Source organism: Balaenoptera physalus, assembly GCF_965194825.1.
Source record: "Balaenoptera physalus genome assembly, chromosome: 11".
NCBI lineage: Eukaryota > Metazoa > Chordata > Mammalia > Artiodactyla > Balaenopteridae > Balaenoptera > Balaenoptera physalus.
The window spans coordinates 35,234,671-35,523,028 of NC_138896.1; the positions used below are offsets into that span (position 1 = coordinate 35,234,671).

The 288,358-nt window shown below is 46.4% G+C and overlaps 2 protein-coding genes, 2 long non-coding RNA genes and 1 pseudogene across 20 annotated transcripts; 3 read left to right on the forward strand and 2 right to left on the reverse strand.

Annotated features, from left to right (window-relative positions):
- The first annotated feature begins 1,323 nt into the window (after window positions 1–1,323).
- LOC309638330 lies at window positions 1,324–77,503 on the forward strand. 4 transcript variants are annotated; one of them, XR_014251077.1, is made up of 4 exons: window positions 1,324–15,579; window positions 42,524–42,680; window positions 42,918–43,075; window positions 73,872–77,503. It is a non-coding gene; the product is annotated as an uncharacterized lncRNA (long non-coding RNA). The 4 variants fall into 4 exon arrangements; XR_014251078.1 differs by having other exon boundaries at window positions 1,324–15,361; window positions 15,464–15,579; window positions 42,524–43,075; XR_014251076.1 differs by having other exon boundaries at window positions 42,524–43,075.
- On the reverse strand, window positions 56,887–73,856 carry LOC309638328 (large ribosomal subunit protein eL42 pseudogene; annotated as a pseudogene). The gene has a single exon. The product of its transcript is annotated as a large ribosomal subunit protein eL42 pseudogene (transcript).
- Window positions 77,504–86,121: 8,618 nt separating the features above from the next.
- MOCS1 (molybdenum cofactor synthesis 1) lies at window positions 86,122–127,189 on the forward strand. 7 transcript variants are annotated; one of them, XM_082414119.1, is made up of 12 exons: window positions 86,239–86,344; window positions 88,344–88,410; window positions 98,914–99,040; window positions 100,490–100,657; window positions 116,936–117,100; window positions 119,344–119,405; window positions 119,699–119,810; window positions 120,223–120,335; window positions 120,840–120,950; window positions 123,250–123,370; window positions 123,862–123,909; window positions 125,848–127,189. In XM_082414119.1, exons 2-12 carry the CDS (start codon window positions 88,366–88,368, stop codon window positions 126,606–126,608), a joined length of 1,833 nt encoding a protein of 610 aa, XP_082270245.1. In that variant the 5' UTR covers window positions 86,239–86,344; window positions 88,344–88,365; the 3' UTR covers window positions 126,609–127,189. The 7 variants fall into 7 exon arrangements, with proteins under 7 accessions (XP_082270242.1, XP_082270243.1, XP_082270247.1 ...); XM_082414116.1 differs by lacking the exon at window positions 88,344–88,410 and having other exon boundaries at window positions 86,122–86,344; window positions 98,899–99,040; XM_082414117.1 differs by lacking the exon at window positions 88,344–88,410 and having other exon boundaries at window positions 86,122–86,344.
- A 639-nt stretch (window positions 127,190–127,828) lies between these two features.
- DAAM2 (dishevelled associated activator of morphogenesis 2) lies at window positions 127,829–238,988 on the reverse strand. 5 transcript variants are annotated; one of them, XR_014251071.1, is made up of 27 exons: window positions 238,841–238,988; window positions 173,627–173,852; window positions 167,807–167,896; window positions 164,598–164,672; window positions 164,065–164,159; window positions 162,034–162,367; window positions 160,723–160,833; window positions 159,427–159,530; window positions 157,909–157,975; window positions 156,759–156,876; window positions 154,628–154,757; window positions 151,271–151,329; window positions 150,943–151,127; window positions 150,104–150,403; window positions 145,831–145,938; window positions 143,427–143,453; window positions 142,292–142,398; window positions 141,019–141,103; window positions 139,327–139,433; window positions 139,105–139,193; window positions 134,829–134,997; window positions 134,544–134,651; window positions 133,550–133,610; window positions 132,268–132,399; window positions 131,016–131,186; window positions 129,199–130,788; window positions 127,829–128,415 (listed from the first exon to the last, which is right to left on the reverse strand). XR_014251071.1 is itself a non-coding variant. In XM_082414108.1 (26 exons), exons 2-26 carry the CDS (start codon window positions 173,792–173,794, stop codon window positions 130,567–130,569), a joined length of 3,222 nt encoding a protein of 1,073 aa, XP_082270234.1. In that variant the 5' UTR covers window positions 173,795–173,852; window positions 238,841–238,988; the 3' UTR covers window positions 127,829–130,566. The 5 variants fall into 5 exon arrangements, 4 of the variants coding, with proteins under 4 accessions (XP_082270234.1, XP_082270235.1, XP_082270236.1 ...); XM_082414108.1 differs by having other exon boundaries at window positions 127,829–130,788; XM_082414109.1 differs by lacking the exon at window positions 238,841–238,988 and adding an exon at window positions 238,161–238,729 and having other exon boundaries at window positions 127,829–130,788.
- Window positions 131,195–136,518, forward strand: LOC309638329. 3 transcript variants are annotated; one of them, XR_014251073.1, is made up of 5 exons: window positions 131,195–132,034; window positions 132,397–132,567; window positions 133,810–133,896; window positions 133,992–134,169; window positions 135,053–136,518. It is a non-coding gene; the product is annotated as an uncharacterized lncRNA (long non-coding RNA). The 3 variants fall into 3 exon arrangements; XR_014251074.1 differs by lacking the exon at window positions 135,053–136,518 and adding an exon at window positions 132,137–132,202 and having other exon boundaries at window positions 133,992–134,537; XR_014251075.1 differs by lacking the exon at window positions 135,053–136,518 and having other exon boundaries at window positions 133,992–134,537.
- Window positions 238,989–288,358: the final 49,370 nt, after the last annotated feature.

A 288,358-nucleotide genomic window follows, 5' to 3' on the forward strand; every position in this document is an offset into this window, starting at 1 on the left:
TGGGAAATTCAGTCAAGAAGTTTGCTAAAAGATGGAGACCTGATCATAGGATTACAGAATGTCACCACTCTGTGCCCCCATATCTCACCACCACATTACTAAAGACCTATGTACAGCAGTGCCTTTTACCTAGTACAGTATCATATCTGGTTATCAAGAAAAAAGTGATTTCACAATACATATAAATATTGAACCATTATTTTGTACATGTGAAACTAACAATGTTATGTCAATTATAACTCAATTAAAAAAAGGCATACCAAAGGCAAAAGAACATAATTTTAAGAGACAAAGTATTAGAACCAGACATGGCAGTGATGTTGGAAATATCAGACTGGAAATTTAAAACAACTATGATTAATATGCTAAGTGTTCCATTAGGATAAAGTAGACAGCATGTAAGAACAAATGGCAATGTAATTAGAGATAGAAATCCTAAGAAAACAAAAATGCTAGACATAAAAATCAAAACACTAATAGAAATGAAGAATGTCTTTGGGTTTAATAAACTAGATAGACATGGCAAAGGAAAGAATCTGCCCTAGAGAATATCACAGTAGAATTCTCAAGCCAAAAAAGTAAAAACATAGGCTAAAAAAAAAAAATTCAACAACTGTGGGACAAATACAAAAACTGTAGTGTATGTATAATGAGAATATTAGAAGAAAAAGGAACAGATGAAATATTTGAAGCACTAGTGACTGAGAACATCCCCCAAGTTAATGTCAGACACCAAACCACAGATCCAGGAAGCTCAGAACAAGCAGGATGAATGCTCCCCCTAAAAGCCTACACCTAGACATAGTATTTACAAACCACAGAAAATCAAAGATAAAGAAGAAAATCCTAAAAGCCAAATGGAAAAAAACAGCTAAAAGCCAAATGAAAAAACACCTTACTTATAGAGCAAGAAAGATAAGAGTTACATCTAACTTCTCAGAAACCAGGTAAGCAAGAAAACAATGGAGTGAAACAGTGTTGAGAGAATTATGGGAACCGACCTAGAATTATGCACCCTACAAAACATCCTTCAAAAGTAAAGGAGAAAGACTTTCACTCAAACAAATTAAGGGAATTTGTTGCCAGTAGACCCACCTTGCAAGAAATGTTAAGTTATTTAGATCCCAACACTCATTACCTGACTTAGTGAACAGATAAAGTTTAGAACTTCTAGCATGGGGAGAAGTCACGACTGCCCTTCTTTCATTCCAGAATTTTGTCCAGGAACATATAGGCTTCTGATACCCCTGGATGACCCTCAGTAATATTGGTGGATTCCGGAAATAAGTGGATGGGACAGACTAGGAGACCAAATTTAAGAACTGGAGTCCAGGCCAGCTAGATGATGAGTACTGGCTGGGCAGAGGTGAGAACTGTCCACATCCACCCAATGGCAAGTGACATAACCTCTGCCAGAGGCTGTATCACAGCTCTGAGCCTGACCTGGGCAAGGCCAGCTAGGAGGGTTGCTGAGCTGCTCCCTGTAGTTCACTCAGCTGTGGAAATGGCAGGGAGCGTGGAGGCTGACTCCTTTCCACAGACCCCTAACAAGACCTCGGTAGGAGAGGAATCAGCTCTGGCAGATTGGAAGCAGGGCCGTCATTAAAAACTTTTCTCCTTAACTTCAAAAAGATAAGAGTTCCTAAGTTTTTTCAGCTTTATTAAGGTATATCTCACATATAAAATTGTAACTAGAGAAGAAAAACATAGGTCAGAAATTCGAATCTACATAAAAAGGGAAGAGCACCAAAGAAGGAGTAAGTGAAGGTAAAATTGAGTCTTTTGTAGACCACATATAGTTGCATCCTATGTTTTTATTCTGCCAATCTGTCTCTTGATCAAGTAGTTTAATCCATTACATTTAAATTACTGATAGGGAAGGACTCACTCTTGACATTCCTTTGTTTTCTGTATGTCTTATAGCTTTTTGTCCTCCATTTTCTTCTTACTCCCTGCCTTTGTGTTTAGTTGAATTTACTTCTGTAGTGACATGTTCTGATTCCCTTCTCATTTCTTTTCATGTATATTCTATAAATATTTTTTGTGGCTACTAGGGGAATTACATCAAATATCCTAAACTATAACAATTTATTTTAAATTGATAACTTCAATTAAATACAAACTGCTCCTTTATAGTTTTACCTCCCACACTTGTTCTTTTTTGTTGTTTGTTGCATATTTTATTGAAGTATAGTTGATTTACAATATACTAGTTTCAGGTGTACAACATAGTGATTCAGTATTTTTATAGATTATACTCCCTTTAAAATTGTTACAAAACAATGGCTATATTCCCCCGTGCTATACAATATATCCTTGTTGATCTATTTTTTACGTAGTTGTTTGTATCTCTTAATTCCTTACTCCGTCTTGTCCCTCCCCCCTTTTCTCTCCTCACTGGTAACCACTAGTTTGTTCTTTATATCTGAATCTATTTGTGTTTTATTATATATATATTCACTTGTTTTATTTTTTTAGATTCCACATGTAAGTGATAATACAGAGAATTTGTCTTTCTCTGACTTACTTCACTAAGCATAATACTCTAGGTCCATCTGCATTGTTGCAAATGGCAGAATTTCATTATTTATGGCTGAGATATTCCATTGTATGTTTGCGTATATATCTACCCAGATATAGATATATATCACATCTTCTGTATTCATTCATTCATCTGTTGATGGGCACTTAGGTTGCTTCCATATCTTGGATATTATAAATAATGCTACTATGAACATTGAGTTGAATGTATCTTTTTGAATTAGTATCTTCGTTTTCTTTGGATATATACCCAGGAGTGGAATTGCTGGATTATATGGTGGTTCTATTTTTAGTTTTCTTTGAGGAACCACCATACTGTTTTCCATAGAGACTACGTCAATTTACAGTCCCACCAGCGGTGCGCTAGGGTTCCCTTTCCTCCACATCCTTACCAACATTTGTTATTTGTAGACTTTTTGATGATAGCCACTGTGACAGGTATGAGGTGATATCTCATTATGGTTTTTATCTACATTTCTGATTAGTGATATTGAACATCTTTTTCATGTGCCTGTTGGCCATCTGTATATTTTCTTTGAGAAAATGTCTATTCAGGTCTTCTGCCCATTTATTAATCAAGTTTTTGATATTGTATGAGCCATTTATATATTTAGATAGTAACCCCTTGTTGTTCACATCATTTGCAAATATTTTCTCCCATACAGTAGGGTTGTCTTTTGTCAATGGTTTCCTTTGCTATGCAAAAGCTTTTAAGTTTAATTAGGTCCCATTTGTTTATTTTTGCTTTTATTCTTTTGCCTTAGGAGACAGATCCAAAAAAATATTGCTGTGATTTATGTCAGAGTGTTCTGTGTTCTGTCCTAGTTTTATGGTTTCAGGTCTTACATTTAGATCTTTAATCCATTTTGATTTATAAGGTGTGAGGAAACGTTCTAATATCATTCTTTTACATGTAGCTGTCCAGTTTTCCCAGCATCACTTATTGAGGGGACTGTCTTTTCTCCATGGTATATTCTTGCCTCCTTTGTCATAGATTAATTGACCATAGGTGCATGGGTGTCCCATACTTGATCTTATATCACAATGACATCATTATATATTGTGTACCAAACATAAAATTAATTCTCATGCTTTTCTTTTAAATCTTAAGAGCTGTGAAATTTATAATACAGGCTTTTATATTTGTCCATATATTTCCCTTTATCAGAGAACTCTATATTTTCATATGGCTTTGAGTTACTGTTTCGATACTTTCTTTTAAAGCAGAAGACTCCTTTTACTGTTTCTCTATAGGGCAAGTCTAGTGATCATGAACTCCCTCAGCTCTTTATCTGAAAAGTATTTATTCCTCATTGTTGAGGACAGATTTGTCAGATACAGTATTCTCTGACAGTTTTTTCTTTCAGCACTTTGGTTATGTCATCTTGTTCCTTTCTGGTCTGTAAAGTTTCTGCAGAAAAATTTGCTGATAGTCTTATAGGGGCTCTCTTTATGTGATGAGTCATTTCTCTCTTGCTGCTTTCAAGATTCTTTGTCTTTAGGCAGTTTGATAACATCTCAGCGTGTGTCCCTTTATTCTACTCGGAGTTTGAACTTCCTGTTTTTGTACATCCATTTCTTTCCTCAAATTTGGCAAGTTTTAGGCCATTAGTACTACACAAAAGCTCTTTGACCCTTTTCTCTTTTTCTTCTGGGACTTCCATAATGCATATATTGGCCCATTTGATATTGTTCCATAAGACCCTCAAGCTCTGTTCACTTTTCTTTATTGACTCCGAGGAGCAGAAAGAATAACTTCAGATCACTCAAGTTCACTGATTCTTCCACCTGTTTCAGTATGCTGTTGAATCTCTAGTAAATTTTTCACCTCAGTTATTATAATTCAGCTCCAGAACTTGTTTGGTTGTTCTACAATTTCTATCTCTGTTGCTATTCTAATTTTGTTCCTATATCATTTTCATGGTTTAGTTTAGTTGTGTATTACTTAGCTCATTAGCATACTTAAGATGACTGTTTTGAAGTCTTCCTCCAGTCAGAGGACTGTACTTCTTTAGGGTCAAGTTTTAGAGATTTATTGTGTTCCTTTAAATGGGCCATGTTTCCCTGTTTTTCATATGCATTATAATTGCTTCTTGAAAATTGGGCATTTGGAAACAGGCACTTCTCCCAGTCTTTGCAGAATTTCATGTAGGGAAAAATCCTTTGCTAATCAGCCCAGCATAAAGGCTTAATGTTCTCTCAAACCTAATTTGGTGATGCATCTTCCCTGGTCCTCTGTGTGTTCTTACTCCAATTCTCTATATACCCAGTTGCCTTTAAATGTCTTAATGTCCCTGAGAATCTCACCCCCTAAAGGGACTCCTAATGTTCTTTTGTATTCCTTTGCCCATAATCTCTTGCCCCCAGGAGCCCATGTGTCTGCAGTCACCCTGCAGCTCTCACACTGTGGTAACTCCCACTGCTTTCAGGGGCCTCTAACGTGACATCCAAACTATGCTGCTCTTTCCATCAGTGTTCCAAGTCGAATGAGACAGAAGCCAATCCTTCAAGCAGCCCTCAGATAAGCCAGAACATTGCAAGCAAGTTCCATTCTTTTCCTTCCCTCCTGAGGGATGGCCCAGGAATTGGCAGCTTCCTCCCAACTGACCCCAAAGGGGGTGGAATAATGGCAAACAGAAATGCCAGAGAGTTTTCTACTGTTTCGAGAGCAGCTTTTTCTTGATTAGGCTGGTTGTTACAGTTTAACTTGGTTCTAGAGTCTTTGCAAAGCTTCTTTAGCCTATGTACTGTTTCCACAGGGAATGCAAACCTGGTGCTTTCTATTCTACCATCTTGCTTGTGTCACCCCAACTCCTTTTTACCGTTTCTGTTCGTCTCTTCCTGGCTTTGAGCTTTTGCCTCCAATAGGGCTGTACCTACACTTCCTCTTTTTTGGAGAACTGCCTTCAAGCTTGGAACTACCTCATCTGCAGACAGAGAGCTGGAACAGTCTGGGAGTTTGTTTCCCTAGGGCAGTCCTTAGTCAGTGGCTGTCCACACCTGGGGCAAAGGTGATCCACACCCATCAAACTGGGGAGGTACAGCTGCTGGAGTTCCCTATGGGATCAGCCTGCTGTTCCCTTTTGTGGGACCTTGCCTGAGTCATACACCTGCTTTGATTTCTTCTCTTTCCTGCTTCCCAGACTCCCTTCAATGTTCCTTGCAACCCTTCCTTAATGAATCACTTGTACATATCCTCATTTCACGGTCTGTTTCTAGGAAACATAACTGAGATCCAAAGTGTATATTGCATTTCTCACTCTACAAAGAGCAGCTTGTAGCTTATTGAGATTAAGAAACTGGTTTCTGGGGGCAAGACAGCTGGAAGCAGGACCTCGGTCCTTGTCTTCTTTGAAGAAAGAATTCAGCAAAGGGACCAAGATTGTGAAATAGATAAAGCATTTACTAGAAGCAAAGTACCTGTGGAAGAGCACAAGGGCGAACTTGGAGTGAGTTGTGCCCAATGGGGGTGGCTTAGATCGCTTATATGGGGGGGGGGCAGTCTTCCAGGTTGTCTCTGGCCAGTCTTCTTGCTTGTGGCCATATTTGGCCTGACTCAGGGTCCTTCCTGACAGGCACGCACATCTCTCAGCCAAGATGGATTCCAGCACGAAGGTTTCTGGGAGGTTGGCTGGCGACTCTTTCTCCCTTTGACCCCTTCCCTAGACTGAGGACCTTCTCTGCGCATGTGTAGGCTGGGAAATCCCCCTGACCACAAGAATGAGAAAAATGTGGTCACTTTGTCTTTTACCCAATCAGGGCCCAATGCTCCTGCTAGTATCTTATCTCAAAGTGTCAGCAGGAGTCTGGTTGCAGCTGCTCAGGCTGGGGCCCATGTATCTCCTACCTCAAAACCAACTGTATGCTACTATACATTAAACTCCTCACCTTATAGTCTTAAAAAGCAGGTTTTCCCTAAACGCCTGTCTAATTTGAAGAGGATCTTAGATGTTAAAAGGAATGTGGGACAAGAGAACCAGCATGGAGAGAATCCCTGGATTACTGGTCCAATCAGATCCTGGCAGGAAGGAGATGGCATACTTCATGGATTTAACTAAAGAGTGGTTAATAAGGGGACTCTTAAAGAGATAGACGTACGGTTAAGGAAACTAACAAAGAATTGTGAAGCACCAAGGGAGTATAGACAGGAGAACGGTTACCACCGTGAGCACCTGGAGGGGTATGGAGAGGAGGTTGTTACTGGAACCTAGTCCAAGTTGTAACCGTGGAAGAGAGGCAGCCCAATAAGAGTTGTGGCTTTTGGTAGAGGGACTCGATTGCTGCCAGAGGTGGCCTGTTAGGAAGTATGGGGAATAAGCACTGCAACCTCATTCCTCCCACTCTCTGACCTTCTGTAGGTGCCTTCCATTGGCTGAATGCCCTAAAAGTCAGAGGGAAAGTGTGGAAGATACAGATGTGCCCCCTTTCAAGGACCACCTTGCTTCCCAGGTACATAGCGCCATTCATTCAAGGTCATGTCTGACCTGTAGCAGCCCCTAGCCCATGACTGAGCAAGGTAGAGGTATACAGGTCCTTTTCAGTGTCCCCTATGGGGATGACATAGCTGAGTAGACTTCAGAAGTCCCCACCAGGCTGGCTAAAAGTTCGTTGGGCCTGCATTACAGTTTGATTTCTCTCTGCTTCATCCAGCTTCCTTACCTCCCTCTCACAGGTGTTGGTACCTAGTGAACACCTTGCATCCCAGACTCCATTTCAGTGTTTCTTTCTAGAGAAATCAACCTGTGACAGCAAGATAGATGGGTGCTGCAATCCCCACAGGCCAGCCACCTACGTGCAAAGCAAGACAGAGTAGCACTGAGGGGTCAACACAGAACAACCCATAAATGACCAATAATCAACACGTATCTCCCGTTCCTGTGTTCTTACTGCTCTATCCCTTCCCTTAAAGTGTAGAGTTAAAGTGCACTTGGGGCCCTTTGATCTGAGGGATCCCAGGCAGTCTGGAGACGTGTGTAGGGATCTGAAGGCGAGCTTACCCACACATCCCATCCCCGTCATATGCTCCCCACCAGGTGCATGAGAATCTGTCTGTGCAGTCGACACTGTCTCCAGGCGCATGCGTGCATGTCAGCCTTGTGTGCGACCCCCCTGTGGGCTGTCAAGGAAAACTCCACAGTGATGCTAAATGACGCAGCTCTGGGTGAGTTGATTAAGCAGTTCAGTGACAGCATCCTCCCGGGGAGAGGACGAGGCTTCTGAGGACGTCTGAGCGAGTTGGAATGGGGTCCCAGTGAAGGGAGCTGGCTGACGGCCCACAGAGGTGGCAAATGTCCTTTGTCCTTGGGAGCACGGCCACCTGGCTTACCCTTGGCAGTGGGCAGGCTGTGCTCAGACCGGAGGGGTGGTGGGGATCCCCTGTGTACCTCAGGCTAGAGATGGGGAACTGTTAGATTGAAGTAAACTTAAGGCAGAGTCACAATTTTCGCGGCTGCGCCATTGGTTCCAAGCCCCCTATGGCTCGTTTGAGTGATTCTGCATTTCATCTAGATTTTCTTACATGTAAATAGCTTTTAAGACCCTCCTCTGATCCCATCTGCCATACACAGAGCTTTTTTAAGGACGGACTATGAACGTTTCCTCTGTATGTCAAGTTTCTCTGTCACAGGTGCAAGTTGGTTAGGGGTCAGCACCTACAAAAAGAAGAAGAAGCAGGATGGGGCAGAGGAAGAGCTGTGAAGCCAACTTAACAAAGCCTGTAGCAACCCTGCAGGGAGCCCTGCAGCCACTGGAGCCCATCAGTTTTGGGCCAGAATGACCAGGCCTTTATACCCAGACCCCCGTGTCACTGGGCACGAACTCCCCCCGAAAGGCATGGCATCAAGTCCCTCCTTGATGTGGAGGTGTACCACCCAGATTCCCCCCTCTAAGACTTTCCCCGCTGCATGAGGCTGCTCTTGGCCGATTCTGTTCTGGCTCCAGGCTGTGGAAGCCAAGGATGACAACCCCTGAATCCCCGGGGAGGGTGCAGGTGGAGGTCCCTGCGTCTTGCGCAAGAGACAGTGGGGTTTTGTCATGGGTCACTTTAGTTCCTCTAGACATAGGTCTGAGTCAAGGTGCTACTTGCACTGGTCTTGAAAGGATGGGCCAGAATCAAACTCACAGCCTCCTCTGCTGCCTTCTCTTCCTCTCTCCTTCCCGAAACAGCCAGACTCAGACTGAGACAGCAGGACAGAGGCCCTTGGGATTCCTCCTTGGACAGAGAGCTAGTGATTACAGAGCAGTAAATGCATTAAGGAACTAGACAATTAGATAAACACCAGTAATGAATTGAGAGTTAGCAGAACTGCAGCACTTCCTGGAGAGGAGAGTGCTTCCCTTCTCATGGTTGCTTTTCTCCTTTATGATCACCTAGAACTGGAGCTGCAGGAGCCGGAGAAGTTTGTCTGTCCTTCACCCACGAGTGCTTATGACCGGTTCCCAGCTCCTGTGGATTCCCGCTTTTGTCTGAGTGTCGAGAGCAGAGGCGCTTGCCCTGCTGTCTGACCCAGAGGCCGAGGAATGGCCAAGCTGAGGTCAGGAGCAGGGGTGGTCAGGACGCCTATAGACATGCCCTGCCTTCCTTCAGCTGTGGTACTGGAATGGAGGCTGGGCTGTGTGGCCGGACTAGACCCCAGGCCCATTTGCTTCAGTCCCCGCCTGGCTCCTATTGCAGCCACGTGACTGTGCTGTTCCTTGTCTCCTTGAGATGAAGACTGGTCAGGTGAGGCCGTATTACCTGCTTCTTTCACCTAGCTCAGTCAGGAAGGCAACTAGGGGCGTGCGTGGGTGATTAGGAATCCCCAGATGACCCTCCGGACTGAGATAAGACCATCCCCAACAGGTGTTCCCCAGAGTCTCAGGATCCTACCTAGCTGGGGATCCCAAGGCTCTGTGGCCTGGACATTGTGTGGGCTTTGCCCCGAGAGCCACTCTTTCCCAGGACATGCTGTTGGCTGCGCCATACACCACCTCTCAGGGCACATCCCATTGTCAGGGGCTCCTTGCACGGCTTAAAATATTGCTTATCAGAATGGGGTGGTGACATTCTGCTGACAAATATTAAGGCTGTTCCTGTTTCACTCCCAGAAGCACCTGTCAGCAGAGTTCGGGTCAACCCCCAGGTCCCCCTGCACTGTCACAGGGGAGCTGCCTGCCAGGGGATGCCACTGATGCTGAGGTCAGAGCCCAGCAGTGGCTCAACCCCTGGATCTGTCAGTGGGGTCCCAATAGGGAACAGGTGTCTCCCTCAAGTTTGGGTCCTTCAGTGAGGACTTATTTCCAGAAGAGCTCATTACAGAGCTGGGGGTTGGGGGTAGGGGAACAGTAACAGTAGTGGTCAGTAACAAGCCACACAGCTGTAGCAGCCTTGGGCCCTGAGGTTGGGGTTGGGGAGGGAAGATGAGTCCCAAGGAAAAGTCACAGCTCTTCTTAACGGTGCCCTTTGGTCAAGAGCACAGCCAGGCAGAAGTGACCTCCCTCCCCTACTCTGATATTCTGCCTAGGCTCCTTATGGACTAAACTCCTCCAGACAGCAGTGATGAAACCTGTTGATGCAGCTCAGCCTCCCACGGCAGAGGGGCTACGGGATAATGAAGGTATCTCGAGGAACACGTCTAGGACCAAGGTTTCCTAATTTTCTCTTCACTTTGTATGTGCCCTCATCAAATTTCACTCCCAAGAACTGGCAGAAAGGCTGGTTCTTTACTGTGTGCATGTATTTGTTATCTATTGCTGTGCAAAAAATTACCCTAAAAGTTAGCTTAACATTATACCAGGTTCTGCAGATCAGGAATCCGAGGCAGCTAAGCTGGGTGATTCTGGCTCAGGGCAGCTCAGGAGGCTGCGGTCACCTGAAAACTTGACTGGAGCTGGGGGATCCGCTCCCAGGGTGGCTGGCACACATTTCTGATGAAGGTGACCAACTCATTCTGGTGTTCCCAGGACTCTTTATATATTGGCTATGACTGCTATGGCTTTCTACACTGGAAGAGTCAACTAGTTCAAACAGAACAGATGGCCCTCAAATCCTAAAATGTTTAGTGCTTTACAGAAAACTTGCCGACCCTTGACATCGGTCTATGGTGAGAATCAACTCCAGAGGAGACACGATGTTCAACCCCCATGTTTGTAGCAGGCAATGTGCCTGGGTGACTCGACACCCCCCAAATGCCCCTCAGGACCGAGCTAAGCCCATTCGCACAGGTACTAGGGCCAGGCTCTGAGTCTCAGGATATCACCTGGCTAGGGATTTCAAGGCTTTGCAGCCTGGTTCTTAAATACATGCTACAGTGCACTTTAAACAGATGTTACTGAACTTGGCATGATGTGTGAGAACCCATTTAGGTCAGATTGTGTTGGTGGCCTGCCCGCATCCCCTGGCTTCCACCACTTCAGTGTATTCAAGTTCGACTTTAGCTGCGCCTGTGATTCCTCATCTGAGGGCTTCCACTGGCTGTTGAAATCTGGCAAATGGCAGCCTTGAAGGGGCAGGGAATTAACACCATAGGGAGCAGCCCTCAGCCAGTGACTGATAGGAGGTGATGTATGAACCCCCGGCTGCCTGAGGTGTGTGTGCTCTCCAAGTGCCCCGCAGTGGTGATGAGCTTGGTAACATTATCATTCACTGACTGCCTTCCCTTCTATGTCTCACTTCTGCCCTCTCTTATCTGTGTTTTCCTGGGCTCACCTCCCAAATAACTTCCTCTCATCTTTATCTTGGGGCTTCTTCTGACAGAACCCAACCTGAGACGCTGGGCATCAACTTGAGGTGGCCTGAAAAAGTCTTAGACTTGGCTCGGACAGCTGATTCCAATGTCTGAGTTTGCCACTTAGTTGTGACATTGGTTTGAAAGTAGAATGGTTTGCCCAGTTTTCATCTATGAAATAGGAATACCACATCCAGAAATCGCAATTGACATACTAATCAGACTAGTCAGAATTCCCCACGAGTTCTTCTGACATGAATCCCTCAAGCCTGGGCCTCTACATGGAGTCCTTTGCCTTTGTCCCTGCTCTGGACCCAATACTACCACCACTTTGCCTTCTGCTGTCAGCGCTGTGGTCAAGAGTGCTGACCTGCAGGTACTAAGTAGGTCTGGCAAGAGAGGACAATGATGAGAAAATAGCCCCTGAGTGTTTGCTCCTTCCAGAGGAGCCTAAGCCCTATGCTTTTCTACTTCTCCTGGGGCAGGTAGCTGGAACCAGCAGGCATACGGTGCTCTGCTTGGATTCAAATACCAATAGGCTCGAGAAAGGTTCTTTGGGTGCCCAAGCCTCGGGGCAACCCCACCTGCCAAATCTACCACCACTATTCCATGTATAATGATGCCAAATCTACTGGTATTCTTCCTTAAGAGAAAGAACAGGGAAGGACACTCAGTGGAATTTTAGAACACAGTAGAGAGATATTTCCTGTGCCACTGGCTTACAGGTATCTGGTATGTCTAGAATCTAATATACCTTGACTGAATTATTGAATTGTAGGGATATTAATTTCAGTGTGTCAGCTGGTCCACGATACATACTAATTTTATTCTGCTGGGTGCTGATCTGGCATTGCTCCATGACTTGAAGTCTATTGGGTAGAACCACATAAGGTCGTCTTGGCACTAAGGTTAACATCCCACCCCTGGGGCTAGGGTGAGGGATACAGGGGAAAGGGGGTGGGAGATAATGGCCTTTCATAGTAGGAGATGTCAGAGCTAACTAAGGAGGCAGGATAGTACCTTCAAAGGTGGATGGATAAAGTAACAGTCCAGATGAGAATTCTGGATAGCATATAGTCCAAGAAGGGTTTCTGGAGGTGAAAAATGTCAAGGCTGAGAGAGAGGGATGTAACAGAGAAAGGCATGCTGGCAGAAATAGGAATATGGCCAAAGGGCTTATGAAGAAGGGTTCAAGAACCTCAGAAAGACTTTTTGGAAGAGATGATTGGATGGTCAAGGAAGTCACGTGGCTTTCAAATCAGTCTTGGGTTTGAATCTGGCCCAACCACTTACAAGCTGAGAGAGCTTGGGCAATTTTCATGATTTCCACTCTAGTCATCAGTTTTTAATGTATAAAGTAGGAATCCATAACTACCTCCTAAGGGTGTTAGGAGGATTACAGCAGCCAACATGGGTAGACTATCCAGCATGGTGCCTGGTGCATAGCAAATGGTCAACAAGTGGTGGTCACTGCCGTTATCATTCCACATGTGAAGGCTGACCTGAGGAAGATGGGTGGGTTTTTCTGTGCAGCCCTGACAGCAGAAATTATAGGGAGGCAGACTTGTTTGGCTTTAGAAGAAATTCCCTGGCTTTCAGGGCTGTGTGAATACAGAGTGGATCCCCTGGAAGTCAGGGGGTCCTCCTCCATTATTTGAGCAGCTGCAGGCCCAGTCCTTGGCTGGATTGCTATAAAGGGTTTTGAGACCGTCTTAGATGGGTGGTGGTCAAATGAGTAGATTCTGAGGTGGCTCCAACCTGAGCCATGTGCACTAATCTTATTTTTCAGAGGCATTGAGGGGACCTTGCTCTAACCGAGAGCTCTGAAAACAGCTTTGTTTCTAAATCTTTCCTGTTTAAGCCCTGTTGTATCTTACTGCCTGATCAAGGATTTTCATTAGAGAAAGTGAGGTAGATAATAGGTATGAAATGTTCTGACCTCCTTTAAATCTAAGATATTTGCTGGACTGTAATTTCATTTTATTACAAATTGAGATTCTGTGGGTAGTCATACCCACCTTAGACATGTCCTTGAACCTGTGCAAATTTAATCATTTAAATGAACCAGGAGAGAGCCTGCTGTTTAAGTCACATTGGAGGTTGGTTCTCGTAGAAAAGGATTCATAACAAGATGGCTGGATTTGTATATACTGGATGTAAAGTGACTAGTGAAAACCATTTTCCAATTACTTATTGTAAAATGAGATTGCGTTCTTGTGGGCAAGGGGGATTTCTGGGATTATTAGGAAAGGACAAACACCAAGCCATGTAGATCCTGATGTTGACTTAGAAAAGTCTTTCCTGTGCCTTCATTAGCTCTCCCTTTGGGTGTCGTCTGGTTGTTCCTATTTGATATATTATAGCTGAGGCAGAATCTGGGAATCCTCCTACTTGCCTTCGACCTTTAGAGTATCAAGACTTGACTTCCAACTGTCAGTATCAGCATCTCTGTGCCTGATAGCTTTTTCTGAAATTACAGGGCAACTGACATCAGGCCCAAAGCACTAGGCAATTAACATTCCCTAAGAGCTGCTCTCAACCATTGACTGAGAGGTATATAAATACCACAACTCACATACACAAACATGCTCGCGCGCGCATGCGCGCGCGCGCGCACACACACACACACACACACACACACACACACACACACACACACACACACACACACACACACTGGAGTGGGATAATTCTGTGGCATTTGTTTAGCACTGTTACCCAAGGTCTCCAAGTGGAATTAAGTTCTAGTTGCCCTCTGTGACTTTATTGGCTTCCTTTCTTTCCCTATGTTACTTCCTCAATCCCTTACCAGTTCCTATGCACCCCTTAAACAACTTGCAGTGAATCCTCCCTTGTCTTAGGGCCAGTTTCTGGGGGAATATAAGACATGAGCTTTGTGAATTCCTTACCAGCCATATATTGGGTTACTGAACATCAGGTCTGCATAAGTGTCCGCACTACCTGCACACACACATTTTCTCCATCTCCAAAGTTCAGGAGGAGGGGCAGTGTAGCAGGGCTCTCTCACATCCCAGCCCTCAAATCACACACGGTAGAGGCATGAGAGTTGGATCAGGCTGGAAGGTCTAGAGAGCTGCATTCTGGCTATTTGCCGAAGGCTCACCTCTTGGTGCAGGGGATAAGGTCTTAATTCTTTGTCCCCTTACCCTGAAAAATACCAGTTAATCAGTGCCAGAAAGGTATAAGGATTATTCTAGGTTCTTAAGGTGAGTCTTTAGCATCTGTGCCCTTGTGTAGTCCATTTGAGGGGAGCTGCTGTGTGGGTGTCTGCCAGCGCATCCTTCAGGAGAACTTCCTTCTGGTTTCCAGACAGTCCTGCCTCTCCCTAGGACCACAAAATTGGGGGGTGGAGGGGACTTCTTTTTCTCGTGGATTGAAGGATTGGCAAAGTTATGCCTAACCTTAAATGCACTGTTTCTCCCAAAGAAGGTCACAGACTATTGGGGAGAGTTGAGGGAAACTGAGGCAGCTGCATGGAACAAGGACATGGAAGTTCTTATCAAAATAGTTTATTTCTACCGACTTTTTCATATATAAGGCGTCCACTTCTCGAGCCTACTTCCTTCTAATGTTAATAGTGAGTCTGCTTATTGTGGTCATTGCTGTCGACAAAGGGAATAATTAAGCCTCTTGGTACAAATCCCAGAAAGCACATTGGCTGCCCCAACTCAACAGAAGTAAAACTCAGTCTGTAGCAAAGTCCGTTTCTGCTGGGTTGGGGTGAGGTGGGAGTTCAGGTAGAAGATCCTGGGGTGCCTCACAGTACTCGGGCTGGGATTTCAAAGTGTCAGCGGATTCTCTCTACTTCCCTTGTCTCTCCCACATCCATCCATGGATACGCTGCATGTCACCTGGAGCATTTAGAATTTCCTTTTTTTTTTTTTTTTTTGAGGGGAAGAATGTGGTGATCTCCTAGACGGTGTAACAGACCTGTTTCTTGCAAGCTCCTTCTGTCCCTCTGTGTGGAACCACTGGCGTAGGGTTCAGTGACGTAGTGATGCTGAACTGGTGAGAAGGAGCAGAGGAGAAGCAAGTGATCTTCACAGGGGAAACTCTGAATTGTCCATTTGGAAATGATGTCCAGTCCCTTACAGGTAAACATCATTTGTAAATAACTTGCTACCAGTATATCAATTTATATCCAGTGGCACCAGATATATTGATCAGTTCCTTGGTTTTGTTTTCTGCTTTCCCAGGTACTGGGAAGTGCCCCTCCACCTTCCTTGCTTGGCATCTAGGGGACTCCTAATAGGTGGCACTTCGGGTGGCATTACAGAGAGGAAGGGGACAAAGTGGAGGAGCACAGAGGATGGTGAGTGTGTACCAGGCTTCCATAAGTTTAGATTCTTTAAGTCCTCTGATTTCCCCACCTGGATAACCAGGCTCCTGTGACTTCTTTTTTTTGGTTTGTGGGTGTTTTTAAAAAATTCCTCCCTAATTTAAAAAACTCCAGAGCAAGACTTGTTGTGGGGATTGAAGGAGGGGAAAGATCAGCTTTGCTAAGGGTACACATCTCAGGACCTGAGAGTAAGTTGTGCAGAATGACAAAGACTTTACCATTTGTTCCCAGAAAGGTATATGGACCAGGTATATGTGACCAGGGTCACATGATGAGCCTTTAGCATCCATTCCCTCATGTGGTCCATTTGAGGGGGCCTATAGTAAAGCTCTGTGGAGCGTATCCAGGGGTGACCAAATCATCAAGCACCAGGAAGCTGGACCAAGTTGCAAACTTCAGTGTAAGACTCTAAGCTTCCTCCAGGAAGGCAGGGCTGTCTTATTCATCCTTATTCCCTGGTGACAAGCAAGATGTTTTGATAAATGTGATACATGTTTGTGCTCAGAAAATGCACGTTTGAACAAGTGAAGGAGCTCCTGGGGGCTATCTGGACTGTCAGAGGCAGATGTGACATGTAAATGTCACGGTCCATGAGGAGAGAAGTAATTACAGCCCTGATATTTGGAGCATTAGGCAGAGCTCACGGAAGGGCCTGGCTCAGTGAACTACTTTGGAAGATGCCAGGTGGAGTGGGCAGCCCAGTTTGATGGCAAAGAGGAATGGGTCTCTTTCATGTCCCTGTTCATGCTCCTTTCTCTCCCAGCCTTCCCATCCATAAGGTGTGCAACTCTTTTGGTTCTTATCCAACCAGAGCTGCCTCATTTGTGAAAGGAGCTTTCAGCTCACAATGGCTTTGGGGTCATCATGGTCCCCTAGTTGGACAGATCAGGGTGCTGGCACATCCCTGGCCCCTGTGTTCAGTTCTAAGTCAGTGCTTCCCATCCGTTTACGCATCAAGGAACTCAGAGAAAATGATCATTGTACTGAGGTCACCGAAGACCACTGGCCTGGGCGCTCTGGCTGCTGTCCCAAGCTCTGTTTAGCTCCCTGTAACTCATTCCCGGCCTCCATCTGAAAGCATCCGTCTAAGCAGTCTTCATCTCCAGTGGTTCCCACAATGCCTCCCCTCCCATGAAAATAACAGGGCGAAGGCAACTACTTTCTCAGGCCGTACCTTGATGAGGTGACGTCAGAGCTCAGTCATTGAACAAATGTATTGGGCGCCTTTAATGAGCAAGGTGCTGTGAAGGGAGATGAACCGATGGAGCAGATGGAATCTTCCAGGCTCTCACAGCAAGTGAACCGGCAACCACAATATAATGGGAAAGACAGTGAAAAGGGAGCTACGGGGGGGCTACACTGGGTGGAGGGGGAGGGGTGAGGGGGAGGATTTAGAGAGTTTCAAGAGAAAGTCAAATGTATACAAAGAAGATAAAACCCTCCCTTGAGTTTGTCCTAAACCAGAGGTCAACGAATTTTTTCTTAAAGGGCCAGACAGTTGGTCTCTGTCACAAATAGTCATCATGTCATTGTAGCCCAAATGCATCCATAGCAATACATGAAAGGATGGCTGTGGCCATGTCCTAATAAAACTTTACATAAGCATGTAGCAGTAGTGACTGCATTAAACTAAAGATCAGAATTTATTAACACCTGCTCTAAAGAAAGGAAGAACAAACGCTCTATCAATCCCCTTTGATTTAGAAACAACTAGGAAGAGGGTACTTTGCTGGAGAATTTTCTCTAATCCCAGTTTGGAATAATGAATTTTAAAGCTTCTGTAAGTCATTAATCTAAGAGTGTGTTGTTGAACCCAAGTTCCTGTGCCCCAAGCACAGTGAGGCCAAACAAACCAAAAGGTCAGAGTTTGGAGCAGAGAAAGGTTTATTGCAGGGCCAATAAATGAGGACAACCAGTGGCTCAAGCTCAAAAGACCCGAGGGGTTTCAGGAAAGAAGTGTTTATAGGCAAAACCTGGGGGGAGGGCTGCAGGGTGTGTAACCCTCCTCTGATTGGTTGGTGAGATAACAGGGTGGTGTTCCAAGAATCTCAATCATTAGCCTTCTGGTTTCAACCAGTCTGGGGTCCCTGTGCTCGTGCTCAGCCTGCAGTTGCCATCCTCCACGTGGGCGGGGGCCTTAGTTCCTGTAGAAGAACTCAAGATATGTATCAGGTTGTTATGCATATCCCCTGAGGAGAAACCAGAACCGGGCTCCATCCTGCACTATTCTTTTTTTATTTTATTTTTTAACATCTTTATTGGAGTATAATTGCTTTACAATGGTGTGTTAGTTTCTGCTTTATAACAAAGTGAATCAGTTATACATACACATATGTTCCCATATCTCTTCCCTCTTGCGTCTCCCTCCCTCCCACCCTCACTATCCCACCCTTCTAGGTGGTCACAAAGCACTGAGCTGATCTCCCTGTGCTATGCGGCTGCTTCCCACTAGCTATCTATTTTACATTTGGTAGTGTATATATGTCCATGCCACTCTCTCACCCTGTCACATCTTACCCCTCACTCCCCTAATTAGTAACTGCTGGAATCTGCCCTTTGGAACTCAGGGAAGGTCTAGGAGGTGGAAAGCTTTTTCCCTACAAACAAGAAATGGGGGACATGGAAGGGCTTTTGTGCCCAGGCGGGACTGTGGCAGATGGCTCAGACCATCAGTACCTCCCTTCTTTGGAAAGGCAAAACAGGTACCACGTGGGGTGAAGGGTGAGCATCCATTGAATTTCACTGGGAAGGAGAGGAGGATACTTAACAGGAGAGGTTAGTAGATGGATTCTAAGAGAAGTGAAGAAATTCCTGGGATGGGGCTGGCTGAGGATTTCAAGAAGGATTTTAACATTCATTTTGTTTCCGGCTTTGCAGGGGTGTAATCCCACATCCTGTACCCCCAGCCTTTCAGCAAAGGGTGGATAATAGGTGAATTAGAGACAGTTGATTTCCACCAAGTACTTCATGCTCTCCTCATATTCCCAGGCTCCCTTGCAATTAGGTTGGGGCTATTTCTGGCCAATGGAATATGAGTGGGCGTAACATGTATTCTGATGTTTTTCCTCTCTCATTCTCTTCTCCTGCCATGGTAATCTTGAAGACCAAGAGTTTCAGATGGCACAGCTGTAAGATTTAGAGTGCTGTCCCAATCTATACTGTACTTCATTGAGCAACAGTTAAAATGTTAATGTATTAAGTGACAGCTTTCAACTTTTGTAACGAATTCAATAGGCTTGCAGTGCTTTGGGAAATAAAAACATGAATGGGCAACTCAAGGTAGAGACAACAGCAGCCCCAGGAAGTAAGACATTGAGTCATTAATACCTAACTAGAATATTTGGAGTCTAATACCACGTAGTAGGCAGGATATGCTATGTTACACTGTAGTAACAAACATCTCTAAAAGGGTCTGTAAACAACAAAAGTTTATCTTTCACTCATGTAAAATCTACTCTGGGGTGACCCTCCAGAGTAGCTGTCTCTCATGTGACATTGTACTGCCACATCAACACTTGCTTCCACTATTACTGAGGTTTCAGGGCAACCAGAGAGGTGGTGTCAGCCATAGGTACTTAAATGCTTCTACCCAGAAGTGACACATCACATTTCATTGGCCAAATCATGTCACATGGGCACATTTCAAGGGAGTGGGGAAGTAAAAGTGCCATTAAGGATATCAGTGAATAGTGGTAATGTCTGCTACATACTCTCTGCTACGGGAAGTATTAGACAATCCAGAAGTCTGGAAGACATAAGACTTAAAGAATAAGTAGCAATTAGCCAAGAAAAGAAGGATGGGAGGAAGAGGGGGAAAGTGTTCTGTTAAAAAAATAATAATAATAATAAAGGTCTGCATGAATTCAAGAAATGAGACATTCAGGGTGGGTGGGGAAAGCAGCCTAGGATAGAGTAGGAATATTCACCGTGCATTTGAAAGCGTGTGCAAGATATTTTAAGGCAAAACTCCCTTATGATGGAGCTTATTCCCAAGGTGAGGGTTTGGGGATGAAGGGCACTTATGGTCATTTGTTCCACACTTCTTGGGCCTAGCCTGTCCTGTGTGTCTATGTTGGCACCTGCTACAGAAAAGATGGAGAGCCTAGCTTGAGAAAGTTCAGGGCACTCAAACCCCTGATTTTTCTGTTGGTAAGGGTGAGAATTTCCCATTATTTTCCTCCAAAGTCTTCTTAGATAATTTACTAGATCGCTGAGCTGACTGGACCTCTCTAAGGACTTATTTAGAACCCTCAACACCCCCTCCATGAGGGACAGCTAGATAGGGGTCTCCACCATGACCTTATCACCACTGAGGTAGGTAGTGTCCATGGCTGCATTTTATTGCACCAGTCTTAGGAAGGAATGGGTTGAAGTTGTAGCAGCAAGAACCATATTACTTTAGACCCTAGTCTGATTTTGGTTCAGAAAATAGAGGCTGCTGTTAAAATGATTTAAAGTCTGACAACTAAAATTCCATGAGTACTTCCAACCTAATTATCAGCCCAATCTCCTGATATCTGATTGTACTTAGAGGAGCCCTGAAATAATTTGTAGATAGGGCTCCATCTGAAATTAAGGCAATCGAATATTCTAGATTTTATAAGACCATCCTCCAGACTAAAGTGATAGTGACTCTTAACCACAGTTCCCCTTGCTTCTGTATTCCTTCCTCTACCCCACAATGCTGGTAGAGCGGGTATACCATAGTACTTGTTAAAATTCACAAGGCAACAACAGAGTTACACTTAGGATGTGTCCACTGTAGTAGGTTATTAACCAGAACATTCTAGATATAAATCTTTAGTTCATAGGAACAACTGTGAATGTGTGTCTGTGGGGACAGGAGGATGTTGGAAGTCTTCTTCCCTCTGGACTCCTAACTCCTAGAGGTAGAAAGAGTCATCTTTATCTTCCTGTACCCAGTGCCTGGCATTCTAAGAACTCCAGTGATTGAGTGAACTCCTACAGCATAACTGATTCCTGTCAGTTGCTTCTGATCATAAATAGAGTTGGTCAAAAATGAATGAGCCCACTGAAAGAGCTTTTCCTAACTGAACTTCACTCTCCTGCACCCTCACCGCTCTGGTCCACCTGGTGCCAATGACCTGAATGTCCGGGTCTAGCCTAGCTGACCTCATTGAGGAGAGGAGTTACAACTGTGACTAAGTCCACCAAAATACCATAGTCTATTAAAGGCATCAGTTCATCAACGTCCATGATGTTAATTTGCCGGGAAAGAGTCCCACTGGATTAAACTTTTAATTGGTATGAAATGCAGCTCAGAAAACGGGGGTCTTGGGGAACTTTTATTCTGTGACCCGGCAGTAATTAACCAACCTCCTCCAGAGTTACTGCCCCTGGGAGTATTGGAGTCGTTAAATTACCAGGCAGGGAGAAATTCTGCTATCCAGAAGCCCAACCCTTACATCTTCCCACGTCTCTCTTCCACTCCCTGTCTTTCTCTGAAGGAAGTTGTAAATGAGTGATGTCTGACCCAAAGCTTCCAAAGGCTCTCAGAGACCCTATAGAACAGTGCCGAGAAAATCCCCATCCCCTTACAGTTTTTTCTATGAACGAAAGCTTTATATCTAGAATGTTCTGCATTAGATCATCTCCAACTCATTTTCGGGGGCAAAGATGTGGGAATCTTTTAGACCCTGACATTCTAGGACTGCACCATTTTCCTGTGCCCTCTCTGTAAAATCAGGATTATGGGACAGTGGTACAGTCATTCCTTGGTATCTGTGGGGAGATTGATTCCAGGATCCCCATGGATACCAGCATCTGTGGATGCTCAAGTCCCTTCTATAAAATGGCATTGTATTTTCATATAACCTATGCACATCCTCCACTTTAAATCATCTCTAGGTTACTTACAATAAGTAACACAACGTAAGTGCTATATAAATAGTTGTAAATACAGTGTAAATGCTACGTAAATAGTTGCCAGCACGCAGCAAATGCAAGCTTTGCGTTTTAGGACTTTCTGGGATTTTTTTCCTCAAATATTTTCAATCCATAGTTGGTTGAATCTGTGGATACAAAACCCACATATTAATACATGGAGGACAAACTGTATATTCATACAGTACAATAAAAATAACAATAATATTAAATCAACAGAAGCCAAATTATAGCATTTTTCCTACAATGAAATAAAAATTAAAATGTATAAATACAAAATATAACAGTAAAAAAAGAATGATCTGTGGATACATGTGACAATATGGGTGAATCTGAAAAATATTAGGTTCACTGAAAGAAGCCAGACACAAAAGAGAGAAACCATATGATTCCATATTTATGAGGTTCAAGGACAGGCAAAATTAATCTAATGTGAAAGAAATCAGAATGGAGTTTGCCTATAAAAAGTAGGGATGGGGTTGACTACTAAAAGGGCATGTGAGGGAACTTTCTTAGGTGGTGGAAATGATTTATATTTTGAGTAGGTGGATACCTTTTGTCAAATTCATTGGGTTGTACACTTGAGATCTTATCTGACCAATAAAAGAAAATTAGGCTTGAAGGAAAAAAATACACATAGCCTTTTTTTTTTTTTTTTTAAATATTTTTTTTTTCCAGAATTAGAATTACGTCTTTATTTATTTTTTAAATTTCTATTTATTTATTTATTTTTGGCTGTGTTGGGTCTTCGTTTCTGTGCGAGGGCTTTCTCTAGTTGTGGCGAGCGGGGGCCACTCTTCATCGCAGTGCGCAGGCCTCTCACTATCGCGGCCTCTCTCGCTGCGGAGCACAGGCTCCAGACGCGCAGGCTCAGTAGTTGTGGCTCACGGGCCTAGTTGCTCCATGGCATGTGGGATCTTCCCAGACCAGGGCTCGAACCCGTGTCCCCTGCATTGGCAGGCAGATTCTCAACCACTGCGCCACCAGGGAAGCCCCACACATAGCCTTTTAACTTAGCAAATTCTACTCTTGAGAATTTGTCATTAGACAAGTGTATAAAAGCAGTCATTGTAGTGCTTATAATAAGAGAAAATATACAAAAATACAATTTAAATACTTGGCAATGTGATTAAATTATGGTAACTCTATACAATAGAATGTTCTACCACCATGAAAAAATGTTGATGTACTTTGACACGTGAAAATGCAAAATGTAATTAAAAACAGTGCAATCTCATTTTTGCAAGCATTAAATACAACAGTGGCTTTTTCGGGTTGGTTTTATTACAAGCAACATTTATGCTTTTCCAAGTTCTATATAGTATATAGAAGATGTATCTGTAATCAGTGTTTATTACTTTAAAGATACCTAGTTGTTGTGCATTTTTAATTAGACTTGGATATCACCCACCACAATGTCTAGTGCCTAGACAGCCAATGCTCAGAGCCTGTTGTTCATTTCCTTACATCCAGGCTCTCAGTCTTGTACTTTTCATTCTGGACCAAACTCAGGAGTCTTGTTATTTCCATCTCATCAATACACGGCCGCAATTTAGTCCAGAAGAGAATGCCTTTGTACTTCCTTTAGGGCATGAACTTTGAGTCTCTTACCAGATCTAGTCTGCTGCTATACTCCAGACCTGCGCATTCCATCTTCCATGAAGGTGCAAAGTTACCTGGATGAGATCTAGTTACCTTTGAAATTTTTTTTAAGGGCCAGCTTGTTAGGGCCTGCTCCCGCTTGCAGAACCTGGCCAGATTCCATGCAAGGTGCCCACACACAGGTTATATCTGGCTTCTTCTCAGCCTTGCATTTTGGCCACACCTGCACACTGCACCACCTGGCTCTACTCCCTCCAGCACTTTCTCTGGGCTCACACCTTCTCTTTGCCTGCCTTCTTTTCTAGGTTTTCATATCCTGAGATTCTCAGCTCAAGGTGCCTGTATATCTCCATATTTTCTGCAAAGGGGTTGTATAACAGGTTGAATAATGCTCCCCCCCTCAAATATGTCAAAGTCCCAACCCCCAGAACCTGAGAATGTGACCTTATTTGAAAATAGGATCCTTGCAGATGTAATTGAGAATATTTAGATGAGATTATCCTGGATTTAGGGTGGGCCCTAACTCCAATGACAGTTGTCCTTATGAGAGAAACAAGAGGGAACTGTGACACAGAAGGTCATATAAAGACAGAGGCAGAGATTGGAGTGATGTAGCCACAAGCCAAGGAACACCTGGAGTCACCAGGAGCTGGAAGAAGCAAGAAAAGACTCTCCCCTAGAGCTTCAGAGGGAGTGTGGCCCGGCTGGCACCTTGATTTTGAATTCCTGGCCTCCAGAACTAATGAGAATAAATTTGTTTTAAGCCACCAAGTTTGGCAACTTGTTACAACAGTTAACCTGTTAATACAGGTAGTAATTAGCAAACCATCTATATCAGTCCTGTTCCCACCCCTCCCACCTGCACTGATGGAAAAAGGAATCATGATGGTCTTAGCTTGAAAGACACAAATCGAAGCCTAAAGGAAGGGCTTATGTGTAGGCAATTCAGTTTGAGAAGTGAGTCCAAGAAATCAAGGGAGGAAACAGATTAAGTGCAACAGGAAAGGAAGGGATGCCAAAACAAGCACGTGTTATCCATCAGGCTGGTCACAGACGTGGACGAGGAAGGTGTGCTCGCCCTGAGACTCTAGGCGCTGTATCAGGGCCCCCAGAAATGTCCATCCAAGGGACAAAATTGGGGAGCACTTATTTACTGGCTCCCTTCTTCCATTGGTCGACAGTTGTCCCTTTGGACATCAGCTGCTCGGTGCCCATGCTTCCAGCTGTGTCAGCAGGAATCAGGAGTGAGAGAAGCTTCTGGGCAGAACATGACAGCAGTGACTGGAGTAAGAGGTGGGCCTAGAGGATGTGAGGCACAGGGTCCCATATCATGGCCTGGAGAGAAGTGTCGTCAGAGTTGGGTTGGAGGGCCAACTCTGAGACTCTGGGGAAATTCTCCCCAAACTCTAAGCCCATTTGATTTATCACTGATGATCTGACCTCACAGGTCTGTGGAGAATTCAATAATAATGAATGTGAAAGTGTTTTGCGAACTTTAAAACACTAGTAAATATCAGCTAGTATTTCCGCAATTGTATAGGATCAGCCCAAACGCGAGAGCCTATTTTCCCACATCCCAGCCTTTGGCCTGCACCTGCAACACTCTTTCTCTTCCCATCCTCTCTCACACACGGCCCTCCCCTTCTCCAACCCCTTTCCCATCCCCATCAGGACTTACAGCATCTCGTGCAGCCAATCTCCTGTCCCAAGCAAGCTGTCGGCCTAGGCTGAGGGGGATCAAAGGCTCCCTGATGCTGCCCTGAGGAAGGAAGTGGAAGGGAGAGTGCAGGGTCCCCAGATACAGAACGAACTAGCTCTCAGAAGCGTCTTCTCCTGTAACATCTAATTGCATCTTACCTGCTGCTCCGGCAAATGAAGTTTAAATAATTAACAAGGATATCAGCACCATTCGGGCGGCTGTGGGTCCCCCACAGGTGAGACCTCGGAGGGAAGGAAACTGCCTGCAGCCTGCACAGTCTGTGACTGGGACAGAGCAGGTCTGCTCCTCGCCCTCACACGCCCCAGGGGACCGTCTGGCCTGGCCTGGGCTGGTGCTCAGCAACCTTGCCACCCAAAGCCCGAGCGGGTCTTCCTGCCCTCGGCTGGCCAGGCACTGGGTGCCCAGCTCCTCTGTCAAACCAGAGACTGCACACAGCTCGTCCCTGTTCTTAGCGGGTTCTAGAGCAAGACGCTCACGCTGCGGCTCACCAACCACGAAGCAGGGCTGCCTGTGCAGCCTGCCAGCATCCCCCTAAAAGGCCAAGCGGCTTCTCATCCTCTCTCGCTACTTTCTCTGAGATGCCACGTATGATAGCAGGCCCCCTAACACGTTACTTTCCAGAAGAAATACTGTGTCAACGTAGTAACAAATATTAAACTATAAAACCTAAGAAACGTATTTATAATGACATTGTAAAAACTGTATTTATAAACATATTTTATAAAGTTATAAATATCAGTCAAGATCCCAGCAGAAACAGATGGCTCCCGTTAGAAGAACTCCTATTAGGAAGAAGGTTGATTTGTGAGGGGCCTCTTCACCAGGCGAGGGCGAGGTAGAAAGGACTCACAAAGGATACTATGGTGGTCACAGTGGAGCTGTTGCCACCCCTCAGCCTGATGGAATGAGGCGAGAAGCCCTGAAAAGAAGAGACGTATCCTGTTGGCTGCCTGGGGACATGTCCTATGAACAAATTTAAGGAATCCTACCGTGCTAAGTACCGGCGAGAGAGATAAAGGGATTCCTTGCTTCCAAGAAACCCTTATTAGAAAGGGAGGCAATGAACATTTTGGTACATGACTCCAGGACATGGAAGCAACCTAAGTGTCCATCATCAGATGAATGGATAAAGAAGATGTGGCACATATATACAATGGAATATTACTCAGCCATAAAAAGAAATGAAATGGAGGTATTTGTAATGAGGTGGATGGAGTTAGAGTCTGTCATACAGAGTGAAGTAAGTCAGAAAGAGAAAAACAAATACAGTATGCTAACACATATATATGGAATCTAAGGAAAACGAAAAAAGCTTATGAAGAACCTAGTGGCAAGACGGGAATAAAGACACAGACCTACTAGAGAATGGACTTGAGGATATGGGGAGGGGGAGGGGTGAGATGTGACAGGGTGAGAGAGTGTCATGGACATATATACACTACCAAATGTAAAATAGATAGCTAGTGGGAAGCAGCCGCATAGCACAGGGAGATCAGCTCAGTGCTTTGTGACCACCTAGAGGGGTGGAATAGGGAGGGTGGGAGGGAGGGAGATGCAAGAGGGAAGAGATATGGGAACATATGTATATGTATAACTGATTCACTTTGTTATAAAGCAGAAACTAACACACCATTGTAAAGCAATTATACTTCAATAAAGATGTTTAAAAAAAAAAAAAAAAGAAAGGGAGGCAGTTGCAGTTACCAAAGGCAGTACAGCACGATGGCCCTCCGCATCTGACACCTCGAAGATGTTTCTAGTAAATAGCAAGGAGGGTAGTCAAATCCGCCTCTTGGGAAGGCGGTCAGAAAGGAGAGGACTTTACTGGTAACTTCACAGATGACTGCTAGACTGAATGTACAGGGAGAAAGGCATACCTAGATCAGGTGGGGAAGGGAATTTAGGGAGAGGGAGAAGTATCTGGATACACCCAGTGGTGGTTGGCTACATGGCGTATCTTGGGAATGGCTGGAGTTCTGACATGGTTCCAAAGGTTTTAGGAAAGCAGAAGATGACTCATTCAATGGTACACATCCAAAACTGATCTTCCCCTCCTCCCTACCCACTTCCGTGAGAAACAGGGTATTTGGTGAGGTGAGTTACTGGTAAAGCTATTGGGTGGTTGCACATCCGTGCAGCTGATGGCAAACCTAAAAAGTCGGAGTTAACAGCTCCAGGTTACCATTTAGACCTCTCCAGCCCTCCTCCCACTTCCTTGCTGGGGTCTCTCAAGCCAGAAGGATAGTCAGGTATGAAAAGACAGACGGTTTGTACAAGATGAGAGTGAGCAGACTTGGAGATCTAGAGGTGGGATACCACATCCTTTCTGTAGTTCTTGCCTGTGCTTAGATGCGTGAGTTCCCATCCCCAGTCCCTGCAGGGGTGATAAAGCCCCCAAATGCCCTTCCTATTGATCCCCATTCTTATGCTGTATCTCCCATGCCAGTAGTTTATAGCATCTAGGAATCAATCCTAGGGAAGAAAAAAATACCAATCCCTAATATATGCTTCTCCAAGGTACCTACTCACCTAATTACCTCTAAATATTTTCATCACTCTTATGGAATTACGAGCATTTTTAACAAGATCTGATAAAATACCTATGTTAGAGGGGAAGGTCATAAATCTACCAGCATCTATTATTCCTAACTGTACAGATGGTTCTTTAAATTCTTAAGATGGAACAAAGGACTGACAAGCTTTCAAAGGGGGGAGGGAGAAGAAGGTGAAAGAGGTTTGGCTGTGGGATGCTGATTAGGGACGGTTTTGCAGCTCGAGGGTTCTGGATAGACAGAAAGGATCATGCAATGGAGATTGATAGGCTTGAATTCATCTAATGGTTACTTGCTTATTCATGTCTTGGTTTCATTCTTATCCAGGTGGGCCCAGTACATGTCCCCATTGGAAATCTGCTTGGGGCAGAGCCCCATGATGGTTATTCTGTATTCCATTTAGCCTGATTGGGAAATTTAAGTAAAACTGCCTAAGAAGAGGCATGATCTTGACAGCCATGGGTTGGCAGTAGAGGAAGTTGACGGGAATATTGTTCCCTGACAAGCTGTGTGTTTCTTTATCTTGGGAGTGAGTGGGAAAGTAGGAGAAGGGAGATGCAGGTGGAAGGTCAGACGTACCAGCCCACACCTCGAATGAGACAGCTTGACTGTGGAGATCATCCTGGCCTTTGGGCTGATCACTGAATGCTGTGAGTCTTAATTTCCCATCTGAAGTTGGATAGGGAATACCTGACCTCCTCACACAAGGTTTGGTAGGTACAGAGAGCCTTTGCAGCCATACTGAAGGATGAGAAGCCACCAGAACTACCAAGGTGCTGAACTAGCCAATGTTAACCCCTTCCTCCAAGACTGATACTGGAAAAGCTAAAGCAGGAAACATCAAAAGAGGAAAGTGAGAAAACCCTCACTTAATATTAGAAAACTCATAAGTATAACCTGCCACATCAACAGGTTAACAGGAAATATTGAAAGACAATTCTCCATGGATCTTATATTTATGCACATTTTGTGAGCAGAAGCTCCCATGTCATTTATTCCAGACTCTATCTTCAAGATCTTTGCCTAGAAGATAGCCTTGAAAGATATTGTCTTTCTGAAGCAAATGACAGGGGTTTTTTTACTGTCTTGTATAATAAAGATAATGTCTCACTTCAGGCTGAATGTTGGACATATTTGCTTGTAGTCTATTTTAAAAGATTCAGATTTTCTCAGCTGTAGCGTAAATCCACTGCATGTGCAGCATCCACCTTGGCAGCCCTGTGTTGTTCTCGTAGGGCTTGAGGGGCAAGGGGATCAGATATGAGCATGAAGATAATGCTTCCTGCTGCACCATGGGTAATAGTCCCTTATCGCTTACCCAAGAGCCTCGTATCTTTTGCCAGAGTCTATAAAGATATGGTAGTCTCATTTACTAGCTTGCATGGAGGGTAAAATCTCAGACCCTTCACAGTTCATGACAGTTATCTAAAAAGCTCATGATACGACACGTAATGTTCTATAGTCATTTATGATAGAAATGTTTAACTAGGGAATCATTAAAAGCATTTATTTTAAAACTAGAAATGAAACAAGAATTTTCACTAATTGATTGACATTATATTGACAGTCTTAGCCCGTGTAATAGGACAAGAAAAATACAGGCATAAGGACTGGGAAGGAGGAAATAAAACTGCTGTTGGCTATAGAAGGTAACTTGTATATAGATTCCTTTAAATTTTATCAGACACAACATGTATTAAGAAGCCTGGATGTAAGAATAGTATATATATTCAAATTTGGTTGTATTTCTAGATAGCAGCAGCAAACAATTGGAAAATGTAGTTGAAGAGAAGAAGACATCATTTATAACACTATCAGAATATAAAGGATTTAAGAATAAATCCAACAAAAATTATGTAACACCTGTATAGGGAAAATAAACCTTCAGACATATTTTTAAAGATTTAAACAAATGGAGAATTATAGCATGTTTGATTGAAAGTTTAATGCTGGGGTTTTATAGAACTCAATAAGATGATTGTAAACCTTATATGGAATGTCAAATGGCCAAGAATAATCTACAAAAAAAGAAAAAGAGGTAAAAAGGAGTCTTTCTGTATCAGATACAATCACTAAATATGATGCTACATTAATTTAAACTGGGTGGTACTGAAAAAAATAGACAAATTGACAAAAAGAATAGGGAGCCCCAGAAACATAACATGACAGCAGTATGTCATGTTATAGGTAAAGGAACAATTTTTCAACAAATATCCCTGGAAATTTTTAACCATATGGAGTAAAATCAAATTGAACTTATACAGCCCTCAAACACAGACACGTCCAATAACTTTATATGAATTAAAGAATTCACTTATCTCCTACTGAGAATTGTAAAGTTTCAGTTTTTGCAACTTGGAGTTTGGGAATTTTTCTTAAGACAGGAAAAGCATTAACCATGACAGAAAACTGATAAAGCCGATTATGTTAAAATTAAGAGTTTTTCATCCAGGAAGTGAAAAGACAAGTTACAAACTGAGAGATTTCTGTAATACATACTAATTATAAAATACTAGTATTCAGAATATAGAAAGAAGTCCTACAAGTAAATAGCAAATAGGCAAAGACATAAGTGGGCATTTCACAGAAGATGAAACATATATAACCAAAAAAACAAGACAGTCATCAGTGATCAAAAGAGTACAAATCAAGATCACAGTGAGATACCATTTTATACCCATTCAATTGGAAAAAAGAAAATTCTTGAAATCTAGCAATACCAAGAGTTGGAAAAGCTGTGCATCTACAAGATTTCTTATCATGCAAGTGGAAGTATAATTTGATACAATCATTCTGGAAGATAGCATTAATAAATAACAATGTGCAAAATTCTTTGCATATATACACAGGAGGGGAATGGGTGGGTTGCAAAGTATTTGGCATTATCTCCTAAAGCTGAATATCCAAACTGTTTTCTGAATATATCTGGTTCTCCCCTCTTCTGTGAAAATGAACCTCCTGGTCCCTTGTGACTGGGTGGGCCCATAGGTCTAGTTTTGGCCAGTGAATTCTAAGTGGAAGTGATGTGTCACTTCCATGCCAGATCACTGAAACGCTGATGTCAGATCCTTCAGGGCTCCCTTTTTCCCCCTCTGGCACACCTACTGTCAACATTTGAAGTGGTGACTATTTTGTCAGCCTAAGTCCTTAAGTGATTATAATGAGCAGAGCCTTCCTTCTTGACTGCGAGGAGACATAGCATGAGTGAGAGATAAACCTTTGTAGTTTTAAGGCTTAGATTTTAAAAGTTGTTTGTTACTGTAGCATATAATAGCTTATTCTGACTAATATATATGCAACAGGAGACATGTAATAGACTGTTTGTAACACCATTATTTGCAATGGCCTTGGAATCCATCCAAATGCCTGTCCCCTGAAGGAGAATGAATAAATTATGATGTATTTACTGTGGGCGATTATTCAGCAGAAAGAACAAAATAACTGCAGTGACATATAACAATACATGTGAACTTTAACCAAGTAAATAAAGTGAAAAAATAAATCCAAAGGTTTATTTTTATGTGTAGTATATATAATTATATCCAGATGCCTTTTTTATAAATTTAAAAACACTAAAATGCAAACAGATGCTCTTTATACCTATAGTTATAGTAAAAGGAAAGCAGATAAGTAATCAACACAGGATTCAGGATGGTAGTTACCTGAGGCAGGAAAAGCAGGGGCAGGGGATGGATGAAACTGCATTGTTGGAGGTAGGTGATTGTCAAGATCTTAATTTGGGGGTGGAAAATATAAGTATTATTAAAAATAGCTAAATGTCAAGTTATTCATGGGTTCATGATGAATGCTTTATAAGACAAGATTATAGCCAATCCATAATCCAATTCTATGTGAGATTTTTTTAAAAAACATGAGATGAGACTGGTTCTATAGTAATTATCTTTGAAAAGAGGTCTATATATGTGGAGGGATTCTCAAATATCCAGAGGCTGAGTTAAAATATGGATGTGCACCATCCGTCAACATTAAGCCCTGAGAGTAGGGTAATCTGAAGCCAGAGAATCATTCTATTTTTTTTTTTATTTTTATAGGATCCCAATCAGCCTGAGAGTTCCTGTATTACATTCCTTTTGCTATAAGGTTCTTAGTTGTATACCACAGTTGCAGGCTGAGCAGGAGATAATTTCTGCAGGAAACAAAACCAGTGAACAAATGTCATAGTTACTGAGCTGTTGACCATCCTGTTCCTTTCCCAGGCATTGTTCCTGAGACTGGAAATAGGATGATACAAATGAGAGCTCTGGAAGGCAGGAAAATCATAGTTTGCTGGGATACGTGGGCAAATAAATGGGTGCTACGAAAACTAAAGTCCTTAATCCAGACTGTTGAAGGGAGAAGAGGTGACATCCAAACTAAGACCTAACGTACAAGTAGAATCTATCCAGATAAAGGATTGAGATTGTAGGGCTCAGGGGTAGGAGATAAAGGAGGAAGAGGGCAGTTTTCAGGCAGAAAGCCATGCAGTAGTCCCCATTGATCCACGGGAGATACATTCCAAGGCAGTGGATGCCTAAAACTAGAGTACCAAACCCCATATACACTATGTTTTTTCCTATACATATGTGCATATGTTCATTTAATTTATAAACTATGTACAGTAAGAAATTAACAATAATAGAATAGTGACACCAATATACTGTAATAAAAGTTACGTGAATGTGATACTGTGACAGTTGGTCCCATAACCCCGATGGTTGCTAAGTGACTAATGGGTGGGTAGTGTGTACAGCATGAATACACTGGCCAAGGGGATGATTCACATGCCAATCAGGACAGCAGGCTGGCACATGGTTTCATCACATGACTCAGAATGGCTGCAATTCCAAACTTATGCAGTGTTTATTTCCGGAACTCTTCATTCATGTATTTTCAGACCACGGTTGACCACGGGTAACTGAAACTGTGGAAAGCAAAACTGTGGATGAGGTGGGTACAGCTGTATGTTGTAAATGTTCAAGACAAGGAGGTTTTGAGCAACTAAAAATTTCAGTCTGGCTGGACTGAAAAGGACAAGAGGGAAGGTGACAAGAGGAAACATGAGAACAGATCATGTGGGAACTTGTAGGAGTTTGGAAATTAACCTGAGGGCAATTAATCACGTTGGCACATGCTAATCAGGAGAGCAGTAGCAGATCTGCATTTTAGAAAAGTGGCTCTGTGCCTCTGTGTGCAGAATGGATTATAGGGGCATATTGCAGGGGGATCACTTAGAGCAGTGGTCCCCAACCATTTTGGCACCAGGGACCAGTTTCATGGAAGACAATTTTTCCACAGTGGGGGGTGGGGGGGTGATTCAGGTGGTAATTTGAGGGATGGGGAACGATGGGGAGCGGCAGATGAAGCTTTGCTCACTCCGCCCGCCGCTCACCTCCTGCTGTGCAGCCCGGTTCCTAACAGGGGAGACCCTAATCAGGGTTGGGGACCCCTGATTTAGAGGGTGTATCAGGCTTCCCAAGGGAAACATATGACACACTCATAAGGTTTTATTGAAGAAAGGTTAATGAAGGACATTTACAGAGGTGTGGACAGATTAAGCCCAGAAAGGATGGTGCAGCACTTGGGGACTAGCATCAGTGAGAGCCTTTACCACACCAATCCCACAAGGTCAAGGGGAGGGTGTTGGAGCCATAGGAGAGGGGCCACCTAACAGAAGCTGTGGCTGTAGAAGAATGCAACAATTGTCAAGATCACGCCCAGCCAGTAGGGAGGCAGAGAGGAGACCCCTCCCCTGTGACCTCAGCCCATGTTTCCCGCTAGCTTAACCTAAGCAGAAGACAGATGGCATGGAAACCTCAGTGATGCAGTCTGTGGGGGTCAGCCTCCTGGGCACAGAGAAGGACATGGAGGGGCAAATGAAGAAAAGTTTGCACGTGAGGCTCTGTGGTGTTGATCCCAGCTTTTTGGTGGCCTGAGATAGGGGCATGACCCAGGAGGCAAAGAGAAATGAGATGACTTGAAAGAGATTTAATAGGTCTACGTACATAGTAGACTTGTGCTCAGTGGAGGAATGGACTTAACACCAGTACAGACATGGACCATGAAAGAAAGGACCTCCTCTCCCCTTCCATGAGAGAGCATGAAGACAGAGGAATGTCTACTACCTTTTAGCATCAACTTGCTCCTCTGTGGGAGAGGAATGGCTAGTGCAATAGGTCAGAATCTGACATTCATGGGCCACGCTTCACTAGTGGGGCAGGGTCACTGTCTCAATGCTCTTATGTAGTAGAGTTTTCCCTCTTTTTCCCATCCAGAAACCTCCTAAGACAGGCTGGCCAACCTCATCCATGGATGGAATCGGTCAGGCTGGGGAGTGGGGAAGTGAGACAAGGAAGGGGAGCATCAATAAAGGGTGTGCTACTTGCCACTGTGGGCTCTGAAGTTTAATCCCATTGAGGAATTCTGGGAACCACTGCAGGAAACATACCTCAGAGTTATCCCACCCAAGAGGCAAGGAAGCTCACTCCAACTCCCATCAGTCATTTCTTGAGGGCTTCGTGTGTATATTATTGTATTTGAGGATAAAACAAAAGGTCTTCAGGCAGAGAAGCAGGTGCTGGGAAATGGAAGTCAGACCAGCATGCACTGAAACAGAAGGGGTTGGAAGAGTCTGGACAGGGCCCCAGCAGCTTCTGCTACACCCAACCAGATACCTTTGCTCCTCTTCACCATTATTTAGAGAGTCCAGATGAAATGGGCATCCTGGATGCCAGAGCAGGGCACTGGTGATTGTATGGGACCAGACCATCAGGAAAGTGCTGCCCACTGGGTGTCCTGATATGATGGGCCCACCCAAAGACTGTGACATTGGGCCATAGCATTTATGGCAGAATGTCACTGAGCACTTTGCTTATGTCCAAGATTGTAAGGACTCAGAAGACATGGATGGGTCTTTATAAAGAAGAAAGAGGTTGGTTGAGCCCCAGACACTCTGGCCTGGGGTATGGTCTCCTGTGGCTCTGTCTAAACAGTTCAGATCTGGGTCTCTGTTTTCACAGGGGATTTCACGTGGCTGGAGGGATTTTCCTGCTCTTGACAACATCCCAAACTTTTCCCAAGTAAATCTCAACCTATAATAATTGCACGGAATGACCATTTGCCCCAATGTTCTTCACTGTCTCCCAGTTTCCCAAAGATAGAACCCAATTCGGAGGAGCCGTTCCTTCAGGCTGGTCCCATTTATCTAAACCATAAGTGAGCACCCAGGAATTATTATCTAAAGCAGTGCCTCTCAATCGTGGCTCTGAGAACCACTGCATCAACCACGGGACGAAGTTGCTTATTTATTTATTTATTTATTTATTTATTTATTTATTTATTTATTTTTGGCTGTGTTGGGTCTTCGTTTCTGTGCAAGGGCTTTCTCTAGTTGTGGCAAGCGGGGACCACTCTTCATCGCGGTGCGCGGGCCTCTCACTATCGCGGCCTCTCTTGTTGCGGAGCACAGGCTCCTGACGCACAGGCTCAGTAGTTGTGGCTCACGGGCTTAGTTGCTCCGTGGCATGTGGGATCTTCCCAGACCAGGGCTCGAACCCGTGTCCCCTGCATTGGCAGGCAGATTCTTAACCACTGCGCTACCAGGGAAGCCCCGAAGTTGTTTAGAAAGTAGCTTTTTAGGCTTCATCCTCTACCTACTGAATCTGAGCCTGAGAGCAGGGTACCTGCACCTTTAAGAAGCAACCTAGGTAATTCTAATACACGACCTAGACCTGTGGTTCTCAAATTTTGCGACACATTAGAATCACCTGGGGAGCATCTAACCCCCTTGACCACTGTTCCCCACCCACCTCCCATGGTCCCAATGCTCAGGCCACACCCAAGACCAATTCAGTCAATCCAAGAGCGGTGGCTGGGTTTTGGGATGGTTTAAAACTCCCCAGGTGATTGCAGTGTGCAGCCAAGTTTGAGAACCTGACCTGTAGCTAATAGAGTTGATAGTATTAAACAGTTGACTGAGAAGCTGGAAGCTGTAGTCTTTAAAGTATTTTTTAAAACTGGCCTTAGAAGTCTTATCTAAGACTCTCAGTTTACAGATGAGGAAACTAAGTCCTAAAATGTAAAAATTCAGCAGCCCAACAGCTGATTGAATTTAGCCTTCTTTCTCTTCATTCAATACAATAAACATTCTTGAATATTCAAATATTCAGTGTGTGTACCCAGGCAGTGTTTAATAAGCCATTGTCTGACGTGAAATCAGATGTGTGTGACCCAAATGTACCAGGCATCTCATTGCCTGACTTAAAAAATTTTTTTATAAACTTACTTTCTTTTTTCTTTAATTTCTAAAAGCATTTTGTTATTTCAGTGTCCTGACCAGCCTCCTTAAAAACAATAAAAGCAAGATTTGGGGGGCAAAAATGTAAATATAAATAAAATCCCCAAACAAGAATTAAGAAGACCACCAAATCACATATTAAAAACTACAGGCTTTTAATGAGTAAAAGAATCATATACAAAACTTTGCATATTTACAGAGTACAAGATTGAAGTACTTTTGACTTTTAACATTTGCAAGTGTATGAAAACATTACCAACTGCAATACTTGTGAGTAGGTATATTACCAGAGCTTTGTACATTTCCCCACGTATGGAAATGAAAAAGTAACTCGTTTATTGGTGCCTTTTATTTTTTGAGAAGCTCATGTGCAGGGAAACAGTATAAGGCAAGTCTTCAAGAACTGTTTTGTTTGCTTCCAGGATATTTTGCTTTGCAGAAAACTGCTAAAGTAAGTGACATAACTTCAGTTCTTTCCCTTCACAGTGCACCCCACCTTATCTTTAAATGAAGACCGTCCCACTCCTAGGGAAGGATGAGACCAACTCCTTTCTGTAGTCTCCTATAGCCAGTACAAACTTGTTTCCCTAGATGTGCAACATGGCTGCATAGGAAACCCAAGGCCATCAGTTTCATCCAGTCAAATGTGCCAAGGAACCATCCATGGGTTTTGGTATTAGTAACAGCGCTGTCAACTCAAGATTTTTAAAAATTAATAAGAAGGGGGAAAAAAGTAAAACCACCTTTTAAAAAGAAAATTATAGTTTTCCTATAGGAGTATTTGCTATATTATAAAGGTAATTTAATTGCCTTTATAATACTGAAATCAAAATATGCTTAGTCTGATTTTTCCTGGAGCCAAGAATCATTTTCTTCATATGTTGAACATTCTCATTTTTTCTTCATGCTTCAAGACTCCCAGGGAAAAATATTAAATATTCAAGGTAATAGTCTGTGTTCTTTCCATACCTTAGGTTTGGCCTAGTGCAGAGGAAACTGTCACCTGGGACATTGCTTGAAGGAATCCCTGAGCAGGTAGTGCAAGGCATTTTTGAGAGTTCAGTTCTGCCTGAAGTGGCTCCTTTCTGAAAACATGTACCGTTTCATGGCTCCCATAGGATGAGTGATGGCAGAGCTCACCTGTGGGACACACCCCTGCGACCTGGAGCAGCCCATTTTGGAGACTCGGGGCAGGGGCCCAGAGTCCCAGCACTACGGCCTCTGTGTACTCCTGGGGAGATTCAACAATTGCCCCAACTTTGTCACTTTATTCTGAAGTCTCTTGCTGTGGTATAATAAAGAATATTTGATTTTTGTCCTGGGTTCCTGGCACAGAGCTCCTAAAACCCCTGGAATTTACTATCTTTTGTGTGCTAGGAAGATGACTCACGGGTTGGAGGAGAGATCACTAGATAGCTTCAGGGTGGGGCTGGTTGTCACGCAAACCAACCACATGATGAGAAGGTTGTAGGTTTCAGCCCCGCCCCTCAACCTCCAGGGAAGGAAGAAGGGCTGGAGATTGAGTTCAATCACCAATGGCCGACGGTTTAATCAATCCTACCTACATAATGAAACAACCATAAAAACCCCTAAATGAAGAGGTTCAAGGAACTTCCCAGCTGGTGAGCCCGTTGAGGTGCTGGGAGGGTGGCACACCTGGAGGAGGCAGGTGCTCTGCATGACCCCCGCATCCTGACCTTGCCCTATGCTTCTCTTCCATCAGGTGCTAGTGTCAGAATGGAATTTTTATTTTTTTATTTTTTAATTTATATTTTTTATCTTTAGAATGGAATTTTTAGACACCCAGTTGGTGTCAGGATAGGTCTGAAAAAAAAAAAAATGCCCATGTTTAGTCTCCCATCTTTCTCCTCTTCTGATTTCCTGGGTGATGGGGCCTGTATTAATAAAGGCCCAATTAGGAAAGCAGAAACTACTCTAGGTATTTTTGAAGGAGGGCTCTAACTCCAGATTGGTGTCAGCTCTCTGCTTCTGGTGATTTAATCTAACTTGATCTTGTCTCTGAGGGAGAGGGACCCACCACTGCCAGGGACATGCATCCTGGGTTTTCCAACCTGGAGATGCCTGAGTTTCTGGGTTACAGCGGCAAGAGGGAGAAAAGCTTCCTGCCCAGATCCAGAGTGTTTCTCCTGGGCCCAGAGCCTTGCTCTGCATATGAATCTCTCCTGAAGAGCAAGTTCAGCCTCTGTCACTGTGACTGTTGAGCTCAGACCCCTCACCACCTTTGTTTACATTTGCTTCCTAGACTTTCCTCTCCAACCAAAACTGCTCCCCCAATTTCCAAAGCAAATCCTCTCATCCGGTATCTATGCACTTAGGTATACTTGGAAGAGAAGTAGAAGCATTGCCTGTACAATGAGAAAGGCCCAGCTCGGCCAACAACAGACCATTACACAGATAATAAAGAGAAGCATTAGTCTAGGTATGTGTAAAAGTGGAAATAAATCTCAAACTGTCTCCTTTCTTCATCACAGATCTACTTGTATACCCATTCCTTTCCTATTCTCTTACCCCTCTGCTCCCAAAAGGATAGAGAGTTGATGGGTGGGTCGTTGAGGCACAGCACTCAACCCCAGAAGGCAGAACCAAGAGGCTGAATGTTGCTTCAAGTTCTGGTACACTGTTGGCCACCAGAGGTTTGGGAAGGTCCCATGGTTCAGAGAGCCATTGGCCTTTTATTATCTATTGTTACGTAAAAAAAATACTGCAAAATTTAGCAGATTAAAAGAACATTATCTCACATAATCTCAAGGGCCAGGAATGGCTTAGTTTGGTAGTTCTGGCTCAGGAGGTTATAGTCAAGCTGTTGACTGGGGCACCAGGCATCTGGTGCTGGAGGATCTGCTCCCAAGCTCACTCACGTGGGCATTGGCTGGCCTTGGTTCCTTCCAGGCTGTTGGAAGGAGGACCACATGGGCCTCTCCATAGGGCTCCCTCAATGTTCAAAACACATGGCAACTGGCTTCTTCCAGAGCAAGTGATCCAAAAGGGAGAGAGAACCCAAAACAAAGCTTTGAAGTCTTTTATAACTTAATTTTAGAGGTGTCATGCCATTGCTATGGCTGCATGCGTTAATCACACAGACCAAACCTGATACAAGGTGGGAGTAGACTGCATAAGAGTGTGGATATTTCTAGGCGTGGGGATCACTGCTGGAGATTGAGTCTGGATAGCACTAGATGTGAATCTTTGCAGGCCGTATTGGAAGCTGTCTACCATGCCTTCTTGGCCCTCCTACCTAGCTTTTGCAAAGAGTAAGTATCAATAAGAACCTGCTGTATACAAATAAATAAATAAAATTAAATTAAAAAAAGAAAAAGAGTAAGTATCAGAAGGAGGAGACCCTAGTCTAGCTGGCAAGCAAGGAATAATTGCTTTTCAGTTTAGCTCCTGTTCCTTGTGCTTCTCTAAGGAACATTGTAAACTGGAGAAATGACTGACATTCTAGAGTCCCATGGAAATACCATCTAGTGCTATTAAACCCCTCCCCCTCTGCTTATAACACTTGGAAAATCATGGCAGATCAAGTGGGTACATTCACAGAATCTGGGAACCAATCACTACATTATTAGAAGGTCAGGATCTTAAATGAGCTTGGGTCTTGTCATGGCCTTCATTAGAAATGTCTTTCCTAGGGTCAGGGGAGACTCACTCTGGGACATTAAATTGTGGAAGTATCTGCACATGTAATGAATCTCTGCCAGCTAACCTCACCCCACATGGAGAGGGAAGGGCTGTCGGCTGGGCCAGAGCAAATGCAATTCAGAGCAAACTCTTTCATCTTTGTGGGTAGAATGGCTTCTGCTATCACAACACCCCCTCCCTCACCTCAAGAAACTCATTCTCAGATGCTACTCAGGACATTTTTTGCTTCTCCAGGGGAACTGATGCTGCAGGGAAACGGGTGGAAAAGAGGGATTCTGGTGCTGCCTTTGGAGTAGTAAAATCAGCCATGGCCTGGGGGATCCAAAGGCTAAAGAAAGACATTACAGAGTGTGAGACAGAGGACATGATGCATTGCACTTGGTTTTTGGAGCATAAGCAATGACAGGTTCTATAGTTCTTCAAGTGGGGCTTCTGCAAGGCTTGGAAAGAAGCAAGTGGTAAAGGTCATTGAGTTCATTAGACTTCTACTATGTTAAAAAATCATTTGAATCAGGGTAAGCTAGATTGTACTGTAGTAACGCACAAGCTCTCCATTTTGGTGGCTCAAAGATGTATTTTTCTCTCATACTTCATGTTCATAATGGATTAACTTGGGGGTTCTCATCATGGTCACTAAGGGACCCAGGCTGGTGAAGCATCCAAAATTTTGAACTTGGCGGGTCATCACGCCAGAAGGAAAGAGCTCTCTGGAAAGTCTCACACCAGATAGTAAATGCTCAGCCACAGACAGACACACGTCACTTCCAGTCATTTCTACTCAAGATTCATTGGCTGAACTAGTCATAACACCCCACCCAACCACAAGGAACCAGGAAATCAGTCCTTTTTTGTGCTTGGAATGGGGAAGATGGGTGAATATTTGGTGAACAGCATTATTGACTAATGCTCTGGCATCCAGTGAAGCTGAAGTTCAGATTTTCTCTTCTCTTTTTGCTTTCTTGTCTACCTTAATTCTCTCCGATGGCACTTCGTCTGTGTTAGTGTCGCCAGCTGGCAACAGCAGTGTGGGCCCAGAGACCGTAATAAGCACTGTGTTCTGGAAACATCACTCTTGTTTAGGGAATGCTATTGTAACTAAATGGTATGGGTCTAGGATTGGTGCTATGACATCCCTATGTTCTGTTACCCTTTGGAACTTTGGAAAAGTGGAACAGATGAGACTTCAAGTTGGAATTAATTCAACAGTGCAGGTGCTGAAATGATTCCATCCACTTTCGTGGAAGACATCCTGGAATCCTGCTATTGGAGAAGGACCCAGACTGCCTGGTGCCAGGTATTTAAGTGTGAAGTCAAGATTACAGTAGGAAACAGGAGGCAACACCAATGGGTCAAAGGAAGAGGATGTAATTAAAGGATGGTCAGAGGTATGGACAGAATTAAGGGAATCAACAGGGTGGTTGAGTCACCAAGGCTGGCAACAGCAGGAACCTGGTAATACCCTTAAATAAGAAAGGAGAGGGAAAAGTGTTATCTTAGCCCACTGAGAGCTAGATCTGGGTAGAAGGGGTTTCTAGACAGAATCTGTAGTTGTTCAAGTACACAGCCACTGCCAGAAATGTGTCCCAAAGCAGGGAGGAAGCTGGAAGAAATATTCCAACCTCTCTTCCCACCCTCCAGTCTCCAATCAATGGCTCTCATTGGCTGAACCTGATGAGAAGCCAGCAAACAAGGGAGCTCCAATGATGCAGTTCCCAGGGACCAGCCTCCCAGGGCAGAGAGAAGGGCAGAAAAGGATCTGAGAAAGGTGAGGGGTGGGAGGAGGGGGTGTGTGCAGGGAAGTAAACAGAATGAACACAGTGAGGCTGTGTCTAGCTGATTGTGCTATATTAGAAAATTACAATGAGACTCTGGCCTCTAATTTCTCTGGGACTTTAATTTCCCCCAGCGAAGAGAGATTCTGTTTTCTCCATGGCAACAAAAAAAGGGAGAATACGTTGCTAGAACTTAAATGTCTCCAAGGGAATTTAATAAAGGGTGAAGATTCATATGGTTTCAATTTGGGACAGTTTTTATACTGCGGTCATTGTACTGTGCTACTTAGGTGTTTACTGCTCTAGTGAACCAAAATTTTCTATAAGGCTAGCAATTATTTGGTTGGCAAATACAGTAGGGGGTCAACATTTGGTAAGTTTATGATTTGGGGCTAAATGTCTTATTCTGTTCATTTGAGAAGTTTCTAGAATTAACAGCAGAACTGCCCATTTCTCTGGTTCCAGGAGTTTATAGAAATAAGTGGTCAATGTTAAGGGGTAGCCTCAGAGGTTTCCCTTGATGACTCCTGGTCTCCCCTACTGAAGGGGGTTGTCTTATTCCTGGTTGACCGTAGATGTGAGTGAGGACCATAATCTTGAGCTCACTGGGCCAACAGAACACAAAGTGGGTAAATGCCGAGGAAACAGTTCCACCAATCAATCCACTCCTTCTTAATCCTACTCACCACCCAGGAGAATGTGTTATCTACTCAGGTCGCTGAGATGTTGATTGGGTCTCATTTACTAGTTGGGGCAGAGCTAGGCCTCCTAGGGAGTTCCTGACTCGGGGCACTGATTCTGTCAGTTGGAATGAGAGAGCCCTTCTGGAAGCTTTGTGATCTTTATTGAGTGGTTAACTTTGCCAAATTCCTTCCTCCTTGCAGTTTGAAGCTCTGCTCTCTTTTCCTAAGCACATTGATTGCTGACCTATGACTTTTGAGTTGGTGGGGTAGGGAGCAAGTTCTACTTAAACCTCAAACCCAAGCCTTGTGCATAATTCAGGGCTCTGAGGGTTACATGTCCTTAACCTAGCTAATAGAAGCACTTGAGTTTAAATCTTCTACTTTTTGTAAATGTGTCCTTTGGGTACCTGGGGAGTTGAGACATAGAGATCCATTATTGCTTGCTCAGCATCCTTCCTCCCTCCCAAATACCATTTTCCTTTAGTAAGAACAATTTTCTTTTGAAGAATTCTCCCCCTCTACTCCAATTCTGCAGTTTGAGCCGGAAGTTGTCAATCATAGGCTATGAGAGGGCACATGACCCAAGATAGACCACTCAGGGCACCTGGTTCCCTGGCAGCAGGAATGACTGTCCCTGCTTCGATCACAGGCCCCTCTTCTGCAAGTGTTATTCCTTCTTCTTGTTTTAACTAAGTCTTGGTTGAGAAAAGCCTTTTCCTTTCTGGTAGTGAAGTTGGCAAGAGATGAGTGGAGAAAGTCAGTCTTCCATAGGAGAGAATGAATTTGACACTTAAAGCACCAGAGAAGAGCCATGAGAATGTTCTAGGAAGATCATGGAATCCCTGCTTCCAGTCTTCCCCAGCTGCACCTGCACCCTTCCTGAAGGCGAGAACATTTCCTTTTTGTCTAAGGTAGACTTACTTGGATTTCTGTCACAACCAAGAGAGTCCTTACTCATCTAGTAGGGGATTGTTAGAAATGCCCACACAGCTAATGTCCATTGAGACTGTGGATTTCTTTTAAAGAGTTGCTCCTAAGGGATTGTCTGCTTTTGAGACTTGGATTCCTTATAAGTGAAAGTGAATGTGTGTTACAGTGATGTTTGCTTTAATTCACCCACAGCTTTTAGAGTCCTGGACATGTGGCCTGAAACCCAGAAAATCTACCTGGAATTGGGCAACCACACCATCGCTGAGGCACAAGCAGGGCCTAGCGAGATCGCTTAAAGCCAGGAGAGAGCCTCCCACGAGGAAAGCTATTACTCCAAGCTTCTTCTTACTGTAAGTTACTTTAGAGCTGCAGAATTCTTAGCAATGCAAAACGTGCACAGTGCCTCTCAGTTGCAGAGTATGAAGTGGGGAGAAGGTGGTTCAGGGCCAATCTGGAGTCTCTTGTTATAGGTTAATTTTGGGGGGATTTTCCATGCTTCAATAGTTGTGTCTGCTGTTGGTGGGAAAGTAAATTGGTACAGCCACTATGGAGAACAGTATGGAAGTTCCTCAAAAAACTAAAAATAGAGCTACCATATGATCCAGCAATCCTACTCCTAGGCTTATATCCAGAGAAAACCATACTTCGAAAAAATATATGCACCCCAATGTTTAGTGCAGCACTATTCACAATAGCCAAGACATGGAAGCAACCTAAATGTCCATCGACAGAGGAATGGATAAAGAAGATGTGGTAGATATGTGCAATGGAATATTACTCAGCCATAAAATAGAATGAAATAATGCCATTTGCAGCAACATGGATGGACTTAGAGATCATCATACTAAGTGAAGTTAAGTCAGAGAAAGACAAATATCATATGATAGCAGTTATATGTGGAATCTAAAAAAAATGATACAAATGAACTTATTTACAAAACAGAAATAGACTCACAGACATAGAAAAGAAACTTATGGTTACCAGAGGCGAAAGGTGGGAAGGGATAAATTAGTAGGTTGGGATTAACATACACACACTACTATATATAAAATAAATAATCAACAAGGACCTACTGTATAGCACAGGGAACTCTACTCAGTACTCTGTAATAACCTATATGGGAAAAGAATCTGAAAAAGAATAGATACATGTATATGTGTAACTAAATCACCTTGCTGTACGCCTGAAACTAACACAACATTTTAAATCAAATATACCCCAATATGAAATTTTAAAAAAATAGTTGTGTCTGCATCAAAAAGAAAGTTTCCTGCAATTAAGATTTAGAGCCTTGTGCGAGTAGCCAGAGGAGGTGGTGAAATTATCTCCTTGAATCTCTGCAACTGTTTAGTTTCTGGATGGAGGAAGATGAAAGAATTAGGTCAGCTGTAGAAACCACCCAGCCTTAAGATATTGTGATGCTGTGAAGTTCAGATTTTATATCACAAGTTCTGAGCCTGCTTTCTCATACATCAAAAAAGAATAATATAAGTGCCTCTGTCGTCGTGTTGTTTACATGCTCTGGAACTTACATAAGACAGTGTACATGACGGTAGAATGCCTGGTATGTACTAAGTACTCACAGATGTTAACTGTTATTATTCTTATTTCTGAAGCCAAGGTCACCAGGCTTAGAAGTAAGAAACCAACATAAGAAATATTTTAAAATTATAAGAAAAAAATTAAAAAGAGAAATGCCCACACATCCTCCTCTGGGTCCCCGGCCATCGTACCCCCTCTAACCTACATCCTTAACAGTAGAGAGTAGATAAAGTAATGGCACAAAGTTGGCAGTGATGAAATCTCCTAAATGGGTCAGGGGATGCCTCCCAAAGAAGCAGTTCAGGGACTGTTACTGCATAGGTTTCCGAACACGAAGCTCCTTAAACTCTGCATGGTGCTGTTTAAGTAACCTAGAGATGTCCTAAAAGGAAGGAAATCCTGCAACATAGGGAATATCTTACAAGCCAGGCTGTAGATTTGAACTTTATCCCACAGGCCATGGGGAGCCTCAGTGTAGCTGTCCTCTAAGACTCATGACCTCTCTATGAAAATCAAAGCAATTGATCTGCTCAGATTGGCACTTCTTGTCGTGGGAGATTAGATGTTAAAAATAACTTCTACAGTTATAGAAGCAGAACCTGGGGTCATGGCATTGTCCCTAGAAGCCTGAGGGCTAGGGCTTGTAGCCCAATGACAGGGCTAGTCATTGGTGTTCTTGGACCAAGTCACCTTGCCTCCCCATCCTCCATCTTCTCATCTGTGAAATGACATTTTCCATTGAGCCCAGGCTGTTCTCCAGGAAACCTTTGCAGACTCATGTGCTGACCGACACTGCCATCTAGTGGGAATCTTTGGAAATCATCTTGCAGGATCAACCCCGGCTGCCTCTGTACCTCATCAACCTATCTAGGAGTCAGGGGCACCCCATCCTCTCTGCCTGGTCCCTCAGTGATTGTCTCTTTTTAATCTAGCTTCTTTTGCCCTAGTATTCCCAGTTCCGTGCACATGAACACAACTCCTCCCATGGGAATAGGGCTCTACAGCTTACAAGCTATGCTCCTTTACCAGCCTCCACAGTCATCATCATTAACAGAGACATAGGATGGCCATGCTAGCAGAACATGGCATCTCTCTGGGTCCCTCCCTGGCTATTTTGAATGACCTCCAGCCCCCTCATATTCCTCCTCGATGGTTTTGGGAATTGTCGATGCCAGTTGATAACTCCAGGCATCTTGCTAACAGTAATGTCTGCCATATTTGCTTTTAAAAGCAAAAAAAACAAAAAACCCTACCTTAACTCACTGGGCTGATGTGTCCTTTTGCAGTTCATTCATGAATATCACCCCCCTCCCCATGCTTGATGAGCTACCAAAGCCCATGGGAGATATCAGGGGCCCTGGTATCTATGCTGAAAGGGCCACCATCACCAGATATCCCATAATGTCTGATCTATGGGTGCCAATGTCAAGGACACTGGATATGCCAGAGTTGCTATTACCAGGACAACACCCCTCCCCATGTCTCCTCCACATCAGCGGTTGTCACCAATGGCACTCACACACATTCTGTGAAGACATCAGAAAACAAGGTATCTGCTCTACAGTCCAAATTTTGGCAAAATATTCCTAATGGGGGAAATTATCCCTAATTCCAATTCTTCTAGCTTATTTCTATACCCCACCTTCTGTTTACTTCTCTTTTCAACCTGGGGCCAGAATAGCAACACCTCTATTCGCAGCCTTGGGCACAGTTCCACCAAAGCAAGCTGCGATTCTTGCATTCCCCAAAACATAAATCTGGAGCATGGCCAGACCTGAGGCTGGATAGAAGAGCAACTGGAGAGCCATGCCTTAGTGGTTTGTCTGTTCCTCATCTTGGGAAAAGGGCAGGCGATGTTGGATCCACTAATCAGGACTCCTGGCACCACTCTTGGTGGATTTCTAGAACCAGGAACTTCCTTGAATATCATCCACTTCAGCCTGGACCCCAGTTGGAGGGGGAGGGGAGAGAAGAGCTGGCAGAAGGGAGAAAGAGTAAGGACAAGTAGGATATAGTCAAAATTCCATGGAAAAAAAAAAACTATCCACATTTTCAGGTCATTTGTTGGTCCCTTAACATGACTCCCTGCCTTCTTTCACGTAATGTGGAATTGAAGTCATTGAAATTGACTGACTTAGCATCTGTTCAATCCTGCCAGCAGTGAAACAGATACACACACAAAAACAACAAAAACACCCTTCCCTCTATTTTTGGTAATGCATTTTGCAAGGTTGCTGCTGTCAGCATAAATCCCAAGGATTATGTTTATTCTCTCCTGTGGGTACAAGACTCCACCCTGCTTTCCTGAGAAGCTGGGTCTGTTTTCTCCACCCATCACTTGGGATAGAACATGGAGGGAGGGGACGGAAGGGGAGGGGAAGGTTGAAAGGTTTTCCAGAGGTAGAAATGAGACTGGCCTGAGAGGAGGCAAATGGTCAGCTACATAGAGCAGGAGGCCTGGCTTTTAGCTCACTGCCCCCGCGTTGAACACTGTTCAGTTCCATTCAGCAAGCTCTCACTGCATGCTTACTGTGTGCCAGGGACTGTGTTGGGTGCAAGAAACCTATACTTCAGCAGAGAGTGTCCTGGTTATGAGGAAGTACCTAGAAGATTAATCTGGATGCATTTTGCAAAACTGTAGGCTCAACGAAGGAGGAAGCTATTCAGTAGTGAGGGGAGAAGTAGCCTGGAACAGTAGAAATGGGAAGGGCAAATTCAAAAAGAAATCTTGCAGAGGCATTTACAACTAGTATGTGTCTGAAATCCTCCAGTGTCAGAAATTGAGGAGAATTTGGGGAACACTAGTGGAATCCATTCATTGTGCCAATGAGGTGACTGAGTCTTGATGCTGCCACCAGTTTCTGGGCAAGATCAGGCAACTTTTTCTACTTCCAACTCAGAGGGCCTGATTTGCTTCGTCCCGGATTCCTCTAAGAAGAAGGGAAGAGCCCAGGCAGCAATGAGTAGAAGGAATCATTGACTGTAAGACATGAACACGGCATGAGAATGTGGTGTTCTTGTTGCAGCATTTGGAAAACACAAGGAACCAGGATAAAAATGTACACCTGCAGAGCCTGGAAATTGGGTCTCCTCGTTCACCAGTGGACTGAGTGTCTGGTATGTGCTAAACTCTTTACAGAGGTTAAAAAAAAAAAAAAAAGTAGCTCCTGTTCTGAAAAAATTCATAATTACTCAATGTATTCACATTTTCTTTTCTCCAGATTATCTGACTCCAGCATTTGAATTTTGGCTAGAGCTCCTTTCTTCTGTTCCTCCCTCTGTACACACTTACTGATGCCCGATCACCCCCGCCACCCATCACCAAGTTTACCCAGGCTCCTGACCTCTCCCCTTCATATCTGCCTTGGAATCCATGGCCAGCTGTGCCAGCTGTATTCTCACCAACTCCCTCAACTCCCCAATGCCCTTGACCTTTGATCTCTACCCTGCCAGTTTCCAGTTTGGGCCCAATCATACTTCCGTCTGTTATTCAAATAAGTACTCCTTAAATACCTATCCCGGGTCAGATACTTTTCTAGGTGCTGAGGCTACATCAGTGAGAAGCAAACTTCCTCCTGGGGCTTATGTTCTTGTGATGGCAGACAATTTTCATTGAAGGAATAAATATATAGTAAAAAGTAAACATGTAATATAATGTTGTATAGTGATTAGGACTACAAAAAAGTAATAAAACCGGGTAACAAGAGTGGTAAGGGAAAGACTCTTCGACCTGAATGAAGTAAAAGAGTGAGCCAGGAGAATATCTTGGATAAGAACATTCCAGGAAGAGACCCTGAGGTGAGAAATGTGGTTGGTATGTTTAAGGAACAGCAAAATGGGGGGTGGCTGGTTGAGCTAATGGAGAGGAAGCGCGGTAGGGAATGGAAGCTGGGGCAGCTCAAATGGGGCCTTGGGGGCCATATTGAGTTTCTACTCTAAATGTGATGGGAAGCCATCCCCAGAGGGAGTATTTGAGTAGGAGAGTGACATGATCACTAGAGAACAGATTCCTATTGCCGGAATCCTGGGGAGAAGCGTTGTATTGGCTTATTCTAGGAGGTGGCCGTCATTGGGAGTGGTAAGATGTGCTCAGGGGCAGGACAGAGATTCATAGGTAGAACTGACAACATCTGCTGATGAATTGAATATGACTCAGAAGGGAAAGATGACCAGGTAGACCAGGAATGACTCCAAGATGAAGAGAATTGTCATTTTATGAGATGGGGAATTGTGGGGGAGGAGGGGTAGGTTGGTGGAGGATGAAGGGGGAATCAAAAATTGTTCCTTTTACTTGTTTGAGTTGCCTATTAGATATCCAACTAGAGATATTAAGTAGGCAGTTTGATAGATAATATAAATAGGAGGTCCTCAGGTTACCAATGACATTTAAAGCCAAGATGCTGGAAGAGATCATCCAAGGAGTGGAAGTAAACAGAGAGGGGGTCCAGGGCCTGGACCTCGGGGATACCCCGATATTTAGAGGTCTAGAAGAGTGGAACCACCTAACCAAATAAAGAGACTGAGGCCAAGTAGCCAGAGGGGTAGAAAGAAAACCAGGTGAACACAATGTCCTGGAAGGAAAGGAGAAGAGGTCAGAAAGGAACCTTTGATTTTCTGCACACCTGCTTGGCAGCCACTAAGATCATTTGCAACCCACAGAGCTAGGAAACTTGCTTCTCCCACACATTCATCTTTTCCTGCCCCAAGTGGGTTCTCTTCTTAGTCCTTCCCAGGTAGTTTTCTTGGCCAGGTCCTACAGCATTTCTTCCACTTTCTCCATCTTCCGTGCCTTCACAGCTCACAAATGGCCTCTTCCTTCTCTCTCTTTTGGGGGAGCAGAACAGTACTCTCCTAGTTTTCTTCTCTGGGCTTTCCTGCCTTTGCCTCCTTGATTCTCAGTGTCCCAGCCTCCCAGCTACCAAAATCCTGGACAGATCACTAACTGCTCACCCTGCCCTCGACTGGCTGCCCAGTCCCAGCCTTGAAAACAGAAATACTGGTTTGCCCTAATGTGGACAGTCTCCTGTCTCCCTTCTCTAAATTTACCTTCCACCAGCAGCATCTTAATAAAACCCAAATATGGCAGTCATGGCACTTCCCCTTTCAAAAACCTTCAGAGGGTTCCTTCAGGAGAAAGTCCACATTGATTGCAGGGCATTCAGGTAAGGCCCCCCTGCAATCTGACTCCCCAGTTCTCCATCCCAGCCTTGTCTCCTGCTGTACATGAATCCCCCACTTACATAGGGGAACATAACCCTCTCCAAAACTACCATGTACTTTCTTGACCACAGGCCAAGTTAATCCCTATGCCTGGGTTCTACAATGGAGCCTTCAAATGCCAGCTCAGACGTCATCACCTTTGTTTTCCAGACCATCCCCTCCCACAAAGAGCTCAAGCTCACTGGGTCCTGAAAAGAGGGGAACACGAAGGCTTTCAAATACAGTGAATTTCCCCCATCACTCAGTTATATATTCTCCATAAATTTAGAAAATATAGGGACTTCCCTGGTGGCGCAGTGGTTAAGAATCCACCTGCCAATGCAGGGGACACGGGTCTGGGAGCCCTGGTCTGGGAAGATCCCACATGCCGCAGAGCAGCTAAGCCCGTGCACCACAACTACTGAGCCTGTGCTCTACAGCCCGTGAGCCACAACTACTGAGCCTGTGCACCACAACTGCTGAAGCCCACGCGCCTAGAGCCCATGTTCTGCAACAAGAGAAGCCACCGCAATGAGAAGCCCGCACACTGCAACGAAGAGTAGCCCCCGCTCACTGCAACTAGAGGAAGCTTGCACACAGCAATGAAGACCCAATGCAGCCAAAAAATTAATTTAATTAATTAATTAATTAATTTTTAAAAAAGAGAGAGAAAATATAATTTGTACTGAAACAAATTCTCCCATAACCACAAAGGGCGTGTTTCCAAGCTCACAACTATACCGGGTGAGAATCCAAAGCCACACACACCTGGCCTGTTATCTGCTTTCCTGTGGTTCTCAGGGCTTCTCTCCCGGCAAATCCTGTTCTGGTTCTACAACCTGCCCTGGGCTTCTCATATTCCAGAACCAACTACCACAGAAAACAAACAAAACCCAGCTCTTTTGCCAAAACATGTAGTTCTCAGGAGTGTAAAACCAGGAAGTTCTAAGAGAAGTCTCAGAAGAACAGAACAGAGAAAATGAGGGTGGGACAGAGGAAAGGAAATTATTAAGAAAGTAACAGCTAAGACTATGTCTTTAAATTGAAAGAGCCCATCAATTATTAAGCAGAAAAAAAAATCTAAATTGCACACATCTAGGTATATACTAGTGAAATTTCTGTATCTCAAGAATGAGAAAATTTCAAAATATTTTTTTTGCAAAGAAACAAGAATAAAGACCTCATCAGCAGTTCTGGATACTAAAGGACAATGGAGCAATGCCCTCAAAAATCAGAAAATGGCTGGGTATAGAATTCTAGGTGCCAAAAAACAAATCAAATGTGAGGAGAAATAAAGATGTTATGCAAGTTCTGGTCCTGTAAGAAACATGCCAAGACAGAATTATGTGTGTAAGAAGTGTATGAGGGCAAACACCTAAAGAGACAAAGGAGCCCAAGAGGGTGGGCGAGCTGTCAGACCTCAATGCTGATCCTCCAACTCCAGGGAGAGGGGAGAGGGAAGGAAGAAAGGGTGGGTGAGAGTGTCTTAGACTGCAGTGCAATTTTAGAAGAGTTCAAAAAGACTTCCAGGGGAATTCCCTGGCGGTCCAGTGGTTAGGACTCCTGTGCACTTCCTCTGCAGGGGCCTGGGTTCGATCCCTGCTCAGGGAACTAAGATCCTGCAAGCTGCACGGTGCGGCCAAAAAAAATAAAAAAGACTTCCAGGAAGTCCTTAAGCCCGAGTGGGGTCCCGGATCGCCCTACTCATCATTAGCTGGAGGCAGCCTAGGGGAAGCCTCAGCCTGAACTCCCTGAGGGATCTCTGGAGGCAGCAGTGGGGACCACGGATCCTTTATGCTCTCTGCAGCCAGAGAGCCAAGGGGCGTGCACTCATGGCAGCCACTGGTGATGTACAAGGATCCAGAAAGTTTGCCACCCACTAACCCTGTGTGTTAAAAATGAAAGATATATGGTACTTTACGAAAAGGAATCCAAAAAGATGGAGTGAAATATGAGATATGGTAGGAGCTGAGTACATCCCAGAACCAGCAAAGGAAGCTGAATAATTACGAAAAGAAAGTGTCTGTAACATCAGTGCCTGGTCCCGTCCCCTTCAAGGGGCACCGATTAAGTGCTGCACTTCCTTCTATGAAGGGTTCAATCATACTCCTTGGGATTCTGCTACAAATAAAAGCTAAATAATCATAATTTTATAAATAAGTTGATTTAGTTTCAGTTTTCAGAATCTGTAGAAAGAAAACAAGTGATTTTAAAAGAATAAAAATGTAAATCTTGACAAAGTGAAAAGGATAATAAAGTCAAATGGGGGAAGGTGAGAAGGGACATGGAAAGAAGTATAAGCTCACTAATTTTCTCACCTTTATAACACAGGTCTGTCTAAATGTGAGCAGTCAAGAATATTTTACTACTTAAAATGACATATAGGGACTTCCCTGGTGGTCCAGTGGTTAAGCATCCGCCTTCCAATGCAGGGGACACAGGTTCGATCCCTGGTCGGAGAACTAAGATCCCACAGGCTGCAGGGCAACTGAGACTGAGTGCTGCAGCTACTGAGCCCACATGCTGCAACTGGAGAGCCTATGTGCTGCAACTACAGAGCCCATGCACTCTGGAGCCCGTGCGCCACAACTAGAGAGAGGCCCACGCACTGCAATGAAAGATCCCACGTGCCGCAACTGAGACCCGATGCAGCCAAAAATAAAAAAATAAAAAAATATATTTTTTTAATGACATATAGATAAATACCAGAAGTAAAGTCAGAAATTTAAGTGGTGGTTCTGGAGAAATAAGGCTGAGGCAGGAGATTCTAATTTGTTTTGTCTACAGATCTTCCTCAACTTACAATGGGCTTACATCCTGATAAGCCCACTGTAAATTGAAAATATCTCAAATTGAAAACACATGTAATGCACCTAACGTACAGAACATCAGAGCGTAGCCTAACTTACCTTTAATGTGCTCAGAACACTTACAGTAGCCCACAGTTGGGCAAAATCATCTAACACAAAGCCTATTTTATAATAAAATGTTGAGTATCTCATGCAACTTAGTGAATAATGTACTGAAAGTGAAAAACAATGGTTGTTTGTTACGGAATGGCTGTTGATATCATGGCTGACTGGGAACAGCGACATCATGAGAGAGTATCATACCACATAAGTCGAGCCCAAGAAAAGATCAAAATTCAAAATTTGAACTTTGGTTTCTATAGAATGCATATCACTTTCTCACAATTGTAAATTGTAAGTCAAACCATTGTAAGTCAGAGACTGTCTGTACTCTACATTACTTGGACTAGGTACATGGATTAATTTTTGTCATTTTAAGATGTTAACTAGATAAAAGGCCTTCTAGGAATAAAGAAATATATATATATGTTATTTTAGAAAAAGTATAAGGAATTCCCTGGTGGTCCAGTGGTTAGGACTTGGCGCTTTCACTGCCAGGGTCCAAGTTCGATCCCTGGTCAGGGAACTAAGATCTGACATGCCTCACAGTGTGGCCAAATTTTAAAAAAAAAGAAAGAAAAAGTGTAAAAATAGAACCTTTAATTACTCAAACCTCTACCCATCTATCATTCTTAGAAAAAATATTGAAGTCAACCTTAACCTGAGTGCAGACATTTTAGACTGAGTAAGATAGAGATGGTAAGTGGTCTGATTACTATTGCTAAGTATGGTATTGTTGGAACTTCTTTTTGTCTGCACCTGTTAGCAGTTTGGTTTCTGGAATACTCAGCTTCAAATCTGGTATTTATGAGGCAAAAAGAAAACCCAGGAAACTCACTACTTTGTGGTTCCTAGCTGATCTGCCTTCTTTCAACCTTTCAGAGTCATCTTATGTTTGTTTTATGTTTGATGTTCAGGGTTCTTAGTTGTACTTTGAATATAGAATAGGAAACAGTATATTTATTCTATCATCTACTCCATCAGAAGTCTGAATTACTAGTTAATTTAAAAAATAGTTATACACTTATTCAGATTTTCTATTTTTTCTTTCAGTTGATTTCAATAAATTGTTTTTCCAGGACATTGTCTACTTTTTTTCCAAATTTATTGGCATAAAATTATTCACAGCATTCTTTCATTTTAGAGCTCACTGATATATTTATAGCTATGTCTCCATTTTTATTCATCATTTGGTCATTTGTTTCTCTCTCTCTCTCCCCTCCCTCTCCTCCTCCTCTCTGTCCCTCCCTCCCTCCCACTCCTCCCCCCACCACTCTGGCCCCCAGTCTTCCATTTTGTCTGTCAAAGGTTTGTAATAGATGTCTTTTCAGAAGATCGGATTTTATGTCTGGCAATGCTCTACTATATATTTTCTGTTTCATGAATGAATTAGCTATTGCTGCAATACTACATATCAAACCACAACTCAGCATTTAAATAACAAGCATTTATTCTTGCTAAAGGATATGTGAGTCAGCTACATCAGCTGGGCTAGGCTGCAATCCAGGCTTCAGACTCCAAGTTGTGGGTTATGTTCATGTCTCATCCTTCTCAGACCAGCAGCTGTCTGAGGCTTGCTCTTCTCATTGGGAATGGCAGGCATGCAAGAAACCAAACTAAATTGCACAAACCTATTTAAGTCCCCTTTTCCTATCAAATTTACTAACTTTCCATTAGGTAAAGCAAGTCGATAATAAGGCCCCTTTTCAATGAGGCAAGGAAGTATATCCTCCCACTGTGGGTAAAGGGTGTGGATGTATAATCCTATTACAGGTGAATGTAGAACTGAGACCAATAATCCAATCTACAACAATTAATTGCAGATCCTATCTTTATTATCCTCTATTTAATTTCTTTGAACTCTGTTCTTTCTAATTTCTTGAGTTGGATGATTAACTCATAAATGTTCAGACTTCTTTGAGTATATGAGGATGTAAATTTCTCTAAACCTACTACTTTAGCCGTACCCCATGAGTTTTGACATGTAGATTTTCCTTATTGTTTAGTTGAAATATTTTTTAAATGTCCCTTACAATATGGTCTTTCACCCCAAAACTACTTAACAGTGTGGTTTTTAAATTTCCAAATATATTTTTATATGATCTTTGTTATTGCTTTATAGCTTAATTGTACTACAGTCAGATAATGTAATCTGTATGATATTCTTTTAGTATTTGTAGAGATTTGATGTGTGGACTAATATGTAGCTAATTTTCATAAATGTTCAGTTTATGTTTGAGTAAAATTTATATTTCTCAATTTGAATTATAAGGGTTCAATATATGCTCATTATATCACAATTGTTATATCATTAATATCTTCTAAATATTTATTAATTTTTCATTTGCTTGCTCCATCAAAACCAATATATGCAGGATAGAAAGCCCAGAGATAAACCCACGCACATATGGTCACCTTATCTTTGATAAAGGAGGCAAGCATATACAGTGGAGAAAAGACAGCCTCTTCAATAAGTGGTGCTGGGAAAACTGGACAGGTACATGTAAAAGTATGAAATTAGAACACTCCCTAACACCATACACAAAAATAAACTCAAAATGGATTAAAGACCTAAATGTAAGGCCAGACACTATCAAACTCTTAGAGGAAGACATAGGCAGAACACTCTATGACATAAATCACAGCAAGATCCTTTTTGACCCAGCTCCTAGAGTAATGGAAATAAAAACAAAAATAAACACATGGGACCTAATGAAACTTAAAAGCTTTTGCACAGCAAAGGAAACCATAAACAAGACCAAAAGACAACCCTCAGAATGGGAGAAAATATTTGCAAATGAAGCAACTGACAAAGGATTAATCTCCAAAATTTACAAGCAGCTCATGCAGCTCAATAACAAAAAAACAAGCAACCCAATCCAAAAATGGGCAGAAGACCTAAATAGACATTTCTCCAAAGAAGATATACAGATTGCCAACAAACACATGAAAGAATGCTCAACATCATTAATCATTAGAGAAATGCAAATCAAAACTACAATGAGATATCTTCTCACACCGGTCAGAATGGCCATCATCAAAAAATCTAGAAACAATAAATGCTGGAGAGGGTGTGGAAAAAAGGGAACCCTCTTGCACTGTTGGTGGGAATGTAAATTGATACAGCCACTATGGAGAACAGTATGGAGGTTCCTTAAAAAACTACAAATAGAACTACCATACAACCCATCAATCCCACTACTGGTCATATACCCGGAGAAAACTGTAATTCAAACAGAGTCATATACCAAAATGTTCATTGCAGCTCTATTTACAGTAGCCAGGACATGGAAGCAACCTAAGTGTCCATCAACAGATGAATGGATAAAGAAGGTGTGGCACATATATACAATGGAATATTACTCAGCCATAAAAAGAAATGAAATTGAGTTATTTGTAGTGAGGTGGATGGAGTTAGAGTCTGTCATACAGAGTGAAGTAAGTCAGAAAGAGAAAAACAAATACCGTATGCTAACACATATATATGGAATCTAAGGAAAAAAAAAAAAGTCATGAAGAACCTAGTGGCAAGACGGGAATAAAGACACAGACCTACTAGAGAATGGACTTGAGGATATGGGGAGGGGGAAGGGTAAGATGTGACAAAGTGAGAGAGTGGCATGGACATATATACACTACCAAACGTAAAATAGATAGCTAGTGGGAAGCAATCGCATAGCACAGGGAGATCAGCTCTGTGCTTTGTGACCACCTAGAGGGGTGGGATAGGGAGGGTGGGAGGGAGGGAGATGCAAGAGGGAAGAGATAAGGGAACATATGTATATGTATAACTGATTCACTTTGTTATAAAGCAGAAACTACCACACCATTGTAAAGCAATTATACTCCAATAAAAAAACAAAAAAACAAAACAAAACAACAACAACAAAACTAATATATGTGAAAAATTCCCTTCTATTGATTTGACATTTTTCCTTGTTGGTCTCTCAATATTTTTGTATTATATATTTTGAGGCTATGTTTTAGGTGTATAATATTTAGAAATACATCTCATGAATTGAAAATTTATCATTATGGAGTGACCTTCCTTAAAGCAAAAAGCATTTCTAGAGATAAAGTCTGTCTCATTTTGAGTTAGCTGTACCAGCTTTGTTTGGTCAGTATTTGCCTGGTGTTATCTTTTTCAGTTCTTTTACATGTGACCTTATATTTTATGTCTGAAGTACGTCTCTTATGTACAGTTTCAGCTAATTTTTTTAAAAATAGAAACTAATTAGACAATCTGATCTTCTACATGATTTTAGTCCCTTCATATTGTGATTATTGAATATTAACATTTATTTCTAAAATCTTACTTTGCACTGCCAAATTTCATCAACTGTAAGACACATATTTTCTCCCACATTTAAACATCTTTGAAGTTAGAATACCTCTATAATTGAAGTCATCATTAGAAGCTTTTTTCTTCCTTAGTAGCATGCAAAATTTAGGTGTATTTTACAAGTGATGTCATCTTACAGTCTATGAAATATGACATCTATTCTCTAAAGTTTCTCTCCCCCTCATCCCTTTTCTATCTTTATTGACTTAAGGTTGTTTGGTTGTTTTTTTTTTAATTTCTCCTTTTCACCTATATTTGTTTGGAAGTTACACATTCTGTCTGCACCATTCTAGTGATTACTCTTAGAATTGTAACAAGCATACATGAATTAAATTCTAAAACTAATCAGTGTCTCAGGTTGGATTCTCCCAAAAGCTGCCCTTAGGACCAGACCTTGAGTACAGGCATTTGGGAAGTGACATCAGGAAACACAAACAAGGGAAGGGGGAAGTGAGGCAGGGAAAAGAGAAAAGCAGGTCTGGGAAATGCTCATGAGCAGGTTATTGTGGGTAACGGGGGCTCAAATCCTCTGAACAACCAAGTGGAACTTGTTTCAGAGTTGTCCTATGAGGAGATAAGGAGGTGGAGGCATTTATCTACTGACTCCCCCATTGGTTGAAATTTATCCCTGGAAGTGTTAATGCCCCTGCACTTGCAGATTACACCTGCTTAAGTCAGAGAAAGTTCTATGATGCAGGAGAAAGACATCAGGCATAGAAGAGAGACACATGTGCTTGAGCAACACCTGGCAGCCTGTTACACTGTCTACCCCATTGATAAGTGAACTTAGGTGGACAGAGAATATGGGTCGGGTGTCAACAATGTCCACTACAATCAACATTCCTAAACTCCTCCTGCTCTTTGCCAAACATTGAACTTGCTCATTCCTATTACCTATCCTACTTTACATGTTCATCAGCATATACTTTATTTGCATAGATTTTGTATTCCTCTAAAAATAGTTGTTTTTTATTATTTTATTATTTTAATCACTTAAATTTACCTATATGCTTATCAGTTTCCTTGCTCATCAGTCCTTCATGAGCCTCACTTCTTTCTTTGTGAATTAGTTTCTTTCTTCCTTTAGTATAAGTTTTTTTCGTCATCTGAATTTTTTGGTTCCTAGATTTGGATAATGAGTTTGAATACTGAGATTGAAAAGTCCACCATCTATTTCATTCCTGAGTTTCAGATAGCAAATAGCAAGAGTTTCCATACAGAAGGATCTATGTAGTTCAGCAGTTTTTTCAGTGTTTGTTAATGAATTTAGTCTTTGCCTTTCTGAAAATGACTTGTTTCCCCATTCCTGAATGCTAGCTTGACTAGGTATAAAATTGTAGATTCATTGTTTCTCTTGCTTCAAAGATATTATTCAAGTGTTGTTGATTAGAAGTCTGCTATCTATTTATCACTTCACTTTGGTGATATGTCATTTTTCTATTTTTTTTAACTTAACCTCAAGATTTTGTTATCTTCATAACACCAAAAGATGAAGCTTAGAACTGAATTACTTGGCCCTTTCTCTTCTTAAATCCTCCCAGTTCAAAGTGTTTACATCTCTTAATAGCCAGAATTCTTTGATCTGCAGCCTCAGCACAATCTTTGTAGTTTTAGCTTTTTCCCAGAAAATTGGCTTAGTCTGCCCACCATATCCACTGTGCTTCCTGTCATAATGCCACTTTCCCTGGGCATATGGATAATCCTTGCCCTTCTTGTAGCGTGCCACTTTGTGGGGTTGGAGCTTGCCACACTTCCTACAGAAAGTCCCGCCGGTTTTAGGCATGTTCACCATGTTTGTAGGAGCACTATTGGCACAAAAAGCTGTGGTTGTTTCAAGATGTCCTCTCTGTTTTTGTTGTTCTTCTGCACTTCAGTGTGTCTTAGTGTGCATCTATTTTTATTTATGCCACTCATGATTGCTGTAATCATAAAGCCAGTCGAAGACTATAGATAAGGCAAGTCTGACTAGATTCTGCCAAAACCTTGTGGTCCAAAGACAGAGGAAAAAAATAATGAAAACAGAGTTCAGCCAGACAGTAATGAGATGAATGAACAAAATCAGTTGCAATCTGGTTGGAGGTTGAAGAATTCAGATGATAAAATCTCGTCATCCGAACAGAAAGAGGTTACAAAAAGTATTGTGTGGTTGTGTAATTGGAACAGGAGGTATCAACCCCACCTGAAGGGTATATATTTGGGGTCTCCTATAATTTCAAGATTACTGAAACTGGACTCAGTATGTCAATCTGTGATGCAGGAAAGACCATACTGGACATAGGCAGCTGCAGGTCTGGCATCCCTGTACCAAATATGTCTGTTCAATATGCACCTCCAACTTGCCTCAGGTGACAAGCATACTGTCATCATGAGTTATTGGCTCAGGAATTTAAAGTCACAGTAAACCTTACTGGATTGTGTCTCTTAACCCCAGAAATATGAAATTATGAAGTATGTCAAACCCATGGCATTAATCATTTTGGGTTACAATCAAGATAATCACTGTGTTTGGCATTTAAAATACTTGTAAAATATAATTGAATTTGGCATATTAAAATGTATGACAAATTGGCCTGCAATTCCAAATTAAATGCTTGATTCGAAGTTGAATGGTGTAAGTGATTTAGTTTATAAACAGTGGTAGAGTGGTTAAAAGAACTTGCATTAGAGAGTTGTTTGATAATGTGGGAAGGATTAGCTTATTGGGTCATAAGTTTGTTGAGTTTAGACATTCCAGCGTCTTAAAGAAAATTGAATACATTAATGTATACATATTATTTGAAGTAGTTAAAGGTAATTAGCCTGTCCTATTCAAGTTTACTTAACATTAATTAAAATCTAATTCCCTTAAGTAATCAGTCCAATTTATGTGAAAGTTTCCCTGAAAATTATTTCTATTTTATATAAAATTTACTGGATTTAAAATCGTGTAATAAAACTTATAAGATGAATTTAGGAGTTTAAGAAAATCTAGACTTTTAAATTTATAATTTCAGTAAGTAAAGTTTTAAAAATCAAACCCAAATAAATGAAAATAAACTTCTCTGTGTACAGAAGGTGCCCTTGGGCATCAAAAATATCACATAGAAACTGAATCTAAGGATGCATGCTCTTTATCAGTGTAACCTCTTATTCTCTAATCTCACCTTCTGAAATTCCTATTGGGTATAAATTGGACTTTTTACTCTTTCATGCCTCTTTTTTTTTTCCCCCTTTTTTCTTTATCCAGAATACAGCACATAGGTATAATTTAATTTATCTCTTTATATCCACAATTTTGTCTTTATCTGGATCCAATACACTGTTTATCCACTGGAGAGTATTTCTCAATTTCAATGACTGCATATCTAATTTAACATCAGAAACTAACCTTGTTCCTTCTCAGAGTCAAACTGCCTCCCTATTCTCAAAGTTCTTCCAACTGCCAGTAACTCACACAAGTGTACAGGTAATCTGCTGAGCTCCCCAGGCTGGCTGGAGGCCTGGGATTGCATTGCTTCACCTTCCACATGCCAGGGTGTCTGCACCAAGTTGCTCCTCTACTTCTGAACAGAGGATCTGGTTTCCTGAGTGACATCAAAGGATGAACAGTGCAACACCTATGGGTTAGCTCTCTATGGAGTGGATTTGAGCAATAGGAAATGGGAAACAGGAGGGAGCTGGACAGATAAATTCTCCTTCCAATCAGAAGTCTGTTTCCTTTTGAAAACCTTCCAGAGAAGTCCTGGGTGCTAGGCAAAGAGACAGTGGCCAGCTGTCTCTTCATGGCTTATCAAACAGAGACCAGCACTGTAATGCATCATATCACCTTGCTTCACATCTTTCCTTGCCCTACTTCCCCTTTTCTTCCTTGCCTTCATCTCAACAGGCTTCATCTCAACAGGCTTCATCTCCTGAATAAAAAATCAGCATCCTAATCCTTGCCTCAGGCTCTGCTTTCTAGAGAACCTCAGAAAACGGAGTCTTTAAAACTTTTGTTTGGTTCTTTTTGAACCAAAAAAATTGAGATTTTGAGAATCTCAATCTTTTGTTATGTTTTTTATTTTTTAATTTAATTTAATTTTTTAAGCATCTTTATTGAAGTATAATTGCTTTACAATGGTGTGTTAGTTTCTGCTTTATAACAGAGTGAATCAGCTATACATATACATATGTTCCCATATCTCTTCCCTCTTGCACCTCCCTCCCTCCCACCCTCCCTATCCCACCCCTCTAGGTGGTCACAAAGCACTGAGCTGATCTCCCTGTGCTATGTGGCTGCTTCCCACTGGCTATCTATTTTACCTTTGGTAGTATATATAAGTCCATGCCACTCTCTCACTTCGTCCCAGCTTACCCTTCCCCCTCCCCATGTCCTCAAGTCCATAATTCAAAGAGAGTCTTGTACCACAATGTTCATTGCAGCTCTATTTACAATAGCCAGGACATGGAAGCAACCTAAGTGTCCATTGACAGATGAATGGATAAAGAAGATGTGGCACATATATACAATGGACTATTACTCAGCCATAAAAAGAAATGAAACTGAGTTATTTGTAGTGAGGTGGATGGACCTAGAGTCTTTCATACAGAGTGAAGTAAGTCAGAAAGAGAAAAACAAGTACCGTATGCTAACACATATAAATGGAATCTAAAAAAAAAAAAAAAAAAGGTTCTGAAGAACCTAGGGGTGGGTTAGGAATAAAGACGCAGTCGTTATGTTTTTTAAAATTCTGTTCTTTAATGTGATAGCTCTATCAGCCAGAAATTATAAAATATTTAAAATAACTATCTTAAGTTGTTGGAAATCTAATCCTGCTCCTCATATTGCTAATGCTCACTCATGGTGGAGTATTTCCTTGTTTGTTCTGCAATTTTGGATTGTGAGTTCATCTTCAGCAGGGCTATATTGAAGAGAATCCTGAGAATCCTTAGCTGAGGATTTGTCCCTCCAGAGAGGACTTGTATTCACTTTGTCACAGATATTATCAGCTTGGGAGTTCTCGGCCACAAGACTAGTATTAATGCCAAACTCTGCCTTCAGTCTTGAGGGATCTTTTCCCTTTATCCAGATCCAAGTGAAGATGGACAAGCTTCCTTTATATCTCTCTTTGCTGATGGTTTGGCTTTTAGTCCCCACCTTTTTTCTAAAGCTCTTTGACAATTCTCAGCTTTATGTTCAAAGGCTCCATCAAATTCCCTGGGGACAGCTGCAGTGTGAACTCAAGACTACTGCTCTGTTTTTTAGGTCTCTCTCCATTTTGCCCCTAGGATTTATATTTTTTATAAACTCAGCTATGCAGGTAGAAGACTATTTTCTATATTTCATCATACTTTTATGGTATTTAATAATGGAAGATTTTTGGGGTTATCTAATCTGCTATAATACTAGAAATGTAAGATCTGGTCTGTCTTTAATAACTGAAATGGATTGAATTATTACTATCTGTCAAGCACTATTGTAAGCACAGTAAATGAATTAACTCATTTATCCTCTCAACAACTCAGTGAGAGGTAGGAACTAGTATTATCCCCACTGTGTTAGTCCGGGTCCTCCAAGAAGCAGATGCCAAGATCAGAATAAGTGTGCCAAGATTTTATTAAGGAAAATGTCTGTGAAAAAGGAAATGAAGGGGAGCTGGTAAATGGCTGGGAGAGTCACTAGACCACAGCCCAAGTCTAACATTGAGTGAAGAAGAAAGAGAAGGAAGGTTGGTAGAAGTGTCTTAGACTGCAGAGCAGTCTTAGTGAAGTTCATCAGAACTCAGGGAGGGGGTTGTCTTCGAGCCAAAGTTAGCTGATGGAGTCTAGTGTCTTCCAGAAATGGGTCTGCCTTGGTCTTCCTGCCATATTACATCACTGGTGGGGAGATGCCCATGGGAGAAGTGGCTCTGTCACAAATGTCACAGTGGATTCCAAAGTGCAGCAGCAGGGGCCCTCAGCCAATACGCTCCCTGAAGTAGAAGGTCTGCCAAGTGCCTCCTCGTGGCCACCCCACCCACTTTATGGATGAGGAAACAAACACAGAGGCTAGGTAACTTGCTCAAGGACACACCACTGGTACATGTGGAACCAGATTTCAAACTTAGGTAGTTTAGCTCCAGGGTACAACTTCTTAACAACTATGCTATGCTTCAAAAAAAAAAAGATTTTATTGCGTTGGATCTTTGTGTAGAAAGAGTATTGTTAAACAATTGTGCGTATGGTTTATGTGTGTTTTTTCAGAGTTAAAAAAGTCTATTTTTAATCAGATTCTACAAGAGGCTCTTTAAGACGGGGGAGAAAAAGACTTTCAAAATTTGGGACTTTCAAGGGCAGTCACCTATGAATTTGACAGTGACCCTTAAAATGTGACTGTTACCGGAAATTCAATGATTGATGCATTGTCCCTCCGTCCTCAGTCTGGTTGATTGCAAATTAATATTGTTTCTCACAGGGCATCTTTATTTTTCCCTCTAGTCCCTCCTATGACAGAACCATCTAGCTGCCTACTCAGTATCCAACTTTCCTTCTTCTTTACAAATGACCAGTCCCAAAAAAACCGCCACCAACAATAAGCCACCTGTATATCCCTCCCTCCCTTTGTAAGGATGGTCATCTAACTTCTAACTACAACTAAAAATTGTTGGATGAAACTTTTAGGAAATTTTCTTAATAGAGGCTGACTCAACTAGCTTGTGACTTGTATCATTCAGAATCCCAGCAAGGGAACAGCTGGCACACTATGTATAGAAATCATGAAGGATACAAGATTCGGGTCAGCCAAGCTGTTATCTCTATTTCTGAACTGGTAAGGAGAGGGTCGGGTAGAGCAGACTGCCTTGAGAACAGTGGCCTTCAGGTAAAGAGAGGCAGCCAGCCAGATGTGACTTTGTAGAAGGGGAGTCAGGGGGAAAGAAATCCTGAGCTCATTCTCTTCTCACATTCTCATCTCCTTCCATGGATCGTATTGGCTGAAACCATCACAATGCCAAGGGCAAGAAAGCCACTGATGTAGCCCACACAGGCCAGCCTGCTGAAACAGAGAGCAGATAGAAAAGCAGAAGGGCAGAGAGTTGATATGAATTAGGATAAATAGGAGAGAGCAAGCACATGCACTGTTGCCCTTCCTTCTGTCTTTGGTATACGGATATGATGGCTGGAGCACCACCGGCCATTTTGCTACCTTGAGGCAACCTTCTAAAGATGGTAGAGCACAAATATAGAAGAGGCTTGAGTATTAATGACATAACTGAACAGCTACATCAGCCCTTAAATGCTCACCCAGACTTCTTTTATGTGAGAAAAATATAAATCTTTGTCTTAAGTCACTATTATTCAGATTGCTTGTATTTGTAACTAAGCGCAATTGTCAATGATATACATCCCCACTATCTGAATCTATGTCTTCATTTCCTGCACCCCCACCACCAGACTTTTGTCATTTCTTCTTAGTTGACAAATGGCCTTTTGTTCCTCCCGCTTCTTCAGTCTCTGCCTTGTTGCCAGAGAGATCCTTCTCAAGCAGTTCAGACATAGGGGACCCCCAACAGTGGTTCTCTCTCAGGGAGGGAACTTGGTGTCTGAGGGTCAGGGGTTGGAGGGAGACTTATTTTTCACTGTATTCTGTTTCACAGTTTGGATTTTGTATTGTGTATACACGTTACCTAAAATAATTGAAAACATAGTTCTCTGAAAAATATTAAAAGACTAATTAAAAATAGTCCTCCATGTCACTGTCTTTGACAGGATTTTCAAAAGGGCCTTTGGAGTCCAGCTTCTCCACTTCTCCCAGTAGTAATATCTTATCAACTTGAAGATGAGCATTTCTCACATTTTAGTACCCCTGAAGTTGGCATTCGTGCAATTGCTGTTATGCATGTGGCAGCCACAATGTAGTTGTTGTTGTCTGCCTACGCACAAACGTTAGATGTTAACCCACATTCACATTGTCCTGAAATGGTCCGTTGACTAAAATGTACAGGATTTGCAATTGACCAATATGCCACCGGAAATATGAATCCTGACTATTGTCTGCAAACCTTCTATTTGTCAACTGTTAGTAAGATCAATAAAGACCCAGCATCAAAGCTTGTCAGATGAGCATCAGCAGCTTGAAAGAAAATCCCAGAGACAATAGTAGAGCCCTCTTAAGAATATTACCAGGGCTTCCCTGGTGGCGCAGTGGTTGAGAGTCTGTTTGCCAATGCAGGGGACATGGGTTCGAGCCCTGGTCCGGGAAGATCCCACATGCCGCGGAGCAGCTAGGCCCGTGAGCCACAACTACTGAGCCTGCGCGTCTGGAGCCTGTGCTCCGCAACAAGAGAGGCCGCGATAGTGAGAGGCCCGCGCACCGCTATGAAGAGTGGCCCCTGCTTGCCACAACTAGAGAAGGCCCTCGCACAGAAACGAAGACTCAACACAGCCATAAGTAAAAATAAAAATAAATTAATTTAAAGAAAAAAGAATAGTACCAAAGCTGCTGATTCCCCAGAGGATGATAGAGCGTGAAAAACTCTGACGTCAACTCTCATTGAAAATAATTCGCTTTGTTGTGCAACAGAAACTAACACAGTATTGTGAAGCAATTATACTTCAATAGAGATCTATTATAAAAAAAAAAAAAGAAAAGAATTCAGAGGACTTGGATTCTATGGGGAAAAAAATAGGGATTCCTTAACCAATTTTTAAAAATTTAAGTCAGATTTATTGAGGTATAATTTACATATCATAAAATGCACCCTTTTTAGGTATACAGTTCTATGAATTGACAAAAATGTGTAATGTCATGTATCCACCACTGAAATCAAGAGATAGAATATTTTTAACATTTCTTAGTGCCCCTTTGTATCCAATCCCCAACCCACACTCCCAGCCCTTGGCAACCACTGCTTTCTATCTCTATCGTTTTCTCTTTTCTATAATGTCATGCAGCATTTTGTGCCTGGCTTCTTTCACTTAGCATCATGTTTTTGCATTTATCAGCAGTTCATTTCTTTTTATTGTTGAGTAGTATTCAATTGTGTGATTATACCAGGCTTTATTTATCTGTTCACAATAGAAGAACATTTGGATTGTTTCTCATGTTTGGCAGTTATGAACAAAGCTATAAATGTTTAGGTATAGGTTTTTGTATGGGTATACAGTTTTATTACTCAGGGGTAAATATATAAGAGTAGGATTGCTGGGTTGTATGATGAGTCTGTGTTTAACTTTATAACAAACGGCCGAACAGTTTTCCAAAGTGTCTACACCATTTTACATTCCCACCAGCAATGAATGGAAGTTCTCGTTACTCTGCAACCTCTCCAGGGCTTGGTATGATCAGCTTTATAAAAGTATAGTCATTCTCCTAGTTTGTAGTGGTATCTCACTGTGGTTTTAACTTACATTTTCCTAATGATGTTGGGCATCTTTTCGTGACCTTATTTGCTATCTATGTATCTCCTTTGAAGAAGTGTCTGTTCAAATCATTTTTAGTTGGATTATATTCTTACTGAGTTATGAGAGTTCTTTATATTCTGGGTATCCTTTATCAGATGTTTCGTGAGTACTATCTTAGTTTGTGGCCTGTTTTTCATTTTCTTGACAGTGTCTTTCCAAGAGCAGAATATGTAATTTTCATGAAGTCCAATTTGTCAAGTTTTTTTGTTTTTTGTTTTCTTTTATGACTCATGGTTTTTGTGTCCTATCTAAGAAATATTTGCCAAACTAGATGTAACAAAGATTTTCTCCTGTTTTTCTGTAGAAGTTTTATGAGTTTTAGGTTTTTACAATTAGGTCTATACTCCATTTCACTTTAACTTTTGTATATGGTACAAGGTATAGGTTAATGTCCAATTGTTTCATTACCATTTGCTGAAAAACTTTTACTCCATTTAAATGCCCTTTCAACTTTATTGAAAATCAATTGAACATATAAGTGAGTCTATTTTCTGTTCTATTCCACGGATCTATTTGTCTATCCTTTGGCCAATTCCATACTATCTTGATGGCTTTAGCTTTACAGTAAATCTCAAAATAGTGTAAGTCCTCTAAACTCATTCTTGTTTTTCGAAATTATTTTGGCTATTCTTGTCCCTTTGCTCTTCCTTATAAATTTTAGAATCAGCTTTTCCTTTTCTACAAAGAAAAAAAAAACCTAGAATTTTGGAATTTGGGGATTGTGTTAAACTTACAGATCAGTTTGAAGAGAATTGATATCTTGACAATATTGAGTCTTCCAGTCCATGAACACAGTATTTCCATTTATTTAGGTTTTTTATTTCTTTCAGCAATGTTTATAGTTTTAAGCATAAACCTTTCATATATTTGATTTATCTCTAAGTATTTCATGGGCTTTTCTGGATGCTATTGCAAATGGCACTAATTTTTAATTTATAATTGTTCATTGGTAGTATAAGAAAATAAAATTGACTTTTCTGTATTCACCTAGTATCCTCCAACCAGGATAAACATACTAGGAACTTATTTTAGATTCTTTGGGATTTTCTGCATAAACAATCACGTTGTCTGCAAACAGAGACAGTTTTATTTCTTCCTTTCCAATTTTTATGCCTTTTCTTTTTCTTGCCTTATTGTACTGGCTAGACCCTCCAGTAATGTTGAATAGGAACAGTTATTTTTCTTCCTATGTGTATACAAGGTTGAGATATGATAAATCTGTCTAAATAAGTATCAAAGAGATCTTTCAATAAATATACAGTAAAAAAATCAAAATAATAGAGAGCATTTTTGTCATGGTTTAATTGGCAGCTTTTTTTTTCTGCAGTGGCACCTAAAATAATGGTGTATTTTCCCATAGATGGTGTTAGAAACAATGAAGTATTGCAATAGTTAGAGCAGCCACATTGCATATTTCTAGACTATGATGTGAATGGTGCCCTGGGGCTCCACGATGCAGAGACCCTGATATTAGGTTACACGTGCCTATAGGGGCTTCACTGTTACCACTGATGTCATTTCATTTAACTGAGCACAGGGTGTTCAACTTAAGTGTGAGTCAGGTCTGCTACTTGGGGTCCCATATGTCTAGAGAAGGTTAATGAGCCAGAGGAATCTACTAGATGTTGACCATGATGCATTTGATCAGGTAACTCTCAAAAACCAAAGGGTCTGAGATTTAACCTTACTTGCAAGCTGACAAGTTAGCCTGGCAGTTTGATGGTTGCTTCCAGAAGACACAGAATGCCTGGCTGGAAACAAGAGACTTTATTACTCATAGCGCAGCAGGCAGCATGAGCTTCACGTTAGCACTGGTTCTCCTTGCCCACCAAGTGCCATGGGGCAATGCAGGGCTGAGCCCAGGTGGATGCTGAGCTCATAATAGATTTGCATCACACCTGAGAAGCCCCAACTTAGGAAACCTCAGTCTTTAAAGGGGCTGCAAGCAAATGTGTCTAACCTTTGCCCAAGAGGGATGCACTATCTTTTTAATCCTGGACATCAAACAAATGTGCCCTCTGCTCTGGAGGGAGACACTGTTTCCACCTTCCAAGGATCTGTAGGACCTCCATGAAAAGATAGCCCAGGGTGCTGTCAGTTTCTCTGCTCAGAAGGCAAGGCCCATAGAGAACTGTGTCCCAACAGGAGCACAGACTCAGTTGTCAACCGGGAAAGTAATTCTGAGTAGAGAGTAATGTCTGTCACTCAGTTCATCCCCACCTGTCATAGTCTTCCTATATGTTCAACAAACCGTTTCTTCTTTGTCTGGACCCACAGTTTGACTACATTTCCCAACCTGCTTTGCAGCTAAGTTTGGCCATATGAATTGGTTGGCCAAGGAAACATAAATGGAAGTGATGTTACCATCTTTAGGCATGACTCATAAAAATCTCCCTACAAAATTCTCTACTCCCTCCTTCTCCCATCTTTTTCCAGCTCTGGTTGAACGCAGAGAAAGGCAAATTCCTAAAAGATGGTGGCGTCCTATGATGTAAGAAGATTGGGTCTTTGAATGACTGTGTGGTTTGCCCCAGTATGCATCAAACTGTGATGTAGATGAAAAATAGACCAATGACTTTTTAGTGGCTTGACAATAGAAGTTAATTCTAGTAGCTAGCAATAGGTATTCTAATACATCAGCCTTACCCTCATGCCGTCCCCACATTAAATCTCTCTCCCCATTACATCAGGCCTAAATGGACACCAGTTTACCTGTTTTCTTTTTAATAGCCCTCTATTAGATGTTAATAACATGAGAAGCTTCCAACCCTATTTGCTATGAACATAGTGTAATTTGTGTAGTTTTTGACAGCATACGATGCTACCATCTGGTAGTTCAGGGTAGTACTGGGCACAGGTGAGGGCAGGGGGGTGAGGGGCTTGGCATCTAAAGGGCTGAGGGTCTTTCACCTGGCAGAGCAGGCCTTAGTTACTAACAAAGTAAAGGTGTGTGTGTATGCGGGGGAGATGAGCAGGAAAAATATAGTCTGTTGTATTTATTAGCATCTTTGAGACAGCCACTGGGCCTCCCAGAAACATCTAGGTGAGAGAGGTTGGTTTAGACCACAGAGGTGATGAGTCCCCATTAGTGGCCAAAGCTAGGTCAAAGGGACCCAAGAAACAGGTTATGTGCTCCCACATAGCCCTTTTTATACTTCAAGGAGTCAAATCCTGCCTGCTGCCTGTTTATTAAGACTTTAATTTTTTAGAGCAGTTTTAGGTTCATAGCAAAAAGCCAGGTGAAGGTACAGAGATTTCCCATGTACAACCTGTGCCCACTCATTCACAGCCTCCCCATTATCACCGCCTCCCACCAGAGTAATGCACTGATCCATCAGAGTTACCCAGAGTCCATAGTTTACATTAGGGTTCACTCTTGGTGTTGTACGTTCTACGGGTTTGGACAAATGCATAATGACATGTATTTACCATTATGGTATCAGAGTCTTTTCACTGCCCTAAAGATGTTCCGTGCTCTGCCTATTCATCCTTCCCCAACCTCTGGCAGCTGCTGATTTTTTTTACCGTCTCTATGATTTTGCCTTTTCTAGAATGTCATATACGTAGAATCATGCAGTATGTAGCCTTTCCAGATTGACTTCTTTCACTTTGTAACATGTATTTAGGGTTCTTTCATATCTTTCATGGCTTGATAGCTCATTCCTTTTTAGCAGTGAATAATATTCCATTGTATGGATATACCACAGTTTATGTATTCATTCGCCTACTGAAGGACATCTTGGTTGCTTCCAAGTTTTGACAATTATGAGTAAAGCTTCTAAAACATCTGTGTACAGGCTTTTGTGTGGACATAAGTTTTCGACTCCTTTGGTAAATGCCAAAGAGCACAATTGTTGGATCACATAATAAGAATGTGTTTAGTTTTGTAAGGAACCACCAAACTGTCTTCCAGAGTGGCTGTATCATTTTGCACTCCTGCTGTCAATGAATGAGAATTCTTGTTGCTCCACATCCTCATCAGCATTTGATGTTGTCAGTGTTTTGAACTTTGGCCATTCTAATAGGGGTGTAGAAAAATCTCATTATTGTTCTAATTTTCATTTCCCCAATGACATAGGACGTAGAACATCTTCTCGTATGCTTATTGCCATCTGTATATCTTCTTTGATGAGGTGTCCATTAAGCTCTTTGGCCCATTTTTTAAGTTGGGTTGTGTGTGTTCTTACTGTTGAGTTTTAAGAGTTCTTTGTATATTTGGGGTAACAGTCCTTTATCAGATGTGTCTTTTGCAAATATTTTCTCCCAGTCTGTGGCTGATCTCATTCTCTTAATATTGTTTTTCACAGGGCAGAAATTTTTAATTTTAATGAAGTCTGTATTTTTCAAGGATCGTGTCTTTGGTGTTGTATCTAAGAAGTCATTGCCATACCCAAGGCTATCTAGTTTCCTCCTGCGTTATCTAGGTTTTCTCCTACGTTGTCTTCAAGAGTTTTATAGTTTTGCATTTTACAATTAGTCTGTGACTGCCTGTTTTCGTAAATGAAGTCATATTGGGACACAGCCACAGTTACTGGTTGACATATTGTCTGCGGCTGCTTTCCTGCTACAGCAGCAGAATAGGTGTAACAGACACTGTATGACCCACCAAAGCTAAAATATTTACTCTCTGGTCCTTTTCAGAGAAAGTTTGCTGACGTCTGGTATAATGCCATAATTAAGCTCATAGTGTATATGTAATAACCGAGGGTCTGTATATTTAAATAATTGGATTTAATTCACAGAGCACGTCAGTGGTCAAGCCAGTCAACTAGAACTTTAGATCCCACCTAAGTCTCCTTTTGCCTGCTCATCCTGTAGAAATTCTGTGCACATCTCCTTAGCCCAGAGTATGTGTTTGATTAAAAAATAAAAACGTTAGAACATACAGTGTGTTCTATTCCTGGTATCCTTCCTTTCCATTCTTTTCTGTCTCAAGAACCAAGGTGCTCTGAACCATCCTGGAAGAAAAAGGCAAAATAACAATAACAACAAAACAAACTCTTCAGAGCCCGTGGCTGAAGGAAAACTGTGAGGTGGTCTCAGAGTTATATAGACAGTTTTGGAGACAGGGAGATGGCCAGTAGCCCCCAGTGGCCCTTCTGCCCAAAGAGCCCAGCTGGACTGACATTTGGGGGACAGGACACCCAGGCAGATGAAACCTTGGTGATATGTCTCAGATTCCTGAGGCTGGTGTGGGTTTTTTGTTTTAGTTTTTTTTTTGGTGTGGGTTTTTAGATGTTAACTATGTTGCTATCGAGCCCACTCTGACTTGTCATACGTGTGTCATGATGTCTTCATTGAGAAAATAGAACCCGGGAAACCCCTTCCCATCACTGCCTCCCTCTGAAGTTTAAATGCCAATATGTCACCCTCATTCTTTCTCGCTAGCTTTCTCTGTCTAGCTCACTGCGTCTCTCTTGCTGTCTCCCGGGGACACTTCCTGTTCCTCCCAACCCAACCTTCTCTGAGTTCACCTGCAAGTTCAGTCCCTGAACCGCTCCATTTAAGCTTAATCTCTCAGCTCCTTTCCAAATTACCTGCTTCCCCCACCATCACTTCAAGCCCTCTAGTACCCTCGGCTCACAACTTGCCCAGTTGTCCTCACAGGTACCTGACAGGCCTCTAACTTTGGATCAATCCTGTTGTTCACTTTCTCCCCTCCTACCACCAGGTTGCCACAGACAATCATAAAACCAAGAGGCATGAAGCCACTACAGATTTCTCTGCTCCACACACATCAAAACCCCTCCTGAGCACAGCACGCCTTTGAAACCACACTCCCTCTCGGGTGGGACTCAAACCCAGCCAAAACTCAGATTGGGACTTAAACCTATGGGCTGGGACTTGAACACCCGCCCCCGCAGCTCAGATTGAGACCTGAACCCACGATCCCTGACTAGGAGGAGATTCGAACCCAGTGTCTTTTTTTTTTAAACATCTTTATTGGAGTATAATTGCTTTACAATGGTGTGTTAGTTTCTGCTTTATAACAAAGTGAATCAGTTATACATATACATATGTCCCCATATCTCTTCCCTCTTGCGTCTCCCTCCCGCTCACCTGGTGTCAGGACTTACTGAAGCTCAGGTTCTTTTGTCTCAGCACAGGAAGAATTCAGCGTGAGGCAAAGAAGCAGGCAAAGAGTGAGTTTATTAGCATAGGATGCTTGTGAGAGATACAAGCAGGCAGGCAAGGGAGAGCAGCCCTGAGAACAAAGAAGGCAACACTTTTATAATCAAAGAAAAAGCGGCAGGGTTGGGGGGAGAAGGCCACCTTCTTCCTCATTCTTGGGCAGACGTCAAGGCTTACATCATTAATTCCTCCTTTGGCCCTATATGGTTAAACCAGGACCATCATGGTGCTATCTAAATCATATGTATATTAGCAAAAGGGTGGTAACATATACTAAAATACAGTAGTTCATCTCAGGTTTCAGTATAATGTCCCCTTTCACCTATATTTATGTCGTGACTACATGTAGAAATGCTACTCTTCAAGGACAGTTAACTCTCTGACTTCATGTAACAAGACTCAGACCCCATATCTACTGTCTTGTGTTTTAACTATCAGGGTTTGTGGCCTGAGTGTGTCTGGCGCTTGGGTGCACCTGGTCTTCCTTCAAGGTAGTGTAGATGGTTGCTAGGTTACTGGATTCTTTTCCTGAGTGGTCATTAGTTTACAACAGTCTCCAGAACTCTCTTAAAATTCCCTTTCTGTCCTTAATCCCCTAGTGGGATTTCTAAACTGATTATTTAATTATCCTACTCTATCCCTATCACCTTGACAAATGTTTCAACAATTGCTTCTCACATTTTCCTCAGAAACGAACTATGGTGGACCTTTGTTGGTTGACTTCCCAGCATCTGTTCCCCCGGCTCCCCCACCTCAAGCATTTCCTCCCAAAAGCACCCAAATTTTCCTTTGAGGCAGTGCCCCTCCCCCATTCTCAACCATGTTGTTTGGGTGGGTTTGACTTCATTTGCATTTCCAGGGGTGGACCCTGATGGGCTTCAGCCAATCAGCTCTCCCATTTCTCTGGCCACAGTGATTGGTTCGTCATGGATGAGCCCACCACCCAATTTGGGCCAATGAGACACCAGGAGACAATTGTAGAGGCATCTGGGAAATAAGCTTCCCCTGTCTTCTGCAGGAGCCCCAGAGGAGACCACCTGGCTCTGGGTGTTGCAGTGAGGGTACGGTGTCTATAACTGCTAAAACATGAGGGGTGGGGGGATAAGAGAATCGCAGGAGTCAGATGGAATCCTCAACCTCTGGGCCAAAGGATGCCTGCATCCAAGTCTGCCTTTAGACTCTCAAGTTGTATCAGTCACTTAATCTCCTCCTTGTTTTCTTGAAGCCAGTTTGTGTTGTGCTTTCCATTGCTTCACCCTAACTCATGCCCCATTCCAAAATTTTACCTCCACTCTCAAATCCTCCATTTCACTCCACCCCCAGCAAGTGATCTTGCCCCCTGGTTCAAGGAGGAAACAGGCCAACTAGCAAGGATGCCATCAGCGTATTTCCCTGGCACCTGCAAGTATTTCTGAATCTGAACCTTTCTTCCTCCTTCCTTCTAGTCTTCCCACTCTGCCTTCTCAGAAAGCTTCTCCTGTATCTTTGCTACCTTTCTTTTCACTAGTTTTTTTCCATTCACCTTTCATTTTGCTTAGATTGCTTCCCAAGGTAGAGACGATCATAACCTTGTCCAACCCCACTTCCTCACATTCCTGCCTTTTTTCTATCCTTCTCTGACAGATTTCTTAGAGGAAAAATGTACCACCACAGAGACGTCAGTTGGGAGCCTGCCTATCTGAGGATCCATGGAACATAGAAGAGGTTCGATCCAATAGGCAGGTTTGCACAGGAGGGGGCTCAACACGGAGGCCTGGGTGGGATGCATGGATGGGGGCATTGCTGGCATTTGTGGGAATGGAAGCCAGTGAAGTTGGTGGCCCCCAGTGAGTATGAGGAGTGAGAACAGAAGAGGGTTAAGGAGGGGCTTTGAGGAATGTGGACGCTTAAGTGGGAAGTGGAAAAAAAGGGCATCTTTGAGACCATGACAGAAAGCTCAGTGGTAAGAGGAAAATAGGAGAGAAGGCTGTCCCAGAAACCAGGAAAGGAGCGTGCTCCAAGGAGGAAATGGTCGGTTAACTGCTACCAAGTGGTCAAGTGTGAGAGGACAGAATCACTGGATTTGGCAAGATCTGGAGTTTCAAAGTGTCAGGAACGGAGCCAGCTCTCCGTGGGGTGGAAGAGTGAATGAGAAGTAACAGAAGCAGAGAGCAACTGTAAATGACTTTTTTTTTTTTTCCTTTCCAACTGTCTTAGTTTACCGAAAACAGACCCTGGACAGGTACTTGGGTACAGGTAGTCTGTTTGGGAGGTGAACCCCAGAAGCACAGCGAAGTAGGGTAAGGGAGGCAGGGAAGGGAGAAAAGGCAGGACAGGGGGCACCCGTGGGTAGCACAGACACGCACAGCCAGGGTGCAGGCCTTCCGGGGCCCCCTGGGGACCTGTGTGAACCAGGCCTCAGGATGGTTCCCCTGGTCATGGATCTACTGCCTCCCATGCCCCACTAGGCGAGGGGCGCCTCCGGAGGTGTCCCCTCACCAGCGCTCACCCCCTCACCCTTGCCAGTAAGCTCTTCTGGCATCTGAGAAAACCCTCAGGGTCCAGGTGGGAAGAACTGCCGTGCTGTAGATAAAAACCACAGCTACTGTGTACACTGGAGGGTCCAGGGAGTGTGGGCTATGGTACTGTACGGGCCTGGTGTCTGCCACACCCACCCAGCCACGGCCCCTTCACCAGGTCACGTGGCTAAGTCAATAGAAGTTACATGGCTAAGTCAATAGAAGTCACATGCCTAAGTCAATAGAAGGGGGCCTTTTGAAGCGTAATTAAAGGCAGGCATGAGATGGAGGTTTTAGCATAATCAAGGAGAGGAGAAATGCAGTGTGCCAGCAGGAGATTAGTCCTTGCAGAGGTGGGAGAGGTCTGGTCTGGGATGTACTGACAGATAAAAGCTTTTCTCAGCCTCACGTTCTCTTCTTCGAATGGGGTCAGGAGGAGGGAGAGGTGCAGATGCTATGGCAATGCTTTGCCCTTTGACCCTCCGCTGCAGAAGCACAAGGAGGGACACGGTCATCCCCATGCTTGTTAGGACATCTTCCTGCATTTTTCCTCCCTATGACTGAGCTCTATCTACTCTGTGTTAAAATAGAGAACCCAATGACTTGACCTTTCTTCTGTTGCCTGTGCTGCACCGTGTGCTAGGAGCTGGGGAAACAGTTTGTCCTAAAGTTGAGCAATGAACCAAGAAATGTCTGGCTGCGAGACCGTGACAGAGCAGGCTTGAAGCAAGCATGGAAGTCAGATGAACTAGCAGGTATCAGCTACTCCTCTTTCTCTCTTTACTCTTATCCCTTTCCCCAAAGGCCAAGGGTAGACGAAAAACAAGGTGTGATTGGGGAAAGAGTAGAACAGGGAGGGCTGGAAGGGGCTGGCAGTGCCGGAAGCTGGTAGAGTTGTGAGTCCCGTGAACAATCTCCAGTTGCCCAGAGTTAGGTCTCCCTTCTAGTGTATTGTAGAGACAGAACTCTGAGGGCACATCCATGCCTTCTGAATACAGTCACTCTGGGGGAGGGAAAGACAGCCAAAGAACGAAGAGCCAGATGACCAAGGAGTCATCTCTTAGGAAAAATGATTCTTGCAGAGGCCATAGGGAGTGAACTGAATGATGGGATGCCTGCCATCTTGGGTCTGCTCTGGATGACCTCGCCCTTGACATCTTTGCCTGATCACCCAGCCCCTCACACATTTCTGGGGGCCTTTCTTGTGTCTCAAAAAATGGACCCATGGGTAACAGCACACAGGGAAGAAGCATGCATATTTATGAAGTTTCGAATGCTGAGAAGTGGGAAAGGGAAATCATAAACGTAAAGGTGTAGGGAAACCCCAAGGGGAAGTGCAGTATCCTGGAGCTGGTGACGTGTGTGTGTGTGTGTGTGTGTGTGTGTTTGTTTGAAGGGTGGTAACCACTCCTAGGCCTGAAGGAACAAGGACGGGGGAATGGATAACCAACCCCAGGAAGGAGAGAGCCACATGGGGAGGACAGAGGCTGTGACTGCAATTGAAGGACACGGCCATCCCAGGGCAGCCACTCAGGACCTGAGAGACTAGCACCCGGCCACTGCCCTTCCCTTGCTCTGATCTCCTGCCAGGACTCCCCGCTGGACAAACTCAGTCAGAAACCAGAGGGCACAGGTCGCCTCTACAGGTCAGCCTTCTGAGACCCGGAGCAAGGTGGAAAAGATGGAGAAGGGGGTCTGGAGGTGCAAACAGAAGCTATCCCCACCCCCAAAAGCAAAAACTCTGATTTCTTTCTTAGGGTCAGTGTTTCATAGCATAAGGACAGCCCCAGTGCACCAAATCTCAAGGGGAAAAAAAAAAATCTCTTTCATCTTGACCTGGGGAGGCAACAGAGCTGGAATCTCCATCCTCCTCCCTGAGGAAGTAACCAGAACTAGAAGGGGAAAGTGTGTACTCCTCTCTCTGATGACAGTTTATTAGGTTTACTATCCTTGGCCCGATTCTATATTACCTCATGTCCACAAACCTTTATCTCTAATTCCAAAAACCAAACTACTTCTGAAAAATAAAGTTTTTCCATCCTTCATTTGTCAACAAAACGTGACCTACTGGCATGAACTACTTATAAGCATTATCTATCCCGCTTAGTGTGAATGTCTGTTTTCTTGCAGAAAATTTGTTTGATTCCTGAAGGCTTTCCTAGACCCTGTGTTATGTAATATATTCAAACACTTTTGCGTACACATACAGTGTGTATAATATATTAAATAAGACTTTTCAAAACTCCAAAACATTTTAAATTCCAAAATCTATCTGGCCCCAAGGCCTTCAGATAAGAGATTTTGGACTTGTGTTATCATTCATGTTAGCTTCATAATATTCTTTAGAAAAGAGCTAGGGAATGGAATTATTTTTCGTTTATAATTAACAGACTTTCTTTACCTAGAATCTGGTTTTGATATAAAATATAAAGTTCTTTTAACTCAAAATTAGTTTCTTAAGTATGTCCCAGTCCCTTCTGAATCTTTTGTAAGATTGTGAAAGACAATAGACTATAGTACAGAATTATAGCAGGAAAGAGGTGAGAGCTCTAAAGAGATACTCAGGGAATTAACTGAAGGGACTATTTGAGGGGTGTGGTCAGGATCAAGGCCACCAACGGGGCATAGTGCTTAAGAGCATGGATTCTAGAGCCGGACTTCCAGGTCCAAATCCCAGCTTCACACCGTCCATGTGTTCTTGGACTAGTTGCTTAACCTCTTTGTGCCTCATCCTTTTTTTCCTAACAGTTTTTTTTTTAATAAATAAATAAATTTATTTATTTATTTATTTATTTATTTATTTATTTATTTATTTATTTATTTATTTATGGCTGCGTTGGGTCTTCGTTGCTGTGCACGGGCTTTCTCTAGTTGTGGCGAGCAGAGACTACTCTTCGTTGCCACGTGTGGGCTTCTCATTGTGGTGGCTTCTCTTGTTGCGGAGCACAGGTTCTAGGATGCACGGGCTTCAGTAGTTGTGGCAAGCGGGTTTCAGTAGTTGTGGCTCTCGGGCTCTAGAGTGCAGGCTCAGTAGTTGTGGTGCAGGGGCTTAGTTGCTCTGTGGCATGTGGGATCTTCCTGGACCAGGGCTCGAACCGGTGTCCCCTGCATTGGCAGGTGGATTCTTAACCACTGTGCCACCAGGGAAGTCCCTGTGCCTCACCTTATATTTAATAATCCAGCAAAATCCTATTTAAGTGATTTTTCACAACCACCATCCTGTGCAGTAGATAAGACAGGCCAGTTTACTTCTGAAAATCGAAGAAGTTATTTGCCCAAGGTTAGGCGGTGAACTTGCCAGTGAGGACAGGCAGCCAGATCTTCCTGCTGCCAAGCCAGGCCTCTTCCCACTCTGGCACCTGCCTTATTCACAAACACTTGCCCCTCCTTGACTGCTCTAGGAAGGGAACATGTCACATGCAGTGTTCTCAGCCCAGCCAGTTTTGGCTGTGTCCCAAACGAGCAGGAAACACCTTCTGAGGTATTTCTAGAAATATCAGCCTTTGATACTCTTTGTTTCATTTCTCCACCCCGATAATTACCCCAACTTAATTTAATAAGCAGCAATCATATAATCCAGACAGTGGGACTTGATTTTGCTAGCAGAAGAATCAGGTTTGAGTGAGTGGATCTGATTGTCTTCGGGGAATTAGAGGCTGTTTTCTAATTCAAAGGAAAAACGAAGAGGGAGTTGCTTTCTTTTAAATACATGGACCTTAACATAGTGAACTCCACCTCTGCAGGTTTGAGTAGAATAAAGTCAAGTGTAATATCATCCCTTGCCTCCTAGGCTGGTGGCAGGGAAATCAGAGTCAGAGGGGTAGATGTCCAGACCTCTCTTTCATCCTGCCCTCTGCTCCCCTGCCAATGTTTTCCATGGATAGAAACCAAACAGAAGCCCGAGGGCAAGGGAGTCCACAGAATCAACCTCTTATAGCAGAGAGCGGGGCAAAGCGAGGTGGGAAATGATCCCAGGTAAGGGTGGAGCAAATGGAGAACAAACAACCCAGAATTCTACTAATACAGATATCAAAGGGCATTCCTTTCCTGTAATGGGGCCAGGCAATATCTTGAAAGAAATAGTAACTCACAGGAGAAATTCATACTTATTAATTATCCATTGCTGTGTAACAAGCTACCCCAAGTGTAGTGGCTTGAAACAAACATTTTCTCACACAGTTTCTGAGGATCAGGACTCTGGCAGTGGCCAGCAGTGTGGTTCTGGCTTGGGTATCCCATGAGATTGCAGTCAAGATACCCACAAGAGCTGCAGTCAAGCTTCGATTGGAGGTGGAGGGTCCAAGTCCAAGATGGCTCACTCACACGCCTGTTGGCTGGAGGCCTCAGTTCCTCACTGGCTGTTAGCAGGAGGTTCCTGGTCTTGTGGGCCTCTTCAAAGAGCTACTCACAACATGGTAACTGGATTCTCCCAGAGTGAGTGATTCAAGAGAGAACAAGGAAGAAGCCACTTGTCTTTCACAGACTGCCCCCAGAAGCCTAATACCATCACATTTGCCACATTCCATTTGCTAATGTTCCTAAGTTCAGCCCACATTGAAGGGAAGGGGATCTAGGTTCCACCTTTTGAAGTGAGGAATATTTAAGAATTTATGGACTGATTTTCAACCACCGTACACTCAGAAGGAGATGCGGAGGAGAAAGAGTTCAGAGTGATCTCACAGTAGTGATGAAGAGCCAGTGTACGAAAGGTCTGGGAAGGTCTCAGAAGAAGGTTCTCAATGCCTTCCCATGCCCTCCTCTTCTCCCACATGCTGAAGGCCTCAGGACTCCCTGGTAGTTGGGGTGCTGTTGGGACCCATCTTTTTTGGCAATCCCTTCTCAATCTTCCCAACTCATTATTATACCTACCTCATTTCCCATTATTGCTCTCAGCGACCTATTCTTGGAAAGCAGCTAAGCTAATTTGATTTGAGGTATTCATGGCTTATAATGGACCCACAAATCCCTCATGGGGATTACCTAATTCTAATAAAAGCTCGCCTGGAGGCTTAATGAACCCGATGTAATCAATCTCTCTAAGCTCTTTCATGTGGGGCAAGGATGGTTTTGGTGACCTAGTAAGGCACTCCTTGCTCCCAAACAATATCATAAAAGCAATAGAGCACTTGCTTATGCATTATATGATTTAATCCCAATAAAACTGAAGACCCGTTTATGATTCCTAACTGATGAGGAACCTGAACCAAACCAACAGAAAGAGACTAAATCACAGAGGTTACACCTGAGGTGTGGGTTTGGTTCCCAGTGTGGGGCTCCTGCATTGAACTTGGTCTGCTAGGGAGGAACCCCCTGAAACCATCGTTTCAGTATGCAATGCAACCCACAGGGATGAATAAAGGGAAGAGTTGCCCAGGGGAGTAGAAGAAACTGGATGATACATGAAAGCACAAGGGGAAGTTTGTTCCCTTGGTAAGATTTTTATTGTTCACCAATATCTGCTTCCCCTCTCTGCCAGAGGGCTAAGCTTCTCTTCCCTTTGAAATTAGATGTGGCCACGTGACTTGCTTGAGCAGAGTGATGTGTGGCATTTCCAGGAAGAAGCTCTAACCACCGGTTTGCTCTTTTGCACACTCCTTCCCTCTTTACTTGTTTGTTTGTTTATTTACTTATTTTTAACATGTTTATTGGAGTATAATTGCTTCACAATGGTGTGTTAGTCTCTGCTCTATGACACAGTGAATCAGCTATACATATACATATATCCCCATATCTCCTCCCTCTTGTGTCTCCCTCCAACCCTCCCTATCCCACCCCTCTAGGTGGACACAAAGCACCGAGCTGATCTCCCTGTGTTATGCGGCTGCTTCCCACTAGCTATCTATTTTACATTTGGTAGTGTATATAAGTCCATGCCACTCTCTCACTTCGTCCCAGCTTACCCTTCCCCCTCACCGTGTCCTCAAATCCATTCTCTACCTCTGCGTCTTTATTCCTGTCCTGCCCCTAGGTTCTTCAGAACCATTTTTTTTCTTTTTTTAGATTCCATATATATGTGTTAGCATACGGTATTTGTTTTTCTCTTTCTGACTTACTTCACTCTGTATGACAGTCTCTATGTCCATCCACCTCACTACAAATAACTCAATTTCATTTCTTTTTATGGCTGAGTAATATTCCATTGTATATATGTGCCACACCTTCTTTATCTATTCATCTGTCGATGGACACTTAGGTTGCTTCCATGTCCTGGCTATTGTAAATAGTGCTGCAATGAACTAACGTTCTCTGTGGATATTAGCTGCCTCATTAGATTGGGGCTCAGAGTGAGGACAACACTGATGGGAAACAATTCCAAGCTAACCCTTGCTAGACATGTAACACACATGAGAAACATTTGTGGTTTTCAGCCATTGTGATGTTGGAGTTGTTTGTTATAACAGCACAATCTAGCCCAATCTGACTGACATAGACACCTTGTTGGAAAGGCAAGTCAAAGATGTAGAATGTACTATTTAATGTGCATTTATTGGGAGGTTATTGTGCATTAAACACTATGCTAGGTGCTGTGATTACAGATGACTTAGATTTGGCACCAACCCTCAGAGGGCTTATATTGCAGAAGGCATATAGGTAAATATGGCCCTTCATCACTATTGTGAGATCACTCTGAACACTTTCTCCTCCGAATCTGCTTCTGAGTGTATGGTGGTTCAAAATCAGTGCATAAATTCTTAAATATTCCTCACTTCAAAAGGTGGAAGCTAGTTCCCCTCCCCTTCAATGTGGGCTGAACTTAGGAACATTAGCAAATGGAATGTGGCAAATGTGATGGTATTAGGCTTCTGGGGGCAGTCTGTGAAAGACAAGTGGCTTCCTCCTTGTTCTCTCTTGAATCACTCACTCTGGGAGAATCCAGTTACCATGTTGTGAGTAGCTCTTTGAAGAGGCCCACAAGACCAGGAACAGAAACCTCCTGCTAACAGCCAGTGAGGAACTGAGGCCTCCAGCCAACAGGCGTGTGAGTGAGCCATCTTGGACTTGGACCCTCCACCTCCAATCGAAGCTTGACTGCAGCTCTTGTGGGTATCTTGACTGCAATCTCATGGGATACCCAAGCCAGAACCACACTGCTGGCCACTCCCAGAGTCCTGGTCCTCAGAAACTGTGTGAGAAAATGTTTGTTTCAAGCCACTACACTTGGGGTAGCTTGTTACACAGCAATGGATAATTAATAAGTATGAATTTCTCCTGTGAGTTACTATTTCTTTCAAGATATTGCCTGGCCCCATTACAGGAAAGGAATGCCCTTTGATATCTGTATTAGTAGAATTCTGGGTTGTTTGTTCTCCATTTGCTCCACCCTTACCTGGGATCATTTCCCACCTCGCTTTGCCCCGCTCTCTGCTATAAGAGGTTGATTCTGTGGACTCCCTTGCCCTCGGGCTTCTGTTTGGTTTCTATCCATGGAAAACATTGGCAGGGGAGCAGAGGGCAGGATGAAAGAGAGGTCTGGACATCTACCCCTCTGACTCTGATTTCCCTGCCACCAGCCTAGGAGGCAAGGGATGATATTACACTTGACTTTATTCTACTCAAACCTGCAGAGGTGGAGTTCACTATGTTAAGGTCCATGTATTTAAAAGAAAGCAACTCCTTCTTCATTCTTCCTTTGAATTAGAAAACAGCCTCTAATTCCCCAAAGACAATCAGATCCACTCACTCAAACCTGATTCTTCTGCAAGCAAAATCAAGTCCCACTGTCTGGCTTATATGATTGCTGCTTATTAAATTAAGTTGGGGTAATTATCGGGGTGGAGAAATGAAACAAAGAGTATCAAAGGCTGATATTTCTAGAAATACCTCAGAAGGTGTTTCCTGCTCGTTTGGGACACAGCCAAAATTGGTTGGGCTGAGAACACTGCATGTGACATGTTCCCTTCCTAGAGCAGTCAAGGAGGGGCAAGTGTTTGTGAATAAGGCAGGTGCCAGAGTGGGAAGAGGCCTGGCTTGGCAGCAGGAAGATCTGGCTGCCTGTCCTCACTGGCAAGTTCACTGCCTAACCTTGGGCAAATAACTTCTTCGATTTTCAAAAGTAAATTGGCCTGTCTTAGCTACTGCACAGGATGGTGGTTGTGAAAAATCACTTAAATAGGATTTTGCTGGATTATTAAATATAAGGTGAGGCACAGGGGCTTCCTTGGTGGCGCAGGGGCATTACTCTGTTGTAATTACCACTGTCAACAAGGGTGAATCTAGGATACTACGGGAGGGAGAAGTCCTTGAATCCTTTATCAGTCATGGAACCAGCAAGAAACAGACAGCACACTTAGGTGGGGTTTTTGAAGGGACCATTTTTTGAGGTGTGGGCAGAGTTAGAGTGCCCAGGGATGTTGAGGCATCCATGACTATCAACAGAGGAAAGCCAACCCCCCCCAACCTGAAGGGTAATGGCTAGAAATGGTGTTGTTGGACCTGATTAAAGCTGGAGTCATGGTAGAAGGGCCATGCAATGCCAGGTTTAGTTGTAGAAAAGCACAGTCAGTGCCAAGCAACAGCAAAACAGGCAGGAGAAATAAATACTCTGACTTCTCTTTCTGCTCTCTAATCTCCTGCCTGTGCCTCCTATTAGCAGATCCACCTGGAAACCAGAGACAAGGGTGCCTGGGTGATGCCATCCAAGCAGTTGGTAGACGTCAATGTCCTATTCCCCAGAGCAGGGTGGGGAGGGTCAGGGAGTGGGTCTGGAGAGGCAAATGGAGAACATTGTGAACAAGGTCCAAAAGAGGAGAAATTATAGGAATTGTTGAAACAGTATTTTCTAAAACTTTTTAAAATTTCATTGCTTAATTAAAATGCCTAAATTAGCAAAGAGAGTCCACAGCTACTGGTGGAATGAGGAGGGATCTGAATGAGTATAGAAGGCTGGATACTTGAAGCTCCTATTATGAGAGAGAGGCAGTGACGGGCATATGCCCAGAAAACCAATCCTGGATTGTTTTAAATAAAGGCTTTAGTTTTTAAAGAAGTTCTGAGTTCCAGAAAAATTAAGAAAAAGCTACAGAGATTTCCCACATACTCCCTGCCTCCACACATGTACAGCCTTCTTGGCTATCAACATCCCGCACCAGGTTGGTACATTTGTTACAACTGATGAACCTACATTGACACAACACAACTACCCAAAGTTCATAATTTACAATTGTGTTCATTCTTGGTGTTGTACATTCTGTGTGCTTGGACAAATGAATAATGATCTGTACCATCACTGTGGTATTACAAAGAATAGCTTCACTGTCCTAAAAATCCTCTGTGCTCCACCTATTCATCCCTCCCCACTAAGCCCTGGCAACCACTGATTTTTTTCCTGTCTCCATAGTTTTGCCTTTTCCAGAATGTCATGTAATTGGAATCATACAGTAGGGAGCCTTTTCAGATTGGTGTCTTTCACTTAGTGACATGCATTTGAGGTTCCTCCATGTCTTCTCGTGGCTTGATGTCTCATTTCTTTTTAGCACTGAAATAATATTACATTGTCTAGATGTACCGCAGTTTATTAACCCATTTACCTACTGAAGGACATCTTGGTTGTTTCCAAGTTTTGTCCTGGATCCTTTTGGATGGGGGGTGGGGGAGGGAAGACAGGCATCCAACTTAGCCATGGACAGAGCTTGAACAGTCCTCCATGGTCCTCGGGCCCTTTGCAAATAGACTTCTGTGAGGCCTGTCCTACTGTTTCAAATGTACTCAGACACACTCTCACCCCCTGCATGTATTGTTTGAACTTTGACTGAAATATACTAGCTGCCAAGTGTATATTAGGAAATAAGGATGTAGATCCTGGTCTTGAAGAATTGATAGACCAGTGGAAAGGAAAAGATAACTGACTACAACTGACTTGTACAAATGCAATGAGACTTTCAGAAAAGCTAGGATTTTAGCATCAGACTAAAAGTGAGTTTCCCATGATGTTATTCAGTGTTTGGTTCTTGCAATTCCGTGGTGATAGTTTTGGATACAACAGATAGGCCTATTTGAGCATCAGATTCTTAGTACATAGACTCATTACTGAGCGTGCATTCCATGAAAAACCTTAAAGACTATAGCTCTTTGTTTTTGAGAGAGAGAAAGGGACACCCCCCACCCCGCCCAATTCCTGATACATACTGAATCTTGACTCTAGGAATCATATTGTCCTGGGTTTAAACCCCAGTTTTGCCACCTATCAGCCAGGTGACTTTGGGAAAATTACCTAACCTCTCTAAGCTTCTGTTTCCTAAGTTGCAAAATTGACATTCTAGTAACTGTAGGATTATTGTAAGTATTAAGTGATGCTTAGCATGGTGTTTGGTGTGTAGGAAGCATTCCAAAGATGATATCCACTCATTTTATGACTTCTTGCTACCTACTTTTTTAAACAGAGAGGCCAAGATTGTTAGCTTCCTTTGGGGGCACAGTTGGAGAAGTGCATCTTTTTTTTTTTTTTTTTTTTTTAGCTTTTTTGGTTAAAAAAAAAGCATGTGGGATCTCAGTTCCCCTACCAGAAATGGAACCCACAGCCCCTGCAGTGGAAGTGCAGAGTGTTAACCACTGGACTGCCAAGGAAGTCCCTGGAGAAGTGTATCTTGAAGGAGGGAGCTGACCATCCTACAATCAGGGCCTAGACAACAGTGAAGGGAGTTAGGTAAGCCGTAAACATGCAGGATCAGTTATTGTTTTTATATAAAATGTTGATATTTTGTTCATTATGGATTTTTTTGCATTGATTCTATTTTTTAATTTATTTTTTAAATTTTTATTTATTTATTTTTTGGCTGTGTTGCATCTTCATTGCTGCACAGGGGAGTTCTCTAGTTGCGGTGAGCTGGGGCTGCTCTTTGTTGCAGTGTGCAGGCTTCTCATTGCAGTGGCTTCTCTTGCTGCAGAGCACAGGCTCTAGGTGCCCGGGCTTCAATAGCGGTGGCATGCGGGCTCAGGAGTTGTGGCTCAGGAGTTGGGCTCTAGAGCCCAGGCTCAGTAGTTTTGTTGCTCTGCAGCATGTGGCATCTTCCCGGACCAGGGCTTGAACCGTATGCCCTGCATTGGCAGGCAGATTCTTCACCACTGTGCCACCAGGGAAGTCCCTGACTTTTTAAAATATTGCATAAAAATATTATTTATCTTGATAACCCACTTTTTTGGTACCTCCTTAAATTTCATTCACCTGGCCCTAAAGCACTTAGGTCGTGGTGTGACTGGCACAAAGTCCAGAGCTGCCTGTAGGAAAAGACTCAAGATCTTTGGGTGAGTTTGAACTTGTGCTTTGCAAGGCCTAGAACACTTAGCCTCCTGGGATAGGAGCAGACGGTGTGGACTACAACTCCCAGAAGGCCGCGCGGCACGGCGCCCTCACCGATTGGCCGGTCTGGCCCCGCCCCCACCACGCCCCTGCCGCGAGGACCCGGGGCAGCGAGTCCCGGGCTAACGTGCTTCCGAAGCCGGCTACCCCGTGTAGTCTCGCCCGGGCCGACAGACTTCATGGCGGCCCAGCCAGTGTCCCGGATGCTGCGGCGGGTCCTGAGGTCCAGCGTCCGGAGCTGCAGCTCGGGCGCTCCGGTGACGCAGCCACACCCCGGGGAGCCCTCCCAACCTGCCGTGGAGGTGAGCCTCCCGCATCCACACTTTCCTGGGGAGGGGGTGGCCTGGCAGCTGCACCTTTTGCCCAGAAGCACCCCGGCCCGTCCGCGGTAGCTGCTTCTGGGAGGGGTGTCCGCCTCTGCGAGGGACTCCTCAGCGCTTATTTAGGGGTGGGGAGAGGAGTGGAATGATGTTTTCTAGATAGACTGAGCAGTCTCACCTGGTATCCCAACGAGGGGTGGCGGGGTGCGGCGCTCCTTGGGGCCTGGCTTAAAAACCTCCCTGCCAACCCATCCGTGCAACCCCCTTCCAGGTCTGAGTGACTCCCAGAGATGGGGGAGCAGGCGGCAGGACTCTGGGACCAATGAGATGTTATTAGTACCCCTTTCAGCCCTGCCTCACACCCAGCCTCTTCTTTAAACATTTTCCTCCCTGCCCCCCAGTGGAGGTTGTGTGTGATCAGGTGTTTTTGTGACACCCCACTTCATAGTGTGGCACTGACTAAAAATGTCACCTTGGTGCTGCCAGTAGTCAATTGTCACTTTGTAGTCACAGGGCTGTGTGACCCGTCCTTCACTGACTCTTTTTGTTTCATCGTCATTTCCCTTAGGAGGGTTCAGTCTCTTTCTAGAGTAGAATGGAGTCAGGACCTGGGCCCTTGCAGGTTAGGGACTCCGCTGTCTCTTTAGGGTTGGGATAGTCCCCCCTCAGTCCTTAACAGCATCTCAGAGGAGTTTCCGGCATAAGAAGTTTTAAATTTGCTTTGCCCATGTTGTCAGGGAATCATTTGGGGAGAAGCATCTCTTTTCATTTGGTGACACCTTTTCTAGGCTGATCTGGTCATTCTTTTCCCACCTCCTAGCTCAGGGCTTCAAGTTCTGGGATTCATCAGATCATGCACCTGAGGGTGAGGGCCTCAGCCTAACTTGCTTTCCCCAGATCTGATCCCCCCTTCCCCACACCCGCCCCCGCCCCGGGATCCTAAGATAAGCAGATCCCATTTCTGGGAGGTGGAGAAGTTTGTCAGTATCCTTGAACTCTGAACTTCGTGGAGGGAAAAGTGGGAAAGCAAAGATGAGAGATCTTTAAAGAATTCAGGAAAAGGGAAGTTTCTTCTCCCCCTTGCCTCTAATTTACTTTGTGCCTTTCATCCTGTGCTAAGTGGCTTCATTCGTGGTCTCTCTCAGTCCTCACAATAAACCATGTGAAGTGAGTAGAGTTTGTATTTTCAGGTGAGGGTGCTCATGGAAGTTAACTTCCCTGGAGTCCCTGAGCTGTAAAGTAAGGGAACCTGAGCTCAAACTCTAACACTTGTGCTCCAGCTTCTTTTCTGTGGGGAGAGTAAAAGAGAGGCTGCTCTTACCCTTTCCTTTACACCACCATGAGAGCAGGTAGAGTTAGCAGGTAAAAAGGTGGACTCAGAATGCCTCGGTTTGAATCCCAGCCCTACAACTTATTAGGTGTGTGAACTTGAGCAAGTCTTCTCAGTGCCTCAGTGTTCTCCTCTGTAAAATGGGAATAACAGTGTCTACTTCATAAGGTGGTTATAGGGCTTAAAGGAGTTAATATAATTTATGTATATATATACTTAGAACAAAACCTGGCACATGTACGTGCTGTGCACGTGTATTGCACATGTTTGTTGTAATTATTATGCTTGCCGCCATTGCCACATACTGTGTCCCCTAAGTCCCCTCCCACCTGGACACTCAGGATAGTCATTCTGTCAACTGTCTGATCACAGACCTGCCACCCTGGACATTCCCCACCAGGGTTATCCTCAGCAGACAGGTTGCTCCTTGGGTGCTGGGTGGTCCCCTGCCTTTCTCGGTACAGTGCTTACCCGGTGCTCTGCAGGCAGTAAAGTTAGCAGGTATTTTTTGGCTGTTTGAAACAGATCTGGTGAGGGTGCACGTGACAGAGCACTGGACAGGGACCCCCAGGCTTTCATGCTTGCTTTGCCCCTAGTTTGGCGTGGCTCCTGGGCCTGTCTTTTCTCTTCTCTTCCTGTCTTTAAAACCAGTGGGATGGACTAGCCCATCTGTATGCAGTGGGGGAGGGCACAGAATGTCCTTAGGAGACTCTCAGAGGTATGTTCAACCAATCCACCGAGCTTGCCAGTTGGCAGGAGCAGGGGTGGGGGCATCTGGAACCCCTGTCCTCCCTTCCCTTCCTGTAGGGTGCCTTTCCCCATACCCTACACGGGGCCCTGAGGTCTGGTTTGGGATGGGAAGCGCTTGGAGAGGCGGGGGAAAGCCCCTGGGTGTTGTCTGTGTGTCGGGGTGTAGGTGTGGGAGAGATGTGCAGTGAGGGGAGGGAGCTGGCTGTGAGGACAGTGGATGGGGGCATTGGGCTTGGTCCCGGGGCAGATCGAGGAACTTCTGCAGGGCCAAAGGGGAGGCGGGTAGGGGAGACACAGCTCCCTCCCGCCTGGTTGGGGCAGCAGGACAGAGGGCTTCCCCCAGTTGCAAGCACTACACCCTTGTTTCTCCCTCTCAGGCTCCGTGCAGGCTTTGTTGGGACGACAAGGGGCTGGCCTCGGGTCCTGGGCCTGCTTCCCTGGGGCAGGGGCAGAGGAAAGGATGACGCTGTGTCAGGCAAAGGCACCCAGCTGTTCAGGGGGCCGGAGAGAACACACGTGGGAGAGGTCTGTGCAGGAAGGGACTGGTACATGAGGAGGGCCGGGGCGGGGCAGTCACACGCGGAAGGAAAGGAGACCTTTCAGGGGGCTGCCTGGACTTCCAACCTGCCCAGCTCCTCAACAGCTTTGTTTCAGCGAAGTGTGACTTATCCTTGCTGGGAGCCACAGGTGTGAAGGCCTCCCATTTAGGGTGGGGCTGGAGGGGGAGCAGAGGTCAAGGCCTGGGGCTGGGCACTTTGCCAGGTCCCCTCATTTAATAGAGATTAATTTTGAGCCACCCTGGGTATACATCCTCTCAAAGAGCAGGTAAATCAGGGCCACTGATATTTGGGTTTGGCCTGTGCTCTTTTTCTCCTGCTCCTCTAGTGTCTACACTCCAGAGCTGTTTGGGGGTTGGCCTTTATCATTCAGATCAAAGGCCCAAGGTTAGTGAATATTAGAGAAGGCACTTTGAGGGCAGGGTCCTTCCTTTAACTAACTCCTTCCTACCACTTCCCCACTCCATCCCAGTCTGCACTGGGTCGGTAGACAAGATATAACCAGTAGCATGTGGTAGGCTGCCTAGTTCCTGGTTGTAGCACTAGTATCTGTGGTTCTTGGGAAGCTCAGACCTCACTTGTCCTGCTTTGAGTGGTGTGACAACAGGTCTGAAACCCCAGCCTTGGGCCCTCTGCCATTGAGTAGGGCTTTGCAAGACGAGGGAAGCTGACGAGAGTGGGAAAACTAGTCACAGCACACACACAGAGTGCCCCTCCATGGATACATGGTGAATGGATGTCTGTAAGTAGGAGTTAGATTCAGAGAATGGGAGCAGTCACTTCCCGAACACCTGCTGTGTGACAGGAGCTCCTCCGGTTGAGTTAGGTAGGCTCATGTCCACACTTTATGGACGAGGAAGCTAAGGCTTAGAGAATGGTAGGCGACTAGCTCTACAGCTAGCTGGGAACAGAGCCAGGCTTCTAATTCAAGTTTGCCTGCTCCCCAAGCCTATGCTCAGAACCGCAGCTACCCCGGATTAAAATGGCACTGGGTCCTGGTGTGGCAGGGCCAGTGGTTCTCAGCCTGGGCTGCAGAGCTGAACAGGGACGTTTCAGACAAACCACTAGGTCCCCATCCCAGAGAGCAGTTGAGTCCGCATCTTTGGGCTGGGGCTCTGGCATCAGCACGTCTTAGAAGGTCTTCAGGTGATTTTGATGTGTAACAAAAGCTGAGAACCACTGTACGAGGCTAAACCATTTTGACAGTAGAGACCAGCCTAGAAATGAATGGCAACCCCAGTGTAACTGGGTTTTCCACGCACCACCTTTCCCTCTGGATTAGGGACCTGCCTGTCTGTTCATTGACACAGCGGTTCAACACCTGCTATGACACCGGGAAACAGAGTCAGGCAGGAAGGCTTCCCACCCAGGGGAAACAGCCTGGTCCAGGGCTGGGTCTGGGGAATACGAGCAGCTCAGGGTGTTCTGCTTCTGACATGTCCCAGCCCCTCCTGGGCAAGAGGCATTGCCGTCTAATCTGCACAGTAATTCTCCCAGGATTCTGGGCTCCTTTGGTGCTGATATTTTTTCCTCCAGGGAGTTTAAAGGGAAGAAAAAAAATAGAAGAAGGAAAGTAGGGCATGCAGTGTTGGAGGAGAGAGGAGGCAGGGATGAGGTGTGTTAATACCCAAGTGCGGAGTTTGCAGTCCTGGCGGGGAGAGAGGGCGAGAGAGAGAGAGAGAGAGAGAGAGAGAGCGAGCGAGAGAGAGAGAGGGAGAGAGGGAGAGTGTGTGTGTGTGTGTGTGTCTGTGTGTGTGTGTGTGTGATGTGAGTGTGTGTGTGTGTGTGTGAGTGTGTGTGTGTGTGAGTGTGTGTGAGTGTGTGAGTGTGTGTGTGAGTGTTGTGAGTGTGTGTGTGTGAGTGTGTGAGTGTGTGTGAGTGTGGGTGTGAGTGTGTGTGTGTGAGTGTGTGTGAGTGTGTCTGTGTGAGTGTGTGTGTGAGATGTGTGTGTGAGTGTGTGTGTGAGTGTGTGTGTGTGAGACTGTGTGTGTGGGTGTGTGTGTGTGTGAGTGTGTGTGTGACTGTGTGTGGGAGTGTGTGTGTGATGAGTGTGTGTGAGAGTGTGTGAGTGTGTGTGAGTGTGTGAGTGTGTGTGAGTGTGAGTGTGAGTGTGTTTCAGTGTGTGTGTTTGTGTGTGTGAGTGTGAGTGTGTGAGTGTGTGTGAGTGTGTGAGTGTGTGTGAGTGTGTGTGAGTGTGTTTCAGTGTGTGTGTGAGTGTGTGTGTGTGGGTGTGTGTGTGTGAGTGTGTGTGTGAGAGTGTGAGTGTGTGTGTGAGAGTGTGAGTGTGTGTGTGAGTGTGAGTGTGTGTGTGAGTGTGAGTGTGTGTGATTGTGTTTCAGTGTGTGTGTGTGAGTGTGTGTGTGATGTGTGTGTGAGTGTGCGAGTGTTTGTGTGTGAGGGTGTGTGAGTGTGTGAGTGTGTGTGAGTGTGTGAGTGTGCGTTTGAGTGTGTGTGAGTGGGTGTGTGAGTGTGAGTGTGTGTGTGTGTGTGACTGTGTGAGAGTGTGTGTGAGTGTGTGTGTGGCTGTGTGTGAGTGGGTGTGTGAGTGTGAGTTTGTGTGAGTGTGTGTGTGAGTGTGTGTGTGACTGTGTGTGAGTGTGTGTGTGAGTGTGTGTTTGTGAGTGTGTGTGTGGGTGTGTGACTCTGTGAGTGTGGGAATGTGTGTGAGTGTGTTAGTGTGTGAGTGTGTGTGAGTGTGAGTGTGTGTGTGAGTGTGTGTGACTGTGTGAGTGTGGGAATGTGTGTGAGTGTGTGTGAGTGTGTGTGAGTGTGAGTGTGTGCGATTGTGTTTCAGTGTGTGTGTTTGTGTGTGAGTGTGAGTGCGTTTGAGTGTGTGTGTGTGTGTGATATGTGTGTGTGTGAATGTGTGTGAGTGTGTGTGAGTGTGTGTGTGCGAGTGTGTTAGTGTGTGTTTGTGTGTGAGTGTGTGTGTGTGTGGGAGTGTGTGTGAGAGTGTGTGTTAGTGTGTGAGTGTGTGTGTGTGTGAGTGTGTGTGTGAGTGTGTGTGATGTGTGTGTGTGTGTTTCAGTGTGTGTGAGTGTGTGTGTGAGTGTGTGTGAGTGAGTGTGTGAGTGTGTGTGAGTGTGTGTGACTGTGTGTGTGTGAGAGAGTGTGTGTGAGTGTGTGAGTGTGTGTTAGTGTGTGTGAGTGTGTGTGAGTGTGAGTGTGTGTGAGTGTGAGTGTGTGTGATTGTGTTTCAGTGGGTGTGTTTGTGTGAGTGTGAGTGCGTTTGAGTGTGAGTGTGTGTGTGTGATATGTGTGTGTGTGAATGTGTGTGTGAGTGTGTGTGAGTGTGTGTGTGAGTGTGTGTTTGTGTGTGTGTGTGTGAGTGTGTGAGTGTGTGTGAGTGTGTGTGAGTGTGTGTGTGATTGTGTGTGTGAGGGTGAGTGTGTGAGTGTGTGTGTGAGTGTGTGTGTGAGGGTGAGTGTGTGAGTGTGTGTGAGTGCGTTTGAGTGTGTGTGAGTGGGTGTGAGTGTGTGTGTGTGACTGTGTGTGAGAGTGTGTGAGTGTGTGTGTGAGTGTGTGTGAGTGGGTGTGTGTGTGTTTGTGTGAGTGTGTGTGAGTGTGAGTGGGTGTGTGTGTGACTGTGTGAGTGTGTGTGTGTGAGTGTGTTTGTGAGTGTGTGTGTGGGTGTGAGTGTGTGTGAGTGTGTGAGTGTGTGAGAGAGTGTGTGTGAGTGTGTGTGACTGAGTGTGTGGGAGTGTGTGAGTGTGTGTGTGTGATTGTGTTTCAGTGTGTGTGTGTTTGTGTGTGAGTGTGCGTTTGAGTGTGTGTGTGAAATGTGTGTGTGTGACTGTGTGTGTGTGTGAGTGGGTGTGTGTGTTTGTGAGTGTGGGTGTGAGTGTGTGTGAGTGTGTGTGTGAGAGTGAGTGTGTGAGTGTGAGTGTGTGTGAGTGTGTGTGACTGTGTGTGGGAGTGTGTGGGAGTGTGTGTTTGTGTGAGTGTGTGTGTGTGTGTGTGATTGTGTTTCAGTGTGTGTGTGTTTGTGTGTGAGTGCGTTTGAGTGTGTGTGTGTGACTGTGTGTGTGTGTGTGAGTGTGTGAGTGTGTGTGTTAGTGTGTGTGTGTGTGATTGTGTTTCAGTGTGTGTGTGTGAGTGCGTTTGAGTGTGAGTGTGTGAGTGTGTGTGTGAGTGAGTGTGTGCGAGTGTTAGTGTGTGTTTGTGTGTGTGTGTGAGTGTGTGTGTGTGTGAGTGAGTGTGTGTGATTGTGTGAGGGTGTGAGTGTGTGTGTGTGTATGAGTGCGTTTGAGTGTGTGAGTGTGATATGTGTGTGTGAATGTGTGTGTGTGAGTGTGCGAGTGTGTTAGTGTGTGTTTGTGTGTGAGTGTGTGTGTGACTGAGTGTGTGTGGGAGTGTGTGTGAGTGTGTGTGTGATGAGTGTGTGTGAGTGTGTGTGAGAGTGTGTGTGAGTGTTTCAGTGTGTGTGTTTGTGTGTGTGTGAGTGCGTGTGTGTGTGTGTGTGAGTGTGAGTGTGTTTCAGTGTGTGTGTGTGGGTGTGTGAGTGTGTGTGTGTGTGTGAGTGTGTGAGTGTGAGTGTGTGTGAGTGTGTGTGAGTGTGTGAGTGTGTGTGATTGTTTCAGTGTGTGTGTGTGTGAGTGTGCGAGTGTGTTAGTGTGTGTTTGTGTGTGAGTGTGTGTGTGTGTTAGTGTGTGTGTGAGGGTGTGTGTGTGAGTGTGTGTGAGTGTGTGAGTGTGCGTTTGAGTGTGTGTGAGTGGGTGTGAGTGTGTGTGTGAGTGTGTGACTGTGTGTGAGTGTGTGTGAGTGTGTGTGTGGGTGTGTGTGAGGGGGTGTGTGAGTGGGTGTGTGTGTGTTTGTGTGAGTGTGTGAGTGTGTGTGTGAGTGTGTGTGTGAGTGTGTGTTTGTGTGAGTGTGAGTGCGTTTGAGTGTGAGTGTGTGTGTGTGAGTGTGTGTGACTGTGAGTGTGGGAATGTGTGTGTGTTAGTGTGTGTGAGTGTGTGTGTGAGTGTGAGTGTGTGCGATTGTGTTTCAGTGTGTGTGTTTGTGTGTGAGTGTGAGTGCGTTTGAGTGTGTGTATGTGTGAGTGTGTGTGATATGTGTGTGTGTGAATGTGTGTGAGTGTGCGAGTTTGTTAGTGTGTTTGTGTGTGTGTGTGTGTGACTGTGAGTGTGTGGGAGTGTGAGAGTGTGTGTTAGTGTGTGAGTGTGTGTGTGAGTGTGTGTGAGTGTGTGTGATGTGTGTGTGTTTGTGTGTGTGTGAGTGTGTTTCAGTGTGTGTTTGTGTGAGTGTGTGTGAGTGAGTGTGAGTGTGTGTGAGTGTGTGTGTGACTGAGTGTGTGTGTGAGAGTGTGTGTGTGAGTGTGTGTGAGTGTGTGAGTGTGAGTGTGTGTGAGTGTGAGTGTGTGTGATTGTTTCAGTGTGTGTGTGTGAGTGCGTTTGAGTATGAGTGTGTGTGTGTGATATGTGTGAATGTGTGTGTGAGTGTGTGTGAGTGTGTGTGTGTGTTAGTGTGTGTTTGTGTGTGACTGTGTGACTGTGTGTGTGTGAGTGTGTGTGTGTGTGATTGTGTGTGTGTGAGGGTGAGTGTGTGAGTGTGTGTGTGAGGGTGAGTGTGTGAGTGTGTGTGAGTGCGTTTGAGTGTGTGTGAGTGTGTGTGTGTGTGTGTGACTGTGTGTGTGTGTGTGAGTGGGTGTGAGTGGGTGTGTGTGTGTTTGTGTGAGTGTGTGTGTGTGAGTGGGTGTGTGTGTGTGACTGTGTGAGTGTGTGTGTGTTTGAGTGTGTGTGTTTGTGAGTGTGTGTGTGGGGGTTTGTGTGTGTGAGAGTGTGTGAGTGTGTGTGTGACTGAGTGTGTGGGAGTGTGTGAGTGTGTGTGTTAGTGTGTGTGTGTGATTGTGTTTCAGTGTGTGTTTGTGTGTGAGTGTGCGTTTGAGTGTGTGTGTGTGAATGTGTGTGTGACTGTGTGTGTGTGTGAGTGTGTGTTTGTTTGTGAGTGTGTGTGTATGTGTTTTTGTGAGTGTGAGTGTGTGGGTGTGAGTGTGTGTGTGTGAGAGTGAGTGTGTGTGAGTGTGTGTGTGTGAGTGTGTGTGTGTGGGACTGTGTGAGTGTGTGGGAGTGTGTGGGAGTGTTTGTTAGTGTGTGCGAGTGTGTTAGTGTGTGTGTGTGAGTGTGTGTGTGAGTGTGTGTGTGAGTGTGTGTGCGAGAGTGTGTGTGAGTGTGTGAGTGTGTGTGAGTGTGTGTGTGAGGGTGAGTGTGTGTGTGTGTGAGTGTGTGTGTGAGTGTGTTTGAGTGTGTGAGAGTGTGTGTGTGATATGTGTGTGTGAATGTGTGTGTGAGTGAGTGTGCGAGTGTGTTAGTGTGTGTTTGTGTGTGTGTGTGAGTGTGTGTGTGAGTGTGTGACTGTGAGTGTGTGGGAGTGTGTGTGAGTGTGTTAGTGTGTGAGTGTGTGTGAGTGTGTGAGTGTGTGTGTGTGTGAGTGAGTGTGTTTGTGTGTGTGAGTGTGAGTGTGTGTGAGTGTGTGTGACTGAGTGGGTGTGTGAGTGTGTTTGTGTGTGTGTGTGTGTGTGTGATATGTGTGTGAGTGTGTGTGTGTGAGTGTGTGTGTGTGACTGTGTGTGAGTGGGTATGTGAGTGTGTGTGTGTGTGACTGTGTGTGTGTGACTGTGAGTGTGTGTGTGTGTGTGAGTGTGTGTGTGTTTGTGAGTGTGTGAGTGTGTGTGTGGGTGTGAGTGTGTGAGTGTGTGTGAGTGTGTGTGAGTGTGTGAGTGTGTGTGTGAGAGTGTGTGTGTGAGTGTGAGTGTGTATGTTAGTGTGAGAGTGTGTGAGTGTTTGAGTTTGTGTGTGAGTGTGTGTTTGTGTGAGTGTGAGTGCGTTTGAGTGTGTGTGTGTGTGAGTGTGTGTGTTACTGTGAGTGTGTGTGTGAGTGTGTGTGGGTGTGTGTGGGTGTGTGTGAGTGTGAGAGTGTGTGTGTGAGTGTGTGAGTGTGAGTGTGTGTGTGGTGTGTGCGTGAGTGTGTGAGAGTGTGTGTGTGAGTGTGTGTGAGTGTGTGTGAGTGCGTGTGATTGTGTGTGTGAGTGTGAGTGTGTGAGTGTGTGAGAGTGAGTGTGAGTGTGTGTGAGTGTGTGTGTGAGTGTGTGGGTGTGTGTGAGTGTGAGTGTGTGAGTGTGTGTGTGTGAGAGTGTGTGTGTGTGTGTTTAGGAGGCTTCGTCAGCTACTGGCTGTACAGAGTCTGAATGAATCTAGATAAGGTTACTCCAGGTCTCAAAAGTGAAATCTGGCCTGCCCCTCCCATGGCCAGAACAGAGGGCCTAATTCCATTCTCCGGTTTGTGCTGAGTCACGCTCCTTGGTCCTCTCACTTGCTCCCTATTCCTGGCTTTATTTTGGCTCCTCCCTCACCCAGCCACCTCTCCCAGGATGTGAAGATTAGGGTGAGGAGGGCATCTTGGCAGGTGAGGAGGTGAGGTCTGGGGGGACTAACAAATCACTGACTTGTGAATAGCTGCTGATTCCCAGGTGTCTGAGCTCCTGGACTGTGGTGGCCGATGTGGATGGGACTTTTTTTTTTTTTTTAATAAATTTATTTTATTTTATTTTTTTGGCTGCGTTTGGTCTTCGTTGTTGCGCGCGGGCTTTCTCTAGTTGTGGCGAGCGGGGGCTACTCTTCATTGCAGTGCGCGGGCTTCTCACTGCCGTGGCTTCTCTTGTTGCGGAGCACGGGCTCTAGGCGCATGGGCTTCAGTAGTTGCGGCGTGTGGGCTCAGTAGTTGTGGCTCGCGGGCTCTAGAGCGCAGGCTCAGTAGTTGTGGCACACGGGCTTAGTTGCTCCGCGGCGTGTGGGATCTTCCTGGACCAGGGCTCGAACCTGTGACCCCTGCATTGGTAGGCCGATTCTTAACCACTGCGCCACCAGGGAAGTCCTGGGATGGGACACGTGATTCTGAAGCGTCCCTGCCCCACCCCCAGGGGTACTGGTGGAAAGGCTGTGGGGTGAGTAGGGAAGGAGGAACACTGTTGTTATTATTTCAGACTGCAGTTCAGAGAAATGACGGCTACTTTCTCGTCACGGGGCTGTGAGCAGGGTTTCTTAGAGGACGTGGGAAACTGGTCTTGGGGCGGGCAGAGCGAGGTCAGTTTTATGGACCCAGGAGAGTCATGAAGCACCCCCTGCTCTCTCTCGTATCCCTTCTACCTCCTGAGTCAGTCAGTGGCCCTTGACTATACATTAGAATCACCTGGAGAGGTGAAAAATACAGCACCTGGAGATCTGAATTCAGCTGGTCTCCAGTAGAATTTTTTTCTTCAACTCCCCAGATGGTTCTAACATGTAGCCAGGGCTGAGGAGGTCTCTGAAGTAAATGTTTCTTCTTCCTGGACCTCAGGAGGGCTGGAGGCCTGCTTTCTTAGGTTACAAGATCATGAGAATCCTGGGTGTTTCCCTACCAGTGTCCTGAGTAGCCCCGTCCTTTACAGCAGGACAACCTTAGCCCACAACTGTGTTCTTATTTAACAGCTGGGAGAGCAGGCCTGGAGGAGTTAGAGAACTTTCCCAGTGTGTCCCCAGTCCAGAATCTTATCCATAGACCTCACGGATGACCACCACAGTCATGATTTCTTTGTTCTAAAGATTCTAGAGAAATGACTTCTCCCCGCCCTATGTACCATCCCGTGTACCTTCTTGGACACACCCTATGCAACTAGGGGAAAGAATTTAGAACTTGGAATCAGAAGACCTGGATTTGCATCCTGGTTCTGCCAGGGGTGTTCTTGGACCCCATTCAAGAGTTGGTTATAATAATCCCTTTAGGTGTGGGGATGGAACAGAGAACATTCTTTGGAAACCTTAAGATGCCTTGCAAACGTTAACTTCTGTGGAGCAGTTATCTCATCAACATGTCATGACCCAGGGCTGTGTTCTAAATGGGGGTTGGGGAAGGGGGGAGAGAGCAAGCTAGTTCAGATTTAGGAAAGGGTAAGATTGGCTGCCTCCTTTCTCTCCCCAGGATGAGTTTGGGCCTTGCGGGGAGCCTCGGGCAATCTCCTCCCCTTATACCCCAAACAGTGGGTCCTTAATCCTTTCTTCTGGCTATGGGTGGGTGAAGGATAAGGACTAAACTGGGCACGGGGTTAGTGTGCTGGCCATCCTGGCACCTCCATTCTCCCTTCCTGGGGGCTGGTGGCCTCATTCCCTCTGCAGGCCCCCCTAGTGTGCTGTCCTCCCCGCAAGGCCTTCTGTGGGAGGGGAGCCTTCCCCGTGGGTTTACCCTCCCCAGCTGGGCGTGGCCCCCGGCTGCTCCTGGGGGTGTGGCCTGTTGGGTCCTCCTGGGTGGTGAGGAGGCCCCAGAGAGCCCCGCATCCCCAAGGGGGAGGCAGCTTGTGTGACACCCCCTCCCTCACAGTGAGTGACTGTTTCGAGCTCAAGGTAAGGAATAGGAGGCCTGGGTTGGACAAGTGGCTTCCGTGTCCCAGGCCACCTTCCCTCTCAGCTACCTGCTGTCTCCCTCCTCCTTTCTGGACATGCTTGTCTGGTGGCATGATTGCCAGGTGCCAAATGGTACCTGCCCTCCCAGTGACCCATCCAAGAGATGCTAGAGATGGCTGTTCCCGGATAGGCTTCCTTTGAGGGAGGGGTAACAGGGAGGAGGTGGGGGCCGGCTGGGGCTTAGTGCCCTTCCCTCTGCGTTGCTGCCCAGCCGGTAGGCAGCTGCACCCCTGCAGGGGTCCTCCACCCTGGGGCTGAGTGTAGGACCTTGGAGGGGCAGATCCTTCCCTCCAGGCCTGTTTCCCAACCTGTGAATAAGAGGAGAATACCAGACCCCCAGGACTGCGGAGCCCATGTGGATGGAAAGGCTAGCAGTGTGCGCGGGTGTCAGAGAGGAGGGAGGGGATGGTCGAGGGGAGAGGGCTTGCTCTCCCCAGGTGGGCTCTCCTCGCACCTCTCCCCCAGCCCCTGTTGTCGCAGGTGCCGTCCGGACGGAGGCAGTTCCTGAGGGAGCATGCAGCCCCCTTCTCTGCCTTCCTCACCGACAGCTTCGGCCGGCGCCACAGCTACCTGCGGATCTCCCTCACCGAGAAGTGCAACCTCAGATGTGAGTCGCCCTCCTGGGCTCCTGTCCCTCTGCTGCAGTAGCCCCTCACTTCACCCCCTGTCTAGGAATCCTTCTCAATCCTCCCCATTCCTCTTTCTAGAAAACTCCACCCGCCCTTCTTCCTTGCTTGCCAGGTGGGGTTCAGGGGCAAGGTAGGGGTCAAGGGTGAGTTTTATGATCCTGGAAGCTGGGTTCTACTTGGGATTAGGTTGGAGAACAAAATTGCTGTTGGGTTTAGGATTGAGGTTGGCCTGGGATCTCCCACTCTTCGGGGCTCTTTCCCCTCCCTCCTGTTTCCTTGCGGTCCCCACGGTTCAGGACGTGGCATGGGGACTGCTGGACGGTGTAAACAAGTGAGATAGGCAGCAGTGCCAGCTATAAAGATACCCCAACCCCAGTCCCATGAGACGAGTTGTCTGGGGCCAGGCTAGTACACAGAGTCGTTGTTTCATAACCCCACACGGAGTGCTCTGGGCCAGATCCACTGCTGGAGGGACTTCCGAAGTGTGTTTGTCCATCTGTCCTGCCTTCCTTCCCTCCCTCCTTCTCTTCTTCCTTCTTTTCTCTCACTGTAGCTCACAGTAAGAAATATATTTACTTCATGGCCCAGTAAATACGTGCATGTGTAGTAAATGTTTAACCAAACAATATTCATTACGTGCAGTACCAATGTTCTGATGTTGTTACCTAATCTGTTCCATCTTAAAAGACCAATTCTGGACCCTTCACTGATTTGACTGAATGAGCCCCTAGTGGATCCTGACCACTGGTACTGATTAAACCCGTACCATGGGATCTGATGGGAGGAGGTGGTGCCCCCCTCACCGGCCAGGGCTCGCCTCATTTATCCCCTTCTGCTACCACGCCCTGAACAGGCGGTACCTCAGTTTTCCAACCTGTGAAATGGGACTGATGATCAGCTGAAGGAGATAGGCTGGGTGTGAGAACATGTGTAGCCACAGAGGAGAGCAGCTTTGCCCAGGCCAGGGAGCACCTCCCAGCCTCCTTCACCTTAGGACACACAGAGAAGGGTCCCTGTTTGTCAAAACCAGATGAAATGAAGGAGGTGAACGATGGCAGAAGGAATGGGCCCAGGGCCCTGGCATTCCAGGCAGACCCCGCCCAGCGGCCCCTCGCTGAGGGGCCAGTGTCTCGGCCTGCCCTACCTCCAGCCAGGCTGAGCTGTCAGCCTCATTTATCATCTTTAAGCCCTGAGGGACAGCAAGGCCAGCTGGGGAAGGGGTGTTAAATTCTGTAGGTGAGAGTGGTGAGCCCCAAAGAGAATCTGGCCTAGGGTTTGTGCCACCTCAGACTTGGCCGGGTCTTTCCTCATGGCTGGGGTGGGGTTCAGGAGACACCTGTGGCCTGGTGGGGGAGTTGGGGACTGGCGACATCGCAAACTGATTGCTGCAGTCACTTCCTTCCTCCACGTCCCCTCCCTCCCCTCAGGTCAATACTGCATGCCCGAGGACGGTGTCCCTCTGACCCCCAAGGCAGACCTGCTGACCACAGAGGAGATCCTAACCCTGGCCCGCCTCTTTGTGAAAGAAGGCGTAGACAAGATCCGACTCACGGGCGGGGAGCCGCTCATTCGGCCGGACGTGGTGGACATCGTGGGTGAGTTGGCAAAAGTTGCCACCACCTCTCCCAGCTCGTGCCTCATCCAGCTGGACTCCAATATTAATATCAGAAGCTAACACTCCTTTCGGGCGTTATGCTCACAGAGTCCTATGCCTTCTGAGACAGGTACCATTATTATTCCCATTTTGTAAAGAATTGAGGCACAAAGAAGTTCAATAACTTGCCCAAGGTGACAAAGCTAGTAAGTGCCAGAGCCCAAGTGGTTTGATGTCAAATTTAGACTAAAGTCCTCACCAGGGCTTGGAGGCCCACGTGATCTGGTTCCCGTCAACCGCAGAGACCTCTCTCCTGCCACTTGGCCTCCATCCTCCCCTCCATTCACACTGCCAGGCCTTTGCACATGCTGTTCCCTTTGCCAGGAACACAGGGCTCCCTGCCTGCCTCATTCAGGGGTCTGCTCCAGTGTCATCTGCTTGGGGAGACCTCCTTGGCCGCTCTATCTAAATTCCCCCTCACATACCCCAGCTGCTCTGTCTCCCAGGAGTTGGCACAGTACAGCCCATGGGCCAAAACCGGGCCACCACCTGTGTGTGTGCGGCCTGCAAGCTAAGAATAGTTTCTATATTTCTAAATGATTGAAAAAGAAAATCAAAAGAATAACATTTGTGGCGCTTGAAAATTATATGAAATTTTAAATTCACTGTCCATTAATAAAGTTTTATTGGCACATAGCCACACCCACTCATTTACATATCTCCCGTGTTGCAGAGCTAAGTTGCCACAAAGACCATATGGCCAGTAAAGCCAAAAGTGTTTACTGTCTGGCCTTTTAACAGAAAAAGTGTGGCGATCCTACTCTACCACGTGGTGTTATTTGGTTGGTTTTTATCTGTCTCCTTATTAACTAGCATGAAAGCTCTCACAGAGCTGGGCAGGTTCTGTTCACAGCTGTGTTTCGAGCACCTAGGGAAGCGCCTGACACACAGTTGGGGCTCACTGGTGTTTGCTGGATGAGTGAAGGTGGTTCAAAATACGATCTCTGAAGGATGACGTGTCCACGTGTGAATCTCAGCTGCACCTCATACTAGTAGTATATCTTGAGCAACTTTTAAAGTCCGTCCTAAGCCTTCAGACAGAGAGGGTAACCTACCTTATAGGGTGGACCTTGGGAGGAAATGAGAAGAAAATGCCCAGCTAGTGGCGAGTGCTGTGTGTGGCCCAGCAGAGCCTCTCACCATATGCTGGTTCTAAGCCCCGAGGTCAGGCAGAGACCATGAGCATTTAATTGTAAAAGATGGAATCCGAGGAAAATAAGTTTCCATATTCTTGACTGCTGAGGCCCCGGCTCCAGCTGCTCAGGGTGGGATCTCCCAGCCCCCAGCTCTCTGCCTCACTTGCTGGTTCAGTAAACGTTCTCTGGAACGCCTTCTTAAGTGCCCGGCACTGTGCTGGCATCAGAGGGGAGTGAGCCGCAGGCCCTGCCTTCAGGGACCCCCAACCCATTGGCTGAAGCAGCCCCTGGAGCCTGCTGCCATCTGGTGAGGAGCCCAGGTGCTGTGGGAGCCCCTAGGAGGGGCCCAGGGACCCCTGCAAGCTCTTTCCTCCCTCCTTCCCTGTGGCCAGCTCCCTCCCACCCCCACCGATCACTTGACCTGGAATCCTGCCATCATTCCTAGGCTACACATGCTGGCCCAGGGGAGTTGACCTGACCCCCTCAGAGCCTGAAAAGCAGCCTGGGTTCCAGGAAAGGGCCAAACCTGGCTGGCTGCCAGGCCCCAGCCTCCTCAGTCAGGGCACTTCAGCTGCCCTCTGTCCAGGGCCTGTGGGCGAGCCTGTGATCACTGCTGGTCAGAGAGGGGTGACTGAGCGCAGACGGGAGGATGCAGAGTCTCCACGGAAGCCACCACCTTGCTTAGTAGGAGGCCAGGGAGCTAGGAGAGGCGGCAGCCCTGTTCCCGCTCTGGGCTCTTCCACCCCCTGGCCGTGTGAACTTGTGCAGGTTCCTGCCCCGCCCTGGGCCTCAGTGTCCTAATCTATGCGCTGGTCACCTCCCAGGCTTTCCTGCTCTGATGGCCCTGGGTTGTTGGTCCTGGCTGATAGCGTGAGGCTGGCAAGGGTTTATCACCACATAGATGCTGGTTAGGACAGGGACCAGCTGCAGTGACTGACTTTGGAGGATTTATCTCTTGCTCTAAGGGTGTGCACTGATGGGGCAGGGGTTGGGGGCTGGGAACTCTACCCCTCCCCAAGCCCTCCCCCAGTGCTCCAAGACGAATGGCAGCTGCTGTGCTTGCTAACACTTTGACATCTCCCAGCCTAGCTCCTTTGATCCTCCCCAGAGGTACGTCTTCAGAGCAAAACCACCCCGAAGGGCAGGGCAGGTGGGGCTATTAGGGAAGAAGGGCTGGGGTAAGGGGAGGGGGATGTTCATAAGCACTTGTCCAGCCCTCCCAGCTGAGAGTTTCGAGGGACCCCATCCTGGGGGCGCAGAGTGAAGGGGCTGCCGGTTTCACCGAGCAGGCTGTCCTGGTCACTCCGGGTCCCTGCCTGAGGCTGTCAGCCTCGGGACGGGTGTTGTCGATCTCCGCCTGAGAAGTCCGCTCAGCTCTCTGTCAGCCGTCTGTGATCCCCTCCACCAACCCCAAGATGCTCCAGCACTCCTCCATCCCGGCTTGTGTATGAACAAGTTCCTCTCCTCCCTCCTTTTCATGGGTGTAAGGCAGCGCTGTCCAATGCAACTTTCTGGGGTGATGGAAATGTTCTCTATCTGTGTTGTCTGATGAGGTAGCCAGCCTTGGGCTTCACAAGCGGCTATTGTGACTGAAGAACTGAAATTGGAACTTTATTTTCATTGATGTAAGTGCCCACGTGTAGGTAGCAGCTGCCACGTTGGATGGTGAAGGTTTGAGATTTTCCAAAAGAAATTAAAAGAGGGGAACTATAGGCACACCTTACTTTATGGTGCTTTGCTTTACTGCTCTTCACAGATACTGCGTTTTTTTTACAAATTGAAGGTCTGTGGCAACCCTGCATCGAGCAAGTCTATCGGTGCCGTTTTTCCAACAGCATTTGCTCACTTTGTATCTCTGTGTCACATTTTGGTAATTCTCACAATATTTCCAACACTTTCATTGTTATTATTTTTGTTACGGTGATCTGTGATCAGTTATCTTTGTTACTACTGCAACTCCCTGAAGGCTTAATAGTACTGAGTTTTAGCAATAAAGTATTTTTTAATAAAAGTATGTACATTTTTTTAGGCTAACGCTATTGCACACTTAATAGACTAAAGTATAGTGTAAACATAACTCTTACATGCACTGGGAAACCAGAAAAATCCATGTGACTTGCTTTATTGTGGTACTTGCTTTATTACAGTGGTCTAGAACCAAACCCACAATATCCCCAAGGTATGCCTGTAAACATACAAGTATCAATACTGTGATAGCGTCGGCAGTGTTTGCAGAGGACTTATTCTGGATTCTGATTTCAAGACTGACTTTCGCTGTCAGATGACAGCTTTAGTTGGAGAATCAGTCAGTCCTGCAGGCTTTCCCTGTTTTGTTGTTTTGTCCTTCCTTCCTCCCTACCTTTCTTCCGTTATGTTGAAGAAGTGAATTACGGAGCGTCCAGTTCTCACAGCTTAGAGCCCACAAGAGGCCTAATGCAAAGGAGAGCCATTAACGGTTTTTGAAATGGCGTGAAGTTTTTTGTTTCATTTTATTTTTGATGGACTCTAGTTACCTTGAATTAGATTAAATCATAATCCTGGGTTTGTGAAATAATCTCATTATTGATCCGTGCATGGCCTTTTTTTACTTTATTCATACACATTTACTTACATGTTTTAATAATGTTATGAATTCCTAAGGAAACCCACTACCTCATCAATTTTTTTGGAAGAATCAGAACCCTGGCAAGAATCTTGAACCACCTCTGTGGACTTTCCTACCCTGTACTTCCTCCCTCCCAAGGAAACACTCCTAAATGTGGTGTGTATCATTCCCTTGCTTTTTAAAAATGAGATGGTGTTTTTGAACTTTATAAGCATCGTGCTGTGTGCAGTCTTTCAGGAATTACTCTTGTTGACGCAACTGAAATTAACATACGTCATCCAGAGTTGCAGTTCATTTTCTCTGCGATCTCCTGTTCCATTAAATGAATATACCACACTTCCTGTTAGTGAACATTTGGGTTGTTTCCAGTTTATTGATATTATAAACAGTGCTGCTTTAAATGCTTGTATTCTCATTCATGTGTCTTGGTATACAGTTTCTCTAGGAGTGGAATTTGCTGGGTTACTGAATATGTGAATGTTTCATCTTGGCAAACAATTTGGCATTGTCTTATAGTGGTTGTGCTACTTTACGCTCCCCCCAGCAGTACATAAGAATCCCCTGGATCCTCCCCAACATTCAGTATTATCATTCTGGACTTTTGCCAGTGGACTGGGTATAAAATGCTATTTTATTGTGGTCTTGATTTGTACTTCCTTGTTTAGAATGAGGTCAGTCATCTTGTCACCTATTAGCCATGTATATTTATTTTTCTCTTTAATACCAAATCATATCATGTGCCTATTTTTCTATTTGGTTATTTATCCTTTCATATTGGTTTGTTCCAAGTTCTTGATGTATGTTGCAAATGTCTTCTTCCAATTTGAAAAACAAGCCATACTTTGTGTAACAATTCTTTTGACAATAGTAGTTCTTGAATTTGTCAGTTCTGTCTTTTATGGTTAGTGCTTTTTTTTTTATTATTAATTAATTAATTTATTTACTTTCGGCTGTGTTGGGTCTCTGTTTCTGTGCGAGGGCTTTCTCTAGTTGCGGCGAGCGGGGGCCACTCTTCATCGCGGTGCGCAGGCCTCTCACTGTCGTGGCCTCTCTTGTTGCGGAGCACAAGCTCCAGACGCGCAGGCTCAGTAGTTGTGGCTCACGGGCCTAGTTGCTCCGCGGCATGTGGGATCTTCCCAGACCAGGGCTCGAACCCGTGTCCCCTGCATTGGCAGGCAGATTCTCAACCACTGCACCACCAGGGAAGCCCTGGTTAGTGCTTTTTGTACTTATTAATGAAACACCTCACCCAAGGTCAGAACAACTACCTGTGTTTCTACTAGAATATTTAGTTTTGCTTTTTGCTTTTAAGTCTAGTTAATCTGTGGATAATTTCAGGGAATCCAGTTTCATTTTTTTCCATGTGAATGGTCATTTTTTCTAGTTCCTTTTATTGAATAGTTCCCACTTCCTCCATAAATCTACCATGTGTGCATTGGTCTGTTTTGGGTTCTGTTCTATTCAGTTTGTCTACCTCTATGCCAGTATCATACAGTCTTAATCTCCGTAGCTTCATAATAAGTCCATTATCTCATAAGGCAAGTCCTTTTTATTCTTCAGCAGTGCTTTAGCTATTCTAAGCTTTGTCCATCCATGGAAAGTTTAGAATCTGCCTACCAAGTTCCCTGGAAAATTCTGTTGGGATGTTTTTTCTTTTTTTATTGTGTTAAAATACACATAACATAAAATTTACCAGCTTATTTAAATGTACAGCTCATTGGTATTAAGTGTTCACATTCACATTTATGCAGCCATCACCACCATCTATTCCCAGTCTCCTGTAAATCTGAAACTCTATACCTATCAAATAATGACTCCCCATTCTCTTCTTCCCCAGCCCCTGGCAACCACCATTATACTTTCTAGCTTTATGATTTTGGCTACTGTAAGAACCTCGTATAAGTGGAATCATGCAGTATTTGTCTTTTTGTGATTGGCTTATTTCACTTAGCATAATGTCCTCGAGGTTCATTCATGTTGTGGCATATTGAGGAATTTCTTTTTAAGGCTGAATTATATTCCACTGTATGAATACGCTACATTTTGGTAATTCATTCATTGGTCAACTTGGGTTGCTTCTATGTTTTAGCTATTGTGAATAATGCTGCTATGATCATGGATGTACAAATATTTATTTGAGACCCTGCTTTCAGTTCTTTTGGGTTTATACCCAGAAATGGAATTGCTGGATCATGTGGTAATTCTGGGTTTTTTGAGGAACTTCAATACTGTTTTCCACAGTGGCTATACCATTTTGCATTCTTATCAACAGTGCAGAAGGGTTCCAGTTTCTCCACATCCTCACCAACACTTGTTGTTTTCTGGGTTTTTTTTTTTTTTTTTTTTTTTATAGTAGCCATCCTAGTAAGTGTGAGGTAGTATTGCATTGTAGTTTTGATTTGTATTTCCTTAGTGGTTAGTGATGTTGAGCATCTTGTCATGTGTTTATTGGCCATTAATATATCTTCTTTGGAAAAATGTCTCTGAGTCCTTTGCCCATTTTTGAATTGGGTTGTTTTTGTTGTTGTTGAATTTTAGGAGTTCTCTATTATTCTAGATATTAATCCCTTAACAGGTATATGATTTTCAAATATCTCCCCCATTCTGTAGGTTGCCTTTTTCCTCTGTGGATAGTGTCTTTTATGTACAATTTTTAAAAATTTTCATGAAGTCCAGTTTGTTTTTTCTTTTGTTGCCAGTGCCTTTGGGTCATTGGATTTGGCAGCGATTTCTTGGATATGTTATGAAGCTTTATTCCTATGATTTCTTCTCAGAGTTTTATTGTTTTACATTTAGATCCAACTGCATTCTTTTGCATGCGAATATCCAGTTTTCCCAACACCATTTGTTGAAAAGACTGTCCTTTCCCCATTGAATGGTCTTGGCACCCTTGTCAGAAATCGTTTGACCTTGTATGTGAGGATTTACTTCCTGGACTCTGTTTTATTCCATTGGTCTTTATGTCTGTCTTTATGCCAATACCACACATTTGATTACTGTAGCTTTGTAGGAAGTTCTGAAATTGAAATGTGAGACCTCCAGTTTTTTGTTCTTTTTCAAGATCATTTGGGGTCCCTTGAGATTCCATATGAATTTTAGGATGGGTTTTTCTATTTATACGAAAAATATCATTGGGATTTTGTTAAGGATTGCATTGAATCTGTAGATTGCTTTGGGTAGTATTGACATTTTAACAATATTAAAAAAAAACCAAAAAACAAAAAAACAATATTAAGTCTTCCAATTCATGAACATGGGATGTGTTCCCATTTATTTATGTCTTTTTAAATTTCTTTCAGCAGTGTTTTGTAGTTTTCATTGTACAAGTCTTTCACCTCTTTGGTTAAGTTAAATCCTAAGTATTTTATTCTTTCTGATGCTGTTGTAAATGGAATAGTTTTTGTAACTCCCTTTACAGATTGTTCATTGTTTGTGTATCTGTTGGGATTTTAATTGCATTGTATCAAGTTGGGGGGAATTGACATCTTTTTTGTTCACATCCCCACCTTCCCACAGCCATTTCCCTCCTATGCCCTGTTCTTTGCTCTAGGTAGTTGGCCCCTAGGCTCTACATCACCCAGGGTCCCTTGCCTGTTGGGTTCCTGATGGGTTTGGCCAATGAGATCAGGTTTTTTTTATTTTTTTCTGCTCCCTGCTCTGTTTCTACACTGGGTTTTTGACTGTAGCTAAGTTCTCTTCAGAGCTAAAACTCCTACAGGGCAGCCGATCTTCCATGGTGACTTAACTGGACTCCTAACTTAATTTCCTCCCCAGGTCCTTTTGGCCCAAGGCATGGTTATGGATCCCTAGTGTTGCTAGTCTGAGTGCTGTACTATTCATTGTTGAGACCATTAAGTCTGCCCACACCTTCGTGAGTAGTCCTTTCATTAAATTCTTTATTTTAACCGTCTGGGATGAATTCTGCTTTATGCTAGGATCCTGAGAGTTACAGTGCCATGTTTAAAATTATATTTTCTATTATTGTCGTGGTTGATATTCTCATCACTCTCTTATCAATGCTATAATATGTCTGTTTAGAGTCTTTGGAGTTTTCTCCACTAGCAACCACATCATCTGCAACTAAAGACAATTTTTTCTCCTATCTTTAGGCCTTTAATTTCCTTTTCTTGTCCTATTGCAATATCTAGGATCTCAAGTACAATTTTGAATAGTAGTGGTAATAGAAAAATACTCCTAATGTTTCCCCATTTAGAATGATGTTTCTTTCTTTCTTTTTTAAATTTTTATTGGAGTATAGTTGCTTTACAGTGTTGTGTTAGTTTTAGAATGATGTTTCTCAGAAGTTTTTTTCACAAATTACTTTTTTTTCACAATAACTTTTAGGTAATGAAGTTCCCTTCCTAGTACTAAGTTTGTTTTTTTAATTATATACTTTCTTAATGTGTGTTAGGATGATCTATGATTTTTCTTTTTTACTCTGTTACTCTGAATGACATTGATAGCTTTTCTGATATTGTACCTGGAATACACTCAACCTAGGCATGGTCTGCTATGCTTTTGTCTACTGTTAGGTTCAGTTTGTTAATATTTTGTGTAAGTTTTTGCATTTATATCCATGAGTGAAATGGGTGTATGATTTTTCATTTTCATGCCTGCCTTAACTGATTTGTGGTATTAAATTTCAAAGAATGAGTTAGGTAGTGTATCAGGGTGCTAAAACAGAATGCCACAAATTGGGTAGCTTACGAACAGCAAATGATTTCTCACAGTTCTGGAGGCTGGAATTCAAGATAAGGGTGCCATCATGGTCAAGTGTGGGCTCTCTTCTGGGTCACAGACTTTTCATTGTATTATATCTTCACAAGGCAGAAGATACTGGAGAGATCTGTAGGATCTTTTTTATAAGAGCACTCATCCCTCCATCCTTATGACCTAATCACCTCCTAAAAGCTCCACCTTCTAACACCATCACATTGGTGGTAATCACTTCTTTAAAAGTTTGGTAGAGCTCACGTGTAAATTGTCTGTGCCTGGTATTTTATTTGCAGGGAGATTTTTAATTGCAGCTTCAATTTCTTTAATAGTTACTGTATTATTCAAGTTCTCTACTTTTGGAGTCAGTTTTGGTAGGTTTTTTTTTTTTTTTAACTTGTCATTATTATGTCAGATTTGTTGTTTGAAATTGTTGGTAATATTTTCTTATTATCTTTTTATCTTAGTTTTACTTGCAGTTTTGTCTTTTTTATTCTTAATATGGTTTATTTGTGTCTTTATCTCTTTTTGTTGTTAAGTCTTGCAAGAGGTTTGTCCATTGTGCTATTCTTCAACAAACCAACTTTTGAACTTGTTGAACCTCTTATTGTATATTCGTATTCTATTTCATTATTTCTGTTTCTGTCCTAATGTAGCCTATTGTTTTCATAACATTTAGTTCTAAGTATTTCTTAATTTTTATTCTGATTTTTTCTTTGATCTATGAGATATTTAGAAGTGTTTTTAATTTCAAAATATGAGGATTTTAATTCATATTTTTATTAAAGTGTAATTATATTGTGGTCAGAGAATCTTCTCTCTATGAAACTTATCCTTTTAAATTTATTGAGAATTGCTTTATGACGTAGTATATTGGCAGTTTTTATAAATGTTTTTTATATACTTGAGGAGCTTGTCCTTTAATTATTACAGAAGAAGTCTATATTTGTTCATTGGATCCAGCTGGTTAATTTTATTTCCCAAACCTTTGGTTATGTCAATCTTGGCTGGCTTTTTATCTGCTTGGCCTGCCAATAATAAATAAGTAGGTGGATTTGTTAGTTTCTCCCAGAGGTCCTGTTGCTTTTATTTTATCTATAGTTGAGGTGGTTTTATTAGGTTCATATGTGGTTAGAATTGTTATGTCTTCTTCATAAATTGGATCTTTTATCACTATGTAGTAGGTCTCTCTCCATAATGATACTTTTAGTGTTAAGGTCTATGTATTTTATTTTACTAAAGCTATATCAGCTTGCTTTTAGCTTTATTTAGTATGCTGTTTTATCTGTTTTCATCTATTCATTTTAAACCTTTCTGTATTCTTATACTTTAGATATGTCTCTTATAATAGCACATAGCTGTTACTTTGATCAAATTTGACAATCTTTGACTTTTAACTGGCAAGTTTATTCTAGTTGCCTTTGTTGTAATTATTGAAATAGTTGGACTCATTTCTACACTTTTTTTAGCTGTCATACTTTTTTTGTGCTTCTTTTTCCTCCTTTTTGACTTTTAAATAAATGACCCTCCCCCTCTTTTCTTCCTAACAAGGCAAAAAGTTTAGCACACTCTTAGGCCCTTGATTTTTTCAACCCTCCCCCACCTGTATTGTTGATATTTTCTATAATTTTTCTTTCAGGTCATTACAAATAGTCTGCCCCTCTGTATCTCTTGTAAGCACATGCTCTGCCTTTTTTTTTTTTTTTTTTAATTTACTTATTTATTTATTCATTTTTGGCTGTGTTGGGTCTTCGTTTCTGTGCGAGGGCTTTCTCTAGTTGTGGCAAGCGGGGGCCACTCTTCATCGTGGTGCGCGGGCCTCTCACTATCGCGGCCTCTCTTGTTGCAGAGCACAGCCTCCAGACGCGCAAGCTCAGTAGCTGTGGCTCACGGGCCCAGTTGCTCCGCGGCATGTGGGATCTTCCCAGACCAGGGCTCGAACCCATGTCCCCTGCATTAGCAGGCAGATTCTCAACCACTGTGCCACCGGGGAAGCCCCCACACGCTCTGCCTTTTAAGATAACAACAAACTTTACCAACGTATTTGATCATTCATAATTTCCATAATTCTTACAGCATCTCCTGAATTTGTTTCTCTTCTTATTTGAATATTTCCTCTAAAAGTTTTTTATGTGGGTCTAATGGTGACTCTAATTTTGATGGTGAATCTAATTAAATCTGACATACCAGGTAGTTTTTTAAATGTTTTAAAGTAGTAGTTTTATAATATATTGAATGCTTTTAAAATCTTATGTTCAAGGTTCATTCCTTCATTATGTTAAGAATGTCACTGCATTGTCTCCTTACAGTCAGTCTGGCTGTCGGGAAAAGTCTGATGTCAGTATGGGTTTTGCTCTTGGTAATATACTCTTCTTCTCTGGAAGTTATTAGAGTGTTGCCTTTGTTATTTGATTTTCTTAAATTTTACTATAATGTGTCTAGGATAGGCTTTTCCTCATCTGTCCTGTTGGCATTCAGTGAAATCGTTCTTTCATTCTATTACATTTATGTTACGTTTGGGGAAATTTTTCTTCATTACTCTATTATGTTTTCAGATATTACTTCCTTCTCTCCAGTTTAATTTTTTTCTGGGACTTCTGTTATCTGGTTGTTGCTCCTTCTACTTAGGGCCTCCACAGTTCTTAAAATATATTTTGGTATCTTATTCTTTTCCTCTTTTTTCCTGGGAGAGCCCTTTAATCTTACCTCCCAACTCATCAATTTCTCCTGTGTTGATATTACCATTTAACTTATTTCTTGTGTTCTTTATTTCACAATACTGTTTTTAACTACTACTTTCCCTTGTTCCCTTTTATAATGAAAAATTTTGTTTCATATTGTTAATATCTTCTGTTATTTCTTTTATTGTATTTATGTTTATCTTACATTCTTGGTCTGTTTGATCATTTCTTTTCTATTGATATATATAGAGGGTTGGGGGTGCTTTGGGTTTTTTTGTTTTGTTTTGTTTTTGGTGGGGGAAGCACTGGTTGTACTTCTCAAGGGTCTCCTTAGTTTAGCCAGTAAGTTTGTTCCCCTGAGGATATTAGCTATTCTGTATGGCACTGCTTAATGGGAAAAGATTTAAGGCCAGATCTTAGTCTTCAATAGGCCCAGTGAGCTCAAGATCCCAGAAAATCCCAGTTATTCACCCATGTTTGTAATCTCCCCACCAGTGACCAGCCTGGCCATGTAGGACACAGCGCAGGTTGTTTACTTGCATAACTCTGGGAGATGCTGTTGACTTAGAATATGATGGGAATGGCACCTCCTGGAGTGATATAATATGACAGTCTGCAGACCTTCACCTTCAAACCCTCAGGGAGAAACAGATTTGGAAGGAGGCAGTTACTCTCCGTTTTAATCCACCAGTCCTGGGGCTTTGGAGGGGGAGGGTGGAGGAATGAATCCCAGCAGGGCTTTGGCAGCTTCCCTGAGCTGACCTCCTAAGCTAGTTCTCTGGAGCTCTTACCACCAAATTCTTCAGGAAGGGGACAGCATTGATTGTTCTGAGGCATCAGTGGATGAGGGTAAGGAGAGAGCTTGAACTGCTTTGCTTTCCTTTAACTGCTTCCATTCTCTGCCAGTCTCCTTCAACCCCAGGCTACACACCCCCTCCCCCATACCAGCTCAAAAGGACTGTCCATCTTCCTGTGAGTTTCTCGAGATTGTCTTTTTTTTAAGTTCCTGGATTCTGTGTTTCTTCAGGGTTGATTTGGTGGAGGGAGCCAAAAACTACTACAAATTTTCCATATTGTCAGAGTCCCAGAGGAAAGTTCTTTTCTTTGTTTTTAAAACAACAACTTTTATCTTTAAACTTTCATTTTCTTGCTACAAAAGTAATACATGTTTATTTCAGATAAGCAAAAATAGTATCACTACTGCCCAACTGTAACCACTGTTAACATTTTGGTTTGGCGACCTTCCCTTCTTTTTTCTTCGCACCTAGTTTTCAACTACTGTTTTTAACCTGCCCTCTGGATTTAATGTGACGTGTATTTCCCGACATCCTAACTTATTCTTTTACAGAGTCATCTTTAGTTGCATAATACTCCATCATCATTTAGACAAAGCATAATTTAGCCAGTTTTCTGTTGTTGGCCATCTGGATGTTTTCCTACATCCCTTTATTATGTATTGCTCAACGATCAACATCCTTGTAGATAAATATTGTTCACATCCATGACTATTGTTTGGTTTGGTTTTTTGGTGTGTGTGTTTTTTTTTTTTTTGGTTTTATTTAGATTCCACATACAAGTGAGATTATACGGTATTTGTTTTCTCTGTCTGACTTATTTCATTTAGCATAATCCCCTCAAGGGCTATCCATGTTGTCACAAGTGGCAAGATTTCCTTCTTTTTTATGGCTAAATGATATTCCATTATACACACACACACACACACACACACCACGTTTTCCTTATCCATTCATCCATTGATGGACAAATCTTGGTTATTATAAATAATGCTACAGTGAACATAGGGATGCATATATCTTTTCGAGTTAATGTTTTCACTCTCTTTGGATAAATACCCAGAAGTGGAATTGCTGATCATATGGCTGTTCTGTTTTTAATTTTTTAAGGAACTTCTGTGCTCTTTTCTATAGTGGCTGCAGCAATTTACATCCCCACCAGCAGTGCACAGGGGTTCCCTTTTCTCCACATTCTTGCCAACACTTGTTATTTCCTGTCTTTTTGATCATAGTCATTCTGACAAATGTGAAATGATATCTCATTGTGATTTTGATTTGCATTTCCCTGATGATTAGTAATGTTGAGCACCTTTTCATATACCTATTGGCCATCTGTGTATCTTCTTTGGAAAAATATCTCTTCAGATCCTCTGCCCATTTTTTAATAGGTTTTTTTTTTTATGTTGAGTTGTATGAGTTCTTCATGTATTTTGGATATTAACCCCTTGTCAGATGTATCATTTGCAAATATCTTCTGCCATTCATTAGGTGGACTTTTCATTTCGCTTGCTGTGTGGAAGCATTTTCGTTTGATGCAGCCCCACTTATTTTTGCTTTTGTTGCCTTTGCTTTTGGTGTCCAATCCAAAACATCACCAAGACCAATGTCAAAGGGGCTTACTGCCTGTTTCCTCTTAGGAGTTTTATGGTTTCAGATCAAGATTTAATACATTTTGAGTTAATTTTTGTGTATGGTATAATATAGTGGTCCAGTTTCATTCATTTGTACTTGGCTATGCAGTTTTCCTGGCATCATTTATTGAAGAGACTGTCCTTTCCATTCTTGGCTCCTTTGTTGTAAATTAATTGACCGTATGTGCATGGCTTTATTTCTGGTCTCTCTGTTCTGTTCCATTGATCCATGTGTCTTTTTTTATGCCAGTACCATACTGTTTTGATTGCTATAGCTTTGTAATATGGTTTGAAATCAGGGAGTGTGATGCTTCCAGCTTTGTTCTCCTTTCTCAAGATTGCTTTGACTACTGAGAGTCAAATGTTACTGAGAGTTGAATATCGTTCCATACATATTTTAAGATTGTTTGTTCTATATCTGTGGAAAATGCCATTGGAATTTTGATAGGGATTACATTGAATCTGGAGATTGCTTTGGGTAGTATGGGACATTTTAACAATATCAATTCTTCTAATCCATGAGCAGAGAATATCTTTCCATTTATCAATATTTGTGTTGTCTTCAATTTCTTTCATCAGCGTGTTACGGTTTTCAGTGTACAAGTCTTTCACCTCCTTGGTTAAATTGATTCCTAGGTATTTTATTCTTTTTGATGCAAGTTGTAAATTGTTTTCTTAATTTCTGTTTCTGATAATTTGTTATTAGTGTATGAAAATGCAATGAATTTTTGCATATTAATTTTGTATCCTGCAACTGTACTGAATTTGTTGATTAGTTCTACTGGTTTTTTGGTGGAGTCTTTGGAGTTTTCTATGTATAATATCATCTGCAAATAGTGACAGTTTTACCTCCTCCTTTCTGATTTGGGTGCCTTTTATTTTTCTTTTCCAATTTCTGTGGCTTGAACTTCCAATACTGTGTTGAATAAAAGTGGCACAAGTGACCATCCTTCTCTTGTTCCTGATCTTAGGGGAAAAGCATGTAGCTTTTCACTGTTGTGTAAGATGTTAGCTGTGGGCTTGTCATATATGGCCTTTATTATGCTGAGGATCATTCCTTCTATACCCACTTTATTGAGAGTTTTTAATCATGAACTGATGTTGAATTTTATAAAATGCTTTCTCTGTATCTATTGAGATGATCGTATGATTTTTATTCTTCGATTTGTTAATGTGGTGTATTGCACTGATTGATTTGTGGATGTTGAGCCATCCTTGCATCCCTGGAATAGGTCCCATTTGATCATGGTGTATGATCCTTTTAATGTGTTGTTGAATTTGGTTTCCTAATGATATTTTGTTGAGGATTTTTTCATCTATGTTTATCTAACTCTGATTTTTAAAAGAGTCATCTTCTGTTATCTCTGTCCTTCCTTCTTCCTCTTTCACTCTTCTGTTGGGTTGGCCAAAAAGTTCATTTGGGTTTTTCTGTAACATCTTACAAAAACGTGAATCTCCTCCCTCTTGCGTCTCCCTTCCACCCTCCCTATCCCACCCCTCTAGGTGGTCACAAAGCACTGAGCTGATCTCCCTGTGCTATGCGGCTGCTTCCCACTAGCTATCTGTTTTACATTTGGTAGTATATATAAGTCCATGCCACTCTCTCACTTCATCCCAGCTTACCCTTCCCCCTCCCCATATCACAGCATTCTTTTAAAATGTTTGCTGATTCTTTTTTTATATATTTATTTTTATTTTTATTTTTGGCTGCATTGGGTCTTCGTTGCTGCGCGTGGGCTTTCTCCAGTTGTGGCGAGCGGGGGCTACTCTTCGTTGCGGTACATGGGCTTCTCATTGTGGTGGCTTCTGTTGTTGTGGAACATGGGCTTTAGGCATGCAGGCTTCAGTAGTTGTGGCTCACGGGCTCTAAAGCGCAGGCTCAGTAGTTGTGGTGCACAGGCTTAGTTGCTCCACGGCATGTGGGATTTTCCTGGACCAGGGCTCGAACCCGTGTCCCCTGCATTGGCAGGCAGATTCTTAACCACTGCACCACCAGGGAAGCCCATATTTACTGATTCTTAGCTGTGTATTCATTTCAGTGCCCAAGGCTTCTGTTGGCCTGGCTGTCAGTGCTATATCTGTTTATGCTGGTTGCCCCTGAGTTTGTGGAGAAGGGAAGTGAAGTTCTTCTGGACTCCAGGGATCCCGTCTCCTGAGTATCTGCAGCTACTCAGGGCTGCCCGCACCCCTTCAGCTCGCTTAAGTACTGTAGCCTTGGGGTAAAAGCTGCTGCCTTCCTCCTGCTCACAGGCATGGGAGGGAGACCAATGCACCCAACTCATCCATATATAGTTCCCCAGACAGGCAACCTCCTTGACAGGCCCAGGGCCCCTCCTGCTCCTTGCCTAGGTGACTGCTAAGCTGGATGCAGCTAGTTACCCTCCCACTTTGTATAGAACCGTCTCCTGTGTGCACTTTGGGCTCTGGTCTCCTTGGTCCATCTGATCCCATCTGCACTCTAGCAAAGTGAGCACTCGGTGTTTGATCTTTTGGTTATTTCTTATTCTTATATTTCTTATTACTCTAAGCCTGGTTAATAGAGGTCCGCAGAGAGCCCCTTTTCCATCCATCTTATTTGGCTCGGAGTTTCTCCTTCCAGCCCTTCTCCTGGCCTCACCAAGAGCAAGAAGGCTGATACCCCTTCCTGTTCTCTCTCCAGCACAGCTCCACCAGCTGGAAGGGCTGAGGACCATTGGCATCACCACCAACGGCATCAACCTAGCCCGGCTGCTGCCTCAGCTTCAGAAAGCTGGTCTCAGTGCCATCAACATCAGCCTGGACACGCTGGTACCAGCCAAGTTTGAGTTCATCGTCCGCAGGAAAGGTGATCAGATGGGGTTCATGGTGGACGGTGACCCTCCCAGGCCCTCGTAGCTGGGGAGCTGTGGCTGGTGCAAGGGGCCTGGTCTCCCTCTTGGTGTCTGGGCTATAGCTAAGCCTAGGCATTTACACCTCACCCCTCAGTCTTGCTAAAGGCCCCTCGTCTCTGTAGCCACACTCTTGGGGACATTTTGGGATCGGATGCTAATGAGCTGTGGTGACCAGCCTCCCCGTACCCTGCCCCCAGTTTGCCCAGGACTGAGAGGGTTTCAAGAACACAGGACATTCCGTTTTAAAACCAAGACAGTCTCTGACAAACTGAGACAAGTTGGTTACCCTATAGTGAGCTCTGAGGAAATGTGGGGCAGCCTGGGGTGAAAGCAGCTGCCCTGGGGTTCCAGGGACAGGGCCAGCACTGCCAGCTGAGGGTCCCCCAGCACCTAAGGATGCTCCCTGAGCCCATCCTGTTGTAAGCCTCTTCCTGCAGCAAGCACACCCACAGCCTCCTCCTGCCAGGCTCCATCAGAGAGGGTGGCAGTGGAGAGTGGAGGGGCCCGAGCCCCGGGTCTCACTAGGCCAGCGCCCACCATCCGTGGGCCCCAGGTTGGGATGGGAGGTTCTGCACGGGCTCAGATGCCCTTTGATTTGGGGAGGGTGGTGCATTACTGAGACCTCTCTGGAGGATCAGAGAGATGCCGGGGAGACCCAGCTCTCCCTCTGCTTCTCTGGAAACAGCCTCCAGCTTTCAGCCCCACCTCTTCTTTCCCCCCTCCCCCAGCGTGTGGCTTCCTGTTTATATCTGGCAGTGTGCTGAGGAAGTGCTGGGGGTGGGGGGGCGGGTCTTTGCCCTCTAAAGGGCTGCTCCAGGCGCTGTGGAGGGGACAGACGCACAGGACACTGTCCTGCCTTACAGGCTACAAAGGGCCGAAAGGTTTGATGCCACGGAACCACCTTTGCTTGTCTTGTGGTGTCAGTTCAAGCACTTCAGAGAGGAAGACAGAACTCTTTCTCTCTAGGGCTCTCTCTCCCAGCAGGGGGAGACTGGGAGGGCTTCAAGGAGGAGGCATTCATGCTGGCCCTTGAGGAATGGGGTGTTCAGATCAAGGGAGCTTACTCTGAGGAGGAATGTCAGTCGAGAACCGCAGGGGCTCTGAGGTGGGAAAGTGGAAGGTATAACCGTGAGCTTTACCCACAGAACCCCCCCCGCCCCACTTCCCCATGCGCCCTGCCTCCTTGACTCCTTCCTGGAATGAGGATCGGAGACAGTAGATCCTGATGCCAGATCTGCCTTCCCATTCATATCCCTGTGTCCCCTGCCTCCTTTTGGAGGGAGAGGGCTTGAGGGAAGAGAGAACTTCTAGATTATCCTAACGGCATTCTGTATAAAAGCTGTACAGTCTTTCCTTTGCCGTCTCTTCCTGCTGTCTTACTCTGACAATGCTGCAAGGAAACGGTGGAGGCTGGCTGGGGGTGGAGGAGGGGCCGGTATGCCGGAGGCGCTCACATGTTTGGATACATGAGTGAGCTGGGCTGGGGAGGAGAAGCCAGCCTGGGATCACATTTACTGCACTAACCACAGAGATAGGAGAGAGCCACGTGCATGGGAATCGCTCACCAGCCCTGGCCCAGCACCTACGCTTGGTAGGTGCTCGGTGAGAATATGAAGAGTGGGTGAACGGACGGACTGGTGAGCAGGCGCCGGGAGGGAGTTGGGGCACCTGCCTTCTGTGCGAGGCCCCCAGCTGAGCACTGCCTCTCTCTGGACCTCGGTTTCCTCGTCTGGACTATGAGAGGGTTCACCTAGATCAGGGTCCACACACTACAGCCCACCAGCCAACTCCAGCCCCCTGCCTGGTTTGTTTTTTTTACAGCCTTCGAGCTAAGAATGGATTTTGCAGATAACATTTGCAATGAATTTAATGATAGGGAACATTAACCATGAATCCCGATTAAGCAAAATATTACCCCTGCAAAAAGAATTCCACTCTTTCATTCTATTCTAGAGTGGTGTTACAAATATTATACTCAATTATTACCATATTCTGAATTTAGTCAATAAAATATGATGTATATCTATATAATATCCTCAATTTTGCCTCTTGGCCTCCAGAGCCTAAAATATTTACTGTCTGGTCCCCAGACTCGGCGGTCTCTGAGGTTCCTTGTGGCTCTGGTGCTTTCTATGGGTGTGAGGATGTGGGGGAGAGGAAGGCAGTGCCTGGAACCTGTTCCTCTCCCTCCCCACAGGCTTCCGCAAGGTCATGGAGGGCATCCACAAGGCCATTGAGCTGGGCTACAGTCCTGTGAAGGTGAGGACTTCCTGGCCCTAAGACAGACCCCAGCCCTGGCCAGTGCACCTGCGGTGTACCCCTCACCACTTCCTGGCCCGCTCCATCCAGCCCTCCCCCCCACTCCCCACAAGGGAGGGGAGAAAACCAGTGAGCCATGGAATCTTCCAACCCACGGAGAACTGGGGGAGGGACACAAGGAATGGGACCCTGGGTGGAGAGCCTTAGGCAAGTGTCAGATCCCCGACAAGGGTCATCCCTGGAAAAGAACGCAGTGGGGAATAGCCCTTGTGGTCCCGTTATCCCTGGACCAGGTGAACTGTGTGGTGATGCGAGGCCTGAATGAGGACGAACTCCCGGACTTTGTGGCCTTGACCGAGGGCCTTCCCCTGGACGTGCGCTTCATAGAGTACATGCCCTTTGACGGTCAGTGCTGCAGGGCGGGGTGGGTGGGGGAAGAGGAGGCCGGGCCTGTCGGCAGAGCTGGACCAGAGCCACGCTGAGAGCACGGCGGGGGGCTGTCAAGAACCCTGGGAAAGGCTGAGTAGGGCAGACAAGGTCTGGCTGCCCCTGTGGGTGCTGCTGACCCCGGATCCCGCTGTGTGTGTAGGAATTTCTCCAGGGATGGTGGGGAGGGGCCTGGGCAGGCACCGGGGCTGCGATGGGGGTCGGAGGCTTCTCAGAGTGGGCCTGGCTGTGATTCCATCCACTCATTTCAGGCACCTTGTGCCCTCCTGGCCCGGCGGCGGAGAACTGGTTCCTGGGCTGTGGGAGGGTGAACTTGAAGCCCCTGGGTCCCCGCAGCCTGTGACTCAGTAGCTCCCACTCCCCAATACAGGCAACAAGTGGAACTTCAGGAAGATGGTCAGCTACAAGGAGATGCTGGATACCCTCAGGCAGCAGTGGCCGGAGCTGGAGAAGCTGCCGGAGGAGGAATCCAGCACAGCCAAGGTTGGCGGGCGGGCAGGGATGGGGCCGGGAGAAAGGTGGTGCTTCCACCCTAGGACGGGAGAGCTGGCAGGGCTGCTTTGGGGGTGGAGTCAGTGATGCAGGACAGTGCCTCTTAAGCAGGAAGCGCTACAGGGCCATCACAGCAGCCTCCCTGCTTCACTGACGCAGAAGCAGGCCCGACGTGGGGCAGGGGTTAAGGAACGTGTTGTAGGATGCTCTGGACTGAGTGGTGGAGCGGGTGCTTGTCTGGCTCTTCCACGTGGCTGTCCCTGGCCGTGCTGCCCTCAGGTTCCTCCTGCATCTTCAGTAGCCTTTGTTTTGGGCAGGCCAAGTGCAGGCGGAGAGCTCATGGGCTTCATACTGGAGTCTTCTGTTGTCCGAGGGCCTTGGGGGCTGCTTTCTGCAGAGCTCCTGGGGAGAGGGCCGAGAGGTAAGGGCTCTGATGTCAAGGAGAGAGCTGGCACTCAGCTGCCCATCCCCCTCCCCTCCGCTGCTCACCCACAGGCCTTTAAAATCCCTGGCTTCCGAGGCCGAGTCAGCTTCATCACGTCCATGTCTGAGCATTTCTGTGGGACCTGCAACCGCTTGCGAATCACAGCTGACGGGAACCTCAAGGTGAGTGTCCCCTTCCCCACAGGCACCCCTGTCCCTTCTGCGCTCTGTTTATGTCTTCCTACCCGCGCCCCCTGATTGGAGGTGAGGCTAGCAGGGTACACGGGGTGATGGTGAAATAGTGTCAGATATGGGGGGATCGTGGGAGCAGCAGATCAAGGTGAACTCGTGGCTCCCATGGAACCATCACCCTGGTTCTTTCCTTCCTCGGGTCCCTGGTTGATCAGGAGCCACTCTCCAGGACTCAGTGCTGTGGAAGGGCTGGGCGGGGATCAATGTGCCCTTTGCCCCCAGCCCCCACCGTGGTTGGCCCCTCCCACCAGGCCAGGGGTTCATTCCTGAAACCAGCATCCATTACTCGTATCTAATATCTCATCAGCACATGCTGTGCGTTCAGCCCTGGGGATGGGTGGGTGGAAGGGAGGTGTGGACATGCCCATCTTCTGTGAGGTCACAGAGACTCCCCGTGACACCAAACAAAGAGCTAATGGGTGGCAGCACGGGATTCTTCATCAAATGAGGGGCCGGACAGGCCTCTGGTGGTGAACCTGGAGGGAGTGCACAGGGACCTCAGTGAGCCATAGAGACTGGGCGGGGGGTGGGGGGGAGGATGGATGTGTATCTGGGGTTCAACCTGATTTGGCCAGAGCAGATTAAAGTCAGCTATGGGGACGCCACCTCGTGGAGGGCTTGATTGACCCCATGCAAGGTGCAGAGTGTGTCCTGTTGACAGGAGGACACTGGGCAGAGTTTTTATACAACGGGGGGAGGCAGGATCCCCCATTCATGTTTTAGGAAGAATATCTCCCGGGTGGAATTTGGAAATAGAAAGACAGTTAGATGGCCACTTAGTGATGTTCCAGATAGGTAAGAGTTAAGGTGAAGGTGGGAAGGAAGAGTGAAAGAACTTGGGAGCTGCAGGTGTGGGTGGAGAGAGAGGCCCCCGGCTGTCTGGTCAGCTCTGGGACCCGCTTGGGATCGGGGGCGAGGGTGCTGGTGGGTGGGTTTGGACCGTCAGGCTGGACCCCCGCTAGGAACCGTGCGGCAGGTTGTTGTAAAGCGAGGGGGTTTTCTGGGCTGGAGGCCCAGGACTGAGCGGACAGTCGGTGGTAACTGTGTCAGTCAGTCCCGTCCACGCCCCTGCAGGAGGTGGGGGGAGGATTCTAAGGAGAATGTGAGGAAGAGGCTGTTTATAGCGCAGGGTTAAGGGGGCCTGTAAGGGCACTGGATGAGCAGCAGCAAACTGCCGTCCCACCCCTGGGAGGAAGGGGCAGGGGCGGAGTTGGCGTCACTGGGCTCCCAGGAGAGCTGGAGCGGCCGCCTGGCTGGGGCTGTGATTGTGCACGGAAGCACCGCTGCCGAGAAGTGCCCGGCCTTCCTCTGCTCTCACCCTCTGACCTCCCATCAGCCAAACCCAGGCGGAAGCCAGCAGGAGGGGGGGCTCCGGTTGCAGAGAAGGGCAGAGAGTGGAACCTGGGGGCTGGTGGAGAGTGAGGAAGGGGGACTGACCAGCTCGGGGAAGTGGGTGTATCTTCCGCTCAGATCGCGTTCATAGCTTCTCTGATGGTCTCTGCTTGTCAAACGTGCTTCTATGCCCACAGCACCCTGTACAGAGCTGACACGTGGTAGGTGCTTTGTGGGGCTTCATGGGAGGAAGTAGGTGTCCCACTTTCTGGGACTGCCCCATCCACCCCGAGCCCCCCAGAGCTCCCAGCCTCTCCCAGAATCAGGGGAGCCTCGAGTCAAGTTTGAATGACCGCAGGATGCCGTCTCCACCAGCCCTCTGCCGTTCAGTCCCCAGTCAGGGACCACGGAGCAGAGCGGGGCAGGCGGGCAGGGTCCGGGCGCAAAGGGACTGGAGGAGGATGGGGGGAAGTGGGTGCACGTGCCAGGCCTGGAGGGGCTGCCAGGACTCCGCTCCCACTGACCGGGGTCCGTCCTCATGGCAATGAAGAGGCCTTGCCATGGAATGTCTCAGGAGAGGGTGTGGATCTAGATTTTGATGTGCCATATCTGCCATTGGCAGTTAATTGGTTTTTTTTCAAGTACGCGCCACGTGCTGAAGGAAACATGACCGGAAGTCAGATGCAGGCCTTGGGGTGTGTCTGCTTTTGCCTCCTGCCCTTCCAGCCCCTCCGACTCCTCCATCTAGCACCTTCAGCCCCTCATTGCAGGAAGACCTGCTTTGAGTATGACCAGCCACGGGAGGCCCTCATGCCCAGCCCAGGGGGGCTCCAAGGATGGGGGCCAAGGCTCAGGATGAGGGGGGCATGTTGGCCTCACCGCAATGTGGTCTCTCCAGGTCTGCCTCTTTGGGAACTCAGAGGTATCTCTACGGGATCACCTGCGGGCGGGGGCCTCTGAAGAGGAGCTGCTGAGCGTCATCGGGGCTGCCGTGGGCAGGAAGAAGCGGCAGCACGCAGGTAAGGGGGCGGGGAGGCCAGGCTGGGTGGTGAGTGGGCCACTGTCAGCAGGAGGGAGGTCTGTAGTGAGCCAGTGGCACTCAGTGTGGTCCGTGCTCTCCATCACTCCTGCTGGACCTCTAGACTTGGGGTGCGGTGATACTTCTCCTTCCCAGGGGAAGCTGGCAGAGCAGAGCCTGCACAGGACGGGGGACCCCACATTCTCTCGGGCTGTTTCATTGGGTGGTGGAGAAAGAGGGGTGTCATTGCCCCTTTCTCATCCCTGACAGGGAGGGCAGGGTCCTGGCATCCAAAAACTGTTACGGGCTCCATCATGGGCGACCTTGCGGTGTACGGTGGGGGTTTATTGTCGGGGTGTGGTAGGTGAGTGCGTGTCCACGGGGCTGTCATACCGCTGTGTCCATCGTCCGTTTCAGTGAACTCTTTTCCCCGCCCTCTTTCTCTCCCACTTCCCTGCTCTCCTCTCCCTCCCCACCCTTCCCTCGCCCCAGGCATGTTCAGTATTTCCCAGATGAAGAACCGGCCCATGATCCTCATCGGTGGGTGACCCATCAGTACGTAACCACTCACCCTTGTCACAGGGGGATCCCGTGGGGCGGGGCCCCTGCTGTAGGCACCCCCCACCCTGATCCTGCACTTCATCCTGAGGTTCTCATCCTTCACCTTTTCCTACCCCTCCAAGTCTTTACTGCGGCTTTTCTTCCCTTCCCTGGCTCCCTCTTAACTGCACATGCCACAGAAATCATCGTTCTGTCTCACCAGAAATCGGGTCGGGGGGTCCTCTGGGTTGATGATCTCTATGTTAGTTGTCCCCTGAAAATGGAGCTTCTGGGTAAGACAGAGATCTTGTCCTCAGCTTTAGAATCTCCCAGCTTGGATACAGTCACAGGCGTCCCTTCCCTTCCGTCCTGTGGGTCAATCCACGCGCGTGTCCGGACCATTAGTGCCTGTTGGTCCTTGTGTTGTTATGCTTCTGTGTGGGCAGCGCTTAGGCAGCAAGCTAAGAGTGCTACTCAGCTTTCTAGGGAGGACAGAGCCAGGATCTCAACTGCCCAATTCCTTAACTCCCGGGAACTTACGTGCCCAGGGCGTCTCTTATGTGCACAGGATGCTTCAAACAGAAACACCTTTTTATTGAGCCATATGTGGTCTCTAACCCTGGGGAACTAGCTGGTCCGGGCGGAGCTTTGGGGATGCTGTTATCGCTCTGGCGCATGCCCAGGCTAGAGCAGGGGAGGCCTCGCCCCCTTGGCCACAGCCAGATCTGGGCCCCTGAATTGTGCCCTAAGCAAGAGAAAGCAGTGAGAACAACCAGGGGAAGGGATTCTTTTCTCCAGCACTTGGAGCAGAGTGAGCCCTGAGGCGTGTGGGCCGGAGTGGGCCAGAGACAGCCCAGCAACCACACCAGCCACCCAGAGAAGGAAGGGCGGCTCGCCACAGCATGCCATAGGGAAGAAAACTGTATCACCTCTCTTCTGCCCTCACCTCCGCCATCCTCATCCTCTTGTGTTGGGCCTTGACCCGTGCTGACACGCCTTGATGGCAAGGAGTGGGGGATGCCTTGATAACTGTACCTCTGACACTGACAAGGTAGGGGGGCCAGAGCATGATGGAAAGCTGGAAGTTGGGAGGCCTCATTGCTTCAGAAGGAATAATAATACTGTCAAGGATATCGAGTAACTAAAGTGGTCTGATCTCTGTAAAACCCAGAGTTGCCTAGAACGGGGCCTCTTAGACTTTCACGTGCCTATGAATCCCTTAGGGATCTTGTTATTTCAGATTCGGATTCGGGAGGTCTGGGCTGCATCTCTAACAGTCCTCAGATGGTGCTGGTGCCGCCGGTCCCTGGACCACCCTTTGAGTAACAAGAGCCTACAGGGTCCCCGAGGCCCCTGGGACCATTCAAGTCAGCCTGTCGCTTTGTGTATGCTTCTGATCTGCTTGAGACGTTGTTTAAATAGATTAAATATTTACCTTAGTATGTTGTCCATAAACTATACGATTTCTGTTAGCCCTTCCCGGAGGATGTGAAGATGAGAGTAACTAATTGGTAACTCAGGCTGAGGCCTCGCTATCGTTTGAAGAAAATGAAGGGACAGAGCAGTCATCTATCTGATCGAGGCTTCAGTCTTCAGACCTTAGGGGTTTCTTAAGAGAACTTGGGCAACAGGAAAGTTGTGAGGAGGGGAGCCCAGGTGGGAGCACGCACAGACCCCACTGCAGGGCAGGCAGAGCCTGCGGGCCCCTTGCCCTGTGCACCTCCTGGTGAGGAGGGCTGCACGCTCGTATTCCGGGGCCCCCTCTCTGTGTATCGTCTCTTGTCTCTCTCTCCTCGCTGTGCCTTTCGCCCCTCATTCCACTTTCCCCAGCGTGAAAGGGAGAACTCGGGGTTTGGTGGGGAGAGGCTTGGGGAGGGAGGTGGGAAAAAGACCTACCTTTTGGACTGAGTCTTTCTTCTCTTTCCTTCTTCCTTCCAGAGTTATTTTTGATGTGCCAAGATTCCCCACCAGCCATTCCAAGCATCTCCTTCAGGGACTCCCTCCATGTTCAGGGTCTGAGACACAGAGTGAGTTTCTCCAGCCAGATGGTGACTTTGTGGAAAGGGGGCCGGCTCCCCCAGATCCCTCTCCTCGCCCAGCGGTGGCTGGGGTCTGGCCTCCCTCAGAGACATTACGGTTCCCACCTCGACTCAGATGCCAACCCAAAGTGCCTTAGCCCAGAGCCCCGGGCTCCTGCCACCCCCTCAGGACCTCTGCCCACCTCAGACCAACTGACCCACGTGGACAGGGAAGGACAGGCGGCTATGGTAGACGTGGGTGGGAAGCCAGACACAGAGCGGGTGGCCGTGGCCTCGGCCGTGGTCCTCCTGGGGCCTGTGGCCTACAAGCTCGTCCAGGAGAACCAGCTAAAGAAGGGAGATGCCCTGGTGGTGGCCCAGCTGGCAGGCGTCCAGGCGGCCAAGCTGACCAGCCAGCTGATCCCCTTGTGCCACCACGTGGCCCTGAGCCACGTCCAGGTGCAGCTGGAGCTGGACAGCACACGCCACGCTGTGGTGGTCCGGGCGTCTTGCCGGGCTCGGGGCCCCACTGGGGTGGAGATGGAGGCCCTGACCTCCGCTGCCGTGGCCGCCCTCACCCTGTATGACATGTGCAAGGCCGTCAGCAGGGACATCGTGTTGGCGGAGATCAAGCTCGTCAGCAAGACTGGGGGTCAGCGGGGGGACTTCCATCGGACATAGAGCTCCTGCCCCCTCTCACCCCTGGCCCAGCAAGGTCAAGAGATGGGATGCGATTTCAGCCGAGGGAAAGATGTCAAGTTCCTTTCACCCCATCACCAGTTACCTTCAACCGGTAGGAACCCCAGGTCAGCCCACCCCTCCACTGCTCGATGACCTACACTGACCTGCGAGGTTTCCTTTCTTCCAAGAGGAAACCAGCAGGCCCGTCAGCCTTCCTGGACCCTCACTAAGGTCGTGGGAGGGGGCTGGCCGCAGCGAGCAAGGCTAGATAACCCCAAAATCACATTGAGTGACTTGTGGACTCTCTCCGACAGTTGAGCCCATAACCTCCCCTTCTCTCTTGGGTTTTCTCTTCTCCTTCCTTCCCCGGGAGGGAACAAGGGCTCCTAAGCAGGAGCCTCATGGGCCGCAGCCCTGAGGCCTCCTGACCAAGCACACCTCCCACACCTGCCCCACGCACGGCCTTTCCACCTGCACCCCTTCGTCCTGGGACACACCAGGGGAGGAGGAGCGATGGAGCTCGCCTTCACCCTCACAGCGCACAAAATAAAGCCACGATGCCCATTTTGGGGATGCAAGAATGAGGACTGTGTCTGTGCGGAGGGCACCGAGCCGCTGTGATGGCAGGCCCACCCCTCAACCCGACGCCCCCTGGGGGAAGAGGAGCAGGAGAGACGCTGGAAAAGCAAAGGGGCGTGTTCTCTGTGCGCCCCCGCCTTCCCTGGGGGAGAAGGTAGGAGTGGAGTGGGAGGCCCTGAGACGCAGCACTGCCAGGTAGGGGTGTCCGAAGCTCATCCCGTCGCCGGCTGGTAGAGGTCAGGGGGTGCAATTAGAGGCTCCTGGTTTTCACATCCCCAAACGCTGGACGTGCTTGCTGGGTCCTCTCAATGTGGGTAGGTGTCTCTAGTTCTAGCCTCAGTCCCCCCACTCCCCCGGCCCCCTGCCTGTCTTTTCTCTGCCCTGCACCCAGGTGTGCTGGCAAATGTTTAACAACTAGCTCTTGGAAAAGAAAAAAAGGCCAATTTCCATGGTCTAAGTCCTCCCACCTTGGCCGATTTCAAGCTACCGTACGACGTGAACTGGCTTGCGGAATTCCTGAGGATGTAACAGTCGGGGCTCGCAGAGCTGGTAGGATCTGCTTCCAGCACACCGTGGGCTATGCCGCTCCCCAGCACGCCTCACGTCCCCGCGTGGGAAGAAGGCACAAGTTTCGAGGCAGGTTAGGTAGGGGTGGCACGGATTTAATATTTTTTAGTATTACAATATATTCTTATAAAAAAGGTGCAGGCGAAAAGGACACTGCAGATTTTGTACATTAGCCTCATTTGTCGTCTGAAACAGCTGGTGAGAACAGCCTTGGCGTGGAGGTGGCAGAGGTGGGGGGGGATGGTCACGGCTCCCCCAGCGGGTGGAAAGGGGATGGGGGTGGGGAAGAGCCTGGACCAGACCCTTCCCCATCCACCCGGAGAATTTTCTCCTCCCGCCGCCCTAAACACGCCTCCCTTCCCTCACGGGGGGGGGGAGCGGGTGTTGCTGCTGAGAAGGGGACAGGTTGCATCCGATTAACTGAATTTTACATTGTACACAAAATTAGCTGGAGAAATTAACCCAAAGGTGGCAGGAAGGGCACCTGGGAACGACCAAGGAACAAATACAACAGGCGTAAACGTTTAGCGTATCAAGGACCAACTCAGCCGTCTCCTAGGCACCAGCACTTCTTGCTGAGTCAGCCGTGATGGTCTGTGGTCCAAGGCACTGTTGGCGATCTGGCTACAGTGGCGTCTGGTGTCAGAGCCACTGGCCAGATCTAGAAAAATAATAAATAGAGAAAGCAAAATCTTTAGAGGTGAGAAGCCTGAGCCCTGGAACAATCAATATACGTGTCCTCTGTAAACAGTTAAACCGAACTGTGCTTTTCTGTGGCTCCAACGTGTCTCGAACGTCTTCCATATTCCTTCTTCCCTGGTGCGTATCCAGTCTTCCACGGTGGGTGGGAATGCCGGGGTTTGGGCAGGCCTGTTGGCTAGACGTGGAGCCCTCCCTATTCCCGGTCCCAGTGGGTGAGGTGGACCTCAGCCTGGCCAGTCTGGGGGAGGACCCTGCGAGGTCCCACCACAACCTTCCCATTGTCCCAACGCCGGCTTCTTCCAGCGGGGGCTTGTGGGTATCACACAGCTCTGCGGCCACTCTTCCTGGTAAGCCTGCACCTTACCCTCACCTGGACTCCAGGATGGCTGCTTCACACTGGCCCCGACCAGGCTTACACTTGCTCAATCCCTCCCCCTATGTTGGGCTCAGCAACCCTGTGTTTCTTCCCCTGCAGCTACTATGGTCCCACCCCCAGAAAAGATAGGCAGCTGAAGAGTGGGCCCAGCCCACCAGTCTGTCCACTGGCAATAACCCTGAGCTGGAGGAGGAGGTCAGAAGGTGAGGAAACAAAAGGGAAGGGCAGGAGGATAGAAGGGCAGGGAGCCTGTTGATGTGGGGTTGCAGGGAGGGTCAGGCAGGTCTCACAGATACAGAGGATGAGGGGTTAACTCTGGGGGGTTGGAAATGTATTAAAAATGAGCCTTGATGGAGTTCAGCTCACCTCTGTCCTTTTAGAAAATTTGTGTAGATACCAGCCATCATCCTGCCCCACAAGGACAGCTCTTGGTGGACAGAATGAAGGTGAGAACGGACAGGAGAACCAGAATGGAAGTCGGCTGAACCAAGTCAGGTCCCAGAGCTGGGGGGTAGGACCCCCTCAGCTTTCCACCCCTGCCTGCTCTGCCTGCCCCCCCATCTGAATGCCCCTGAGGAGGTCCCCTTACTCCCTTAGAGGTGGCATGTAACTGCAGAGGGCAGCTCTTGCCCTTGGAGCCCTCGGAACCGGTGCCCCAGGGCCAGCCTCAGCCAGACGAACGCAGTTGGAAGCGTCTCCTACAGGCTGGACGGAGCAGGAGGTCACTGTGCCTACTGCTTGGCGGCAGATGTCAGAGGAGTACGGGGTCCGAGTAATGTTCAGTGGTAACCCAGGTGCTCTGGGTGGAGCTGGCCATTCAGGTGCTGCCCCCTGGAACCCCGAGCCAACGTGTGAGGTCACTGTCTCGCTTCAAGACAATGGTCAGGTTGTACAGGGTGGGGGTGGGGAAGGAGAGTTTCAGTCCAGGGTCCCTGTGCCCAGCGTATGAGGTGTGGTGATGAATGGGGTCTTCTTTCTTGAACCCCTTCCCTTAGCAGATCCATCAAGTACCTGATAGTGAGCCCTAGTCGTGGGAACCCAAAGGTGAGTTTTCCGGGATTCTGGGTTAGTATAGGATGGAGATGGCAGGAGGGAAGGGAGAGAGACTTAAGACATGCAAGAGAGGGGCCAGAGGGCTCGTGATGTAGGAAACGGGCACTGTCACCCTGTCCTGATGACTTGGTCCCTGCATCATCCTCCCAGCATCTTTTTTTTTTTTTTTTTCCTGGAACACATCTAGCTAGCATATGTCACGCCTCTTCCTTTCAATAGGAAACTTCGCCCCAGATCAACATTCCCTTAAGCCTACTCTTGAGAGATGGGAGCCTGGGTGCCCCCGCCCGTTACTCCCCACGGCACGTGAAATCTGGACAAGGTCTGTGGACCTCTCTCCAGGCTAGATATGGAACAGCTCTGTGCCAACATTTGGGTGTCCATGCTGGGGGTTAGGGAGTAGGGCCCCTTCAGCCAGGGCTGACCAGGGATGTCCAAGTCCACCTCAGAGAGTGACCCCTGGGGCCAGGGTGCAGAAAGAATAATGGGAAGAGGAGATGAGGGGAGCCCCTTCAGGTGGGGAGACACCGGGTCCTGCCACACAGCCCCGCTCCCAGGACCCAGCCCAGGGCTCTAAATCCAGCACCGAATTGTGTTAAGTATCACTAGCACGGCCTCCTCCACTCCGCCGCCCTGGGCCCGTCCCTGTCTCCCGGCCTCCCACTGCGGCCAGTCCCCAGGTCAATAATTTAGCCTGTTTATGGCCCGCTCCCGGGTGGCTTCCAGGGCCTGGCTCCCTGATCGCTTGCGGCTGCGTTTGAGTTTGCACAAGTCCTTGTCGAAAACTTCGCCCGAGCGCAGGGCTGACACCAGGTCATCAAACTCGCCGCCCTCCTCCAGCGCGCTGCCCGCGTGCACCTTCCGCTGGCGCTGCCACCGCTCCCGCTCGCGCTGCTCCTTCAGCTGGAGGGGCGAGGGGGGCGGGTGAGAGGCCGCGGCCCAGCACATCCACCACGGTCCAGGTCACAGACACCTGCCTTCCTTCGCGGGTGGATGCCTGGCCTGAGCTGGGTCTACCAACTGGCCCCACTTCCCTCCTTGCTAGGTCACCCTGAGCCTCCGCCGCCCACTGCGCTCTCCCCTCCCTCAACCTTGCTCAGGCCCCGGCCCCGGCCCGGCAGCACCCTCACCATGGCCTCCATGCGCGCCCGCCGCTCCTCCTCCTCCTTCCTCCTCCGCATGGCCTCCAGGTCCTGCCGGGCCTCCGAGAAGGCCTGCAGGAAGGTGTCGAAGATGCCGAAGAATTCATCCGGCTGCATCTTGCTGTCCTGCTCCCCAAAGTGCATCAGGGCCTTGGAGAACTGTCGAAGAGAAGGGTCGGTGGAGAGTCACCCCCGAGCCTGGGGGGCAGTTGAGTTCCAGCCAGAGCAGAGCTCATCCAGGTGGGGGGGCTCGGGGGGCAGGGCTAGAGAGGGGAGACGCCCTCCCCCCACACACTGTCATCAGGGTAAGGACAAGGCTGAAGAAAGGCTTGAGGCTGACACCTGGGGAGGTGGGAGACGCAGGCTGGCTGACAGAGGCTGCCCAGAGTGACCTCTGGGTCTGTTAGGATGTAGGTACAGGACCAGGAGCTGAAGACCTTGGGAAGCACTTCCTAAGGTCAGGACCAAAAGGATGTCAGATCATCTAGTTATCGGGCTAGTTATTTAACCCCTCTGTGCCTCGGTTTCTTCATCTGTAAAATGGGGATAATAATAGGACCTACTTTATAGTGTTGGGAGGTGTTAAATGAGTTAGTGATGCAGAGTGCTAGCTACATGCCTGGCACTATTACTGACAGCTACCATCTCTAATTCAACCCGCTGAAAACCCTTTAAGAAAGCCCTCACTACTCTAAGTGTGCTCCCTGGACCAGCGGCAGGGGTGTTTCCCGGGAGCTGGTTGGAAAGGCTGAATCTCAGGCTCCACCCCCGACCTCCTGAATGAGGACCCACATCTCAATAAGACTCCCACAGTTGGGGGTCCAGAGGTGTGTCAGAGTGCGAAGCAGGAAGAGGCAGAGCAACCGAGAGCAAAGCTAGGCTCCGGAGTCAGGCTTCTAACCCAGCTCTGTCTATCACAGCTGGGCAACCTTGGGCAAGTTAACGTCTGTGGATCTCAGTGCACGTATCTGTGGAATGGGATAATAGCCTTTCAACAAGCCCAGAAGGTAGGTGGTGAGACAGAGGATGGAAAACACTTAATGGGGCACCTGACATCTGGTCAATGGACTGCGAACTTTGTAACAGCGTTGCTGTCGCTTTTCTTGTAGGAGTGAGGAAACCGTTTCTCCTCAAAGCTCTGTGCCTCTGGGTGTGTCCCTTCTGGGCCACCTGTGGTAGGACTGGTGAAGACAGAGAGGGGTGGGGGCGGGGTCAGCCTGGGGGCTTGGAGCGCCCTTACCTTGGCCCTGGCTTCGTTGAGCTGGTCCTCCAGCTCTGAGAAGCTGAAGCTGGAGACCGTGATGAAGTCGCTCATGACCGGGACAAACTTGTCATTCGGATCCCACACCTGGCGTTTCTGATATTCCAGCTCCTGAGGAGGGAGAGCCAAGTGCTGGTCGGACCAGTGCCAGGACAAGAGTTGGGGATGCTGGGACTCACCACATCCTCCACCCTCCTTGCCAATCGCAGGACACTGAGCCTTCCTTTGGAAGAGGGAACACCCTGAGTCTCAAATTCTAAGGGTGGCAAAGATTGTGAGGTATCACCCAGTCCCCCCTGCCATATTTCTTTCTCTAGATCCTGCTACCCAAAGAGTGTTCTGGGACCAGCAGCGTGAAATTTTAAGAAACAGCCTCTCAGGCCCCACTCAGAATTAGAATCTGCATTTTAACAAGACCTTTGGGTGATTTGTGTGCCGATTAAAGCGTGAGATGCATTTCCAAATCTCCCAGTTGATGTGATGCTGCTGGTCCATGGACCACGGACCACATTTTGGGTAGCACTTTAAAGGGCTATAAATTAGAAAGCAGCCCCCTGCCTCATCCCCCCACCGCCATAATGGCAACAAAAGGCTCCTTCTCATACTTCTTTCTCGAAGCCCATTATCCCCTTAGCCGCCTCCCCACACACGCCCAATGGAGATGAGAAGGCTCTCTAGTTCCTAGATGGGAACAAAGGAGTGGGCCACCTCCACACTGGGCTAGAGAGAGTATCATCTGAGAAGCCCTTAGATCAGGAATAGTAGAGATCTGGGTCTCCAGCAAAAAAAAAAGTATAGCCCCTGGGTCCTCTACTGGCCCAGGGAGGAGGTGAAGAGACATAAGGAAAGAACTTCTGGGGACAGTGGTCCCCAGTGTCACACTAGGTGTTACCTGCCCTAAGTCAGCTTCCAAGGCATGCGGATCCTCTGTCCCATCGATTTGAATCAACCTTAAACATGCAGCAGATTTCTCATTCACTCCACTCCACTGTACAGTGATAGGCTACAGTCTCACATGGATGTCCCCTCTTCAGGAGTCTAAATTTAAGCCTTGGGTAATTCAGTTATCCTTTCCTGAGCACTCACTCTATGCTACAGGCTGTACCTGCTGTGCTAGCTGTTCTGTCACCCCAGCCAGGAGCTTTGGGTCACAGAGATGCATCAGACAGGGTCTGCATCGGGGTGGGGGGGGGGTCCACCCTCTGGCCCAGTGACAGGCAGCATCCCCTCAAACCCAGGCAGGCATAGATGATGTACTCACCACCTCGACTGCTCTGAGGCCCCTCCTGAGGTTGCCCACCTCCTTCTCCAGCTCTGCCAAGCTATGGGGGCGGGGGACACAGAGGGAGGGAGAGGAGCTGGGGTTAGTACAGGACAGAGCAAACCCCAATGGCTTTGGGAGTCAGTGCACCCGGGTTCCAGCCCTGCTTTGGCTATTAACATGTTGCCCTGGCAAATCACCTCCCCTCTGTGCTCTGTCTGTGCTTCTATAAAATAACGGGTGAAACTAATGTCCTATAGATCCTTCCAGATCGGAAATATCATGCTGCATATTGGAAGGTTTCCAACACACGGCCTCTGGCTTGGATTTATTTTTATTACCATCAGGTAATGCTCATCAGCTCTTAACATGGTATCTTGCAAGCAGTATGCCTTTGATGTGTATTAGCTATTTTACCTCTGCGTTTCTGCTTCTATTGGAGATGCTTCTATCAGCCTGTATACGTTCAGGTCTGACGTCTCGCCTGTAGCAGATGCCCCTGGAGCCCGCCACCCCACCCCCGCCATCTCCTTGGACCATCCGTTGTAGTGGACAGCCCTGACTTCCAACCACTGAGCACTTTTTCTGCGGGCCAGAGCGTTACTGCCCGCCCCCAGCCAGTGAGTGACAGGAGATGGTAGATGATGCCCATCTTACCCCTTGTGGGGATGATGGAGTGAGTATCCTACACTGTCTCCCACACCCTGCAGGCAGGATTAAGCTCTGATTGCCTGCAGTGGTAAGTGGCTTAATAACAACCCCATTGCCGGCATTCCCCCTATCCCCGTCGCAATTCCCCACTCCCCACTTTGTTTCCTGAGAGCATCTCTGAGATGAGGATTTGAGAGCAAAGACTGTCTTTTGTTGGGTTCTCCCAGAGCAAACCCTCAGATGCTGTTCATTCTGAGGCAGCTCAGGGTAGCCCCGAAGGAGGAAGTTACGATGAGAGAGTGCGGGATCACAGGGAGAAGGAGGCCTCAAGAGGACCCCTTACTTGACTTTGGCGGCTTCTGGAAGATGCTGCAGCTCGGAGGGCATGTTCAGGATGTCAGGGAAATGCTTCTCCAGGATCATGATCAGATAATGTAGCAGAGAGATGTTTCTGTGGGTGAAAGTCGGGTCAGGGCTACGGGGCCAAGGGCATTGGGAACGAGGGTCCGGCGGAAACTAGGGTGAGGTGTTAGGGGAAAGTTGTGACATATTTTGGGAGGGTAACGGGGAGGAGGGGAGAGGCCAGGGTGGGGCGAGACGGGGGCTCCAGAAGCCGGCAGGTCCCCACCTGTCGATGCTGGACTTGGTGTCGGCAATCTTGTTGAGGCTGGCCACCCGGAACCCGTAGGCGCTCCCACGCTGCCCTTTGTTCATGAAGTTGCCGATGGCCAGGACGACCTCTAGCATCTGCGCTAGACGCTTGCTGCGGATCAGCTCCCGGGAAGCCAGCAGGATGGCTGGGGGAGGAGAGACAGGTGAGAGCCCCACATACACCAGGCCCTTGAACACTAGGATGATGCCACCACAAAGTCCAGAAAAGGCGCCGTTAAGTGTCAGCTTCAGAGGGGCAGAGGCTATGCCCACAGCCCAGCAGACGATCTTCTCCACATCTGCCCGCCTCCAGGGGAAGCAAACTCGCAAAAAGCCAATTCACCAAATAACCCTTTCTCAAAGTGTGCCAACTCTTCCGAAGACTATATTGGAGAATGTATCTTTCCTTGCATATAGTTAAAGACTCTTAACATTTTCTTTCTGTGGATATATGCAAGAATATAATACTTTGGGCTTCCCTGGTGGCTCAGTGGTTAAGAATCCGCCTGCCAATACAGGGGACACGGGTTCAAGCCCTGGTCCGGGAAGATCCCACATGCTGCAGAGCAGCTAAGCCCATGCACCGCAACGACTGAGCCTGCGCTCTAGAGCCCGCGAGCCACACCTACTGAGCCTGTGTGCCGCAACTACTGGAGCCTATGTGCCTAGAGCCCATGTTCCGCAACAAGAGAAGCCACTGCAGTGAGAAGCCCTCGCTCGCCGCAACTAGAGAAAGCCCACACACAGCAACGAAGACCCACGCAGCCAAAAATAAATAAATAAAATAAATTTATAAAAAAAAATATATATAATACTTTTACTTTTCTAAACCTAGTGATTAAAATTTTTAATTTCAGCATTTTACATACTATGGGACTGTTTCTGCCTCTTTTGAAGTGCTGAATTTTGTTGATTTTTTTGGAAAGAAAAAAATCCATGTCAAATTATAACATCAATTGCAATATTTTCATATTTTTGTTTTACAAGATAATGGTGTGCTTTGCAGTTGATGGTGTCTTAGATTTGATTAAATAGGTTACTAGACAGCCTACTGAATATCATTTAAAAGAATTTTCCAACCTTTAGGCATTTAAAAATTTCCCTCCAATTCCTTAAATGATACCTTTCTTGGAAATACAAACTAAGGCTAACAGTAACCAAAACTTCAGTATTTCATTCTGATGTGCGTGCTCTGGCCCTTCCTCAGTTATTCTGTGTTTAATGGTGGATGTGCAGAATTAGGATACAATCCTACACTGAAAATTTGGCTGCCACTTACTTATAGAATATGATTTTGGATTACTAAATGTGGTGGTGAGAAGATCAAACCATTGTATTATGATCTTTGGCTTCTGCCAAATTGAACATTCCTTAAGATGTTGCTATGAAGATTAAATGTGAACCATTTGACTAAAAGTTTGCAAAACTCTTCAAAAGCAGTTAAAGTAACTTAAAAAAAAGCTGTACAAAAATGAGTAAGAGGTAAGGTTGGTCAGTGGCTTCTAAACTCAAACATCTGCCTATTCTGTGACCTAACAGTGGCAATACTCTTGATGAATAATTGAATGGTTTCTAGTTTGTGTTTTTAAAAAATTCCATCTAGATTGCTTAAGTAAATTATGGTATATTCATAAAATGGAATAAAACGCAGCACTGAAAATAAATAATCTACTGCTCCCTGTAATAATAGGGATAACTTACAACATAATGCTGAACAAAAGACCAGCATAAAATTATTTGTACTATGTTATTCCATTTATAGAGAGTTCAAGATAGACAAACCTTCAGAGGATTTGGAGGAAGTAATGTTTGAGAGGGGGACATGAAGAAGGGCTCTGGGGGACTGGAAACATTCCATTTCTTGACCTGCGTGCTATCACACAGGTGCATTCACTTTTGGATGATTCATCAATTAGGACTCTTAGGATTTGTGTACTTTTCTATGTGCATATTTCAATAACAAGTTTTTTTTGTTTGTTTTGTTTTGAAGTAAACTACTTCAGAGTTTCCGGCAACGCATATTGGTTGGGATAGTTTTTCTAAGGTTGATACGCTGCTATTTGAAAAATCTGCAGAGGAATCCTAAAAATGCTAAAATGTTGGCAAAACAGAAACTGACAAGAGTTCAAAGGGAATCAGTGTAAATGGGAAAACTCCCATACGCAATGCAGACATTTTAGATATAGTCCTAAGAATAATATATTTATAAGAATGTTTACATGTGAAGCCATATTCATCTTGACTACACTCAGTGCGTGTGTTCATAATGAGCATCGGTAAATTTGGCATATTCAGCAATGAACATATTCATAAGAATATATTCAAGAATATGTTCATGAATATATTCATAGAAGAATTGGTAAATTTGTCAGATTTGATGAATTGGTTTTTGGCAAATTGACCCAGAGGCCCTGCCTGGGGATGGAGGGATGCTGGGGACAGGGGTCAACAGCTCACCAACCAGCTGGGACAGGCCACATCTTAGCTCTTCCAGGAATATTTCCTGGGAGAACTGGAGGGAGAAGCGTGGACCCCAACTCCTGCACCATCCTCACCTCTCTGCCCCCAGTCAAGCCCCCTGACCTGATTCTGTCAAATACCACTTCAGCCACCTCTTCCCAAGTCTGGGACAGAAGAGACCTCCAGACCATTCTAGAACAGTAGCCATGGCTATAGCAGAGCGACTGTTACTTTCCTCAGCAGGCTCTGCCATCCCAAACCCGTCTCACTCTGCTTAGCTCGATATTAAAGGGAAGCTCTTTCCTGAGCGTACACTGACGACCTCTTAGGGAGAGTTTAGGAGTGAGCTCCTAGGAGCAGGAAATTATCTGAGAATAAATCCACCTGGTGGCTAAACTGCTCTGGTTCCACAGATCCAAATGACAGGCGATTGCTCACATTTGCTCCACTGACCCAAGATACACAAATAGTTGAACACATGCCTTGGGCTGAACCCCTTTATCTGTGCCTGACGCCCCAAAGGCAGTCAGCAGCAGGACAAAGAAGGCTGTGTGAAAGTAAGGACTCACCCATCACCAGGGAAGGAGGTGCCTTCAGACCTGCAGAGTCACTGCTGAACCCTTTCCTTCCCCCTCAGACCCGTTATCTATGATCACACAGCCTGCGGACCCCTTGTTGCGTGCATGCACATGTGTACGTGTGTGTGTGTGTGTGTGTGTGTGTGTCCGTCCAGATTACAGAAAACGTCTGCCTCTAACCCTGCCACGCTCCACCTTACCCCGGGAATCCTCCCAAAGCAGCTCATCAAACTCCAGGAAGGACCATTCTCCGGCCTGGGCCTCCCGGGGGTGCAGGCAGCTTGGTGTCCAGCAGAGGGGGCCCATGCTCTGCTCTGCCCCCAGCCGGCCGCCCGGCATCCTGGACACTGGCTCTCTCATTCCAATCTGCTGATCCTGTTTTCACCGCAGATCAGCCTCACAGCCTCTCCTGCTTCTCCCCTCTGGGGCCCTCACGGCTGCCCACCCTCCTGACCACCTGCCTTTCCCCCCAGCTCCCTGTGCCTCCGTCCTCTGCCAGCCCCAGGCAGTTCCAGGGACGTGCCCTCTGGGAAGTACTACAGGACAAGAGGGAAGGGATGGATTCTGAAGAACGACATCTGCGTTCCTATCCTGGCTCCACCACCTACCAGTAACACAGCCTTGGGCCACTAACATAGCCTCATCTTAGAGATGAGAGAATGGCCCCCGTAGCGTTGTGAGGACCAAATGAGACCGTCCACGTGGAGTGTTTCACACAGTACTTGGCATGTGGTTCTCGTTTAATTACAAAGTTCTCACCTGAAAAAGGGTGGGAGGGGTTCTCCACCCCAGCAAATCAGATACCTCTGGGGATCCCGTTGCCCAATTTCCTACTTTCTTAGTAGCTCACACTTAAAATAACGTGTCCAGAGGTCTTCTCTGCACCTAGGACCTCTCAAGCAGAACAATCTGTGCCAAGAAGTGTTCTAGGTGCTTACTGCCATCATCATTTTTTCAGCATTTCTGTTCCAGGCTGGGGCAGATGTCAACAGATCCCCCGCCTTGGAGAGCCTGCACGCTGAGGCACAGGGAATGGGGTGCATGGCCGGCACGTGTGCCCATATACACAAGTGCATACATCTACAAAAATCATAGATTTACATCTTGTCCTTGACTTTGGTTTTCTGGGGGGAATCAAGAATAAGGAAGGAGGTTTCCTCTGTGCCTGTCCATTGCCTCCTACCCCCAGGTCTCCTCCCCAGCCCTCAGCCATACCTTCCACTTTGGGCTTGGCCTCAGCCAGCCGCTCCTGGAACTTCTTTTTGAAGAAGAGGGCCTGCAGCCGCTGCTGGTAATGGTCGATCCTGTGGACAGGGCGGGCTGCATCGTGAGGCAGCGCCCACCCCCCCACCACCAGCCCCAGCCCCAGAGCAGCTTCAGCCCCCTCCTTGGCCCGCCCACCGCCGCCCCCTCCTGGCCGCGCCTGCTGCCCCCGACCTGCTCATCTCATAGAGGAAGCGGTCCGCACGGGCCATCCGCTCTATCTCATGCTTGTGCTCCTCCAGGAGGTCAATGTCACTCTTCTCCGGGATGAACTTGAGGAGCTGCAAAGAGCAGGTGAAGGTCAGACAGGAAGCAGGTGAGAAGCTGACATGGGGGGTGGGCAGCCCATGGAAGCCCACACACTGACCAGGCTCAAGATGGGGAGGGCCCCCCATAAAAGAGAGGTGCATCATCATGGGGGTGGTTTATGTTTCACCTGCCCCACCCAAGGAGACACAGGACACCCAGCTCTAGACTTTTTATTTTTTTTTACTTTTTAAAATTGAGATATAACTTACCTACAGTAAAGTGTACTGTTCTTAACTGTACAGCGCAATGATTTTTTTCTTTTTAAACCAACTTTATTAAGGTATAATTTACATAAAATAAAATGCATCCATTTTAAATGTGCAATTCAATGAATTTTGACAAAACTATCCACCCACTGAACCACCATCCAGAGTAAAAGAAGAAGATTTCCATCCCCGCAGAAAGTTCCCTTGTGCTAGCTACTTCAGTAAGCCAAGCCACCCCCGTCCCCCAGTGTAGCCTCTCAACTGAACTCTATCACCTTAGATAAAATTTGGCTGTTCTTGAACTTCATACAAATGGACTCATGCTGTGTGTTCTCTCTGGGGTCTGGCTTCTTTCACTCAACAGAATATCTGAGGCTTCTCCGTGTAGGTATTGGTCATCCATTTTTTATTCGTTGCTGAGCACTATTCTATTGTAGGAATATACCACAGTCTATTCACTCTCCTACTGATGGACAGCTGAGTTGTTCACAGTTTGGGGGTTTTATAAATAAAATTGTTATAAATATTCCTATAGTCAGTGTTTGTACCCAGTGGGATTGTTGGGCACTAAGATAGGTATGTGTACTGCCAAATCGTTTTCCAAAATGGTTCTACCCAATGAGAGTTCCAGTTGCTTCACATCCTTGCCAACACCTAGCATTGTTGGCCTTTTCAATTTTAGCTATTTAGGTGGGTGGATGGTGCTACCTCACTGTGATTTACCATATTTCTCTGATGACTAACAGTACTGAACATCTTTTACCGTATTTCTCTGATGACTGATAGTATTGAACCATTTGGAAATTCTCTTTCATGAAGTACCTATTCAAGTCTTTTGCTCATTTTTAAGTTGTTTGCCATTTTCTCACTGATTTGTAAAGTTCTTTGTTCCGAATATGAGATCTTTGTGATCTATACATAAAGCAAAGGTCTCCTAAAGCTTGGCTTGCCTTTGCACTCTAGTAATAGTGCCTTTTGATCAACAGAGTTCTTAATTTTAATGTCCAATTGATGGTGGTTTTGCTTCGTGTTTTCTGGGTTTCTCTTGAAGGACACAACAGACTGATGTGGAAGAGATTTGGGGGAGATATGGTAATGGGTCACTGCCTTTGCCCTGAGGCCCATGGTGGGGGGGGTCACTCCTCATATCTCCTTCCTGGGGGCCTCAATCCCCTGAAAAGATGCAGCCTTTTCTGGTCTTCCCTCAGAAAGGTTGGCCCAGGGAAGTTTCTGTAAACCTCTCCCTCACTCCTCCAGCCTCCAGCCCGATTTCTCCTTGACCTAAGAGACTCGGCCTCCCTGGGGGCTGTAGGGAGGGGGTCCGGCTGCCCCCTAGTTTCAGGGGCCTCACCTGCTCCAGCATGTCCTTAGCGAGGTCTTCCTGCTCGTCCATCTTCAAGATGGCCTGCCGGATCTCCTCGTTAGACAGCTTCAACCTAAGGCAAAAACCCCACCTTGAGCAGCCTGGCCTGGCCCCTCGGCTCAGGACAGACCCCAGACCTTCTCCTTCAGAAGCCAGAGCCCGGGCCTTCTGTCTCTCACTTACATTTGATAGCACTCCCTCCTCTGCAAAGACTTCTCAGACTAAACTCACATGGTTCACTCTATAACTCAGTCCTGAGATCTTTTAGTCTCTAGAGACGTGAGTCTGGTTTCTTGCTCGAGTCTCCATCCTAATGGATAGGGACATTTGGGAGGAAAAGGGCCATCTTCAGTGTAGACTGAGACAGGGCGAAGAGGTTCTGATCCTTCTCCTCATGCCGAAAATGCCCACGGCATCTCCATGGAAGGATGGGAATATGGGCAGGTCACTAAGGGGGCAGTTTCCTGTTTCCTTCAAGACAGAACAGGTCTCAGTCTTCCGACAGTGCCTCGGGTCCCGCACAGCTGTTCCAACACGTCTTGCTGTCTGGGAGAGGGAGAAGCAGCCCCCTACACACACGTGCGCACACACACACACACACACACACACACACACACACACACAGCCCCTCCAGATGCACACCCATTGGGAGGCCCTGGGGAAGCATTAAGGGGGAGAAACTGAGGCTTAGGACCTTGTGGGGAGGAAAGCGGGGATGGACAGCCGGGGGCAGCTGGGGCAGTGCTAAGAATAGTATGGGAGGCGGTGACCTCTGACCCCGGCTCCAGCGGGAGGCCCCGCACAGAAGCTATGCTGTTAGTGCAGATACTGCCCTGTTTGTTCTGCAGCCGCGGGAAATGCTTGGGGGCTGAGATCATGCTGCTGTGTGGCCTGAGCCGAGCGGGGCCCTCCATGGGCTTAGAGCAACTCCGCTGCCAGACGCTGACCAGGCTGGTCAGGGGCCTCGTGATGGGGCAGTTTCCTGTCTGCAGAGCCCCGCACTGCCGCTCAACATGGGCTCCCGGGAGACAGTTCGAGATCAGGGGCCCCCTGCTGCCCCAGGGGACAGCCAGGAGATGGGGGGGGAGGCCAGAGACTGCTATCACCCCATTCCTCTGCCAGGCACCTCTCTCCCCCAGGCACTCAGCTCCATCATATTTCTCTCTAGCCCCAGCTCAGGCCTCTGCTTCCTGGGGACCCAGTCCCTCCCGCCTGCAACCTACTGTGGAGCAGGGGCCGTAGAGGCAGGGCGAGCACCTACTTGGAGAGAAGGATGATGCAGTTCTGCGCCCTCCGGCCGTCAATGACTGACAGCTCTTTGACCTTGCGCGAGGCCAGGTAGATGTCCTCCGTGGAGCCCAACTCCTTCTGCAACCGACAAGCCAAGTAGAAAGGGTGAAGTGTGTGTCTTCCCCAGTCCTCTTCCTGCCTACCCACCACCCCAGGAGCCACCCCCGTGCCAACCAGGGAACGCTCCTGGTGTGAGCGGAAGAAAGAGAGGGAAAGAAAAAGACAGGAGAGAGAGAGGAGGGTGGTTAATATCTGACTCCAATAGGAGGCTCTGGGGCTTTACCCCGGGCTAGAATGGGTCGGGGGCAATGAGAAGCCCCTTTATCAGAGACTGCCCTTCTGTGGGCAAACTAGACGGGGAGTGACTGACCCCTGTGGCTGTGTAGTGTGATCTACACTGTCCCAGACAATCAACCCCTACCCGCCCCAGCCCACCCAGAGAGCCTCCCCAATCTTATGACGAGAAGCTGGTTCCAAGTCCCCGTAAGGTCACAGTTCCTGGACCCCTCCCTGGGGACTTCAGGCACAGCCCAGTGTGCCCAGGGTGGAGGGCACCCACAAGTTCAGAGGTGGGGAAACTGAGGCACAACTCCCTGCAAAGTTCTCTCCTCTGGGGTTCCAGCGGGCAATTCCCAAGAAATCGAAGATCCCCTGGCCTTCTCTTGGCCCCTGGTGAGATAGACAGGAGACTGTTTCTTCCTTTGGGAGGTGCTTCCAAGCACATGCTCCAGGTTGGACGACTCCAGGGGCTGCCACTCACATCACTGTCTTTGTGAATTGTGCCCCTGGAATTGTGCAGTGCCCAGCCTGTGCAGTCTTACAGGACGGCCTTGCCTTGGGCCTAGTGGGTAAGACAAGAGACCTAGAAGCTTCCTCCTCACCCCAGTAGACATTCACCTCCACTGCTGGCAGGGGTCTGCTTGCATTAACTCCCTTCCCTACATTTCTGCTTTTTCTTTGGGGACACTCCCTGACGCCACCCTGTTAAGATGGGTAAAAAGGCAGAAGGTAGAACTGACAAGCCCTCTCTTTTGGGCCCAGTACAGGGCAGCAGCCCAGCACAGTGGTTAAAAGTTGGAGTGTCCAGAGCCCCAGGAGTGACTCACCTGCTGGCAAGGATTAGTTATCAGCTCCTAGGCAGGTAGCAGCCACAGCCAATAGAGAATTAAACATGCACAACGTTAGCCAAGAGGTTTGGGGACCGAAGAACAGTAGGAAAGACATGGGGACCCCTCAACATCTACTGTCTGCCCCATCCCAGTGAGACCCCCGTGGCTGGAGATGGAGACCTGCAAGTAGCACCGAACAGGAGCTGCTTCTAGCAGACATGCACTCACAGAGAAGCCAGACCAAGCGGAGGACAGGCAGCCTCTCCTGAGTGCCCTGAGCCCAGGGGGACCACCACTCCCCAGTCGGACCAGGCCCCCGAGTTGCCCCACCCCAGGCCTTGGCTGCAGTTCTTCCTGCTCCTCTGCTGGGAATCTGCCCAGAGGGCAGAGGGCATTCCTGCACCCCGGCATGACTTCATCTTTCAAAATAGGGGAGGAGACACAACCACAACCGAACTTGAGCTGAAAGCACGTGAAAGTTGCATTCACTGAGACAGAGGAAAGCAGGCGTCCCTGAACTTTGCTCCTTACCCTTTGCCCCTTGTCTGTCTTTTGATCTCCTAGGGAGCAGAGGGGGCAGAGCCCACCCCTGGTCCTCCCTTCCTGACCTGGGTGAGGTTGAAGTCACTAACTCAGGACACGCAGAGGGCACAGAGGGAAGACCACGCTCATAGGACCGTCCCTGTCCCACACACCCCGGACCTCAAGACAGAAAGAGGAGGCGACCAGGGCAGCACAGCCTCTGGGTCTCCAGCCTTGCTGCTGTGAATTCAACACCCCAGAGTCTGGGCGACCTGCAGAGTGACAGTAGTGCAGGTGAGCCCAGCCCTGAAACAGGGTGCTGGACCGAGCAGGCTCAGAGAGATGAGGGGAGACAGAGCAGGGCGCTGTCCGTCTTCACTCTCCTCCACTCCCCAAACTGGGAGGCCCCAGGCCCAGCCTGTCCTAAACCCCAGAGTCCCTCTTTCCCCCCGGCCCCCACCGTAGCCCTACCTCAGGGCCCTGGAGACAGGGTGGGCCAGGCTGGAACCCTGGCCCGGAGGAAGACTCCCAAAATAGGGGGAGGCGTGTGCTGGCCCAGGTCTGCTATCCGCCCGGCACACACTCCCTCCATCCCTGGCTCAGAAGCACTGATCACAGGAGCAGCAAATGCTCCAAAGAACTTCTTCCTGCCCCAGCCGGGCCACAGCTGCCGCCTGTACCATGCCAGCTAGACACGGGCACAGGGCTAAAAGTGCTTCCTGGAATTAGGGGCAGAAAATCAGAGGCCTAGGGCACCTACATTTAAGTTAAACAAACAACCATCCGGTTTTCCTAGACCCCTAAGGCAGGGCCAGAGCCCCGCCCCCCCCCGCACCCCTTTGGCTAGTCCCCCGGGAGCAGTCACACGTGCTCTCGGTCCTGCCCGCCCTCAGGAAGGGTCATCCACAGCTCTGGCCTTGGCAGAAAGCAGTGGGGAGACCGGCCACGACATGCTGCCTCTGCCCAGGAGCCAAGAGGGCCCAGACCCCACTCACAGGCACCTGGGGAAAGTCCTCAGGGCTGGAACCTGAAGTCAGTGGAGAAAACATGGAAGAAGACAGCACAGCCTGGAGAGGAAACAACTCCTGGGAGGCGGGCCAGAGACAAAGCAAACGCTCCGAGGCCTCTAGGCTGCTAATGCACAGGTTGGACCTCAGAGGAAGGCCCCCAGCTCTGCAATGCAGATTCCCAGGCCCTCACATTCACGGGAGGGTGAGGTCAGAGAATCGGCATTTTTGGCCATCCCAGCAGGTACTGCCTCAGGAGCGCCCGCGTCCTGACACCAAGCCCAGCCCCTGTCCTGCCTCGGGAAGAGTAGGCTTGCTGGTCAGCCTCTGTACACAGTGTCTGCAGAGCAAAGCCAGGGCCTCTCTTGGCCAGACCCAGCCTCAGCTCCGCAGTGTGACCTGAAGCAGCTCCACCTTCCTTGAAACGTTAGCACCCTCTGCTCGGCTCCTGGGAGTGTTGGGAGATGGAAGTATAGCGGAAGAAGTGGTGGAAAGGTCATAATGCCTTGTAGGTGTAGTTCCTAGGTCCCAGGGCCAGCAAAAGAGCAAGGTCAACAGTGGCCTGGCCCTGCTACTCCACCTCCAGTGCTCCAAGACCAAAGAGAGAAATGGACAACGTATTATTTCACCACTTGATGTGCAAATACGAACTAATACAATGGGATGTTTCCCCCTATGCACTGCAACCCCCTAACTCACATCTATGTCCCCAGAAAGAACATGGTACCTGATAAAGAATAAAATCAATTCAGTATATGTGGAAGGGAGGGAGGAAGAGAGGAAGGGAGGGGCTGAGGGTTGAGTTCGAAGGGTGTGTGTGAAGTCAAGACCAGAAGTCAAGACTCGAGACGCTAGAGGGGGCAGGGTGTTACCTGATGCCTCTGATAAGCTGAAAACATTTTTTCGAAGTCCGCGAGGTCCAGAATCCGAAACACCTGCATGTCATCAATCTCATTCCATATGGTGCCAGGGACACGTTCCTAAGATTCAGGGAAGGGAGGAGACCCGGTGGCTGACTCAGCTCCTTCATGATGGAGATGCCCGAAGCCTCCCTAACCCCACCTGTCCTCCAGGTGCACACAGGCCCATAGCCAGGCTCTCAGACCTTCAGAAGGGGGTCGATTCCTCCCCCTCCCCTCCTCTTCAATACTCTGCTCCAGGGGAGAGGCCACAGACAATCTCCTTCTCCTCCTTTTCACCTGGGGCTACATGTAAGCACGTTCCAGAAATCAAGGGAGTGCTGGAGTGATGGGTGGGCAAGTATGAAAGGAGGGTATGAAGCTCCTTCCAGAAAAACCAAACCAAACCAGTGTTCTCAGAGCACTTTCCCCCAAGGTCAGGGTTGGCTGGAATCACGGCAGGAAGAGTGCCCACACATACTTGGGATCCTCAAATCTTCAGGGCTGACTGTATTTCCTGGATCTGAGATGGTCATTTTCTCTCCCAGCGGTCTTCCTCCCACTTTCCCAGATTCCCAGAAAGTGGACGAATGCCAAAGGCTGGGACATCCTGGCCCCTTTTTAGTGACTGCTCAGGCCAGCAAGACTCTGCCACAAGTTCCCATTGGTCAGAGGGTGTCCCATCCCTCATAACTGGAACCGACCCAGGGGTTACATTCCAAGGTCTCTCAACTCAGGCACTGCCCACCTCTGTGTAGGATCCTTGCACTGAACCCCACTCCGGGGATCTGGGGAAGAGCTGTTGGCCACGCCAGGAATGCCCTAGTGGTCTTGTAACATCCCAGTAATGGTTTCGAGGGCCGAGATGAGCGTCCCCCTCCCAGGACCCCTCACCTCGTCCAGAGCTTCGCTGTCCTTTAAATTCGAACCTCCCCACCCCCCCCTGCCTGGGGGCAGCCGGGGACCTTCCTAATGCCGATGCCTCCTCCTCCCTCCATCACCCTCAGCCAGGCTCGGAGAGAGAAACGTACCCTTCACTCACTTTTATTTTCTTAAACTCTGGAAAGGGGAGGCGAGGCCAGAGCAGGGCGGGTGGGGACATTCCTGTGGCCTTCCTAAGGCCAGGGACCCTCTCGTGGAATGCTGGGCTGGGAAGCTCGGAGCAGCAAGGGATGCAGGCAACCGGCCAAACCCAACACAGACGCATTCTTCTCATGGCAGAAACAACCACTCTGTGTGTGTGTGTGTGTGTGTGTGTGTGCGCGTGTGCGTGTGTGTGTGTGTGTACAGGAGCATGCGTGGGTCAGGGGAAGGGGGCTGGGAAGAGGAGCCAGACTCCTGGACAGAGAGAAGATGGGAAGGGGAATTGGATCCGGGAAGGCGGGGAGGGGGAACTTCTAACTCGTTCTCCATCTAATTCTAGACCCAGGGTGGAGGTGGGTGGAGAGGAAGGCCCGTAGAGGTAAAGCTTCCCACTGCTCTTATTCTCAGTGAGGCCAGGATGAGAAGGAAAGGGCTGGAATGACAGAGCTGGATGTTCAGCATCCGGAAGAGTTTCCCCTGAGACAACAGACAACCCAGGATCCCCCTCACCGTTTCCCAAACACTCTCCCTTCCCCACGGTCACCAGAAGGACCTGCGACCCTTCTTGAAGGTGCAGCTGAGGTCTGAGGCCAGAGAGATGTACATCCATTCCTAACATCCTCTACATCCTAAAGATGCACCCACCTCATACAATCATTCTTGAATTTTTATACCCCTCTGGCCAAGACCTCACCTCTCCCAGTCTAGATTCCTGGGGCTTCTGCCCCTCTAGAGACATCCTTCACAAGCCAGGGAACTCTTTCTCAAAAACACATTTCATTACATTTCCCTCCTCGAGCGTTTGGGGTCAGACATCCCCTAAGTGAAGCTGTTGGCAAACGGAGGGGTTCTCTTCTCTTCCCATGTCCCATGAAAGGAAACTGAGTCTCAATCACGTTTACCTGACTGAGTTGGAGTGAGGATTAAGTGAGAGAACACACTTAAAGCACACATGGTAGTCCCACTAATAATAACTCATCTAATATTCTTATTTTAAAGGTTTTCTATGTGTCAGTCACTGTTCCAAGTACTTTGTATGTATTAAGTCAATTCTCACAACAACACTTTGATCTGGTTATCGTAATTACCCCCATTTTACAGATTGGGAAACTACAGCCCAAATGCTGAAATAACCTGAATTTAGTCATGCAACTAAAAGACTGGGAATGGGAATGATAAGCTCACTAATATGACTCGAAGCCCCCCCCTCCCTCACCCCTGCTGCTACATCTCCCACAAGGGTCCTTATCATGTGTTCCATCAAACCTGGACTTTCCAGTCTAGGAATGAGACTCCGGCCTGCTCTGGGCCCCTGAGGAATTGATATAGGCTTTATTATTACTGGACCCCAGAGAAGATCCTAAGCACGAAGCTCTTTAAGATGAAAATATTACAAAAACATTAGGTGCCTTGTTTGCCTTCCTTAATTATTGAGATGCCTAATCAACCCTGCATTACATGTTTAAAACCTTAAATTATAAGTTGTAAGCACAGGAAGCAAAAACAAAATTCTGTCTTTTTTTTTTTTTCAACCACAATTAAAAAAATATTATTTCTGATCATGAACAATGAATGTTTCCACACCGCCTACGACCTTTGGTTCTGCAGAGCTGCTTGCCTGCTCGTATGCAGCTGGCCTTTCTGGCTGGCCTTGTGACCACAGAGAAGTATCCACAGGGCAGAACTGTGTGATGCAGTTGTTACGAACTTTAACAATGTCCCTTCAAAATGCTGCTAACAGGTGGCTCTACAATTTGAATAACTCAGACTGGAGATGTTATCAGAAGCCCAGGAGGCAATGAATGGGCTATATTCATGCTTCATCTTACCACTTAGATAACAAAACCAGAGGTAGAAGGAATCAGAGATCATCTCGCAGACAAGCAAACAGGTATGAAACGAATGATTTCTACAGATCACACCGTTAGTTAGAGCCAAACCTGATTTGGTTAGAGGTTAGAACCTCTCCTGCAACCCATCCCCAGGACCTCAGGGTGTTTCCTTGGACACACTTCCTAATTAGCCAGATCCAAAGCTCTTTTAGGGCAACGTTATGTCTCACCTTTTATTATTATCCATCACAGCCCCCAGCAGAAAGCTTTACACAAAGCAGGCCTCAGACTGACGGGCTAGCTGGTCTACCACCAGGAGAAGGCACCTAGCAAACTAGCTGACCATCTACTTAGCGATCTGTGTCTCCTCCCACTCTAAGTCTCCACTGGAGCTAATTTAAGCTCACAGAGTGCTATGGTAATGAATTCCCCAAGAGTTAGTCCCCTGGCCCCATACAACAAGGTCAGAGGGCATCCATCAGTCCCAGCTCCAAACTGTTTTTGGAGGGTGAACGTGAGTCAGGCTAACTGAGGCCAGTTCTCTTGTATCTATTTACCTCAAGGATGAAGCCACTGGTCCTCTTAAGAGGACATAGTACAGAACCAGAGCAGTGCTTGGCCCAGGCTGGAACTGGCCTTCAATTACCAGGGGTCCAATGTGACCCAGGGCATCTCTACTCTACACTCATGAGAATCCAATAGAGGAGTCAACTCCCACATGTGGGCCTGGGATGGGTGGTTCTTAGTGGATAATATTCAGGAGGGCCTCTCACTGCTGAGCAGTCTAGAAAAGTCGCCAGTGTTTGCACCTTCCCCTGGGACGATGCCAAAATGGCTATACCTTGATATCAAACTCTTCACTGCCCCTGCCCTGCTACCCTGTCATGGCCTCATCATTTCAGTCCTCTGTACGCACTGCCCTGCTCTTTACCATCTCTAGACCCGGGCCCGAGATCTTCGCCTATATGTTCCACCCTTTTCCTCAAATCAACCCAGCACTTAACATTGTAGCCAAGCCCTTGTCTCGTCTAGAAAGCGCCCCTGCTTGGCCCTGCATTACTCCAGTCACCCTCAGCACACTCATCTTCCATTTGTAGGTGGTTCTGCCAAGGTGAGCATCACCGCATGCCAAGCCATCTCCTCCCGGTGCTCTTCCCAGCAGACAGCCTGGCATCAGCAGCCCCATCTTCCGCATCCACTGCGCCTACCCTTACCCCCATCAAAGAAAGCACCCAAGACGGAGATCTGCAAATAGCGGGCTCTCAATCCATAGGGCCAACTGCCCCAGGCTGCAGGAGAATGGATCCACTGACCTCTTCCTTGCTACTCACCTCATTCAGCTTGACCCAGTTGAAGGACTTCAGTGGGTGTGAAGGTTGGGGGACACACTTCTTCCTGAGCGGGACATCACTGCTGGGGAAGGGGTCTGGGGGGAGGGGCAGGCCCATGCTGAAGCAAGGCGGGGCACCGGGGGGAGTGGGAGGCCCACCGGGGGGCAGGGGGGGTGGTGGCGGTGGGGGACAGCAGGCGAAGGGTAGAGGGGGTGGGGGTGGAGGCAGGTCACTGGTTGTCATCGAGGAAGACAAGGTAAGTGGGCCCCCAGGGGGAGGTGGGGAAGATACAGGTCCTGTCTGTGGGGAGACAGAGACATCAAAAAGACAAAGCATCAACAAGGATGCCTTTCGAGTCCCCCATCACTGTGCCTTCCCTTACTCTTATTCTCCACCTAGACTAGACCCCGAAGCCTGCTCTCACCTCCCACACACATTTAAGCCCTGTTTTCTCCCTCTGCCTCCTGAACATCCAACACACAGATACACACGCAAGGCAAACACAGACACAGTGGACAAAGTCACAGTCATCACATGCAACAGCGGGATTGATACAGACAGGCCTGCACAAGGGCACCCAGCTGAGAGGGGGAGGGGAGCCAAAACCCCACCCGCGCTCTGCTTTCCACGGTGTGCTTCCCGGGACAGTGTCACCCGGAGGAAGGAACACTGTTTTTGTCTAACACAGGTGCCAACCTTGCAGCCTCAAGGGTCCCCTCTATCCTGGTCTGAGGTCTCCTCCGTGCTGGGGTCCTCGCCTCCTCCCCACGCCTGCCCTTCCCCCCACTGGCCTGAAGGTCTCGGCTCAACTATGTAAAAGCAGAGGAGGGGCCACGTACTGAGATTTCACTGAGTTGGGCCACCAGCTCTGCCACTTGTCCCCGAGCCTGGCGCAGCTCCTGGGACTCTCGGGCCAGCTTGTCCTTCATCTTGTTCAGTGTCCGCATCATCTCTTCCCTCTCCAACGTCTTGGTCTCGCATTCCCGCTCCTTCCTCTCCAGCCTGCTCACCAGCTCCGCGTGTTCTGGGATGGAGGAAGGACAGGAGGGGAAATGGGAAGAGAGGATGTGAATGCGTGTGTGTCCTTCTCCAAAGGAGGAAATGGGGTCCTAGGCTGGGCAGGGGAGGGGTGGGGAGCAGGTAGCGGGTTTGGGCGGAGCCCCTCACCTTTCCGGAACTTCTCCGCTTGGTCTCGCCACTGTTTCACTTCGTTCTCGTTGATGAGCCTGGTGGGGAGTGAAGGGTCTCTTGACTGTTTGCTCACAGCTTCCCAGAAGACATGGCATCTTCCAGTTCCCTACATTGGTACCCTGATCTCCAATCTGTCCAGCCACATCAAGGAGGCTAGGATTTTGACTCTCCAGATGTCTCTCCAGGTCCCATCCCTGACAAGTTCTCATTAACTGTCTCTCCATGGTCTGAGAAAGCTGAAAGGACCCTTAGAGTCCAACCCCTCTGGGATAGAGTTGAAGCTCCTAAGACCAGAAAAGGAGATGACAGCTAACTCGTGGTAAAGCCAGGACTAAATCCCAGGCTTCCCTTAGTTGTACAATGATTTGTACCCCTTTGTAAAAATAGGTTCTCGCATCTGAGAGAGATCAAAATATTGGCCTTACCATGGTCCAGACTTCCAATGACCAATGTGTGAGAGCAAGAGAAATCACCCACCCCAGTAACACAGAGTAAGTGGGTAGAGGGTAAAGAGGAGATGTGTCTAAATCATAGGAAGCCCCTTCATTCTTGTCCAACTCTCATTACAAGCAGTGAAAATGAAGCTTTTACCCAGACATCAAGGTATAAGAGAGGTGAAATTCCAAGGTGAGATCTCAATAATCATTTCTTTTGTAAATCTGAAAACAGAGGAGTTAGATCCATGACTCTTGGCCTCCTCAACCAGGTCAAGGATATAAAGAGGGAGTGAAGTATGATGGCGGCAATAATTTGCGAATAGATTTCTTTGGAGAGAGCCATTGTCATCCTCTGGCGGGGGGCGGTGGGGGGGGGGGTTCCTCCTCAGCACCATCTAGTGAAGTGACTTCTTTGCGCCCACCCAGAGAGTCTGACCCATGTTCCCTGACATTGGGAGGGAGGCACGGTGGACTGGGGCTAGGCAGGTCCAGAGGGGAGGCGGAGACCCGTGACACTCCAAGAATCTGTTAGTATGAGAGATTGCATGAGGGTTTCTCATGAGCCAGAGAGCATCGTGGAGGAATTAGGCTGAAGCTATTTTAAGTCTCATCCAAAAAGCCCATCTGGGAGAAAACTAGACACTTCAACAGTGGACATCTACGTGTATCGTACTGCCAGTGAATCAGGACCTGATGGAAGGGATGGTGCCAAGCAGGCCTGGAGGAAAAAAAGAAAAACATGTGTCGCCAGTGACCAGGGTTTTGTAGCGAGAGGCACCCAGCAAGGAACTTCCGAAGACCCCAGGAATACATGTCATATCTTTATCCATGTGCCAAGCCCAGAGAGCAGGAAGCCTATTTACTAAGTTACCTGATCAAGTAGGGCCTTTTCCCTTTCTCCTTCCTGCCCCCATGCTGCCTCTGGTGGGGGTCAGAAAATGGTTAGCTAGAGGAAAGGGGGGTGGGGTAGAAGGGGCTAGAAGAGAAACAGAACACAGAAAAAGAAGCCAACCATCACACACACACACACACACACACACACACACACACATACACTCTCACACTCTCTTCCCACTGCAGCTTCCAGACCCAGTCCAGGGAGGAGAGAGATTTAAGGCTAAATCCAATCTAGAATATTGATGCACGTCTGAGACTAGCCCTTCTACTTGCAGATTTGAGACTATGTTGGCAGCTGAAAGTGAGCTTAGGACTCCCATTGTCCAAGAAGCAGCAAAAACTTCATTGCACCTGAGGCGTTGTCAACCTCTGGCAGAGGAAAAGCTTCCCCACTAAGTAATCTAAAGAATTAGTAGAAGATAAAAATAAAGCTGCCTTCACTATTTACAATAGCCAAGACATGGAAGCGACCTAAATGTCCATCGACAGAGGAATGGATAAAGAAGATGTGGCACATATACAATGGATTATTACTCTGCCATAGAAAAGAATGAAATAATGGCATTTGCAGCAACATGCATGGACCTAGAGATTATCATACTAAGTGAAGTCAGACAACGACGAATATCATATGATTTCACTTATATGTGGAATCTAAAAAAATGATACAAATGAACTTACTTACAAAACAGAAACAAGACTCGAAGACTTCAAAAACAAACTTATGGTTACCAAAAGGGAAAGTGGAGGGGGGCGAGATAAGTTAGGAGTTTGGGATTAACGTACACACTACTATATATAAAATAGATAATCAGCAAGGACCTACTGTATAGCACAGGGAACTCTACTCAATATTCTGTAATAATCTATATGGGAAATATGAATCTGAAAAAGAATGGATATATGTATATGTATAACTGAATCACTTTGCTGTACACCTGAAACTAACACACCATTGTAAATCAACTCCAATATAAAATAAAAATTAAATTTAAAAAACTTCAAAAAATAAATAAAGCTGCCTTTTGATTACTTTACTAGTTGTACTTGTCCAACAAACCAGTTAGGAGTTTGACTACACCAACACCCAGCTATTTGTGCAAATGAAAACAGTAGCATGAATAGTTCAGAAATCATTTTCTCCTTGGCTTTGCAATGCAGCACAATGAATCCTTGAGAGCCAATTCATCTCCTTAAGGGCAACTGACTTAGGCTTATACTGGAAGTAAAAGTTTAAAATTAAAAATCAGTGTGCTAACATGAGGCCTGATTATTAGCTGACATGACTTTAAACTCATTTCTCGGTGTTTCTCTACACCCAGGGTCAGTCAAAGATGATAAGCCAGAGACCTTAGGCTCTGACATCGTTTTCCAACAGCCTCATAACTAAATTGTCATGCTCTATTTTCAGTGGTTGGCAGACCTTCTCTAAAGAGCCAGAGTAACTATTTTAGGTTTTATATACTATGTACAGTCTCTGTCATATATTCTTGTGTTTGTTTGTTTTTAACAACTCTTTTAACATGTAAAACCATTCTTGGCTCGTGGACCATACAAAACAAGCTGGAGGACGGGGGTTAGCCTGTAGCCACAGTTGGCTGACTCTTCCTCCGTGTTAATACGTGTAATTCCCCCTCAATCCACTGAATGCAGTGGATCACGGGGAGTTGCGTACACCCCCCTTAAACCTGTGCTATCCAGTACGGTGGTCGCCAGCCCTGTCACGTGACTACTTGAATTTAATGAAAATTAAATAAAATGTAAAACTCAGTCCCTCAGTCACACTAGCCACGCGTCAAGCGCTCAGCAGCCACATTTGGACGGTGCACGTACGGAACATTTCCATTATCTCGGGGGGTTCTGTTGGATGATCTTGCTCAAGGCCCATTTGGAGGTGTCTGGGCTTGAGAGAGGGAGCCGAGGTTTCGCTGGTGAGACCCCAAGTAGGAGAGGGATGGGGAAGGAAGAGGAAGACAGGTGAGGGACGGCCACTGCTCACATGTTGACGATATTCTTGACGTTGAAGTTCTCCAAGGGAGCCAGGTCGGGGTCCATACCCCTCTCGTCCTGGAGGACAATCTGCTGGAGGATTCGGTCCAGGAGCTGCCACTGCTGGAAGTTCCGCTTGTCTGAGGGATGACAGGCATCGTATCTTTACTGAGCCCTGCAACCCCCCGGGGCCCTGCCCTAGCGTCACTCCCTGGGGCCAGGCTGGGGAGGTGTGTCCCTCCCCTCCCCCCCCCCCACAAGCTCCCCATCTGACTGGGGAGGCAATGCAACTGCTGATAATGAAGACTCATAAATCCTATCATTTCTTGCTGATCTGCCACTGACCTTTTGTGAATGTGTCCACCCTCTAGATATATTTCTCTATTCCCTGAAATGCTTTCTGGCCGTCTTCTTCCCTGTTGGTACCCTGAGTATCCTAGGCCTGGGGAATGCAAATTGCCTTTTTACAATTATCTTAAAAAAGCACATTTAAGAAAGTAAATCTGCTCCAAACATTACGCGCTGAATAATGAAGTCTCCAGGGAAAATTTTTTTTAAAAGAAAAGGTTTTAGGATTATCAATGCTATTGTCCTACAGAGGAAGATGAATGGAAACTCATTACAGGTGCACACTGAGAGGGGGTCAGAATGGGCTGAAGAAGTGGCTGTGGAATCCTGGCAGATTTCGTGGTGAAGGTGACCCCGAACTGCGAAGGCAAAGGCACTGTGTGTTGCGCCTGCACAGGGCCCCACGGGCATCCCCTCTAATCGTAGTCTGGCTGGACATGGACTTTCTTTTCATGTGATGGCCATAAGCTCCTCTTCCTTGGTTCTTGATCCAAGTACTTTGTTTCTACTGACCACCAAGGGGAGGTCCAGCAGCATGATCCTGGCCTCAAAGGCAAACCATAATGCCTACAAAGTGGAAGGTCACATCTGCACGGCCCCATTTTGAGGCAGAACAGAGGGACCCATTCACAATGCCCTTGGAGCACTAAACACAGGAAGTCATGCGAGCAGAAGTCAGATTTCCCACGTCTTCCATGAAGACTTTCTAGACTGAGTTTTGGAGAGCTGGCAGCTTCCTGGTCCAGGTCACTGTGTCTGTCCTCCTTTCCATCACTCCATTGACACATGCATTGCAAAGTGGTCATCGTTTTCCATTTCCCTTTCAACCAGGAACACAGGGTAAAGCCCTGTGTTCACAGAAGTAGAATGTGTTTCATCTAAAGCCCTGACCCCAAAGAAACAAAATTCCTTCATATGTACAGACTCACTGAGCCTCAGCTTCATTCACTGTAAACTGGAGATAATAACACACACTCCTTAAGCCATTCTGAGGTTTAGAGACACTATCTTAATAGACCTCCCATCACACCCAGCCCAGAGTTGGCAACAATAAATCGTAGTTGTCACCACCACCTCGATTACCAATACCAACATCGCCACCACTAAAGAGAGTCTGTCTAGGCTGACCATTATGTTGGGCCATGCCAGTTTCCAAATATTCTATTTTATGAAGAGCTTAAATACCAAATGGTGCAGTTATAGCTCATTTCAAATTGCATGCTGGCATGGCTATTAGTAATTATGTATAATTTATTCAGTCACCGAGCACACCTGGATCGCAAGAGCTTAGCATCTGCTCCTATAGATACTGACATTTGGTATTTGTAAAGTGAGTCAGGAACAAGGGTGGTAGGATGGGAGCCAGCAAGGGCTAGATAGAGGAGTTGATAAAATCTTAAAAAAAAAAAAAAAAGGCATGCTCCTTCCACAGCTGTGCTGCTCCCCGCAAGCACAAAGCTTCTTTTTGGAACGCCCTGAGAAGAATGATCACAGCCCTGCCACGAGCTGGCAGTCAGAGCTGTTGGATTCTTCAGGGATCAACCTCCCGCTTGTTGGACCGGGACGTTGGCATTGCTCAGGGCTCAGTCCCCCGCTCCTCTGCTGGGGGACATTGCCAAGTCCTGACCCCCAGGAGGAAGGGAAGAGCACGGGCCTGAGTCCCACGGCCTGGCCTCCTGGGAACTGGGGTGCAGAGGGAGACATGGGGAGACTTCCCAACCCCGGGAGCTTCTGACACCTTGTCTCCAGCTGCCCCGGGCCAGGGGCTCAGGCCGGCTGAGGGGGCTACTCACAGGGCATCTGCAGGCAGTGGTGCAGGACAGACAGCAGGCAGGGGTAGGCCTCTGTGTGCTTCAGCTTCCTGTGGATCAGCTCAAACATCTGGGAAGCGCTCTTGGTGTCGATGTGGACCTGAGGGTGTGGAGGGCACAGTGAATGGGGAGGGGGGAGGGGAAGGCAGCAGAGGAAGAGAATGGGGAGGGAGAAGACCCTGCTATCATCCACTGAGCCCCGTCCCGCAGGAGCATTCCTCTCCTGCCTCTGGTCCAGGCTTAAAAAAGAGACGGGCAGAGAAAAGGAGGAGAGAGCTGTGCTAATTGTATAAACCAGGGTTTCCCAACCTCGGCACCACTGGCATCTTGGACTGGATGACTCTTTGCTGTGGGAGGCTGTCCTGTTCACTGTGGGCTGTGCAGCAGCCTCCTGGCCCTATATCTACCAGACGTCAGGGGATCCTCCTCACGCCTGTTGTGACAGCTAAGAATGTCTCTAAACATTGCGGGTGTCCCCAAGGGAAGTAAAATCTCCCCTGGTTGATTCAAACTAAGGGAAGGAAGCAGGGGGCTGGATGATTCAAGGAGCACATGGCATAGGTTCACGGGTGCAAATTCCAGACCGACCCTGTCGCTGCGTGACAACAGCAAGCTGCTCGTCCCTGCTAACATCAGTTTCTTTCTCTTTAAATTCAGGGCTTTTTTTTAGAATATAAAGGGATGGTGCTTGGCTACTGAAGCACCACCCCAAAGGAGGTCTCCATGTGGATAGGGATTTTATAACACAATATTTAAGCAGCAGACGTGTGGATTTTCAGGGTTACCAAGGCTAAAATGGAAATGATGTTGTTTGCTAAGCATGATCAGGTTAGTGATGGGGAAAGGTATCTCAGGAAATTACTGGAAGACATGGAGAAAGTCATCCCAGGGGAGGCATTTGAGAGTAACCATGTGTAAGAATTGTCTCTCTCTCCTTTGGGGGTTGCAGTGGGAGATGCTCTCCCCGGTTAGGGTCTGCTGGTGAGGCCTGGCAGAGCCACCATACTGCCAGGGCTCCAGAAGCAGGACCTGGCCGTGGGGGCACCCACCAGCAAACCCGGCCAACAGCGGACCTACCACAGCACGGCATCTGGGACCCACTGCAGTCGCCCTACCCTTGCAGGCTCCTCACCACGTCAAACCTCCTGGCCAGCTCCAGGTCATCCTCGTTCCGGACCATCTCGAAGAAGTCCAAATGCCTAGACAGGACGGGGGGATAGAGGGAGTAGACATCACCGCCAGGCCAGCCCCGGGTGAGGGTTACAGCCCTTGCAAGCCCCCCACTGACTCAATCTGAAGGCTTCATTCAGGCCAAGGCAAAGCCAGAAAGAAGCCAGCTGCCTGTATATCAACACTCTCCTTTATAGAATCCCACGCCCATCCTTCGGGGAGGCCAACCGAGGGTCCTATCACCTTCCATTGGGCTTTCACAAGTTTGGAACTACTGACATTTGGGGCTGGGTCATCCCTGGCTTTGGGAGGTGGGTGTGTGAGTTCCAAGACGTGCACCAGCATCCCTGACCTCTACCCACCAGATGCCAGCAGAATCCCCCACTTTGTGACGACCACAGATGTCTCCAGGAGCTGCCGGATGTCCCCTGGCACCTGCAGTCAAGGACCACTGCCCTACATCTACCTTCCCCAGTGTTCTTTTTTCTTTTTTTATTATTGGAGTATAATTGCTTTACAATGTTGTGTTAGTTTCTGCTGTACAACAAAGTGAATCAGTTATATGTATATGTATGTGTGTGTATATATATATATATAATCCCCTCCCCCTCTTGGACCTCCCTCCCTCCCCACCCCCCATCCCACCCATCTAGGTCACCAAAGAGCACCGAGCTGAGCTCCCTGTGCTATACAGCAGGTTCCCACTAGCTCTCTATTTTACACATGATAGTGCATATATGTCAATCCCAATCTCCCAATTTGTCTCACCCTCACCCCTTCCTCCCCTGTGCCCGCATGTCCGTTCTCTACGTCTGGCATCTCTATTCCTGCCCTGCAAACAGTATTGTCCCATGTCCCCACTCAAAGCCAATCTCTCATCTTCTACCCCATCCACTCCTACACGCCACCACAAAAGGACCCATTCTCTCTCCCTTAAGACCTAACGTAATAAAATAGCCTGTGCGAGTGGGGTGGAACCAGAGGGGCTCACTAGTGACGCACAGGAGCTTCATTGTGCCCTTTGCTCAACAAAGGCCTTGATGGCTTGCTTGCACCTTGGCGGGGAGCATTTCTTGGCTGAGCAGCGGGGCGCTGCGGGACGTTTAACATTCCTGGCTCCCTACAACCCATGCCAGTGGTGCCCCCCACCGGCCAGATCGAAAACCAAAGAACACCCCTACATGGTTCCAATTCCCCCCAGCGGGCAGTACTGCCACAGCGGAGGACTACTGGGTCCACCTGCCTATAACATCAGAGGTCAGACAGGAGGTCAGCAAAGAGGACGGGCAGGGGCATAGGTGACATGGGATGAGAAGGTGGGGAGCTGCCCACCTCCCGCCCCCCGGAGCTGCTTCTGAATCGACGCTGGGTGCGGCAGGCAGTCTCCAGGGGAACAGAAACCTCTACAGGAGTCCTGACCACCCCCCACCAAGGCGCTGTCACCGCAGGTTTGCATGGGGACGGGTGACTAGGGCCTTACTTGTCCAGGATTGCATTCTCGTGCTGCCGGAGTTTGTCAATCACAGGCTGTATCCCCAGCATCAGGAACTCGTACCGTAGATGTAGACGGAACTCCAGATTATCCTGGGGGTCACCAAGGGAGGACCAGACTCACTGGCTGGTCTCGATTTCCACAGGAGTCCCCAGTGGCCCCCTCATTGCCACTCCAGTCCCACCACATCCCCTGCAGCAAACTCATGAGAACTGCTTCGAGTCCCAGAGTTGCAAGAAAGGGTGGGAGGAGACATCCTCTGACCTTGTTATTTACTCCCTTTAGCTCTCCTGCCTCACTTCCTTTAAGTCCTTCATCAGTTTTCTCTAAGTTTTTGGCCTCAGAGAGCAGTGTTGAAGAGTGATACAGAGCACACACTTTGGAACCAGACATTTCTTGGTTCCAATCCCTGCTCGGTCACTTACCGGTTTTGTGACTTTTGCAAAAGTCTTAGTTTCCTCATCAGTTAAATGGGCATGATATTACTTACCTACAGGAATGATATTCATAAGAACTGCTTGATGAGGTATGGTTACCAACTAACCAGAACAGATGTCAGCATAAATAGCTAGTACTGACTCAGGTGACATCAGCATCTTAGGGACAGGTAATTCCCCCAATCCACCCCACCCAACTCAGGTCATCAGGACGGGATGCAAAAAAAAGTATGCTGGCAGAAAAGAGGGAAAAGCAGAGATCATTAAATTGCCCCTTTTGACCTTCAACAAGCTGACCTTGGCTGGGGCATCTGATTGCCTTAGAATTTGGGGAGTTCACCTGCTCTTCAAGTTCTTCTTCGACTGTTGCTATTTTTAAGGTCTGGGAATCCCATTCTGACCCCAAAAGAAGGAAAATCAGAAGTCACACCTGCTAACAGAAGGTGCTAGAAGAGCATGATCAGCCACCCCAGAAATCAGTCCAGAAGCAGGTCTTTAGAAAGCTCTAGAAAGAAGGGCCAACACTTGCCCTCCTCCCATAAATGATCCCCACCATCCTAAACAATCATCAGCCAGACAAGCTTGGGGTTTGTCCATGACACACATAATGCATGATGCGACCTAGGCAGGAAGCTCCCCAGGAACCCCTCATGACAGAGAGGTTTATGACAAGCTGTGCTTTCTCGGCCCCAAGTGAAGGACGCAAGAGGTGATACAGATAATCTGAAGACAATGATGGTAGTGCCAGCCACACCGACCCTCTGCCACTTCCCCAGGCAGCACTCACGCCCTCTTCCCCAGGTCCGGGAAGCCAGGGCCCAGCAAGGGCACGGAGAAGATGTCTCACCTCTCCAGCGCCAGCATTGAGGACAGCGTTGATAAAGGACATGATGGCTGTTTTCAGATTCACTTCATCTCGGTACCGGCCCAGACTTCGGTCCAGCTCATTCAGCAGTGTCTGGACGGAAAGGCAGGATGGAAAAAGAGAGGAGGGCTCAGGAGCCTATGAGTCCAGCCTCTGTGCCTTTGCTCCTGCCATTCCAATCGCCCAGAATGCCCCATCTGTTCTCTCCACCCAATCTACCCAACTCATCTCGGACCTTCCCTAAAGCTCACCTTTTCCAGGAAGCATCCTCTGCCTCTCTACATCTCAGCCCCAGTCCTACCTTATTGTCCTGTCCACTCAGCCTTGGGGACTTGCTTTATTTTGCTGGGCGATGCTGGAAAGATGTTTTAGCACTTTACAGCTGTTTATAGCTCCTCAGCCCTCCCTATCTGCGGCTCCCGTATGTGCAGATTCAACCAACTCCAGGTTGAAAATATATATATTTTTTAAATTTCAGAAAGTTCCAAAAAGCAAAATTTGAATTTGCTGAACACCAGTAACTGTTTACATAGCATTTATATTGTATTTACAGTTATTTACAGAGCATTTACATTATATTAGGTCCTATAAGTAATCCAGAGATGATTTAAAGTATACAGAAGGATGTGCATAGGTTATATGCAAATACTGCACTATTTTATATAAGACATTTAAGTATCCACAGATTTTGGTATCCACGAGGGTCCTGGGACCAATCCCCCGAGGATACCGAGAGTAACTGTATTCGCTACCCAGCTCCTTGATAGCATGGACATTACCTTTTATCTCCTTTGCATCTTCTGCAAAGGGTCAGGGGTCACTTTCTGAACAGAGTAGGTGCTTTAAAATGTTTGATGACAGAATAAACATATAGCCTATAGTGGTGGATAAACCATAATGTTTGTGATAACAGTTCACACCTATTAAGACTTAGTACCAAGACACTATACTTATTGTCTATCTCTTTACCTGGAGCAGGTCAGGGAGAAGAAAAGAGAATAGCATGGCCTGAGTTCCCAGGACTGTTCCCAGTGTCCCTATAGTAGGCACTGGCCCAGGCATAGGGCCTAAACTCTCCATTCCAGCAATGGCATTCGATTCAATATTTCTTGACTGAGCTCCTTTATGAGCCAGGCGTTGGGCTCAGAGATACTGAGCCACAAAAATGAAGCAGACCAATATTCCAGTCTCAAGGAACCCATGGTCTAGTGAGGAGTCCATTTTCCCAGCCAAACCGCCCCTCTCTTAAGGCTCCTCAGCTCTTTTTACATAAGCCCTCCACCAGCCCCGCACCTGGAAGCGCGTCCGCTCGGCTGCGTACACCTGGTAGTGTAGCATGGCCTGCAGCACCTTCTTGTGGCCGCCAGGCACCAGGCACACGGCGCCCAGGATCTCCAGCACAGCCACCTTGGTCTTGCTGTTCTCCGTGCGCAGGCTCTGTGCGATGGTGCTGATGGCCTCGGGCTGTGCCAGCACGTGCGCCCGCCCCTGGGAGTTGTTCATCAGAGCTTTGATGCAGCCGATGAGGGAGGTGTGGATGCGGCTTTCACAGGTGGCGTGGTCCATGCTCCGGAGGAAGTTCAGCAGACAGGTCAAGCCCTCCAGCTCGATGAAGCGGGTTACAAACCTGCCCAGACCAGAGCCATCAGCAAAACAGGTATCCTGCAGTTGCATATTATTCTGTATGCATTTTGCAAATAGCTACCCCCTTATCTGGGTACCACTGTGTCCCACCGGCAGTAGCCACTTGGTTCAGTTGTAAAGTTTATCTAAAGCACTAAAATCCTAGTGCTAGAACAATAATTAATGATCTGAGGAAATGTCATAAATGAAGGTGAGGAAAGCACTACATATAACTAGTACATTTGATCCCCAGTGCATTTGTATTTCTACATGATTATAGAAATATGCCTAGAAAAATAGAATGTACTCTTAAATTGTTAAAAATAAGTATTATTTATTTTCTATTTTACACTTTTATGTATTCCACAAAATGTCCACCATGACTGTGTGTGACTTTTGTAATCAGAATTTTATTATGGGAAAAAAAAATAAATGGAAGTGGGAGATGAAGCCGGGACCCTCCCCTCAGCCCTTCTACTTCCTGACTTCCTCATCCTTCCTGCATCCCCTGCCCACACCAGACCCCCACCCCACCCCGCCTGAGCAACAAGCAGGGATTAGGGGGCTCCCGTTCTCCTTGAGGCTATTTCCAGGCTCCTGGGTCAACCTAGACCACACACGTGCATGCGTGCACACGCACACACACACACGCACACACACGCACACACACACACACACACACACACACAGAGGAAGATCAGTGTGCTGGTAACAACTGGAGCTCTAGAGAAAGAAAAAAAAAGGCCTGATTGTGGTGTTTGCCAATTTCCATGGTATAAATACCGCCAGCATAGCTGATTTCAAAGTATCAATGTGTGTCATTGAACGTGGAGCTGGGAAGAGACGCACCGTTTACGTATTCCCGCCAGGCACACACAGTGGGTGTAAACTCACTGAGCACACGTAACAGGAAAGAGCATACAGGACAGTAAAATGTAGTCAAATCACCAGGTAATTAAGGAGTGATAAGTTTCAAGTACTTAATTACCTTTGTTTTTAATAGCATTTATTTAATCATGAGTTGATGTAATTTACATTTTCTTCATAGCTATGTTTAACAACCAGCTTGCAAAACTGCTGAAAATTTTGAGAGTTGGCTCCCACAAGCCAGAATGAGTTGCCAGGCACAAGAGGAGCCTGTGGCTCTGTTGGGCCCTTTCACAATGTGGCCTGGGATGTGGGGAGAGGCTCTTTTCAGCCCTTGAGACGCCCATCCCCCCCTTCCTTGCCTGCTCCCACTCTAGATGGAGAAATCTCATCCAGAGACACCACATCGCCCCCTAGTGGCTGGAGTATTTCTCACCCACACTCACCCCTCTGGCGCGGGGGCCCCTCATGTGCGCAGCTCTTTCTTGTGTACCTGTCCGTATGCCCACCACCCCCACCCCCGCATCCTGTTCTGTTTTCCCAATAAAACAAGCACCTGCCTTCAGTTTCTCTTCAGGATCTGAGGTTGATCTCATCTTCCCATGTTCATCTCCCCTCCCCAACATGCCCATCCTCTGGCAGCATCCCAGCTCCTCACAGAGGGGGAGTGGGAGCCAGGATGTGAAAGGAGGTAAAGCGAGCTCTAGGGGATGCTGGAGAGTGGAGGTGGCCAAGGGGACTGGGATGGGAACACAGCTCTGCGTGAAGCTTCGGGAAGCTGAGGGGACCACTGGCTGAGGGGACGTGGAAGGAAGTGAGGGAAGGGGACATCACCTCATGGGCTGTGTCCGGAGGGCCGTCTTCAGGTCTTCCACGACTTGGTTCCTCATCTCCGTCTCCTCCTCATCAAACGCGTACAGACTCTGCATCTGAGGTCGGAGAAGGGGGCAGAGGTCACGCTGGGCTGCCTGTCTCCCGGCTCCCTGCCACCCCCAGCCTGAGTGTGACCCAGGGGCCGCCCTCGCCTCAGGAATGGTGAGGCCTCAGGGAACGGTTTACTAAGACAGAGTGACAGACTCTGAGAAGAGCCATTCCCAGGCCTCACTTTCCTCATCTGTAAAATGGGGAGAATGATCAGCCCAGACTATTTCCCAAGGCTGCGTGATATATCCATAATAAATGTTTCAATGGTTTGGGGGGCTCTGAAGTCACACAGGGGAGGGAGGGATGAGGATAAAATCTTGAGAATAACTGGAAAGCTGCTGATCCCCAGAGGGGGTGGGCTGTGGGGTGCAGGGGAAGATGATGACCACTCTCCCCAGAGCCTTTCCAGGCAGGGCCGGGGCAGGACAGGGGGCGAGGCTCACCGCGGCCATGGAGTTGATGCGGTCGATGTAATAGTCAGGCCAGCTGGTCGCCAGCTTGTTGGGATCCTCCTGCTCCTGGAACAAGATGAAGGACTCGATGGACCACCTCCCTCCCCCCACCAAGACAGGCCCACAGTCTGAGATCCTGAGCTTCGTCCCAGGTCAGCATTCAGATTCATCTCCCAGCCCAGCCTAGACGGGGTGACTTTGAGGAAGTTACAAAACCTCCCCAGGCTTCCATTTCTTCCTTGGCAAAAGGCAGATCGCGGACATCCAACCTCAGGACCAGCCAGTGACGTGCGCAGAAACCACGCAGGTGTATACACTTTCAAACAATATATACAGTTAAAAATAAATTCTTTTTTTTTCCCTGTTATATTTGTTCTGACTCTATTTAATAAAATACAATTTTAAGTCTGTTGAATCTAATGAAAATGTGTGCTTATAGTTTGTACATCTCTTTTTTCAAATTTTATTTTTTTTCTGATAATATCATTCCCATTGTATTTTACAAAAGTATTGGTCAGTGACAGTTTGGACCTTTAAAAACTTGGTCTTTCTCTCAGACAGTTTGGGAAGCACTGATTGACATAAAGCATTTGGTGCAGTGCCTGGCACATAGTAGGTACTCAGTAAACTGTAACTTTAAAAAAGGAGGGAAAGAGACACTCCCAAGGCCCTGGGTTTGAAAAGAGGAAGGGTCTATGTAGCTGGGAGGCAGAGCCCAGATAAGACCTGGCCCTCAGGTCCCAAGAGAAAGCCTCAAGTCCTCCCCAAGTGTGGGCAGGAATGAGGGGAGCTGGACAAGCATTGATGCTGACTGAAAATCCAGTCCTCTCCTCCGGCCAGTGGATCTGCTTCTGGGCATTACACACACCCTCCTCCTTCCTGCCCCTGTCCCTGTTTCATTTGGATGTTCCCTCTCATCTGCTTTCTGCCAATTTCCTGCTTTCAAATTAGCATGAACATTTACTTCCTCCAGAACCTTCCTGATGAACCACCTGCCTGCCAGCTGGCCTGGACTTTGCCCTGCATCCCTCAGCCTCATCCACTCTGGCTTCATGATTTTGTTTCTTAAAATCCAAATTTTAGATCAGTGAGAAACCTGCCTTGATCGGGTCTTTGTGACTTCACGTGGATATGCATGACCGAAGTCCCCAAATTCTAGCTTCCGCCATAGAGAGGAGATCACAGAACACAAACGAACATATCATGAAACACATACTTTCCTGCCTTCACTGGCTCCCCGTTTAGCCATTTCATATGCCTTTAATGAGCACCTACTACATGCCAATCACTGCACTGAACCCTGAAAGTACTGAACAAAAAGTCATACACATAGTAGTCTGTCTTGTGCCAGAGGCAGGGTGACCGGTGCTCTATGGTAGGACTGTCCATTTGTGGGCCATGGAAACCCAGGGTGGGGGGCATCTAACACAGAAGGCTCATGGCGGGGGCTGGGGTAGGGGGTATGAGAGGACTGGGCTGAGTTACTCAAGATTACTGAAGCTAAGAAAGGGGGAGGGTGTTAGAGACAAGAAGTACCATGTGGAAAGAGAGGGGGGTGTGAAAGTGTGTGGGGAGATGACACACAACTTGGTTTGGAAGGTGGTGAGAGACGTCCTTACATTTTAGTGCATTTTTTAGTTTAGCTGCATGAGGGATCAACGTCAGGGACCCCCAGAGTAAATCAGTTTGGAAAGTGGAGAACCACGAGATAGGATGAGTTACTCCTGAAATTAATTTTCTCCTCCCTCCCTCCCTCCCTTCCATGACTTGAGCTTTTTAAAGGCCTGCTTTCCTCACAATGAGATTCCTAAACACAGAGCACAGTATTCTGCAGGTGCTTAATACATGCACACTGAGTTTACTAGACAGTGGTTTGCAGTGCGTGCAGGTTCTCAGACTCTGGCAGGCCTGCATTCCAGCATCGTTGCAGCACTTGCCATGACTGGCTGGTGACTTTGGGTGAAGGCCTCTCTAGGCCTTCCTTGCCTGCTATGTAGAATGAAAGACCAGACTGGGTTGCTCCTCAGTTCCTTCCAACTCTAGAATAGTGATCAATTTTAAAAGCTCGGTCTGGCCCAGCATGGAGCCCGGGATGGAACAAATATCCTGCACGAGAAGAATTATAAAAGAGCCAGGAATGGGCTTTAAGGAGCACGAAGGAGAAACAGCCCCAAACCATCCCAGACCTGCCCGTCTTCTCCCAGGAGGGAGACTTCTGAGCCTCAGGTGCAGGAAGAACCAGGTCTTAGCTCCCAAACACCTATACACTCTTGAGGTCAAGCGAACAAGTTGCAAGCCTGAGAAACGAGAGGGTGGAGGGGTGGAGAGGAAGGTGGGCCAAGAAAAGAAAAATAGAGTGAAAGAAACAGGCTCAAATAGAAAGGAGGCAAGAGAGACGTCGAGAGAAAGAGATGAAGGAAAGAGACATAGAGATGGAGGAAGAGAGCAGAAAGCACAGCCACTGGGAAAGCAGAGGGGAGGAGACAAAACCCAATTAAGCCCTGACTGCGGCCCGGCACATCCTTCTAGGGAGGACCACAATCAGGGGACTGACATCTTTTAATGAAGGAGAGGAGGAAAGGGAGGAAAGGGTGGAGAGAGTGGAGACCAGTGTGTGTCCCTGATGTATATGCTGCCCTGGGACAGGGACACAGCCTGGGATGGGGGGGTGGGGACTAAAGATCCAGAAGAGACCACTCACTTCCCCCAAATGGAGTTCTTCCAACAGAGCTGCCCCCAGGTATGGCCCAGGGCGCACACCTTCCCCGCATACGCACAGACACAAGAAAGGAATCTAGACTATTTTTTTTTTTTGGCTGCGCAGCTTGTGGGATCTTAGTTCCCTGACCAGGGATCGAACCCCGGGTGCACGGCAGTGAAAGCACGGAGTCCTAACCACTGGACCACCAGGGAATTCCCTAGACCTGTTATCGTACAGCTCCCTTACCCAGCACCAACTCCTGGAACCCAGTGGGCACCTGCTTACAGGATTTTTGAAAAACAGAATCCTATGTCCCTGAGTGTAAGCTCCATGACAGCAGGGATTATTTTTGTCCTGATTGAGTCACTGTCACTCCTCCAACACCTAGAACAGGACAGGTGTACAATAAATACTGGTTAAATGAACGAGCAAGCATGGAGGCAAGGGCTGCCCGCGCTGTGGACCCTGAGTGACAGCAGAGGGGAATCAGGGAGGGCACCTTCTTCTTGCTGCAGTAGATCTGCCATTTCTTCTCAGGCGGCAGTGCAAACACAGCCTCCCGGTTTTTGTCGGTGAGATCCAATTCATCCTGCAAAGACAACAAGAAATACGTCTGAAACCCAGACACGGTTGACCTTCGAATATTCAGCCCTACAGGAAATTACAGTTCCCTTGAATTCCCTCAAAGCCCCCAGCCTGCTGTCTTCCTCCAAAGAGCATCAAAGATATGATAGGGCAATTCTTCTTCTAGAAGTTCAGCCCCATCCTCCCATCTCCTTGCAGCAAGCCCTTGAGCTTCCATCCAAGCATCTTTCACTTCCTGTCCCCGTCCCTGGCTCCTCCTATCCAGGCCCCCTGTTCCCTGCCCATCTCCTGCATTGCTTTGCTAGCTCCTGGTCCTCTTGCCTGGAGTTTCCTGTCTTCCTTCCTTGTCCTTCTTAAGTTTGTCAACACCACAAATCAAGGCTCGACAAAGAAAGAAATCAGTCTACTGATCCAGTTTTTGCCCTCACCCTTCAAGTCTCTGTGCCCTTTGAGTGTCTCCCCCAGAAAGTCTCTGGCTCCCCCAACCTCAGCATGGGTCCCAGCACAACCGAGAAGACCTGGTAAAGATGAAGAGCTGAGCAACTCTCTCGGCAACAAGGGCACGCCATGACGCGGGAGGTCTGCTGCCCACGGAGGTGTGCCTGCCAGGGACAGCCCTCCGGCTGCACCACCACCAAGACAAGGCCGTGCACACGCAGGCTGGGCTCCAGCAGCTGGCTCACGCTTCCGCAGGAGCAGGACAGGGCAGTTTCTGACGTCATCAAATTTAGGGTAACTCTATAGGTAGTTTGGGGTGATTTTATAGGTTTGGCTGCGCTGAACGGCCCCTAAAAAGTTCTTATTGAAAATTCTTCTCCTGTGATTCCTGAGTTATGCAGGGGCTCATCAAAAAAAAAAAATAGTTAATGGGCCATGGGAACATAATGTGCTTTTCAGCTCAATTCTTGTAAGGTTTTTTTTAAAAAAAATAAAAGCAAAACTTACATTAAGACAAAAAAAAGCATAGTATTACTAATCTTTATATTTTCTAAAGTGATAGTGAAAGTAATATCTAAGAAGGTACAAGGGTCTTAAATATCAATATCTATACTGTTTGTCCTTTACTTTTATTCAACGAGAACATTTTAGACTTTCCTTCACATAGATCAGAACTGTCCAATAGGAATGTAATGTGAGACACATGTATTTAAAAAAATGTTCTGGTCACATTAAAAAATTAAGAAGGAATAGTTGAACTTAATTTTAATAATACACTGTATTTAACCCAAAATATCTAAAATATGGTCATTTCAAAATATAATCAATGTAAAAAAAAAAAAAAAGATCAATGAGGTATTTTACATTCTTTTTTCCAAACTAAGTCATCAAAATCTGGTGTGGATTTCCCATTACAGCTCATGCTGGTTCAGACCAGCCACGTTTCAAGTGTCAGCAGCCCCACGTGACCAGTGGCTGCCATCCTCAATGGCACATTCAAAGAGAACTTGAAACTATGCCCATCGGGTCACCTGCCTTTCGAACTGAAGACTCCAGCAGATCTAATGCTAAAGGAAGGTTCTTCCCTAGAACCACTCTCTTCATATCCCAGGAATGTCCCCAGACCCTGCTCAAGGTTTCTGAAGCATTTCCTTTCCATGGTCAGAATCAGAAATAAAAGAAAAAGACAGAGTTCTGTGCACCTGACACTGCCCAGCACAAACTGCATCTCTCCTACTTTTGCTTATGCAGTTAGTTCCACCCGGCCTGCCCTCCTGGCCCACCCATCCTGTGGACCCTGGTCTAATTCCCGAGCTCAAAGTTACCATCTTCCCGCAAGCCTCCCACAGCCCCTCCCAGGTAAGAACACCTCTCCCTTCCTGAACTCCAGAGGAGTTATGTTCAACCTTGTATTCTGGCTACGTACACACTTGTCTTTTCTCACCAGTGGTCTCTGTCACTAAATCGAAGGACCCTTCTTGGCGATTTTGCTCAGCCCAGGGAGCCCATGACTGCGGACCATCCACTCCTTACTGAGTCTCTCTTCCCTGGTTTCCTGGACAACCACACTCTTGGGCAGTCCCTCCTGCTTCACTCTATGTTCCTCTTGGGACCCCCGACTTCTCCTCCTCTCTCCTACCATCCAACGTTGAAGTCCCAAAGGGCACCATCCTGGGTCCTCTCCTCCCCTCCCTCTATGCTTCACTGGGTGAAGCCTTTGCAGCCATTCTCAAGGACTCAGTGACGATCCTAAACTCTCTCAAACCTGTACCTCCAGCCCACCAGTGTCCTGAGCTCCCGATCCTGGCACCCAGGTGCCTCCTATACTGATCAACTTTGGTGACCCTCAGGTACATCCCACACTCATGTAGTGTCAGGATGTGCCAGGCACTGTTCTCAGTGCTTAAGGTTTACTCATTAAACTTGCAACAGCCCATTTTACAGGTGAGGAAACTGATGCACAGAGAACATATGGAAACTGCGTTCATCCTCCCAGTCCCCTAAGTCTGGGTCTCCACTGGCACATCCTGCCCTGTACAGGGTCCCACCATCCACCCACAACCTCACGTAAGAAACCTGGTGTTTCCTGGTTCCTGCTCACTCGCCAATCCCAACAAATCCTGTTATACTTCCTTCTCAGTAGCTCTTGAATCTGTCCACTTCTCCCCATTCTCACTGCTAACACTTTAGTCCAAGCCACCATCCTCCCCAGCTCGGAGTGCACCAAGAGCCTCCCAGTGGTCTACACAGAACCCTTCTTCAACAGGGTACCCTAGATGGAGGGACCCTACTTTTTTTTAGGAAAATAGATTGGATCACCTCAAACCCCTGCTTAACCTCTTCGGTGGCTTTCTATCACCCTTAGGATCGAATCCAAAATCCTTGGTTATTCTCATCGTGATGGTGTTCTCCCCAAAAGGACCCAGCTCTTTCCTGACTTGAGACTCTCACATCTGCTGCTGCTTCTGCGGGGGACTCCGTGGCCCTATTCTGCACCTCCATTCACTTATCTAACCATCGCTCTGCGTTCAGATCTCAGTGGAAGTGTCACTGCCTCAGGGGAGCCACCATGACCCCGGGTCTAGAAGAAGGCTCCCTGCTAGACACTCCCACAGCTCCCCAAACATTTCCTTTCAAAACACCCACCACATTATCACTACTGTTCAAGATTGGCCTTCCCGTTCGGCATCACGTTCTTGGGGGCAGGAGCTGCTCCTATTGGTTCGTCACTAAATCCCTGGCAGCCCCACGGGGCCCAGCACACAGCAGTCTCTCAAGAACTATTTTTCATTTGTTTGATCAATACCTCACGCTAGTCTTCCTGCAGACAAGACGGGTCTGACTCATCCTTTTTTGCCAAAGTACCTTGTAAAAAAAAAAAAAAACCCTGCCACTTAAAATGCTCAATAAATACTTGGTGACTAAAAGGGCCAAAGGAAGGAACACCCCTCGACATGTCCTTCTTTCAAAACTCACGTGCTCTGCTCAAGAAGATGTCCCTGTCTGGGATGATGTAAGAAATATATTTTTCATCTTCATTCCCAGCTCCTATCCTAGAGCTCTTAAATCCCTTGGAATTTCATGAATGATAGAAGTGATAGGAATATCTTTTGTTCCTGACACAGAGCTCCTAAATCCCTTGGAATTTCCTGGGTGATAGGAGCCTCTTTTCTCCTAGGGAAGTGACTCTTGGTGGACCCTAGATAGCTTCGAGGTGGAGGTTGGCCGCCAGAAGGATCAGGCCTTGATTAGAAGCCTAGAACATTCAGCCTCACTTCCCAAACTCTGGGGAGAGAAGGGCTACAGATCAAGTTGAAAATCTATCATGTCGAAACTGCCATAAAAGCCCCTAAATGGCAAGGCTCAGAGAGCTTCCGGCTGGGTGGATGCATCCATGGGCTGCGAGGGTGGGGAAGCCCAAACTCCACAGGGCAGACTCCTGTGCTCAGGACAGGAGCCTTACGCTTCTGGGTCTAACCCTACGTACACCTTCATCTGGCTGCTAACATGTATTCTTTAGAATATCCTTTATAATAAACTGGTAATAGTAAATAAAGTGTTTCCCTGAGTTCTGTGAGCGGTTCCAGCAAATTATCAAACCTGAGGAGGGGATGGTGGGAACCCCCAATTTGTAGCCACATTGGACAGAAGTGTGGGGAAGCTGGGACCCACCACCTGTGGTTGGCGTCTGAAGTTGGGGGCTGTCTCGTGGATCTGAGCCCTTAACCTGAGGGGTCTGTGCTAACTCTGGGTAGTAAATGTCAGAATTGAGTTAAATCGTAGGATGCCCAGTTGATGTGTGTATAAAACTGGAGAACTGCTTGGTGTGGGAAAACCCACATATTTGGCGTCAGCAGTATTCTGCATAAAAAACAGATTTCGCAGGACTAACACGGATCAGGCTGTTATAGAATAGCTAACGCTATTCTACGCTAGCAAAGGCTTTGTTCTCTCCCACCTCCGGCCCCACCCTGAGGAAAGGCATGAATCACGACAATGAGTTTTCCTGAAGCTGATATGATGAGGAAGGTGGATCACTTTTTCTCATCACGCGCGTGGTACCATCTTACAGTGGTCCTGTGATTTGAAGAGCTGGATCGCCTCAATCAGATACATCCATGACCGAATCCAAGTATGAAACCCCGTTCCCAATCACACTGCCTTGTTTCTCTACAGGGCAGCCATGAGAATGAGTGACCAAGAACTAATGGTAGATGACCTTGTGCTTATTGCTCTCTGCCAGGGTTCAGGCCCAAGTCCTGGGCAGGGGTCCTGCTCCCCAATCCGGGATTTTCTTTGGTGTGCAGGCTTTGTCTCACCATCAGACCTCCCAAGAAAGGAATCATGCTTCTTTCCTGTTCTGTCTCTTTGTGGTCAGAGTATGACATGTCACACACAGGGTGCTGCTGTGGTCTGAACGGGTATCACAAAGGGTCAGGAAGAGCTGCTACCAGTATAAACGATAGAGCTTCTATCTTCCCCAGGCTAGACATGGGATGTCATCATCCCAGACCCTACCCACGTTCCAGGTGTGATACAGGCATCTCTACCTTCTTGTTTCTAGTTAATCATCCCCTGTTCTGAGACTTGTGGTTGCCAAAGGGGAGGGGGTTGGGGGAGGGATGGAGTGGGAGGTGGGGATGAGCAGATGTAAGCTATTATGTATAGAATGGATAGACAACAAGGTCCTACTGTATAGCACAGAGAACCATATTAAATATCCTATGACAAACCATAACGGAAAAGAATATAAAAAATGTATACATACGTATGACTGAATCACTTAGCTGTATAGCAGAAATTAACACAACATTGTAAATCAACTATACTTCAATGAAAAGAAGAAAATCTTTCCCTGTTCTGAGGTACCCGGTGTCCGCCTACAGAATTCCACCCTGTCTCTTCTTTCTGTGCTTGAGATAAAAGGATCCCAGGGAAATTCCAGCGAGCAGAAGAGAAAAAGGTGCCAAGTGCTCTAATGTTCTCTGAGGCCCCTCCCTGCCTGATTTCACAAAGGCGTGGACCTGCTCCTCTCATGGGAGCCTGCTGCTACCCTGCGAGGTCTAAAATCCAGTGGAGATACGACGGAGGTCCACCTTTCATGGTGCCCACCCCAGTGAGTGACTCTGTTTCTCCCCCATAGCGGAAATGTCCTCGGGGCCCACCTCAGCCCCAAGCAGAGTTTCAGTAGGTGAAGATGCCAGCACATGGGCCCTTGCCCTCTGTCTGGCTCTGCCTGCTCTAGCCGTGGCCCTCCCCATTGCCAACCCTCCTCCCTTCCCACCCCCTCACTCACCACCAGCTCTGCAAAGCGGACGTTCAGCTCCTCTGGGTTGGGGATAGGACTGGAGAACTCCATGTACTGTAGGGGGTGGCTGTCCCGGAGGTTGATCTCAGGGAGGTCGCTGCCCCCAAAGCAGCACAGGAAGCCCAGGCCATGGCGGCTCCTCTTGCGGGGGGCCATGGTCACTGCCAGCTGGGGGGACGGTCCGCAGGCAGATGCCCTAGGTCCTCATGGTGATCTGGGTAGAACAGAAAGCACAGAGTGGTCAGGCACGGCAGCTAGGTGAACAGGGACGTGTCCTGCCGCCCTGACTTCGTTGTCCAGCTGTCAGGAGCCTTCAACCCAACAGCCAAGCACCTTCCTTCTCCCACAGCCATGAACACTTTCAGATTCTCCCTCTGTGCCCCTAGAGAAGACAGGAGGGCTGTCGTCACGGAACATGACTTCCAGGAGGTCAGAGCTGGCTCTCAGCCTACCCTCTCTCTGACTGTACAGACGGGAATCCTGTTCCCTGTCCTCTGGTCCCCTGCAGACCAGTTTCCAGCAGGGATCCCTTACTCGCTTGATTCACTCCAGGGTCTGGGGATACCTGCTTTAAAGGTGTCATCCAATAGGGAGGGAAGGACTGAAGTCGGCTGGCAGGGGAGACACCGAGCTAATCACATGGCATGGCTCCTGGAGTGGGGGCCTCCATGGGAGCAGAGGATGGAAGGCTTGCACAGCTTTCTGCCCAGTCTGTTGCAGCCAGGCATGTTTGGATGAATGTGAAATATCAACAGGGCGTGGGTTCACCCACCCATCCAGAAGGAGGGGTGAGCTGGGGGAGCCATCAGAGTGAACCCTCAGTAAGGAAATGGGGCTGATCATTGGAATGGTGTTCAGCCAAGAGTGAAGGGAATCTGGTCAAATCTGCTTTCCATACCGACCAAGAACAGAGGACATCACTATGGCCAGAGATCAGAACTGAGGGCCACCCAACAGTTGGGTGGTTGTTGGAACAGAAAGGGTTAAGTCTTTGCCGCTGGGAGAGCCTAGTTCTATGGTGACCAGCACGAGGCTGAACATTGGCCCTAGTCATTGATGTCACACAGCTACCAGGTAGGTTAAGCCCAATTATCTGCACATGGGCTTCCTGAAAGGGCCAAATGATCCTTGACCAATGGTTCCTAAACATGGTTTCAGATCTGGGCGGGTTCACTAGAGAGAGCATTGCTTATCCACCACCTTGCTACCCAGCCATATTCTCCTCATATTAACATATCCTAATTTTTTGAATATAAATAAGATTCTGCCTTTATCCTTATTGAATATTACATCACAGGTTTAGGGTCAAGATTTTTTTTAATTGTGGCAAAATACATAGATCATAAAATTTACCATTTTACCATTTTTATGCATATAGTTCAGTGGCACTAAATACATTCACATTGTTGTGCAACCATCACCACCATCCATTTCCCGAATTTTTTTCCATCTTGTAAAACAGAAACTCTGTACTCACTAAACAATTTCCCATTTCCCTCTCCCCCCAGCCCCTGGCAACCACCATTCTACTTTCTGTCCCTGTGAATTTGTCTACTCTATGTATCTCCTGTGAGTAGAATCCTACAGCATTTATCCTGGCTTATTTCACTTGGCATCATGTCCTCAAGGTTCATACTTGTGGTAGCAGAATATCCTGTCTTTTTAAGGCTGAATAATATTCCACTGTATGCATATACCACACTTGGTTTATCCATTAATCTCTTGACAGGCACTTGGGTTGCATCCTCCTTTTGGCTATTGTGAATGCTGCTGCTATGAATGTGTACAACTATCTTATTGTGTCCCTGCTTTCAGTGCTTTGGGGTAATACACCCAAAGGGGTCAAGGTATTTTTGAGTCATGATTCTTAGCTGTTTCTCCTGGATTTGGGTCATTAACAGAATGATCAAAATGTCTCCATGGTCTCTACTTACACTGTTGCTAAAAATCTTGACCACAGCAAGGATAGCGACAGGCCCAGATGACGTAGCTACCTTGTCTGGGAATGCCAAAGAAGTAGTCATTAACAGTCTCAGGGGATAGTCCTTCAACCAGCTCTGAACCCATGAACCCATGCGCTTATCTAGCCCTCATTTCTTAAAGACACCCCAGGAGATTGTTTCCTAAGTCCTTGTGGACCTCCAAATACGTCAAATCCAAGGCATTCCCTTGAACCAAGTTCTAGAACCTTATCAAAAAGAGATAAATGTGGCGTAACTTGTTCCTAGTGAACCCAAGGTTACTCAAGGAGAACATTGCTTTATTTCCTAAGCCCTAACAATCTAGCTAATAAATTAGCCATCTGAGCTGGCCTCTCATAAGACATGATGCATTTTAATCATCACTCAAGAGTTTTTTACTGGCTCCACTTTTTCTTTCTTTATAAACTTTGTGACACTTTTTAAAAAATGTTTGCTAGCATTTATTAAATGTATCTGAACACAGAACTTTCAAAAAATTTTCTACAGAATTATTTTCTACCGAAGATATTTTAAGAAATATTGCCCTATACAATCCAAGAATTATACATCTTTTCTACAATATATACAAACCTCAGGTTATTCACGCAAAGGGATTTGATCCTTCCTTCCCTTTATCTATCTATCTATCTATTAAATTAGGAGTTCGGGATTAACGTATACACACTACTATATATAAAATAGAAAACCAACAAGGACAGACTGTAGAGCACAGGGAACTATACACAACATTTTTTAATAACCTGTAAGAGAAAAGAATCTGAAAAAAAATAGCTATATATGTATGTGTAACTGAATCACTTTGCTGTACACCTGAAACTAACAGCACATTGTAAATCAACTGTATTTCAATTAAAAAAAAGACTTTTTTATTAGACCCAGGAATACCTAAAATAACACACTATCCACGGTTGCCTTGTATTATTGGTCATCTTTTCTGGGTTTACGTATTGCCTCTCCACAGCTACAGTGAAGGCTCCTTGAGGGCAGGGGCCATGCCTCCTGCTCCTTTGACATCTCCCCCCTTTATGGCTAATAAAATGCCTTGTGCTTAGTGACTGCTCAGTACATATTTTTTGGTCAATTGGCAAACAACCTGTGCTCACGGAAAAGGAGAAGAGGGGTCTTTATCAATCAGTCAAGAGATATTGATTGAAATCTCTGATTCCTAGTAGTTAAGCCATCAGGAACCCTCGAATGGAACAAGGGGACAGTCTCGAGGCTGGGGGTAGAGGAAGCAGCGGCAAACTAGTGCAGAATCCTGGTTTATGTTGACAAAGGGCTGCAATAGGCTGGCGGTTGAGGAATCAGGGAGGAAGGGAGACATTAAAGCTCTCCAGGCGACTTGATAGCCAATGGGCAAGAGTGGGTGGGACGAAACCCTGGCATCCCACTGTCAGGCTCAGTAAAGCACTAATTCTGTAGGTAGACAGGGGTGGACTCGCCTGGGTCCTCTGCCCGTCGTCAGTTTAGGATGATGATGCAGAGTCCAGACCAGGTCCCCTTGGTTTCATCAGCCTCCAAAATGCAGCTGCAGCTGGCGGGCAAGACTGCTTTGTTGAGGGCACAAGCATGGGAGCGCAGGTCCTAGAGGTGTGGTGAGGCTGGGTGGATGGCATGACGGGGCGGGGGATGGGCTGACGTCTGGGAGGACCTGCGAACTCTCTTCTGCCTTCACTTCCTCGACTTCTCGCTCCCTCACTCTCCCTCCTTGTCCTTCTTTGCCTTCAGCCCCGGAGCCAGGCTTTCCCAAGGGCAGTCAGGGTCGGGGCCGGGGGCTGGCATATAGCTGGCCTACTCCGTTAGTCTTACACTAGCTGTTCACAGCTCTGACTGCTCTGATTGGTTGGTGCCAGGCCATAACTGTCTTGAAATGTTTTTAAGGTCTCCCCTGAGTACAAGAAATGAGGTGGAGTGGCCTCAGGAGGAGGGAAGAAGGAAGAAGTAGACACAGACCCTCCAAACAGGAAGTGCCATCCCCACAGAGAAGGGCCCTAACTGCACCCACTTCGGCCCCCGCCCCGGGAGCGCCGCATTCTTGACCTTTTAAGGGCGGCCTGCTCACAGCTCCTCAGCGTGTTTATGTTCCTGAGGATGCCCTCCTCTCCAGGAACCCCTCTTCAGCCTGTCCCTTCCTCCCTTTCTTGGGGCCCCTTCTGAAGATCCAAGGCTAAAACCCCAGGCCCTCAGCTGGAAAGCATCTAACTTCACAGTAGAGATCTGAAAATTGAGGTCCAAGGAGGAAACGTCTTATCTGAGGTCACACAGCTATGGGGACAGAGCTGGGGTTGAAACCCAGGACTCCAGCGTTCAGGCTGTGGTCTGGTCACTACCCTCACCAGCGCTCCTCCTCCCATGTTAATGCCCCTTGTCCCCATTTTGCCCCAGCCCCCATCTTGCCCCAGCCCCCCTGCAGCCTTCCCCCACCAGAGAAGACCGGGCTCTACAGCTCAGTTTAGAAACAGCTCCAGGAAATTCCCTAGTGGTCCAGTGGTTAGGACTCAGCACTTTCACTGCCAGGCCCCAGGTTCGATCCCTGGTTAGGGAACTAAGATCCCGCAAGCCACATGGTACGGCCAAAAAATAAAAAATCAAAATAGTATTAAAAAAAAAAAAGAAATGTTTAAAAAAAAGAGAAATAGCTCCAATAAACAAGGTTCGCTGTAGACCAGGAGACGGTATGGAGATCCCAAAAGCCCCTTGCTTCTCCTCCACTGGGAGGAACTATCTCCATCTCCCACCACCCCAGTTTCTCTCCCACCCCTACTCTAACCCCCCTTCACTCCAGCAGAGGCTTTGAAGTCAGACGGACTGGGATTTGACTCCTGGCTTTGCCTTCCCATCTGGGTAACCCTGAGCAGGAGGTCTTAACCTCTGAGAACCCCAGGTTCCTCATCTGTGACACCAAGGTAACAATAGCATTTTCCTCATTGGGTTTTGGTGAAGAATAAACGATATAATATAAGTAAAATGCCAGGAGCACCGCAGGCATTCAATAAAGAAGGCCAGCACTGCTACTGTGGCTTCATTATCACGATCACCGGCAAGGTGAGACTTGCCCTGCCCAGAGCCTGAACCGTGAGCCCTTCTCTGGGCACAGACGGGGCCACCAAGGCCTGACATTGTAGGAATTTGCTCAGCCAGATTTAAGAAGCCACCCATCTTTGTCTTTGGTAACTGGGACGTCTGAACCAGAGGATCAGGCCTTTTCCTCAGGCTCTGAGCTACCTCTAGTTGGAAAAGTAAACCCTTGTCATTGACCCTGGGCAGGGAGTGGAAATGTGGAGGTGGCCAGAGCGATTCATTTCTGCAAAATCCTTTTACAAAGAGGAGCCATGGAGGGTCTGCCCATCAAAGGAGAATTGAGAAGCAACATGGAAAAACAGGAAGCAACAACAGAACAAAAGCCAGTGGACTTGAACTTGGGCCTGAGAAATTGACCCCACCCCCCCTACCACCACCACCCACCTTTCTCTCCATGGAAACTTCCCCAACACCAACAGCTCCAAGTCCTCCATTTCCTGTCTGCCTGCCCCCTCCCCTTCTCCCCATGGGGACAAGGTCTTCCCAGGACTATCAGTCCCTAAACCCAGACCAAGTGGCCCATGACGCCAAACTATCCGGTCACCACCCATAAGCCCTCCTGTAACTCTCTCGGGGTCTCCAGTCCTCTGGGTCCGGCCAGACTTCACCTCATCACGGTCGCACCCTCCCACACTGTGGAGAAAACATAGCTCCTTAACTCAGGGGACAGGGCTAGTCACGAGGCAGCTGTGGGTCGGGGGCCACAATGCCATCCTCTCTGGGCCTCAGTTACCTCTCTGTCAGGGTTCAACTGAAGACCTCCGAGGGCCCCTTCAGGTCTAACCGTCCACATTGCCTGGCTCAGTCTCCTTCCCAAAGATCCCCTCAGGGGCTGTCCTCAGCCTACACTGGGCGCTCCTCCCACATTCCACCCCAAGCCAGGAAGCACTTCCTATTACTTGAGTCCAGAACTCCCATTTGGTTTGCAAAGATGAGAATCTTAACCCTTAACCCCAAACCCTGGCCCCAGCTCCTCGACAGACCAGTTTTTATTTACATTAATTAAAGCTTCAAAATCCCCGTATCATTAGTGCTTACTCCTAAGTCTTAAGTTAAAGCAGAACAATATTAGTACTTGAGGCTTTGGTATTTGCCAGACACTGGGCTATAGCTACCTCTCATTCTGTGAGATGGATGGCACCGTTTTAAAGAAGTTATTTAAAGAAAAAAAAAAAAAACCTGTGGTTCAGAGAAGTTAAGTAACTCGCCTAAAGACACACAGCTAGTGATGGCATAGCTAGGATTCAAACACATGACTGTTTGACTCTAAAGCTATAAAACACTAAGCCATAGGGCATGTGTCCAAGGAATACCTGATCTGAGACCTGCTCAGAGCTTTCTCAAGTGTTCTGTAGATCCAGACTCAATAATTCATGATTGAACATTTCCTGTGGGCTGGGCCAGGTGTTTTCACAGCTCCGCAATCTCATTTCAGCTTCACAGTGACCCTGTGAGGTGGTTATTACTATTATCCCCCCTTACAGATGTTGAGATTGAGGCTTCAGCAGCTGTTACACGGCTTATCAATGACACCCAGCAGCTAAGGGACACAGCTGGAACTGCAACGAAATATTCTGACTCCAAGTTCAGTGCTTTTGGCACAGAACCAAAGCTGACTCATAAACCCTTCCTTTAGCTCTTGGGATTGATGCTGTCACTTTGGGATGTTCAAGTTGCCTTTTCCAATCCCCTCTCCTGAGCTCCATACGTGGGGGTAACAGGGCAAGGATATGCTGTTGGCATCTCTCCTTGGCCACTTCTCAAGTGCCAAGTAGGAGCCAGGCCCTGAGCTGACAATTTTGTGCTTTATCTCATTTATTGCCCCCAACCCTCCAAGAGCATGACTATCCCTTCTTACTGATCCTTAAGCCTCCCAAAGATCAGGCAGCTTGCCTAACAACCACATCCTGTGGGTGAGGGGCTGGATTCTGAGGACAGCGGTGTCGCCCTTGAACATACACGCTCTTAACCAGCTTCTAGATCGTGTGCTGGACACTGACCTGGGTGGTGAGGGCACAGGAGTAAACAAGGCCTGGTCCCTTTCCTGGAGCAGGTCCCCTTCTAGCGGGGGAGCCGAGGGAGTCAAGGCAGTAACAATTCAGAAGGATGGGGTGAGAGAGACTGAGAAAGGGGACCTGGACCAGCCTGGGGGGTGAAGAAGAAGTCAGGGAAAGCTTCCAGGAGAAGGTGATATTGAAAAGGTTTTTTTTTTGTTTTTTGGTTTTTTTGGCTGCGCCGCACGGCTTGTGGGATCTTAGTTCCCTGACCAGGGATTGAACCCAGGCCCTCGGCAGTGAGAGCACGGAGTCCTAACCACTGGACTGCCAGGGAATTCTTTTTCTTTTTTTTTAAATTTTTTTCTTTCTTTTTTTTCTTCTTTTGGCCGCAGCTTGTGGGAAATTAGTTCCCTGACCAGGGATCGAACCCGTGCCCCGTAGTCTTGAAAGAGATAAGAGAATTAAGGGAGGGTGCAAGCGGTGGGAAAAGGCATTCCAGGCAAGGCAACAGCATAAGCAAAGGCACGGAGGGAGAAACAGCACAGAGTGCATGAGGCCAGCATCCTGTTAATTTGTGGCTACGCTAGTATGAAAAGGGAATCAACAGGGTATCCAAGTACCTTGACTTGACGGCAGAGCTCAGGCACCCTGGGGAGCCTGCTCCTTTGCCCTCTTCTCCCAACCAGGTCCCCCGGGGCCCGGGTCTGGGAATGGGGCCCAGAGCTCCCCAGAGATGCTGCACGAAACATAAGAAATGTAAACCATGTCCAGTTCCCCAGGCAGGAGATTCCTCCCTACATACTGACCCTTCCTGTGCCACTGGGCGTCACCTGGGAAATGGCCCCAGGCCCACCTTATCCAGGACCCGGTTTCCCAAGCGTCTATGCTTTTCCATCCCAGGCCATACTTCCGGAGCCTTCTGCCCCCCCATCCCTCCACCACCCCGCTACAGCACACCTGCTTCCACTTCAACCCTCTGAAGACCCTCCCCTCATGCTCCGTGGCTAGCAAACGGGCTTGGGACCCCTCACAAGCTTACCCCTGCTTCTACCCTGAAGCTGCCTGAATTGCCAACATCCAACTCTACCCCACAGACTTGGTTGGGTTCTGTCCAACTGCCATGAGCTCTGTGTGACTTCAGGTAAGTTACTTAGCCTCTCTGAACCTCGGTTTCCTCATCTGTAAAATGGGGAAATAATAATAGTACATACTTCATAGGGTTGTCATAAGAATTAAATTACTTAGTATTTGTAAAGTACTTAGAACAGTGCCTAGTAATAGTAAACACTATTAATAGCTATATAGATAAGCTACTGTTATAATTATGAAGACACCTGAAAATGTCGACTGTATGTATTACAGAAAGGTTCTCCATGTGAATGAGTCTTACATAGTATTACAGGGGTTGACAAATATCACAGGGGTCAAATCCAGCCCACAGCCTGTGTTTGTAAATACAGTCTGATTAAAACACAGCTACACCACCTATTCATCGTCTATGACTGCTTCATGCCACAGAGACCCTAGGGCCCACAAAGCCAAAAATAGTTCCCCCCTGGCCCTTTACAGAAAGTTTACTGATCCCTGTGTTATTAGGTTGAATCATATGTAGCTGACAGTGTTCAATTCTTTTCAGTCTACAAAACCATCAATTTCATATGGTTCAACTTAGTATAGCATATGAGCTCACCACGAATCCTGTCTTACCCATTAAAACAGGAAGTGCCCTGCTTTAAATCCAGTGACTCTGATCATAATAAAGTTATGATGATCAGTTTTTGAACATCTACCATGTTCAAGGTTTATCTCAAATGTGTACCACACTCCTGTAGGGTAAACGGGATCACCGCCCTGCTCCCCTCCTTTACAGGTGGGGAAATTTGAGGCTCAGAAAGATGCAAAGTGTGAGCCTAGGACTCAAGCCAGGTCTCCAGACCCCACGTCTACCATATTGTCCCCACTGGGTGCTGTCTAAGAGGCTGCTGGGAATGAGATCCACCTCTTACTAGGACAAAAAGTGGAGATCGTGAGCACTTCTAGACAGCGCTCGGCCACGTGGTGGACAGGGCCCAGTCGTGACTTCCCTGTCGGCCTCAGGACAGAACGCAGAACAATCTGACTTGTATTGTGAGCCTCAGGCAGGGCTGGGGAGGGGGCGGGGAGCACTTTCAAAAATAAGCAAGCTCTCTTTCCAGGACTGGGGAGCTATTTTTAGCAGCCGCCTAAATTATGGTTTCCCCTCTGCTCTGGGAAAGGCAAGAAAGTAAAAGTAAACTCTCATAGCCCCAGGGTCCCCGCTGCAGGGTGGGAGAAGAAGGAGAGAAAGGGGCGTCTTGCTGGGAAAGTGAAACTGAAAAAGTCCCCAAAGTGACATTTCTCTGAATTGGGGGCGAGTGTGGAAGTTGTGGATTTTCCAATTGGTTTTCTCATTTTGAGAAATGATAAAGAGAACATAGGTTTCTTTGTCTCACCAGGACAGAAAACAAGCAGATAGTAGCTCTCCAAGGCCATGGTCAAGCATGCATTCGTTCATTCATTCACTCACTCATTCATTCATCCATCCATTCATTCCCTGAGTGACTGCCATTCACAAAGCAATTTTCTGGGTGCTTTAGATGAGCCAAACATCAAACCCCATCCTCAACCGGGTTTACGGTGTTATTGGGGAGGCACGTGTATAAACCACCAGGATGCAAGGGAGAGAAGGAGGGAGGGAGTTCCAGGCTCTGGGACTGCAAGGAGGGGAGAGTGGCTTCTGGCTGGGGTGGTCTGGAACATTCACCAGAGGAAGTGGCATTGAAGCTAGGTCTCAGAGGAAAGAGGTCAACACGTGCCAGTGGGAGGGTCCAAGAAACCCATTCACGACAAACGCGTGCCAGAGTGAGGACCTGGCATCCAGGTGAGTGAGGGGCCAAAGGAAGTCGCTGTACCAGGCTGCGACGCAGGGCTCAAAGAGGTGCAGCGGAACACAAGATGGGGACCGGATAAAGGCAGGCTTTGAATGGCAGGCCAAGGGGGAGGAGGAGGAGGAAGCAGCTCAAGGATGGTTGGTTTATTGGCTGATTAGTTGATTGGCTTATAGTAAAGGAGAGCCCGTGAGGCGTGATTCGAACTGGGATTTGGACGAACAATTCTGGTGGCATTGTATCAGGGTGGATTACAGGAGAGATGGGAGAGGGGGAAGAGTCTGGAAGCAGTTCTGTTTGATTCAGAGTTAATGAGGCCCTGAGCTGCCAAAGAGGAGAGGAGGGAACAGATGCCGGGGATGTCACGGAGGGGCGTGCGTGCCCGCACGTGTGTCACAGCATGAGGGGGCTTTGGCAACACAAAGACTGGGCACAGAAAGCAAGGACTTGGGCTGAGAAGGGGAGGGAGCTGTGGGGAGCTCTTTGGGCAACAGCTGTGAAGTAAAAGGGAAGAAGGAATTTCAACACCCAAGTCTCTGCTACCCATTAGAGCCAGAGGCCCGGGGCTCCCGGCCAAAGGGAAACCACCCAACACGTGACAACCCATCCTCACCCCCTTCTGCTTCCGGGAAGCCGAGCCCCTCCCCTGGGCCACACCAATGGGGCTGCTTTATTGAAGGGCTGCAGGGAAAACTACCCCCAGCTTCCTCCTGGGCCATCCTGCCAGGTCTCCCACCAGAGCGCCCAGCGTGCAGAGAACTCACACCATTCTAGGCAAGCCGGGGCCTGGGAGAAGCTCCCTACCGCCCACTCCTCCTGGGGTCCCAGACAAAGGCATTCCGTCACTCATGAAGGTGGGACCTCGAGGTCCCGTCAAGGCAAGCCGGCCCTGGGACCCTCGCTGGGCCTGTACACCTGGTCACACTCTGGACCCTGGGCTGTGTCTTCCCCAGATGCAGCGTCTCCTTACAATCCTGCTAGCCCCACTCTGCGTCCTGCACTCACACCAGAAAAGGCCCTGCGTGTGTGCCGGGGCCTGGCTGGACATAAATCCTGGACCGCAGGCACTTTCCACCTCTCCAGGGTGGGAAGAGTAGGGGAGGGCGGGGGCGGGGGGAGGGGAGCTGAGCTAACTCCTGGACGCAAGCGACTGAAAAGGCAGACCCAGGGGGACCCCTCACCTGCCCGTCACTCTTGTTCATACAATTTCATCCATCCATTCATTCACTCTGACAAATATTTGTTGAGCACTTAAGTACCCAACTAATAAGAGCCGGAAAAATACAAGGGTGAACGAGTTCAATGCGGCGGGGAAGGGAGACAATCAAATGAACATCATAAAGTGTGGATATGGTTATGATAGGGATAGTGCAGGTGTGTGGGTCTGGGAATGTCTGCAGAGCTCTCTCCCAGTGAGGGGGGGGGGTTCCATTCTACTCTGAGCTCCCTGTTCATACAAAGGGTTTAGAGGGGGCATCGTGTAGTGGAAAGGACACCAGGAGATGATCAGAGAAGTCAGCAAGGGTTCAGGACCAGACATGCATCCCAGGGTTACTAATGCTATAAATGACTGAAAACTGCCAAAATGTTAAAATATAAGGATTCGTTAGATAGATGATAGATAGATAGATAGATAGATAGATAGATAGATAGATAGATAGATAGATGACAGATAGGCAGAAAGACAGACACACACACACGTATGACAGCTTGAAGTAATTATCTTTGGGTTGCTGGAGTTTAGGGTTATTTTTCTTATCCTTTTCTGGATTTTTTCAAATTTCCTACAATGAGCATTTATCCTTTTCATCAGAAAAGATAATATTATTTTTAAAAGAAGAAGATAAACACTAGACTAAAAATGAGGAGACTCAGGTTCGAGTCCCAACTCTGCCCCAGCAGTTTACCTGCGCAAGGCAGGAATGACCTTGGCTAAGAGCATCATTTCTCTGAGGCTTGTCTGTGAATGAGGAGGTCAAACCACACGCTTTCCAGAGTTCCTTCCACACCAGACACTAGGCTCTGTGCCACAGAACACACGAGGTGCTAAATGATGCTGGTTGAATGGAATCCTATCCCCTGAGCTCCATTAGTTCATCCTTCATTCAATGGTTCATTCATTCCACCTCCACTGTTTTCAGCAGTTACTCTATGCCTAGCACTGCTCCTGGTGCTGGGGATTTAAGGGCAACTACGCAGATATAGCTCCTGCCCTCACAAAACTATAGTCTCCCAAGCTCCAAGTCCCCTTCCATTGTTCTTTTTCTTCCCGCCCTAACGCCCCATCCTTTTAATGCATCTTTTACCTTTTTTCCAAAATGCCTCAGGTGCATCTGTTTCGTTCTCAAACACCAAGCTCCAGACCTGGTCCAGCCCCACAGGATCTCAGGCTGGGACCAGTGCCGAACTCTCATTTTTCCCCTCTCCCAGCATTCTGCAAACAGCCCTTTGAATAACATTTCTAGGAGCACCTGATTCTGCATTCCTAGGTTCAGCATCCCTCAGGGTTCCCAATCCAAACTGAAAGCCAACCGCTTACATTTTTAGGATTAGCCATTTGGTGGGGCTCACAAATTTCATACTAAACCAGCTTTGAAATCAGATCTATATCCATGTGTCAGGGAGGACTGGAGCGCTCCTTACTGCTGGTGAGAGTGCAGAATGGCACAGCCATTACGGAAAACAGTTGGGCTGTTTCTTAAAAAGTTAAACTTACACCTCCATATGATCCAGTCATCTCATGCCAAGGTGTTTTCCCAAAACAAAGGAAGCATATGCACATACAATGTCTTATTCATGAATGTTCAGAGCAGCTTTATTTGTAATAGCTCCAAACTGGAAACAACCCATATGTCCATCAACAGGTGAATCAAGAAAAAAAAATTGTATAGTGTATCCATAAAATAGAATATTACTCAACAATAAAAAGGAATGAGCTATTGATATATGCCACACGTGGATAGAGCTCAAAATAATTACACTAAGTACAAGGAACCAGAGCATAACAGGGTACATACTGTATGAGTCCACTTGTCTACAATTTGAGAAAATGCAAACTAATCTATAGTGAATAAACCCGGGTGGGTGATTGCCTATGGAGAGGGTGGAGGGCGGGCAGCGAGGGGGTGGATTATAAAAAGGCACAAGGGAATTTTGGGGGATGATGGTCAAACATGATCTTGATGGTAGTGATGGATTCAAAGGCACATACATATGCTAAAATGTATCAAATTATGTACTTTAATTATGTCAAGTTTATGGTATGCCAATTATACCCCAACAGAGTTGTTAAAAACAAACAAAACAGGTCTGTTCCTAGCCTCGCCATCTCCAACTGCCAAGGGCTCTGGCCACTGCAGCTGGCAAACCTCTAGATGATTGCTAGTATCATAAGCTGCTCTACAGGTTCTAGGAAAGACCTCACAGCCCAGAGGTGGGGGGAAGGGGAACAAGGAGCTCCCTCCAGGCCCAGGCCTCAGCTGATCTGGTCTGGTCTGGTCTTCCAGGAGGCGGGTGGTTTACTGTAAGGAGTGTGTGCGTTCATATTAAGCCTGTGGCTAAGTTACTTAGGGCCTGTGAGCTTCACTGCCTTCATGGGCACATGGACGACAAAGCCCACCTCCCAGGGCTACTGGGAGCATCAAACAAAGAGCACATATCAAGAAGCTGGCACAGCACTGGGCACATCACAGGCCCTCCAGCCGGGTTCCCTTCCCCTGTCCCGGCCCCAGCCTCCTCCCAGTGGTGGCTAAGGTTCAGGGCTCTGCCCACGGAAGCACGAGAGAAGCTGAAGGGCCCCCGGGAGCCTAGTGAAGCACAAGCCCGGTTTTCACTCTGGGGGTAGACCTGAATTGACAGCAGCCCCAGGCTTCTAGGTGGGTAAAAATAAGGCACTTTCAGCCTGGGAATTTGTTAGAGGCAGATGAGATGGCAAAGGGGACTGAGAAAGGTGGCCACGACTTGGAGTTTCTAGGACAAGACATCAGGAGGGATGTGGGTTTGGGGTGCAGGGATACCCAACCCTTGCACACTGGACAAGCAAGTACAGGAGATACTCAGAAATGACCAAAGAAGAAAGGGAGGGAGGGAAGATATTAATGCATGTTGGCATGTGAGAGGGTTTGATGCTATGGTGCAGAGGTATATGTATGGGGTGGTGTGTATGTGTATGTTTATAGCATGATATGTGTAGTGTGTGTGTTTACGTGTGTATGTGGTATAGTATGGACGTGTAGGTGGTGTGTGTCTGTATGGTGTGCGTACATGTGTGTCATCCCCAGGAAACAAACACACAAGATTCTACTGACTTTCCAGTCTCTGCAGAGAGAAGACCCAGCTAGCTTCCTGAAGTATATGAGCAGAGGAAACAGTAATATCACTGATAATCAGCCCCCACGTCAATTTCAAATCAGCCCATGTTTAGTTTATAAGGAGCTGCCCAAGCATAATATTCAGGAAATGTTACTGTGGGGAAGGCAATGTCTTGTCTTCAGTTTCCCATGAACCACACTATGGCCTGGGAGCAGAGATCCACCAAAAGATGCTTGTACCTGCCATGGACCAAAGACCAGGTGTTCACATCCATCATCTCATTTAATCCCAAGACAACCCAGCAAGGTCAATATTTTTGACTGATAAGGACATTGAGGTTCAAAACCAGGAGATGACACCCACACTAGGACTCTCTCCTGTAATACACCATCTCATTCCAACCTAGTTTCAATTCAGTTCCGGAGCGTGTATGTACACATGCACGTGTGCGTGTGCACATTCCTCTGGGTGTATGTGTGTGTCCAGCAGATGCAACTGGGTGTCCTTTGGTGTATATTATAATGGGGTGTACACTACCTCTGCCATTTCAAATTTTGGTGTTATATTTTAGCCACTTCCCCGATAAGCCTGAGGTGGAAAAAAACAAATAGCTGACAATAATGTATACCCAATCTATTCCATGCTCCATATTTTACAAGACAGATATTCAGCACATTTTTAGAAAGAAGGATACTAACATTTACTAAGAGCTAGGCTAGGCTCAAACTTTCACATTTATTATTTCACTTAATTTATTCCAACATCCTACAAAGATGATATTGTGCATTGTTACATACAGGGAAATTAAAGCTTAGAGAAGGTAAGCAACTTGCCCAAGTTAGCAGGGTTCATAAAACATGTGAACCTCAGTCTGATTCCAACACTCAGACACAGCCTTCCCATGGCACAGAAATGGCAGCATCACGGTAAACGGTCGCCCCCCCCCAACCCCCAGCCATGGAAGCCTCTCCATCCCTTCCCCATCACCCATCCCAACTACCTCTCAGGGAAGAACTCAGCACTAGTACAGAGAAGCCCTGTACCCAGCCGCAGACAGCAATCCAGCCCCATCATCTTACCGCATAGTCACAGAAAGATCCAGGCTATCCCATCTTCTGGACCAGCCTCTTGGGTATGCGAGCTGGGCACCCTCAGAAGGACCCCAGGCTTGGTTTAAGGCTCTGCTGTTGCCGTCTTGAAATCTTTAATCATTTTTGAACAGGGAGCCTTGCATTTCCATTTTGCACTGGGGCCCGTGAATTGCACAGCTGGTCCTGCCCATCTTCTAAGGCAGCCAGCTCGGGCAGCCTTTCCCAGGAAGAGCAGCCCAGCCAGACACTCCCTGTGTGTTTCCAAAAATGTTACCCACAGTCCCTGAATGGTCAGGACAGAACAGAGACAAGTTACTTTAATCTGGGGTGGCTTCCTGCCCGAAGGGCCTTGATGGGCCACTCAGTAACTGCTGGGCTGCTCTCCACCCTGATCTCTCCTCCTTATCCCACCTCACCCCTCCGCTGCAGGCTCCCTGGTCACTCCTCCCTAAACACGCCATTGCTCAAGGGATTAAAATTCCTAGAGGGCTTGGACACTTCCACTTTGTCTCCGACTCCCCCCACCGGGCTCTTTCCGCACACACAGCAAGAACTCAATAAGAGCGGATGGATTAGATACATTACAGTATGTACTTCCTGAATTCTTGACCCTATCCGTTATAAAACCTATCATCAATGTGATCGCTTTACATAACTCAAAGACTGTGTGTCCTTCTGCAATTCGATAAATACTAAAAGCGAGAGAATGTGTTAGCTTTGAAATAGAGTTAAAAAATTGGTTCTGCTGGTTCTATTGGGTTGGCCAAAAAGTTCGTTCAGGTTTTCCCATAAGCGGCTCACGAATGAACTTTTTGGCCAACCCAATACATTTGGGTCGGCAATATTATCCCTCACCCCATCCCCATGCCCACCTCTGCTTCCTGCTCCTCCTCTCCCTCCGCTATGCAGGTCCTTCCTTCTCCAAGCAGCCTTCCTACCCATCCTCATCTACCTGAATTCTCCCAAATAAACTCAGAGCCCCTGTTGTCTACTCTGTTTCTAGGACACTGCATCATATACTACTCTGTGGCACTTGTGTTATTTAATGTATTAATTTATCTTTTTTTATGCCAAGGAGCTTTTCCCCCATCTAGACTCTGAGCCCCCTGAGAACATGACATGGTGCCATGTACGCAGCAGGTCCTGTTCCTGAATGAAAGTTATCTCATGGCAGGGGGTGGGAGTGGGTTAGAGAGAGAGGAGAAAGTTATTAACCCCAGAAATAAATCTGCATGGAAAATGCAATGAACTCAGGTCCTTCAACCTTTCCTCAGAGTCCAATGGAGGTCAAAGGCATCCAGACCTTGGCCAGACACCGTCAAGAGGTGTCTCAAGCGGCACTCAGCGAGGCAAAGGTGTGCGCCTTTACAAACCTGCGTGGTTAAATGAGATCTTGGCATTCCCAGACGCAACTCTGGACATTTTCATTTCTGTTTGTTTCTACTCTCCCCGCTACCCTCCAGCAAACAAAAGGCATCTTGCATATAAAAGGCATAAGATATTTTTCCTCTCTGTGCTTCCAGGAACGAGATGTTTCCTCCAAGGGAAACGAGACCTTGGCTGTGAGACCTCAGGCTACAGACGCTAGGGTTTCCTCTTTGGAACTCAGACCATCCCCTCCATAGTTCCCAGTCTCTGCATGGACTCCCCCATTCCTAAATCACCTTTCTCTGACCCTGACACCCCTGCAAGCTGTGCCCCGATTGTCTCCATCTAAGGGGCTTTATTTACCCAGCAGGGCCCCTCATGTCTCCCCCTCGCCTCCCTCCTCAGTGCCCACCTCCCCTGAAAACTGCACTTGGGCGCATCAGTATCACCGCCTTCCACCCTGTTCCCCCGCCAGAGGCCCTCTTCCCAGTTCCCTCTTCGTGGTGTTTCAAACAATGTGAAATCTGAGCCGTCTGTCCCCATGCTCCACACACACTCACTCTCTCTCTTCTCCTTCGTGATTTCAACCAGCTGATCCCCATCTGGAACACTCCGTCCTGGGCCCTCCCCCTCCTCCTGGCCACTCACCTGGCAGCCCGCGCCCTTCCCCACAGGTGTGGGTGAAGGGCCCCTCCTCAGCATCCTGCCTTTCTCCCATCAGAGCCACGACTGCTTCCTGAATTAGCGTCACTCTCACTGGGCTGTGAGGTCCTTGAGGTTGGGGACAGTGTAGCAGAGTCTCTCAGGAACCCTGCGCCCAGCACAGGGCCAGGCCCGCAGCAGCTGTGCTGGGGCTTTGCCAAGGTTCACACCTCGGGTCTCTGTCCTTCTCCCTCACCCTTCTCCCTCCCAGCAAACCTTCCATCTCTTTATTTCAGATAAATTCAGCAGCAGTCCCTGTCGAATCCTCCTCTCCCCCATCTCCAGCTCACTTCCAACTACCCACATTTCTGTTCAGAAGCGCTGGCACCACTCCCATCAACTTCCTCTCAGACCGCCTTCACCTCCTTCCCCCTTCGGACCACCCCTGCTTCTCTCTGTGAATGACACCACAGTCCGAGGTTCAAACCACAGAATGATCCTTAACTCTTCCTCTGTCTTGAGAACGGCTACATGCCAGGTATTTGCATGTATTATCTCATTTCATTCTCACATCAAACCCTGAGAAGTGGGTATTAGCATCCTGAGTTTACAGACAAGGAAACTGAGGCTCAGAGAAGTCAAGTGACCTGCCCAAGGTCACAAGCACATAACTGACTGGGCTGGGGTGAGAGGCAGGTTTTGACAGGCTGTCCAAAAGCCCACCAGGTGCGCACACGCACGCGCGCACACACACACACACACATTGTTCCCTCTTTTACATTATAAATTATCCAATCAGTCTCCACGCCCAATCGATTCCACTTAGAAATGCTTCCTGTATGGGCCCTTTGATCTCCCATGTGGACGCTCAGGCCCCACTCGACACACAGGACGTGGCTGTGTGGTCACAGAGTCAGGGGGTGGGGGGCCATGAGTCCTGCACATCCAGCTGGCAGCACTGACCTCACCTCGTGCTCACTCAGGGAGCTGGTACGTGCTCTTAGCTTGGAACCATTTCTTCAAGGCCCCATCCCTTCCTACTGATTTGGTTGTCCTCCAGGAAGGCTGAGGCTGACCCCTTTCTTCTGACTCCACCTGCACCCTGCTCACGTTCCTCTTGGCCTCAGACCAAAACCCCTCAACAAGCCACCCACCTGGAGCATAGCCTGGGTCTCCAGCTCTCTTCCTTCAGTTTAGCTCTTGGTTTTCCCACTCTCAGCAGATCTCCAAGGACAGTGCATCCTAAGGGGCTTCTCAATGATGCAGATCCCAGGGCCCTGCTCTCAGAGCTTCCAGGTCAGTAGATCTGGGTAAGGACCCAGGAATCTGCATTTTAACAAGTTCCCCCAAGGGACTGGGATGCAGGCGGTTTCATTCACTCTCCATCCCCTTCCCTTCTCTTTCACCGGCATTTGTACCAACCTTTTTCATAAGTCACCCCTTCTTTCCAGAGTTGTGATCAAATCCCCCAGGTTCTCATCCCGGGCTGCACAGTAGAATCATGGGGCATTTTGAAAACTATGCCTGGATCCCAGCCAGAACCAATTAAAACAGAATCCCTGGGTAGGTGCGGGGGAGCCACTGGGGTGAGCGGCTCATCCTGCTTTGCCCAGGACTGTCCCAGTTTTAATCCTGAAAGTCCCACACCCCAGGGAAGCTCTCAGTCCTGGGAAAATGGGATCAGTCATTCACCCTACAGGGCTCTGGAATTTGCAAATCTCTCCAGGTGATTCTAATTTGCAGCCAAGCTTGTCAAACACAGGACCCCATCTGGATCAAGAGATGTCCCGCCTCTCCCCCCCCCCCCAACCCCCGGCATTCCCTCCAGCCAGCGCTCACGGGCCTTTTGTTTGCACTTAGCTCAGGTGATCTCAAAATGTGTCTCTAGACCAGCAGCATCAGTGTCACCTGGGAACTTGTTAAAAAAAAAAAAAAAGGTACAGCCAATTCTAAATAATTTGCTCTTCTCTCAGCTGCAGAGAGATCCTTTGTGAACCCCTACCCAGAGCCACCGACATTTACTGACTTGAGTGAAATGAGGACTAAGGAGTTAACTGGCGGTGGAGGTTTGAGGGTGGGAGCTCAGTCCTCCCCAGGGAGGTTTAGTGGTGACCAGAGGGGCCTAGGTTTTGATTCATAGGCAACAAACTTTTACTGACCACTAACTAATTAGCTGGCTTGTTTATGGCATCTCATTAAATTCAACACTAAGTCTGTCCAACATTTGGTGTTGGGATTTTGTGGGGTCCATACATAAAACTTTCCTCTTCTGGCTCAAGTTCAGGACCAGTTGAGAAACAGATACATAAAGCAGACAGATGGAGGTCACGATATCAGCCACGTTCCTGACAGAGCTGTGGGAGTAAACGGCTGTGTCTCTCTGGCCCAATGGACTTCCTAATGTCTCACCCATGAGTGAGGCCAGCTGACACGTCCAGTCCTTGGCATAGGAGGGTGACCATGGACCTTCCCGTAGGAGCGGGCTCCTGACCTCACCCCCCAGAGCTGGCCAGATGCGCCCCCTGCAGGTGGCAGAGCCCAGGGAAGGGAGGGAGCGTTGGCAGACCCAGTTCATAACCTCCTAGAGCCATTGGTTAGAGGTGCCTCACTCCTTCCCCTGAGGAAGTGATGGGGAAGGACAGGCCAAGGTTCTCCACCCCTACGTCCATTTCAGCCACTCATGCCCTGATCCCACCCCAAGACATGCTGGCCTGGTCCGGGGAGGGAGCCGGGCATCGATATCCTGTAAAAGTTCCCCAGGTGATGCTAAATGCTTAAGTGCCTTCAGTGTTGAGTAACGACTCTTGGGAGATCCTCTCCTGGAAACGAGAAGCCAGGGATGCTCCCCTCTAAGGGTGGGGTTGCTTCTCTTTCACAACCAGGGGAACAAGGTCTCGGGAACCTTAAGCATCTTGCCCTATGCCCGGAGCGGGTCAATGGAATCTTAAGGATGAGTAACAGCAGTGAATGAATCAGCTTTCTCCAAATCTTGGGTGCACTTGGAGGTTTTCAGCCAGGTCGCAGCCAGATCAGCTAAAGCACTGGTTCTAGAATCTCCTGGAGGGCTTGTTAAATGCAGCTCACTGAGCCCCACCCCCAGAGTTTCTGATTCAGAGGGAGGGCTGTGTAGCTGTGAGAAGAGAAGGGCACAGGCTTCTGAGTTGGGCAGATCTTTGTCACCAACATTAAGGATGGCCTTGCCTGGGGTTCACCCAACCTCTCTGGGGCTCAGTTTCTTCACTGGTCAAATAGTGATCACAGGATTAATGACCTCATGTGTTTCTTGTGAGTTGAACCAGGACACACGGAGCACCTAGTGTGGCGCATGGCACATAGTAGGACTGGAGATAAATTGCAGATGTTGATTATTATCTGTAGATGTTGCTGTTATTCAGGGATAGCTTCTTTGAAAAGGTTGAGAGGTTTTGGATGCAGGCAAGAATACCAAGAGGCAGAACACCAAAGAGAGAAAGAGCCAAGTCTGAAAGGATGCAGGAGGGGAGCCAGAAACAGAGCAGAAGCCAGTGCACAGAAGGTACAAGCAAACTGTGTGCAGAGGGTGGGGGTCTGCTGCAGATCTGGCTGACAGAGAGGCTGGGAGTCAAAGTCACCCAAAATAGAACTCCCTCCTCTCCAAACTCTCAATTCACTCCCCCCTCCCCACTCCCTATCTCTCTGGGCCGAAGGCCACATGCCTCTGTCAGACTCGTTTGTTAGAACTATCCCCCTACTGCACCCCGACCCCTGCCCTAGGGACTCAAGGAATCCTAGAAATGTGTTCAGTTGCAAATGCTGGAAGAAAAGGAGCAAAATAAAAAGCGGAAAACCTTCTCTCTAGGCTTGTGTCTTTGTAGGACTTCCCACAGCCCCCCCAAGTCTTCCTCTCCCTCAAGAGATGGCCATTCGGAGTCAGCATCTGGTTAGAAGTATCCAAACCAACGGGTACCAATGGCCTGTCTCCCCTCACCTGACCACAAAGCCCTCTCTGCCACCTCATACTCTTTCCTCTTTCATAACTAGACTCAAAGCTCATCTCCCTGAAGTCTTCCCTGATGAACTTCACTTGACTGCAAGAGTTCCTTCCTTCATGTGTGCATTCATCCATCCATCCATTCATTCCACAAATGTTTACTGAGCATCTGTTCTTGTAACAGAGAAGAACAAACCTGACTCCATCTTGGATCTGTTCCTTTAGCTCTAACCCCTGTACTCTGTTGCCTGTGCTTAGTCATGTTCTGCACATCTGCACATTTGCAAAAGAATGTTGCCTATAGCCTGAAATATACATGATAGGCAATTCTCAAGGCTCCGACCTTTAAAGGTACAACACTTTTCCATTCATATAGAGATACATGGATAAAGGTGCAGAACAGAGAACCACAAGTGTCTTGTTGGATACTGATAGGAACAGTGTGACCAGACCTATGTGGACAGCTGCAAGAACAAAGGATTCCAGCACCAAGTCTGCAACAACCAGCCACACCCCTCCCCCTTTAGCATAAAAGCAGCCCGAATTTTAACTCAGGTAAGAGGGTTCTTTGGGACACTAGTCCATCATCTTCTCAGTCTGCTGGCTTTCTGAATAAAGTCACTATTCATTGCCCCAACCACTCATTTCTCTCGATTTATTGGCCTGTCATGCAGCGAGCAGTACAAGCTTGGACTTGATAACACTCTGTGACTAGGCACCGTGCTGGGCAGCAGGGATTCGGATACAAAAGAGACACAGCTCCTGCCCTCCCGCAGCCTAAGGAAGGCAGCACTAGAGTGGGAGCTCACAGTCCTAAGGAGATACTGGGGCCCCCTTGTCATGTTCTTCAAGTTCATGCTCAAGCTCTTCAATCCTCTTTTTTAGCATGAGAAGAGACCTAGCAGCCACTGGTGAGATGGCACCCTCTTTGTGCTGCACACACAAACCACACCAAAGAAAACACACCCGTATCAGACACGGATAACACACTTCATGGTTCCATGTTGCTTTCCATCCTATAGACTTTAGAAGTTTGTCTGAGCCTCAGTGCATGTCATCATCAGTAACTGACTCAGGCCCTGTATTTGGCATCGTAAGGACCATCTCAAGTGACATTTCTTGACCTGCTTGGATGTACCAGGCACCAGAGATAAGAGATGAATAAGATATGTTCCTGAGCACCTAGAGATGACAGTCTAGTGGGAGAGCCAGGCACATAAACAGTCATAATACAATATGGGACGCACACAGTAAGGCACTGTGATGTGAGTGGAGAGCCTAGTTGTTGACTAGGAGGACACCAGGGGAGGCTTCCTGGAGGAGGCAATGAAGAGAAAGCAGTAAGTCTGTAAATGACCCTGTGCAGCGGCTTGGCTCCCGCCATTTCAGGTCATCTTAATCACGTCCCACTGACTTTGTTCCCTTCCCTTTCTCACCCCTCCATCTCAGAATGCCCCGGGCACTGGGGCTTTTGGGAAAATGAATCCATGTGCATGTGGTGTGACTGTGGGGGGATTTTTTCTCCTTCCTTTATTTAAAGGAAAAAAAAAATAATGTTATAACACCAATAACTGATTATGTAATAAAAGCTAAATATACAAAGCAAAATATTATTTCCCCTGGCTATTTGTGGGTAGTGCTCAGATACCCGCCTTGGCCTTTCAACTCCAGTGCCAACGGGGGCCAGAGCTGAATTTTCAAATGTTGCACCACGGTCCTTCAGAGCTGGAAAACAGCTACTGGCAGACAGAAAAGGGCAGGGCTTGGGCTGACTTGAGAGCTGAGTCAGGGCTGTACCAGGCTCTGCACAAAGCAGCTACAGCTGCGACTCGAAGGCCTCTTTATTTAACCAGGGAAGCCGAGCGGAGGGAAGCTGTCACATCACACTTTTTGTCAAGCACAGTCATCCCAACAGGTAGTGAAAATCACTGCTCGTGTCAAGACCGAATGAGAACAGAAAGATGAAAGTTTTCCCATACACAGGAATGGGAGAGAATCTGAAGACCAACAGCCCTTGCTAGCATGGAATGAGATTTCCTACGACATGAGGCGTTTGCCCTGATATTTTTACCCCTGGCTGAGTCCACTGAAGCCAATCCCCCTTTCTCTGGGGATGATATATGTTATTCAAGGGGCAGCATTTTATTTTTACTAAGTGCTAAAGAACTTTGACCCCAAGACTCCTTTCTGAGAAGCAAAGGCCTCAGGAATAGGATGGAGTTGAGAATCTAGAGTTTTTGCTTCTATGCTTGGCTCTGCCACTAACTAGCTCTAAGACCTTTGGGAAAGTTAACTTCCTTAAGCTTCACCTTCTTCGTCTGTCATGACAGGATATACCCCATAGTGTAGTCATGAGGAGTAACTGACAATTCAGGAATAATACTGCATGTCTGATACAGAGTACTTTACAAGGAAAATATTGAAAATATTTCCCAATATATTTTGCCTTTGGGAAATCCAGGTATTTTTTTCTTTTTCTTTTTTTTTTTTTAACTTTCCTTTCTCCTGTACCCTTCCAATATCAGTGCTAAGACATAGCCTTATTTTCTCTGGTCAAAGACTTATAACCCCCAAAACAAAAAGGTCAATAGAGCAGAGAAGGGTCACTAAGAGTTAATGTTGTTTTCTCTGGACAGGATGAGGAATAGAAAACCTTTCTAGGACTAGGAGGGAAAGGAATTAAATGGCCAGGATTTCACTCCCTTCCACACCAGGGGTGAGGGACATCTTTAGAAAGGAGCCAATGACTTGGAGAATCCCAGGACAGCGATGTACACCTGGGGAAATGCCACGCCCCTTGGAGAAGCCCTGCCTTCAACTGGGCTCAGAGCAACAGGCAACAGCTGGACACTAGGGCCCTCCAGGGGCAGGCGGGAGTCCCGGGAGAGCCACGGGGCCTGAAGAAGTCGCAGCTTCAGCAACAGGTGCCAGGTAACCCTTCAAAGGCCCCGGGACAAGACCAGACCTGGCTCCTTCAGTGGATTTCAGCACAGGGGCCCAAGACGCAGAGGGAACACAGCACACATCAGTGGACGTCAGCAGGGACCCTGCAGCCTTGAGAAAACTGGAGCTTCCCCAGCAAGCAGATCGCAGAGGAGGAGGGCCCTGGAAGACACCTCACAGGGGGGCTGAATCCTGACCTCACTGGACCATGAGCCCCTGTCTCACATCAGAAGAGACTAAAGTACCTTTATTTACTAAGATAAGATTTTAATTGCAAGTTATCAATTAGAGCAAATCATTACTTTTTCCTGCACATGTGAGTTGTACCGTATACACGTTCCCCAGCCATTTTAGGAAACCTATGATCATCATCATAACTAAATAGGGTCTTCTTGGATTGACTTGGAGGCAGGGCAGATGCGGACGAGAGCAAGAAACAGTCCTACTTGTTTCAGATCTGAGTCCTAGGAGAGCTGAGGGAGCCTGGAGGGACCGGGGTGGGGAGGGGAGAGTTGCAGCCTCTGAGACTCAGCCCCTCGCCTGGAGTTTTCACCCTCTCCTACTGTTCTCTGCAAACACAGTCACGCCCTTCCTTCTCACTCAGGTTTAACTCTAATGAATCTGCCCACTGCTCTGCCCTTTCCTCACCAAGGGGGCTGCAGAGGAGGGGGTACCAGGCCACTTGCCCCCTTAACACCTGCCTGGCCTGTCAGGATAGGGTCCTGCAGGGCCGCTCACCTGCCCACTCACTCACCGTCTGTGCAGGCTTAGCAGGACAGCATAGTGGTTACAAACCAGAACTCAGGAGTTGGGCTGCCTGAGTGCCGACCCCAGCACCACTGATCTGCTGTGTTATCTTTGGCCAGTTACTTCACTTTCCGGTGCCTCCGTTTCCCATCTGAAAATGTAATAGTAATCTGCCTCCTAACGTAATTGCAGGGGTTGAGTTAGTGGTCTTGTATACGATGATCAGGGTCGTGCCTGGCTCCCAGCAAGCACTGTCTGAGGAGCAATGATTGTTCACCTTCTCAGTGAGATTATTTAAAATAACCCCTCTTCCATGTGGAGGAAAGGGAACCCTCCTACACTGTTGGTGGGAAGGTAAATTGGTACAGCCACTATGGAGAACAGTATGGAGGTTCCTTAAAAAACTAAGAATAGAGCTACCATATGATCCAGCAATCCCACTCCTGGGCATATACCCAGAGAAAAACATAATTCAAAAAGATACATGCACCCCTATGTTCACTGCAGCGCTGTTTTCAATAGCCAAGACATGGAAGCAAACTAAATGTCCATCGACAGAGGAATGGATAAAGAAGATGTGGTACATATATACTCAATGGAATATTACTCAGCCATAAAAAACAATGAAATAATGCCATCTGCAGCAACATGGATGGACCCAGAGATTATCATACTAAGTAAAGTAAATCAGACAAAGACAAATCCCATATATCACTCATATGTGTAATCTAATTTAAAAAATGATACAAATGAACTTATTTACAAAACAGAAACAGACTTACAGACACAGTTACTGTGACCAAAGGGGAAAGATGGCAGGGGAGTGATAAATTAGGAGTTTGGGATTAACATACACGCACTACTACATATAAAACAGATAATCAACAAGGACCTACCTTATAGCACAGGGAACTCTACTCAATATTCTGTAATAAACTATATGGGAAAAGAATCTGAAAAAGAATGGATATATGTATAACAGAATCACTTTGCTGTACACCTGAACTACAACACTGTAAAGCAACTATACTCTAATATAAAATAAAAATTAAAAAAAATTTTTAAATGCATGGAATATAGTCAATGATGAATATCCAATAGCACAAATAATGGTTTAAAAAAAAAAAAAAAAAAAACCTCTTCCAGCACCGTCCACTCCCTTCTCCTGCCTCATTTTCCACATAGACCTATCACCATGTGAGAGGCTATATACGTTATTTATTATCTCTCCCTGAGACATTTTTGTCCATCATTCACTGTGTATCCACAGTGCCTAGAATTACTGCCTAGCACATAGCAGACCCTATAATAAAGAATGAATACAGGAAACTTTTCTTACTAACTGTATAACCTTAGGCAGATTATGTAACTCCACATGCCTCAGTTTACTCATTAGGAAAATGGGGTTGACGTGAGGATGAAATGAGAAAACATTTGTGAATACGCCACTCCGGCCCTTGGTACACGGTGGACGGATGACGGCTGATCTGGGGGGACCAGTCTCGGCCTGACTCAGGCAGGGCCTGCAATGGTTAATCCCCAAACCTCTTCCCCCCGTGGCAAGGCAAGGCTGGACTGCAGGGCCACTGGCAGCTGTCCAGGTGGAGGAACGAATGTCAGAGGTGGGTGCCTGTGGAGCTGCCCTGCTCCTGACGTGGAGTCTTGACCCGGGCAGCTGGAGTCTCTCCCCACCCCCTCCTGCTGGGAGACACTGCCTGAGCCTGGAGCGTTTCGGGTGCAGGAGTGAGCGGTGGGAACCTCCGCCTGCCTGGGTCCCACGCCACATCCTGGCCTCGGGGGAGGTGGGTCCAAGGCCTGGCCTTCCCAGCCATTCCCAGGCGGCCTGCTCTCCTGCAGGCCCAGCTGGGCTGACTGAACCAGAGGCCTGTAGGGACAGGTCTGTCCCTCAGCATTGCCTCGTCCCTAGCCACGAGGAGGGAGCTACAGGCCTCAGCACAAGGAGGGTCTGTGTTCAGAGCTCAGCTCTGTGGGCTCTGAGCCCTACCCACCTTCCCAGCCCGGGGGGAGGGAGTATTTCAAAGGCAGGCGAGCCTCATGCCGCCAAGTCACAGAGAGGAGGACCCCCAGAAGAGCTGACTCCAACTGGGGTCTTCTCCCGTGTCTCCATTCCTCCCAAGTCTTCATTTCCCCCAATGCTCCAGCTTTCCAGCAACTTCCCCAAGAGTCCATCCCTCTCCAGGACTGACCCAGAAAGAGATGAACACAGACGCACGAGCTTAGCATGCATGAGGAAGATGAACAAATGAAACCCAGCGTTTACCCCATGGCTCATTCATTCCTCAGTCGCATGTGGAAGCCCCACTCTGCGCCAAGCACGGCACACAGCAGGGAGGTGGCCGTGAATACAACATAGAGTTGGTCATCAAAGACGTTCTTGGTCAGTCAGGAAAGGGAGGACCACCGGTAAGCTGGCTGGGGAGCGGGCAGAGCGGCACAGTGCAGGTGGGAGTCTAGGGGAGGGGTCTCTAACATGGCCTGCGGAAGGAGGGAGGGCCAGGAATCTGGAAGCGAGACACCGAGGTGTTTCTGGCAGGCAACGTCTTGGGGAAGAATGCAGGGGTTGATGAACGGAGAAACGATATCCCTCACCAAGGGGCCAGCTCAGAATCACCTTGTGGGGGAAACTGGCCTCAGCCCCCATCCTCTCAGTCTTCAGGGACTTTCACTAGAAAGTAAGCCCCCCACCGAGGGCAGGAACATGGTCAGGCTGCACCCTCAGAGCTTAGAACAGTGACGGGCACACGTGGGAAGCACACGGCAAACAGTGACGGGCACACGGCAAACATGCCTGAGTACGCCAGTGCAGAAACTCCCCGAAGGTAAGCTCACTCCTGACCCCCAGGAACCCTTGCTCTCCTCTGATCCCCCTGGCATTCGTGGAAGTTGATATTGCCCAGGTTCCTCTTGATAAGCATAAAAAGCTCAACACGCTAGAACTCTCTAACTGGTGCCAGACAAGGTATCTCTTCAGCCTCCAGCATGGGCGTCCTTCACAGGCATAAGCAGTGGGGTTCTCCCCAGGTGCTGCTGGAATCACAGGCCACTGGGGACCAAGGCAAGGAAGAGCAGATAGCTGTTGCACCTTGGTCTCTACAGAAGGACAGCACGGTGCTGGCACCCACTCCAGCCCTGAGCTCACTGCAGGCCCATCCACACACGCTCCCAGCCCCTGGCATGGAAGGGATGGGTGGGGGGAGGTGCCGATTAGCGCACTCTGTTCAGACACCACTGTGAAGCTGGGCCCTGGGGAAATGGCCCAAACACCAGCCACTCCTGCTTGCCCCCGTCTCAGGGGAAAACTGCAAAGAGCACAGGTTTCCTTCACTTGTCATTCAGCCAATATTTAATGAAGACCTACTATGTGCTAGACCCTGTCAGGGGGACTAGGAAAGCACAGTCAACCTGCCCGAACCCTTGCCTTCTGGAAGCTCATGGTTTAGAGAGAGCCAGGCAGAACAGTGGTTTTCAAGCCTCCTGCTAAGTGCCACATCAGGGATAGGTCTGCCGGGACACAGAGAGGAAGAGAACTTCACCTCCCTGAAACTGCGGGGAGGAGATTTTATGGAAGTGGTGGTGTTCTGAACTGAGCCTTGAAGGATGGCTAATTACTTCACCAGGTACCAACCTTCAGGCAGAGGGAAGGGCAAGAGTTAAGATACAGCCGGTGAGAGGCGGGGGCGTACAAAGCTGCGTGTGGCCAGACTTGAGAAGTAGCCCAGGGCTTGGTCCTAAGGGAACCACCCTCCTTGGACTCTGAAACTGGGTTTGGGATTTTCCAAAGTCTCCTTTGGTCCATTAAGAGAATCTATGCTCAGACCAAGGAGGTCAAGGGGAAGCATACTGCACACAGAGACAGAGGCCCTGAACAGCAGCCCAGGCCCGAGCCCCACACCCCGCCAGGCACAGGGGTGTCTCAGTGGACCTCTACTCAGAGAGCCAAGTCACGAGGGCCACTGTCCTCTGGAGTGACCAAGTGCCATTCCACAAGCTTGGGTGCAAAAATCTGACCCTGGAAAAGACTATCCTGTTCTGCTTCTGGAAGGCTCCACCTCCCCACCCCCAACCCTGCCTGTGTGTAAGGAACTTGACTCCTTTCTCTGACTACCCTGCAGGGAAGCTCCCTCAAGGCTGCTGGGAAGCACAGGGTGTTGAGAGTGGAGGTGACGATACTTTTCAAGACCACTCTACAGAGGAGAAAAAGCAAGGCCACTTATGCCAGGACCCAGAGCAAACTCATGACAGCCCACGTCTAGAACTCCATCCTCAAATTCTCAGCAGGAACTCTTCTTTCCTGCTAGAGAACAGCGGCACACAAATCCTGGTTTGGTCCTTCAGTTCTTGGTTTCCTCTAAACGGTTCTACATACGCTGTCTTCAGCAGAAACAACAACTACAAAAATGTAATTTAAAAACTCCGAAAACCTTCACCAAGATTCCTCAGTGAATGTTTCCCTAAAGATTGTTGAGTCCTGCGAGGGTCCGAGCTATACCGCCTCTCTCTTTGGATGATGTTCTCTAATATTCCAGAAACAAATTCACAACTTCTCCCAGTCTTCACCTCAGATTTTCTCTTTGAAGCCCGGAGAATATTTAGAAACCCTTTAAAAAAGAGATGATCTTCCCAACAGCCAGCCCAAAAGGTTCTGACCTGCCAAGTGGATGTCACAGAAACCTGCGACTTCACACGCGATTATCATTATTCATCTACCATCGGTACCTTTTCTCATATTCCACACCTCATTTTATGTATAGTTTCCTTAATTTTGGCATGCAAAATGGCTCTAAGGCGAAGGGAGAAAAAGCGGCAGCAGAAGCTGAAAGCAAACCTACCTGGTGTCCAGGGATTTGGGAGTTTGGGGAGGACCAGGTGGCATTTTGGATATGTTTTCCAGGAAAGAAGAGCTATTGGTCATACCAGCTACACAACTTAAGGATTGTGTTGGAAGGGAAGGAAGGGAGGAAGGAAGGAAGGGAGGAAGGAAGGAAGGAAGGAAAGGAGAGAGAGAGAAAGAAAAAAAAGGAAGGAAGGAAGGGAGGGAGGGAGGGAGGGAGGAAGGAAGGAAACAAAGATTTGAAACTCTCCCCAAAACTTCAAATGACTTCTCTCCCACTTTAGAGCACCACAAGGATATTCACCTTTTCAGAGACTTGCTTTCCCCAAATGACCCCTCCTGCTTGCAGAATGTGGCCTTGCCCTGTGAATGATGGAGCAATGAGATGGAGAAGGCAAGGAGCCCTGAGATTCCCCAGGGGATAAAGAGAAGGCTCTCAAAAGTCAAAAACTATCTGCCACCAACTGTTGGTTATTTGGACAGTTAAACCAGATACCAAGAGCTGACCCTACACCCCTTCCTCCCCAGACCTCTCCTCCCCGAGCTGAGCAGAAACTCATCACACCTTTGTTATTTCTCCCCAGTATCTTTTCCAGGAGCCAGATACCCGGCCAACAGGCAGGATGGACCAAGACAGATGTCCAGTGGGGAAGGAAGCCAGGTTCACTGAGCCAGGCCCAGTAGGCATACGCCTTATCCAATATTTTCCAACACACCTACACCTTCCGGACACACATTCTGTGTGCGCCTCATCCCCATTTTCCATTAGAAACCAGGTTCACAAAGGCCAAACCATTTGCCCTGGACCCTTCAGTAGTGGTAGAGGAGGACTGGGTCTCTCTCCTGCCGCACTCTGCCCAAGGGGCGCCAGGACCACCGTATGCCGTGTCCAGGCTGTGACCTGCAAGAGAGTCCCACTTCCACGGGGATGTGTGAATCCATCGTGGCCGCAGGGAAGGCACACCTGGGAGAGAAGGTGCAGGCCAGACCCTCACCACCAATGCCTGGTGCCCCTGTGCTCCTGCACCACCCAGGGGCCCAATTCCAATCCCCACCAGCTGAATGACACCCGGGTCAGGGAATGGTGCTGGTGGAGGCCCAGCATCTTCTCCTGGGTACCACAGAGAGAGTGTGGGCAAGGGAGAGGGTGGATTGGGCTGCTCCTACAGCAGTATATTTAGCTACATTTCCCTTAAGGAAGGATGCCCTTTTTACATTCACACCAAGGCTCTGCATGGGGGAGGGGTAGCCCTGACTGGGGCTCCCCCTTGGCAGGTCAGCTCCCGTGGGCTCAGCTGAAGCCCTCCCCGGGCCACCTCTCTCCACTGTCCTCCACTAGCCAGGCAGTTGGAATAACCTGGCTCTGGAGCAGAAGAGTGGCAAATTCCAGGCTCTGGAATGCCCCTCTGCTCTTCTCATCCCGCTGGCTTTGCTCCATACTCCATCCATTCAGAAAACACCCCGGGAGGGGCAGGGGGAGCAGAAATTCACACTCTGGGCCCCGTCTGGAGCTGGCTGCCCAGGATCCAATTTCGGCCGCATCTTCTCTTGCTGAGAAGGCACGGGGGGCACGCCTCTGGCTCACCCTGCCTGCAGGAGCTTGGAGGCCTCTCCTACACGTTGACACGCATCTTCTGTCCTGAATCTGCAGAACCATCGCGGTCAGGGATTCGGGGCTTGTTTTCTTAATTAACTGAAAATGCTAACACAGGAGCCTTGGAGCTGGCAGGGGCCTGGCCTACAGCGGCTAGAAGAGAAAATTCTTGCTTTGAAATCTGGATCTCTCGTGTTCCCACTCATGCCCCTCTCGGGATGTCAAAACAAACAGGGCCACCCAATCACGGGGCGCAGGGAATAAGCAGGCTCAGGTTACAGGGCCAGAGATGGATGTGGCACCAGGATGCTTCAGGGCCTGACACGTGATGAGATCTTGATTTCCCAAAATGGCTCAGCTAGACCCCAAAGAGTCACCAGCTGTGACAGGGGCTCTAGAGGGGGAAAGGGAGAGGTCATGAGCCTTTGTGCCAACACTACTTCCTGCCTGCCTACTGCCTGGCAGGCACGGAGCCAGGGATGGGGGAGGTGGCGGAGATAGCCAGGTCCTATCCTATCAATTCCTGCCCTTGAGGAGATATAGTTAGGAACAACAAATTACTAAAGTATAGCATATGAAGGGTCACTTCCAAGGCAAGAACAAAGTGACAGAGTCACAGAGGAGAGGAAGAACTCCCTGTGTTGGAGAGGGTACAGGGGTTCAGGGTCATGGCAGGACACAAAGAGGGAACATCTGACCTGAACAAGGAGTCAAAATCTTACGAGTAGATAGGACTGGGCGGGGGGACTGAACAGGCAAGGGCTCAGAGGCAGGAAAGGGAAGAGTAAGTTCAAGGAAAGGCAGGCTGGGTGGGATGGATGGAGGCTGGGGCTCACGGGAGCACAAGAAGGACTCGGTGAAGAAGATGCACCCAGAGATGTAGCAGGGGGTAGGCCCATCATGCTAAGGAGTCCAGCCGGCCACAGGCAACTAGCAAATGTGTTCCGCACAGGCTAACTCCATCTGGGTCAGGGTTGCCAAAGCTGGCCCACTGTCCGCCAGTTTTTGTAAATACGGTTTCACTGGAACACAGCCACGCCCATTCATTTCCATACCCTCAGGGGCTGCTTTGGTGCTTGAGTCAAGTCAAGTCAAGTGAATGTGACGGAGACCTTACGGCCCCCAAAGCCAAACTCTGTGCCCTCGGGACTTCAGAGCTTGGCGACTCCTAACGTAGAAGATGGACGGGGCCAGAGAGAGGTCTGGAGAAAGGAAGCCCAGGATGATCGCCCAGGATGATCGCCCAGGATCTAGCGGAGGGACAGTAACGAGAGAGTAAAGATTCACGGGATCGTTACTCAGAAGGAGGCGTGACCACACGGCAAGACCCAAAACCTCAGCAGCAGGAGGAGGAGGAGAAAAAGGAGATGGACAAAGAAGAAAAGGAGGTCTGGGTCCCGGGTCTCTCGTCTCCGGCCGCCTGCACTGGGGGGGTTATCTGATCCACACCAGCCGCCCAGCCCCATCCAAGGGCCGAGGCACCAGGCCAGCACGACATGCCTGCTCATACTCGGGGTGGTGAGGCCTGGATCACAACTACAGTTCCCTATGTCAGGGATCCTGCCACAGCCTTGTCACCCAACAGCTGGACCCTCGGAGAGGTCCGAAGTTCTGGGGTGGCCAGAGGACACCCCTCTTGGAGAGGAGATCACACAGCGCTCCCGGGAGGCCTGGCACCTTCCCTTCCCAGCCTCGGCACTAGTTGCCCCATCTGGAGAGGCTCAGAGAGGAACGTCCATTTGCTAGAGGTCAGAGATGCTGTGTTGGAAGAGGGGCTGCTGGCCCCTAATTCGGGGACTTTCCTCTTTCCTGACTTGCATGTTCCTCCCTGAGTCTCTGGGTTGGGTGCCCCCTGATCCTGGAGACCAGGAGGCTGGAAGGTCGGAAGCCCACGCTGCTTTGCCCCGGCTGAGCCCAGTTCACTCTGCCCCAAGGAAAGGGGATGTTGAACCCTCTGCTCGTGGGAGACCCTTACTACACCGCACCCTCCCTGCAGTAGAATCAGTGAAGCCTCTCTTAATCTTTGGTATTTGGACCTTCCAAGCGTACAATGTAGAATCCGGTTTAAGAAACAAAGCACTAAAAGTTAAACACTATCATTTTAGGAAACCACACTTGGTGCCAACTTGCTCAGAAACATAAACTCGGGGACTAAAATCTCAGGCCAGTAGTAGGTTCTATGATGGCCATTCAGATGATTCACAATGAATGCATTCAATTTTCAGATTATTATTAAAGTGAAAACAACAGGAAACATTTCTTAAGGAAAAGAACATTCTCAAGCTGAGTCCTCAACACAACTCTCCCCAAGGGTCTCTGGGCTCATCATCCGAAAGACTCTGCATGGGGCTGAGGACCGGGTGGTGGAGTTAGGCTGGCCAGGCCTTCCCCAGTCTAATGCCCAGCTGTGTCTTCAGTGTCCATTAGAATGGCTGGCACATAGTTTAATAAAGCTGAGCCTAATGGCCTACTAACACATGAATGAATGATTAAATGAATGAAGAAGTTCAAGTCCTGGTTCCACCATTTGCCAGCTCTGTGTCCTCAGGCAAGGTCCTTTACCTCTCCGAGCCTCTGTTTCTTCATCCATAAAATCTCCGCAATTATTCATGACTCCAAGAATTACTGCGAGAATTAAATGAGACGGTCATAAAGCCCTTGGCACAGTGATTGGCACATTCAAGGTACAGAATAAATGGTAATTATTGTTACTTTTCAAAGACAGCTTTAATCTCACATCCAAAACATCTTTCCAGATCTTCGCACCCTCCCAATTCCATCACGGCATTTTTTTTTTTTTTTTAATCTCGGTAAACCCGCAGCCAGAGCCGGGCACACGATAGAGCATAGGAAAGAGCTCTTGGAGCAGAATTTGGCAGACAGCATCTCTGATCTGGAGCTCAGGGACTGGGTAAGTGCAGGGGCTGAGGCTGCTTCTGTATCCTGCCTTCTCTGTGGGAGGCTACCTCCCAGCCCTCCAAACTGCACCTGGGCATTCAAAGCCAGGGAGCTCACCTGTGCCCATGCCACAGGAAACAGGGCTGGGGGACCGCTTGCTCTGCAGAGGGTAGAGGTGCCAGCTCAGTCCCGTTCTGCCTGCTGCAGGGAGCCCTCCCCCCGATTCCTTCTCACTCTGAGCTGGGGCGGCAGCGTGGGCCTCCCGCCAGGGCGGCGTTCCCAGGCTTCAGAACAACAGGCCTTCCATTCTTCCCGGCCCGGGGCAGACCTACCTCCTCTCGCTACAGCCCTGCCTGCTGCTGCTCAGGGGCAGCTGCCCTGCCCAAGGGGCCTGGAGAACAAGCCCGGGGCCGGGTCTGTCCCCTCACCCCTGAGTCCCCAGCTGAGACAGAAATCACAGTGTCACTCACTGCATTTGGCCTCGGGCATCTTTGCAAACAGCCCTTACTCACCACACTTTGTCTTCCCCAAATGAGAGAAATCTGACATCTGTCCCTCCCTGATCTTCACCCCTTGGGCCAGGCTCCAGATATTTCCAGATGTCAACCTTCAGCTCCCTGCCTCAGGGGTGGCAACCACTGGGAGGAGGGGAGGGGGCTAGCCCCAAGTCCAAGGCTCACTACCCACTGGGAATCCCAGCACCAGCCCCCCACCCCACCACCCCCGTCTCCCTCCTTCCCACGTTTGCCCATCAGATTCCATCCGGCAAGAATCACCAGATTCAACCCCAAAACTGCAATCCACAATCCAAGCAGGAAGATATGACGGTTTCTTTCACTTCCCAAGTTTATCCAGCTATTTTCCAACTTTCTTTTTAGGGATCCTGAGCTCAGTCCTTAAGAATGATCCTTGTATGTCCCAGAGCCAGGGCGGAGGGGTGGGAGTCCAACGCTGCAGTGGGCGTTGTGGCCAGGAAGTCCTTCCTTGGGCATGGATTCTTGGGGAGTGTGCGCTTGATTCAAAGCAGCCTCCCTCCGCTGGAGGGTCCCAGCTGCAGCCCAGGGAGGCACCGAGCAGGGGAGGCAGGGCCACGGAGGAGCAGCAAAGAGTGTGGCTGCTTTCTGAAGGGGACAGCCTGCCTGGGGAGCCCACGGGGAAAAAGCTACACAGGAAGCAGCCAGTGGGGATGAGCCAGACTCCTCCAGGGAAAAGCCAGGGACAAGCACCGGGACCCTGGCTTTTTCACAAGTCTAATCCTGAGGACTTGACAAGCTTGACCCCTCTCCTGCTGTGTAGGACAATGAGACAGACTGTTCTCATAGGGAAGGTTGTCCACCTACAGCTCCTCCCTCAGGGCTGGACTCACCCAGAGGGCAGTACAAAAACCAGTGACAAACGTGAATCACTTACTGTGTGCGAGGCCCCTTCCTATGCGCTTTGCACAAAAGAACTTATTTGGTCCCCACACTTGAGTGTGTAGATACTGTTATTTTTGTTGTTCCCATTTTACAGATGAGGACACTAAGGCCTAGAGAGAGGAAATGGCCAAGGTCCTGCAGGTTATGAATGGAAACATTAGGATTTGAACATATGTGGTGCTACTCAACCACTAAGCTTTCCCTAGAGGGGTCTAGAGGAACCTCACTGTATCAGTCAACAATGCTGATGAAGCGCCTACCAGGGCCAGGTTCATGCTGTGAACAAGGCAACATGCAAGACAAGGTGTCTGCGCTTCAATGCTCACTGGAAGGAATTACCCAAATGGTAGCACCAAACTTGTCTGGAGGGTAGAATTACTTGTGTTCGTTTTGTTTTGTTTTTTTCATCTTTACCATTTTATTTTCTACACTTTCTAAAATAAGCAGTTCTTCCTTTTATAAAGAGAAAAAAATAAATATTCTGCCTCCTATCTCCTACCTGAATATTTAAAATGACCAAAACTAGAGCAGGAAGATCTCTCTGCTCTATTCTACACGGCAGTTCTAAGAGGAAGGAGAGGAGCAAAATGTCCTGGAACAGGACAGCCCGGCAACACTGTGATGAAATCTATTTACATTTTGCCCATTATCAAGCGACAGGCAGACTTTCAATAAAATTAAAGCAATAGCTTTTTTTCAGCCAAAACTGAAATTAAAACTTTTTCCATACCTGGTAATTAAAATATAAAAAAAAACTCAGTTAAGACCCAACTCCTCATATGTTATTCCAGACCCTTCATAACGTACGTGATCACCAACCCCCTCTGATGCTTCCCTTCACTTTGTCCCACCCCACCCAGCAGCCAGGCCAGGCTTCCAGAGGTTTCCCTGAGCCTAGCCAGAACTCTGATATTTGCTTATGCAGTACCTTCTGCCTACGATGCCCTTTTCTTCTTCCCGTAAAGTCCCTGACACTAAGACCCGGCTTAATGGTCACCGCCCCTATGGAGGCTTCCACCCTGACGCGCACCGCTGATTGCGCCCTTCTCTGAGCTCCCACAAGCTCTGCCCATCCACAGCATGCCTAGGGTTGGCATCACTCTGTATTCTAATTAATTTAGTGTCTCTGTTCACTTTTCCATCCCTAGCACCAAAATATCTATGGAATAAGGCAGCACATGATAAGAGTAATTATTATTGTTTGAAGAGCATGGATAGTTTTCCAGGCCCTTCCTCTAACATTATCTCGTTTAACCTAAAAAACAACTGGTTGGAGTGGGTAATGGAAGGGTCAAATACGAATACTGTGGAAGCAAGTAGTGCTGAGGTCCTTGAAACTCTGCCCCTTGGGCATTAGGTTTGACCGGATGGCCATGAAGGGCTGGCCTGGCTCCCAGACCTCACTTTCAGGTAAAACAGATGGTTCCCACCTCCTGGCCCTGCCCTCTGCATGCTTCCCAGTGCTCCAGCTTAACACATCCTTGCCCTGGGCTCCCCCACCTGCCGGGCAGGGGGATGGTGCTTCCCAGCTGGGCTGTAGAACGAATTCTCTCTGGGCTCGTGAACACAGCATGGCCAGGGCACTCATGAGGCCACAGCTTCAAGTGAGAACCCAGAATGATCCTGCCAGTTTCACGGAGGAAAACTGTCCTGCAGCCCCCGCTGTACCCAACCAGGCAGCGAGTCCACAAACCCTGGCTCAGGGTAGGGGTGGCAGTAGGGGTCTTTAGCAGAGGGTGTGGACCAAAGGCACACAGAACATTAGAGCCAGAAGGAAACTTAGAGACCCCGTTGTTCAATGCCCCTCTAGACAGCTGGGAAAACTGGGCCCAGACCGGGAAGGGACTTGTCAGAAGCACAGAGTGACACCGTGGCAAAGTGAGGGCTGACACCCGAGCCGTTCCTGATCCAAGCAAGAAAGACACAACCTGAAGACTCTGTACTAACACAAAGTCACAAAGGCTAAATTATTTTTCAGGGCATTCTTCAAGTACACAACATACAAGGATTCTTGAATGTGACACCACACACAGAAAACACGTAATAAAGAAATCAGTAAAGAAAAAACAGAGGACGGTGTTCAGTAACAGTCTTAAAATGTAGTCCCCTAGAAGTCAGGCTGTGTTGTAACCCACCCACTCCAGAACCTCTCTTATGAGCAAAGAGGGCAGATAGGTCTAAGTCTAAAACTATTTCCACATCAAAAATAAATAAATAAATAAACAATCAAAAAATGGGCAGAAGATCTAAATAGATATTTTTCCAAAGAAGACATACAGATGGCCAAAAAGCATGGAAAAGAAAATGCAAATCAAAACTACAATGAGGTATCACATCACACCAGTCAGAATGGCCATCAAAAAAGTCTACAAGTAATAAATGCTGGAGAGGGTGTAGAGAAAAGGGAACCCTCCTACACTGTTGATGGGAATGTAAACTGCTGTAATCACTATGGAGAACAGTATGGAGGTCCCTTAAAAAACTAAAAATAGAGTTAGCATATGATCCAGCAATCCCACTCCTGGGCATATATCCGGAGAAAACCATAATTCGAAAAGATACATACACCCCAATGTTCACTGCAGCACTATTTACAATAGCCAAGACATGGAAGCAAACTAAATGTCCATCGACAGAAGAATGGATAAAGAAGATGTGGTACATATATACAATGGAATATTACTCAGCCATTAAAAAAACAATGAAATAATGCCATTTGCAGCAACATGGATGGACACAAAGATTATCATACTAAGTGAAGTAAGTCAGACAAAGACAAATACCATACAATATCACTCATATGTGTAATCTAATTTTTAAAATGATACAAATGAACTTATTTACAAAACAGAAATAGACTCACAGATTTCAAAAACAAACTTATGGTTACCAAAGGGGAAAGGGTAGGGGTGGGGGGGGGGCGGGGAGGGATAAATTAGGAGTTTGGGATTAACATATACACACTATATATAAAACAGATTACCAACAAGGACCTACTATATAGCACAGGGAACTCTATTCAACATTCTGTGATAACCTATATGGGAAAAGAATCTGAAAAAGAATGAATATATGTGTATGTATAACAGAATCACTTTGCTGTACACCTGAAACTACTACAACACTGTAAATCAACTATACTCCAATAAAATTAAAAAATATAAAAAACAAAACCATTTCCACATCGACTTCGCAGAACGCATCGGAATGGGGACAACACAGACTGAGGCTTTCTTTCACCCTCAGGTAACAGGAGTCACAGCTGTGATCATTACTGATGCTCCGTCAAATATCACTGGTCCCCACTCCTCCCTCCAGGCACACAACAGATCATACTTCCTGGACACTTGTGTCTGAGTGGGGCCATGTGACTAATTCTGGCCCACGAGCTGAGAGTAGAAGCTGAGTGTTGTGATGGTTAATGTCATCTGTCAATTTGGTTAGGCCATGGTCCCAGATATTTGGTCAAACTAGATGTTGGCGTGAAGATATTTTTTTTAAGATGAGACAAACATTTAAATCAGTAGACTTTGAGTAAAGCAGATTACCCTCCAGAATGTGGGTGGGCTTTATCTAACCATGTGAAGGCCTTAAAGAAAAGACTGACGTCCCGAGGAAGAGGGAATTCTGCCTCTGGACGGCCTTTGGATTTGAGCTGCAGCATCGACTCTTCCAGGAGTCTCCAGCTTGCAGGGCTGCCCTGCAGATTTTGGAATTGCCAGCTCCCACAATCAAGTGAGCCAATTCCTTAAAATAAATAAAAGATAGGGAGGGATGGAGAAAGGAAGGGAGGAAGGGAGGGATAGAGATATATACATCCTATTGGTTCTGTCTCTCTGGAGAACCCTGACTAATACAAGTGTCATTAGTGGTCTAGAACATTTAATTGGCAGAACAAGACCCTCTTTAGCCCTCTGGCACAGCAATCGTCTACACTTAGGGAGGTGCCTGTTCTGCCAGCCTGGGTTCCTGAGTGACGGTAATGAGTACAGGTCCTGTGTTGACCTACTACAAACCAGGTAGCATGAGTAATAAAGAAACCTCTGTTGTTTTAAGTCACTGAACTTTAGGGACTATGTGTTACCACAGCATAATAGAACTTATACTGACTGAAACACTGTCTGTTCGTCTTAAATTTGAGATGCTAGAGTGTAAGGAGAAAAAAAAACCCAAAAAAGTAATGGAACCATAAGAGGATTTAAATCATAGCCTCCCACTGAGTCCCAGATATACAGCTCTTCCTCCAGTTTCCCTCGTTGTCTACCTTAGGATCCTGGGACGTCTTAACGCGGAATCCAACCTCAGTCGTGTAAATGTATCAAAGGTACAATCTCACTGGTGAAAGAAACTTCCCTAGAAAACGTTCAGAGTTCCGCTGAGGAATCTGACCCTGGGCCTGGAATGGGAAACTCTCCAAAGAACAAAAGTTTCCACTACGGCAACAAGAATGTTAAACATGATAAAAAAATTTTTCTCAGTAAGAAAAATGAGACCGTGAGTATTTATAAGCCGAAACCCAAAGGCCATTCCTAGTTCTTGTGAGGTTCCCTGCTGTGGCGGTGGGGGGAGTCAAGCAGATTAGAGGGGGTACTGGGAAGGGAGCAGGATGTCCTTGGCTTAAATGCATGTAGGTTAAGTGTGGAGCCTTAAAGGAAATGCAGTTACAAAGCATTGATGATTCTCCTTAGGAATCACTGGTGACCCAGAGGCTGCCGGGACCCTGCATCCTTCTTCTCAATGGATAAATCCAGTTCCCTAACCATAAATACACTACAGAGGTAAACTCTGGGACAGATTAAGATGTAATGGATTTAAGCTATTACAGAAGAACTTAGCTTAGACCAGTCATTCTCAACTGGGGGGTTGGGGCAGTTCTGAGGACATCCAGCAATGTCTGGGAACAGTTTTGGTTGTCACGACCAGGGAATGCTACTGGCATCGAACCGGTAAAGACCATGGATGCTGCTAAACATCCTATAATGCCCAGAACAGCACCACTTCTCCCCAGCAAAGGATTATCCAGGCTAGCACCAAGACTGAGAGACCCTGGTTGAGACTAAATCCCTAGTTGTGCAGGTGTGAAGCTTTACAACAAACAGCAGGGAAAACATTCACGGAGCGACATGCTCCAACAGGAAAAAAAAAAAAAAGATACAGATAAGCAGATCCGTATCAATATTCACATACATATATAGATAAACCAAAGTTGACCGTGCCACGAAAGCACTCTGAGAGGCAGTGTAGCTCACGTGGGAAGGGAAATACATTTCACTGCTGCTCTCTCCTCCCTGACGGGGCGGAAACCAGCATAAGAATCAGATAAGAGGGTCCATTATTTAGAAGTTGTCCAAGGGAGGCAAAGAGCAAAGTTTAGGAGTGGGGCTGGAGAGGAAAGGTAGCTGAACCACTCAGCACAATAAACAGGGAGTCGGTTGAGTTGCTGGTGAGCACCAAGAAGCGCAAACCATAGGACTTCCGGCCGAGCAATCAACCTCTCAGAACAAGGTTGCCCAATCTTCAATCTCAATTGTTTGCATTGTTGTAATGTAAACACCACTGGTTTCCTCAAACCTCCTTAAAGTTTACCATGTTCACAAAGCCCTTGTATAAATGGTATGTGTATGTGTTCTGTAAATCAGGGTATAAGGACTAAATTTCACAACTGGGTTAATACAGTGCAAAAGAGAGCCCATGTGCATGAAACCAGTAATAATAGTGAACGTTTATTGCAGGCCTACTATGTGCCAGGCACTATTCAAGTACTTGACATGCAAACACACCAAAGGTTCCCAGCTGCCCTGTGGGGAATGTCATGGTTAACCTTATTTGGGATAAGAGGTCTGAAGCAGAGGGAATTTAAGCCACCCACTCAGGGACAACAGTGAGTGGAGGTAAAGCGAGAATTCAAATCCAAGTGGTCTAGTTCCAGAGCCCGTGTTCGTAACTTCATGGTCACCCTGCTCATGACCAGCAATAATTAATAACCTTAACTAGTTGGATGGAAATAGGAACTCAGAGCCGGAGGTGACCGGAAAAATTGAAGCCATCACTCTTACTTGGGAATCTCTAGACCAGTGTGGTTCTCAGACTTTGGTGTGACCAGGATCAGCCGGTGGGCTTGATAAAACACAAACAGTTAGGCTGCACCTGCTGCTTTTGCTGTAGCGGGTCGGGGGGTGGGGGGCGCTCAAGGACTTGCAATTCTAACAAGTTCCAGGGGATACTGATTCTGCTGGTCCAGAACCATTCTTTGAGAACCACTGCTCCTTTGGAGGGATGCCAGGCTTCCTGTGTTTGCGCGGGCTGGATCCAGCTAATTTATTCTGAATCTCAAAGACAGGGCTGCTCAGGTGACAACTGGCCACAAGATCAACTACTGAGTAGCTGGAAACTGGAGAAGGCTACTAACAAAGAGAATGGAGGAAGGGAGGGACGAGTGTCAATTGGACTTCAACCTGGAAGACTTCCTGGAGGAAGAGCCTAGTGGTGAGTAGTGGGCGACACTGGGATTACTGATTTGATGCCCACTCCGGATGGCAGGGCTGAGGCTTTCGAGTCCCGCCCCAGGGAAAACACAATAAGTCTGATTACCTGCCCTCCCTGGAACCACTGGGAAGGTGTTCTCTTGTTCTTTGGTGAGTCCATCCAGAAAGTCTGAGCAAGAAACGTTTAACCAGGAAACACCCTCTATCATGGATGGGAAGCTGTTCAGGGCAGTGGTTAGAAGATAAACAAATTCAAATCACAGCTCTACTGCTGTGGAACCGTCCTTGCTAAGGTTCTTCACTATTCTAAGATTTAGTTTCCATACCTGTGAAGTGGAACAACTAACCACCTAAAACTCAGAGTTGTAAAAACGAAGTGTACGTGACGGGCTCATTACAGTGCCCACCCTAGAATAAGCTTCAGTAATGGCATCAGAGCTAAATGTGTGGCCAGGGAACCCAAGCCTCCGTCAAAGGCTTTGGGTGCTCACAGCCCATGCAGGAGTTGGGAGGTTGAGCTTGAGATCCTTGTCTCCCTCCATCGTTTAAAAGCTCTTTCATCCCAGTGGGTACCTTCCAGTGTTGAAGCGCCCTTCCTCCAGTTCTGAGCTTTCTCTCCGCCAAACCATGCCTCAGGACCTCTTTCCACACCTAGCTTAAAATTTCTCTCATTTACAAAGTTGGTGACACTAAGGGGAGGGGACAAAATCAATGCACAAAACTGTCTAACATCTGCTCACACAGTATGTACTCAACCTTGCTTTAAAAATGTGCAGAGAGACAGGAATGCGAGTGACCAAATATTCACTGGACTGGGGAGGGGGGCAAGTTCTCCAAGGGTGTTGGTGGCCAGGAGTTGGGGGGCAGGGGTGGCGGCACAGAAAGGTCCAAGCCCCTTTCAGTCCTCCAGTGATGGGTTTACAGGCTAATTTTATTTTTGTCTTTCTGCTTCTATGTATTTTCTGTATTTTCTATAATAAACCTGTATTTCTTTTATAATCAAGGAGGGAAAGTTGTGTGTGTGTGTGTGTGTGTGTGTGTGTGTGTATTTTACCTTCATATCCTTCCAAAGCTTTTCTTGATTATATCCCACTCTGCACCTGCTCTGCCCTCTGTTCACACGCCGCCTCTTGTCCTCTATTTCTAGCCTGTGAATTTGTAGCCATGAGAGGTTCCTTTCTCAGTGTCCTTGAGCACCTTCCCTTGCATTGACCTGAGACACTCTGGTAGGCGGAGCTGCCCCCAAGTAGAAGGAGATGACCAGCTGAACTCACTGTCTGCCATTCTGTATCCTGGGATCCACTTCCCCCAACCAAAACTCACTAGAATGTTCTGCATGAGGTGAGTGGCTCACACCAAGAGGAACTGCACAGAAAGAGACCTGCAGGTGAGGAGATCTATGTGTACACACACACACACACACACACACACACACACACACGCGTGTGCACCCCAATCCGCCTCTTCCTCCCTTCTGTATCCGGAGGAAAATGTCATCCGGTGAATGCCCTCAGATGAACTGGGAAGGCAAATTCCCCAGATGTGGTTTGTGAGGGGGTGAGTAGCCGGGGGATGGGGTGTCAGGGAGAGCCAATCCACTTCCATCTGGCTCTGAAATCCACAGTTATTTTCCTGGACTGGCCTGGGATCTCATTTCCCAATGTGAGGAATCTCTCTCTCTCGGTGACACACACTTTCCCCAAGAATGCTTGACTTTTCAATGAGGAATTCTTGTATATCTGGGATTCTTGGAAATAGGACAAAGACTAATGAATTGCTGGCTCTACCCTAGGGTTGGAAACCCTCTAGAACTCACAGGAGTGGAAAGAGGAGGGACGCAGGAAAAGAGAGTGTGGTGGGTGCATGGCAGAGAGGAGGGCAGCAGGATGGAGGTGCAGGACCCGAGGGTTCATGGCACAGGCTCTCCAGAAGCTCCCCACTGACCCCCAGATCAGAAGGCACCTTCCACTCTGCGACTAGAAGCCTACCAAGGCAGGGTGGGGAGGCGGGGATACAGAATAATGCTTGTTGATGCTACAGAGTTACAGGACGGCGGAAGTCACAGTTGGTTATTCAGCTCATGGAGAAAGGAGATGGTTACGATGTATAAGGGTGCAGTACAGAGGGCGTGATTCTTGGAGACAGGCCCTCTGTGCCCCTACCTATCTACGTGGCTTCAAGCAAGGTGCCTAAACTCTTAGAACCTCGGTTTTCTCTTCTGTAAAATGGGATAACACCCACTTTGCAAGTCTGTTATGAGAATGAGGTGTGTTGAAGTGTGCAAGTGCTCAGCCCAGTGCTTGGCACGCAGTAGGCCTTCAACTGATGGAGAGATTGACGAGTGGGAGTTTACAAAGCTCTCCGTGCAGTGGGCCAGCTGCAGGAAGCCTGACAGCCCTGGGGATGGCCAGGCAGTGAGAAGACTCAGCTCCCGGGGTCACGGCAGCTAAGCTTACTAAGCGCCCTCCATCGTACGCCCCTCGGGTGCTTCGAATGTTCTGGCAGGTTAGGGCCGTGCACCCCTCCCCAGGCCACAGCGCAGACCCTCTGCAGCCCCAGCTGCTTTAATCCAAAGTGCTAATGTGTGGGTTCCAGGTCACCAGAAAGAAATGGTAGACAGTCTACAGGGGTCCTGGGTCCCTTGGCCTCCTCAGCTGAAATGGTCAGGAAGCACTCCGGCCTCTCCGTAAAGATCAGGTCAACACCCGGACCTTGCTGCCCAGAGAACCCCAGGAGTTCTTCATCCATCTAGAGAAAGCAGGGGCCTGAGCATTTGCCACGCCCACCCCAAGCTCCCCACACAGCCGCTGCCAAGAGCTCAGACTAACCTGGGCAAACAGACCAGGCCCCCAGGGTGTTTTCTGTCTAACCGAGAAGGCAAAACACAGACATGAAAGGCTTAAGAATACCGAAAAACAAGGGGGAAAGAAAATAGTTGTCTTTCCAAGGAGCTCATATGCACAGAGGGATCATGGGGTGACCTGGGGAATCCACATTCCACAGAGTTAATCCGGGGAGACTTTCTAGAGAGAGTGGTGACGGGTGGGGCTGCCACTTAGGGTCACCCGCAAGCTCGCCCCAAAAGTCTCCTCTTAGGCCCTATGGCCTAACTGGGGCAGAACCGGCGCTTTTGCCTGAAATAGTAAATTTACATAACCTCACCATTGCAGCGATGCTCTACGCGGCTCTAGTTACAACAACAAGGGTTTAAGAACTGGAGAGTCTGCGATGGCAAAGGCGGGGGGGCGGGGGGGAGGCGACAAAACAAAATCCACATGAGGTTTTCATTTTCTTTAGCCATGTGAGAATGGCCCTGTAGATCCAGCTATAAATACCCCACTGCCATTGCCACAAGATGGAAAATCGCGCGCGCGCACACGCGCACACGCGCGCGCGCACAAACACACACACACACACACACACCACATGACAAGTCCTTTCAAACAGTTCGTGGGCTTAAGAATGCAAATCAATGTTTCTAAGAATATCTGCCTTGAGAAGATAACAGTGCTAGACTCTGCTTGCTGAGTGTCCTGCACTGAGTTCTCCCCAAACATATTTGACAGGATTTGCAAAGATGCTGTCCCCCCACAACCATCACCAGGGTGAAATGCAGAGCTATCCCCACGGCACCCAGGCTAAGTCCAAGTGGCCACAAACAGGACCGAGGGGACGGGTTTTATACCAAATCCCTTAGAAGGAGGTGAAGACCACACACCCCCGCCCCCCGCTTGACCCAGGACACCTTAGATCTAGTTTCCTGGAAGTAGAGCCTGAGACAGAGATTCATCTACATGTCATGTACTGAGGCCGTGCTCTCAGGAGAAACCAGGAAGGGAATGAGGGAAAGAAGAGAGGGCAGGGGAAGGATCTGGAGAGAATGTGGTTTTAGGAGACGTCTAGCTTCAGCCTGATCCTGTGGGGAGCTCTGGAGAAGGAAGGGCACTGCCACATTTGCCCCCCGGCCCCCGCTTGGGGCAAGGGAGTGGGGCCTTTGTACCTTTTCCCTAGTTAGTCACTGGCCACAGGATGCAGGAGAGGGTGGGGTAAGCATGATGTACTTCCCAGGCACCTCGGGGTGAGGGGGTTCAATAACCCCAGGGCAGTCCCCACAGGTGTGAGCCATTAGCTGGAACACCCACGGCAGCCCCGAGACCTGCACGGGGCACCAACAGCATCTTCCCAATGAGTCTGTGGGCCCAAGTGCCTTGTTGCTTAGAATGTGTGTTTTCTATTGATTACAAAGGTTGGTTGGTTTCTTTGCTTCCTTTGTTTTTATTTCTTTTGCATGGGATGCTTTTAGATTCGACCCACTGAAGAGAGAAGCAAAGGTTTGATCAATGAATGTGGCACATGATGTGAATTGCCCACCTAACATTAATTCTCTCCTTCTTCCATACTAAGAGGTCCCTGCTTTGGTTTGAGGCAGCAAAATGCCCATTTAAAAAGCTTTTAGCTTCCCCCCAGATTCCCTTTTAGTTTGAAGTCTCTCCTTAGCACAGTTTTAACCAGTTTCTAGAGGTTAAAAAAAACCTTGTTAAAAGCATTTCAGAAAAGCTTGTTAAACAGAAACAATTAGCTGACATGCACTTTTTGTGCTTTGTCCTTCTCTTTCTTCCTGCCTGGAATGCAGATGTGAAGCTAGTGGTGATGCAGCCATCTTGTAACCAAGAGGCAGTGAGCACAAAGGCAAAAATCTCATTCTAAGGAAGGCTGAAGTAGAGACATAGAGGCACTGTGGTGGCACTCTACCAACTCAGGACTGCATCTGCTGTCCTGAAAATGAGAAAAATAAAGAAACCTAGTTAAGCTTCTGTACCATGTAGTTGGGCTTCTGTACCGTGTAGCTGAACACAAATTCTAACCAATATACGCCTGAAAACACTAGTCCTGTGGGGTGTCCCATGGAAAAAGTCCTCTTTAGATAAATAAATTGAGAGAATACTCGTTCAAACAATGTGAAACCAGTTTTTGACTGCAGTGCTTCTCTGAGCATTGTAGCTCCGTGAGAGAAAGAAGAGCAAAGATGGAAGGGCTGCTTCAACTTCTTTAACCACAGAACTTTCTTCCCAGGGCCACTGTGGGAACCCAGTGGTTTATCAAATGCAGTTTGGGAAATGTGAGACAAGATGACCCTTCATACTTTTCCTCCTGAACATTTCACGATTCCCCACCTAGAGGGGACCAAGCCGATGGACAGGTCCACAAGCGCCCATGTCACCCTTAACGGGACATGAGTGGGAGTCAAAGAACTGAGGCCTGTGAGGTTGGCTGGAATAGGGCAATGAACTAGGTCAATTAAAAGACACAAGGGGGTGCCAAGTCTTCTGGAATCTTGGAGTCCTCACTCCTCTTTCCAAGTGGTGACTGGCATTCACCTTCAGGAATAATAATGATGTTGATAATAGCCAACCTTTACTGTGTGCTAGGTAGGCCCTGTGCTTCACATCATGTTCCCATGTAACCCCTGCAGCTGTCTAATTAGAAATAGACCTTTAGTTTGCCCACTTTACAGATGAGGAAACTGAGGCCTACTTCGAGATGTCAAATGTTTAGCCAAGGTCAGAGGGCTATTACTCTCTCTGCTACCAAAGCCCACCAACTTCAATGGCTCTATTCTCCTACCCTTCTTTACCAAGTACACATTTTGTTCGTATATTGTGAACTTTCTTTTGATATGTTGCTTTGCAGGTGCCCCTTATCTTTGGCATGTACATGCTGGATTGGGAATTCTCCAGGGCAGGCCCTGTACACCTATGAGTTCAGATATGTTATTTTCTCCTTTCTCTGTACCTTGCCAGTGTTTAGAGACCATGTCTCCACAATTAGGGTCATTCGATCAAGGCTGCCTCTCTGACATTTATCACAGCCTTCACAGGTGAGATGTGTTCAGGTGAGCCTCAGGGCGAGGGCAATGAGTGATGTGGATGAAAGTGGAGCCAGGAGGAAAACTCCGGGAAGATTAGCTCCAGCTAAGGGCGTCCTCAGCCTCACATGCGTCTCCATCAGGGCACTCAAGACCAACGTGGTGTGTGTCACTTGGGTTGGGCTCGGAACAGGTCTCAAGACCACAACCTGCCACCTGAGACCACCAAGCTCTATCATTTTAAGGTATGATAACTACCTGGAGCATGATAAATAGCCAATCCCTGAGCCTCATTCAAATCATCTTCCTTTTCAAAGCACAGAACAAAGTGCGTGACCCATAACCACGAATCTCAGTTCCTTTCCCTCCCAGACCTCCTTCCTTGCTTACCCATCGAAGCCAGGGATCAACCAGTCCCCCAAACCATAGCCCAAACCGCCTAAATGCTATTACAGGTTGAATCACAGGGGACTTCTCATTACACCTGGTCTTTCTAGTTACATGATGACTGCATAGAAATATACATAGAAATATACATAGAAATATACAAGGTGCTGCCTATTCTCTGCTTGCCCCTCTGCCTCCATTCCCTGCCCTTCTCTGCCACGATCCCACCCTGGGGGGAATGAGAAGGTTGGCCTCTCCAGAATGCATCACCCAGCTTCCTGGGCTTCTGCTGCCCATTGGGACTCGACCAGTTGGAAGCAACAGCAGGTGATTGGAGGGTGGGAGGAGAGAGATCTCAGGTGTTATTCCCTTATTGTCTCTCTGCTAAGCCACGGCTCTGCCAGGGGCTGTGTTCCTCTAGGGCCACAGCTCCAGCCAAGCAGCCCTTCCTCCTCAGCTCCAGCTGGCACAGGGCTCTGATAACACCTCACCCCTTCAGGGGTAGGAGTATTAACAGCTTCCTGTTGTTGTTGGCCCCTGGGTGCCTCACCATCTCCTTAGCCCTTCATCTCTCTGCAAATAGCCCTCTCATTACGTTCTTATCAGTTCAACTCTTTTGGGAGTGCCAACTGTTTCCTGCCCAGAGCCTGACTGATATGGACTACAGTGTCCATTCTCAGAGCAACCACGTACCTAGGATTTGCTCCCCGAGGTCCCAGCTTTGTGCAACTTTCTCCCATTTAATGAAGGTGAATTATATGACGTATAAATAAGCCGAAGGCAGAGAGGAAAGCCACCCCCAGCTTCAGTCCCCAGTGCAAGCACCACGCAAGCCAGAGAAGGGGGCTCACTGGTGCAGAACCACTGCGCATTGAGGTTCACGGGCTCGGTCAAGGACAGAGGCCGCACAACACAGGACAGGGCACTCAAGGCCAACACAGTATGTGTCACTGGGATTGAGCTCGGACCAGATTCCAAGGGAGAGGGGGCTGCAGAAAAGAGGAAGGCACATAAAAGAGATGGATGGACTGCATTTCAATAGGCACCTAGGGAAGAAGTCAGCACGGCTTCATTGTCAAGTAAAAGTAAGTGAAGCAATTGCCAGTGGTGGGTGCTTTCCCACTTGAGGATGTTTGCAAGAGTAACAGAGCCAGGGCTGAACTGATGGAACTCAGAAGGGATGGAGAACTTCATTGAAACCAGGAAGTTATGGTGCAGAGAGGGAAATTCTTCCTCCTCCCCAACCCAGGCAGTCAGAAATACTTGAGAATGTTGGTCCCACGTCCTTATCAAAGGGATGTCAGGACTGTGGCCATGGTCACCTGCCAGCACCAGCAAGGGATCCCAGTAACTCCCAAGGGAGAGATGGGAGGAGAGGAAGCTCCAGCAATTCGCTAGAGAATGAGCCAGAGAGCTGCTGTTTGGTTTCTATTACTATGGCCCTGTTCTGCATCTCTACCAACATATCAAAATATGATCCCAACAAACCAACAAGTCAGAAAAAAATAGGTCTAGATTTTAAGTTCAAAAAACAGTGAATACCATGTGCATACAGGGTCCAGTATAGATGTTTGGAGAACGTTCCATTTGAAGATGATCACATCTACCTAAAATGTCCCATATGGACCTGGAGCAAATGGAGAGCAGTTTCACAGTCACTCTACAGTGTGTCTGCCAACAGGCAGAGGGGATGGAGCAGGAGTTTGTGCCCATTTTTAGAAATTACCTTGTTTTCAATTAGAAAATATTTTACCTCTCTACAAAATATAGATAATAAACATCTGTGTAGCCATCACAAGCAATAAAATACCGCAGATACAAATGGAAGCCCTGCGTACCCCTCCCTGGTCTTCCTTCCTGCCTTCCCTAGAGGGAGCCACTTCTCTGAATTTGGTGGTTATTCCAAAATAATGGTTTTTTTTACACTTTAATTACACAGGTAAATATGTGTAAATAAAAGCATATTATTTTGTATGATTTAATAGCAATGGCATTCTTCTGCAACTTGCTTTTTCCACTTCATATTGTTTCTGGGGTTATATCCCTATAGCACAGTCTATTCATTTTTCACTGTAGTCTGTAGTATTCCATTGTACATACAAATCAAATTATGTCATCAGTCTTCTGGTTGATGATAGACATTTGGGTAGTTTTCTAGCTCTTAAAAAAAACATGCCATCATGAATATTCCTGAACATGTCTTTTTTTTTCACAAGTATTAGAGTTTCTCTAGACTTACATAGGAATGAAATCACTGGGTCGTAGGGTAAGTATATCTTCAATTTTACTGGATAGTGCCAAGTAGCTCCCCAAAGTGTCCGTACCAACTTAATTCCTACCATTGGTGAATGGGAGTTGTCTTCGGCTCTACATACAATGGGAGGAGTATAATTTGGGGGGGGGGCAATCTGATGAGTGTGAAATGGCTGTCTCCTTAAGACTTCAGTTTATGGTTAATTCCATGATTCCGAGTCAGGTTGAACATTTGTTCACGTGTTTACTATTCTACAGCATCACTGCAGTCTTAGAATTGCATTTGCATGCTTTGAAAAACCAAAAGAATTTTTCTTTTAATTTATAAAAGTTTGAACAAGTTGGATAGTATTTCATCACTTCTTAACTTGGAGAGGGAGGAGGAGCTGTGGCCAGAGCCAGAGGGAAGACTTCCTCTTGCAAACTGGTTTTGAGATAGAGATTTTTTAAATGAGTCATAACATTAGAGATGAAGCCCATGAAACAGAAATGCCAACAATCCCTGGGCAACGTGGGAAATGCATTTCTGTAGACCTTGTCAACACTGTCTAGGACAAGTTCAGAGTGTGTTCATTGTGCCCTTTACCTGTAAGACACACAACTATGTGGACACCACAGACGCACCGAAGGAACCAGAGGAACCATTTATCCATCCTCCTGCTGCAGGAAGCACCATGTATTTACCATCCTATCATCACAACAGAAACTGGGAAGGAGATTCCATAACTTCTTCACATTCCCAAACACTCTTAAATGGAATCTAAGTTTCTCAGCTTTGAGCATCTCCCACTCACGGCACTGATGACATGGGATAGTACTCTTCACTTTTAGATCCTTCCTCGACAACACCGTTAGTACTTTTGGAGGACGCATCTTAATACACCCTGTCCCTGGCACAAGGATGGATGAACCAGCTTGGAAGTGCATGAGGGCAGGGAACACGTGGTATTCAACTGCAAAGTTCCAGGAGGCATTCAACTTATGTCTCTGAAGGAAAGGAATTTCTTCCACGCTAAATCTTCTTCTCTGAGCTTTAAGAACAGAGTAATCATGGACATGAACTTTTTGCCTTTTTGCTCCAGGTGTAAAAGAAGCCAACCCTGGGGGTGCCTCTTTTCCACGAAGCCTTCCCTGACATCATCCCCCATCGCAAAACAATCTTCCCTTCTCTATGTATTGCATCAGCACATACAGTACCTCGTATTCCAATGGAAAACAAATTATTTGGACAATAATAACAACATAGGTTTATGGAGTACATACTTGTGCTCTAGGCACGGCGCTAAGTACTTTACAAGTCTTAACTTTTGTCCTCATTTGGAGGTAGGTACTATTATTATCACCATTTTACAGATGAGGAAACTGAATCTCAGGGAACAGGATAAATACTTGCCCAAGACTACAATTCTAATAAAGGGTGGAATCTGAACTTGCATCCCAGCAGTTTGACCCCAGAAATCTGCACAAGAAGCCACCACACTATACCAAAGATACTGCAGGACACACATAAGCCCTTAAATGCTTCTTGCTGTTGCTCTGGTGAAAATGCAGCTGTGGGCTTAATGAGAAATTAATTATCCTTTGCATCCTTATCTTTGACACCCACATCAAATCCCTAAGACCTTGAAGAATTTGCTGATCCCTTCCTCGTTTATTAATAAAAGCTCCCAGCCACATGGGGTTGCCACGTACGCGCTGATGCCTCACTGAGAGACCAGAGGCCCTGGAGCGGGTGTAGATTTTGCCCACGGGGGATTCACTGCACAGGACCTGCCTCAGCACACAGCGCCTCCCACTGGTGTTTCTCAAATAGCTGTTGAACCACCACAACCACTAACAACTAGGAATTACACAGCACTTCACAGTGTACTGAGCACGTTCCATATGCCCTGCATCATAGATTTACTTCACTCCTCTACCCCGGGCATTACTGTCGCTTCCACTGCACACATGGCTGAAACGGAGGCTCAGAAATGCTAAATTGCTACATCGCTTATCTAAGCCAGTGCAGCTCATTAGTGGATGGCTGAAATTCAAACCTAGATCCTGACACCAAATTCCATGATGCATTTGCTACTCATTAAGTTGATCCCTTTTATTCTTTGTCCTTTGTGTGCATGCACACCCCCCCCCCCCCCACCACCACACACACACAACTGACTTTTCTTTCTGGACCAGTGGAATAGGCGTCAGATCAAAAAAAGAGGACAGAATCCAAACTAAGCTCTGGTTTTATGAACTATGAATGAATGAATGAACAAGCACATGGATAAATGTCATACACAGTCAAATATTCCTGGAGTGCTAACTCTGTGTCTGTCACCCGGCTAAGTGCCATAGATACCACAGTGACTAAGGCACAGCCCTAGACTTCTAGAAGCTTCTAGTCTGTTGGCAAATGCATCTCAATGGTAACAAGATCTGTTAAAGGAAGCTCACCTTGTCAGAGCCCCATCTGAGCGGGGAATGTTGTGTAGAGGGGAAGAAGAAAACCAGACTCATTTTTAAGATAAACAGAGGAGACTAGAAGTACATCACATGAGGGCAGAGTCCAGAGAGACAGTGTTCTGAAAGAGTTAAAAAGAACCTGTACAGCCCACTGACCAGGAGAGGGATGCCGGCTCAGACTTCCAGGGGAGTGAGCAAAACTGGGACAGTCCCAATTCACGCCTGCTTCCCAGCATCCTATCCAGTTAGTGCCCTTTTGCTCTTGAAAGAGTCCTGGTTTACACAGCAAATTACATGGTCGCCCTTGCATTCCAGGAAAGTTATGACTTTCTCCAGCTGTCCCTGGGCAGGAAAACAATTTGACCTCCCAAGGTCATTGAGTTGCCTTATTTCTGCTCCATCTCACAGAACGTCTTCTCAAAGCCACCACCCACAGCTGGCACAGGTTCTAGTGGGTCTGTGTTTCTCTCCGGTGTCAGCACCAAAGCCAAAATGATTCACCATCAGATCCTAAAATGGCTTTAGATGCAGGCACACCTGTTTTACATGCTCTGACAGTTTCTTCCTGTAGGATCTTAGGTATCTCATTCAATTGCTCTGAGCCTGTTTCCTCATCTGTAAGAGGGATTAAGAACACCAAATCTCAGCTCATGGAATGGTTACGAGGATTTGGTGAAGGAGTATAAGTGAAACACCTAGTACAGTGCCTGGTAAAAAGGACATGCCTACCCCTGCCCCGAGGATTTCTAGAACATGTGAGCTCTCAGATACCAAGAGCTCGGAGGATATGCACATTTCAGGAAGCCCAGGATATTACCAGGCCTCAAGCCCCTACACTACCAAGTTAGAACGCCTTCTTCGTCTTTACAGAAAGTGGAAAACATGGTACAACCACTCTATAAAGCTGTTTGGCAATATCTCCTAAAGTTGAACATATGCATTCCCTAGGTTCCAGCTGTTCCACTTCCAGGAACACACCAACAGAGAAGCATTCCTACCTTTACCCGTGAACAAGTGCACGAGTGTTCACAGCAAGGCCTATTCACAACAGCCCCAAACCTGGAAACCACCCAAATGCTCACCAACTGAAGAGTGGATAAAGTGTGGATAGTCCCATAATGGAATACTACACAACAATGAGAAGGAGTCATCGACACACCATGCCGAGCAAAAGTAGACACACATAAATGAGTACACACTGTACAATTCCATTTACTTGAAGTTCAAGAACAGGCAAAATTAATCTTTGCTGTTAGAAGTTAGGATTATGGAAGGGGAGTAACCAGAAGGGGACACGAGGGACTTCTGGGGACGGGGGAGGTGGGAGCTTTGGAATGTTGTGTTTCTTGATCTGGATGTTGGTTACACAGGTGTGAAAACCCATTGAGCTATATACTTATAAGCTGTATTTTTCTGAATCATGTCGAACTTCAATAAAAATTTTAAATGAACTAAACATTCTAAATGTAAAACATATTTTTTGGTAGAGAGTTGAGCAGACTAAGCAGGCAGTAGACACTTAGCAAAAGGCAGTGGCATATTTTACTTGATAAATGCTCATCGGGCCCCAGCTCTGTGCCGAGCATCGTGCAGGATGCGGGGCCAATAGCGCTAATGAGGCTGGGTCCCTGTTCTCCATCATCATCTCCATCATCACCATCACTAACACTTCCTAGCACTTACTATGCGACAGCCATGGTTTCAAGTACTATTTTTTTCTTTTTACCAAATCATGCATTAACTTTATCTTCATAACAAGCCATTTTACAGGTAAGGAAATGAAGGCACAGAGAGATGAAGTAACTCACGCAAGGCCACACAGCTAACATGTAGTGGAGCCAGAATCTGAAGCCAGTGCCTACGCTCTGACCCACAGCTTTCTACTCAGAAGTCTGGTCTGTTTATCAGCTGTAAGTCCCAGCTTCCATGTAGGCAGCCACAGACATCAATAACATCACCTCTGTTTAGGGCAGTGGTAATGGTAAATTATCAACTGAGTGTCTCAGAAAGGCAGAGGCAATTCCTAGCTCTCTCTCTGGGCAGCTGCCAGCCCAATATCACATGATCGGGAACAGACTGATAAATATATTGATGGAGATTAAAAAAAGAAAAGAAAAGAAGAGTTAAAATGGCTTGGCCTTTCTACTGCCCAAAGTCCACTGACCAAAGTCCACAGAAACTCTGAATTTGCTTCAAACAAACTTCAAAGCTGCCTCTGGCACTGTGGAGATACTGCGGGATCTTCCCACTGACCTGGAATCACTCCCTTCCCTCGCTGCCTGATCAGGGGAACTTGAGGCTGGGGGCAGTGGTGTCTGAGGGGAAGTGAGGGAGGGAGTGTTGACACTGACCCCCAGGAAAGGGGTCAGACGTCAGCTGTGAGTTGGGGTCCCCAAGTCTGGCCCATCGGGAATCCATCATGCAGGCAAGCTTTGCTTTGGCACTCAGGCAGCCGATCAGTGTACATAATCCGGAAGGTGGAATGTTCAATACACAGCACCAAAGACCTCCCTTGCTTGGGACAAAGCAGTAAGAAACAAACACCCCCGTAAGGACGAATCAAATCTGGCAGAGACCCAGGCAGGCATGATGTGAATACCTATACAGGCAGGAAGGTGGCTCCCAGTGGGCCAGAAGAGCCCCCTGAGACCACCCCCTTTATATAGCAGAAGCACTGGTAAGATAGAGAGGAATTCCCAAAGGGCAACTTGTCCAGCCCGTCTCCAGGCAGGATGCCAACAAAGCCATCTGGTCACGCTTCCAGCCTGATATGCCTACACCTCTCAGCCTAGCATTGGGGGTTCGGAGGAGGGAGCAGGGGCAAATACAAATTTGGCAATAAAATCAAAATATTTGTTCAGCCTTCCCAGTTATGAACAACTCTATCTGTAGAGAAATCAGCTGGATCTCACCTAGAAAACACACAAAATAGAGCACAAGAAAAAAAATGCACTTTTTCATATTCTGACATAGCCACCACCAAGTATCTGGAAAACAATGGACTCTTCCAAAACAATTTCACGTAAAATAAGTAAAACTTCTGGGGCAGGTAGGAAGGGTTCTTGGAATCAATCGCTCATGGGTGGGAGGTTCGGGTAGGTGGCGGCACCGGGCAGAGGGAGAAGTACAGCTGCCAGGGAGCCTCAGTGAAGGCCTCAGCCGGCCCCATGGGGAGCCCTGAAGCTGGGATGCCCTTTAGAATTTCCCCACATTGGGGCAGAGGGGCCCCACTGGTCACTGAATGCAGGTGACCCCGTAGAGAGACTGCCGCTGGGGCAATTCTCTTCAACGCAGGCAATTCCAAAGAGGGCTGGCCAGCACTGCCCGCCACTGGGAGTCGGTCCTGCGGGGTTGGGGGGTGCAGTGAGCTGATCTGAGCGCAGGGTCCACACACCTGACCATTACCCTGCACTGCCTGACTTGCTCCATCAACACCGTTCTCCAGTCCAACGTACCCGTCTTTGGTGTTTCCTGCTGCTCTTCCTACATAGTCAGTGACTGAGGAGACCCAAGGAGGGAAGACTGAATCTGATGAGAAGGAGGGGGCAGCCACAGGGCCTGATGCTCAACAGCTTCCCTAGGGGACAAACAAGGGTCACACACAGCATGCAGCCATACCCAGGACGGTCACAGACTAGGTACGTCAGTCACTCAGCTCTCCTGGGTGATGGATGCCTGGTATGTCAGACTCAGGGACCCAAACTGGTGATCATCCAGGATGAAACCACGTTTAACAACTGACTGATTAAAAAAAAAATTGAACCTCGCTAGAAGAATGGCATGATCTCAAATATTGATATATAGAGCTGTGTGTGTCTAGGCATAAAGAAATCAGAAAAAAATAGAGTTCCATCCATCGTAGGGACAACCTTGATAAATGGTCAAAGGGAAGAAAAGTATACTGCAGAGTAATATATGCAGATTCCATCTCGGTGAAAAACACTCAAACAAGACCCCACCATACATGTATACACACCTGTAGTATTTGTATGAACAAAGGAAAAGATAGGGAATGATTAACTCTAGACTTTAAACATTAATTCCCAGGGTGTGGAGATGCTATTCGTTTTCCACTTGTCTTTTTGTATCTCTGCATGATATTGATTCACGTGTTTAAGCAAGCGAGAATTACTGTCATAATTTTGAAAAATCAAATAAAGAATACATTTTAAAAAATTATTTTAAAAAATTATCGACACAGTGCCATGTGCATAGTGGGGAGCTCTATAAAAATACTATTTCAGTCCCTCTCTTCCCTCCCCTTTAGAAATCAGCTCCTAATTGTCCATTTTGGGTTGCTCAAAGGGAATATTTAATTTAAGGCTGAGATTTTTCTATGCCTTCTCCTTAATCATTAGAAAATAACAATTTTAACATTATTCCATATACAATATATATTTGCCACCAACATAAATCTGCCACTAAAATCCGTAAAAATTATACAACACCGAATTATGTATTTGGATGGCAATGCTGTGAATTATCTGCTGTTTGCTATTATCTGTGACCATGCCTCTCTCTGTTACCGTGCTAATGAAAGCTGACCACACCAAGCCAACTCGCAATTATTTTGGCACATAGACATGAAAAGCCCAGAGAAGCCAAAACCCAACTGCTCACCACATCTGCTGACAAGAAGTCAAAGAGTTGGTTTTAAGTTTCTTCCCTCTTTCCCTGTCCCTGGCTACCCCTTAGGAGAGGTGTTCCAGAGGGCAGGAGCCACCACAGCTCAGAGGGATGAGGACACAAAGGGTCCACGGAGTCTATAAACTGGACCGCTCTTCTCTATCTGGTTGGCTATGGGGATTTGCTCCTGGGCAAGTCCCATACAGATTCCCCAAGAGCTAACTCAGCTGTCACTGAGTTGAACCAAGGGTTTAATTGACACTGTTTGGCTACCAGGTGTGGCTTCTACAATGCAATTTGGCTTTAATGCACTCCAAACATGCAGAAGGCAAGACAGAGACTCCTGCCTTGACTGTGACGCAGCATGTTAGATGTTACGTCAGAGCTGCAGGCTAAGTTTGTGGGAGGGAGGAGGGAGGGGTGACTGGGGCGGGCGGGGAGGCTTGCTAAGGGAGCTTGGGAGCGAAGGGGCCCCCTGAGCAAGCCTGGCAGGCCAAGTAGCCCAGGAAGATGAGGACTGGGGGAGGGCCTTTCATGTAGAACAAACTACGAACAAGGGCATAGAGGTGGGACATGCTTGTGACTAGACTCAGTGCAATAAAGCCTAAGTTAACCCTTGAGGGACGATGGGCATTACTGGCTGACACAGCCGTCAGCCAAGCAGCACCTCACTCACACGTCGGGGGACCTGACCTGTGTTGTCTTAAAAAGACCCCCTTGGGCTTCCCTGGTGGCGCAGTGGTTGAGAATCTGCCTGCCAATGCAGGGGACACGGGTTCAAGCCCTGGTCTGGGAAGATCCCACATGCCGCGGAGCAACTAGGCCTGTGAGCCACAATTACTGAGCCTGCACGTCTGGAGCCTGTGCTCCGCAACAAGAGAGGCCGCGATAGTGAGAGGCCCGCGCACCGCGATGAAGAGTGGTCCCCGCTTGCCACAACTAGAGAAAGCCCTCGCACAGAAATGAAGACCCAACACAGCCATACATACATACATACATACATACATACATACATAAATAAATGCATTTTTTTAAAAACAAAGACCCCCTTTACCTCGAAAGCCTCACGTCAGTCCTTCTCCCTCCCACCAACTTACCGACTGATTATTTTTCCTACCACATCCCTTATTCTGTTCGTGACACTAGATTTAGATTCTGACTTTAGTTCTCCTTCATACTGGGGAGTTGCCAGGAACTACAACCACGGCCATCACAGGTGGGATAGCTAACGTCTGCTGAGTGCTTACTCTAGGCCAGGGGCTGGCAATCTTCGCAACCATCCTGTGAGGGCGGTATTACTTATTAACCTCCCCATTTTTCAGATGAGAAAACTGAGGCTCAGAGAGGTGAAATAATATGCAAGGTCTTACAACAGGTAAGTGGCGGAGACAGGGTTCCAACACACGTCTGTCTGATTCTAGAATCCGTATTCTTGACCACCAGGCTGTAACAACCCTCCCTACGCTACCCTTGCTCTGGTCACTCTGAGAACCAGGGCAGGAGCCATCAAAATTTTTCTGTTAAGGGGCCAGACAGTAAATATTTTCAGCTCTGCGAACTACACCGCCTCTGTTACAACACTCAACTCCACCCTTTTCACATGAAAGCAGCCACAGACAACACATAAAGAAACGCCATGGCTATATGCCAATAACATACAAGGCTTGTTTACTTACATGACAAGGCGACAGGCTGGACTTGGCTGCTGAAATTGTCAGCTCCTCATCTATAGTAGTTCATTCATTCAGCCAGTGTTCACTGAGTGTCTACCTTATGCCCAGCACGTTCTAGGTTCTGGGTAGAGAGAGAACCACGCAAGTCTCCACCCTCATGGAGCTTAAATCCTAGCAATGATTTGGTTGTTTGTTTCACCTGTGCTTGATACCCTGATTCCTCACCTTGGTCCTCGTCACGATTCCCTTAGACCCGTGGCTCTCAACTTACACTTCACATCACCTGGGGCGCTTGTAGAACAATCAGTGCCTGGGCCCCCCACCCCAGAGATTCTAATTTAATTGGCCTGGGGTGGGGGAGGGGGTCTGGGCACTGATAATTTTACAAGCTTCCCAGGTGATGGGTTGAGACATACTGCTTGGGTAGCTGCTTACCTCCTGTTTCTTCCACTTACTGTGTGAAATAGAGGAAGCCTTTTTTTTTTTTTTTTTTTGAAAGGTAAAGATGATTTTTTTTTAACATCTTTATTGGAGTATAATTGCTTTACAATGTGGTGTTAGTTTCTGCTGTATAGCAAAGTGAATCAGCTATACCTATATATATATCCCCATATCCCCTCCCTCTTGCGTCTCCCTCCCACCCTCCCTATCCCACCCCTCTAGGTGGTCACAAAGCACCGAGCTGATCTCCCTGTGAGGGGAAGTCTTTTAAGCCCCCAGTTTGAGCTGTAAAATGTGGATAACACGCATCTCATAGGATTGTTATGAGGATGAAATGAGGCCACATGCTTTTCAACCTGTAGGCTGCTATACAAATGTCAGGTATTATTGTCATCGTGCCATTATTTTTCAGTTTTAATGCTAGGTCCTACCTCAGTGGTTTCCCTCCCCTGTTTTGACCTCGATTCTTTGGACCCAAGACAGTGTTTGGGATTTCTAAAGCAAGCTCTATGCGCAGCTCACTAATGGCCCAGGTTTATGGGTAAGTGAGCTGGTGGTCTTTCCTTTGTTCTAGTAGAGCATCGCATGGGACTGCCATTTGCCTGGTATGGGGAGCGCAGATCTGTGCTCCACTTTTATGGTGAAGGTCTCCATCTCCAGGCAGGGATAGCTGACCTTTAAGCACTGTTGTGAAGCCTTGAATAAGTGGCTTATTTACTTTGACTCATGGACAAATGTCCAAACCCATGTACTTTCATGAGCTTAGAACTAAAAAGGGAAGGACATTACCATTTTGCTGAGCACTGATCAGTGTGCTAGGTTCTTCCCATATATTATTCCATTTCATCTTCAGAACAACCCTGGGATGTGAGAACACCTCTTGTTCTCATTTGACAGATGAAGAAGACTCAGAGGCTGAACAGCTTGTGACCCGACGGTTCCGGAACTCAAACCTGGGTCTTGTTGATTTTGAAGCTCTTTGCACAGACCCGTGGGGCATCCTACAAATAATTTAGCTCCTCTTCAGCCAGGATTCAAAGAGCTACCAAACTCCCTCGAGTTTCTCTTTCCCAGGTTTCTTTCTTTTCTTTTCCTTTTTTCGAGGGGGAGACCCAGAAAGAACTCCACAACACCTGCTAATGCCCATAGTCTGACAAGTCTCACCCAGCACTCGCATGATGATCCACGGGTCGAAAGAAAAGGCATTTCCTCACTGCACAGCATTTGGACGGTGCAGTTTTAAAACCTCATAATGAAACAAGAAAACAAACAAACCAGAAAAATGTGAGGAGAGAGTTTGGAGAAATAGATAGTGCCAGGAGTGAGGAATTCACTGACCCCCAATCTGGGCCATCTCAAGAGAAGCTGGCCACTGGCTGAGCCTCTTAAAAGCTGAAAAGTCATCCCAGGCCATGGTTAAAGAGCGAGTTTGTACAAAGCAGAAACAAATGCGATCTTCAAAGTCTTAAATGTCAACTTGAAGGATAACTTAGAAGCTCTGAGATGCGCCAAGAGAACCTGCAGCTGCTTTCTCCACATCAGATGCTCCTTCCGTCCTTTGGACCAGCCACGCCACACCAGCAGACAGTGTGTCGATCTGGGAGGGGGGCAGCCTCCCCAGCCCATGCCCACCAAGATGTTTACAGATGGCTAAAGCTTCCAATTTTACAACCCATCAGATACTCCCCTCTCACTCTGACCCAAGCACGCTTGAGGAGCAGTGACTGCCTCTGACCTCGGGCCTGTCCTTCAAGACTCCATTGGTCCTTGATCTTCCCGTCTCCCTCCCACCTTCCCACCCGCTGCCCCGCGCCACACACATACAACTGGCTCTGCTGCCCTCCTCCCTCCCAAGAGCTCAAACACAGGAGTGGTTTCCAGACCAGATATCCAGGATGCCTGGTGCCCTCTCCCGCCCCTCAGGTTAACGAACCAGCCACGCTCCCGGATAATCCCCACTAGCCGATGTTTCTAGAGAGAGGAAGTAAGGGTGACCCGAGCCCTAGAAACTTCACCCAGCGGCCTTCAATAATGGAAAATACGTAGCCAGATTTGGGGAGAGGTCCTTTCCAAACCACACGGGCTCCTGATGGCTAAAAAACTGGAAAATACAATTATGGGATTCCCTTTATGAAGGGTCTACAACATTCCTAGCTCTGTTTTAGTCCCTTTGCATAAATAGCATGTTTGTGACAACCTTGTGAGGTAAATATCATCTGAGGCTTAAGCTCAGATGGAATAAGTAACGTATCCCAGGTTACTAGTTCTCTCCCAGGGCAGACTGCTCTGATGTCTGTACCCTTCCTGTTCTGCCAGGCTGCATTTGAAGTCCAGAGCCGAAGGACACAGGGTTCCTGAACACAGAGACTCTGGCTGTGGAGATTTAGAGGGTCATCTGCTGTCAAAGCCAAGGACATCCTCCAAGCAGTTCTTTCTGTCAGGTGCCTTTGCCCCTTGGACCTTCTGGAGAGCCTGAGAATGCACCCTAAGCATTCTGATCTCAGAGAGATGACCAAAGAGTGGGCCAGAAGCTTGAGCTGATAGAAGGGCCAATGAGCAGGCTTCCATATCGGCCCAAGAGTCAGTAGCCTGAGAATCCGTCCCGGGTCTGAAGTTGGTGAAATGTTCCCCGGAGCAAATCAAAAAGGTCAGGATGCCACTGGCCCTCCAGAGAGGGTGATGAAAGAGGTGAGTGCCCAGTTCTCACCCTCAGCTGTCCCCGAGGCGTCCTGTGCTGGGACAAGAGACCACCCTAGATTCCCAGGTGGGTCCCCTCCACCCCTGGGTACTCAGCCTTCTATGTGTAAATGGTGGGGATGAGTGGGAATATTTAAATCATTACTTCCATCGGCTGCACTGTAAGAAAGACGCCAGCCTGAGCCTACTGATGATCTTTGCACCCTCCTGACCGCCTACACTTCGCCCCGCCCTCTTCTTTACCTCTGGATCCAAGGCTTTTCAGTAATGGCAAAAGTTTAACCTGTTTTGTGTCAAAAAACTTTGGGGACAGGGGGTTGGGAAAGAAGACTGGGGAGGGGACATTTTCCCACAGAAAGCAGTAGTCTTTCAACCTCCCCTACACTCACCAAAACTAAAAACCTCCACCTCCACCGGCCTTTCTACTGGTCACCCCCCTCACACCCTCCCCGTTCCTGAACTCCTGACTCTCTTCTCAGTTCTAAGGCCCAGGAGAAGTTTCTCTCCTCTTTTTGTCCTGATGGGGGCACGAGTATTCCCTCCGCATCTGAGGGTCTGGACGAAAAGCTCTGTAAACTCAGCTACGAGTTAGGAGCCGCAGCGTGCAACTACCAGGGAACAAGACAGTCATAGCACAGTTGTTGTTTTTTGTTTTTAAAAAGGGAGAGATGGGGGTCGATGCAGCTCCCAGAGCAACTGAGAAATGGCCCGTTTACGCTTCCAGGCCTGAGGCCACGACCACCCCACGCAGTCACCGATACAGAAACAAGCGCCTACACGTGCATCTCGCGGGTACCCCACTACCCATGCACACGCACTTTTGTTTACACGGCCCTCAGCACGATTTCCTTCTTCTCTGCACTCAAGTTGAAGACATACTCCTGAAGTTAAAGGAGTCTATAGCTGACATTGCTGTCTGCTCCGTCTTTTATAGCTCTTCCCTAGGGGTCAATTTGTATAATTTCTAAAATCCTTCCCAAATCTTCGACTTCCTGTGGGTCCGTTTCTGTATCCAGATTTCCTCCCTGTCCCTCTATTGTTATTCTCTCCTTTTCTCTAGGACACAGGGAGAGTCCAGTAATCTTCCCCCCACCCAAACATTGTAGGTTGGTTCTGTTGCAAAATACAAAACCAGAGACACGGGTGGGATGAAGCTGAAAGGGCTCTCTTTGTGGAACAACTACTGACATCCAGTGCGTGCACTGGGCAACCCAGGGCTGGTGGATCCATACAGCCCCGCGTCCGCCTACACTCAGCAGGGCACAATTCCCGCTCTACGACCTAGGGGAAATCCATTCCCTCCTTCTGCCAGCTTTTCAGAGAAATCCAAGAAACTGACACCAAACTCGGAAGGGCCGGGAGCAACACAAAACTTGAAACTATTTAAAGATGAGAAGTTGCTCTCTTTCCCTTGTAGGCTTTAAGGAAAATCTCCAGGGACTCTTCCCTGGAGAGGTGTGATTTTTTTTTTTTTTTTTTTTCCTTCCCACCTTCCCAGGAACTTTGCAAATCCACCACAGGACTGTGGAAAAGTGGCCAAGGCAGAGAGAGAAGAGTTAAATCAAGCCCAGACCTCAACAATCTGTGTTCAATTTTGATAAAAATCTCTCTCCCTCTCCCCCACCACTCCCCTTCCTCCACCCCACAGCTCAGACATGTTTCTTTATGTTACGAGCTTGCATCTTGTTTGGGGCACCAGGGCGCTCCCAGAAAACCCTCAACGGCCCCCACCGTGGGCACATGTGGCAGACACGTCCCTTCCACTCTCTGGCAGGGCTGGACACAGAGCCTCAGTCCTGGCCACCACCTCCTCCTCCTCCTCCTCCCCCCACCTCTTTGCAATTACCTGCCTCCAGACCAGATCCTTCCCGGTTAAGTCAAAGCCGCAATGCCTGGCGCTGTCAGGGCCACAGCAGGCGGACGGATGGGCAGCAGTCGCAGGTGCTGGGATTCCCCACTCAGGACCCCTTTCCTGGGATGCTCCTTCCCTCTCCCGAGTCCCACTGCTTCTGAGAGCAAGAACCTCCCCGCTCCCTCTGCCCAGCCTGCTGGCCAGGAGCCAGGCTTGCAAGTGGGAGCCGGGGGGCTTGTAAAGAGTTAAATCACCCGAAGGAACCGGGAAAAGCCACCACCAAAAAGTTGTCAGTTTGGGGGGCACCGGCTATGTCTGTCCACTTGTGACAACAAGGAATCAGATTTCAAAGCCACAAACATTGTTTTTTAAAGTTTTCCAAAGACATTTCCTGTGTCCAGATGTGCCCATCCAGATAGACACGCAAATCACACCCATCGGCGCAGACGCGCACGCAGGCCCGGGGAGCCCCACTGAAGTATCCTCGGCGGCTCCTGCAAGCACTTTGGAGAAACAAAACAGGCAGCCCGCGGAGCCGCTGCCTTTCCAATCCCCTTTCAGCGTCGGAAAGAAAGTAGAGGGGGAGAGAAGTGGGGAAGTGCCCCGGAAAGTCTCCCGCGGTCTCCCCGCCCCCGGACGCGAAGCAGGGAGGAGAGCCGGACGGCCGCACTTACCCCGGGGCGCCCATGGCGCGTCCGCCGCTCCCGCAGCCCCGCGCCCGGCTGCGCGCCCGCCGCCCGCCGCGCCGGCTCCGCGCTGAACTGAGTTCGCCGTCTTCCGACCGAAACCTCGCCGCTCCCCCTGGGCCGGCCTCGCGCCCGCCCGCCCCGCTCTGACGTCAGGCGTCTTGGAGTGGGATATTTATGGCAAGGATACTCTGAATTCTCCCTAGGTAGAGTTCTGATTGCAGTTCCTTGGGATTTGTAATTTTCACACTTTCAGACAGAAAGCAGGGGAGGGAGGAAGGGAGAGCGCAGCCGGCAGGGCGAGGCAGACAATGAGGGTAGCTGTTTCTAACGCTGGCGAGGAGCCTCCTCCGGGCTCCCTCTGTTTTGCAAACATGTAAGGGTCAAGGAGGCAGAAGTGGTGACCTAGGGGGTGGGTGGGTTTCTCCTCCCTCCTCCCCTGGTCTAAGCCGGCTGGGAAGTCAGGTGCTGGGGGTAGGTGGGGAGACTTCTCCTTCGACCAAGTCCCTTCATGGGACACTAAGTGCCAGGAAGGTGCTAGGGCAAGAAAGGGGATAAATCAGGAAGAACAGAACAGCTAATTAGAAGCCCTGGTCCACACCCTGACAACTTTTCCATTTCTCCTTTGGGAGTGGGTGCGTGAAAAAAAAGTTTCTTTTTATTAAATTATGTTCCACACTCCCTGCCTCTGTATAGCTTTTCCAACTCAGTACCAGTCAGTTCATCTTACTTCATTGCTTACGTACAGCGTTTGAGCCGTTTACAATAGCTCTTATTCATACTTTTTTAAATTGCTTTTAATTTTTTTTCTTAAATGTGATTGTGATCCATCTGCTGGTCTGGACTGGAAATTGCCTTAGTTAAGAACAACTGTCTCCTCCATGACTGACACCATCCTCAGGGTGAGTCTGGATCTTCTCTGTTTCCCCCACGCTCCCAGGAGTGAGCAAGCGGATGGTGCCCATGCTGGGTGTTGACCCAGGTAGAGTTTTCTAGGTCTGGGTTCTGATGGTCATCTGTTTCTCCATCTAGGTGAAGGGGTTTAGGGAAATGGCTTGGTTTAAAGGCCATCTTTGAAGAGTAGAGAGAAAGAGAGTGTAATGCCTTATCCTACATGGTTCCCAAAGATTGGAGAATGAACTGAAAAATGACAGCACGGGATGCAAATTGCTTGTACAGTTGGATAACATAAGTGTGTAGGTATTCAACTCCCCATTAGGGAGAATGAGCACGGATGACCACAGATCATCACAAAAACAACACAACTCCAGTGAGCTTCCTGTTAGCCCAGGTGGGGGTGTGGTTCTAACCACAGTTACGGTGAAGCAGAGACTCGAGGACTTGGAATGCGTTTACCCCTTTGGCAGCAGTTGGTTAGGGCTGATTGCCAAAAGGAGCCAAGCCTTGGGGCTGGGCCTCTTGGTGGGAGACAGCCAAGATGTTCTGGTCCAAGCCACAGAGGGCCCAGAGCCCTGCTGTTTGGTCACTGTCAAGTTGCCCTCCTAAGCATCATACCCACTGCCACATCCCTCCATCCCCTTCCTCACATCAAAGTTCCATTGGCAAGGTGAGCTCTGCTCTGTGGTGGACACTGCACATTGGCTTCCAAAAGCCATTGACAAGCCCCTTCTCCCTTGCCTTCCTCAACTAAAGAAACTGGAAGCCTACAGTATTCACCATCCCAGACTCCCTTGTAGCTAGAGATGGCTATGAAACCCAGTTCTGGACAGTGAGGTTGGCATGCAGAAGGCAGAGATCAGCTTCCACAGAGACTCTTTAGGAAAAAGTCAGATTCAGATGGCATGCCCCTTCGACCCTTTGACAACTCGCTATTCCTCCTTCCCCCATTTCTTCTCTCTTAGGACATAGATAGGATGCCTGGAGGTACAGCAGCCATCTTGCAACCTCGAAAACAAAAGCCACTCACTTCAGGATGGCGGAGCGGGAAAGTAAAAGGAGCTGAGGCCCTAGATGACATCCATAAGTGGCTGAACTTTCCTCTGACTCCTTGTCAGGTGAGAAAAACTCCTATGTGTTCAAGTTATAATAGTTGAGTCTTGTGTTTTTTACAGCCAAGTATAATCTTACCTGATATACTCCCATCTATCCACCAAAATATAATATTGTGACGGTTCCTGAGCATTAGCTCATGAGCACGACAGTTCTTTTTAACCTTATGCTGACATCATTCTTTATAGTTTTCAAAGCCTATTCACATATATCTCCTGTGCACCTCACAATCTGGAGAAGTATCACTATAACCTCCATTTTTTATATAAGAAAAGAAGCCAGATTTGATAAATATCCTGCCCAAGATCACACAGTCAACAAAATAAGGGACCCTTGGATCCTAACCTAGTTCTTTTGACTCCAATTCTATGTATTTTCTGCAACAAATTCATTAACACAACAACAAAGTCCAATAAAGAATCCTTATTACTGCTAAGTCGGCATGAATTCGATTTAATTCAACCAAGAAGAAAGAGATTGAAAGTAAATTCTGGAACTAGAAAGTGTCACAGCCCACCTGGGGAATTAAGTCCAGTCCGTCGTCACCCTGAACCCCTCTCACCTTCCAGCTATACTCTGACATCCTGCCCTGAATCCCTTAGAAAGTTGCTCTTTCTAAGGTCACATGGCCTTTTAGTTGAATCCAGTCTTGTCACTCTTCATTGTCACATCCTTTGAGATGTTTACACCACCCCTTTCTTGAAGCACTCCCCTCTCTCAGGGACATCTTCCCAGCACGACAACTTCCCTTGTGCAGTTTCTCTTCCTGGTCCTTCTTCCACCTGGATGCGGATATTCCCCAGGGACCTGTCAGCCACCATCCTTCTCTTGCCCATCACTGACTCTCCTCTTGTGATTTCCTCCTTTCTTGTGAATCCCACCACAGGCTCCACGACTGTCTGGGAAAGTCAACCATTGTCTCTACGCCCAAATCTACATTCCAACCACCATTTTCCTCTCAACTTTAATCCTGCTTTCCAACTATTTTTGTCTATATTGCCCAGCGTATGGCAAGTAGTAGATAAATGGTATCTATTTTTAATGATTAGTGTAAAAAAGATGCAGGAAAGTGACTAAAGCATAAGAGGGTTTTGTGACTGACTCGTTTCTAGGATCAGGAGCTGTGGTGTGATCATTCTCCCTTGGAGATCACCCCACAGGCCAATCTACTTGTCCACAGTCAGAAGGAAATGTAGCAGAATTAATGGAAGTTAGCAGCAGCAGACACAACAGTAATGAAGAGGCAGACCTAATGAGAAATAGAATAACCTCGTTAACTCCTTTTAGAATGAACTCCCTTTAGAATATCCTCGTTAACTTATTCCAGGCAAAGTGAGAGAAAGAAAGGGATTAAAGATGAGGTGAGAAAGGGCCAGAGACTTAGAGGTGGTGGGCGATGATGGGAACAGGGGAAGAATATTCCAGGTCTGGGGGAGGGGGCGTGTCTCCATCCCTCCCCAGGTGAGCTTACTTGGGTTCTGTTGGGAAGAGGAGCAGGTGAAGCTTATAAAATATGTGGCTCTCAATGCTAAGAGGCTGTTTTTGAGGTTGGTGAGCCCTGAAGAATCTGTAAAGTGGGAGGGCCCCTTCCAAGATCATCTGGTTCAGATGAAAGATGGAGCCCCTACCCCCAACACTATCACACACAGAACCCTAATGTAGGGGGTGGTAATCTCCTATTCTCAACACTGCCCCAGGGGTTGGGGGTGGCTCCATCTTTCTTCATGTCAGTCACCTGCATATCCCAGGAATGTTCCCTGAACACACAGTGAGGCTCTGTGCAGCACACTGCTCATCTGGAAAATTCCAGCTGCCCCCAGAGGGATCCTCAAATAGTTCAGCGAGCTTGTCCCTGCTTCCAAAGCCAACCATGTACTTCCAAGGCCCAGCTGACTCGTGGGAGAAGTAGGCTTTACAAAGGTCCCTCCTTGCCCACTTCCCAGGGCCAGAGCTCCTAGTCTATACCACACAGATCCCAGGAGCACTCAGCAAAGACCTTGTGAAGGATCAATGAGAATCCCATGAGTAGCCATCCAATCAATGTGATGATTAACAGATGCCCTTCCCCAACTTACTGACACGGGCTAAAGAAGATGGTGAAGAGAACTCAGGTGTTAGAATCAGAGACGCTGGTTAAATCCCCAGCCTTGCCTCTCACTGCTATGTGAGCTCAGCATAGCAGGTAACTTTCTGAAGCTTAGTGTTTGTGATGGTTAATTTTATATGTCAACTTGGCTGGGCCACAGTGCCCAAATATTTGGTCAAACATTATTCTGGATATTTCCATGAGGGTGTTCTTTGGATGAGATAAACACTTAAATTGCGGAACCTCTATAATGTGGGTGGGCCTCATTCAATCAGTTGAAGGCCATAATAGAACAAAGGCTGACCTCCAGGATTCTGCCAGCAGACAACCTTCAGACTTGAACTTCAACTCTTCTCTGGATCTCCAGCCTGCCAGCCTACCACATCAGATTTGGAGCTCATCAAGCCTCCACAACTACATGAGCCAATTCCTTAAAATCTATCTGTCTATGTCTGTTTATACACACACACACACACACACACACCACACACACACACACACACACACACATCCTGTTGGTTCTATTTATCTGGAGAACCTTGACTAACACAGTTTCTCAGCAATAACATGGGATGAAGAACATTCCATCCCAAAGGATTGTTGACAAGGTTAAATGAGGCAAATGGATTGAAAGTCCCTACTTCAACGAGTTCTTCTGAGACTGGAGAGGAAGAGGAACACTCAGAATTGTGAGGTCTCTCTCATTCCACCACTGAGGCTGTCGGAATCCACCTGCTGACCCCAGGCTCTGCTCAGGGAAGTGCCAAACTTTGTATCAAGGGTGCTGGTAATGCCTAGAGGGCAGAAGAAGCTTGTTGTAAACTGGGCCCAGTTCAGCACAGACACATCACACATCAGGTGTTTTGATCATGGGCCTGTCCTGCTTCTTTCACCTATATTGAGGGATGTAATCTCCATTGATTAGAACAGGCCTCCTGGACTTCCATTAACCAACAGTAACTTCTAAAGCTACAACTTAAGAAAGAAGGTCAGAGGTATCACAGTTTCTTCCTGGAAAGGACCTGCCAATAGGACATGAACTGCTTGAAGATGTTTTAGGTTCTCATCATGGTGGGAGGTTTGTAGAAAGGCATTAGAATATGGCATCAGAAATGCCTGGTTTCTAATCCCAGCTGTAGCTCTCACAGCTAGTAAGAGCATCATTTAGCTTCTCTGAAAATATATAGAATAATAGGAGGATCAACCCCATGGTGCCAGAGTGAGGATTGAATTATAGAATGTTTGTAATTACAGATGGCCATTATTCTTACATGCCTCTTCCTCTCTTTGCCTTTTCCCATCTCCCCCCCCCCCAACCCCACACACACAGCTCTTCTGTTAGTTAATACCAAGAATGCACTTAACATTAATGTACAATTCACTAGGTTCCTGACATCCAGCTCTCTGCAAACATCTTTGCCTGGAGTTTGCCAGGAAACCTCCCCTGGCTCAGACATGACCACACCAAATAGGCAGCGATTGGAAAATTGCCCCCATAAAGGCTGTCTCCTTCTGAGGCGCAGGACTGCATTTCTGAGAAGGCTTCTCAGGTTGTTTGCAGCGGCTTTGAGGGTCGGCTCTGCTGCCTTGCCTACGTCAAAATCCTAAGTGTTTAACCACAAGACACACAATCCTGGGACATCGTGGCGGCAGCCCTCCACCCCCACAGCAAGGCAGGCTGTGCGTGTGTCTAATCCGGTATGTGGCCCCCCCCGGCAGAGGCCAGTAAGGCACTACACCTGGCCAGATGTGGGATGGGATATGGTACACAGTGTGCAGAGTGCTTGAGTGGGTGAGAAACGGGGTGGAATTCCTTCCTGACCCGCATAAACAATGTGTGATCAGAGCCCAGGGTCCCCAAGGCCATGCCCACGAGTAGCCACAGCTGCTTATGTTATTTCTGGAGCCAGAGTCCTTGCAGTCAGGGCTGCATACAAACTCCCATGACAGTCCCATTTTCAGTAGCTCAAAACCCTTTGAAAAATAATGCTCAGGGCTAAGTGCTCCAGTCAGCTTCAAGGTGACATTGTATTTTGAAATGTTTGAGAGAAAGAAATCTTCCCAACTGACCTATACTGGGAATGAAAATGGGTAACACACACACACACACACACACACACACACGCTCATTTTTCTCCATTGAAAAATAATTTGAGACTGCTTACAATCTTTGGGTCTGTGTGACTTTGGGCTGGCGTATAGGTGTGTATGCAAATGAGCAGGGATTTTTGGAAGACTAAGGGACATCAGGAGAAGCATGACACATTTCATCATTCGGTGGTTTTGTCTTTTAAAGGAAAATATCTTAAAAATGGTAGAGTGATGATGTTAGGAATCTGTTCTTAATTACCACTCAGTAACTTGGCAATCTGTTTTATCCCATTCATTTCTTTTGGAAAGTTCTCAGCAACTCATCTCTTCAGCTGTGTGTGTATACAGTCACACACACAGAAATAAAGAAAGAGAAAACCCACCCTGGTTGCCCTTGGAGAAAGCAAGGACATTTGCGCATCTACTGAATCCTCCTGCAAATAGTCATAAGCACAGATTTACAGACACTGGGGAGTTTCAAAAACACCCAATAGGCTTGTTTGATTGATGCATATATGTGGTTTGGGACTAGTATAGGGACCTTTTCTTACCTTCTTTAAAAGAAAGAAACAGTAGCAGAAGCAGCAGCAAAGAAATCCTTCTCGAATGCTATTTATTCACTCATCCTGCTAAGTCTGAGGCACTGTGGTAAGCCCTGGTGATGCAAAGTTGCATTAGATGGGATTTCCATCAATAAGAAATTCAATCTAGTGGAGGGAAAGAAAGCTCAGCTACATGCAGGTTAAAAAAAAAATAAAAGTAAAAGCACATGAAACTTTCAGAATCACTGTGGTTAGGATGAGGTGAAGGTCAATAGTACACTGCCTGTCTTTGGATGAATAAGAAAATACCTTCCCTTTCCACTGGTACCTTGCAGGCCAGCTGCAATTCCAGGCCAAAATGCAGTTTCCAAAATACATTCTATAGAATGCTAAGCCCTTTAAATGGCTTGCCGAAAAAGGCAGAAGGAGTGTTCCTCATGATCAAATAAGTTTGATAAAAACTATATATTCTACCCCCATCCTTGGAACTGCACAGCGCCTATTAGCATATGGAAAGTTCTGAGAAGGCCCACAGCAAAAGAGATCTGCTGAACTTAGCTCAGTACAGTATTCCCCAAAGTTATTTCCTCACAGGACCCATTTCTCACATAACATCTATGAACATCCCATGACTTTCAGAAACATTGTTTAGTCTGAAGGGGACCAGAAGAAGTCTCTAAAAATAAACACAATTGTAATGGGATGCTGAATTGGAATTTTTAATGAGGCAGCAAGATGCAATAGATAAGAAATTATAAAATAATGTTTCAGAGTGAGAAGTGGATTTTCAAAAGGAAGTATCTAGGAACTGGTTTCATGTCTCCAAAAACTCCTTCCTCTAAGAAGAACTGGAAGCATGGAAATTGAGAAAGAATGTGATGAGGAAGATTTCCCTAAGATGCCTGCACCAGAATTCCTTCTCTTCACCCCCACAGTGAGAACAGCTTGAGGGGAGTGACTCAAGGACCTAAGTGCTTCCTGAAGTTGGGAATTGTGGACAGTGTCAGACTCCAGCCTGGAAACCTAGAAGGCAAGAGACAGATGGTAAATTGATTTGGTGGTGGATCAAAGGAGACCAGTTACTTTATTGGGAAGGCTGGCACTCCCAAGGCTTGCTAGGACAAGGATTTATCCATGTGTCCTGACAACCATATGTGGGCCACATGGGTGAGAAAGTGAGCCAGGAGACCTATTTAGATATTATCAAAGAGGACTACCTGGAAGAATTATGGGACCACAATATCAAGAGCTGGTACAGAGTGGGCCACTGGCAAACCAACTAAATGGGAGAAAATCAGCTGAAGGAAGAGAATGCACAAGCCCGTATTGTAGGAGTTTCAGTTGAAGGGACCCAATTGAATGGTCTCTGAAGAACCCACCAAAAGCTCATAGGGAAAATAGCCTGATATATGCAAAGCATTTTATAACCATACCAGTCGAGTAAAAACTTCTTTGTGTAAGGGGAGACTTCTAACTATGGCTGAGTAAGGAGATAAGCAAACAGTCTCCCCAAAGCAACTATAAATCTGGATTAAATTAACAAAACAACCATTTTGGCACTATGGAAATCAACCAAAGGCATATGACAATCTGAGAAGTGTTTATACTTTACAAACTGATGAACTTTGGGTAAGAATACTGGGAATCTCTGGTATTCGGACTTGAGGCTGTGTGAAATCACTGACTGACCACTGCACTAGGAAGATACAAGGGTGATCTTTAGGAAGCCAAGCTTATAAATGAAAGTAAGGGTATCAAAACACAACTGAACTGAACTGAGACATCACTATCCATATACTGCAGGTTTCACAGATTTAGCCAAGGCAAGTGAGAGCAACAACAACCTTCACGATCCAAAGTTGCTATAAAAAAATTAATCTAAAATGTCCAGTTTTCAACAAAAAAATTTACAAGACACACAGAGAAACAGTAAAGTGTTACCCATATGCAAGAAAAAAAGCAGGCGATAGAAACTTTATGAGTATCCTCAAATGCTGGGTTTAGCAAAGACTTAAGAGCACCGACTATAAATATGTTTTAAGAACTGAGGAAAGCAATGTTTAAAGAATTAAAGGAAGAGTGACAACAAGGAGTAAACAAATAGAGATTCTCAATTAGGACACAGATATTATATTTTTAAAAACCAAATGAAAATTCTGGAATTGAAAACACACCTAAAGTAAAAAATTCACTATAGGGCTCAAAAACAGATTCAAGATGGCAGAAGAAAGAATCAATGAACTAGAGGATAGATCCACAGAAATTACCAATCTGAAGAATAGAAAAAAAAATGAAGAAAAAGTGAATGGAGCCTCAGAGACCTCTGGAACAACATCAGGATACAATGGGAGTCCCAGGAGAGAAGAGAGAGAAATGGACAGAAAAAAAATTTTTTTGAAGATACAGTGGCATAAAATTTCCAAAATTTGATGAAAATCTACTGATCTACTTAATATACTGATCCAAGAAGCTCAAAAATCCAAGTAGAATAAACACAAAGAAATTCACACCTAGACATATCATAGCTAAACTCTTAAAAGCCAAGACAAAGAGAAAAATCTTGAAAGAGAAAAAAATCTCTTTACATACAGGGAGCATCAATATGTTAATAGCTGACTTCTCATCTGAAACATTGGAATGACATATTCAAAATGCTGAAGAAAAATATTCCTAACCAATAAATTCTAAATCCAGCAAAACTATTCTTAAAAATTTAGGCAAAATTACCCACAAAGCATAGTTAAAATCAACGGATATTAAAGTGACACTTCTTAAAAATTTATTTAACATGCAAAAAAGCAGTCAAGGAGGAACAGAAAATATACAGAAAAAAATACCAAAATGGTAAATATAAATCCAACCATAAAAATAAGCACATTAAATGTGAATGAACGTATAGAATCAACTACATGCTGTCTGAAAGAAAAACACCTTAGATTCAAAGACGCAAACAGGTTGAAAGCAAAAGGTTGGAAAAACAATATACTGTGCAAACAGCATCTGCAAAAACTCTAGAGTGGCTATTAATATCAGACAACATAGACTTCAAAACCAGAAATAGTATTAGAGGCAAAGAAGGATATTTCATAATTATTAAATGGTCAAATCATCAGGAAGATATAAAAAATAACAGAACCTCAAAATTCATAAAGTAAGAAGTGACAGAATAGAAAGGCTAAACAGAAAATTCAATAATAATAGTTGGAGACTTCAATATTCTGCTCTCAAGAATTGATCAAATTACTAGACAGTAAATCAGCAAGGATATAGAAGACTTGAACAACTCTATCAACCAACCTGATATAACTAACATTTTGTGTACATGTGTATGTGTATCTTAAAGTCTATTTTGTCTGACACTATAATTTAATTTCCCTGTGGTCAAACACCACACTTTGTATGACTTCAATCTTTTTAAAATTTGTGAGACTTGTTTTATGGCCTAGCATATGGTCTTTGCTGGACAATGTCTCAAGTGTGCTTGATAATCTGCAGCTATTGGGTGACCATTTTATCATTAGGATATATCTTCCTTGTCTAAAACTCCATTTCTAGTATAGCACACCTGGTACCTTCTCTAGGAAAGACCATATGCTGGGCCATAAAACAACTTTTAATAAATTTTAAAGGATTGAAAGCATACAAAATATGGCATCTGATCACAGATTACTGAAGTAAATTATAAAAAACAACAAAAAGAAATCTGGGAAATCCCTAAATATTTGGAAATTAAACAACATAGTTTTAAGTATTCTAGATTGGAAGACTCAGTATTGTTAAGATGGCATTTCTCCCCAAATTGATGTATAGACTCAATGCACTCCTATCAAAATCTCAGCAGGGTTTGCTTGTTTGACTTTGGCAAAAAATTAAATTGGCAAGCTTATTTTAACATTTATATAGAAATGCAAAGGAACTAGAAGAACCAAAACAAATTTTAAAATGAAGAACAAATTTGGAGGATTTATATTACCCAATTTCAAAACTTACTATAAATCTACAATAATCAAGACAGTGTGGTGTTGACATAGAGTGGGCATACAGAATCTACATATCATCTATATTATAGATCAATGGGACAGAATTAAAAGTCCAGAAATAAAACTTACATTTCTGTGCAAGTGATTTTCAACAATTCAGTGGGAAGAGGATAATTTTTTCAACAAATAGTGCTGAGCAACTGGAGATCCACATAAAAAAAATTAACTTGAATCATAAATAGACTTAAATGAAAGAACTAAGACTACAAAACTTCTTAGAATAAAAAGAGGACAAAATGTTTGCGACCTTGGGTTTAGCAAAGAGACTTTAAATAGGACACTAAAAGCATAATCTATAACAGAAAAACATGATAAACTGGACCTCGTCAAATTTTTAAAGTTTTGCCTTTCAAAAGACACTGTGGAAATGAAAAGACAAGGAAAAGACAAGCCATATATGGAGAAAATATATGCAAATCATATATCTGATAAAGGTCTTATATCCAAAAATAAAAAGAACTCTTACAACTCAATAGGTAGAACAACCAACCAAATTTTTAAATGGGCAAAATATTCGAACATTTTATAAGAGGAGATACACAGATGGCTAATAAGTACATGAAGAGATACTCAACATCATTGGTCATTAGGGAAATGAGATTTAAAATCACAATGAGATACCTCTATACATCTACTACAGTGGCTACAATCAATAAGACAGACAACAGTAAGTGTTGGTCAGGATGTGGAAAAACTGAAATTTTCATACCTTGTTGATGGGAATGTAAAATGGTACAGCCCCTTTAGAAAATGGTTTGGATGTTTCTTAAAAACTTAAATATAATACAGGCTAAAGGAACTTCTCTAGGTAGGAAACACAAGAGAAGGAAAAGACCTACAAAAACAAACCCTGAACAATTAAGAAAATGGTAATAGGAACATACATATAGATAATTACCTTAAATGTAAATGGATTAAATGCTCCAACCAAAAGACATAGACTGGCTGAATGGATACAAAAACAACACCCACATATATGCTGTCTAAAAGAGACCCACTTCAGACCTAGGGACACATACAGACTAAAGTCATGGGATGGAAAAAGATTCCATGCAAGTGGAAATCAAAAGAAAGCTGGAGTAGCAATTCTCATATCAGACAAAACAGACTTTAAAATAAAGACTATTACAAGAGACAAAGAAGGACACTACATAATGATCAAGGGATCAATCCAAGAAGAAGATACAACAATTGTAAATAGTTATGCACCCAAAAGAGGAGCACCTCAATACATAAGGAAAATGCTAAAAGCCGTGAAAGGGGAAATCGACAGTAACACAATAATAGTAGGGGACTTTAACACCCCACTTTCACCAGTGGACAGATCATCCAAAATGAAAATAAATAAGGAAACACAAGCTTTAAATGACATATTAAATAAGATGGACTTAATTGACATTTATAGAACATTCCATCCAAAAACAACAGAATACACTTTCTTCTCAAGTGCTCATGGAACATTCTCCAGGATAGATCATGTCTTGGGTCACAAATCAAGCCTTGGTAAATTTAAGAAAATTGAAATTGTGCCAAGTATCCTTTCCGACCACAACACTATGAGACTAGATATCAATTACAGGAAAAAAACTGTAAAAAATACAAACACATGGAGGCTAAACAATATGCTACTAAACAACCAAGAGAACACTGAAGAAATCAAAGAGGAAATCAAAAAATACCTAGAGGCAAATGACAATGAAAACATGATGACCCAAAACCTATGGGATGCAGCAAAAGCAGTTCTAAGAGGGAAGTTTATAGCAATATAATCCTACCTCAAGAAACATCTCAAATAAACAACCTAACCTTACACCTAAAACAATTAGAAAAAGAAGAACAAAAAACCCCAAAGTTAGCAGAAGGAAAGAAATCGTAAAGATCAAATCAGAAATAACTGAAAAAGAAATGATGGAAACAATAGGAAAGATCAATAAAACTAAAACCTGGTTCTTTGAGAAGATAAACAAAATTGATAAACCATTAGCCAGACTCATCAAGCAAAAAAAGGGAGAAGACTCAAATCAATAAAATTAGAAATGAAAAAGGAGAAGTAACAACTGACACTGCAGAAATACAAAGGATTGTGAGAGATTACTACCAGCAATTATATGCCAATAAAATGGACAACCTGGAAGAAATGGACAAATTCTTACAAAGCACAACCTTTCAAGACTGAACCAGGAAGAAATAGAAAATATGAACAGACCAATTACAAGCAATGAAATTGAGACTGTGGTTAAAAATCTTCAAACAAACGGAAGCCCAGGACCAGACGGCTTCACAGGTGAATTCTATCTAACATTTAAAGAAGAGCTAAAACCTATTCTTCTCAAACTCTTCCAAAATATAGCACAGGGAGGAACACTTCCAAACTCATTCTACGAGGCCACCATCACCCTGATACCAAAACCAGACAAAGATGTCACAAAGAAAGAAAACTACAGGCCAGTTATCACTGATGAATATAGATGTAAAAATCCTCAACAAAATACTAGCAAACAAAATCCAACAGCACATTAAAAGGATCAAACACTGTGATCAAGTGGGGTTTACCCCAGGAATGCAAGGATTCTTCAATATACGCAAATCAATCAATGTGATACACCATATTAACAACTTGAAGGAGAAAAACCATATGATCATCTCAATAGATGCAGAAAAAGCTTTTGACAAAACTCAGCACCCATGTGTGATAAAAACTCTCCAGAAAGTAGGCATAGAGTGAACCTACCTCAACATAATAAAGGCCATACGTGACAAATCCACAGCCAACATCATTCTCAATGGTGAAAAACTGAAACCACTTCTTCTAAGATCAGGAACAAGGTAAAGTTGCCCACTCTCACCACTATTATTCAACACAGTTTTGGAAGTTTTAGCCACAGCAATCAGAGAAGAAAAAGAAATAAAAGGAATACAAATTGGAAAAGAAGAAGTAAAACTGTCACTGTTTGCAGATGACATGATACTATATGTACAGAGTCCTAAAGATGCTACCAGAAAACTCCTAGAGCTAATCAATGAATTTGGTAAAGTAGCAGGATACAAAATTAATGCACAGAAATCTCTTGCATTCCTATGCACTAATGACGAAAAATCTGAAAGAGAAATTAAGGAAACACTCCCATTTACCCCTGCAACAAAAAGAATAAAATATCTAGGAATAAACCTACCTAAGGAGACAAAAGACCTGTATGCAGAAAACTATAAGACACTGATTAAAGAAATTAAAGATGATCCAAACAGATGGAGAGATAGACCATGTTCTTGGATTGGAAGAATCAACATTGTGAAAGTGACTATACTACCCAAAGCAATCTACAGGTTCAGTGCAGTCCCTATCAAACTACCAATGGCATTTTTCACAGAACTAGAACAAAAAATTTCACAATTTGTATGGAAACACAAAAGACCCCGAATAGCCAAAGCAATCTTGAGAAAGAAAAACGGAGCTGGAGGAATCAGGCTCCCTGACTTCAGGCTATACTACAAATCTACAGTAATAAAGACAGTAGGGTACTGGCACAAAAACAGAAATACAGATCAATGGAAAAGGATAGAAAGCCCAGAGATAAACCCACGCACATATGGTCACCTTATCTTTGATAAAGGAGGCAAGAGTACACAGTGGAGAAAAGACAGCCTCTTCAATAAGTGGTGCTGGGAAAACTGGACAGCTACATGTAAAAGAATGAAATTAGACCACTCCCTAACACCATACACAAAAATAAACTCAAAATGGATTAAAGACCTAAATGTAAGGCCAGACACCATCAAACTCTTAGAGGAAATCATAGGCAGAACACTCTATGACATAAATCACAGCAAGATCCTTTTTGACTCACCTCCTAGAGAAATGGAAATAAAAACAAAAATAAACACATGGGACCTAATGAAACTTAAAAGCTTTTGCACAACAAAGGAAATCATAAGACGAAAAGATAACCCTCAGAATGGGAGAAAATATTTGCAGATGAAGCAAAAGATTAATCTCCAAAATATACAAGCAGCTCATGCAGCTCAATATCAAAAAAACAAACAACCCAATCCAAAAATGGGCAGAAGACCCTGATAGACATTTTTCCAAAGAATATACACAGATTGCCAACAAACACATGAAAGGATGCTCAACATCACTAATCATTAGAGAAATGCAAATCAAAACCACAATGAGCTATCATCTCACACTGGTCAGAATGGACATCATCAAAAAATCTACAAATAATAAATGCTGGAGAGGGTGTGGAGAAAAGGGAACCCTCTTGCACTGTTGGTGGGAATGTAAATTGATACAGTCACTATGGAGAACAGTATGGACGTTCCTTAAAAAACTAAAAATAGAACTACCATATGACCCAGCAATCCCACTACTGGGCATATACCCTGAGAAAACCATAATTCAAAAAGAGACATGTACCACAATGTTCATTGCAGCACTATTTAGAATAGCCAGGACATGGAAGCAACCTAAGTGTCCATCAACAGATGAATGGATAAAGAAGATGTGGCACAAATATACAATGGAATATTACTCAGCCATAAAAAGAAATGAAATTGAGTTATTTATAGTGAGGTGGATGGACCTAGAGTCTGTCATACAGAGTGAAGTAAGTCAGAAAGAGGAAAACAAATACCGTATGCTAACACATATATATGGAATCTAAAAAAAATGGTTCTCATGAACCTAGGGGCAGGACAGGAATAAAGACACAGACATAGAGAATGGACTTGAGGACAGAGGGAGGGGGAAGGGTAAGCTGGGATGAAGTGAGAGAGTGGCATGGCCATATATACACTACCAAATGTAAAATAGACAGCTAGTGGGAAGCCGCTGCATAGCACAGGGAGATCAGCTTGGTGCTTTGTGACCACCTAGAGGGGTGGGATAGGGAGGATGGGAGGGAGGCGCAAGAGGGAGGCGATAAGGGGATATACGTATACATATAGCTGATTCACTTTGTTGTACAGCAGAAACTAACACAACATTGTAAAGCAATTATACTCCAATAAAGATGTTAAAATAATTAATTAATTAATTGTAAAAAACTTAAATATAAATTTACCATTAGACTCAGAAATTCCTTTTCTAGGAACAAACCCAAGGGAAATAAAAAGATATATCTACACAAAGACATGTACGTGAATGTTCATAACAGCATTGTTTATATCTCCAAACTGGAAATAATCCAAATGTCCATCAGCTGGTGAACGGATAAATAAAACATGATACCTCCATACAATAGAATACTATTCAACAGTAAAAAGAAACAGATTTTTGATTCATACCACAACATGGATGACCATCAAAACTTCATACTGGTGAAAGAATCAAGACATAATATAGTACATAGTGTATGATTCCATTTATAGGAAATATCCAGAAAAGGCAATTATTTATAAAGACCAAAATCAGATCAGTGGTTGCCTTGGACTGTGGAAAGGAATGGGGGTTGACTGCAAAAGGGCTTGAGAGAACTCTTTGAGGTAATGGAAATGTTCTGACAGAGTTAAAATTATGATGGTTGCACAACTCTATAAATCTACTAAAAATCACTGAAGAGTGAATTTTATGGTATATAAAATATGATATGCAAAACTGTTTTTAAAAAAAATCACTTTCCTGCCTCTCCTACTTCCTCCCAACTCCAATCCTGAGGGAGGAGGGGGGGCGAAAATCAGGCCAGAAAGAGAAGAGAATGCTAACCACATCCTTTCCCCAAAGGTAGGCAATTAGACTGCAGCCAATTTTAGCTGGGGAAGAGGTGGGTGTAGGGGGTTCAGAAAAGAAAGGAGTCTTACTCTAAACAAATTGAAGTGCTAATTAATATACAGGATTAAATATTTTAAACCAAGTCTATGTTTTACCCTCTAACATATTTGTAGAAATTTCTATTGCCTACTAATGAACTGAAAAGTCACTTGGCCTGAGATTTTACCTAGTAGCAGGGAAAAGACACCCACTACATTGAAGGAGTGAAAGGTCAGCGGGAGGCAAAAGTACAGTTGATTTTATAATCATCCCCCATGAAAACTAACTTTTTAGCCTCTGGTGACACAAGGATCAGAAACAGCAACAAGGACACAGATTCAGCGATATAACAAAGTGTAGATTCAAAGTTGTTTGGAGAACAGAAGAATTTTGAACTCAGAATCTGTTAGACCTGGCTTTGAGTCCTGGCTTGGCTATTTAATAGCTGTGTGATTTGGGGAATGTCACTTAACCTCTCTGATTTCAAATTACTTATCTCCAAATTGATGATAGTAGTATCTACCTCAAGGGGTTATCATAAGGATTAAATGGTATGATGAATATGAAAGGATTTTGAGAGAGGACTTATCAGTCTAGGTGTATCAGTCAGGGTTCTCTCAGGGAAGATGAACCACTATGAACTATATAGAATAAGGGATTTATTATAGGGATGAGACCTAGCACGGGGGTGGTAATGTAGTCTATTTAAGGCTATCACTTCTGCATCTCACGTTGGGCCCAAAGTCAACAGAGCTGGGCAGTTATGAAGGGAAGGTGCATATGAAGTGGGGAGACTAAGGTTTAGCTAGAACCTGGAAGGACAGACTAGAACTATGTCTGTGTCTCGCCACCTCTACCCTAGATGACCCAAGTGGCCTGCAGGATAAGCTTCACATGGACCTGGTCCAGGATTCAGAGACGGAAGGAGGATATCAGGTGGGAGCTGGTAGAGCTGTGTGCCCAGCCTCTACCCCTCACCCACAAGGTGAGCCAGCAGATCAATCACAAGATGCATGAGTTACAATAGTGCCTGCCCTACAGCAACCTTCGGAGCATAATAAAAGGACCACAGCTTCACATCTGCCTTTCAAATCTTATGCAAATTTCTCCTGTGGCCAGGCTTAACCTGGAACCATGCAGAGAAGAGAATTCTGTGAAACACAGTTTCAGCTTAGCTAAATTGACATAATACAGTGCCACCACACTACACCCCATGACAGCTTGGCATCCAAACATATTTATTTTCATCATCATATTTAACGTCCAAATAAGACAATAACAAGATCATGCTTTGCCTTACATGATGCAACTATCTGTAAAAGAGGATACAAAGTTCCTTTATCCATCTTTGCCAGATGTTCATTCCTCTTCCAGCTGAGTCATGCTCATCTAGAGATATTTGGTAAATTAAATACTGAGGCATAAAGTTAACTACTGTTAACACATCTTATGTTAGATGGTAAAGAAATGGGAGCGGTAAAGAAAATTAGGTTAATATATTCATAGTAAAACAAGGAAGAAATACTCATAACCATTATAATCATCATTTCTGCAACTGGTTATATGGTCAGAGCTGGTGTTTACCTTCTTCTACTGTCCATTCAATATTACCTTTGCCCTTAATAAGCATATTCAGGTGATCAAAGTTTCTTACCTGATGGGGTAACCCCATCTTTATCTCTCAAGGGTACGGAACACCAGCACTCCAGCATGTACTAGGTTGCTGTCATTTACCATTGATCTTTATCACAGGACATTGGAGAACCAAGAGATGCCCCAGGAGATCTCCTGCATCCAGACATACTAGCGTACTCTGCCTTTCCTCCCTGGTACAGTAGCCATCAATTTCCCCTTGATAAGATCAATCACCTATGCTTGCACAGTAGTTCCCCTTCTTTTCCTGTTGATTCCCTAGCATGAAGAGCCCAAAGAAGTCAGGAGGCAGTTCCAGCGTCCAGTTTAATGGAATCATCACTAGTGGTGGACATATTTCTTTTTTGTCTAAGTCCTCTAGACGAGAAGAGTCCAGAGATGCAGAAACAAAAAGCAAAAGTTTCACTAGAGGTAATAGAGAATCCATTCCCATTTCCACCCTTTGATTCAAGAACCCATGAATCCTGGCTATGAGAGAAAGAGCGCTATACCTTGGTCACCCATTTAGGGCACATACCTTATCCTGTAGGACATTGCCTCAGCTGGTACCATAACTATATCTGCAAAAGGGCCAGTCTACTGTTCTATCAGTCAGTTGCTTCAGAGTGATGGGGAACATGGTAAGATCAGGAAAATCCATGAGCAAGAGCCCATCACTGTATTTCACTGGCTGTAAAATGAGTTCCTTGGGCAGTAGCAATACTGTACTGAATACCATGACAGTGGATAAAGTATTCTGTAAGTCCACATATAGCGGTTTTGACAAAAGCATTGTGAGCAGGAAAGGCAAGTCTATATATATACTAAAAAAAAGTATTTGCTCAGTAAGAACAAAGTGCTGTCCCTTCCATGATGGAAGCAGTCACTGTAATCAACCTGCCACCAGGTGGTTGGCTGACTCCCCCCAAGAAATGGTGTACTATCAAGGGCTCATTGTTGGTCTCTGTTCTTGGCATACTGGGGACTCAGCAGCGGCTGTAGCCAGATCAGCCTATGAGTGGAAATTCATGTTGCTGAGCCCAACCATAACCTCCATTCCTGCCATCATGGCCACTTTGTACATAAGCCAATAGGTTAAGGAAAGGTAGCTGGGGAAAGAGGCTGTCTGACCTGCAGAATGAGTCATCTTGTCCACCAAATTATTAAGCTCTTCCTCTGCTGAGGCCATTCTTTGGTGAGCAAAGATGCAAATGTCTTTATGTGCCCATTCAGAGAATCTAACAATATACCTCTTCCCCAGGCCTCCTTGTCATCAATGTTCCAAGTCTTTGACCACCCGGTCAAACCATTATCCACTATGCATGAATCAGTGTAGATCCCAGCCTTTGCCATCTCTTCTTCCAGGCAAGATGAACAACTCTGTACACTGGAAGGATATTTATTCACCATTGTCCTTCAGGGACACCCAGGAGTGGGGCTATGGTTTTGTACTCATCTACCTTCACATACTGTCAGTATCTTGCAGAGAATCATATGTAAACCAAGTCCAAATTTTTTTTCTTAAGTCAACTGATCATAGAAAAAACCCCATGCGGCCATGGAGACAGGTTGAGAGGGAGGAAGCAAGGTGGCAGGAACAAAACCAGCTACATAATTTGTGGAGCCCAGAGCAAAATGAAAATGAAGGGCCTGTTCCTCCAAAATTACGGATTTCAACACAGTGACAGTAGAGCATTAAACCAAATGTGGGGCTCTTTTGTGCCTGGGCCCTGTGAGAATGCCCAGGACCCTCGGCAGAAGTATGGGCCTCGGCATCTGGACCACTTGCTTATGCAACTTACTTGTGCTTTAGGACCTGTTTGAGCCCAATTTCATGTATGCCACTTCCATTTGATGACGGAGTGGTCCCTGCATGCCCAACTTTGTGTTTTAATGTGTCAGACACCTGACACCTAATACATGATGTGCTGCTCAAGTCATATGGTAACTTGGTGACCCATGGTCAGGGGTTTTCAGCCTCTACTAGGACCCAGGAGCAAGACAGAGCTATTTCTCAAAGGAGAATAGTTATCCACATAGAATGGCATATCTGCTCAAAATTCTGACACTCTGTGCTGTGATTCACCTATCAAGGCCGGCCAAAGGCTTCATAGAAGCATCCCAATCTGCCTAGACACTTCAAGCATCATTGGATGTGCTGGATCACACAGTCCAAGAGTTTGTACTGCAGCCTGGTTCTGTTGAAGTGCCCTCTGTTGTCCTGGCTGTCATTCAAAACTATGCAAGCAGGAGCTGAGAATTTATACAAGCTCTATCCATTAAACATGGGCCACAAGCATGGCCACAAAGCACAGCAGACCAGAAACTATGAACAGATCTATGTGACTCCATCATCACCAAAGAACAGTCACTCCGGGTATGAGGTCTGTTGATGTTTGGTGAGTAGTACTAGATTCCTTGAACAGAAAAGTTAAAACCTTTTAAGTCTGGAAAGCCGTATGGTACAGTGGTTAAGGCTGGGGACTCTGGGGTCAGACTGTAAGAATCCCTGAGCTCAAATCTAAGCCCTATCACATTCAAGTCGTGTGAGTTTGGGCAAGTCATTGATAACTTCTCTGAGCCTCAGAGGGGATAATAATAGTTATCGATTATTTGCAACTATTACGAGTTATGATAGTTACCTAATAGTTATATCAACCTTGGAAGGTTGTTATAAGGATCCAATGAGCGATGTGTGAAGTACAGGGCTGAGGCACAGAGTGAGGGCTCAATGAATGATTAGTTTTTCTTAGAAATGAACAGAATATAGAAGTCACTGGATTTGGGTAGGAAGAAATCACAGGTGTGGCTCATGGGAGGACTGCCCCTTAAATATGGAAGTTGGACTCTCTATGCCTCTGACCTGAGGTGTCAAAGGAGAGAGGGGAACCAAGAATGTGTTCAGGTCACCGTTCTGCTTTCCAAACTGTGAGACCGTGGCAATTCCTCCCCCATCTCTGCATCTCAGGTTATCTCAGGTGTAAAACGATAGGGCTGATCTTTATGATTTCCTGGTTTCTCTCATCTCTGACAGTCTATGACTATGATGACTCCTACCTTCCGTGAGATGTGGGATCTTCCCCACCCACCCCTCCCCCCACAGCCATGAGATCCCACCCACCATCCCAGGAGAGAGTGCTTCGGACAGGTCCCTGCAGCTTTTTGCCCTAAAAACAGGTCTGGCAAAGACCAATAAGAGGTTTTCGGTATTTATTAAAGCTCTGGCAATAGCTCCCACATATACAACTGAACTATTTTCAGCCCCAGCTATTTTCTTTTCCTTTTGAAGAGTGGGTGGATTTTAAGAAAAACAGACTAATTAGGTATATGTTAGCATTGCCACAAAAGCAAAACAGTCAGATTTCCCAATACAACACCAAGTCAGGGCTTGGGATTTGGAGGATTAGAAGGGAAGCCTGGCGGTCTTTCCATTTCTCACACCCAGGGGTCTTGTCTTTCTGACCAACTGGCCTCTCCCTGCACTGAGTAAGGGGAGCTTCTGTGAGGGTCTCCATCCTGGGGGTAGAGAGTCAGGGGCCACACGATTCCCTCCTTCCACTCTCCAGGCCCCCAAGTTAAGAGCAAAGACACCACAAACACTTAAGCAATTAGAGAATAATTTAAAACAAATGTGCACTGGAGTCCACACAGAGCAAAGTAGGCTCGGCTTAATGTGCAATGTGGAAGAGTCTTCCTAGGGCTTTATCTTTCACTGGGGAAAAGAGGTTCCTTCCTGCACCAAACACACCCAGGATTCCGGTGAAACACCCACCCCCGCTGCCCCCAACGCCTCCCCACACTCAAACACACACAGGACCTTCATTACTTTGCTGTTCCAAAGCAGCCTCTAGCCCAGTGGAGCTGCCCTTGAACATAAATTCCCTGGCATATAAACCAAATAAGTTTTGGCCGCATATGGCAGAAAATCCAAAATAACAGTAGCGTAAATGAAATAGAAGGGTATTACTTGTTCATGTAAAAGAAGCCCAGAGGTAGAGAGTCCAAGGCTGTGTATGGTATGGAGGATGGGAGGAGGTACCCAGGGGTAATCAGGAATGAGGCTGCCCTGTCAGACCTTCCAAGGACATGATTCTGACCTTGAGATTGTATCAGGCCAGCAAGGAGGAGGGCATCGGCCCCAACCTGCCTATTGTCTGCCTATTGGGCATGCATGTATTATTTATCATTCATTCATCCCACAATGTATTTACTGAGCAGTCACTATGTGCCAGGTACTATGTTAGGTGCCAGGTCATAATGTGACTAAGGCAACTATGTCCACGCTCTTGTGAAGGTCACAGTCAAGTGGGGAAGACAGGTAAGAAGATGTAAACAAAAAAAATGAAACCTCTGGCTAAGCGGTACGTAGGAAACAGCCAGGATACTGTCACAGAGAATAGCAAGGGAGACCGACTTAATACAGGGTAGTACAGGGCACAGCTAGAATGCTGCAGAAGTGGCGGGGGAGGGACATCCATGGAGAAGGTCGTCAGGGCAGCCAGGGTTCTCAAGAAGCAGATAGAAACGATGGCAGATCTTTTGAACATGGCTGCTGCCAATCAAGTAGTCACCAGCCACACTGCAAAGGGACCCAGATAGACCTAGGAGAACACATGTACACTCTAACCACATGCCAGGCCCAGCCAGCCCTGCACAGTTTGGTTCAACCTATGTGGTAGAGGTGATGAGGCCCAATTAATGCAACCGAGATGCACTCAGGGCAGCTGCAGTGACCGGCCCGACTTCATTAAACAGCAAGAAAGAAACAAAGCTGCAGTTTGAACTCAGGTCCTCAGGATCCAGGCCCTTTGTACCCACAGCTACTCAACTCTTAAGAGGAAACTGATGTATTTCAGCGCATGCATTTGGGTTAGGGAGAGCAGGATACTGGCCCGAAAAGCCTGGTGCTGGTGCCCATGGAGAACTAACAGGCCAGACCCACAAGGGCACAGAGGCCAGCCAGCCTACAGCATCACGTTACACTCCCCAGACCTAATTGCTTTACAGACTAAACAGCACAATTTACAGTCAGCTCTGGGATAATGACGTCTCCCCGTCCACTTCTGCTCCCTTCCGGGGGATTCCAGCATTTTCCTCAGAGACATTAGACAGAGGCCCACAAGACTGAGGCTCTCCGGACTCAAAGGCAACCATTGTGAGAGAGGCGGAGGAGGGGCCCGTGGGAGGTAGAGGGACTAAGTGCTATCGCAGGCCCAAGTGCAGCGGAGGGGCCACCCCAGATAAATCTCACCTGCGCTCATCTGGAGAGGACACGGTGACACAGAGGTCGACCAGAAAGCCAGCAAATTAACTGCCTTGTGCTCATTCAAGTTTTTAAGTAATCAAATAACTCAAACCCAGGTAGACAGTCTTAATCCCCAGAAATAGCTTGCTTTATAAATCACCCACAGAAAACTGTTTCTCCTTGTTCCTCCCAAGTCTCCCTTTTTAGTAGAAAGTCGTTATTTTTAGATTAAAAATAAGCCTTTTGAACAAGTCAGATTATCTTTCTGTGTCATTGCTTTAAAATATAAAACCTGAACTTCAAAAAGGGTTCTGCCCTTTTTCCAGAGTGTCATCTTCATCCATTTCTAGGCCATGCCTTTTACTTATAACCAGAAGGCCAAATTTTATGAACGCCACAACCTTATGTACAGAGATGGCAGTGTGAGAATTCTTACCGTTCTTACGTAAGTGTGCACTCAGAGCGTGCTTGTGAGTGCAGAGCCACGGTCAGCAGGCTTCCCTGTTCTCTTTATTCCTCTCATTTGTTTTTCAAGTTCCCTTTGAAGCTAAGAAAAAAATGCTTACATATTGGACAAAATTAGGGGAGAGTAAATGAGAATAGGGGTCGAAGCTAAGCTAGTACCGTATTTATCTGCTCACGGAGTTTCATCAGTTGTTCAGCAGTCTATGCTTCTGGGAAGATTGGGCGTATGCAACCATCATCAGCCTTATGATGAGGCCAGATCAGAGTCACCCAGAGGGCCAAGACTCTGTTCACTTTATTCTTATTAAGTGTCCCTTGGGCGCCTTCTCACTTTCTTCCTGAACTAGCAAGTCCAGAATTCTGCTGGTTTTGTTTTATCAAACTTCTCAGCATTTCTACATCTGCAACAGCAGAGCTGTGTGGTTATGATCAAGCTACCTAATCTCTCCATGCTTTGATTGTCTCTTCTGCAAAAGGGGAATGACAGGAATAATGCCAACATAATGTATGTGAGGCACAGTGCAGGGCACACAAAACACTAGCTACTGTTGCCACAGTATTAATAATTATGATCATTATTATCATCCACATAATCAGCCCTAGAATGGATAGTACTGATGTATGTTCTTTAAACAAAATGGATTTCCTCTCTCAACAAAATCACACACACGTAAATTACTGATATATTATTTTCTACCTTTTCTCCTGATACATCTCAACAGTAAATAAATCCATGAACATAGATGAAAAACCCTTTAAACAGGATACTGGAAAGGAGCAGTGGTGTGGGCAATCCTAACTGCCAGCTAATCTGTACATGCGAGACCTGTGGTGTAGACAGAATCAGGGCATTCCTTACTGGTCCCTACAATAGGGTGTGGATCCAAACAGCAGGACAATCATGAATACGGGCTGCTTTCTGCCTCGGCGAGAGGGCTCCGTCTAGGACAGGCCATCAGCATCCGGGCCCCCGACTGAAGAACAGGATCTTCAGGTCAAAGGCTGAGTGGCTGGTTCCAAACCAGAGACAGGGTCTGACCAGGCCAGAGAAGCCAGGAAAGAGAGAAGAATCCAGGCAGGGCGAGACAGTGGTTACCAACCTCACCAACAAGTCCCCTTTCAGCACTCTTTCTGTGATGGGTAGTTCAACCTTGGCCGTCCTTCTGCATCCATATGTAGTCTGATCTAATAATGAATGAGATAATAAACGAGATTCCTTTGGCACTGGGGTTCCTGATCGGCCCCACAACTTGACGCCTCACTCGGAACTCCTCCCAAGGAGGCTTGGCCTATATCCAGGGCCCACACCGAGGCCCCTGGAAGACAAAGTCCTACTGAGTTCCTACCAACCCCCTTGCTGATGAGATGTTTACAGAAGACAAGTGAGGAGACCAGGAAAGTTCTTATCCTGTGCTCTCTCTATTCTTCACTCATGTGAAGACTTTCCCAGCTTGGGAAAGAACAGAATTCAGGAGCTCCGAATTCAGCAGTGAAGCAGGTGTTGTACATCTCAGAAACCTAAGCAAAAAGTGATGACTTGGGTAGGATGCACATTGGGAGAGAAGGGGGAAAATAGCCTGTGGCTCTAACAACCAGATCTGACGCCCTAAAAAAGTCCCAGTGAGTCCTAAGGTGCCATCAATAGCCAATCAACACTCATGAGCAGGATGTAATAGCATCGTGACATCCTGAGTTAATGTAATGCTAGCAGTAAGTGAAAAACCGACTCTTTAACCAATACATGCAGTGCTATTGCCAAAGAGGTAAACTTTTTAAAAAGCTTCTTGAAATACTGAAAACAGTTCTAGGTATTTTCGCCATAAGCTTCTTTACTGTAAACATTTTGCTGCATTTTTGCCACAAACGTTTTTGCCACATAACTAATTGGCCATAAGGCAATTTTACCATGAAAAATAAAAGAGGAACATTAGAAAGGACACAATGGAACATGAGAAATAAATTTAAAAAATTAAAAGACTTTATTGTGAAATACAAGATATCTGAATACATTTTAAATGGGTGTAGATTCATGCCAGTCTGTGCAAAGAACTGATTTTATTTTTATTTTGTGAGTTGTGCCTAAGCTCTTGTCTTCCAAGTCTTTCATAGTATCTTCACTTTTTTTTTTTTGCTTGTTGATTTGTCTCCTCATTTGGCATCACACTATTTCATTTTTTGCTAACATTTCTTCCTTCATTAAGGGAGGTATCAGCTTCCCAGCACTAGGATGCATGTTTGCAACTGAGCTTTACCGGGTCGTGAAAGCTTTACACTGCTGTGTATTCTTGGCATATTGTCACATGTCCATGGATAGACGTTCCAAAATTCTATGGGAAATGTGGGTTCAACTCTGTGCCCTCGAGGCCTCTTTCTCCTCCAATGTAGTGTGTTTCAAAATTAAGAAATCAACTCTTGGGCTACAGTGAGGGTGATGGGAATGCCTACAAGTAGTCTTTGCGGATCAGGGCCAGACAACCTGATTGAGGTGGCTAAAACCTTTCATGGTTTCCAGTGGCTCAGAGGGGCGGAAGGGTGGACTGCACCAGAATCCAAACTAACTCAGTCTTCCCTGTGACTCTGGCCTCACCCAGTGGGACCAAGCCATTCCCCCACTGGCCAACTGCATGTCCACGTTGGCATCTTTCTCTGCAAAAAAAGTAGACAGATAAACATGGGCAAACCTACCTTGTGGGCAGGTTAAGGAGCACACTTCAAAAAAAAAAAAAAAATCACAGGGAGGAAACAGGTAGGGGCCTTTTCCTGGTGTGTCCCAGCATCCATCAATGGCACTTCCATGGACATCAAATTTGCTGCATTCAGGCAACTGGAATCCCCAGACAGCAGACTCCGGCTGGGTAATTTGGGTCAGGGATATTCTGCTGCAGTGCAAATGGCTTCACTCCATCGTGCACTACTTGTTTCTTTTTATCCTGCCCCTAACTTTTTATGGGATCCTGCATGTAAGGCCAAAGTTACAGTGCCAGCAAGCACACAATGTATCCATGGGGAAATCATTATTCTTGTGTGTTTGAAGCGCTTGTTTGAACCGTCTTTAAATTATTTCTCTGGAAATCGGTCTGGCTTAAATGTGTTTATCCCTCTGCCTTTGTTAGTCCTTGTTTGCCTTCGCCGGGCATTGGTAACAGATGAGCAGAGTCATCGTAAGGTATTTAGCCCTCTGAGGCACTGTAGTTGCTTCCACATTTCTAGCCTAGATAAAATCAACAAGAACTGGGAAAGGATGAGATGGCTAGATGCCCAGGGAGGGGAAAAGGAGAGTTTGGGGATCAAGAACTCACTACAGAGAAGCTAGAAGAGAGATCTTCAGCTATAGAATTGAGTGTGTGTGTGTGTGTGTGTGTGTCTGTGGGTGTGGGGGTGTGTGTATACACATACACACATTTCCCCCCCTTTCTTTCTGAAATGCAGTAGATATTACAGGAATCCCAAATCAGAAGCGAGATAACTAGGAGCTAATGAGCGATAAATTAAGTCCAGAGACATAACACAAAAGCCCCGTGGAAGTTCTATGTTGGGCCCTGCCCTTCTCTTGTGTGATTCTGAATAACTCACTTTCCCTCTCTGAACAGTGGAAAACCTGGACCAGAGCCGAGAGGCCTCCCAGTTTTGATTTTCCATGGTTCTAAAATATAAGGGAATTAATGGAGAAAAAGATGCCTGGGGTGCCCAGGCAGGGGGACTCTCCCTAACTCAGAAGGTGTATTGTGAGGGGGTAATGCAGCACAGGAGGTATGGCATCGTACTTAATAGTGTGGGTTCTGGAGTCCCACAGCAGAGGTTCAAGTCTAGGCTTTGCTACTTCCTATCTATGCAACGTTGAGCCGGTTCTTAACTTCTCTGTGCCTTTATTTCCTCATCTATAAATTGGGGCTAATAATAATGGCTACCTCAGAGGGCTTGAGGGAGGAATAAATAATGCATATAAGGTATTTAGAACTGTGCCTACACACCTAGAAAATGCTCAGTGGGTACTTTTTTTTTTTTTAATTTATTTATTTATTTTTGGCTGTGTTGGGTCTTCGTTTCTGTGCGAGGGCTTTCTCTAGTTGCGGCGATTGGGGGCCACTCTTCATCATGGTGTGCGGGCCTTTCACTGTCGCGGCCTCTCTTGTTGCGGGGCACAGGCTCCAGACGCGCAGGCTCAGTAGTTGTGGCTCACGGGCCTAGTTGCTCCGCGGCATGTGGGATCTTCCCAGACCAGGGCTCGAACCTGTGTCCCCTGCATTAGCAGGCAGATTCTCAACCACTGTGCCACCAGGGAAGCCCAGTGGGTACTTTTTATTATAAGTATATATCTATATACGCACTGATGTGTGGATGTATATATCTATATGTGTATCACTCCAGTGGGGTTGGAAGGTCTATCAGTGAGTGTGGCAGAGACTGCCAGATGCCTCCCAATAGCTTTTCACCCTTAGGAAAAAATTAAAACAAAATAAAACTCTTGTTTAAGATGCCAGGATTCAAATCCCAGCAAGCTGGTTCCAGAGCCTTGAGGCTCTGCAGGGTACAGGGTGTGAGGAGGGTTGAGGTCAGGAAGTTTACTTGCAGGTCAAAGTGTGAGGGACCAGTGAGCCTTGTCTGTGTCCTGCAGACAGCATGGAAGCAACTAGAGCTACAGAGCAGGGGTGTGGCTGGATCTAGAGGGTTTAGGACAGGGTGGAGGGTGGAGTCAATGATGGGCAAAGGCTGCAGTGGGGAAGCCAGTGGCAGGTTGGTACAGTCCTCCATTGAGATGGGCGAGACCTGAACTAAGACAGTGGCTGAGGGCGGGCTCTGGGCATCAGAAGGCACAGAGGATTTGGAATTCTCCCACCTGGCAGAATTGGTAAGAGTCACGCCAATGACCAATGCGGGGAACAAAGGAGAAACATTTTTGAAGAGGAGAAAACGGTCATCTCGGTTTGGGATATTAAACTTGAGGAGCCTGTGGGGTCTCTGGGGAGATATGTTCAGGGGTTGTCAAAATAGAAGTGTGTTGCTTAGGACAGTAGTCCAAGCTGAGCGTGGAAATTCGGGTGGAGGGAGGGCAGTCTCGATCCAGGTGAAGACTGAAGCCCTGGGAAGGGATGTAACAGCTCAGGGACGTCTCACGGAGCAGGGGAAGACAGCATGGCAAGAACCCAACTTGCATGGGTCTGCTCTTCCCCCAGCACACCCAGGGTATCAGATGCCAACAGTGGGAAGCCAACCAGCTCCCAGGTCTTCACAGCATCCTGGTACCCACTGTGGCTTCCTCTGAACCAAGCCCAGGGCCTGCCATCTAGTGCCTTGGCTCCCTTTCAAAGCCTTGTGAGTTCTGGACTGGAATTCTGTTACCAACGACTGACCAGGCCATCCAGCCCTCCCTCTGGTCTCTGGCCATGGGAGGCAGCCTCCCTCTTCTGGGTTTCCATTCCCAGATGAGCCTGAGGCTCCTTCAGAAGAGACCAGACATGGGGGAGACTCTGCTTTGATCTTCGAACCGCATGACAGGCTCCATCAAGCTGCTCACATACTCAGCCAGGTGTGTCTAACGGCCTCGGAAGTGCTGGGCAGGAGAGGTAGCCTCCCTACTTCTCCTGGCCTTTTGTGCTTCTATCAGCTTGATCTCCACGAGGACACTTTTCAGCAAAGTTTAATACAGCAATTGATGTTTACATCCAACTCAATTCAGCCTGATGTCCAGTTTCTCTTTCCCTATATTTTAACTCAAGGATGGTGGGGAATAAGCTGAGTGTGGGGGCCACAGGGTCGGGGGGAGAGCAGAGGTGTGAAAAAGATCATTAAGAGTACTGAAGATTTATTCCAAGTTGGACTTTTAGTTGGGAGAGGCCAGCAAAGGTTAAAACCTATGCTGATAGAGGGAACTTTCCTCAACATAATAAAGGCCATATATGACAAACCCACAGCCAACATCGTCCTCAATGGTGAAAAAGTGAAACCCTTTCCACTAAGATCAGGAACAAGACAAGGTTGCCCACTCTCACCACTATTATTCAACATAGTTTTGGAAGTTTTAGTCACAGCAATCACAGAAGAAAAAGAAATAAAAGGAATCCAAATTGGAAAAGAAGAAGTAAAGCTATCACTGTTTGCAGATGACATGATACTATATATAGAGAATCCTAAAGATGCTACCAGAAAACTACTAGAGCTAATCAATGAATTTGGTAAAGTAGCAGGATACAAAATTAATGCACAGAAATCTCTTGCATTCCTGTACACTAATGATGAAAAATCTGAAAGTGAAATTAAGAAAACACTCCCATTTACCACTGCAACAAAAAGAATAAAACATCTAGGAATAAACCTAACTAAGGAGACAAAAGAACCTGTATGCAGAAAATTATAAGACACTGATGAAAGAAATTAAAGATGATACAAATAGATGGAGAGATATACCATGTTCTTGGATTGGAAGAATCAACACTGTGAAAATGACTCTATTACCCAAAGTAATCTACAGATTCAATGCAATCCCTATCAAACTACCAATGGCATTTTTCACAGAACTAGAGCAAAACATTTCACAATTTGTAGGGAAACACAAAAGACCCCAAATAGCCAAAACAATCTTGAGAAAGAAAAACGGAGCTGGAGGAATAAGGCTCCCTGACTTCAGACTATACTACAAAGCTATAGTAATCAAGACAGTATGGTACTGGCACAGAAACAGAAATACAGATCAATGGAACAGGATAGAAAGCCCAGAGATAAACCCACGCACATATGGTCACCTTATCTTTGATAAAGGAGGCAAGAGTACACAGCGGAGAAAAGACAGCCTCTTCAATAAGTGGTGCTGGGAAAATTGGACAGCTACATGTAAAAGAATGAAATTAGAACACTCCCTAACACCATACACAAAAATAAACTCAAAATGGATTAAAGACCTAAATGTAAGGCCAGACACCATCAAACTCTTAGAGGAAAACATAGGCAGAACACTCTATGACATAAATCACAGCAAGATCCTTTTTGACCCACGTCCTAGAGAAATGGAAATGAAAACAAAAATAAACAAATGGGACCTAATGAAACTTAAAAGCTTTTGCACAGCAAAGGAAATCATAAACAAGACGAAAAGACAACCCTCAGAATGGGAGAAAATACTTGCAGATGAAGCAACTGACAAAGGATTAATCTCCAAAATATATAAGCAACTCATGCAGCTCAATATCAACAAAACAAACAACCCAATCCAAAAATGGGCAGAAGACCTAAATAGACATTTCTCCAAAGAAGATATACAGATTGCCAACAAACACATGAAAGAATGCTCAACATCATTAATCATTAGAGAAATGCAACTCAAAACTACAATGAGATATCATCTCACACCAGTCAGAATGGCCATCATCAAAAAATCTAGAAACAATAAATGCTGGAGAGGGTGTGGAGAAAAGGGAACACTCTTGCACTGTTGGTGGGAATGTAAATTGATACAGCCACTATGGAGAACAGTATGGAGGTTCCTTAAAAAACTAAAAATAGAACTACCATACGACCCAGCAATCCCACTACTGGGCACATACCCTGAGAAAACCATAATTCAAAAAGAGTCATGTACCACAATGTTCATTGCGGCTCTATTTAGAATAGCCAGGACATGGAAGCAACCTAACTGTCCATCGACAGATGAATGGATAAAGAAGGTGTGGCACATATATACAATGGAATATTACTCAGTCATAAAAAGAAACGAAACTGAGTTATTTGTAGTGAGGTGGATGGACCTAGAGACTGTCATACAGAGTGAAGTAAGTCAGAAAGAGAAAAACAAATACCATATGCTAACACATATATATGGAATCTAAAAAAAAAAAAAAAAAGAAAGAAAATGGTCAGAAGAACCCAGGGGCAAAATGGGAATAAAGATGCAGACCTACTAGAGAATGGACTTGAGGATACGGGGAGGGGGAAGGGTAAGCTGGGACAAAGTGAGAGAGTGGCATGGACATATATACACTACCAAACGTAAAATAGATAGCTAGTGGGAAGCAGCCACATAGCACAGGGAGATCAGCTCGGTGCTTTGTGACCACCTAGAGGGGTGGGATAGGGAGGGTTGGAGGGAGGGAGATGCAAGAGGGAAGAGATATGGGGACATATGTATATGTATAACTGATTCACTTTGTTATAAAGCAGAAACTGACATACCATTGTAAAGCAATTATACTCTAATAGAGATGTTAAAAACTAAAAGAAAAAAAACCCAAAAAAACCTATGCTGAGTTCCTACGAGGAGATTGATTTTCTTTAGCTGCTCTGTGTCTGGTCTAAGAGGATGAGTTCTCCCCCTCCACAGGAGAGGGGCCGGTGAGCAGCTATTTTACAACCCACAGGTCTGCGAGGTGCTTTTATTATTAAGCTGCTCTCCCTCTGCAGTAAGAGCATAGCAAGAGAGAAGGCTTCAAAGTACAGCAAGAAATACTCGGGTCAGATATAAGAAGGAACTTGCGGGCAGTGAGAACCATTAGGAGAAAGTTCTAGAAATAGTATTTATCTGTAGTAATTTGGATGTAGTTTTTTTTGTTTTGTTTTTTTTGCTGTGTTGGGTCTTTGTTGTTATACGTGAGATTTTCTCTAGTTGCGGCAAGTGGGGGCTACTCGTCGCTGCGGTGCATGGACTTTGCGTTCCGGTGGCTTCTCTTGTTGCAGAGCACAGGCTCTAAGCGTGCAAGCTTCAGTAGTTGTGGCACGTGGGCTCAGTAGTTGTGGCTCACAGGCCCTAGAGCGCAGGCTCAGTAGTTGTGGTGCACGGGCTTAGTTGCTCTGTGGCATGTGTGATCTTCCCAGACCAGGGCTCGAACCTGTGTACCCTGCACTGGCAGGTGGATTCTTAACCACTGTGCCATCAGGGAAGCCCTGGATGTAGTTTTATTGGAAGGCAAAAGAGTGGATAAGGCAAGAGTTTCCTTCCAGCCCCAGTAATGCATCCCCGAGAAGAAGGTTAAATATCCCTAAATTCCTCGGAAATATTAGTTGGTGTGGAAGTGTGATGAAATGGCTGATGCCTAGGGTTTGGAGCCAGATGGACATAATGTTTTATTCCAACTTCAACACTTGTTAACGGGGTGGCCCTGCCCAAGTGAAAATAACCACACCAAGCCTTGGTTTTCTCATCTATAAACTATGGATAGCAGGGATCATAATAAACATGCAGGATTATTTTTACCTGCTAGAGAAAAATATATGTAAAGCAATCCACACATAGTGGGGTTCAATTTTTAAAAACTTGGATTGAGTTTTTCACTTACTTCTGTCTTTCTGTGCACATAATAAAGCCTCAAAGCACTTAGCTCTGGTTTCTATTACACTTGAAAATGCATTCAGATCTGACTGGGAGAGAGAGCGGATTTTCAGGGCAAAAAACAAACTCCATTGTCTGCTTGTTTATAATTAGTGACATATTTCCCATTACGTCTAGGACTGGCTGTGACTGGTGAGAGAAACAAGGCCCTGTGAAGTGTCTAGTTTGTGCTCTGGTTTAAGCTGCAGAGTTGTTATGACACCAACATCCATGGCTTATTGTCATGGAAGCATGATCCACGTCCCCGTGAAAACACCCAACACACAAATGACCCCTGGGGAATGTAAATCAGGGGAGATATCACTTCAAAGTAACGTGAAAGCCAATCCTTTGTCTTTTCATCATGACTCCAGTGTTTACCATATTGCTTCTCTAAAGCACAGCCTCAATTCCCTCTCTTGGACCAGAAGCTGATTTTTAAAAGTCTCTATATTGGGAGCCTCTCAAAAGCCAAGGCAATGATGCTGTGTTGTATTTGTGAACTCAGGGGAGCAAGGACAGCAGGACAGCATCTCGTGATGAAGTGTATTTGGCAAATGAAAAATACCCACCATCTGCAAGCCTCTCACTGGCAGCATGGATCCACTTACACCATCTCATCTGGACCATGGGGGGAACTCCACGTGTGAGACAGCTGGCAGGACTGGATGTCCTTCATGCTCTTGAGAGATGGGAATGAGCTGTCTACACTGGGATCAGCTCCTTCAGTCTTACACTCCGTGCAGTGACCTGCCCAGCCGACCTTGGTACATAGGTCTCCGAGTAGCTGAGCTCTTGAGAACATTTTGAGGCACCAAATGTCATGTCTTTCTGATTTTTGTTCTCATCCTATTCCAGAAGGACCTCAGAAATCCCAGCGATAAGAGCAGCAAAATTCTCTTAGATCACTGACCCCACACATAAAATCTCCATTTGGTGTTAAAATCCCCACTATCAGTTGATAGGTGCTGGGCTATATGAGACACATGGCTTATATACACGGATGAAACCTATTACGCTTTGTATTTCAAGAGCATGTCATGACCAGGGTTAATATCCAAAATATATAAACAGCTCATACAACTCAATATCAAAAAAACAAACAACTTGATTAAAAATGGGCAGAAGACCTGAATAGGCGTTTTTCCAAAGACATGCAGATGGCCAACAGGCACATGAAAAGATGCTCAACATCGTTAATCAGAAATGCAAATTAAAAACCACAATGAGATATCACCTCACACATGTCAGAATGGTTATCATCAAAAAGACCACAAATGTTGGCGAGGATTTGGAGAAAACAGAAACCTTGTATACTGCTGGTGGGAATGTAAATTGGTGCAGCCACTGTGGAAAACAGTATGGGGGTTTCTCAAAAGCCTAAAAATAGAACTACCATATGACCCAGCAGTTCCACTCCTGGGTACATATCCGAAAATAATTAAAACACTAATTCAAAAAGATACATGTGCCCCAATGTTCATAGCAGCATTATTTACAATAGCCAAGATATGGAAGTGACCTAAGTGTTCATTAACAGATGAATGGACAAAGATGTGGCACATATATACACAATGGAATACTACTCAGTCATTCAAAATGAATGAAATTTTGCCATTTGTAACAACATAGATGGACTTGGAGGGTCTTATGCTAAGTGAAATAAATCAGGCAGAGAAAGACAAAATACTGTATGATATCACTTATATGTGGATCTAAAAAATAAAACAGACTAGTGAATATAACAAAAAAGAAACACTCACAGATATAGAGAACAAACTAGTGGTTACCAGCAGGGAGAAGGAAGGGGGGAGGGGCAAGAGAGGAGAGGGGATTAAGAGGTACAAACTACTATGTATAAAATAAATAAGCGGGGGTTGGCAGCATGAACACAGCCTGAAGGGGTTAGCGCACCACAGCTAGCCGGGAGGGAGTCCGGGAAAAAGTCTGCAGCTGCCGAAGAGGCAAGAGACTTTCTTGCCCCTTTGTTTCGTGGCGCGCAAGGAGAGGGGATTCAGAGCGCTGCCTAAACGAGCTCCAGAGATGGGCGTGAGCCGAGGCTATCAGCGTGGATCCCACAGCAACAGGGGCGCAGAGGGAAAAACGGAGAGACTCCTACACAGAGGCTCGGCGCCGAGCAGCACTCAGCAGCCCGAGAGGCTTGTCTACTCACCCGCCGGGGCGGGCAGGGCTGGGAGCTGAGGCTCGGGCTTCAGTCGGATCGCAGGGAGAGGACTGGGGTTGGCAGCGTGAACACAGCTTGAAGGGGTTAGTGCACCACAGCTAGACGGGAGGGAGCCCGGGAAAAAGTCTGCAGCTGCCAAAGAGGCAAGAGACTTTTTCTTGCCTCTTTGTTTTGCGGCGCGCAAGGAGAGGGGATTCAGAGCGCCGCCTAAATGAACTCCAGAGACGGGCGCAAGCCGCGGCTATCAGCACGGACCCCAGAGACGGGCATGAGACTCTAAGGCTTCTGCTGTCGCCACCAAGAAGCCTGTGTGCGAGCACAGGTCACTCTCCACACGCCCCTCCCAGGAGCCGGTGCAGCCCGCCACGGCCAGGCTCCCATGATCCAGGGACAACTTCCCTGGGAGAACGCACGGCGCGCCTCGGGCTGGTGCAACATCACGCCGGCCTCTGCCGCTGCAGTCTCACCCCGCATCCGTACCCCTCCCTCCCCCCGGCATGAGTGAGCCAGAGCCCCCGAAGCAGCTGCTCCTTTAACCCCGTCCTGTGTGAGCGAAGAACAGACGCCCTCAGGCGACCTACATGCAGAGGTGGGTCCAAATCCAAAGCTGAACCCCAGGAGCTGTACGAACAAAGAAGAGAAAGGGAAATCTCTCCCAGCAGCCTCAGAAGCAGCTGATTAAAGCTCCACAAACAACTTGATGTGCCTGCATCTGTTGAATACCTGAATAGAAAATGAATCATCCCAAGTTCAGGAGGTGGACTTTGGGAGCAGGATATATTAATTTTTCCCCTTTTCCTTTTTTTTGTGAGTGTATATGTGTATGCTTCTGGGTGAGATTTTGTCTGTATAGCTTTCCTTTCACCATTAGTCCTAGGGTTAGCTCCATCCGTTTTTGTTTTTGTTGTTTTTACTTAAAAAAACTTTTTTTTCCTAATAAATGTTTTCTTAATAATTTTTTCCTTATTTTCTATTTTAAAAAATTAAAAAAATTTTTAATAAGTATTCTCGTATTTTTTATTTTAAAAAAATAAAAATGTTTTTCTTAATAAATTTTTTCTTAATAATTTTTTTTCTTATTTTTATTATAAAAAATTAATAAATCTATTTTTAAAAATTCAAAAATTTTTTTTCGTAATAAATTTATTCTTAATAATTTTTTTCTTATTTTTTATTATAATAGCTTTATTTTATTTTATTTTATCCTCTTTCTTTCTTTCTTTCTATTTTTTCTCCCTTTTATTCTGAGCCGCGTGGATGAAAGGCTCTTGGTGCTCCAGCCAGGCATCAGGGCTGTGCCTCTGAGGTGGGAGAGCCAACTTCAGGACACTGGTCCACAAGAGACCTCCCAGCTCCACATAATACCAAACGGCGAAAATCTCTCAGAGATCTCCATCTCAACATCAAGACCCAGCTTCACTCAACGACCAGCAAGCTACAGTGCTGGACAACCCATGCCAAACAACTAGCAAGACAGGAACACAACCCCACCCATTAGCAGAGAGGTTGCCTAAAATCATAATAAGGTCACAGACACCCCAAAACACAGCACCAGACGTGGTCCTGCCTACCAGAAAGACAAGATCCAGCCTCATCCTCCAGAACACAGGCACTAGTCCCCTCCACGAGGAAGCCTACACAACCCACTGAACCAACATTACCCACTAGGGGGAGACACCAAAAACAATGGGAATTACGGACCTGCAGTCTGTGAAAAGGAGACCCCAAACACAGTAAGCTAAGCAAAATGAGAAGACAGAGAAACACAGAGCAGATGAAGGAGCAAGGTAAGAACTGACAAGACCAAACAAATGAAGAGAAAATAGGCAGTCTACCTGAAAAAGAATTCAGAGTAATGATAGTAAAGATGATCCAAAATCTGGGAAATAGAATGGAGAAAATACAAGAAACGTTTAACAAGGACATAGAAGAACTAAAGAGCAAACAAACAATGATGAACAACACAGTAAACGAAATAAAAAATTCTCTAGAAGGAATCAATAGCAGAATAACTGAGGCCGAGAACAGATCAGTGACCTGGAAGATGAAATAGTGGAAATAACTACTGCAGAGCAGAATAAAGAAAAAAGAATGAAAAGAACTGAGGACAGTCTCAGAGACCTCTGGGACAACATTAAACACACCAACATTTGAATTACAGGGGTCCCAGAAGAAGAAGAGAAAAAGAAAGGGACTGAGAAAATATTTGAAGAGATTATAGTTGAAAACTTCCCTAATATGGGAAAGGAAATAGTTAATCAAATCCTGGAAGCACAGAGAGTCCCATACAGGATAAATCCAAGGAGAAACATGCAAAGACACATATTAATCAAACTATCAAAAATTAAATATAAAGAAAACATATTAAAAGCAGCAAGGGAAAAACAACAAATAACACACAAGGGAATCCCCATAAGGTTAACAGCTGATCTTTCAGCAGAAACTCTGCAAGCCAGAAGGGAGTGGCAGGATATACTTAAAGTCATGAAGGAGAAAAACCTACAACCAAGGTTACTCTACCCAGCAAGGATCTCATTCAGATTTGATGGAGAAATTAAAACCTTTACAGACAAGCAAAACCTGAGAGAGTTCAGCACCACCAAACCAGCTCTACAACAAATGCTAAAGGAACTTCTCTAGGCAAGAAACAAAAGAGAAGGAAAACACCTACAATAACAAACCCAAAATATTTAAGAAAATGGGAATAGGAACATACATATCGATAATTACCTTAAATGTAAATGGATTAAATGCTCCAACCAAAAGACACAGACTGGCTGAATGGATACAAAAACAAGACCCATATATATGTTGTCTACAAGAGACCCACTTCAGACCTAGAGACACAAACAGACTAAAAGTGAGGGGATGGAAAAAGATATTCCATGCAAATGGAAATCAAAAGAAAGCTGGAGTAGCAATTCTCATATCAGACAAAATAGACTTTAAAATAAAGACTATTACAAGAGACAAAGAAGGACACTATATAATGATCAAGGGATCGATCCAAGAGGAAGGTATAACAATTGTAAATATTTATGCACCCAACATAGGAGCTCCTCAATACATAAGGCAAATACTAACAGCCATAAAAGGGGAAATCGACAGTAACACAATCATAGTAGGGGACTTTAACACCCCACTTTCACCAATGGACAGATCATCCAAAATGAAAATAAATAAGGAAACACAAGCTTTAAATGATACATTAAACAAGATGGACTTAATTGATATTTATAGGACATTCCACCCAAAAACAACAGAATACACATTTTTCTCAAGTGCTCATGGAACATTCTCCAGAATAGATCATATCTTGCGTCACAAATCAAGCCTTGGTAAATTTAAGAAAATTGAAATCGTATCAAGTATCTTTTCCGACCACAACGCTATGAGACTAGATATCAATTACAGGAAAAGCTCTGTAAAAAATACAAACACATGGAGGCTACACAATACACTACTTAATAACGAAGTGATCACTGAAGAAATCAAAGGGGAAATGAAAAAATACCTAGAAACAAATGACAATGGCGACACGACGACCCAAAACCTATGGGATGCAGCAAAAGCAGTTCTAAGAGGGAAGTTTATAGCAATACAAGCCTACATCAAGAAACAGGAAACATCTTGAATAAACAACCTAACCTTGCACCTAAAGCAATTAGAGAACGAAGAGCCAAAAAACCCCAAAGCTAGCAGAAGGAAAGAAATCATAAAGATCAGATCAGAAATAAATGAAAAAGAAATGAAGGAAACAATAGCAAAAATCAATGAAACTAAAAGCTGGTTCTTTGAGAAGATAAACAAAATTGATAAACCATTAGCCAGACTCATCAAGAGAAAAAGGGAGAAGACTCAAATCAATAGAATTAGAAATGAAAAAGGAGAAGTAACAACTGACACTGCAGAAATACAAAAGATCATGAGAGATTACTACAAGCAACTCTATGCCAATAAAATGGACAACCTGGAAGAAATGGACAGATTCTTAGAAATGCACAACCTGCTGAGACTGAACCAGGAAGAAATAGAAAATATGAACAGACCAATCACAAGCACTGAAATTGAAACTGTGATTAAAAATCTTCCAACAAACAGAAGCCCAGGACCAGATGGCTTCACAGGCGAATTCTATCAAACATTTAGAGAAGAGCTAACACCTATCCTTCTCAAACTCTTCCAAAATATTGCAGAGGGAGGAACACTCCCCAACTCATTCTACGAGGCCACCATCACCCTGATACCAAAACCAGACAAAGATGTCACAAAGAAAGAAAACTACAGGCCAATATCACTGATGAACATAGATGCAAAAATCCTCAACAAAATACTAGCAAACAGAATCCAACAGCACATTAAAAGGATTATACACCATGATCAAGTGGGGTTTATTCCAGGAATGCAAGGATTCTTCAATATACGCAAATCAATCAATGTAATACATCATATTAACAAATTGAAGGAGAAAAACCATATGATCATCTCAATAGATGCAGAGAAAGCTTTCAACAAAATTCAGCACCCATTTATGATAAAAGCCCTGCAGAAAGTAGGCATAGAGGGAACTTTCCTCAACATAATAAAGGCCATATATGACAAACCCACAGCCAACATCATTCTCAATGGTGAAAAACTGAAACCATTTCCACTAAGATCAGGAACAAGACAAGGTTGCCCACTCTCACCACTATTATTCAACATAGTTTTGGAAGTGTTAGCCACAGCAATCAGAGAAGAAAAAGAAATAAAAGGAATCCAAATCGGAAAATAAGAAGTAAAGCTGTCACTGTTTGCAGATGACATGATACTATACATAGAGAATCCTAAAGATGCTACCAGAAAACTACTAGAGCTAATCAATGCATTTGGTAAAGTAGCAGGATACAAAATTAATGCACAGAAATCTCTTGCATTCCTATATACTAATGATGAAAAATCTGAAAGTGAAATTAAGAAAACACTCCCGTTTACCATTACAACAAAAAGAATAAAATATCTAGGAATAAACCTACCTAAGGAGACAAAAGACCTGTATGCAGAAAATTATAGGACACTGATGAAAGAAATTAAAGATGATACAAATAATTGAAGAGATATACCATGTTCTTGGATTGGAAGAATCAACATTGTGAAAATGACTCTACTACCCAAAGCAATCTACAGATTCAATGCAATCCCTATCAAACTACCACTGGCATTTTTCACAGAACTAGAACAAAAAATTTCACAATTTGTATGGAAACACAAAAGACCCCCAATAGCCAAAGCAATCTTGAGAACGAAAAATGGAGCTGGAGGAATCAGGCTCCCTGACTTCAGACTATATTACAAAGCTACAGTAATCAAGACAGTTTGGTACTGGCACAAAAACAGAAATACAGATCAATGGAACAGGATAGAAAGCCCAGAGATAAACCCACGCACATATGGTCACCTTATCTTTGATAAAGGAGGCAAGCATATACAGTGGAAAAAAGACAGCCTCTTCAATAAGTGGTGCTGGGAAAATTGGACAGGTACATTTAAAAGTATGAAATTAGAACACTCCCTGACACCATACACAAAAATAAACTCAAAATGGATTAAAGACCTAAGTGTAAGGCCAGACACTATCAAACTCTTAGAGGAAAACATAGGCAGAACACTGTATGACAGAAATCACAGCAAGATCCTTTTTGACCCACCTCCTAGAGAAATGGAAATAAAAACAAATGGGACCTAATGAAACTTAAAAGCTTTTGCACAGCAAAGGAAACTATAAACAAGACGAAAAGACAACCCTCAGAATGGGAGAAAATATTTGCAAATGAAGCAACTGACAAAGGATTAATCTCCAAAATATACAAGCAGCTCATGCAGCTCAATATCAAAAAACAACCCAATCCAAAAATGGGCAGAAGACCTAAATAGACATTTCTCCACAGAAGATATACAGATTGCCAACAAACCCATGAAAGGATGCTCCACATCACTAATCATTAGAGAAATGCAAATCAAAACTACAATGAGGGCTTCCCTGGTGGCGCAGTGGTTGGGAATCTGCCTGCCAATGCAGGGGACACGGGTTCGAGCCCTGGTCTGGGAGGATCCCACGTGCCGCGGGGCGGCTGGGCCCGTGAGCCACAATTGCTGAGCCTGCGCGTCTGGACCCTGTGCTCCGCAACAAGAGAGGCCGCGATGGTGAGAGGCCCGCGCACCGCAATGAAGAGTGGTCCCTGCTTGCCGCGACTGGAGAAAGCCCTCGCACAGAAACGAAGACTCAACACAGTCATAAATAAATAAATAAATAAATAAATAAAAGAACGTGAATTTCTTTAAAAAAAAAAAAAAAAAAACTACAATGAGGTATCACCCCACACCAGTTAGAATGGACATGATCAGAAAATTTAGAAACAATAAATGCTGGAGAGGGTGTGGAGAAAAGGGAACACTCTTGCACTGTTGGTGGGAATGTAAATTGATACAGCCACTATGGAGAACAGTATGGAGGTTCCTTAAAAAACTAAAAATAGAACTACCATACAACCCAGCAATCCCACTACTGGGCATATACCCTGAGAAAACCATAATTCAAAAAGAGTCATGTACCAAAATGTTCATTGCAGCTCTGTTTACAATAGCCAGGACATGGAAGCAACCTAAGTGTCCATCATCGGATGAATGGATAAAGAAGAGGTGGCACATATATACAATAGAATATTACTCAGCCATAAAAAGAAATGAAATGGAGGTATTTGTAATGAGGTGGATGGAGTTAGAGTCTGTCATACAGAGTGAAGAAGTCAGAAAGAGAAAAACAAATACAGTATGCTAACACATATATATGGAATCTAAGGGAAAAAAAAAAAAGGCCATGAAGAACCTAGTGGCAAGACGGGAATAAAGACACAGACCTACTAGAGAATGGACTTGAGGATATGGGGAGGGGGAGGAGTGAGATGTGACAGGGTGAGAGAGTGTCATGGACATATATACACTACCAAATGTAAAATAGAAAGCTAGTGGGAAGCAGCCGCATAGCACAGGGAGATCAGCTTGGTGCTTTGTGACCACCTAGAGGGGTGGGATAGGGAGGGTGGGAGGGAGGGAGATGCAAGAGGGAAGAGATATGGGAACATATGTATATGTATAACTGATTCACTTTGTTATAAAGCAGAAACTAACACACCATTGTAAAGCAATTATACTTCAATAAAGATGTTTAAAAAATAAATAAATAAATAAATAAATAAATAAGCTACAAGGATATATTGTACAACCCAGGGAATATAGCCAATATTTTATAATAACTATAAATGGAATGTAACCTTTAAAAATTCTGAATCACTATGTTGTACACCTGAAACTTATATGATATTGTACATCAACTATATACCTAAATAAAAAATGCAAACATCAAATGAAAGGAAAAAAAAAAAAGAACATGTTATGACCACTTAGCAAATATGTAGATGAGTATCTTTAGGGCTTTTAAATAGAGCCCGGCATGTGAGTCAGGGTCTGGGCAGGAAAGAGGCAGCCATTCAAAGGCACAACTGAAAAGAGCCTTTGACATGGTGTGGGCAGAGTTAAGGGCGCAAGAGGGGACCGTGCAGCACCCAAAGACTAGCAACAATGGAAAGCCGTCATCACCTGTATTCATTTTCTACTGCAGCCATAACAAATTACCTAAAATTTAGTGGCCTAAAATGATACCTGCTTATTATCTCACAGTTATATAGCTCAGAAGTCTGGTTACATTGTTACTCAGCTGGGCCCTCTCCTTGGTCTCACAAGGCTGGAGACACGGTGTCTGCAGGCCCGTGTTCCTTTCTGGCAGCTCTGGGGATGAGCCTGCTTCCAGGTTCATACAGGTTGTTGGCAGAGTCCAGTTTCTTGCAGGTGTAGGACTGAGAGCTGTTTCCTTACTGACTGACAGCTGGGGGTAGAGCCTCCTCCCCGGCCCCTCCATCTCAGAACCAACATTGAATCCTTCTCACACTTGGAGTGTCTCTGGTTTATTCTACTGGGGCATCTATCCTATTCCAGCTGGAGAAAGTTCTGTTTTTCAGGGCGCGTGTGATTAGATTGGGCCCATCTGGATAATCCAGGCTACTCTCCCTATCTTAAAAGGGCCATTACCTTAACCGCACCTGCAAAATCCCCTTTGCCATGTAATGTAACGTATTCACAGGTTCCAGGGATTAGGCTGTGGTCATCTTTTTTTTTTTGGCTGCATTGGGTCTTCATTGCAGTGCACGGGCTTCTCATTGCAGCGGCTTCTCTTGTTGTGAAGCACGGGCTCTAGGCACACGGGCTTCAGTAGTTGCAGTACGCGGACTCAGTAGTTGCGGCATGTGAGCCCCTAGAGCGCACGGGCTTCAGTAGTTGTGGCTCGCAGGCTCAGTAGTTGTGGCACACGGGCTTAGTTGCTCCGAGGCATGTGGGCTCTTCCCCGAGCAGGGATCGAACCCGTGTCCCCTGCATTGGCAGGCAGATTCTTAACCACTGCGCCACCAGGGAAGTCCCTGTGGTCATCTTTGGGGGGCAGCTATGCCCACCACACATCCCTAGGACTAAGGAGTGGGGGCATTTTTGCCAGAATGCAGCAAAAGCTGTGGCTCTGGTGAGGGCAACCTGGTAGGTACTGTAACTATATGTAAACAACTACTACCAAACTGCACCCCAGCTGGGTGGGGAGGGGAGTAAACACTCTGAGATCTCTCTCTGCTCACCCTCTGATTTCCTGCCACTGCCTTCCATTGCCTGAGCCCAAATGGCACTGAGAGGGCAAGGGAGCCTGGGTAATGGAATCCATAGACTTTAGCCTTCCCGAGCACAGATTGATGCAGATAAGCGTAGAGGGTGGGTTTCTGGGGCAAAAGTAGAATAGCCAGCAGATGAAGGTATCGAGTGAATCTAAGCTGAATTCCCCTTAGGATCCAGACATTTCTAGGCAGGTCTGGAAGAATAAATAACAGGACAGCCCAACAGGGCACTGTTTACATGAGAAACTTGACTCCTGAGAGAGAACACTTCCCAAGGGAAGGATAAATGGAGTTGAGGAAGTTGGTTTAAGGACAAGGGGCTAGTAGGGCTAGTAAACCAAAGGGATGCCTGATTCTAAGATCAGTGCATTATCTCTCACTTACACTAAACTCTGACCCATTCCACTGGGCTTATGACCAAGTCTCTGGCCAAGGAAGTTCTGATAAAAAGCAAGCAAAGATAAAGAGTATCATTTCCATGGGACACTGAGAGTGGAGGAGCAGAGCATAGCAGTGGCAGCCAGGATTGGTGACGGCAGCTGCAGTTTGAAAGCCACAGTGTCAACTTTAGAGTCCACACCAGGGACCTTGGCCCAGACACTCTGCAGCAGCTGACCTAGGGGAGCCATCAGGGGCAAAGCTGGCACTGCTGCCTTTTCAGATGGCTGGAGTTGTCAGCATACTGAGCTGGGGCAGGAAGGGAGGAAGGCTGTGTATCCAAAAGGTCAAATCAAGGGGACTTCTTGTTAGGGCACCAAGGAATTGAAATTTCTGCAGGGAGCATGGGGGCAGGGGAACTAGAGAAATACTCTTTTGTGTCTGTTATTATTATCCCATTCCTACCTGCAGCCTGGGACACATGGAGTTACATACAAAGAGGAGCGGGCTAAGTTTGTGTGTTTATCAGGGTTCCAGCAGGAGACAGGCCATCGTACTCACTGGGTTACTTAAGGCCAGCTTAACAGAGGGGCTACTTCCAAAGGTCTGGGTAGGAAAGAGGATCCACAAAAGGTATTACAGCAACCTGGGGCTAGCTGGAGCAGGAGTTATTACAATTGCTAAACCTGAAGGGAGAGAGTGGTTACCAGAACACAGAGGCAGAGTGGGCTGCCCCAAAGAAGCCACTGACTTCAGTAGAAGGAAGTAGCTACCAGCTAGGTTAGGAACCAGGAGTGGGAGGGGTAAATCTCCTGATCTCCCTTTCTTTGAATCTCCCAATGCTGTGTCTCCCCTCTCTATTGGACAAATCCAAGGTCAGCCTCCCTGGACACAGAGAAGGATGGAAGGGGGTAGGGAATGGATCTGGAGGGGCAAGTCAAAGACATCCAGAGCAGTCACTGGACAGAAATACATGCTACCACCAGCGGCCTGGCACTGTGTAGCCTGTCTACCTAACGCATTAAACTCAGTAGGGTTTGGTCTGTTACACAGCTCACTTCACTGGTCTTGGGAAATGGTCAGAAAGAACCCCATGCACTGTGATATAATGAGCATTACCACGATGGAGTTTTCTTAGGTTTTGGTGAACTTCTTAGCAAGACCCAATTTATGTATCTGGTTACCAGAGTCTAAGGCAAGTGATGGTATTAAAAGGCAGTGTCAGGTTTATGCATTCAGTGTAAAGGGTCACGGTAGCTCCTGAACTGCGTTTGAATTTGCCACAGAAAGATCAGGTCTGATGTTCCATGTGCAGTAGGAGGTCCACAGGGCCAGAATCAGTGCAATGAAGTAAAAAGCCACTAAACGGTTCCCTAGTGACTGGAGTTAATCAGATTTCACCAAATGCTTAACCACATTGTGGAAAAGAGTTTACATATGGGAGACACTGCCTGTTGCATCTACATTTAATCTCTTTCTCCTTTGAAGCAATGTATTTCCCACAGGGTAAGTTTCTAAAACTCGAACCATTTAATTTGGGGGAAGAATTTTTTTTATAAAGGAAAAACTTAACTTTGTGTGTTTTCCTCCAGATCTCCTGACTTTCTGAGATTATGTATTGTGCTGTTGGGGAGCTTTTTCCTCCTTAGTTATACAATAAACTCTTTGTTGTTTAACATTCTATTAACCACAACCCTCTAGTAACCAGTACATCTGTAAATCTCCAGTACAATAATTGTTGTTCATAACCATGACCCTGGGGCTCTCTGCGTGGTCTCAAATGCCTTCCAAGTCATCAAAGAGGATGCACTAAAATGATTTTGCATTCCCAGAGCACACATCAACCAACCACAGAGGGAAGGAGTCCAGATAAGTGCTAGGTAGAAGAAGAAATAAAGTGGGGATTTCAAGTTTGCCACAGGTAATTCACTGTATGGATGATAAAAATCTATACTACATGTGTTAGAGCTTGCCCCTCTCAGTGACTTTCTTCCTGGTCAGCGTGAACTCAACATACTTGTGCACAATTTTCAAAAGTACACGGCTGTAAAAGCAGATGTCAGTGTACCTAGTTAAATCACTGCTGTTTGTGCCTAGTTTGTATTATCCATTGACAAATTAGAGGTCGTTAAAAAGCTTTTAAAATTTGAAACTTAGGAGTGGGTGAGACATATCCATCTGCTGACCACACAGCAGCAGACACCTAGGTCATTTCCAGACCTTGGGATGGATAATACCAAGCTTCACATGGAACGCTTTCCTCCCTCTGAGAAAAATCTCTGTGTTAGTCACAGCTACACAAAAGAGGAAAAGCATAAAAAGAAACAAAGAAGGAGGAATAGAAGAAAAAGATTGATGTTGGGAGGGACAATTTTATGATCAGGACTCCCAAATTCAAGCTCACTTCTTCAATGTATCACTGCAAGAGAAAGGCTGCAGAGTATGTTTCTGCAACACCATGTGAATTTCACCCTGGAGGGAAAGCACCATATTAGACCCCATGTAAGGTTCTATATAAGTCAGGTTCCACTGCCATCAAAGACTGGATTTGACAGACAATGTAAAACTGGTTGGCAGGTAGGGGAAAATCAGTTGGATTAGGGAAGAATAAAATAGGATTCTATACATGTTAACAAAAACATCTCTTCACAGCAAAACTGAACATATTTGATTCTGAACAAGAACAACAAAAAGAAGATGCCATAATTTCCACAGATAGAGATCAGCCAATCCCTAGAAAGAAGTTTTCACAAGGTTATGGTACAGTCTTATTTCTATGAAAAAAATCATAACCTTTCTTGATTCTCCATCTAACATTTCAGAATGGTTGAGATAAGTGAGGAAATGCATGTTTCCAAAGGTGGCCATTTTTGGGTACGTGATCTAAAGAGTGTATTTTCTATAGGCACCATACTTCCTACAGTTTAGTATCACTTCTGACTCTGGTCTTACCATAAGACTACAGCCTATTGTGGGATCTTACAGTCCTTGCATCTTCCAAGTTCAATATTTTCCACCCAGATAGTCTATATCACCCCAATTGTCTACTTTGTATTTCTCAACTAGGGTGCTGCTGGCATTTGGGCTGGAACAAATCTCCTCAAGTGTGTGGGGTGTTTGGATGTTTAGCATCCCTGGCCCTTATCCACTAAACGCCAGTAGCACTCCCATCAGCAAAGGTCTTTAGGATGACCACATCTACAAGCGCTCCCTAGGAGAGCACTTCCTCTCCTCAGTGAGACTTCATGTCAAGGCTCCAAAGCAGTGATGGGGAAGCCAACTGCAACCAGGACAAGGTCAGGCAATTGACTGTGCTTTCCTGGCCCCATCTTTTCTGAGCCATTTATCTCCCTGCTCTTCACCTAAAGTCATAAGCTTAGAGTCATCAGTGATACAAAGATGATGCAAAAAGACCTTGTTTTTGTATAGATATTTAACTTTAAAAAATCCATGGTATCACGGAAAGCCTGATTTGTGTTGGTATAATTTTCCCAGATTCCTTTTCTCCTTTCCCCTATGATTCTTTAGGATCAACTTCCCATTGCACTATCTCTGAACTTCTACCCGCAGTTTGGTGCCCAACTGCCTAAGCTTTAACAAGCTTCACACACCAGCTATGCCTCCAGATATGGCTGTCCCCTGCTTAGCCTGATTTCATGCTCTTCTCCAAAGCCATCAACCACCAGCCCCACTCTTTCAGACTATGGTAGAGACTCCCCAAAGAGGGCCGCCATCAGTTCTTTTCCTCCTTGTACATGCATGCTACTCCATCAAGATGAGGGATCCATGTCTCTTCCCTTTCAAACTATACTGGCCTTATGTCTTGCTTTGATCAACAGAATGTGACAAAAGCCCTGAGTGGTAACTTCCAAGACCTGGCAAAACCAGCTGCCACGTAGGCAGCCAGACTACCCTGAGAACGCCATGCTGTAAGGAAGCCCACGCTAACCACATGGAGAGGCAACATGATGGAGCACCAAGTAGACAGACCTGTGAGCATGCCTTCCTGGACCTGCCAGCCCAGCTACCAGCTGAGTGCTTCCAAGTTCCCCAGCTGACACCTCTTGGAGAAGAAAACTGCTCAAATGAGTGCAGAATTATGAAAAGTAATAAATTGTTGTTTCAAGCCACAAGTTTTGAGATCATTTGTTATGCAGGAATAAATGACTAAAATACATACCAAGGACTAAGGTTAAAAAATATCCCTCTGCCAGGTTGCATTGGGATGTGCTTTATATCTCTTAATTTGGGCAGGACTCCTTTAAACATCGTAAACGGTCTCTCAGCTCACACCAGGAAAGGAGGCGAGAACTTGCCTGCTGCCACTCCAGCTGTGGCACTAGCCCTCATCTAGTGGCATTTCTAAAACTCTTCTGGTAGGATTCCACTTACTTGCTGCACTTTGTCAAAAAAAGGAGGTTCTTCCTGTCACCTCAGGGATAACCTCTCCTTTTTGTACAAAGTTACATAAGGATCTGCTGTGGCGCAGCTTCCTAGGAATTGGCGTTCCACCTCATGTGACTCCATCCCAGTTTTATCTAAGTAGATGCAATTATTCATCAAGGGATGTCCAGAATTTCATTCTGTTCCTCAGAAATCATTTTTCCCTGAAGTATAGACTCATGTTTGAATAAATCAATCATATAATTTGTATGATTTATTTCACTTTGAACATGAATTGCTTATCTAGCAAATTTTTAGAATATCCCAGCGTTTTCATTCTCAGTGCCAAAAAGTTTTTGTTACGTCTCTATTTCTGTTTTACTAACTTGCAGGAGTTCACCATCACACTTGAAAAATAGCAAAAAACGTTATGAACTGCCCATTACTATCTTTGTGTAATCCTACCCATCACTTCAGAAAGCTTTCAAGTACTTTCTAATCCATTTTGGGGGACTAACTTTCTCTTTAAGCTTGGAAATCTGTAAGAAGCAAATTTTGATTTGCAATCTCCGTTATGTAACCTTACCCCATAGCAAACCCCTTGCAAACCAGGGTGGAAAGAACAATTCTAAATTAGGCAACATTTTGGCAACTA

Excerpts from the sequence above, each read along its gene's own strand:
- MOCS1 (XM_082414116.1), top strand. The coding sequence starts at position 86,222 with ATGGCGGCCCAGCCAGTGTCCCGGATGCTGCGGCGGGTCCTGAGGTCC. Across the intron at positions 86,345-98,898 it reads CCTCCCAACCTGCCGTGGAG|CCCCTGTTGTCGCAGGTGCC; the intron begins GTGAGCCTCCCG and ends CCTCTCCCCCAG. Across the intron at positions 123,371-123,861 it reads GAAGAAGCGGCAGCACGCAG|GCATGTTCAGTATTTCCCAG; the intron begins GTAAGGGGGCGG and ends CCCTCGCCCCAG.
- DAAM2 (XM_082414108.1), bottom strand. The coding sequence starts at position 173,794 with ATGGCCCCCCGCAAGAGGAGCCGCCATGGCCTGGGCTTCCTGTGCTGC. Across the intron at positions 159,531-160,722 it reads TCAATGCTGGCGCTGGAGAG|GATAATCTGGAGTTCCGTCT; the intron begins GTGAGACATCTT and ends GGTGACCCCCAG. Across the intron at positions 157,976-159,426 it reads GAGAATGCAATCCTGGACAA|GCATTTGGACTTCTTCGAGA; the intron begins GTAAGGCCCTAG and ends CGTCCTGTCTAG.